Source organism: Camarhynchus parvulus, chromosome 3, assembly GCF_901933205.1.
Source record: "Camarhynchus parvulus chromosome 3, STF_HiC, whole genome shotgun sequence".
Classification (NCBI taxonomy): Eukaryota; Metazoa; Chordata; class Aves; order Passeriformes; family Thraupidae; genus Camarhynchus; species Camarhynchus parvulus.
Genome location: NC_044573.1, coordinates 17131873 through 17347804, shown reverse-complemented (window position 1 = coordinate 17347804; position 215932 = coordinate 17131873). Strand labels below are relative to the sequence as shown.

General features: G+C 41.6%; 4 protein-coding genes across 20 annotated transcripts in view; 3 read left to right on the top strand and 1 right to left on the bottom strand.

The window, feature by feature from the left end:
• EHBP1 (EH domain binding protein 1) overlaps positions 1 to 27759 on the top strand; it is a 206559-nt gene extending 178800 nt beyond the window's left edge. For 5 of the 8 annotated variants that reach the window (XM_030946204.1, XM_030946198.1, XM_030946201.1 and 2 more), the window contains 4 exons: positions 18599 to 18698; positions 19818 to 19891; positions 26493 to 26607; positions 26756 to 27759. In XM_030946204.1, coding sequence (XP_030802064.1) covers positions 18599 to 18698; positions 19818 to 19891; positions 26493 to 26607; positions 26756 to 26846 — 380 coding nt within the window. In that variant the 3' untranslated portion in view covers positions 26847 to 27759. The remainder of the gene's footprint in view (positions 1 to 18598; positions 18699 to 19817; positions 19892 to 26492; positions 26608 to 26755) is intronic. The other 3 variants (XM_030946203.1, XM_030946202.1, XM_030946197.1) reach the window with 1 other exon arrangement.
• Positions 27760 to 30305: 2546 nt separating this feature from the next.
• OTX1 (orthodenticle homeobox 1) lies at positions 30306 to 34307 on the top strand. 2 transcript variants are annotated; one of them, XM_030945310.1, is made up of 4 exons: positions 30306 to 30364; positions 31513 to 31982; positions 32477 to 32628; positions 33298 to 34307. In XM_030945310.1, exons 2-4 carry the CDS (start codon positions 31886 to 31888, stop codon positions 34054 to 34056), a joined length of 1008 nt encoding a protein of 335 aa, XP_030801170.1. In that variant the 5' UTR covers positions 30306 to 30364; positions 31513 to 31885; the 3' UTR covers positions 34057 to 34307. The 2 variants fall into 2 exon arrangements, with proteins under 2 accessions (XP_030801170.1, XP_030801171.1); XM_030945311.1 differs by lacking the exon at positions 30306 to 30364 and adding an exon at positions 30652 to 30693.
• Positions 34308 to 38844: 4537 nt separating this feature from the next.
• On the bottom strand, positions 38845 to 187358 carry WDPCP (WD repeat containing planar cell polarity effector). 9 transcript variants are annotated; one of them, XM_030946091.1, is made up of 21 exons: positions 187284 to 187358; positions 185150 to 185231; positions 177167 to 177305; positions 170350 to 170412; positions 142287 to 142371; positions 140566 to 140610; positions 139767 to 139817; positions 137268 to 137338; positions 136958 to 137017; positions 128394 to 128508; positions 124948 to 125081; positions 120480 to 120671; positions 111330 to 111939; positions 107031 to 107219; positions 104414 to 104537; positions 84704 to 84767; positions 78631 to 78733; positions 53870 to 54005; positions 47316 to 47410; positions 45813 to 45841; positions 38845 to 39968 (listed from the first exon to the last, which is right to left on the bottom strand). In XM_030946091.1, the coding sequence occupies exons 5-21, from the start codon at positions 142345 to 142347 to the stop codon at positions 39918 to 39920; spliced, it is 2130 nt and encodes a 709-aa protein (XP_030801951.1). In that variant the 5' UTR covers positions 142348 to 142371; positions 170350 to 170412; positions 177167 to 177305; positions 185150 to 185231; positions 187284 to 187358; the 3' UTR covers positions 38845 to 39917. The 9 variants fall into 9 exon arrangements, with proteins under 9 accessions (XP_030801951.1, XP_030801961.1, XP_030801955.1 ...); XM_030946101.1 differs by lacking the exon at positions 139767 to 139817; XM_030946095.1 differs by lacking the exon at positions 177167 to 177305 and having other exon boundaries at positions 170350 to 170415.
• A 357-nt stretch (positions 187359 to 187715) lies between these two features.
• On the top strand, positions 187716 to 199790 carry MDH1 (malate dehydrogenase 1). The gene is made up of 9 exons (XM_030945074.1): positions 187716 to 187819; positions 193178 to 193276; positions 194118 to 194214; positions 195125 to 195300; positions 196622 to 196744; positions 196858 to 197034; positions 198128 to 198241; positions 198452 to 198541; positions 198912 to 199790. The coding sequence occupies exons 1-9, from the start codon at positions 187817 to 187819 to the stop codon at positions 199035 to 199037; spliced, it is 1005 nt and encodes a 334-aa protein (XP_030800934.1). The 5' UTR covers positions 187716 to 187816; the 3' UTR covers positions 199038 to 199790.
• Positions 199791 to 215932: the final 16142 nt, after the last annotated feature.

The window sequence follows — 215932 nt, the reverse complement described above, 5'->3', positions numbered from 1 at the left end:
GCCTGTTGTGTGTACTGCAGTCATAATTCATTTGTTTCTCTCTGTTGTTTTGGTTTTGTTTTCTTAATTATTTAAGGAGAAAATCATACTCTCAATTTTTTTTTAACTAACTAATTTACATATTGGCTTCTAGCCCCAGCCGTTCTTTCTGATAGAATGCCAACTTTTTTATGTGGTCTGTTTTTTAAAATTTCTTGCCAGCAATATTTGTGAGAGCTCTGCTGTACGTCTAGTAAAGAAAAGCACGAGAAGTTGCAATTGCCAAGTTGCAGACCTTCCAAAATTAATGGGTTTCCTTCACTTCAATTGAATACATTGTCTGCAAAGTAGAAAGAGAAAGATGTACAGTATGAATGAGAGCTCATATCCCCCCCTCGCAGTTGTACTGCTTGGGAAACACTGGAGTCTGCCTCTGCTGAGGTCAGTTGTTTACCTTTCATAAATATGGAGTAAAAGTTAGAGTTTCACAAGGCATTCTTAATTAAAAATTAGGTTGATGCTGATGTGTGCTTTGTAGAATCCATAATGATCAACTCCCAAATAAAGAAACTGCAGCAGGATTTCAAGCACATCTCTATTTACATAGTTCAGCACATGAGATTGCTGGATTATGATTAATTTTAATAGTTACATTAAAAAATACATCTAACATCATTCTTAATTAGAATAATCTCTAAAGCCAGTTAAATGTTTCAGAAGACAAACAGTTTAATTAGCTAACCTACAGAGGCTCCCCTCCCCCAAATGTGCAGTAGTCTTAGACTTGGTGTTAGCCTTTCAAGCAGTCTTAAACAATCGGATGAAAAGGGATTTTAGGAAGATTAGAGGACGGGATGCTTTAGACGTTGTCCGTTAATCATGAGATATGCACCATCTACAAAGTTTCACAAAGAAATGAGTATTTAAATAAAATTTACTTTGGTTATCTAGTTAGCATGAATTACAAGTTATCCAGTGATAAGACTATTTAATAAATGTATTCTTTTAATTGTTGATATGAGCAAAAGTACATGCTGGGGTGTAGTAGCAAGTGATATACCAGATTAACATTCTGAAAGGGACAATGCTTTTTTTCCCAGAAACCAGGCCTTTGTTGAACTATCCCAGGGTGCCACTAGAATTTTTTTTAAGGGATTCAACTAAAACTTCAAATAGAATTGTTAGAGTTGGATCTTCAATTTCTCTCCTACCCATCTTCAAAGTGGTTTCTTTTTACTTTTTTTGTTTTGTTTTAATTTAAGAAAGATTACTTTTGGGGCTTAGTGTTTTGGTTTGGTTTTTTTTAATTTGCTCAGGTACAACTTTTTTTTCCCCAGACATAAGGAGCGCTAAACAATTTATACCTTTGTCCCCTCTGCTTCTGTGTTTTCTGCTTGATTTCTTCTTAGTTTAAAATTAGAGGATTTTTTTGTGATCTGAAGTCTACTGAGAGGCAATAGGTACTTGCAAACCTTTTTTCTGAACGTGCTACACAAATTCTCATTTCTTATTTTTCTGGAAGATCTGTCATTGTCCTTTTAATTTTTGAAGCCAAAAAAATTATGTTTCTCACCTAAAATTAGTTACAGCAGCACCAGCAGCATCAAAACACTTCTCTTCTAAACTGAGGTGGCTTTATTTTAAATAAATCCCCTGGCTTTCAGTCCCTATCTACCAACTGTGGGGGGAACTGTTTACCTGTGCAGAGAAGCAAAGGCCAGCTCTTAAACAGGAGACACTGACCTCCTTCTGATCAATTCCCCTGAATTTGTGACAAACAGATCCATAGTGTATGGAGCCCCTTGGGCAAATGCAAATGTCAGCAAATCACCTCTTTTAGCGTGGGGCTGCAGGCTCCAGTCCAGTGTCACCCCTCCCCTGGCATGCTGGAAAGGTGTGTGTGTGTGGGTGTGTGTGTGTGGGTGTGTGTGTGTGTGTGTGGGTGTGTGTGTGTTGGGCACCCCTCTCCACTGCACAGCGAGAGGTAAGAGCTCGAGACAAAAACAAAAAGAGGGGAAAAAACAGAGGAGAGGAGAAAAGAAACAATTCTGGATATCCACAAGTTGGCTGATGTGACCCTGTGGCACCTACCAGTGTGCTGGCTGTGACCCAGGACGTGATACTCCAACAAGCTGAAAGAGATGGCTGTCTCTGCTTTCTTTTGGCCTCCCAAGACAGCTGCCTGGTAGGGACCAAATGGCAGGGAAGAAGAATATCTGCCTCACACCTGCTTTCTCCAAACTACTGCCACAATGCCACCGTGCCCAGCAGGCTCCCCTGGGAGGCAGTCCCGTCCCTGGCCCCCTCTCCATGTCTCCATGGAATACCAGGACAGGATAGTTTAGATAGTTTTCTCTTCTTCAAAACATCATTAGGATTGAAAAAATGAATCTCTTGCTTGCACATTTTGCATAAATACATGGTAAGTTATCAATTGATGTTCAAATAGCTTAATTGAGTTTGAGGGGGGAAAGGTCATTTAATTGGTCTATTGAAATGTTAACAGAAACAGATATGGCAAGGGATAGACTTTAATGGCTGCAGTGTGGCACTGATGTCTGCATTCACTTGCAAAATTGTTAATTAGGGCACTTTGGTAGTTCATTTGCTTTTGTATTGATGTGCTTAGTCCAACGAGAGAAATTGGGTTTGTATATGGTATTTACATGGGGCAGCAGAGGTTCACCATGCATTCGGGAATGAGGAAAATACAGCGTAAATCAGAATTGGGTTATGATTTGTGACAGTGTCTTCATTGACATCCTGCTGGTTATGGCAGTCATTTTCTAGTAGCTAGTGTATTTTTGCATGTAATTAAGTTTGATATGTTTGCTTTCTTTTTTTTTAATCATTGTGGTTGTATACTTTAATGATGTTATAAAAATAATTTTTTAAAGTTAGATATACATAGCTTTTTAAGCTAGATAAGAACAAAATGCACAGCAAAACCAGGAATTACATAACTGTGTTTGGTAAGCCCTGGAAGGAGGTGTTATCTCCTTAAATGCATACCAAAAGGATATATTCAGTTGCAATTCCTGGCCCATAGTCATCAGAGCCAGTGAAATTACAAAACCACTCCTTAGTTGTGCATTAGGTCCATCGAGCCTCCCTTACAGAACCTAAACCTTTAAGGTACTGACATTTTGTCTGTGGGAATGGCGAAATTGCATGGAGTGTCCACTAGCATTTTTTGAGGGTGGTAATTGCAGGGATTAATCCGGGTGCTGTTTCCTAATAGACTTGCTGGATGCAAAGCTTTATATTTGCCTTGGCTGGAAGAAGGCTGTATTGAGTACAGTTTATAATAATACAATATACCCTAGGTACTCTGTATAAACAGAGGCTGCAAGAGAAAAAGGGGGAAAGCAAGTTGCTGTGAATCATCACTTTTACGCCAGAGATGCTGTTGTCCTACCAGAACAAGCTGGGAGAGAGGAGGACATTTTGCAGCAAGTAATGTGCTGATTTTAGCAGCTCCTAATTGAAAAGGGCTTTTTGTTCATTTTACATATATTGAACTTCCACATTCGGGAGTCGTTTCTGCCTCAGCCTTCAGGGCTTTGCTCTGTCGTTTTCGATGGGGCATTTATTTAAACTCCAGGCATTCCTGTAGCCAGAGTGGACATCGGCTTCATTCACTCATATGTATTTGGGAAAGTACTTACATGAAGATCACAAATATGCACAGGACAGCTATCTAGTTCTGCAAGTTTAATCCCAGCCCCAGAAAGTTTCATTGTGGCCCTATGCAAATGTATTTACATAGGAATGGGTCTTGGGTCCTTTAAAGAAGGCAACGAAGTTGGAAGACTGAGGCCAACAAATAAATGAAAGTTTCTCTAAATCCATTGGATAATAGAGGCAGTGTTAAGGCTAACCACAGTGTTGAACTAAACAGAGGGATTACTCCTGGGTTTTGCATCAGTTGTTTTCTGCCGGGTGGCCTCACTTGTCAAAAAAAAAAAAAAAAAAAGGAAAAAAAAAAGTTGAACAGGCAAACATTCACATGGCACATTGAGAAAAGAAGTATGCTTAATTCCATCAAAGCTCAGAAATCAGTCATTAATTTATTCTAACCTCCAATTGTTGGTCATTTGTGAAACATCTGGCCTTTAAGTCATAAGAACCTAAACATAAATACAATGTGGGTTCTCCTGAGGATGGAAGCTGGGTGCAGGGGGTGCCGTGTCAGTCTATGTGCATGAGCATGAGTGCACATATGTGTGTGTATTGCAGAGCCTGCAACTGACACTTCATTTTGGAGACTTGGAAACATATTAAAATGAATCCTTCAGTTAATTTACTCTAAAAATTAGATTATTGTTCATTTGCATCTTGGAAAAGTTCTGCCATTCAAAAGAGTCTCTTCATGGTGGGTTAACAGTTAGATATTTTGCAATCTTGCAGCTTGCTAGTCAGAAGTAGTTTCTAATGAAGTTGAAATTTGAGATAGAAAATATATAAAAGCTTTCAGGAAAGACATACCCTATTTTCCATATGGCTAAGTAATTGTTATGATATTTGTTTTAAAGCTGGACTTAGACACTCCTGACTGCCCTCTAATTTGATATGGCTGGTCCCAGCGATTCTTCTGCAGGAAACTTTCGTAGTAGAATGCAGTGAAGGAGATAAATAATTTTGCAGCTATAAGCACATGGCAAAGTATAGAAAATAATTCGGTCACCCTTACTGTTGTGCAGATAACAGTCTCCAGGTTATTTGCCTCTGCTGGGAGTTGGAACCCAAGTGAAAAGGTTTAAATATTTAAATGTTTAAATGGAGATTTGAAATAAAGGTAGCATCTTGGAGCTGACAAAATTCTGTCTTTTGTTAAGAATTAAACTGCTATTTAATTCTATGGGTTAGGTGTTGTTTTTATTTCGGGAGGGATTATAGTTCCTCACATAGCTCAAATGTAGCAACATCTCCTGTGATGAGATTTCTTGTGTTACGCAGAAGTGAAATAAGAGGCATAGAGTGAAATTAGATTAGAAATATGATAGAAAAATTTAGATCTGTCAATCCACATGGGAATCTCAAAGCTTTCTGTTTTCAGGCAGTTACCTTCTTGTACTTCTTTTTTGTTTGTTTTTTAAAGACCTCTTTGGCCTGACCATTTGCTTTTATTGCTCAGCAGAGGCTGCCTGCAGCTCTCAGGCTGTTTTGACAGTAGAGATAATGATGCTGTCCAAATGCATAACAAAAAGAAAGAATTTTGAAGGTTTTCTATAAAGCAGCTCTTTCCCTCAATATTTTTCCTTTCCTCCTTGCTAAGTAAAGATATCTTGAGTCTGCACTCTGTTGTGAAGTTTACTGTATTCCAAACCTAGATCCATTGTATCTCCTTCCAAACTGGGTTTTATTCTTTCCTACTAAAAGGATATCTGTGATTTGGCAGCGTGGCACACATTATATTAAAAGAAAAAACATCTGATGGGTAAATTAGGGGTGACTTGATGTATTTTTAGCCTTGTCCCTGCCACAGCATGGCTGGAATCTGGTGCTGTGGATGGGAAGCATGTGGGAACTCATGGGCACTCACATGTTGCACGGTGCGTGCACAAGCACGTGTGTATGCCCGACCCACCAACACAATACGTAAAAGTCACGTTTCAACTTTGTTAAAGCGCTCATTTCCAAGGCACTGATGTCCAAAGTATTGGTAGGAGAGTGAAGATGAGAGGGGGAAAAAAAATCTCTTTAAACAGCTTGTGAAATGTAATGTTTGAAACGGTTCTTTGAGAACGTGCAGATTATGGCTTGTGTAGTGACTCTTCCCAGCTCTCTGGGAAATGAGCTGTTGACATTCTTTTGGGTCATCATCCGAGATAGGAGGGCAACCACAAGGATTTAGCAGATAAATTCATCCAAAAAGACCTTTATCCATTTCATTGCAACTTGGAAACGTTCATGTCAAATAGCAGCATTAATGTAGCCCTTTTAGCCCTTCAAAGTGAGCCTTATGTTAAAAAAAAAAAATGACCAGAGTAATAACTTCTAAGAGGTAATTCATTATTTACATAATTCTGGAGCATAAACCCATCTTTCCTTCAAGAGGGTCTGAAATAGAATTGAGGCTGTTATACAGAGTCTCTTTTGAATTCTAATCAACTGGATCTGTCTCAAATTCATTTCTAGTTTATTGTAAACAGTGGAATTTAAATTAATTTCTTCTTATCCTGTCTTTTGAAGAAAACTAGGAGCATGTTTAAAAGGTTTTTATTTTTAAATACAGCTCAGACTTTATTTTATTTGGTAATTTTGGGGGGCTTTGGGGGATTTTTAACTTTATAAACCAGGTGTCGGGCAGGATGGGCTTTGACAGCCAGATGACAATTACACATTAGCATAGGTGATTATGAAATAAATAGGAGAAAAAAATTACTTTTTTTTTTTCTTGAACTCAAATGATACTATATAGGCTGAATGTGAGGCAAGGTTCCCACAATGCACTGTGAAAACCTAGGCTAACAACCACCCCGCTGCGCTGAAAACCCCAAAAAAAGACAAAAGCACAATGAAATAGAAAGCTTACCACCGGTAGCTTTCAAAACGACAAACTAGGCAAACTATACATCTCCACCACTCCAATTTTGTCAGAATGCTAATGAGCTTGCTCTGATCTTTACTCGGCTTCCCGTGTTTTCTACATCTTCAAGGACCACATGGCGCTAGCAAAATAAAGACAACTAAATGAGAATTTCGAATGCTTTTTGTGTTGGGACCTGGTGCCTTTCAGTTGACGCACTCGTTGAATATTCTCAACTTAAAAGCGTACAACAGGGGGCTGGGTATGAACTTTTTAGCAGGGGGAAATTTGTACAAAAGTAAATGAGTGTGATGAGGAAAATATGAGAAAAATTTCTGATTAATTTCCGCTCTATAATATCAATGACACCTTCAGCCCCTCTCATACTCCTTTAACAAGAGATGCTGATAAAAGATGAATGATTCTGTGTTGTTCACAGTGAATGTTTAGTGGTTTTTTAATAGCGGCATTCTACATAAAAGACACCAGGAAGTACTCCGCATTAGCAGTTGAGATCACTACTTAATAGGATGATGTCTTTTAGCTTTTGTCACAAGATTATTAGAAAGGATGGGTTTCTGTTCTCATCCCGACATACTTTAGAGTGCTTGTTGAGCACAAGTGCTAAAATACAGGTTTCTTGGTATTGTTTCACATGCAAAGTAAAAGCCCATTAAATGTACCACCTTTTACTTTTTTTTTACCAGGTGATTTTTGTCATTGATCTCTTATTTGCCCCCTTTAGCTGTATTAATCACTTGGAGTGGTCTGCTTCTCAATGGGTGCTTGATGATGTATATGTGTATAGATTCACTATCAAAAAATAAATCCCTTATATGCTCTGCCCTTCACAACCCTGATTATTGAGCTGTATTTACCAGCCTGTATTATACCATCTTGAATGCTCCTTACTGGGGTCGCCCAGTCTCCAAGAGAAATCTGCGCTAGAGTAGGGAGGGGTGAGCTAGGAGGAGGCATCCTATTCCCTAAGCCAAATTTCATCTTTCAGAAACAATTGAATTCACAATTCTCTTTGGTATTCCCAAAAGCAAATGCAGATTTGTATTCACCAGTGTCAGGGCTTGGGGAGGAAAATGATGAATGTTCAGTTTTGCCTGAGAGATGAATTTAAAAATTGGTTTTGTTACCTCTTCAAGCTTGCAAGCAGACAGTATGAAAAATATCTGTGCATGTACATAAGGAGAAAAAATAAAAATCATGGTCTTTTAATATATTTCATATCTTGCCTAAATGAGGAAGAAGGAATAAGTAACACTGTAAGTTTTATAGCAGTTTTTTGGCCTTGCTTTCCTGCACTACTGTTGTGCGTGGGTCAGCATGATTAATCTCAGGTGAGCCAAGAACTTGCCAAACCATGAGACAGTAATGAGTTGACCAACCATGTTGTGAAGGAGAAAGGTGCACATCCCAAAGCAGAGCAAGGATAGTATAAAAGCCTTCCTGGCAAGATAGAAAATGTAAAAGTATCACTGAAAGCAACATTTTTGATGCTTATCTTTTTACATTTAGCATAAGAAGTGAGTGAAAGCATTTCAAAGAAATTCTATATATGTGAATGCTACATATGTGGTACTGGTTTGGGTCCCTGCTAGTGGTGATACTGGTTTGGGTCCCTTCTCTATTGGAAATACCTAACAACTAGGAGGCTGGAAGGATATTACTGATAGCAGTTTTTGTCGGGTGGAAGGAAAGGTTTTTGACACGAGCAAAAGATTTTTACTCTAACATGATAACAGTTCACAAAATTATGCCTTGGTAGTTGCTTGTTTTGAAAGCAAAGGGATATTCTAAAGCATTTGTTGCAATGTGTCTCTCTCCATTGTGTAGAAACGTGAACTTGCTGCCAGGGTTCTGGTAATGGGAGCTTTGACAGCTACCAAAACCCCAAGTGAAAGAAGTACAATGACACCATGATCGAGGTCTCGTTCACAATATGGTAACTGTGCCTCTCTGTTACATCCAAGCGTGACTTGGGTGACCTGGGCCTGCAGAGCTCTGTGGAGATGCCTGCAAAGGCACACAGTGCAAGGTCATTCATGAGAGTTTGTTAATGCAAATAAACTGGCACAGCAGTGAGCTGATTTTCTGACAGGACTCTTCAGGGCCCATATCACAACATATACACAAATTTCTGCCCAAGTATGCAATTTATAGTTGCCAGAATCATGCATTTTATGAGCAATTGAGAACGTCTTGAGTTCTTGAGGTTTATCAGCCTCTCTCCAGTTTCCCTTCTGTCATGTTGCCTCCACAATCTCTTATTGGCAAACTCATTCCAAAATCCATCGGTCTCTTTCCATTAGCAGTTCCTGTAAAACAGACTTGCCTTTGGTGAAGGAAGACTGTCTGGCCATACTTTTCCAATTACCCACTGTTTCTACAGCTGAGAAGCTTCCACAAAACAAACCTCAGAGTTTGTCTCTAATTTGCCCCATCTCTTCAGTCTTAGGTCTGTGCATTGGTAGGCAAAAGTTCACAGGCCTTTCCAAGACCAAACGTGGGCAGTGTGCATGTTCAGCCTTCCCAGGCCAAATTCATCAAATCCTTAAAGCGGCTCAGCAGCAGCAGTGACCATATTTGTTTTTTCTCCAAGTAACACAGAATCCCATTGGCTGGAGGGACTGAGTGATAAGTCAACCTCCTCTCCATGCACTTCCCTGGCTTTTGTAGCCTCATCATTGCCTTCAAAGAACCTGTCAACAGGTTGAAGCCAGCTTGAAGAAGAGAGTCCAAGTAGAGCACTGCTCGCATAGCAGGAGACTACTCTGGGAGAGCCCTAGGCACTATGAATAGGCTTGCAAGCCTTCCAAAAGTCTTACAAGACCCAACAGACACTTGCTTCTTTTAACTGATTTCCATCTTTCTTTGTGGTGTTGCAGTATAAATGCTCTTTCATGTGGTAGGCATAGTGTTTGGCTTTGTGCCTGGAGTTAGCTTTCTCTACAATCAGTGTCTGCTGCAAAGCGAAGGCGAGGAGAAAGGCCCCTTGGTCACCCCGAGGCTCCTGGCCCACAGTGCCACTGCAGTCTGCAGAGAGCACTGTTGTTTTTTCTTGGGTTTCGCCCATTTACCACCAAAAACACCTTTTCTGTCAAAACTGGAAGCTGTGGGGCTTTGGGACACCTTAGCCTAGCTGAACTCACCCAGTTAGCCCTGGGGAAGGTTTGGATCCCAGAAGTGCAAACCTGCCAACTCCCAGTAAGAGTACACATTTTCATTAACACAGACACAAGGTCACATTCGTTGCCATCATGATCTCACTTCAGGCAGTTACTTGGGTTAAATTCAGCCCTGTCCATCCAAGTAACTTTATAATGTCCACTACCCTTTTCCAGCTCCAGGAGAATATGCTCTGAAGGAAGTAAGGCAACATTTAGTAAAAATGGAATAATATGCTACCTAGCAGAGCACACTCCAATGACCTCAGGTAAATGGCCTCTCGTTTCAGTATCTTACCCAGCTATCACTTGCCACATAAACTGGTAGTAAACTGTTCTAAGGAGTAGTTACGAGCTGTACAGAAATTACTATCTCTAATGACAAAACATCCAACTCTTCTTGTAAATCTGCATGTGAAATAATTCATCTGCCATACCATCATCCCTCTCTTGCTGGATTTCCAAGCATAATCTACCTTTTTTTTTATAGTTTAAAAAGTTTGAGTGTATCAGTTCATAGCGCATGTTTTCCTGTGCTGAAATTTCTTCTGAAATTGTGCTTTGTGAGAAAATTTGGGTGCATATAGTACCAGAGGATGATAAAACACAAGTGTTGGTTTTATTCAGTGCTAGGATTCCCTACAGGCACTTGTCCTTAAAGCATCACTTTCTTACAGGAATCTCCAGGTGTTTCAGTGCAATCTCACCTCTTGTTGCCTGAATTTTGGGGCACTAAGTTTCTTGGTCTGGATTGATGGTCCCATACTAAAAATATATTCATAATCTTTATCCAGTCCAGGAATTCTGTTCTGGTTGGTTTTCTCTATTTTCTACTGGCCTCTGTGTTGACTCGTCATGTAGAGAAAATCAGTGGTCTTGCAGGTTTTATCTTCCACAATTTGTCTTTTTGTGGAAGTTTCAGTCCTGTGATAATTTGAGGCCGCCCAGATTGTAGATCACAAATGTTTGTCTTCCTGTGAGTCAGTCCCACTGCAGGTAAATAAATCCCTGCATGTGCCGAGATGTGGTCAGAACCCCGACCTTCTGTTCACACAGCTCTCAAAATTGTAAATAGCCTCTCTGATTTTTTTATCTTTCAGAAACCAAAGAAATTATAAATCTTCTGCTTGATATTAAACTAATTTGATGTGTGCTTGTGATAAAGGCATTTCCTTGGTGGCAGCTCCATTTCTTTAGGGTTACAGTATTTTGGGGGCTGAAGTAGTCAGACACTGCACTGCAATGTAGCTCTGCCTGGCAGATTCTTGGCAGTTGATTCCTACTTTTATGAGACTCCATTGTGTGGACATCAATGTCTCCTTCTCAACTGCTCTCAGACAGCAAGTTATTGGCCATGAATTTGCCTTTCTAATGTTCCTAGGCATTTTCCCATCCAGCTCAGACTCAAAAACTTGTGCTAGGCTTTCTTCTGCTAGCTACCACTTCTGCAGTGTCATCTAAACAACAGTTCCACCTGTTTATCTGTTGCTGGCTCTTCTTGTTCATTTTCAGTGGTTTTTAATAACTGAGGAGGTCCTCCTGCTCTGAAAGGAGGAAATATTCTGGGAGAAAGCTGGGCATGGTAATCTTAAATGGGAGGCTTAAAGCTCAAGGTGGAGCAGCCCATACTCTCATTCTGTGGGGTGTCTGTTGCGGGTTCTGTTTTGACACCAATTACTTGGAAAAAATATTTTATCCAAAATTCTGTGGTTTTCCACCAAAGGTAGCCCTCTGAAACCAAAGGAGGGTGATTTTTCAAAAAAATGTGTCTCTTTTGGGATGCCAGAGTTTCACTCAGTGAAAAATTGTTGACCACTCATCATATAAAAATTTTCACTGTAGCTTTCAGTTGTGTCAGAGGCATTTTGCAGTAGCTCTCATGTAACTCTCCTTTACAAAAAATATCTGTTGTAAATACAGGCTTTTCTGCTTAACTGTTTGTTGAATTCAGTAACTCCCATTAAAAACAAGAGCTCGTCTGTGCATAAGCTGTTCACAGTGAGCAAGATGAGAAGACTATTAAAATCAGTGGGAAGTCTGCTGCTTGCTTGGAAGCATTTGAGACCTTCCACTAGCCTTTGTTAGCAATGTGAGGTTGGTCGGCTAAAACAGCCAGCGCTGTTTCTTGTCCCTTCCCCTGTACCCTTTCAGTAAAACTGTAATGGCCACAGCAGACCAGCCCCACAGTCCGGTCCAGAACACTCCACCGCAGAGGGACAGGTGAGGGTCAAACTCAGGCTGGGGCAAGAATCTTTACAGGGGCCTGTCACAGGCTAACCTGGCCCCAGGGAACATTTAATTTAACCTCTAAAAATTAAAGGTTAGCTTGTGTCCTAAAGCAGGAGGATCCAGTTCCTGCCTCCCATGGTTTTTTGTTTGTTTATTTGAATATTTATTGCTACAGCTTTGCCTTTCCATATTCAACATCCAGCCTGGTTTTAATTCTTGCTGAGCTCTTAGTTTCAACATTGCCTCGTGGCGACGAGTTCTCCCGGTAAATGATGAGGCTTTGAGGAAAGATCATTCTTTTTATCGGTTTTAAACACACCACCTTCAATTTCAGTGAATTTCCCCAGGTTCTTATGAGACAAGATGAGACACATCCTAGAACTATTCTTTATTTGCCATTCATGTTCTCCTTCAGGTAAACAAGCCAATCTGTCCACTTGCTCCTAATACAGAAACTTGTAAAAACTCGTCCCTATGATTGGGCGAATGCAACTTTTTTTTTTTTAAGCAGAAAAATAAAGACAGTGGGGTATATTTTCAAAAGACCTTCCTGTTAAATTTGTGGAATTCACTGGCATTTGAACAGCTCTCAGTAGTCACCAAGCTTCTGTCAACTACAAAATGGCCCAGAAAGAGGAGCAGAGCGAAGTCGGCCAGTTTTTGTTGTTATTTGCCCCGCTCCAGTTCCCATGCACTGGCATTCTCCTGCTGGCCTCTTCACCCAAGTGTGTTGAGTGAAGAAAGCTTCTTCTATTCTATTTTAAAACTGTGTGTAAACATCAGCAAATGGATGAAGAATGGGCTCTGTCTTAAGTAGGTTGTTTTTCATGTAGTTCTGTTGAGGTAAATGGGTAGACATGGGAAGGGTTCTGTGTTTAACCATGACACCATGGCACACACACTACACACAGTGCAAATAAAATTTAAAAACAATTACTGCTTAAGACAGCATACAGAGTGATTTCTGTAAACCTGTTATTTCTTGCCAGACTGAATGGGCTGGTTTGGGATGCTGATGTAAAACCCTTTATTATTTATCCTCTACAGGTTGTAATTCATTTTTGCACAACAGCTAAATACATTTACATTTAAGGATTTTTAAAAAAATATTAATCTATTGTCTTATCTTGACAGATTTGTGATGGTATAAACTGTAGAGGAGTTACTGTATTCATACATTTATACTGTAAACTAATCTTGTCCCTGCATGTTGTTGCTTTTTCTTCCTTTTAAGTGGTACTCTCAGTGTTTTGTAGCACTTTCTTCTCTGTTTTCTTAGCAATATACAGGTTTACTATGTTAATCCATATTGGGTTTATCTAATGCCTAGCTGCCCAAATGGCTTAAAAATAATGGGTCTAATGGTACCTAGATACACCAGTAGCTGGCTGAGTTTGAAAGTACTTTCAGCAGGAAAGGAAAAAAAATTGTTCTTTCAAATTGATTCAGAAAAGACATTTCTGAATGTCTTTTCTGAAGATCAAGATGCTTCTTATTTAAATAATTTAAGATATCATTAGCTTCCAGTGTAAACAAAAATCCATTTGTAAATCCAGAAGAATATAAAGGAGGATGTGTTTGTAAAAGACTGCCAGGAAGCTGTACAACATTAAAATAAGCTAGTTGCTTATATTGTTCTCAGAAAATGGTAATGTGTTTGTTACTGTGCTTCTTGAGTATTGTAGAAGAAAATTGACTCAAGTTTATTTCATATAACAATCAGAAATACGTGTGATGAGCCACAGGAGAAGGGAAAGGGATTTGGGGTTGTGGTTTGTTTGTTTGTTTTTTTCGTCTTGGCTATCATTAAAATTCTCACTATCAGTACTTTGGCTATCACTAAAATTTGTTCCAGTAAGGGACAAAATTACCAAACTTTATGCTGCAGCCTCTATGGCATCCTGAGCAGGAGCTATTACAGCTTGGAATCACAACTCAGAAGCCAGTAGGAGCTTCTCATATCTGAGGGCACAATTTAATGTCTTGTGCTATTTGAGGCTTGGTGTTGGGCTCATTCCTAATCACTGAGGAGGGTTCTGATAGATGTCAAGTGAAGAGAAGAATAGAGCACGCATCCTTCACCACTCAAGCCAGACAATGAAATTAGAAAATGGCACTGGGAGTTGATGTGAGAGAATTCCCTTGGATTCCTAGAGGAAGAATAAAACAAGAACGAATTAATTTAAAAAAAAAAAAAGAAAAGAAAAGTGGGGGGGAGGAGGAGGCAAAAAGGAAGAGGCGAAAAAGAAAATAAATGAAAGAAACCCTGCCAGAAGCCTCCTCAGGTTAAAGTCCAACATTAAAAACTGTATTGACTTTTCACATAAAGGCGTGTGTGCTCACTGTTTCATCTGAGTTTCTGGTGCTGCATTTTTCAAATCTCTTACCGAGCAGTTTGCATGCATATGATGTTTGCAGCACTACCCGCTCTTATTTGAAGACTGTTTTCAGAAGTCATTATTGAACTATAGGATAAAAAGGTATAAGCATAATTACGTGTTAAAGAGAATAAATATGTTCTGCTAGATAGTTAACCAGATGAGGTTAAACAAGATAAGATGAATTCTGGTCTTTTTAGAAAACTGGCAGTCTTCATTTTAAGCTACAATGTAAAGTGCTTTATCCTGAGATTAGGTATTGTGGCAGAAGCTAAAACTGCCTTTTTCCCCTAACCGTGCCAGAATACAACCTCCTTTTCTTTCTGCGCTAACAAGACTGCTTTACCACCACAGCCCACTCTAAGTAATTAAATCAATCCTTTGTACTTACCGTATTCTCCTCTAGTGACGGTACTAGATCTGATTATATGCTTCATGCATATTCAAAGTACAGCACTGACAGCTCTTTAATGAGCTCTTACTTAATCAGTACGAACAATGTTCATCTTGTTCTTTTTTTTCTCATACATTAGAGCTAGGAACAGTTGGGGAAAAAATGAAACATCCAGCATTCATTTGAAAAATATATTGTACTTTGAAAAGTGTCTAAGCTGGAGAAGTTGCATTCTGCCCTTTAAAAGTCTGATGGACAAATTGGATTACTAGTATTGGATTAAATAACAAATGGTTAGAGGAGAAATGAGAAAAGCTCGCTGTGATCACAGGCTTTAATATTTTTTGTTACTTATAAAGCTGAAGGGGTCTTTAACCAGTTATTAAAGTCAGGATTAATTTGTAATGGTCCAACTTACTAGCTTTAAAAGGGTTTTGTTGTTGTTGTTTATCAAAAACAATAGTGTAATGTATGTATTATGGAAAAAATTTAAGTTTTAAGATCTGTGGGCTATTTATAGATTTTCAGCATCTTGTACTGGCTTAGATAAGGGGTTTGCATGTGTGGGATCGATTTGTTCTCCAGCATGGGTTTTTTGCTTCATTTAAATAATCTGTACAGTTTGTTGGGGTTTTTTTCCCCATGAACAACACAGATACTTTCCCAATTTAAATTTTCAAGCATTTGTAGCAAGTCAATTAAATACTTGTTTTACACTTGGAAAGTGGAAACAACAACCACCCCAGCAGCAGCTTGAGTTTTACAGAGTGAAACCATGTTGAAGAAAGGCTTTTTCTAAATTTTTTATTTAGAAATTGTACATGTGAGTTTAGCTTGCAGTATTGCTGCAGTAAGAACACTCAGTTTTTCTTTGTTGAAAGTGTTTCATGTGCATCCTTTCACCAAGTAAAAAAAAATGAAGTAATGCTCTAATGCCAGTGTATTTGCCGAAGAGTTATTTAAATTTCTTATATATGGGAGTTCATCTTTATTTTGCTTGCCTGGGAAGAATTTGTTTCAGCTCTGTGCACAAAAATTTAAAAGCTGACAGTCAACAAATAAAATATCAGCATCGACTACTATTAATATTGCACACATGTGTCATTTCACTGATCAAAAAGGCCTTCGCCGGGGTAAAATTGGCCTTTTTCCAAATTGCAAGCTTTTTCTCAGCTTTTTCTTTTTTGCTCTTTCTTCTTTTGTTGCTGCCCGGGGATTTGTGCCTATCGCAGCCGATATCACATGACCGGTGTCAGGGCATCACATGGGTCCAAAGCGAATACAAAAACAGATTTAAAATTCTGTAAAGACAATCAAGACTTTGTTAATTCACTTCTAAACCAGCCCATTCGATGGATATTGCATGTGCTTTGGTGTCAGCACGGATATATTAAAATTGGCACCTGTGCAGATCTGGCACAACAGCTCCAAGCTTTACCCAGATCTTTTCTCATTATATGTTGCAACTAACTGTGTTTAGGAGGAATGCATTAATAGAAAGAAGATTATATCTGAAGTCTGTGTTCTTAACCTGAAAGTGCATGGTACGAAAGTCAGCAAAGTCAGATCCACCATTGAGCCAAACACTTTGGAGATATTTGTCTCTCCCATTTCTTTTTCAAGGTTTGCAAAATTAAATGCAGCAAGGGCTTGTATTTGTAATCATTGAGCCAGACATCCCTGTCCACCCCAAAACAAACAAATTCATTGAAATGTTACTGTAGCCACAGATGTCTGGTTGTGAGAACTTTGCCGCATTGCTAGTAAAAAATCTTATGCATTACAGAATAGACTGATCATTTTGCAAGGGAAAAAAAAGGCAAAAAAATCCCCTTCTTCTTGACCTCTCCCCTGAATAAGTTTCGACTACTTGGTGCATTTCAACAAAAGGTTGGTAATACTGATTATTATCTACTTCCAAAAGCAGATCCTGTTAGATGGAGCAGTACAGCAGCAAGGCCTTTGATCTGTAACTTACCAGCAAAGTGTACTGAACTGCTGAATATTGTTGTCAATGCCATGGTGTGATATTTTATGCACCAAAGTGGAGATGGGGGAGAGCGTTTCTACATGTCAGATTTCTTCTTTCGTTGCTCCATTGCCCCAGGAGCTGGGCCCTGCTGCTTTTGCTTGGAAAAGCACCATGGGTCCATCCATGCTTTAGGATGCTTCACCCTTCCTGTCTCACTGCTAGCAAATTGTGGCCCTAAAAGCACCATTCCAGGAAATTCATTGACCAGGCACTTCCCAGGCAGACAAGTGGATATGGGTGGATGTCTCCTATCAGAAAGGAGAGCCTGCCAAATGTAACCTTTTCTTACTGTGGGCATCAACCAGTTCCAGCCCAAGCTGACCCACTTCGCTGTTCATCCTCTTTTCCTGCCATTGTGTGGATGCCTCATGGCCATGGCAGAGGGAATCAAAGAGTTTGGAGAAGGCTGGAAAACTTCCCTTGCAGGCAGGAGGCTCACACCTGGTGAGGGTGAGATTCTCCTTGTAGGTCTGGGCTTGCACGCTGTTGTGGCACTGGGGTGTGAACATGCACATGGAGAGCATCTGAAACACTCCCATCCACAAACTGAATGCTTTGGTTTAGGGCAAAACAATGTTTTTTCTGGTGTCTTTCCAGGTCCAGGTGCTAGAAAAGGCTTCTCTGCCACTAGGGATCCTATGGTTTAAGTTAACAAGGTAGCGTCCCCAAGTGTGCAGCACTTTGCATGAGAGATTTCAAACCCTTTTACAAACACCAAAGAATTTGCTTTTAGCACCCTTGCAGGATCAGGACAGGTGGTTATTCACATATTACACACGAGGTGCTTAAACTCAGACATCTACCCACACTCTCCCAATGAAGCACTATCAAAGCTGGGAAACAAACTCACATGACCAAGCTCATGCTCCTTTGCCTTTATTCCAAGTTTATTCCTTGATTCATTTTAACCCTATGAAATGTGTGAGTTTCATAATTCAGTGAGGACCATGTAGCCTTTGCTCTTCACCTCAGCATGAGGTATGAGAATGGCAGGTTTTCACAGAAGCACAGCCTCCACAAAGGACTTCCTCAGAGTCCCTGAGCTCAGAGAGGGTGGAAGTTGGCTGAGCAGCCCTGCTACATGGAAAGCACAGTCAGGAGCCTTCTGGACACTCATCTGCCTTTTGCTCATGGTGCAGGGGTGGTGACACAGAGTCTTATAGAGTCTGGTAGAGCTTAGCACTGCCTGCAGGTGGGTTGTGAAGAGTCCTGATCCTGATCCTGCCTGGGATGGGTGGGGGCTAGGGAAAGGGGTGCTAGTCCATGCATACACACGTGGGACCCTTGGGTACCTGGATCCCAGGATTATTTGTATTTGTGCAGATGCTCTCTTTGGTTGCAGGTTGAGGAGAGGAGCAGCTCTTTCCAGCTCATCTGGAAGAGTGGCCATGAGCGCAGAAGCTGAGCAGGTGCCCACACCTTAGCCAAGAGTTCAGGATTAACATCTCCTCTGCAGCTACTTTGATCCCTGCCACATCATCCTGGCTGTGCTGGGTTTGCATGGGTGGAGTGGATCTTGCCTACAGGGATTGTATTTGTGTTTGGTGATGACCAGACATCTTTTAGCAGTAAGGGTTGTTCACTTGTAATTGTATCATTTATTTGGGAGAATTTAAAATACACAGTCCTTTTAAAAGGTATTTATTTAGGGTCAGCATGATAAAGAACACCACAATGCATCCTGGAGGATGGCTGCTTTCAAAGATTTATTTATAAACCAGGCAGGACTTTGCAGTCATATGATATTTTTACCATTTGAAAATATGCATTGTCATGCTCAGTGATACTGGCAACTGATACTCCAAAACCTGAAGTGAAAATATGTACCTCAATTTGTGAAATGCCACAGAAGTAATGAAGTTCTCTTGATTGCAGGAAGAAACACAGAAGAAGAAGAAGCTATGATGCAGGAGTGGTTCATGCTGGTTAATAAGAAGAATGCCTTAATAAGACGAATGAACCAGCTTTCTCTTCTGTAAGTACAGATGAACATATGTATTTACAAAAGGATTATTTACTCTTTAGATAAAAGCAAAACTTTTTTTACTCTGTTCCCATTAGGCTTCAAAAAAAAACTCCTCAAAAGTGAGTAGTGTGGATGTGTTACACATTGAGTAACTTGTTTTTCTCATATTTCAGACTTGAAAATGAGAAGCATGCAATGACACAAGATTAACCAGAGCTGTGAAAAAAGAAATTAAAGAAATATTAAGCAGTGTTACATTTTCAAAAGCCCAACAGCAGAATAAAACTGCATTTTAGAAATGCACAGATAGATTTGGATTGTGCCTCAGATGAGACAGGTGAAGTCTGTTCAGAGAGAAGAGCCAAATTTGAGTCATACCTGCTTTGTAGAAAACCCTCAGTCCCATCTCTGCTGAAGGGATGTCAGTAAGTCAGTCACAGTGCAGTGATACCGCTGATACTGCAAAGTAAGGACAAATGAACCTTTTCTCACTGGCAGTGTTGAGGAAGGGAGAAGGTGCTGCTCGTTTGTAGAGGCATTCTGCCCCGAGTGCTTCTCTTCCAGTTGTTTCACTTTGATATTTCTTTCCATAATGCCACCTAGTGTAGATGCCTGCATACTTCCCTGGGAAGAGCCTCTGCTCACCTATCTCCTGCTGGGTCTGAACTTGACAGAGGATTTTACTTGCAAAATATTAAGCTTTCTAATCCCTTGTCTAATTTTTATTGTTGGTTAGGGCAGAATATATACAGAATAATACTTCCAGTGTCACGTTACCTTGGTGAATAGGTTGATGCTGGAATTTGCTCATTAGATCTAGGGGAATATTTTATACTTTGGACATTCCACAACAGCTGTGCCAGAGATGAATATGAAATAATTGCATCATGTAGTGCAGTGGAGTTAAACTGACAGAATTAAAGCCAACCTTACATGAAATGAAAAGGCCCTGTTACTGAATAGGCCACCTGAGCCAGATTTTAAGTTTGTGTATCATTTGTTTGGAGTAGCTTAAAGTTAAAGAGAAAAGTCAGTTGCGAGTCCTGAAATCAATGTAAGTTAAAGGTGCTTTTAAGTGTTTAATGATTTAGTAATTAACATATTGATGAACATTTGCAACTTGCCTAGGGAAAAAGAACATGACCTAGAAAGGCGCTACGAGCTGCTGAACCGGGAGCTGAGAGCAATGCTGGCTATTGAAGGTAAGAGCAGTGCTGGGACAAGGGGGGAAGGCTCTCACTGCCAGACAGGTTTGGCACCTGGGAGTGCCAAACGTGGAGGCTTCTTTGAAGCCCATCAGTAGTGCTGATATTTGCATCACTTCAAGTGATAGCACACAGCAAGTGTGCTGAGGCTGCAATCCCAGTATTAAGTTTTCTTCAGGAATAAAAAATATAAATTAAAAAATAACCGAGATACGGACAAGGAAGTATGGTCTTGTTGCAAGAAACTTTGAAAACAAAGTGATGAGGAGGTAGAGCATGTGTCTGGGGTTTACAGGTTTTTGTTGCAGTAATGCTCTCTTGGTTTTCCTGCGGCATTGTGCTGCTTTTGGTGCCACAGAAAAAGGAAGGGGTGACCCACAGAAGAGGGCCTCTTCCTTTTAATGTTCCAGACCTGTTCTACAACAGTAACTCACTTGGAGGGAAAAGCCTCGTTGGTTTTGGTGGTAAAACACTAAGTTTGTCAAGTAAATATTTCCATCAGGAGCAGCAGCAGGACTAGTGCAATCCTTTGCATGGAGTTTCTCCCTCCCTGTGACTCTCCCCAGTTTAGTCACCTCACCTGAATGGAGGTAACACTCAGGGGAAGATTGACACGGGATAAATGAAACAATTGCACCCCTTCCATAGGGCTTTCCAGTGAATGGTACAATAATCCTTGGGATGATTCATAATAAAAAATAAACATCCAGATAGCTTAAACCATTGCTTGCATTATTTTCTTATTTAAATATCTTAAGTGTTTTCTAATGCCGCACCACTTATACCTCTCAGTCACAAATGCTGCCTTACAGTTCAAAGATGTTTGCTTTAAAGTTAATCCTTTGGGCTCTGTAAAATGGACCTTTTGTCTAATCAATGCAAATTGATTTTGCTATTCTGTATTGACCTCTCAACCCTTTGACTGTCCATGGTAATTTCTTTCTTCACCTGATAAGGTACCTGATCCATAATAAATCAATTCTAATTAGTTTGGAGACTTCACTGGGAGCATAAGTTTGTTGGAAAAAAGCAGCAGGTTTCAGGTAGCTTTTTCCTATCTCTCTATCTGTAGTTATATTTTTTGCATAAGTCTGTCTTCACTATATTCTTGGATAATCCTGGGTCATAAATATATACATTGCTTTCTGCAGAGACAGGCCAGATTAATTTGGAATTGTACTGATGAAATATTTAAAACATAAAATAATCTAAAACTAGAGAGGAGCTAAGAGATCCTGGATTTAAACCGAAACTTTCGATGTTTAATTGCCTCATCTATGTATACTGCCTTGGAATGTCCTAGCAGCAGGCTTTGAATGTCTGGCAGCTTCTGCCATTTACGCATTGTCTGGAACAAAAATGGGGTTTTAATTTCTTTTTGTAAATTCAGAGAGGTATGCCCAAACTCCAGAAGATATATTTTTTCCTCCCTCTCTCGTTTTTTTTTTTTTTTTTTTTTTTTTTTTTTTTTTTTTTTTTTTTTGTTAATTTGCTGCTGGTGGTATGGTAAACAGAGGTTTAGGAAGCAAACATAAGTGCTGGAGAATTTTGGTTATTTTGGGGGATTTTTTTATTTATGCAACAAAAAGTCCTCATTTAGCATTTTCGCTCGCAATAAGATTATTGGTCTTCTAGAACTTTTAACAGTTACCTGCTTTTACCCAAAAACCATATTAAAGGAGAAACTCTTCCAGGATTTAAACACCTGTGAAAACTCAAAATACGCATTTGTGACATCTCGCCTCTCAGTGGGTGCATCGGTGTTTTCTGTATTCAGAAGATGCAAAGATGCAGTTTTTGGGAAGCCCTGCTAAAAGCACACCATTTCCAGTGTAATTTCTCTGGAGAGGCAGGGGCTGCCCGGACAGCCCAGCACTGTCGGCTCCGAGGCCGTTTAGCCGATTGCTAATGAGTGCGTGGGCTCCCTGAAAGAGTTGCAAGGACAGATCTCAATTTTACCAGCACCACCTCCAAAACCGAAGTATATGGGCAGGAAAAAAAATACATATATGTATATACACACACATATGTGTATGTAACAGGATGGGAGCAGTTTGTTTCTCCAAAAGAAAGGCAGAACACACCAACCCAAACTGGAACTTAAAAAAGTCTTTGAAAGGTGGTAATTACTGTTTTGGTAAATTGCTCTAACTCTTCCACGCGTGACTATGCTGTTTAAAAATCTGTCAACCAATTTACTTAGCTGGTTGATGACAGGGAAAAAAGGAGAGAGAAGAGCTCTGCGGAAGGTGGGAGCCTGCTGATAGAGGCAGATAAAGGCGGCTCTGCCGTGCCCGTGGCTGGGGCAGCGCTGCGGCCGGAGGTGCTGCCCGGTGGGATGCTCAGTGATGTGGAGATGGCGGCTCCTTCCCGGCCGCTCATCTGCAGGCACCGGGAGCTGAATGGCCTCTTGGAGGGTTACGGCACTTCACGAGGAGCACATGAATGACCCAGGGTGGTAAAAAAAAAAGGCATACTGCCCCCCTCCCCCACGGAGCCGTAGAGATAAGGAAGGGAGAGTTAACGCGCTGCCTGCTTCCAGCTAGAAAGTGTTCCTCTTGGACTGTTCCGACCGAGAAAGGCCGGAACCCCTCACTAAGAGGCCAAAGCAAACGCAGGTAAACGGGGTCTGTTTGCACCTCTGCAGCTCCCCGCGCGTCCCGCCCGGCTTTTGGAGCCAGCTGCTCCTGTGCAGAGGTGCTGCGTTTCAGAGCCTGCTTTCACTGCAGCTGCAGCCGAGTGCCGGGATGCCTCGCTTCCAGCTACCTTGCCTCTCACTCCTTTCTTTTATTTTTTTTTCAGTCGAGTTTTAATGCCTCCTTAGAAAAGATAAGTTCATTTTTGCACACCTTGGGGTGGTGTGTTCATTTTCTGCCCAAGAAATGGATCTTCATTCGGATTTTGTACATCTTGATTTATTCTTGGCTTATAGTTTGAAGTGGGTGCTCTTCTAAAAGGATTTATGCATAGGTTCACTATTTTTGTAGTTATGGTTTATATGATAAGCTTTTTATATTTAAAATCAATATGTAATCCTGTGGAGGAGCTTATCCTCTAAAACCCCATTTGTAAATCTATTTTAGCTTTGTTACACCGCGCAGCCACAGTATTCCATAGATTGATTAGGTTCAGCAGCAGAATCCTATCAAATGGCCTGCTCTGATGATGATGCAAACTCTTTCAGGATTGCTAGTTGACTGGAACTAAAGATAAGACCTGACTGCAATCCCCCAATGTGCTCTTTACAAAACTAGTGTTAATTTTCATCAAAGTGCCAGGCTTATTTATTATAGTGGCAAGGTTGAAGGTTTTACTACGAGAACTTTCGACCATTTCCATTAAAGCATTTCTATGGGGACTGGACGTCTGTTTGCTCAAAGTAATTATCAGTTTAAGCAGTGGGGGGAAAAAAAAGACAATATGAAGTCAATGAAGATGAATAATTGAAAATATTTCTACTTCAATGTGAATTTAGCAAACTCTATCATTTTAAACTGCCCGTCGTGAGTGGTGGCACGGGGGTTTTAGCTTTCAACACTTTTAGCTCATATACAGCCTCAGAGCTTAATCCTATTTTTGTCCAGAGTGTAGCTTTTATAACAGTATTATTCTGAAATCTTCAAATTAATCACAGCCCATATTGTAGCTTCCCAGAGCTGCAGTCAGCCTGGGTAACTATATGTGACAGGTGTTATAGGTAATCCTGGCTTAAAAGGCACAACAGGTAGGAATCAAACTTGAACACATTTGCTTTTTTAAACATAGGGATGTTTCCCAAAACTGCTGCCCAGCAGTATTTTGTTGGATAAAACAAAATTGCAAGGTAGTCACCTATAAAATGTTATTTAAATACTTTGAGTCAGTTACCCTTTTAACCAGTTGGTGCTTGACTCTTTATTTATTTTGTGGGGAGGAAAGGCAGACTCTTTCCTAGAAATGGAAGTCAAATTGCAAGGGAATACTTCTTCCAGCAGGTTTTCCCAAGGCATATTTCAAACATTTGTAATAAGCAAATGCGTAAAAAACAACCAAAAAACCCCAAACAAATACACAGTTCTGTTCCATGAAATTCTAGTAGGACATTATTTACTTCACAGGGCTATAAGATGAAGCAACAAAACCTGTAGCACTTAGGAAGGGGCTTAACGGGGAAAAATAGTGAGGAACTGAGCGAAACATTTACTGAAATGTTCTGACTTGTTTGCTCTTTCAAAAACTAAAGTTGCTGCTGCAACTGGAGAACAAGGGATGAACGAACAAACAAACAAAAAGCTTTAAAAATAAGAAGTGAAAACCATCAAAATTGCGAAAAAAATATGTAAAGTCCAGGTAGAGACGATGGATTTCAAATCCCTTTTCATCCAGAGCTTTGTGTGCCCAGATGTGCTGGAGGAGCCCGAATCCCAGCACAATTCCCAGCTGAAGCCAGGGAAAAGTTAACCTGAAAGTTGGGAACCACGTCTGGGGGGAAGCAAACACCCCTGAAACCCTCTGCCACGTCTCTTTCTCTCCTTTTCTGTCTGGCTTGCTGCCGTGGCCCTTTTCAGGGCCTTTTCAGTGTTGTCATGCTGAGATCTCATTGCGTGTGAGGGGCTTTATTTGTGGGGCAAAACGCTGCGGTTTGGGGAAGCTCTGGCTCGCAGAGTGGCAGAGCAGCGTGTTTTACATGGGTTAAAGTGAAGGAGCTTTGCCCAAAAGGAGCAGAAGGGGAAGCGGCAGTGCAAATCTGGAGACTGCTCCATGAAGTAGCACCTAAAAGGCTGCTACCCGAATTAAAGCAGCTTTGTGGCAGGAAAAAATGGCTTGGATTACCAGCAATTTTAGCTGCTAACTCCACCTCTAATCTGTGTACACCTGAAAAAATTATTCCCTTAACAAGGGTGGAGGGGAAAGGACACATTAAAAAAAAAAAAAAAAGAAAATGAGAAAGGAAAAGAAGGAGAACCAGGAAAAGAAGGAGAAAAATGAGAAAAAAATGAGAAAAAACAAGAACTCGCGGGAAGTTTGGGCAGTGCCCTGGCAGGCCGGTGCTGCGGGAAGGGCTCCGGTGCCGGCGGGACGCGGCCGTGCGCGCTCGCTGCCCCAGTGCCTGCTGCACACGCGTGTGCCGTGGGTTCCCCCGCCTGCCGCTTTTCCCGGGGCTCCTCGTGGGCCCGGGCACACAGCGAGGAGGGCGCGATAAAAGCGGTTACACATTCCTGCCTTTCTGCCGCTCTTCCAACCTTCATTGCATGATGATGCATCTAATTTTTAATTTGTAAATACAAGGCTGAATTCCCTCTAGCACCACTTGCTTTCATAAAGCTTCTGAGCAGTTTGCTGTCTTGAATAAATTTGGCTTTGGAGGGGGGTCAGGGGGATTTGAACCACCGCATTCTTGCGGGGTTTGTGAAGATTCACATGGTAACCGGTGGGGAGCATTGTTCGGCTTATCTGAATAAGCACCAGCCATGTGAGTTTTAACATGATCGCCCAGGGCAATGGAGAGCACGGGTGGGTGGGGGAGAAAGCCAAAAGGACTGCACCCTCTCTCCCCTTCGCCTTCGGGAAGCGCGGCCGGGAGGAGGAGGACGCCGCCGGGCCGGTGGCGATGGCTTCTCCCCGTGCTTGGTTGTTGTTTTTTTTTTTTTTCGGAGCCGGTGTCCTCTTTCCCTCCCGCTCCTCAGTTGTCCTGCTATCTCCCTCATAATCTACTGCTCCTGCTTTTCATTGTTTACCTTCTTAATGAGGGAGGCGGGGAAGGCTGGCGCTTGACTGACAGCGACAAGCCCTCACGGTCTGGGTAGAGCCCGGGGCTGCGGGCGGCCCCGGGGGCTGCGCCGGGCCGGGCCGGGCCGGAGGAATCCCTTTGGGAATAGCGAGGCTGCCCACCCGCCGCTGGCTGCCAGCGCCGGGGCTGGAGGGGCCCCGCGATACTCTGTAGCAAGTGTATTTTTACTTCAAAGTGGGAAATGCTAATTAAGCGATACCTGCCTTTAAAGTTACTGCGGAGCATATGGTGCGCAGTGTGAGATTCCTGCAGCCGCTGAGAGCGGGCGAGGAGTGCGCAGAGAGGAGCCCGACTGCGGGAAGCGGGCATTCCTCCGGGAGGCAAACCCGGCGGTGGCCGTGCCCGCCAGCGGACACAGGCGTGGGGAAAAACAAAACAAATTGTACACTAAAAAGAAAGAAAGAAAATTAAAAAAAAAAAAAAAAAAGAAAAAGAAAGGGTATAAACCCCCACCCAAACGGCCCCAAAATCGCTGTTCAGCTCCCCCAAGCCAAGGAGGGCGAAACGCCGCCGGGCTGCGCTTGTCCCCGCGGTAGCCTCGCTGGGGAGAGGCCGGGGCCGGGCCGGGCTGTGCCAGGCTGCGCTGGGCTCTGCCGGACTGTGCCAGGCTGCATTGGACTGTACTGAGCCAGGCCGGGCCGGGCCGAGCTGTGCCAGGCTGCGTTGGGCCATACCGGGCCGGGCCGAGCTGTGCCAGGCTGCGTTGGGCCATACCGGGCCGGGCCGAGCTGTGCCAGGCTGCGTTGGGCTGTACTGGTTCAGGCCGGGCTGTGCCGGGCGCCGGCGGCCGCCTCTCTCACCGCTGCTCTTGTTGTGCTTCTCCCGCAGACTGGCAGAAGACCGAGGCACAGAAGAGGCGAGAGCAGCTCTTGCTGGACGAACTCGTCATTCTCGTTAACAAACGGGACGCGCTGGTCAGAGACCTGGACGCCCAGGAGAAGCAGTGAGTCGGGCAAGGGGGAAGGGGGTCCCCGCCGAGCCGCCGCGGTCCCCGCGGAAAGTTTGGTCCGAGTCCGCGGGCGCCGCGGCCGTGGGGGAACTCGCACGTCCCGCGCAGCCCCTCACCCGCCTCCCGCCGCCTCTTTCCGCAGGGCCGAGGAAGAGGACGAGCATTTGGAGAGGACTCTCGAGCAAAACAAAGGCAAGATGGCCAAGAAGGAAGAGAAATGCGTTCTCCAGTGAGCGGCCTTCCCGCGGCAGCAGTGAAATCGCAGCGCGGCTTTCTTACGTTCTTAAAATGCCGACATGAGACTGGGGAAAAAAAAAAAAGAAGAAGATGTTTTGAAAAAAAATTAAACTTTTTTCCATTTTCTTAGGCCAGATCTAGCCTGCGCCGGGCCCCACTCCGTTGTTTTTTTGTTTTCCATTCAAGCGAACTCGCGTTGTCCCATGATTTCCTTGTGGGCTCAGCTCTCCTTCCGAAAGCGTTGGAAATGGAATCTCCGAGACCCCTGGCGTGCGGGCGATGCCGGAGATGGGCGGAAGGAGGAGAAGAAATAGTCTGTCCTGGTTTCTGGAGCTGGAGGAGGGCTGAGTTTTGAAATAAAAATGTTTTTGTCGTAATAGGATTAGAGAGGGGGATATAGGAAAAAAAAAATCATTGGGAATGGTTTCATCTAGTCCTGCCATATGTAATACTTAATAAGCTACCTACATTTTATAGTTAGGTCAGATCCACCCCAGTTATTATTAAAAATGTGCTGTATTTACCAGTGGTTTGTTACATCAGTTTTACATTTCCCCGGGAATAGAGCCGAGCTGCTCTGGTTTACTCGGGGGGCTTCTCCCCCAGAGCTGGCACAAATCCCTGGGAGCGGCTGCGGGCGGAGTGGGGCAGCCCAGGGCAGAGACCGTCCCGGCCCAGGACAGCGCGACACTTCCCACCCGCGTCCTGCCGCGGACCGGACCGGACCGGACCTGCTCCGCGTTATTTATTGAGCCCGGCCGCGTTCCCCTCCGCACCCCGCCCCGTCCGTGTGCCCCCAAGCGTGTCCCGCGCTCGCATCGTCCCTTCGTGGAGCTCGTCTCGTTTATTTATTACAACACCGAGTCATATATAAAATTTTCAATAAAACCCGAATCTTTCTTACCGTAACAGCCGCTTTCCTCTTTACCTGGGAAACTCCCTTCACCCCTCCCGCCTTCGGTCGGCCGGGGAGGGGGCTCGGGGGGCGGGAAGGGCCCGATCCGGGCGGGAGGGGCAGCGGGCTCTGCGCCCCGGGCCGCCCCGGCCGCCGCCGCTTCGCCAACGCAACGAAACGCACCGGACGGAAAAGTTTTTCGTTTGATTTTAATAAAATGCAACTCGGGGAGGGGGAGGTAAAACTTCTCCCCGCGGGGCCGATGCCGCCCGCCAGCGGCGTGGGGGATGCGCGGCCAAAGCGCGGCCGCGGGCGCACAAGGAGCGCAGCCGCGGGGAGCGGAGCGGGCGGAGGGAGCCCGGACCCTGCGGGGCCGCAACAGCGCCGGCGGCTCCAGGCGCGACCGCGGCCCGCTCCGCGCTGCGCCCCGCCGCTCTCGCCAAAAGGAGTCCCCCGTGGAGGAGTGAAGCGCCCGGGTTTGTGCGAGCGGCCGCCGGTGCCGCGGGATTTACCGGCCTGGGAAACTGAGGGCTGCCCCGGGGCCCTCAGGTGGATTTGGCCCCATGCGAAGTTTGGGAAGATGCGCGGAACACCCCAGCGCCGAGGGGGCTGGGGCAGCGGGCTCCGCCGTGCTCTTCTGCCCTCCCGTAAAAATACAGGAGCTGGCGACGGCAGGAAACACACTCCGAGGGTTCCGCGGCTGCGGAGCGCAGCGGAGGCTCGGGAGGGGAGAGGGGCAAAGCCCGAGGCGCTGCCTGCCGGGCCGGGAGCTGCTGAGCCCCGGAGCGTGGGGCTGCCCCTGCGGCGAGGGGGGCCGCGGGCGGGCATCCTCTCCTCCAGGGGAGGCCGGTGTTTGCCCGGCTTTTAAAGAGGAAAAAATAACTCAGTCTCTGGGCTGAGGGCAAAATAAGCGTGTGCGTCCCGTGTGTTTCGCCCCCAGCCCGGCACACCGGCCGCAGGAGGCCCCCGGACCGAAGTGCCCCTGCCATTCGCCGGGGCCGGGGTCGCGCAGCCCAGCCCGGTCCCTGCCCGCCCGCGGCTCCCGCCCTGCCGCCGACCTTACCTGGGCACAGCGGGGAGGGCGCCGGCTCCGTCCGGCGGAGCGAACGGGGGATCGGAGTGGCCGGGACCGTCACCTCGGGGGGGTGGCGAGCCCCGCGCCCGCCCTGCCCGCAGCCCCCGGCCGAGCCTGCGGGGAGGCGCCCGCAATTGGGGATTGGGTAACGGCGGGAGCTGCGGGAGGCTCGGTGGGGCATGGATACCCCCTGGTGTTGGGGGGGAAGCCTCGGGGGGCGGCTGCTGCCCGCCAGGACCGGGGCTGCCCCGGCGGGGAGAAGTGGTGGGAAGGCGGCGGGGGCGGGGGGAGCGCAGCCCGAGCCAGGAACTGCCCCGTAGGACCGGGGCAAAACGGGGGAGAGGGGCTGGAAGGGGGGAGAACTGTCCCCGCAAACTCTTCCTCCTCCCTCCTCCTGCCTTTGCTTTTTTGTGAATGGGCCGCGGCGCCTTTGTTAGGGGGAAAAGTGCCCGTGTCGCTGACTTTAGCGGGAGAGCGGAGGAGCTTGCTAACCTCCTTCGCTCCACTCATCGGCTCCCTCCCGCCCGGCTTAGACGGTTCTCTCCTCGCACAGGAAAAAGATTTGAAAAGAAGGGGAAAAAACCTCCAACAACAACAAAATAAAATGGGGGGGAAAGTCTTCCCCCCGGGAGACCGCGCTCCGATCGGGGCCGGCAGGCAGCGCCTTTGAACATTAGCTCGCTTTCAGCTCCACTGCAATTAGAGGGAGTTGATTTGGGGAGACCAACAAAAGCCGCGCACCGGAGCCTCTTTAGAGGTCCGGGGCCGCTCCGCCGCCTGCGCGGCCGCCGCACCCCGACCCCGCCGCCCCGAGCCAAGAGCGGGGCCCCGCGGAGCGGCGCGGAGGGCCCGGTGTCACCTCGCCCCTGTCCCCGCCGCTCCCGGGCGGCCCCCGCCCGCTCGCCCCCGCGGCGCGTAGCAGCCCCTAAATTCGGGACACGCGAGGAAAGGTGCGGTCGCTGGAGTTTTATTGCGATTTTAAAGCACAAAGTTTGCGAGAGCCTGCGGGCACCGGGATGGGGGGGCCGCGACACCGCCTCCCCTCCCCAGGAGCGCCCTCCGTGCCGGCGAAGGCGGCGCCCGAAACTTTTCCTGCGGTCTCCCCGGGCGGCAGGGACGCGGAGGCCGGCGAGGAGCGGCGTGGGGGGCATCTCGAGGGAGGGGGCAGAGCTGCGCGGGCGCGGAGCGGCCCTCCCTCTTCCGCACTTCTCCAGCAATTCCCACCACCCGCCCTCTCTGCGGAGGTTGCGCGGGGCCCCGCGTGCCCGCCCCCTGCGCCCCTCGCTCCGCCGGCCGGCTCTCCGCGGCGCCGGGGTCGGTGCGCGGGGGAGCGCGGAGCGGCGCGGGGCGGTGCGGAGGAGCCGTCGCCCCGCGCTGCCATTGCCCGGGCGGCTGTCAGTCAGGCGGGGAGCGGCCGGGGATTGGCGCCGGGCTAGTTACGCAGTTGCTTTGCGCGCACATACAAGGGTAGGGCCGGGGGTAGGTGATCAATCCTCATCAGGGGCCGCGGCTCCATCGCCCCGACAGCGCGGGCCGCCGGCAAGGTAACGCGGGGTACCCCGACAAGTCGGGGGTGCGCGGCTCGGCTCCGGGCAGCGCCCCCCCGGCCCCCTCCCCAGCCCGCCTCTCACCTGCCTGCCCCCCTCGCTCCCTCCCTCCCTCCCCCCGCCGCGCCCCCTCCGCGCCCCCCGCCCGCTCCGCCCCGCGCTGCCCCGCGCAGCCCCCGCCGCCGCCGCCGGGCGGGCGCTCAGTCGCTCCGCAGGTGGCCGCGCAGGTGAGGCGGGCGGGGGCGGCGGGCACCGCGCTCACCGACGGGGCGGGCGGCGGCGCCGGGACGGAGCGTAGCGGGCCCGCGGCGCCGTGGGCAGGAGTGGTGAGCACGGCCGGGCCGGGGCTGCCTCGGGATTTTTTTGCTTCCCTCTCTTCTCTTTTTCACTTTTATTTCCCTCGTCTTCGCCGTTCTCGCCTCCCGGGACGGGCCCGCTCCGCTGCGTCCCCGACAAAGTTATGCAACGCCGGGTCCCGGCGCTGCCACCCGCCCTGCGCCCGGCCCCGGCCTAGGGGGGCACCGCGAACCCCGCCCGGCCCCCGCGGGTCCCCCCCATTGCCCCGGCCGGGGGAGCTGTGTCAGAGAGCGGGGGCTGCCCCCGGGGCTCGACGGCTCGACGGGGCCGCCCGGGGTCTCTCCGCTCCTTCCTCCCCTCCGCGTTTATCTGCGGCATTTTGCCCGGAGCCCGGGCGCTGCCGGGTCCCTCCTGTCGCGCCCCCCCCGCCGGAGCCCCCGGGCGGGCCCCGCCGCCGTCCCGTCCCGGCTGCCCGCGCTGTCGCCCGCTCGGCTGCCGGCGCGCTCTTTCTTTCCTTTTCCCCTTTTTAACTCTTATCCATTTCTAATTAAAACGTCCCCGTCTGCTCGCTTTTAAATTAATTATACTTCCCTCCTCTGATACCTCCTTTTGATTCCTAATCCAATTATCTTTTTAAATAATTGCTTTATCTCTCCCGATCGCCGGGCACTGTTGCCTCTCGGCACTTGCGCGCGACTCGCCTTCGTTTAAAATAAAATAATAATAAAATTAACAATCGGACGCCGCCCGCGTGGAGCCCCCGCGCCGGGTGGGCGCAGCCCCGCGGGACCCCCCGGCAGGACTCGGGCGGCCGAAGCCTCACCCGCTTCTCTCCGCTCTCTCCCCAGGCGCTCCGGCCTCGCCTCTGCGCGGGGAAGAAATCTGCCTGTGTCTCGATCCTCGTTGTCATTTTGATTTTTTTTTTCTCCTTCGTTTTTATTTTTCTCTCACTTCACCTGCTATCTCTCGAGGACCTCGTGGCGGTGACGGCAGGACTGAACGAAAAAAACTCCTTTCACGCCGACTTTGTGCTCCGTTTTTAAATTGTCGTTGGCTTTTTTTTTTTTTTCTTTTTGCCTCTTATTTGGGGATTTTTTCGGGGGCTCTTTTTGTCAGTTTTTTTTTTCCTTTCATTTCCCCCTTCCCCACCCCATACATTCGATTTGATTTTGATTTTTTTTTTCCTGCCGGACTTTGGAGGAAAACTGCCCGGCTTCTAGCATGATGTCTTACCTCAAACAGCCCCCTTACGGCATGAATGGGCTGGGGCTGACGGGCCCCGCCATGGACCTGCTGCATCCCTCCGTGGGGTATCCGGGTGAGTGCCGCGCACCGCGGCCCCCCCGTCAGCGGAGGGGGAAATTTCCTTCCATCCGCACGGGTTTGGAGGAGCTGGTGGGGCCGTACGGCTGAGGGTGGGTGGTGGGCTGGTTGTTTGCCTGCACCCCTGCCTGGGGACATTGGGGTCTAGCTGAATTTCCCCCCTTCTCCCGGGGTATCTTCGTTTTCCCAGGGATTTTTAAGGATAAAGAAGTTTCAAATTGATCAACAACCCAAAAAAGTAATTAATTTCGGCACAACGAAATCTCCCCGTAGCTCCCGCTGGAGCCAGGCCTGACCCTTCCCCAGCCCTGTGCCCCTGGCCCTGCCCGCAGCGGGACGGGCTCCGGCCGCCCTGGGTGTGCGGGGTCGCTGCCGCCCTTGGATGCGCCTCAGGCCCCTGTCCCGGGACACCGGGGCTCCCCCCGTGCCGGGGCGTGCGGGAGGTGCGGGGGGCCCAGCGTGACCGGCGCGGTGCTGCTCATCCCGCAGCCACCCCGCGGAAGCAGCGGCGGGAGCGCACCACCTTCACCCGCTCACAGCTGGACGTGCTGGAGGCGCTCTTCGCCAAGACCCGCTACCCGGACATCTTCATGCGGGAGGAGGTCGCCCTGAAGATCAACCTGCCCGAATCCCGAGTCCAGGTACCGGACCTGCGTGGGGGAATCCTGCACCACTGTGGGATGGGGCATGCAGGACCACCCCAGCTCAGCTGGTGCTGCTCAGATCGGCTGCTCCAGCCACTCTCATCCCTCTTTCCTTGAGATGGGGATGTGTGTGGGCTCCCATCTGCTTGTCTGTCCCACTGTGGGGACATTCAGCCGAAGAGGGAGCATTTATCTTTATTTTTTGTTGTCTTGTATTAATTTTATTTTTATTAATATTTTTCTGTCACCCTCCACCTGCTCCAGGGTACAGATAGCAGCCCTACCACCTGGGTGCTTCCCAGAGGGATTCCCTTTGGGCACTGGTCAGTGGATACCCAGGAGGACGGGATATGCAGGCAGCACCCAACACAGGATCTGTCCCCTAAATCCATATTTTGTTACTGTGCCAGGGATGTGCAGGAGCTGGGACACCACAGCCTTTGGCCCTGGCCATCCTTGCTTTTGGCAGGCCGTGGGGTGGCCGGGCTGCCGGGCAGGGGTGGGATTATATCTGGGGTGTGAGGAGTGTGCGGTATTCGTGGGTACCGGGAGAACGGGCGCCAGGGTGAGGGTGGCTGGGTGCTCGCAGCCCCTCCTGGGGCTGTCTGGGCCCCTGCTCAGCCCCCCGCGCTCCTTGCTCCCCTGCACCCCGTTTTCTCCCTGCAGGTCTGGTTCAAGAACCGCCGCGCCAAGTGCCGGCAGCAGCAGCAGAGCGGCGGCGGGGCCAAGAGCCGCCCGGCCAAGAAGAAATCCTCGCCCGCTCGGGAGAGCTCGGGCTCGGAGAGCAGCGGGCAGTTCACGCCGCCGGCAGCGGCCTCCAGCTCCGCTTCGTCTTCCTCCTCCAGCTCGGCCTCCTCAGCCCCGGTGGGCGCCCCGGCCTCCCTCAGCACCCCGGCGTCATCCATCTGGAGCCCGGCTTCCATCTCTCCCGGCGCGGCGCCCGCTGGGGTGACGGTGCCCGAGCCGCTGCCGCCGGCCGCCGCCTCCTGCATGCAGCGGGCCGGCCCCGCCGCCTCGGCCGCCTCCGCCTCCTACCCCGTGTCCTACAGCCAGGGCGGGGGCTACGGCCAGGGCTACCCCGCGCCGCCCTCCTCGTCCTACTTCGGGGGCGTGGATTGCAGCTCCTACCTGGCGCCCATGCACTCCCACCACCACCCGCACCAGCTCAGCCCCATGGGGCCCTCCTCGGTGCCGGGCCACCACCACCACCACCCGCTGAGCCAGAGCTCGGGCCACCACCACCATCACCACCACCACCACCACCACCAAGGCTACGGCGGCGCAGCGCTGCCTTTCAACTCCTCCGACTGCCTGGACTACAAGGAGCCCGCCGCTGCCGCCGCTGCCTCCTGGAAGCTCAACTTCAACTCCCCCGACTGCCTTGACTACAAGGACCAGGCGTCCTGGCGCTTCCAGGTCTTGTGAGGGACCGGTCACCATCCCCCCAAGCTGCCACTGACCCCCACCCGGGGGCTCCCCACCGCCTCCTGGGCAGGACTCTGGGCTCTTCCTCCTCCTCCTCCTCCCTCTTCGTTAGCAGTGGCGATGTCCTGGGGAGGTCCTGCCGCCCCCATCTCTACTGACTGATATTTATTTGCTTCCTGCACCACTCCACCAAGTTTATTATAATTATTATTTTTTTAAACGCAACAGAAGAGGAGTTAAAAAAAAAAAAATTAAAAAGCCAAGCGTGTCCCCTGCTGCCCCCTGGGCAGAGGCGCAGGCTGGCTCCTGCCCTGCCAGTGCCCCCCAGCTTTGTGCGGGCACCCTCAGCCCTGCGGGTGTGGAATTCCCGGCTCGCCAGTCCTGTACAGCCTCTTGCCGCGGGGAGCGGCGGGAATGATGTAAATACTCGGTCCGTTCCAGTGACCACGATTATTTTTAGTTGATGCTGTTGGGTTGGCATTTATCTAGAGTCTAACATGGAACAGAACGTAAAAAAAAATCTTTTTAAATTTCGATTTTCTTCCCTAAAAAAACGAATCTTTCTCGGTGTCATGTCCTCCGTCCATCCTCGAGGGCTCCGCACAAGCTTGGCTGTGGCGTCCTGGGGCTGAGGGTGAGGGGGGCACGGAAGCAGCCATGGGAGGTGTCCAGAAGGGAGGCAAAGGGGAGGGAGGAAAGGCTGCCCAGCTGATCCGCAACCTGCAGACCAAAAAAACCCAAAACTTTTGGACAAAAAAAAAAAAAAAAGGAAACAAAAAAAAAAAGCTGCAAAAAAAAGTTTTGGTTTATTTTTTGGGGGGAGGGTTGCAGGGATAAGCTGCTCTGGTTTGGGGCTGGGGAGGGGGGGCGCACGGCTTTTCGGAGTGTGTTTTTGGTTTGGTTTTCGTTTTGGTTGTTTCGAGCCCCTTGTGTCGGTCGGTGCGCTGTGGCGGGTCGGGGCTCCGCGTTCCTGCCTCCCCCGTCTGGGCTGGCGCTTCCCGCAGCTTTGCCCCGCAGCGGGGACAGGGACAGTGTACGTGTGACTTTTGATGCCGTAACCCCTTCGACTGTAAGGCAACCCCCCTCCTTTCTTCCCGCCCACCCCAATAAAATCTAAACTAATAAATGTAGTGGTGTCGTGTCCTCCTTCGTCCCTCCTGCCTCCTCTTCCTCATAAAACTTCCCTGGGGGGAGTGAGGAGCAGGGAAATATTTCCTGGGGGGTCCCAGCAGCTGGGGATGTGTGTGATGAGTTTGCGTGCTCTCTGAGGGGGGACCCACCGCCGCCTCTGCGGGTGCGGGCTGGGGACCCGCTCCCACGTTAATTGGCGCTTAATTGGTTACGGATTTATCGGTGCCCCGCGGTGCCGAAGGGACGCGCGGGACGGGCGAGCGCGGCCCGAAACTGCGATTTCCCCCCAGGGTCGGTGGCGCAGCCGCCAAACTCGGGACCCACGGGCGGGCCTGGGTGCCGGAGTGCGAGGGACATCCAGCCGGACCTCTGTCCCTCTGTCCCTCTGTCCCTCAGCGCGGGTTCAGCACCGGCGCCTCCAGCCCCTACTCCCGGCCGTGCCATCCCCCAGGCGCTGCCGGCCGCGGTCCAGCCAAGGAGGACAGGGGGATGAATTTTTTTCTCGTGACAATCTCTCCCTCTTTCCCCCCCCGCCCCAGACTTCGCTCCAGTTGTTGGAAGCTGCCTGTTGGTTCTGGGGCTGTTCCTGTTTGCACAGGACCGGGGATGCACGGACCCGCGGGGCCACTGCTCCCCTGCTTGGGGCATTGATGCGCTGCTCGGGGAGCAGCCCCAAATCCCCATCCTGCTCCCCGTGGTCCTGCAGTCGTGCCCACTGCACCTGGAAGCTCCGGGGCTGTGCCGTGTGTCCCCACCGCTGGTGTCCCCGGCGGCCCCGGGCAGCGGGACCGCAGCGGGGTGAGCGGGGCCGACGCTCCCCGCGGCTGCTTTGGGGAGAGTTTCACCGCCTGTCCCCGCCTTCCCGCTCCAGCATCCCGGTGGAGAGCGATCGGGGCTGGCACTGCGATGCTTCCCGCGGGAAAACAGCGGGATCAGCCCCAGGAGCCACCCGTGCCAGCCCCGTGCGACCTCCCGGGGCCGTGGCAGAGCCCCGAGGCGGGGGTGGCCGCCCGCACCCATCGGTGCAACAGGGAGCTGTGGCAGGGCTCGAGGGACTGAGTCAATGTCAGGGGAGTTTTCTTTAAGTGTATCTTTTCCTTGTTGTCTCCTTCTGCGCATGTATATGGATAAAAGATATCTAAGTATTTTTTAGAAAGATATCTATACTTCTACTATACAATAATTGTTCTCTTCTGCAATCACCAAGGTGTACAGGCAGTTTGAGTGAGGGCCACGTGTGCTGGTGCGTCGGTCCATGCATCCCCAAGCCCTTCCTTTTAAAGGGGAAAAAGTTGTCCCAGCCCTCCTGGGGCTGGGGAAAAAAAAAATAAATCTGTGCTGGGCACAAAATGAACCCGAGTTGCCCTCCCAGATTTAGTGAGCACTCGAGAGATAAGATCCAGCAGGTGTACAACACACAATCCCCCAGACACACACCTTCTGTCCTCTTCAAACAAAAATGATGCACACTTCATCATCCTTGTAAACTGTGTTCCAGTATAACTCAGTAAGTGATGCTGAGAGACACAGCCAAGAGGGGAGCCTGAATTTTGGTTTTGGTGACAAGGTCCTAAACCTCTTCATCCAGTGCCCTACAGTGGGGCTGGGCTGGGGCTCTGCTCTGGGGTGTTGGACTCCAAGGGATGCTCACGTGCTCCCACCTTCCCCATCGATTTAGGCACCAGGAATACCAGGTGCCACTGATCATTGGTTCATCCAGCAACTCCCACACTGCAGTTTGGGCTTTTTCCTGTCCCACTCACACAGACCTGGAGCATGGTGATGGAGCTGGCTGCTGAGCACAGGTGGTTTTGGAGCACAAGAGGAGACCTGGTCAGATGACACCAAATCATGGCTGTGCCCTTAATGCTCGGCTCCATTTGTTTCATTTTTTTCCAGTCAGCGCCAGCAGGGTGGGCAAGACTTGACTTCCCAAATGGGTGTCGGTGGGTGAGCACAGGCTGGGAAGGGTCATGCCTGGGTTTGGGGGGGCCCAGCACTCTCCCTATTTTGCAAACCTCTCCCACTGTGGGCTCCCTCCAGGCTGGCACAGGCACTGCCACCCCGAGCATGAGTCACGGCAGGTAAGGTGGCACGGCGCCTGGTGCCCGGCTCCAGGGGCAGGCACCAGCAGGATTGCCAAGCTTTTTAGGGCAACCTGGTTCTGAGAGAGCTGCCTACTTGGCTCGTGCCTCACCTCTCCAGCAAGAAGGCTGCTGGGTGCATGGCTACCATTATTATTTAATTTTTTTAAATTAAACTCACACTTGCTGCTGGAGCACAGAGCTGCCGGGGCCGGGGGCAGCAGAGCCAAGGGCTGGCTCAGCCCCGCAGCCCCTGCTCCTGCCCAAGCAGCTGCCTCTGCAGGAGTGCCTGCCCCAAAGACACCCACCTGGGGCTTTCCTGCAGCCACTGAAGGGCCAGGATTTGGGGTGAGCCGGAGGAGGGACAGAGGGGAGAACATTCCCAGCTTGGGCTCCCCTTAGCTTCTGCGCTGGTGCTTCACGGACCTGGAATAATCCATGACCTATTTGCTGTTAGCAGAGCATTTGCTAACAGCATTTGTGTCCCTGCTTTGCTGTAGAACCCCTGCATGTGGCAGGGAGCTGGGACAGGTGGTGATGGGAACACCCTTAGTGGGCCATGCAGAGGTAGGCAGAGGCTGGACAGGGTTGCTGCTGGCTGGGTAAGTAACTTCTCTTTTGGATACAGGAACTCAAGCCATTATGGCTGAGCATGACTTAAATTATTAAAGAATTATAACCAAAAATTCTGTTGTAAGTTTCAGAAGTTGTGCCCACTAACATGACTTATTACAGTTATTTTGTAGGCAGCCTTCCTGGCAGGGAGCAGAGAAAACAGGTGATTATAGCTGAATAAGGAACCACTGGTTTGTGGTTTTCCCTGCGCTGACCTCTGTGTTAGCCAGTCACTGCTAATTCTTACACTTTGAGCAGCAATTAATGCACATAAAATCCCGTGTTGGTTCCAAGCCTGTTTTGATTTTGTCAGTAAAAAGCCTGCAGGTGAACCTCCCAGAGGAGGAAGCTGCTGTACCAGAGAGCTCTCCTTTCATGTCGCACTGCCAAGCACAAAATGCTGTGGGGAAGGAGGAGGGGGAAAATGGTCACAGGGATGAAGCCTAAAGGGAAACATCAGCCTATTTCCAGTTAAACCCCTATTCAACACTTTTTTTTTCCTGGTCAGACAGGACTTTTCCAAGAAAACCATGCGAGGATATTTTTTTATGAAAAAAATGCAATTTTAGGAAACAGCATTCTGGACCTTATGTACATTTCTAGTATCACTTCCTGTATATTTTTAAGCTGAAATCCTCTTAGCATGCAAAGTAAATAGATTATGATATACTGAAGGATTAAGAATCACTGTCTGGTGTCAGATTAATCCCTCATATAGAGCATCACTTGTACTGACAGAAATATGGCTGCAATTCAGCAAAATAGCTGTATGGCAGGGCCATGTGCTGCAGCCTCTTAGGCAGAACGAGCCCCTGTCACCACAGTCCAGCGTCGTGCCGTGTGTTCTCCAGAAATTCCACTTCAATCCGTGGGACATTTAAGGCACACTCCTCTACAAGCTCAGCCGTCACCACCTCGGCTCTGCGTGGGGAAGCGAGGCAGCAGCTGCTCTGTTCCAAAGCTCTCTTTATTTGTCTTTCCCTGTTGAGTGTACAAAACCCTGCGGGCTGCAAGCCCTTGGCTCCCTTCAAACCTCCAACCAAAGTGTCTCTTTTGAATACACGCGTGCAAAGATGCAGATTGGGACGAAGTGCCAAAAGGGTGCAACCAAAATCACCCATCAGGCAGCAGAACTTTGACTCACAGGGGAAAGTGGACTATAAATATTTTATTTGGGCAAAAGCAGAATTTTTGTTAATGAAATAGTTCTAATGTCTTGTGGGTTTTGGTTTTTTATTTTTTTACATCTGTGTCCGTACACTCTGCGCTCCATCAGGTGGTGGGAGGAAGGACCCACGACGATGCTCGCCCCTCTTCACTGCCAGAAAAAGACAGAGAGGGCTGGCACAGGTCCTCTTCTCAGTGCATTTTCTCTTTGTGGTTAGAGGAGGGAGATTAAAATCTGGACTCCAATGGAATGATGCTTAAGAGGCTCCGCATCTTTTTTTCAAGGCAAAATAATGGTTATTCAACTAAGATGATATATCTAGATTTGAAAATTGAGAGCATTCTTTGAAAAATGCTGCTGACTGTGAAAGGCTGCTCTTTCATAGAGGTATCATGAGTGAAGATCTTATCTGCTGGTATCTCAATAGGACGGTTTTCAGAGCCTTAAGTGGAAATTCAAATCTGCTTCCAAGTGAAGATTGTAAAAACATATAATGCATAGAGAATTACAGACTTTCTCCTGAAAAGCTTATGCATGCATCCAAGAAACCCCACCAAATTTTTCAGCACTGAGTTTGTCCAGTAAATGGGGATCAGCAATTACTCACTTTTTTGACACCTTTGATGAAAATATCACCAAGTTGCCCTCCACAAGCAAACACAGGGCACTTTGTGCATGGACATACCAATATGAACTCAGAAATAATTTAGAGGTCTAAGAACGGGATATTTTCTAAGCCTGGTGTTTTGTCATCTGCCAGTGGTCAGACCCAGGGCTGGCTGGAAGTTTGCTGAAGGACTTCCCAGGGCAGGTGAACTTCACCACCTTGGTGAGGTTTCCTCTTCTCTGCTTTGGCAGCTCAGTCACACCAGCCCAAAGTGCACAATTTGGAGAGACCCACTGGCTCCAGTCTCCTGTGGGGGAAAGACAGGCAGGATCAAGCAGGCTGCAGGGAGAGGCACTGGGGGATGGAAACACAGGAATCAAAACACCACCCCAAACCCAGGGAGAAGAGACAATTGTAGACACTGTCCCACTTTGGCCTGGGGGACTAAGGACATAGCCCCAAAATGGTGCAGACTGGCTTATCATTCAAGGTAAGGCATTTCTCATCTGTTTTAAAGCCCCTTCACACCCCTCTGACCCTGCTGTTCCTGGGAGAACCAGGGGCTGCAGCTCCAGGGACTGTGCATGGTGTCCTCTGGGATGTGAGGGGCTGGCAGCCGAGGCTCCACCTGCCTTAGAGACCCCTCACCTGGTGCTTGGAAACCTATTGGCAAAAGTGAAACTTTAGGTTTTTCTTACCTTTTAATTAAGCCGGGTTAATGCCCATGTGTGGCCAGCCAGGTTTTAAAGTGGGGATGGCATTTGGCATTCCTCACACAATGCAAACGAGTGATTTAAGCACAAATCCCCATCCTGCACTCTGTGTCTGTGCAGGGTGGAAGCCTGAGCCCTCTGGGTTTTCAAAGGACATGGAGATGGGGAGAATGTGTGCCACCAGCAGAGGTTATTTCATAACCCGGGCCAGGGCTAGCGTGCCTGCGAAATGCATGAAATGCTTTGCCTTGGAAAGCGATGCAGTCTAGTGAGTCATTGCTTTCTTTTGAATTACAGATGAGTAGCCAGCCCTTCATGATGCAAAGAAAAAAACTAGGTGTGGAGCTGGAAACAAAGGGAAACATGTGTTTGTCCCGTCTCAGAGGGCAAAACACACTGGCTGGCGTGGGAAGAGGGGGTGGGCTTGGATCCAGGAGGTGGCTGTCAGGGCTGTGTCAGGCTGTGGGAGCACTGGTGAGGGTGCACAGGACTCATGTGAGTGACTCCCTGGCTCTCTGACTTCAGGGAAGATTAAAAAAAAAATCTCCTAACTCTTGAAGTTTCACAAGGAACCTTTACCAGAGCAGCAGCTCCATCTCATGGCATGTGCACTTCAGCACAGAGATAGAGATCTCCCTCCAAAACAGCATTCCCTCCATGACTTCCCTATCTCAGTATGGAGGGAGCATTAAAAGGGCAATGGCTCCAAACAAGCTCTGTATGGACATTGAGCTTCCAGCCCATGGCTTGGCTCTTCCCTTGCAGGGAGATGGTGAGAGGTGGCCCTGACAAAATACAAGCCCTTGAAAACCCTCAGAGGTATTTTGAAGATGATTTGAAAGTGTCCCTGATGTCCCAGCTGAACCAGTGCTTGCATCCCAGACCCCATCAGGTTATTCCAGAGCGGAAATGTGAAGCACAGCTTCACCACTGAGACTTGTGCTCAGTAAGGCACCTCTCACTTCAGGGAGGTTATGAGGTGCCTTCCTTGGCAGCAGCCCTCATGGTGGGGCTGTGTGTATGTGCCCTGGGTTTTGGGTGGCTTCAAGCTTTCTGTGGGGTCTCCTTGCTCTCTGAATGACACCTGCTGGAGGCTTCAAAAAACATGGGTTTTTTTTTCCAGTAAAGCTCTGAGGAGCATCAGTGGCTGAAGGTAAGGGAGGGGTGGCTCTTTTGTCCCCAGAACTGTCCCCCCTTATGCAGAGGGGTTTCTGTGTGTGGTTGCTCTGGGGATGAAGAGAGTCGGTGGGCAGGTGAATGCAGGCTGGAAAAAGCCCCCACAGCATGTTTGACCATGTAAGAGTCCAAGGCTGTTTGGGTAGGTCCCTGTTGCTTGAGGTGCAAGGTCCAGAGTGCATCAGGTGGGTATCTGACCTGGGTTTGTGATTTGTGCCTCTGTCTGGGGAGATGTGAACAAGAATCCAGCCCTGCAGATCTACCTACTTGCTTTTTAAAAAAATACTTTTTAAAAAATCCTATTTGCAAACCTCTCTGGTCACACTAACGCAGACCTGGCGGTGTCGCGTGGGAAGCCTGTGATGTGGCATGAAGTTTGCAGCTGTTTAATGTTAATCAAAGGCTGAAGAGTGGTAATGATTGGAATCCTCCTCTGATATCTGCATCTCTTCTGCTGGAGCACCCCAGCAATAAAAGGTGCCGTGATAATTTGATGAGAGCTAATTTTCACTGCGCAGGAAGAGGGCTGTGCAGGAACAGGGACAGCCAGCACTGCAGTGCTGCTCCCTATGGTAGGGAGCTGCTGGTGCTCCAGAGAAGGAAAACATGAATATCCTGACAGGAGAGCATCTCCTTGTGCCCTGGAGAGTTCAGATCATGGGGTTTTCATGGTAATGATGTGGTCCCGCTCCGGCAGGCGAAGGGAGGAGCGGTATGGGAAGGCACACCCTGTAATTGAAAAGCCACTAAGTCATCCCAGACCTGCAGGGATGGCAGGATGGAGGCAGTGGTTTGCTCTGTCTCCACAGGTCTGAGGCAGAACAGAGGATCCCTCTACTCTCCTGGAGTGGGAAATAGAGAGACACCTCTTCCCTGCGCTGCTGTACTGCTCCCAGGAGGCTACGCTTTTCCTCCTGGGATTATTCCCAAGGGCATGATGAAGATGGGAAAGGACAAGAGTGGGAGAGAGGAGAATAAATGAAGGAGCCCCGGGAAATTATTTTAAACACCTGCTTTATTCAGATGAAGACTGCCTGGTACCAGGCTGCAGGAATGACTAGGAGGAAGGACATGCCTGTTGCTAGGATCCATAGGTACCACTGCTTTTCACTGGGAATGCCTTGTTTCCCTTGAATAGCACAATATTAAACCATTCTGGGTGATAGATAATCCACTGAGTGATAACAGATTAAAATTATCACCTGGTTGCCATTAAGGAGCCATTGGTTTCAGCACCTTAAATTCCCTGGTAGAAGATCAGTCTCTGGTCCAGGATCAAGAGAGCAGTTGAGATTAACATTTTCCAAAGGGTCTTGTTTGTATCAAGGTAGGTGACCAAGGTGTTTGGAGCCTTGGTTTCACTAATCCAACTCTGGGTGCTCCTACATGGAAGCTCTGAACTAACCTACACAGTTGCTCAAGATTATCAAATCCCAGAATAACACAGAGCAGGAGGGACCTCTGGGACCACCCTGCTCAGAGCAGCAAGGCTGGGCTGGCTCTCAAGCAGCACGGTCCTCCAGGCCACCCCAATCTCACCTCCAGGATGGAACATGAACACCAAATCCTGGCCACCCCAAATATTGAGCATGGGATGCTCACTTCTCACCTGCTTCAGCCCTGTTGCCTGAGGAGCCATACCCACACAAGCCACGCACAGGGCAAGGAAAGCTGCAGGTTATCCTCATTCCTCCACCATCTATCTTCATCCCCACCTTTGTGCTCAGTGGTGGGATCCTCTGGCCAGCCCAAAACCAGTCTGGCAAAGCCACCTAAGACTGCGCTTGTCCTATTGCCAGCTGAGAAGACCTCAGCAGCCCTTGCCCACCATCACCCTGCCACCACTGGGCTGCAGGCAGGCCACAGGTGACCTGTGCTGGTGCTGGAAGGACACAGGTGACCCCCATGGTAGCAGAGTCTTGCCTCTGAGCCACTACTAACACTCTCCTCCAGAAAACAAATCTTGTTCAACAGCTTGAGCACTGCTTGGCTGTGTGACAGCCAGCTGCTCTGGCAGGTCACTGGGAACAGTTTGTTGCACGATCTCCACAGTTTCAGGGAGGAGAAGCTTCCTCATAGCTGAGAGCAGCAGCGAGTGAGGAGCTCATGTGCTGTGATGCACCCGCAGAAGGCAGGCCCGTGTCAGGTCCGTCCCTGCCGAGGCCTCAGTGGCCATTCGTGCTGGGAACAGGTCACCCCTGGCTCCAGCCTTTCCCCAGCAAACTGGCAAAGGAGGGCAAAGCAAATCCTCCAGCTCCCAGCTGCAGGGATCTTCCTGCAGAATTGCCTGTGCAAGAAGGGCCGGGTTTTGGGTGTGCTCCCCTGGGGTGGCACCAAGCCCAGTATTGTGCGAGCTCCGGCTGAAGCAATGCGGGAAGTGGAGTCAGGGGGACGCCAGCCCGGGAGGCAGCGGGGTGAAAGGGGCACCTCAGGAACGGGCTGTCCACCATGCAGCAGGCTGGTGGTGATGTCCAGGGGAAGAGCTGCTGATGGTGGGTTTGGGATGGATTTGGGATGTGTTGGACTAAAGCCACAGGTTGGTTCAGCAGCGAGAAGGGTCTGGTCTGATTTGCTGGGTGCTGGTTCCCCTGCTGGTACCCAGCTGCTGCAAGACTTCTGAATTTCCACATGCCCTTAAAAGTCAGAACAAAATGTTGATGGAAATGTTTTCTTCATGGAAATGTAACTTTATGGAAGCATAAAGTTAGTGTTACATGGATGGCTGCTCTTCTCCAGAAACACCTACTCCCAGGTCACAGAGGTCACACTTTGACCCACCAGCTTTTAGCAACAGTGACCACTCAGTTGCAGTGACTTTCTGGAACCAAAGAATGCTTTAACCACTCCCTTGGGTAGGTCCTTAATGATGTGATGGCAAAGCTTTCTTCTGTGCATCATTCTCCTTATATAGCCTGAATGTCTGGGCTTGTGGATTTCACTGTTATAGTCCAGAGATTTCAAATGAACTTCTCAGTTTATTAATTCAGCTGCTTATGTGAAGGCAAGAACATCTTCCACAGAGCTTGGGGAAGGAACAGGTAACTGCTGGCTAACCCAGCTGCAAAGCCAGGGATCCCCCAATGTCTCCAGACCATCACTGCTGCTGTGCTTTACTTCACTCTGTGTCCTGAGACCGCCAAGATCATCCAAAGGCAAACAGAGAGGTCCTGTGAGATGAGGATTTCCCTCTGGTGTGACCCTGACGTGGTGGACTCCGGCACCTGGTCCCCAGCCTGTGCCCATCCTCCACCCAGTGCAAAGGCACAGGGGCCTGCAGGAAGCTGCAGAGGTGGGGCTGCTGGGTGTTCTTCCTCAGTGCTTCAGGACTGGTAGAACAGCTCTTAGAGCACAATTTTACTTGGCACAGGCTGGTTTTGTAATGAAAGAAATAAATAAGTGCCATCCTGCTCTGCTGGAAGGTTGAAGTGTTTCTTTTAAATTTTTTTTTTATTAAATGATCTGTTTGCACTGAGGCCAAACACTGAATACTTTGGCCTCAAAAACAAAAGTTTAAACAGGAATTGTAATTGGGAGAAGGCTAAAACACAGGCACTCTTGTGCCCTCATTGGTGCTGCCATGAGTTATTTTATCATTTGTTTTATTTTATTTTAGTTTTTCCTGTAGTGTAGAACTGAGTCAGCATGCTTGTGCTGCGTGCTGCTGACTCAGCAGCTCTGGAGAGAGGCTCACCCTATATCTGTGTTCTCTGTGCACCCCCACTGACTCCCAACCACCTGGGATCCCAAACCAGGCCAGGAGGGAATGTCCCCGTGGCAGATGAAGGACATGGGGGGCAGGGCAGGTTTCCCTTCTCCTCCTCTCCCCCTACAGTGAGTTTCCTGCAGGCTGGAAGCCTGAGCTGGCACCGGGACAAGGCCTGGAGGCTGGCAGTGTGGGAAGGGATGGACCACCTCTACTGGCAGCACCTCACAGTTAAATCAGTTCAGAGTTATAATGAAACATAGGGAAGCACTTCACCCCTTTTCCCTGCAATCTTCCTCTTGGAAGTGCCAAGCCAGCGCTGGTTAGCTCGTGTAAGATAAACGTGGCTGGAGGATGAGAGCTTCACGTGCTGTGCTCAACACAAAGCAGCAGGTGAAGCCCTACTCTAGCAGAACCATACAGGAGCATTTCTACCAATTCCAGCAAGAGCCCTGCAGGCAGACAGCTTGCATGGACAGGCTTGGGGAGTTTCAGGAAGCTTCAAAATAGAGTAAATAATAATAAGCAGAAATAAAATAATAAATCAGAAATGCGTTACCTGCTCTGAAGGAACGGCTTTCATATTTCCTTCAAGAAAAAAAAAAAACCAAAAAAAACACCCACCATGTTATTTACATTCCATTTAACTCACTGAAAAACCCAAACAAACAGAGGTATTACTTTCACTTTTTTGATAAAAAAAGCTATTTTATATCATGTTATTCCATGGATGAATTAAAATACTTAATATATTGCATATACAAGTCTATACACGTAGGATATGTATATTCGCTCAAACACCACAACAAGTTAAAGCAACCATGATTTTTGTGGATGAGGCAGTGTGGAGATGCAAGGCCAGCAGCAGATCAGGGATCCCAGGTAGTCCTGAGCTGTTGCAGGACTGGGATGGGCAGGCTAGGACAGCCATGGCTGCAGCACGCTGCTCTCCCTGCAGTGGGGGAGCCCTGGGGTGGTGGGGCTGCCTGCCTGAGCGCTCACCTCCTGTCTTGGAGGGCTGTGTGCTGCCAGCTTGCTGCAGGAGCTGCTTCAGGATGAGGCTTCATGTTACAGCTTGAGCCGAATTAACAGCTGCCAACATCAAAAAGAAGTCCTGCTGCAGGCAGTGTCCTTCTGCCCCTTTCTTGGTGTTGTCTGTGGTGTCTTCTAATCCCCACACAGGGCAGGTTGGTTCATGGGATGCACAAAAGCCCACAGGAGAGAAAACTAACAGATTTGGGGTTGGATTAATGTGCTGTCAGCTCCCTGCATGGTCCCAAGAATGTGGGTAGAAGAAGGTGGTGAGGGGGCAGTAGGACTGACCCGTTGTGGCAGTGGCAAGTTCAGCTTCACTGCAAGCTGGAAGTGTATCTATAACTGGCTTGTTTGAAATAATCTCTTTCAGCTGTGGCTGTAGGAACCACCTGGCCTCCCTGTGCCTGGAGACTGGCTCTGTTCCTACCTACCTGTCTGTACAGCGACGGGACACCCGGACAGGGCAGGAGATAAAAACCCTCGTCTCACCCCTTGTGCAAACACTCTGACCTATCCCTGCCTGACTTTCTTCACGGGACAGCTCTTCAACCATGACCTTCTCATGCTGGCCTGCTCCTCTGCTGGCCTGCTGCACTCCCTGGGCTCTGCTGTGATGGGAATGCCAAGTGCTGCCAAAGCAAGGCAGCCGCCCTGGCTTCCTCCAGAGCGCCGCAGGAACCGCGTGTGCTGCTGCTGCCCCAGCCATGGAAGTGGGCAGGCTCTGCTGCTGCTGCTGGCTCCTGCACAGAGTAACAGAGCCACAACAGCTGGGACTAACAAAGCCTGCCTGTCTGTGTTAAATCAGGGATACTGCTGCAAGATAAGGAGATTCAGGTGATTGGTCGACTTATTCTACTTTCCATGAGCCAGTAGCTGAGTCCTCCCTGCTAGGAATACACAAACTGAGCTCATGCTGCAATGCCTTGTTTTTTCTCCTGGACCCAAATGAATGTTCAAGATATGAATTACTAATATTTCTAGCTTCATCATTCCCCTGTGCATATTTGAAAAAGACTTGTTCACTTACCTTCCTGGCTGCTGGAAAATGTTTTCTTGATCAGGGAGGTGGTGTGGCCATCCGCTCCAGGCTCAGTGTCCTCTGCTTGTCTGTGGCTGGTGGGTCTTGGAAAACAAAACAGAAGTGATAGAAGGGGAGTGAGCAATGCCCGCAGAGCTGGGGAGACACTGCAGAGCAGAATAAAGCTATTCTGTTTGTTTTCTATCTTTTCAAGTATACAGCAGCCTGTGTAATTTCCTGGCTACAAACTGCAGCTCTTTTCCATCAGATGCCAGTAGGTTTGTTGACTGAGCGTCACTAGGATCGCTCATTTGGCCATGCAGTCGCTCCAGCACTGTCCTGTCATTCAAAGATGAGGTATAAAGCTGGTGGTGTTTTGAGTAATTAGTTTTGTTAAGCAGGACAGGCTGGGGACATGTAACACACATAGCAGGCACCAGGCACTGCTGGCAGCCCTGCACAGAGGAAGTTGGGCAGATGCCAGGAGAGGAGGATATCAGACTCAAAATACAGCACTGATTTTCTGAAATTTTTGTCCCTACACCACTTTCATCACTGAAATCCAAGTTGTGAAGGAGGTGCAGGGAGGAAAGCATCAACTATGTGTTATGGAAGATGCAGATTAATTTGTTGGGGTTTTTTTGTTTTGTTTTGGTCTTTTTGGGTTTTTTTTGGTTTTGCTAGTCTTGGTTTCTTCAGCCATCATTAATGTCTGCTTACACAGCCATGTAGAAAGGCAATCCATTCCCAGGGCAGTGGAACTGGAAACCTGGAGGCCTCAATGTGCCATCTTGGCTTGCTGACTCGCTGCTCATCCTGCCATCCACAACCTGCCAGGCCCGGTGAAGTCCAAGGGAGCATTGCTTTCATCAAGAATGAGTCAAGTAGAGAAAATAAACTAAACATCCAATGCCAGGCCAACTGGGAACTCTTTTGGGAGGATTCTCATCATCTGGGCAGCTTTTCCTCCTCAGTGGATGTAGTCATGTTTGACTCAAGTAGTGTTTTACTCTAGGGTGGCTTTCAGCTACAACAGCAGTGTAGCTGTGAGAATAAAAATGTGAATGCTTTTGTGCAGCAACCAATTTCTTCACTGCCCCAGTGCAAAATCTCATTTAACTTTGATAATACAAATAATACATTCCAGACATAAAAAGCCCTTTATTACTGATGAGAACATAAATAATTAAAGAAAAAGCTGAGATTTTCCCCATGCTTTTGTCTTCCCACTACCAGCCAGAAGACAGCTATGCAAGCAGCTGGGGACATGTAAAGCAACTAAAAGCACCTCTCCTCATCAGCTTTCTAGAGACATTTTTAAGCTGCAGTAATGCAACTCTCCCATCACACTAAGCTTTATTGGTTCAGTGTAAGAAACTAAGAAACTTCACTGGAGACCAGATTATGCTGGTTGCAAAAGCAGGGGGATTCTTCTGCTCTTCGACCCCATTATCTCCTCTGTAGTGTCTTGATCAGCTTTCTTACACACAGCCTTGGATTCTGCCGAGACCTGCAAATTGCTTTTTTGGCTGCCAAATTGCCATAACCCTTCTATTTTTATATTTTAAAAGAGCTTAAAACCCTCCATCCTCTTTGGATGTGTCTTTAAAATTGACCAGTACCGGGAGGATTTCATGTATATCCAAAGGCTTAGAAGAAGATGTTACCTCTACTGAGCTTCTAGTTTTACAGTCAACAGAAATGAAAAGCCCAGCGGGGATAAAAGGAACTTAACCAGTTCGGTCTAATGCATATAAATCTACCTAAGAGCTCAAGGCACTGGAAGTACTCAATGCACTACATTTATCTGAGTCTAAGATACAGAAATGGGTCTTCAGCCCACATGCCACATGTCCCATTTTGATGCCAAGTTAATATGAATTAAGAGACTGAGATGAATAAACAAGGTCAGTCTGGGCTGGGCCAAGTTGAATCAATGTAAAATAATTGTCAGTATTTTCTGTCAGCAAGGCTGGTTTATCTTGGCTCAGGATTCTCAGTGCTATAGATTATAAAATGTTTTCAGTGGAACAGTTGGCAGACATTTTATTGATTTTTCTTTGTTTTGTGAATGCTGGAAAAATTTCCATTAAGTATACATGCCATTCATGTGATGAAGCCAAATTGCTTTTTCAAACTTTTCTTTCTTCAAGTGTGCTAATGCGTTAATACATTAGCAATCTAATTTAATCAAGAGGACCTTTGTCTGGAATCAAGGGGCCATGGAACACACCTTGATGCATCTTGAGCACTTACGGGCTAAGAAGAGTTAATTTTGTATTTTCAAGGTGCAGTGTGCACACTGACTGATTAATTTGCCCCTCTGAATTCGGTAATGTATTATCTCAGTTTTACAGATGTAGAAATTGAGAGAGCAACTTTGCACAAAGCCATCTCTATCTGCCTGCTGTTGCATTCTTGGGCTGAGCAGTGGCAAAGAATGAGAAGGAAGAGAAGAAAGAGAAGGAAAGAGAGGGAAGGCTGCAGCAGCCAGGCAGGAAGAGCACTGGAACCAGCTGAGCTGCTGGATCCCACTTCTGACATGAATTTCCTCCACCACATCACCACATGCCTGCATCACACCCATTAACAGAGTTGATTTGGAACTGAAAACTGCTCAGGCAGACACGGCAGCTGGTAGGATTACACCTGAACCTGGAAGACGTTATCCCTCAACCTGTATTCCTGCTATTTTATGATTGGATTTGCTTCCTGGTTAGAGAGGACTTTTGAAACAGGTGGAAGCCATAACAGTGATGAATGCTTGCTTTATTTGCACAGAACAGTCAGGTAGGAGTAAGAAATCCATTTAATGGTTTTTTTTATGTGACACACAAAAGGGGATGCTGTGGGATAACTCTAATTCCCTCCCTCTATGCTGATTTATTAACCAACATAAAGAACTGAAAGATGCTGTTAGAACTTCCTAAGGTTTGGTCAGTGATGCTACAGATTCAAAATATACAGACATGCTCATGAGATTAAATAAAAAATTTGAGGAGAAGTAGGAATGTGTGTATTCTTAAGGACATAATCAACAAGAAAGTTTTATGGTAAAAATCACTGTGATGATAAACAATTTTTCCTTTTATCCTAATCACTTGTATTAAAATAATAGCCTAATTAAAAATGGAGTAGTCTTGGTTTGGGGAATGGGGACTAGGTAGATGGATAATGAGCTAAAAACCCCTCCAACCCAGCTTCACACACTGCCAACAAATGGAAGACACTTAAGCCCACAACACATTATCGTAAGGAAAGAGAATTACACACTGATGGGGAGGAAACCCACACTGCAGCTACCAAGGCCAGTGGCAGAGGAGTGAGTGCAGTCACAGCTCTGTGTGACTCTGGTGCCAGACTCTGGCATGGTCCTAGGCACTCTCTGGCTGACCCATCACAAGTGAGCTGTCTCACAGGCAGCTGATCAGCTCCTTTGTGTGGCTGAGAAAATCAGCATGCTACCTCGGTCCTTGGAACAGCAGCATCCAGAATATCCTCCTCAAGTGCCAGCTTCTGCTGCAGGGTTATGCTGATCAAAACGTTTTCATAAACAGACAACAAAAGTAATGGGAGGACAGGAACTTCCAGGCTAAAACATAGCTGACACTTGGAAGGAGAGAAGACAATGGTCAATGCCAAATGTAAGCCAGAGGTGAGATCTTTATCTTATAAAATTATTCACTGGACTGTGCATTGTTGGTGGTGTTTAACTGTCCTTTTTATGTTAGAGTGAAAGAAATCAGGCAGAAAACAAATCGCTGCTTTCTGGAATGTTGTCCTGAAATCTTTACTGCCCTTAACTTTTTGTGTGTGTATGGCTCAGAAAGCTGACTACAGCTCTCCACTGGCAGCAACACCACTGCTGCTTCCATAAAACATCATGGAGTTAAATCAAGAATAAGTTCTTAAAGAAATAAACCCTTGAGATTGTTTTATGAATAATTATTTTGTTTCCAGCCTCTTCTGTCCATTTTCTGTCCCTGTCTTCATCCCAGATCATGGCTTTCCTGGTTAAGCAAAGAAGACGATGATGTTCGTTGAAGTGATTGTTTAAATCACACAGCCTGAAAACTGGGCTCCAGTTACACATATGCAGATGTCAAACTCCCTGAAGGGCATTAGAAACAAGGTTTATTAGGCAAGTGAAACATAAGTGCCTTCTGCTAGTCTTCACAGGGCCCTTGCTCATGATTTCTGCCTAGCTGTAATTCACGAGATATGCCTCAGCTGTCCCAAGAGCTGAAATACAAGGAAGAAAGAAATATGTGCTGGAGATGAGCTTCCAAAAATTGAGTGAACTGCAGATTTGGGACAGCATCTGGGACTAATAGGGGTAGTTGTGTTAGAAATGCAGTAATGTAGTAATTGGTGTGACTAGCTGGTACAAAGATGTAAAGCCAAGGCAGATAACAAGAGACTCTGAAAGAACTGCCATTGAATACTCTTGCTGAACAGCTGCAAAGTCCTGGTGTAGTCTCTTACAGGAACTTAAAGAACCACTGCTACCCAGAAGAAGCCAATTACAAACCCAGAAGTCTCTGGTAATGCTGGAGTATCTGGGACAGAGAGATGAAACACTGCAATAACTGCAGAACAGAGAACAGCCCTATTTATGTAGGGTCCCAACACTAAAACTTCCTTTCTTTACAGAGATTTCCTCCCATGAAGAAGTCTGATGCAGACTTGGCAGCAGATGCATTGTAGAAGAGCAACTCTGGGAAACTGGAGGCAAACCGAGCCACAGCTGGGTGCTTGTAGCCACCCGTGGCTTTCTTTAGGCACAGGGAAGAAGTTGTTGGAGTCACCTGTGCCTCAGCAGGTGACCTTCCCACCCGGCTGGTGTTGTCACAGGGAGTGCCTTTGAAACCTAAATTCTTGCTGGCAGGCTTCAAGCAGCTGTGGCCAGCCGGGAAAGCCATGAGAAGTTTTCTTCCATAGCTTTGTAACCGGCTACCAAAATCTCCGGCCTCTCCCGGCTGAGCTCAGCGGCATCTCCAGGTGTCTGCAGGTGGAGGAGCTGGTGCATGGGTGGGAGCTTGCTTTATGCTCTCCAACCAAAAGCCTTGGGAAATCCCAGCCATTTGTGCAGCTCTGGTGACTGCAAGGAGCCACTCCTGAGGCTCAGCAACTCATGGTGACCCACCTGGGTAGGTGCAGGCAAACATGGTCAGTGGGGGAGCCCAGGAGTTGGGGCAAAGCTGAGCTCTCAGCCTCTCCCCAGACACCTGACAAAGGCAGACGTGGGACTGCCAGAGCTGGGTGAGTCATAGCAACCTCCAGAAGGAAAAGGGTGAGTGAAAGGGAGGGAGGACAGCGTGTTTATACCTTGGGATCACAGGCGCGCTGGGAGTAGTCTCGGCTCTGGTGCGCTGCTAAAGGAGCTCCTTTTATTGGAGCACTTGGAGCCCTCTGGAGACAACACAGCCTCCAGCATGGAGACTGTCTCTATAATCTGCCCATATCAGTACAGTGGTATCTTCATCCCAAAAGTTAAGACGGAATAACTGTGCACTGTATTTTAAAAGCCAGGCCCACCTCCAAACCCATTAGATAGCTCTGAAAGCTTTAGAGTGTGTCCATATCCTAAAAGTTGTAGGCAATGTATAAAATAAACACTTCACTTGTGTGCAGCTGGTAAAATGAATATAGCACTGCAGGCTGAATAAACTCGATGCCTCCATGTGAGGGGAGACAGAAAACTAGTTAACATACAGATTTCCAGAAAGAGAAGGAAATAAGAAAATGAAGAAAGAAGAAAATGAACCATGGGTTCAGCACAGTTATATACAAATGGCTGGGATGAATGTAATGTGGAACTTCAATGTCATACACCAGATTTACTAAAAACATTCCTACAGACAGCAGGCATAGAAAATAAAAATAAGTATATATACTACACATTTATATACTCACTGGGAACAAATAACTGTTTTTTTTCCTTTTCTATCAAGAATGCACAAAGAAAAATAACAGAAACAAATGCTTTTTGAATCTTTGCAGAAGAGCTGTTTCTCTTAATTTCCTATCCCTTGCAAGATGGTGTGCAGATTCACCAGCAATGGAAGTGTTGGGAAAATATCCCAATTATCAGAACTGTTGTTTCTCTCATAGCTAAGTTCAAGATTTTAATCAGCTTCAGAGGAAGGGCATTCTCAAAAGATCTTCCCAGGGATTTTGATTACAGGCTAGTGATTTGCTTACAGAAATCTGTAAAGATCACGTCATGTTTTTAAAAGTTCTGTTCACCACCTGCAACTGTTAATTTGCTGTGTTTTCATTGCTGTATTTCTCTTTTCTACACATTCAACAAGCAAGGCTGCCTTTTCCCAGATGATTTAATTTGAAAATGGTTGTGCTAGTAGTGTGTGTTAAAAGCTTGCAAACTGTCTGTTTCTGGAGATTTCATTGTGTCTACGCCTGTCCTCTGGGCTTCCAGGTTTTTCTTAGTCTTTAGTGTGTTAATGTTTTGTTGTGTTTACAGTGATGATGCAGACAACAACTGCAGTTGTCAAGGAGGTTCAGAATATCAAACATACATTTTGAAACCATTCACAGCTCACCTGTGGGAGAAGCTCTGCGTTGGTGGTCTGTCAGCAGGGCCGAGGGCAGGCGGGTTGCACCCTCCTGCCTGCTCTGGAGATTGGTCAGGAAAAGCTTCACAAGATGGGTCTTCTTCATCTGACTGCCCCAGAAGTTCTGTTAAGATGGATCAAGATATGGTATCACACTTCATCTGAAAGTACCAACCAAGCTGCCAGCTCTTTGCCTTGGATGCCCATAAGGACAAGGGTGTCCTCTTTTGCAGGGGGTCAAAAAGAATGGAAACCCACGTGCTTCCACAGCTTTCACCCTTGGCTTTTCCCTTGAAAAGGAGGCCAAGTAGCCAATGACCAGCAGCAAGAAACAGATCCAAGAGTTTTTGAAAGACACAGACAGAGTGTGTATTGACTGTAGATAGCAAGGAGGAAATGCATTCTCTACATTGTCAACTACAGAAGGTCCAGCTGGCTGCCAAAGGATGCTGCATGAGCCATAGGGATCAAAGTCTTATCAACTGGACTAGTTCCTCAGGGGAGTATGTGTAGCTCCTTCCTTTAAAAATAAAGACTTCCCTTAGCTTTGTTTTAAAATATTTTGGTTCACAATTAAGGCCTGAAGTCTTCAGTAGGTGAAGCATGAGCATCCAATTCACAAGTTCCTGTCTGAGCCCTGTGGTAACAGAAATTCTTTAAAAATATCTGAACCACTTAAAAATATAGAGGAGGAATTGCATATTCTAGGTGTGAGACATAAAATAAATAAATAAAAAATTTAATCAAACTGCAGGCTAGCAGAGTTTGGATTAAGGAAAAAAATCCTGTTACAGATAAAGACTTTAAAAGATTTTTCTCAAAATCTTAAGACCCTTTTGCATTTTTTCCTCCTCTAATCCTGTTTTTCTCCCCTTGTTTTCTGCCTTCTTGGATCCTGTATAAGCTGATCTGCAGGATACCCATGGTGGCACCGTGGGCAGTGGGAGGATGTGACAGCCTGGCGAGGTTTGCCACGCTGTTGGTTTACATTTCGTCTGGAGACCCAGAACGCTTGCTGGCTTAGGAGGGCAAATCTCCTTGTAAGCCCTTCTGAACCTCTGAGTCTTAAAAATCCAATGCTGTGGGAGTGCTGTGGACTATTTCTACTCTTCATGCCACCTAAATACCACTGGCATCTGTGGCGTGAGGGAGGGTGAAGTGTGGCAAGGTTTGGCTTTCCCAGGCAGCTGATGTCTGTCTGTGCTGCTGGTTCCCACATTTTCAACCATTCCCCAATGTGGGGAATGGTTGAAAATGGCCTACTCGGTTGAAGACAGCACACCTCAAGCATGCACACCACGCTACAATAAATAAAGGTGCTAAACCAGCACTGGCGCAATTTCTCCTCCATCTTGAAAAAAAGAATCCAAAGAGAAATAAAAGCAGAGGAGAAAGTAAGTGTGTGGGCAATGCTTTAATCTCAGAAACTCAAATCCAGGGCAAATAAGGGAGGTTTCTCTGGAAGTGTCTTCTTGGAGCCTTGCAGAATGAGAAGCCAAAAGAATGAGAGGTACAGTATTGAGAACTTATAAATGTTTGTGAGAAGCTGCTTTTCATATACATGAAGAGCTCTGGGAAAAAGCTTAAACAGAATTCCTGTTGATGGGGGAAAAAATATAATTAGGCAAAATCCACTACAGGTCTTGTGGCACAAACTTTGACAGCCTCTGCTCTGGACCACAGGTCCCACTGCTGTGCTCCCACCTTGAATAGAGTCTTTGGTCCTGAAGAGCCTCCCTCTTTACTTGGCCAGAGTTGGTTAGGTAACAGAATGTTAAACCTTTGAATGTGCAAATTATCAAAGCTCCGATGTACAGTGTGAGTCAAGCATCTGTAATTAATTTTTCTTTTCTCTTTTTTTCTTTTTCCACTTACTCAGTAGCAACTAAGGCCTTCACAATTTACTCCCTTAAAGCCACAAACTTTCACCAATATATGATGCCCATCACTTCTCTTGAGCCACCACTCCTGGGGTGGGGACATTCCAGAACATAAAACCCTGAGAGATGCTGAAAGAGGAGTGTGTATTGAGAAAAGAAACATGCCAGAATTGGGTCAACTTCTTCTTGGTCGCTTTCCATCACACTACTGATCTGTGTTTTCTTGTCTCTGCTGAGAACCAGTGCTGAGTAAATCCCAGTCCTCACATCAAACACTTCAGTGTAACTCATGCATGTGCTCCAGGTGGTACCCAGCAGCTTTTTAATGTGGAGTGGGCTACAGTTTGGATGTATAGAGTCCTTGGGTGCCATATTTCTAATACATGAATGCTATGAGCAATTAATTACAGCATGGCCAGTGACTGATATTTTGTGCTGTGGGTGTAGCACAGCTACACCTTATTAAATAATGCTACTGGATCCATGGAAACCTCATGGAAAAGAGAGCAGTCTGTCACCTGCAAGCATAGAACCAGGGGAAGAGCAGGGTTCTTACCCACAGGAGTCCAAACAGATTTCGCTGCACTTTCATATCTAAAATAAATATCTGATATGTTAAAATAGTTATGAGCATTGAACCTATTGTGGTCTGGGGATACAGCTGCAGTGTGGATGCCAGGAGTGGTTCAAAGCCACAAAACCAGATATGAGCTATAGAGTAAAGAAATAAATATTTTTGTTGTGGGACATGGACTCTGCTCCCTGTGAGAAGTGCTAAAGCAGGAAAAATAAATGCACAAGGAACACTGTTTAAACAACACAGCCCATCCCAAACTGGAGGCAACATATCCCACTTTTAATTAGAAAGGGAAGGATTTGGCAACAATGCCACAGAGCTGGGAGAGGGCGGTGGTCCTCACATCTAGATGAGGGCTCTGGATAGGATTTGGTACTTGATAGAGACCTGACTTTGTGCTAGCACTGGAGAGATCATAAGTTTCACCAAGATTTTGTATTCAGGCAATCTGAGATATTCCTTTGCCTTCTTGCACAATAAACTCTTGCTGTTTAAATTTTAAACTACTATTTGCTTAACATGTTATGATCTGGGGATTTCAATCTGAATTTGAATTTCAAAAATTTTTGAGAGTTGGTATTGTGCTAATGTTGTGGCTTCATCATGAAAGTATTTTGCCAGATGCAAGAATATGAATCTTTTGTGCTAAAATCTTTTAAAAAAATCCCATTTGTCATGATCAATATTGGGATAGCATTGTGTACACCCAACCACAGAATGACTCAATGCATATTCTACATTTCCAAAATTAAATGGTAACTGCTATTGCTACATCTCACACTTGTCTGAAAGAGCCAAATATCTTTCTTTACAAGTCCACTGAAAGTTCTCCTATGCTTTAATGAGCAGGATGCTCTCTGGGTAATGCATGCAGGTGATGAGATATCACGCCTTGCCTGCCCACACATCTGTCATTTTTAAACATATCTATTCTCTTTTGAATCTGTGTCTGCAAATCGGAAGCTGTTTCCATTCTCCAGGATCCTGCACTGGACTTCCAGGGATAAAAATGCATTTCAAAACGTGCAAATCTGTGGTAAAACGAAAATCTCCTTTAATATTGTTTGCAAAATTGACAGCTCTACTTAACAGCAGCCATTAAATTATTTACAAAGTAGCATCTGCTCTTGTAGCAGCCTTTTTTGGGCGTGAAAAATAAACTAGTTGATAAGTGGGAGATAAGCCATTTGACTTCCTCTTTGTGTGCCTGGCATGGTGTGCAGAGCCAATTCTGTACAATCTGATGTTTACAGAGCAATCCTCGTGTACGACCTCCTTAGGCAACAGGGACACAAGAAGCCTTTAAAATGCTGAAGCAAGCGTTTAATCAGAACTCTTCATGCTGATCTCTGAAAAATTCAATAAGTTCAAAAAACTGTAACTCTTTCTAAAGATAAAATATCACTTTTTTGCTTCAGGAATTGCAAATATATCCCAATGAACTCCCAGTGAACCACACAGACTTCAGCCACATTGCTGTTTCACTAAAAAAAAAAGAGGTAAATAGCGTTTTTCTGAGAGAAACTAATCAAGGGTCTGGAGAAATACAAATAGTTAATTCAAGTGAGTGCTGTAAAACTGTAGACTTTTACTAACAATCACACTTTCTTTCTCTTAGGCATTTAAACAAAATTAATTTTTTTACTTGAACACCTAATTTTATGTAAATAAATTTGTATTTTCTCTTATTATGCAAAAAATTTTAATTAAGTATTTAGTTTTTACCTGTTGAAAGCAAGCTGTCATGATTTTATGATATTTTGGGGATTTTTTTAAAGGCAGATAACTGCCGCAGAAGGCATGAGATTGAACATAATTTCACACATTACCAAGTTATGATAACTTAATTCTATCCCAGGTTTTCTCAAACTACATAAAGCTATTTCTAAAACCACTGCATAAAATGCTTCTGGCATCAAAATCACTGGGAACTTCCATTGCTGATTTGAATGTGGCCAGTTCTTTTTTTTGGCTACAATTGTTCTCCCAGAAAACGTTTTTCTAAATAAACATATTCTAATAAAATTGTTTTGTTTCAACAAATTCCTGCAGGGAAACCACAGAGCTTTGTTTGTGAGTGTGGAAAAATGTAACTCTAAACTTCTTCGCTTTTTCTGGGCTAGTTTTCCATGCATTTTTATTTTCAGATTATTTTTGTGCTGTTTTGTTAAATCCCAAGGCTGACAAGTTTGCATTTGACAAATACAAATTGTCGAAATATTGGTTTTGTAGTACCTCTAAAATGCATTGAGAACAGCTGTTACTGTTTAGAGAGCTGGATAAGATTATTCCTGAAATTAAATCTGAATATCTCTCAGTTCTGTCAGTTCTGTTGTTTAACAATTTGATGCCTGAGAAGAAAAGGCACTTCAATCACTACCAGGAGAATCAATCCTTAATAGTAGCATAACATGTCATTATTTCACTAGTTGGGTAGTAGAGGTATTAGCAGCAGTAAAACTGTTTAGTGGATGTGCCAGGAAATTTAAGAATTAATATAAAAGTTATGTGATAAAACTAAAGAATAAGCTAACATTTATAAACAGCTGCTTTGTTTTCTTGCTTTTTTGGTAGTATAGACAGTTATACTTCACTTAGCAGTTTTCTGCAGCTTGTTGTGAAATCTGGTTTTAAAACTTTCTGGAAATGGAAATGCTGAGTCTTTACTAGCACTGGTTGAGATTTCCATCTCTACTACTCGTTTGCTGTGCTAGAATCATACACAAAATTAAGCTAACCGCTATACAGCCTGAATAGTTAATTTTATATCTCCCTGGAGCCTAGGTAATCAGTTCCTTAGGAACTACCCCAGCAGTGCCAATATTAATTAATTAAAAAAAAAAAAAAAAAAAAAAGGTGTGTCTCACAGGGTGATCCAGGAGTGGTAGTACCAAGCTGTGGTGAGTTTCTAGCTGGAAGGGACTGAACAACCAAGAATTTGCTTCAATTCCAGCCCGTCTCACTTCAAAGGCTTGACTGGTGTCTCAGCAATAGAGATGCTGCACCTCTAGATGTTATCGGGTTTCCCAGCCCGTGTGAAGTTTGCCGGGCAATCCTGGCAGTGGGTGAGCAGCTCTCCCCTCCCCGTGGATGCCTGTGAACCAGCTGGAGAGCCAGGATGAGCAACCTACAGCTGCTACTGCTCAGCAATTACAGGAGGGAAGACAGTCCTGGAGACTAGGCAATGTCTTTGTTTGGTAAGTGGTGCTTTAAACACGGTCTTTATTTTCCTTTTTTTTTCCTTTTCCTTTTTTCTTTTGTGTTTTAAATTTTAGGTGACTCTCTAGAAATAGCTGTTCTAAAACAAAGCTGTGGAAGAGCTGCTGGCGAGCAGAGACATTGCCACTGTTTGGGGTGAAGGCTGCAGCAGTGGAAATGTGGGCGCGTGCTCCCGAGCATCGCAGCGAAAGCATTCAAGGAAGATCTCATTATTCATAAGTGATGCTCCAGAGACTCCACATAGGCAGGAGTGCCTCTGGCATTGCAAGCCCCAACCCACAACGGGCAGAGCCGGCACTGCCGAACCTGCGTGTTCCTTCAGCTGCCCTCCGTGCGTGGGGCACGCCCTCTGCTTGGCACTGCCAGCTCAGGGACCCAGCTCCTCCACTCCCGGCTCCTGCCCTTCAGGCAGCCAGAGCAGGGAGAAGTGCCGGCCAGACCGGAGGCAGGTAGGCTCCGGGGAGAAGAAAACCATTTCAAGGGGTTAATTGAAAAAGACAAATCTGCAAACACGAGATGCAGAATGGGAGACTGCAAATGAATGCTGCCAGCTGGAAGCTGGCCAAACTGATAAAGCAGAAAAGAAATTGAGGGTTAAATGTTTTGGATGCTGAAGGCTTGGAGTTCAAAGAGGAGCTCAAGGAAACTCCCAGCCACTGAGTCCATACAAAGAGGCTCTAGGCAAACACAAGCCTTCTGCTGGACGGCTTTATCCTAAACAGTTTCCAAAAGGCAGTGGTTCAAATGAATGGTTAAGGGATATCTTTCAGCATCTGGGAGCTCTTTTACAAGGAAAGATGATGCCCACAGGTGAGCTATGGCTGAGGGGCAAAAGGAGTTGCTTTCCACAGGGAAGAGGATAAGAAGTGCATCTGCCCACATTGGGTTGGAAGAACAATGTGTAACTGTGGATCTATTTTCATTGCTTGGTAGAAAAGGCAGAAAGGAGCTCGTCCTGAAGGCCAGGAGTTGATGGCAAGGCTGGAGGTCACTCTGCCTTCCCAGGAGCACCAGCTCCTGTCCACATTAGGAGTGGAATGCTGATGGGCAACCTATTTTCCACCAGTTATATAAAGACTGAAGGACTGAAATAGAAATTTTTGCCTAAATCCCAGGAAGAAAACACCTTGGACTTATTTTTTTTTAAATCTGGTTTAGGTCTGAATGGGCTACTCTTTTCCAAGTGGTGGATTGGGAGCAGAACAGCCATCTTCTTCCACTCAGGATCAGGAAGCTGGACTCAAAACAGAGGATGGGACAACTGGTGATGCATTTCTCTGATAGAACACTCTCTGTGCCAGCCTCTCTTCTCGTGGTTTGGTGACAAGGACCCTGCATTTCCCATATTGTCCCTCCCCTGTGCAACCAGCTGCCTTGGCACCTCAGAAAGCCTTTTTTTTTTCTTTTTAAATCAGCTCCTAGTGCAAGAATTGTATTTATGGATGGGAAAGTAGTATCCACACTTTTTGAGCAGGTGCATAGCTATGCCACAGCATTGGAGCAAGGCTAGAGTTCAAGAGTTAGGTAATTGTATCTCTCTCAAAAAGGAATTGCCTCAGACCAGTTAATTTGTCAAGATAACGAATTGCAGCAATTCTCCTCATTTGGAGCTGGGCCACTAACACTGATCTGAACTGTATTTAAACTCTTGATGACAGAGACTGAAAAAGATATTGCAATACTGGAGGTACAGGTTCCTAAAGCAAAACTGCATGTACAGCTAGAGCTGAGAGGCAGCAAGGGCATGCGAGTACACATCCTGCACATCCCTTAGATATGAAGAAATTCCCTGGGGCACTGACTCTGGTGCCTGGGCAGGCAGAGTTCATCTTGAATCTTTAGGAGTGATTGAGGTCCAAAAAGGATAATGTAGTACCCATCAAGTCTCAGTTTCTGCAATATGAGATAACACAAGGAGAATTTTTACCTCCCCCACTTCCAAATAAAGAAACATACACCAAAAATACTAATTTGAAAACTTTCTGGTAGCAGCAATAAAAACTCCTCTGAGGGCCTGATGCTGGGATTCCGAAGGCATTGTGTTCTGTCATGCATGTCAAGTATGGTTGCTGCCATAATTTTCTGTGCCACAGCAGGCATGAACAAGTTTGGAGGAGTAAAAAAGCAGAAGAAAGCTTCAGTGAAAACACAGGCTTAGGCCAATGACTGTCCCATTTCTGATGAAAGTTAAGTAGACAGCACCAGGTAAAATGAAATTATGTATGTTCTTGTGCCAGACCTTTCCTCTGGCTGCCAGGCATTCCTTCCTCCACAAGAGAGACACGGACCAGAATAAATCCTGTACATTGACTCAGGGAAACTGAAAGGAATCTCTGACTCCTGCCTTGCACTGGCACACCCTCTCCATGAAAACAATGGATGGAAAACAAAACTGGTTGTTAATTCTGTGACTTTTTCTGTGCCTCAAAAAGCATCAACATGAGAAATTAGATTATTTCAGAATATTTCTGCTCAATAGACTACTTGGGAATAAAATTACTTTCTTTCTTATGTTATTCAGAATAATCATTCTCTACCTCTAAGTGCACTTAATTTAGAAAAGCAAAATGACTTTTATTTTGGAATAAGTGCATCCACAGGCAGAGTTCTTTCCAAATAGCTAATCTGGTCATTGCCACATGTAAACAATTTATGTAAACATAAATTGATGAGGATGGTAAAGAACTCATGAAGGTATGGCCTGGGACTCCTTACTCAATTTGCAAGCACTTACTTAGACATATCTTCCTCAGGGCTATTATGGTGATCAACCGACCTTACAGAGAGCTAGGTTCAATTTAAACAACATAGTCATATGTTTGAAAAAGAAATGAGCTTTTGAAAACTGCTGTCCCCCAAGTTCCAAGTCTATTTTACTTCGGTTGATCCTCACTTTTAAATATCTGTCAAGTGGTAATCTAGGATTTAGTAGACTTCAGAATTGCTGATGTCCCAAAGGGTTGGGTCTAAGGCTGGTAGGGGGTGGAGGTGAAGTGTGTGCAGCCTCTTCTAGAGCAGGTGAGTGGCTGCTGAAGGGTGACTCTACATTGCCTTCAGCTGCTTTCTTGGCTTTGGCTAAAGCAGACACGTCGTACTGTGTGTGCCCTGCAAAGAGAGGCTTAAATGCTAAGGTAGAAAGTTGTGGAAAGGACAGATCTTTGCAAGATGGGTTTTCATCTTGCGCATCCTGTTGGGTGCTTATCTCTTTTTCTTCCCAAGACTTTGCTCGAGTGCTCCTGGGAAGGAAAGGGCCACTTCAGACTGGAAATCATGTGTTTGCCATGACTTAGTGTTTGTGTCCACATGGTATAGCAGCAGCAAGAGCCATGTGGGAGATGCAAAGTGACCTAGATCAGCATTCCTAATTCCTGCAGCCATGCTACCGGTCCTGTGCAAGTGATGTGAACCAAATACCAGTCACATTAGAGACTGACCTTGTTTTCTTGGAGAAACCCGTGTAAAAATGGATATAACAACACTCTTGACACTTACCTCACAGGATGTTGTGAAGCTTAATTAAATGTGTGCAAAAGCATTTTGAGATCCTTAGATTAAAGAAGTTTTTATAAATGCAAATTATAATAATTACGGCCAGTAACCACCATCAACTACTGAAACAATTAATTCAGGTTGCCACAGGCCATCACAACAACGTGTGCAAAGAGGAATCAGCCATTTAATGACATATATGTTGCATGAGAACTCAAAGCCTTAAAAGTACTGTAAACAAAGAGGAAAAAACTAGACACTCAGGGCTTGCCTCTGAGGGTGCTGTTGGTGGAAGTTTCCTCGATTGTTTCCGTCACCTCCTTGTTTGCTTTGTGATTTGTCTCCAAAAAGAGCCCACTTTAAAGATTGCATTGCTGGAATCATTTTATGTCCCTGTGATTTTTAAATTTAATGTGGCAAGAAAACTGAAAATGACTGCAAATACCTCGGCTTACAAAAATTTGCAAATACCTGAATATAACTCTGGTTTTGGTTAATCTCCCTTTACCTGGACCCCCTCCCCCCAGCCCCAGCCCCAGCCCAGCCCACTTACAGCATGGCAGAATAGACTTTGGCTACAGGGCATTATCCAGCTGACTTTCCAAGGGGGAAAACAAAAGCCAAGCAATCAAGATGTGTCGGGCCAAATACTTAAAGGCCCAGTGCACACATTTAGTTGACAACTGACTGAAATCTGAACCATTTTGTTCAGCCTTTCTTGCCGCTTCAAAACTGATTTGGACTTAAATAGCTAAAACCTACAGGTGTTTAAATGCTCTTCCTTGTCAGCAGAGCAGCCTCATCAGATATGGTCTGAGGATGCAGTCAGACTGGAAGAGATATCCAAAGACCCCACAGGTGAATCCCAAAGAGCAGGCTAGCCCACCTGTGGCCCTCAGGCTTATTTTGCTTGCCTTTAAAGACGAAAATTCAGAGAAGTAGGAGTTACTAAGCACCCAACTTACCAAAGCAATTAGGCTAAATGCACTGCAGCTAGAAATTTAAGCAATGCACTGAATTTAATTTGACAATTCATGGATGTAAAATTGAAACCTTTAACAGCAGCAAATTAAATCAGCTTTCTGACCAAGTGAAAAATTCTGTGCTATTGAAGTTTGAAAATTGTGAAGCACACACCTATTAAAAGGAGGATTTTTTTCTTTTTCTTTTAATGAAGAAAAACTTGGGACCAGTTAGTTGCCTAATCCAAATAATGAAAAAATCGGAATACTACCTGTAAATTATAAAACAGCATTGCTTTCTAACCTCTGCCAGACTAATGTATTTGTAGTCAGTGGGTTCCACAGAAAAAAAAAGTTACTCGTGCTGGAAGGTTGTGTGGACTAAACTTATTCTGACATCAACAAGCCTAATGTGTACCAAACCTGAAAATTCTTACATGTTTTTTTTTTCAGTCTCTTTAAAAGTACTCACTTTAGGATACCAAGTTGGTAATGTCTCAGGTAAGTTTTCATAAAATGAGGGCCAAGTTTTTATGGGGTCTGAGTGTGTCTCTGCATAGAAAATTAGCAAGACTGATGCAATTCATAGAAAACATGCTACACAGCTGGTACCAACATGTTGTTTTAAACTGCAAACCCTCAAACTTTATGGTAATGTGTATATATGCAAACTCTGTGCTTGCACACACATATACACACACACACATACACACACACATGCACACACACACATATATATATATGCACACACACAGAGGATATGCATAAGGGTATCCTGGAATCTAGAATCACAAAATATCCTGTTGCTAAGCTTTCTTAATGACACATTATACAGTGCTCTGCTCAATGTCTCTTTGCTAAATCCTACAACATAAGACAAACCTTGGATGCATTTTCCAAATGCACCTCAAGGCACCAGGACATAAAAGGAGTTGGGGTATGTGCATGCCTCATTTTACCCATCTCCAGAGCGCCCTGACCGACATTTTCCAATTTCAGCCACACCAAAAAGGTGTGGCTGAAAAGGCACTGAAGCAGATACAGGGACGGGTCCTCCCTGATATTTGCATCCTGTCACTCACCTGCTGCAGTGCTTTGCTGCACAGACTTGCTGATAACCACCAGCACATTCTGTGGTTTGGGTGCCCAAAGGCTTTAAGAAGCTGATGTGACCCTGTTGGCACCAGAAACCCCGACTGATGGGTTGATACTTTCCTTCCACCCTTTCCCACTAGAAGAGACTAATTTAGAGGAAAACAGCTTTGGAAAGAGGACACACTACACTTGATGTGCCCTGTCAAAGGGGAAATGCAACAATGCAGGAACAGTGGGTTTTTCATTCCCAGGCTGTTCATTCCACTCCCTGGGAAGATCTTCTCCTGACTGATATCCCTCAATTACAGAGTGGCAGGAATACCAGAGCGTTTTTCTTTTTAAAACCTCACAGAGGTAGTTTACACTATACTCTGCCTCCTGCAACCACCAATACTTTCTTCCTGCCTATTTAAATAAACTGTGTCAGCAGGAGCAGTGACTGTGGACACCACTTGGGAAGCTCAAAGCCCTGGAGGGAGCTGTGGGCAGTTCCTGGCGTTGTCTGTGCTTCTGAAGGTAACCAAAGAGTAAAGTCCATGGGAAGCAATCCAAAAAACTGATGCCTGGATGCCAGGGAAGAAAAGTCACCATGGCTCCTGCTGGTGTTTCCTCACCACCCCTTTTCATTCCCTTTCTTGCTCCTCTTTTCATTGAAGTAGACAACAGGAGTTTGGAGATTAGCTTCTGTCTCAAACAGAGGCTCACCTCTTCAGGAAAAAAAAATAATTTTAAGGGAAGGTAATTAACCTACATTGCATTCTCTGTTATCTGTTAAATACAGCATTGCTTGTCAGCTACTCCTTTTATCACTTAAAGTGCATTTTGTATCCATGGAAAGCAATTAATGCTCAATGGGAAAAATTTGCCCTTCCAAAGGCATCTTTCCGCTTTCCTGCATTGCGGCAGTGATCTTTTTCCTTTCTTATGTGTCACCACCAGTCCTTCTCACACAGATGTGCAACACCCAGAGATGTTTATCTCTACCTGGCTATTCCTGTGCCCTTATAGTCCTTCCTTACAGCCTGACTGCTCCCTCTGTCTTTTCTCTGGCTTCAGGTGGAAACCCTTCCTCATGTTTTCTGGCACATTTTTCGACTGGTTTAGGCTGCAGTTGGGAACTCAGCCCATTGCAGAGAGGATCCTGGCACCAGGATACTTTCTGAACTGTAAAGACTTGCTTGAAGCAACACTCTCTATAAGAACAGTGCTCAGGGTAAAGCAGGCTTACACCTCTCTGCTGCTTTCAGGTCTATTTGACTGATGATTTTGCTTCGAAACCAGCAAAATTACCTTTGGGCTCACCTAAACCAGCTGAGGCAGAGTGCCATGTGAGCAGCTTGTGCCTGGCCCTTGAGGCTCCTCTTATGCCCCCCCGGGACCCCAATGGAGCAGGGGTACAAGCAGCCACAGTGGCCAGTGTGGGGTTTTAAAAACTGCTTGCCTAGCTGGCTTTTCACCTGTTCCCTTTGTACTACAAACAAGAAGAAGAAGAACCTGATCTGAAACCACATGTGAAAATAAGGATCTCTTCAATTTATATTTCTGAGGTCAAAATAGATGTGTTATACTTTCAAGCCCCCCCAACAGCACATATATAAAGGTTTAATCACTGCTATTTAAAATAATACAAAGCAAAAGTGAGTTAGGATGCCAGTAAGCCAGAGCAGAGGAGACAGCTTTCTAGGCAAGCGGAGTGGCATAAGCAGTGGGAGAACATCCTCGTGGCAGCTCTTAATATGAAAATGGTCAAGGATTACTTCACAGTCTTGCAATAGCAGATGGCTGGAGCCATTTAATCAGGCATCTTTTCTATTCCTAAAGCCTATAATTATCTGTTAGAAGGACAACATCAAATTGGCACGTGAGTTTTTCATTTCCCATCCCCAAACTGAAGGGGGCACGGCTACCAAGTTTTGGAAGGCTTTGCTCTCATGAAGAGACCTGCAACTGCCCAACTTGGGGAATTGTAGCAGAGATGGTACCTGAGTATTCTCATCCTGGCTAGGATTACCCTGGGCTGTGCAGTGCACGCTCAAGAATAACCACTCCTATGCCATGGAGTTACTAGAAATCTGGAAGCAGGCAAAAGAAAAGCCAGCTTACTCAGATGCTTATCACATCAGCATGGTGGTACTTGAGATTTTATTTATCAGGGTAAAGAAAACCACCACCAAATTTAAGGCATGCTCAGAACCTGTTCCCTTTCAAAGCAGAAAAGGTGAAGGCAAAGCTGAATCCCAATGATCCTCTGGTACAACAGATTCCCTGATCCTGGTGAAAGCCAAGCTGGTTTAACCATTATGTTGAGCTGATCAAATCTGATTAAAAGTGAAAACATTTGCATTTTCAAACATAAGGCAAAAAAAGAGGTTATCCTAAGAGTACTTAATGTATTCTGAATATTGTTACTGGAGAATATTTTATAGATCACTTTTCTTCTAAAAATACTTCCCCCCCACAACTCTGACTTTTATTTTAAAACTTTTAAAACTCCCATACAACCCAAAACTGTTTGCTACATTTTGGGAAGTGCCTGAAGCTTTGTTTAAAAATGATTTCAACTTCTTTATACACATTGTGTATTTTACTGTTTCTTCATCATGCACACTGCTGATAGACCAAAAAAAAGGTACTATCTCTGACAAAAACGTTCCTTTAAAACTAGTTTTAAAGTTTTTTATTCTTCTCTTTGAAATGAGTGGACTTCAAGTTGTAATTTCTAATACAGTATGTTAAACAACTTGTGAAGGACTCGTCTATAAGCACCAATATTGTCAGGCCTCAACTCACACAAGTAATTTAACATTTGCACTGGGCAAAGCAGTTTACCTCCTGCTGACTGCAAATTACTGATAATATTGACTGTTTCTTTTGCCCCAAAATAGGGTGAGATCAGTGTGTGCAGAAACTCTTCTCCTGGTTTTGTAAATATTACCCTTCTTTGACAACTGCGGCACTGGGAACCTGAGACACGCTGAATGAAATGCAAACAGACTTATCTGTTAGTAAATAATTTCAATTAGGTGATGGAAAAGCACCCGGAAATAAAATGTTTATTGCTTTCTTCCGCCTTTCCTTCCCCTCAGTTTCACACTGTGTTTGCCCTGACTGGACAATGAGAAGTTTAGGATGGGGGTGGTATCCCTGCACACCCCAGCGCAGCCTTTGTGTACCATGGTTGTTGTCACACTGACACCTAATGGCAAACACGAACGAGAGGATTACAGCTGATTCCCCAGGGGTGTGCTTTCACCCCATGTGGCAAAAATTACAGAAAACAAGCGAGCTTAGGAAATGGACTTCACCTGGCTGTGTGGTCAGCCAGAGGGAGGTGACAGCGAGGGGCCCTGGCATGGGATGGTGCTGAAAGGATGGGCAGCCTGTCACAGAGAGGTCACACAGTCCCCAAAGGAAAGCACAATCATCCAAGGTTAAAATGAGGAGGCCAGAGTAATCCAGAGGGTTTGTGATGGTTGTACAGGCCTAATTACATCCAGTTCTTTACCTGCTGTCTTGGTTCTATCCCAATGAGTGGACAGCAAAACTCCCAAACACACACGGGAATAGGTTGGGGCAGCACAGTTGACAATAATACACGAAAATAAGGCACTGACTAAAGCCTGTGCTTCCTTCACGACTGGTTGAGGAATGCTTCTGGAATGTTTTACTGTTAAAATTCTGTTTATTACAGTGATCAGTGTGGTGCTAACTCTTCCCTTATATATCTGAGGCAATGGCAGCACAGTGAGCAGGGTGATCTGGGCTCACACTGCTCACACCCTCACAGAAGGTGCCCACACAGGCTCCATATTTGCCTTCATGAACCAAACATTTTGCCCTTTGGTGGCTAAAAGCAAGGGCCAAAGTTAAGCACTTTGTAGCTCTTTTCTTTGGCCACAGTGCATCCTATGCAGTGAAATAAATAATTAATTGTAGCCATCATCTTGCATCTGTGTGACAAGAGTTTGTCTTATTTAAGCAGAGGTGTGGTGAAATTTAGTAGTGAATTTCAAACAAGGTTTAGGACTGGGTTCCAAATCCTTCAGTCAGAGGGTGAGCTCATGTAAGGCTCTTGATGGCTCACCAGCACCTACCAAATAATGTAAAAACATATCCTGGGAATATTCTTCAAGGTGTCTGGGATGGCCCCAGAATTTGCTCTTCATCTGGTGCACTTTAGATGTATTTGGAGGTTTCCAGGGGGGATTTTAGCAGCAAGAACATTATCAAGAGCAAGGACTAAATTCAGCAGAGGTAAATGAGTGACCATAGCAAGATGTAGCACAGGTTTCATTAAGCAAAAATATGATCTAGTTGTTGTGAAACAATGTTAAATTTTGGGGAAAAAATAGAGAAACCATGTTTAGGTTTTTAACACAAGACTACAGGAAAGAATACTGACTTCCACATTCCTTTGCAGGGAAATTTTTTAAACTATCAGTTAAGTGGTTAATCCATGGCATCTAATTTATGTGAGATCCCTACCCCAACTTTTTACTGATGTTGTGGTGTCCCTGGGCTGGGAGGGCAGGAGGCAGAAATCAAGTGGCTGTTGCAGCTTTGATTATCATAAAGATGATGGCAGTGTGACTGCAGTAAATGACTAATTAAAGTGAACACCATACATGCTTATAAGCTATCATTAATGATATCTTTCCATCGTATTAAAATATTTTGCCATTTCATAATATCAACATTGCAGAGATAACCAACTGCCTCACAATCTGTTTTTAAGACTGAATTTATAGTCTGAAATTTAGTATGATTCAGGACTTTTAGTGCCTTGAATGCTGTGAAAAATATTATTGAATGGCAGGTATTATTCATGCATGAGTTGGGGAGCTGCAGAAGTTTAATGGCACTGAGATTTAAAGTAAAAAGTGTCAGTGCAGACTAACTGACAGGAAGGATATCTAGGGAAAAAACACATCAAATAGCTGAAATTAAATACAGAATGTATGTTTAGGAAAGAAAAAAGTCACTAATTCTGCATGTACTTACTGCCTTGTGCTAGGCACTGCAGACCACTTTTTCACCAATGGTTTTTCTTAAACAACTTTCTTCATTTCATCTTCTGGCCAAGTGTGACACTCCAGAAAGTGCAGGACTGAGAAGAGCAGTAGATGCAAAACTCACCCCTGGGCCCCGCTGAACTCTTCCCTATGCCTCTCCCCAGCCGTGTCCTGATTAGACTGTCCCACTCCTGAGATGGGATTTTAACAGGGAACTTGGTTTTGTTAGGCTGGAAGCACTCAACAAGAACCACCATCAGGTTATCAAACACCCTAACACCTGTGGTGGGAATTTTTCAGGGGTGAAGTGTCAAGCAGTCTCTTGTGTAGGAGTCTTTGGAGGAAAACAGCCTCAACCTCTGTTTTTGCCGTTGGCAATTCCACAGTATTCCCACATAAGGACCTGTGGTGCGCCTGGGGAGTGCAGTGAAGGAGGAGGAAATAAATAAATTGTCCTTCAATGTTCTTGATCTAACACCACATGTGCAAGGGTTCTCATATTTACGGGAGTTTTTCCTTCTGAGCACAGGGACCTTCAGCTTCCTCCTGATGCTGACTGTGCTCTGCCTGATCACTACTTCTAAAACTTACCTGCACAAGGAATACTCAGACATAATTCTTTGGTGGGTGATTCTAAAAAACCTTAACACTGAGAGACTCCAACCCAACATTAAATTGCCACCTCGCATCAGCCCACCATCGCAGCTCTTTTCCAATCGCTCTGCTGTCACGCAGCTGATGTGATGAATTACAGCCTGTCACATCACGTTACATTACGCAGAGCAAACAGGACAAAACACATACCAACTGCCATGCAAATATGTGTTTGCCAACGCTCTGCAGTGTGCAGAAAGGAGCGCACCCGGCGAGTTCCCTGTTGGGGAGCGAGAGGCTGAGGGACGGCTCCAGGGTGTGTGAGACAAACATGCCCCTGACACACCGTGAGCACACACATCCACAGCTCCCAGCCAGCTGCAGCAGTTATGAAAGCACCTCCTGCTTGTGATTACTTTTTTGTTGTTTCAGGAAACAAAACAAAACAAAAAAGCAGCAGCGGCTTCTGTGATGTCACGGAGCAAAATACAAATACGTAATAATTCCTCTGGCTTGTGTTCAGATTCGGAGCTATTTTCATGACTGGCCAGATTTTGGCTGTGGATGTGTAAATATAACACCCACTTATGTACACACACACGTGCATACTATGAGATGTGTGAATATATATTACATATATATTATGTGGCTTTTAACTGCAGTCTTTTAGACCACATGTGGGCCTTTTGAAGCTAATGGGAGATTTACCAGGGGCTTTTTCACAGAGCTGTAGGCAAGAGTGGAATCCAGAACATATGAATATTATACTATAATGATACAGTGTAAATCATCTAGTTTGACCTACAGTGAATTAGAAGCTATTAAATTTCATCCAGCTATCCTACACCAAGCCAGAAAAACATGTGTTTGACTAAGCATAAATTGTATTTGGCTAAGACCTACTTCCCAGAAAGGTATTCATTCAGTCTTCATGCAAAGACACTTTCCATGCATCAATTTCTTTGATAGTTTGTTTCAACAGTTATTTTAACTATGTGTGCTTTCTATTTAAATTTACTACAGTCTATGGACTGAAGTCAGTGATGAGAAGCCAAATTCCTACTTAAATTCCTAGCTACAATGTCAACAGCTTGAGTACTGACTTGCTTCTCTTCACTTCAATGCCATGCCATGGGCATCCCTCTGAGATCTTTTATGCTAAACTACCCTTTATTGTGTTACATCCTCCCCCAAGGTGTAGCTCTGTGAATTCCTTTCACTTTTGAAACTTTCTTCTTGATCTGTTGCCACTGAAAATATGTTGTTTACTTGGTAATTAGTGTCATCCATTCATTGTTGTCTATGTGCATCAACTTGGCTGGGGGTTATAGGGATAAAATGGAATTATACTGAAGAGATCTGAGATGAGTGACCTCACATGCCTTGCAATATCCTACTTGTTAGTAAAATAAAACCATATCAGGTACAGACAACTCCTTTCAATTTTCAGAATTTGGAAATACTGGAATTTTTTTTCTTGTTTGTTTTTTTATAAACCAATCATAGTATGTGGCTTTTGGTACAAAAAATGGAAGTCCCTAAAACTGGCAAAAAATAGTTAATCTATGACTTCTGGTAAGAGTTTTTCATAATCAATAGGGCATAATTTTACTGCTGGCAGACATTACAAAATATGAGGATCATTAAAATATGAAGGAAAAGGTGTCTTCATTTTGGGCATATAGTTGTGCTTTTTAAATCAGTTCTGTAGCGGGCAAGAATATGTCACTATAAAGAAGGGGAAAAAATGGAAGACCATGATAATTCTAAAGCTTGACACAAAACTATAAATCTCTTTCAAGTGAAGATACACAGATCTTTGTGGAGACCTCTGCAGCTAAGCAAACCAACTAGCCTTTGATGTACTCATAATTATTAGGGGCTGAGGATTATGTCTTTAGGCAAAGCTGTCTAGTAGAGGGAAGGTATAGATCAAAACTGACATCATGACACAAGCAAGAGGGGAGGTGAGATGAGGTGGAGCCAAGAATAGTTTGGCATTACTGTAGACTTCAAGTAAAACAAATGACTCCACTTCTTGAAAAGACACGAGGAGGGGAGCAGTAAGTGCCTCTAACCCTCAAGAGAGTAAAATCCTCAGTACCAGCTGGAAATCTAAAAATAGGATGCAATGCCATGAGTGCTGGCTGCTGCTCCCTCCTCTTGAAGCCACTCTACACCTTGGTCCTTCCAAACCAGGTCTTTGCAGATGGCAGCAGTCCTGGTCATACCACACCCACCCATGAGATTGTTGCTTGCTAAAACCCCCTTCCAAAGCCCACTGAAGATGGCAGAAATCCTTTCACTGTGCTTAGTGGGCTCTGTGTCAAGCACTGTGTGTGGCTTGATATGTTCAAGAGAGTGTATATATGAGCACAATTAAATAATTTCAAATTACTATGGATCTTCAAAGACACTCATCTTGGGTGGCACAAAATTAAAAAGGTGCTTGTGGAAACTAATTTCTTGCCATAGGTGAGCTGCCAATCATACTTTGAAAGCATTTTTCATTAAAAATGGTTTTCTGGCTCTCTGGGGAGAAAGTTACATTATTAGAAAAATAAAAGCAAAGGGTTTGATTCCAGAGGTTTTGATTGACTTAAACTGAAAATAGAAATAAATAAATAGGAGATCTAACACTTACACTGAAGGGGGCAGGCTCCAAAAAACTGTAGTATGAATAGGTGTCCCCCAAGCCCTCCCAGATCACAGCTCACCTGTGTCTGGGACAATACCTTTGAAGCATGAAGTGAAATAAAAGTCATTAAATAAAGGCCAAGATTCTCAACTAACTTGAAACTTGATAGATGACAAGAGAAAGTTGCACGTGCCAAGGAAGAGCAGGAAATGAAGAAGGCTTTGCCATCAGTGTCAGAGAGGGTATGTGAGGGTGAGGAAGAATATTGCTTGAGAGATGAAAGGAATAATTGTGGATAAGAGGAGAAGGAAATGTTACCAACTAGGCAAATGCAAGGCCAGAGAAGGTTACAAACACAGGGGGACAATTCTAAACATGGTCTTGAAATGCAAGCAGGTTCCCCAGGACTGTCAGGAAGAGGGGAGGATCTAAGCAAACGATAAGTGATTTGGAGGTAGCAGACAGTAATGCAAGACCAGACTGGTACCTCAGACAAAACACCGTAGGATGTGTCATTATTAATTATCACAAAGAACATGTAAGCCATTCAATATAAAACACTACCACAGAACTAAGATAAAACTAATTAATTCTCCACTTAGGGTTCAAACTGGTGATATTCTTTGCCAGTAAGGTGAAACATTTAGGGTCCCTACACTTTAAATGTCATTTTACAAACACTGTGGGAAATTAGACTTCAGTCTCTGTGAGAACTGATAAGATTCCCTATCTTGCAAACAGTATGGAATACTTCCAGAAATATTTTAAAATTCTATTTTAAATGGAAAAACCTCAAGCACTTTCATGAGACATTAGTGAACCACCAAAATGTTAGTCAGTCCCATCTAGCATTTCAGAACAATGCAATTATCTGAACATCAGTGTTTTTGTTAAGATACCTCTGTTAGAAATGTTGCCTAAACATTAGTTACTAATATTCTGAAATTCTAAGTAGAAATACAAGGTTTTCCAATTTGCCTTTCAACTATGCAGCAGTTATCTGTCTTGTCACAACATGAATCCCTTTTGGGTGAAAGCTGTTGATTTGAAGGTTAAAATCACCTTGCTAGGCCCTAATGTAATTTGTTGGAAGTTGGCCTTGGGAAACTTTCTGACACTGCCTACATATGCTCTTCGTTAGATATTCATTGAGCAATGATGTCTGAAGGGCTGAGCTCCTCACCTCCATGATCATTATTAGCTATGGCATTTCTTAACAGGCTCTGCCATGTCAGTTCTTTGCAACTCAGGTTTTACATTAGCAACCCACACTTTACAGCACCAAACAGACTCATTCTCCCACCACAGAAAACACTGTTCCAGGAGAGTACATGCCAGGTTACGCTCATAAACAGAATTTATTAGTAACCTACATATATGCCAATATTGAATAAATTATTTATTCTCTCTTTTAATCAAGTGAAATGAGGTGCACAGCATACATTTTAGGCAAGGCTAAATGAGAACTCCCTGACCTCATTAAAGAACTTGTGGATCAACTACAGAAATAATTCAACAGAAAATCTTTGGAAGAAGAAACCACAGGATCCATGGCCAGTGGTCTGCTGATCAAATAAGCGTGGGGAAAGAGAAGATAGCTAATGCCATTTCTGAGATGTACAATGCCATTACTTCAATATTCTCATCCCTCAAGATGCATTTTCACAGGCTGTCAAACATAAAATCTTATGAGAAGACTGATCCTCAGAAGATTTTAATCAGATGAACAAAATATATGATTCTGCCAAAACCATAGTTCACCTGACACTTCATTTTGCTCAGCAATATTCTCACCAAGCTACTGTGCTCTGCAGGTCTACAGATGTTTTTACCAGATGCCCACAGACCTCCTTAGCTCCTCAGCTTTGAAGGTGGCCTCTTCAAAAGAGTGCCCAGCAAACTGCAATCACATGATGATGAACTGAGAAGAGCCAAAATTCAGAAAACCTTAAAATAATCGGCCTATTTTTAGTTTTATCTCAACACAAATATTGGTATAACATATGTGAGGTATCTACCCATATAGAACTCTGGATGACATCGACAAATTTTAATTATATTGTCATACTGCATTATTTGTAGGAGCTTGGAACTTTTCCTGGAAGTCTGAGTTTGAAATACATTATGCTTGAAGTGAGCCCTGTACACAGAAATATCTTGACAAATTAAATATATCTGGGGCAAGATGGAGCACTTTCAAAGGCTTGGGAATCAGCCAGAAACAATGACTCATTTTCAAGCAGTGCTGAGCTGAGGTTTGGGGATGGGCTAGCTCAGGAAATTCCATCAGATATTGACATATGACAATGGTTCACTTTACATATATATATATATATATATGTATATATAAAAATTTTTTTTTTTAAGAAATAAGCTGTAGATGTGTCCAGTATAAGCTCAAGAGCACTGGTTGCACCTTGCTGCTTAGGTTACTGTCTCTTTGTAAAAGCCTGAAGTGGGCGTTCAAGAAGTTTGGGGAGAAGTATGACCATTGGTGAACTGAGTGGCTGCCAGCTCCAGAGAACAGGGACCAGATGAAGAGGTCTGGGTTTGGGAAGAGGTCAGGGACACAGACTTGTTTGAAACTGCATTTTAAAACTTCTGGCTGTGGCATGGTTTTTTTCTCCCCCTCAAAGTATTAGAAAGTTACAGCAATTTATATATAAAGCACTAATAATTTGTTTTCATTGGGTCCACGAAGTTCATACTTCATGTCAACTTCTTTTGACAACAGCAGTTTATGAAATAAAAACATCATTAGAAGGGACATTGCAATAAAGTGTAACAAAACAAAACCTGTGACTGAGATTTCACATGTTTAAGGTGAGATTGAATCTGCAGCAAAACAAACTCATGGGAGATTCCTGTTTATTTTCATACAAAATGAATTGGATGCAAATTCATTACTGTTTAGAGAATGAATCTCAGTGACAGTTTGTCCCTGGGGGCATTGAAAAGTACTTTAAATCATCCTGATAGTTAATTATTCAGCAAAAGTCTCTATCATATAAAATAACTTTAATAATTTATGCTAATGGGGCATTGCAGACGTAACTGTAGGACTGGTCTGGAGGAGGGGAAGACTTTGTGCCTGCACATTTACTGCTGAATTGAGTTACATGTGTATGGCATTTGATATGCAAGGAAGGACTCTGATCACCTCTGTTCTCTTCCCTGCCCCTCTCCCTGCGTGTGCATCTACAATGCTACAAAAGGCTCTCACTAAATTTATAAATAGCCCAACTTCAGAAATCTACTAATCATGGTAGTTTGCAAGGAATTAAATGAGGATACAGACTAGAGTTTAAATTTTCTGGATTAAATGCCAAAGAATAGATAATGATCAGATGCAAGTCCTGGGTATCTCAGTTATACTTGGTGCAGCACGTAAGTACCTAAGAGAGAGGAGAGGAGAGGAGAGGAGAGGAGAGGAGAGGAGAGGAGAGGAGAGGAGAGGAGAGGAGAGGAGAGGAGAGGAGAGGAGAGGAGAGGAGAGGAGGAGGAGAGGAGAGGAGAGGAGAGGAGAGGAGAGGAGAGGAGAGAGGAGAGGAGAGGGAGAGGAGAGGAAGGGAAGGAAGGGAGGAGAGGAGAGGAGGGAAGGGAGAGGAAGGGAAGGAGAAGGAGAGGAGAGGAAGGGAAGGAGAGAGAAGAGAAGAGAAGAGAAGAGAAGAGAAGAGAAGAGAAGAGGAAGAGAAGAGAAGAGAAGAGAAGAGAAGAGAAGAGAAGAGAAGAGAAGAGAAGAGAAGAGAAGAGAAGAGAAGAGAAGAGAAGAGAAGAGAAGAGAAGAAAGAAAGAGAAGAGAAGAGAAGAGAAGAGAAGAGAAGAGAAGAGAAGAGAAGAGAAGAGAAGAGAAGAGAAGAGAAGAGAAGAGAAGAGAAGAGAAGAGAAGAGAAGAGAAGAGAAGAGAAGAGAAGAGAAGAGAAGAGAAGAGAAGAGAAGAGAAGAGAAGAGAAGAGAAGAGAAGAGGGAGATATAACTGTACACTTTAAAGTGTCCATTAAGGGATGACCTAAACAGGTCAGGTTTTTTTCAAACTCTAGTTTGAACTCTAGTGGTGAAAGGGCTTGCCCAAAAGCCCAGTTATGGTGGAAAAATAGCTTTAAGTGACTTCAGCATGAAAAAAGACTCTGAAGAGAAGAGCTCAGGAGAGGCACCACTTGATTCCTACCCTGCTGGAGAGGGAAGGAGGTGCTACTGTATTGCAATAGCCTTGAAAGTCATGGATTTATACAATCTACAGAAACAGGCACATAAATGCATATATGAACTCTCTGCCTTTCTAGGTATTGGAGTGGCATTCCCTTGTATGCTCTGGCTAAACAGGATGATGTACAGTTCTAAAAGAATCCCATGTTACTCAAGATCTCAAAGGTTTTGTGACTGACTCACAAAAAAACCTTCTGAGCTTTAATCCTATTCTACTTCTTGGCATGGGATAAGGACAAAAGCTCAGTGCTTTCTTCTAATGATGCAGTAGAATAAGCAAAAACAGTGCTGTGCAAATTTTATACAAACATTTTTAGGCTTTGTGGGTTTTCTTCCCTTTGTTTCCAGTGGAGGTCAGCTCCCTAGACAGACACCTTCTTCTTGGTTCATGCTATAAGGCATGAAATCAGAATGGTCTCATGTGCTTGCATACATCTCTTCATGTCAATTCAGAAGAAACACAAGGAGAAAGTGAACAACTTGTGAGCTCCCCTGCATGAAAAGTCATCTGTGTTTCAGCTGTTAATCTCACACTGCAACTTTAGCATTGCTATTCCTTATGGAATGGCAAGAATCCCACTGCATGCCAAGCTGCTGCTTTAAAGCCAGGATGTGAAGCTGTGCTCACATCAGTAAATGTTCCATTTGAGCGCTGCCAAAGTATCAATGCTGGATGTGGCTCCAGTGTGCACCAGCAAATATTTAGAGGTGAGTCAAATTGCCACAGCTGGCCTTAAATATTGATATGAGCAAAGATTTTCAGATTCAGTCCCTTACCTCTTGCACTCAGTTCAGTTTGTATAGCCTGAACTTTTCTATATAGCCACAGCATAAATCTTTTTGCTTCATAGCTATCCTCACACAGGTACTGAAAGGCAAAGCTGTGTGACTTTTATAAGCCTCCTTCTTTAGTTAGAAATAAAAATATTGTTCTTTAGTCACAAAAGAAAATCCGGTCTCACTTTCAAAGAAAACAATGCAATCAAAACAATAACCCCTCTACAAATATAACAACATGTTCTACAGGACAAGTATTGATTAAAACAAAAGGGCTTTTTAGACACCATTAATTCTTACCAATTCCAGTAGTTATTGATTCTGCATCAATGTCATTAGCCTTTCTCTTTGCCACTTCAGCTAGTGCCAATTCACCCTTATCTAGAGCAAGGTAATGGATGTCCTTTGGAAATAAAGAAGAAAAAAGATTAATCTAAAATGAATCTCAAAGGAGCAACAAAAGGGATTTTGAAAGAAAGAGGCTCTTTTATTATTTAGATCACAAACACAGATGGAACTGATGAACCTACCATTACATTTTAATTCCCTCCAATGCAAATATATTTCCTTACTTGTGCTGTTGAATACAACAATGAATAAAACACTGGCCAATCAGGGGCTGATAAAAGCAAAGCTATTCACTCAGTTCATGAAAGAAACCAATCTGTCAACTTTTAACATAACTTCTGTTGAATTAAAAGAATGTTGATAGGAGGTGGCTCTGTGTAAACCAGATCTGAAGTACTGGAACTCTCCTGGATGACAGCCTCTATTTGGAGCATGCTAAATGCAGATGTGGTGCTTAGAGGCATGGGTTAGTGGTGGGCCTGTTAGCAACGGGTTAACAGTTGGACTTAATGACCTTTGAGGCCTTTCCCAACCTTAACGATTTTATGATTTGAAAGTTTCCATCTTTTAAGGACTGATTTTTGTTTGAATGTTGTCATGCACTCACTGTTGAAGGTTGTTACCCTCACTGTTCTATGAGTAAGAGGGTGATGGTCCTCCCTGTGCTGATATTGGAGGTAATAAGAGCAACAGTTGCTGCTCAGTGGTTTTAACATGCACAGTGGTTGTCATGATTCCTGAGTCACTCCTGAACAACAAAGGGCTTTCCAAAAATGTTGTCTAGCATGAATATTTGCTAATGCTCTGGATCTACTCTTTTATCTAGAGTCAAAAAACAGAGGGCTGCAGCAGGGGTGTTATCATTATACAGAATTATAGGAAAGGCTTGGGTTGGAAGGGACCTTAGAGATCAACTCATTCCAGCTCCCTGCCCTGGGCAGGGACAACCTGCCCTTCCACTAGGCCAGGTTGCTCCCAGCCCCATTCAACCTGGCCTTAAGCACCTCCAGGGATAGGGCAGCCATAGCTTCTCTGGGTAACTTCTGTTCCAGAGCCTCACCACCCTCACAGGAAAGAATTTCTTCCAAATATCCAACCTAAACCTGCTCTCTGCCAGTTTAAAGCCATTCCCCCATGCCCCATCACTGCACGCCCTTATCAAAAGTCAAGGCTTTTCATTGCATATTACTATTTGAGGTGAAAACCACCTGTATTACATACAGAGCTCTTTGTTGGAGAATATATTCCTGCAGACAAACTACACTCTCACTGCCCTTGGTTTTGGTCCTCAAAAAGTAAAAGTTTATTCTTGACCATTAATCAAGAGACAATTAATCCCCTTCTCATCTGGCATCACAGACACATGCTGCTCTGTGCATGAACTGTGACACAGAAAGTGAGAAAAAATCCAAGAACAGTTGGCAAAATTTTTCCCCCCACTACTTTGCTGAAGATGCCATTTGACATCCAAAGATTTAAGTTATTCCTTTGCTCTGCAAGCCATCTGCTTGCCGGAATTAAAAGGGGAAAGGAGTGTTTGCTGGAAATATTGACCTCTGCATGCCGTAAAAGCAACTATGTTTTCCCTAATGTAGAAGATCTCAGGTGAAACCATCCTTCTTGATATGAGTTTACTGCCACCTGCATCAATATGACAGAAACTCTTACAGGAAAAGTGACTTTACTGTAGAAAGACACGTTTAGATGAAAAAAGTGAGAGTAATAGTGTTAGGAGAAGGACATGCTGCTTTCAGTAACCCCTCATTTAACAACAAGAACAAGAACTTTAAAACAAAACTGAAAATCTTAGAGAAACTGAGATGGTTATGCAGGAAAGCCTGGAACTGAGTTGCAGGATCTGCAGAGTCTGCAGGAGACAGCAGTGTCTTCTCATCACAAACGCAGGTGTGACTAAAAAATGTGCAAATCTCTTGGAGCAGAGTAATGGGTTATGAACTTGTGGTGAACTCTGTATTTCCTCTCTTTGTAGGTCTAACTTGGTTGTCAGGAGAAAAAGGCCTGAGCAGCAAGGTATGATTTCTATGAAGATTAAACAGCAGATACTGTCGCCTTATTTAGATAACAATAGAAGACCCAAGGGCTCTTGGACAAGTCTGAACTTACAGAGATTTGGAAGTACAGGCAGACTTATTTAAAATACATTCTGACAATGTTTAAGGATTGTCTTTTTGTAGCTGAAACTATGAGAAGTATTGTATACCTCAGTGCAATTTCAAATAGTAAGCTCAAGGATGGAGCGGAAACAACTGCAGAAAATGATGAAGTTTTGTCAGTGAAGAGCTTGTGCACTCCGTGTATCAAAGCAGTTGTTATTTCAGGTCTTGGTTTTGCCCATTTTCTGGTTTGAAAATCATCATTAACTAACAGGGACCTTGTAAGAAATAAAGGTTTGCAGTAGGTTGGTAAGTGGCTTGCTTTGTTGCTGGTATGAAGAACAATAAAAAAGTAGCCTTTGCCTCATCTCTAAACCAGCTTTAGAAAGAAAAGACTACAGATATGAAATCTCCTAATTAGACCATTTCAGATCGAATTTAGGTGTTTCTCATGCAAAAAAGCCAGCATAAGTAGATTTTTCTAAGAATTTATAACTCTGAGTAGATTAAACCAGAAAACTGAAAAACAACAACAACAAAAAAAAGAAGCACCAAATTACAGGCTGCTTTAAAGAATGACAGGAGAAAAAGGAATTAAATTATCTGAATATTCATGAAGGTTTTTTTTTTCACAAGATTACCTAAGAATTTATAAGTCCAAAGATCACATCTCTCTCAAACACAATGGTGACAATAAAAACAAATTCCAGCTGCTTATCAGGAGCTTGCTGAAAGGGCTCTATTTTATAATTTTACAGTTTCCTTACTTTTTGGACTACTTCCCTTTCCCCCTCACCTTTGTGACTCACAGAAGCGGCCATTGGTGAGCAGAAGTCATTTGAAACACGATGTGCATTGTCTATAGGATATTTCTGGGCAACACTCCAACATTTCTTCGAAGCATGCACTTTCCTCATCAGTGTATCACCCAAGATCTGACAGTTTTATTAAAGTGTCTTTTCCTTGCATTTTTTGCTACCTTTGGTACATGGGATGGCCTTTTGAATTTTCAGCAGCTGAGAGCTGGACTGCACTACAAAAGCATTTCAAGCTAACAACCTTTCCACTGCTTGATCTTTTCTGTCACAGATTGAATCAGTCACTGTCCAATACATGGAGCTGTTGTTCTTAATATTATGCCCTTTCCAGTTTTTTTTTTTTTTAACTTTGTAGGAGATTATATTAATTGATGGACTTGGATGTGACACAAGGGTAAAGCTCAGGGAGAGACACAGCAGTGTATGTGTCTTGCTATGGCCTCATTTAGTGACACTATAGCTATAGTTGTAAGCCTTTTTTGTTTTTTCTTTTTCACTTCTTTGAAAGAAATTAGCCCTCAGATAGCATTCTCTCAAACTTTGTAGTCTCAAAACAAATAATGGGAATGCTGTAGAGTCCTGTTTGGTGAAACTGATGCTCGGGGTAAATTCTCTAAGATACAGGACATTTTCTTAGGAGTCCCAGGTGATGGGTACTCAATGTTTGCATCCTCCTCAACCTCTGTTGTATCTATTCCTCTCTATCCTTTCCTTTTTGTTCCTTCTCTGCTCCCCTTTAATTAACAGATCTTTCTCTTTCTCATTTTGCTTATGTCATCAGGTAACTTTATTTAGACTACTATTTCTTCTTGAAATTCCATTAAATTAATTGGGAATAAGGCGATGTGACTCCAAGAGGTATCTGAGGTTTTAAAAATGGATAAAACTGCTTTAAATAGATGCAAAATCAAATTGTATACTAGTAATTGCATTTTGCCCTACATAAACAATACATAGGAATCATTCAGTATTAAGCAGAAGTGAGGGATGCCCAACCCTTACTTAGCAGTAGCATTGTTATACTAATACCTAGAAGGACTGTAAGGGAACAGGTTATCTAATTTTCACATGGTATTAAGCACAATGAAGCCAAATTCCCTAGAAATTACCATGCACAAATAAATACTCTTAATGACCTATGAATGTTTAAACTTCTTGAGTCCTGTACTTTGTGGACTTGCAGCAGCACCACTGTTAGCTTATTGTAAAGTTTGTTCATTAGTGACTGATTTAGACGATGAATTGCAAAAGGACATTTCCCCAGAGGAGGCAGGGATGTGTGCTGCTTGTAGCATAATATAGGCACAACTATGAGGAATTTCAAAGGTAATGCAAGCAGAACGAGGACATTAAAGAACTGGTTTTGATCTCACAATGACATAAGCCAGGAGGAACTTTTCAGAAATATACATTTATGTTTAAGGGCATTGGTAGGATGGGAACTGAAGAGTAGGTGTTGAGAGAGGAAAGGCAAAGCGTAGGAAAGGATGGAGTTAAAATGTGAACAGTGAAACTCCTCTTGAAGAAAGTTGGAGAGACTTTTTGATGACAGTAGAACATGTTATCTATCACCTGTGAAGCCAGGTACTGACAGTCCCTCCCTCTTGCTAGCAGCTGTGCACCCATCTCAACACCCAACACTGGTGTTTCCCACCCTGGCACAGAGGTGCTCCCTCAATCCTGCCATCAGCAGAGGGAAGGCAAGAGAAACAGATCACATAGAAAATGCTCTCTGTCGTATGAGAGAGGGCCTTTGATGCAAATGCTGGGACATTTATTCTGTAAGAATGGCTAAAATTAGGGAGTATTTATTATCTGTACACTGGGAGAGCCCTTGACAAAAAGCTTTAATCTGCTCCAGACATACTACAGTCTGAATCTTATATGTGGCTGCAGCACTGCTTAACATGATTAGGTATAAAATTTGTATTGAAGAGGTTACATTCAATAAAGAGAGAAAAGGAAAGAGATGATCTAAAAAGACAGAAAATCAAGAGGAGTAAACATAGAACATGTAATGAATTTCCTAAAAGTCTGACATTTCCATCACATTCTTTTGATGCATACTTAGGAAAGTTTATCGCAGTATTCACATCTTTCTAATTAGATGGAACAAGCCAGATGATTAGAGCCGTGAAAAAAACATCAAAAGGTTCACACAACTTTTTATATAATTAGAAGGGAATTTTCATAACCCCTAAAAGCAGGATTTAATTGTGTAATTTAACATACAATTTAAATATCAAGATCAAACTAGCAGGGCAAGTGACTTAATGGGATAAATGATATTAACATCTAGTGTCAAAGCTTAATTTAAACAACAGAATGTCTTCATTATGCAAAAGAGTCAAGCAAACGAATCGTTCAAAGGGCCTTTTTTTCAACAAGCCCTCTCCTATTGTTTCTTTGAAAACAATGAAATCAGCTGTGGAGAAGCAACATGCTGAGAGACTAGGAGAGCATGACTGGCTTTGTCCATCTGACCTCACTGTGACATTGTGGTGCAAGATCTTATAAAACAAGAACCTCCTGCAGTGCTCACACAGAGGACCTTTTAAGAGCTGGTTAATTTTACTTTTGTAGCTAATTAAATGGGAGGAGGCAGAGTGTGCATGAAATGTTAAAACCCTTGTGTTGATGCTGCTGAGCTTTGTTGTTCTAAAAGTACCAGCAGAAGCGTTCATAATTTGTCACTTTTCACAAAACCCCAAGAGACAAACTAAGAGCATTCAGGATCCCCAGGACATGGACAGCTCTTGTGTCCAGGACTCAGCAGTTGGACTTAAAGGAACAAATTAGAAATGTATAAGCTTATTAGAGTGAAAGATGACATTCACCCACATCAGGTCAGACGAAGAAAGGGAAAGTTTAAAAACGTGTACAATAATTCCTGGAAAATTAAGAATAGCCTGTAGGAAAATGTCAGTGACTGAAGAAACTCAACTCCTACTGATGAGTTTCAGGATGCCAAACATAGAACAGTTCAGTCTTCAGTATGTGTCCAAGGCTGCAAATGACCTGGAACTGTTTTAATGTGTGCAAAAGCTGACAAATAATATCCTCCAGCAGCCTCTGTCTCCAGAAACAACTCACCATGAACAGGTCCCGAGCGCCGATGTCAACAGCAAGCAGAAATGCTTTTTCAAACCTCTGATACCTGAAAGAAAAAGGAAACACGTCGCTTGCTGAGGTTAACTTAAGAGCTGCATCAAATTTTGCTCATGGACAAAGTTCTTCAATGCTCACCAAAAGTGATGCCAAAGTTTTGTTTTATTGGGGAAACCTGACAGGCTCATACTCAGATTGCAGAACTGTGAGGTAGGACAGTGACTACCCTTAAACTTCTTAATTGTTTAAAACCTTCACCAAGTGGTTCAGTGTTGAGCCCCATCAGATTGGTTGAATGAGAAGGGAGCTGAAGATCCTAACAAATCCATCATTTACAAAGATAGCAACCACAACACAGATAAACAGTATCCCCAGCAATGCCGGTAGGAACCTCAAAATCCTCTACAGAAAATACTACTCCCAGATTTCACATTACTTCAGAGGTCCCTGTAGAAGTTTACACTGAGTTTCGTCCTTGCTGACCCCTTGATACAGCTCTCTGAGTCATGAATCCTCAGAGACTAAAAGAGGTGATGCTGTTTTGTCTCGTAACCTTAGCCCAGCATTAGCACAGACTCCTGAGAGTTTTCTGAGATCCTAGAGTGAAAAAGATTGCATCAATGAAGCAAAACAAGGGGCAAAAGAGCAAAATTACCTCTAGATATGCTCTAGAAGGCACCACCTGAACATTACCCAGAGATGCAGTAGAGCAAAGGTGGAACTTCACCTTTGAAGACCATTCCTTTGGCAGGCTGAGACCTTGCTGAACAACAGCTCCTTCCATGTGGGGCGGCAGATCAAGCCCTTGGTCCTATCCAGACACCACACACCATCTCCTGGGAGTTACAGCAACTAAAAAATCCCATCCACAGGGATGGAGGGACTGGCAAGGGTGTGTATATCCTCCTGTGTGCAATCCTCAGGAATTCCACAGAAGCAGGAGGACATGAGCCATCCTTCAGAAGCTTTCTGAGGATGTTATTGGGGAAACTTGACAGGTTCATACTCAGATTGCAGAACTGTGAGGTAGGACAGTGGCTATCCTTAACCTTCTTCATTGTTTAAAACTTTCACCAAGTGGTTCAGTGTTGAGTCCCATCAGATCTGGTTGAATCAACATTGCACTGGCAAATGCTAATCCCACTGGAAAATTCTGCGTTGGGCTAATGTCTCTCTTGTAATACTAGGCATAGATAAACATTATGTGACATTGTATTATGAGAAAGTGATTCTATCTGTACACATTTTTCTTTATTGCACATTTTTAACTGTTTAAAATTAGCTATGAAAATAGGTTTGGTGATTAGTCTTAGAAATGCAAATACCCCAATTTTATTTCAGCTGGGACATAGAAGATTTATTCCACGTAGAACACTTTTGTATTTGTTCCATTACAAAGTAGGTAAATTTCCCTTTCCACCTGTTAACAATTTCAGCAATGGATCAGTTGTAGACACTTGAGGTTTGGAAGGAGATGACTTCTTTGCCCCAGTGGGGAAAAAAAAACATTGTGATTTCTCAGGGTTAGAAAGGTGTAGGCTGTGCTTGTCAAATGAATATTGTCAGACAGCATCACATGGATGTCAGAATTTGTACAGCTCTGTACCTTGGTGTCGTAGGAAACAGTGGGCAGTGCTGCAGCTCCTCCTCAGGCCGGTGTGAACAAGAGGAAAGATGGGAATCCTGCTTTCCCTGGCTGGGTAAAGTAATCCCAAGTGATTCACCACACCAGGATTCCTGTTCCTGGCCACGGCCTCAGCGGTTTCCTGGCTCCCTCCTGTTACAGCCTTATCGCTCTCCTCTCTTCTACCACACACTTGGAATGATTCATCAGATTGCAAGATAGAACCAGAGAGGACTTTTCCTCAAGGAATAACATTCGTGACAAGAAGGCATAATATGTTAGCTTAAGTAGAAAAGGAAATGCACTCTCCAGGTGAGGTTCCTAAGAGCAGGAGTGGGGAGCCCTTCCCTCCCTAAAGCTAATCTCCCTGCTGTGCCTTCCAAGTACTAATTTGCAGCCCTCCTCACAGAACCAGTTTAAGGGAGGGGAAGAGATAAATTAAAGTTAACCTCTTGATTGCCAGGGAACAGGCAGTGCACCCCCACTTTCTCATGCCTGTCTATCTGAAGTTTTTAGCATGATTTCTATGACAGATTTTTCATGAAAATACATGGTTTTGCAATGATGCTTTTGAAGCTATACTTTAATTAGGAAAAATAAGTAAATGTTAAAATATGTGTATCTTGAACAGCTATCATGTTTATATTTTTTCTGGCATATTTTTTTTCTATTATGAATTAAATATACATTCTTAGTACTTAGAGAGGAAATTGGAAACTGAACAGAAAACAGCAATGTGACTGGCTGAAAAGAATGTCTGTATCATTATTTTGTATTTCCAAAGTTATCACTACATAGACTATTTGAATGACATTTGCTTTAGCCAAGGAAAAAATGCCTGCAACCAAAAAAATATAAAATAACTTTCTCATTTGATTGACTTGCAGAACAGAATCATGGCCTCAAGCTGTAATTTCTTTGCAGTTTCACAAGGATTTCGATTATTTTTCCTTTAATCAACATATATACTTCAGTCTCATTATGGCCCTATTTATAAAAGTGTGACATTAACTCATTATTTTCAGATCGGTACGAAGGAAAAAAAAAGGGGAAAAAAGACTATCTAGGAAATGCTCTTCACAAACCAAGAGTGTTGCAAATAACAATCATGGTTATTTCATAAATTATTATAAAATGAATTTCTTTCAAAGAAGGCAGATGTTACAAAGAAGAGTGACGAGTTTTTTTGCTTTACTTAGGCCAACAGTATTAAATCAGTCAGGAATATCCAGCATTTTTTAACCTTACTTTACAAGAAGATAACTGTTATTCTGAAACCCTTTGTTATGAAAGTTTTGCTGGTTTTAATGTACTGAAACCATTAGAGAGAGGTCAATATTGAGACCAACCTCAAACTAATAACGTCTGTTTTATAAGCATGCTTCATCCTAGGAAGACCTCTTACTGCTGTTAGCACACTCAACAGTTTATCAGCTCCTCAAACAAACAAAATACCCCCAAGTAAAACCTTCTCCCTTTTGTTCTTGTGCTACAGTCATTAGGTACAATATTTGCTCTCTAAAATGGAATCTCCAGGGCCCTGGTGTTGAACAGTGTCTTCCCACCCCCTCCTCCTCCTTGCCCCTTATTGCTTGGTTCACAATAACTCCAGCAATCAAGACTTATATATCTCTTGGAAAAAAGAGATAAGGAAATCCACCTGCAAACCATGAAGTTCAGCCACTTGTTTGGTCAAAATGACAGGCAACAGAAATATGACCTTCAAGATCAGAACTCTGAAACTGCAATTAACTATGTAGGACACATAGGAAAACATTTCACTACAAGCCATTTAGTAGATACAACATTAACTTCAAATTCTCACATAACTAAAGAATACTGCTATTATATGCATTTCTGTATGTATTCTAAAAAGTATAAAAAATTTCTGTTAGTATGGACAAGGAAATCAAGGGGAAATGGGACTAATATAACAACAGGCATGTAGGTCAAAAATGGTCAAGGCAGAGAGGAATCCAGACTTGCCTTCCATGGTGAAGTGACAAACCTGCTGCCTGCCTGTATTTTGGGAATATGACTTAACTGAAAAAATGCCAGAAAATAATTTTATTTTAAAATAAAATAAAATATATAAGTAATAAAAAATATAATGTTGTCTGTAACTTCAGAAAGCCTATTCTGCTCACAGGCATAAATAATAAGAGAATCAAATGCCTGGGATTTCCTTCTGTTGGATGTTCAGAAATACAGTAATTTAAAACACTGTTGATAAAAAAATGTGTATGGATTGCAGCCTCCAGAGAAGGGACAAGAAATCTCTTTGGTTTTTAGAAAATGTTCTACAAATATGCAAAAAGCCAAAATTTTTTCATCTAAATTCCACAACTCCTAAATTGAATGTGGTCACTTAAAGATAGAGATACATTTTTCAGACTGAAAGTGGTCAACTTGAAAACACTTGTAATATTTAACCATAATATTCAAGTGTCTTGTAAGACCTCCAAGAACCAGGAAAATAAAATAAAAATCACATGGAGGGAGGAGGAAGGAAAGGGAAAGGGAGCTCATACAGGCAAGCAATATAGTGCAGGAAAGATGGAAACAGTTCTTTAGGGACTAGTTACAACCAACAAGCCTTCTTAGACATGCTCATCGACCATGTAAGCATATTCCTTGTGCTGGGCTGATAAAGGAGGGCTGCAGCAGCTTTTTCCTTGTCTTCAATAAGAGTACACAACATTTAGAAAATAATCTGCAGGGGAAGAGCTGTGGCACAAATAATATTTATAAGGCAATCCTTTTTAATGGAAGAAATTTCAGAGTCCTCCTCATCTCACAGTCCAATCAAGAGGTGATATGCATTCAAAAAGTGGATATTAAATATGCACTGAGCAAACAGAACAGGAAAAAATGAATATTGAAATAATTTACATGTAATCAAACTACACTGAAATTAAGTTTTAATTGTTCAGTATTCCATGATGCATATGCAGATTTTAAAGTATTCAGAATATCAATCAAGTGTTTACTTACATCAAGCAATTGTATTTAAGCATACAAAACAGATGATGAAAATATGTTCAATCAGCTACAGCTCCCAACATTTACTGCTCGGTTTACATGATCACTTTTAATTCAGTTATTTCATTTAATATTTCAATTTAATAGCTCATTCTTTCATTAAATTTCTAGGCATCTTGCCCATTTCTTAAACACAATAATAATAATTATTCATAAAAGGAGCTGTTTCCTCATAAATTCTCATATCAGCAATTTTTGGAACAGAAATGGTTTTCATGCTTTTTTCCCCCTCAAATATGTTGTTATTATCTGAAATATTTTCCTTTTAAATTAGACAATATTAAAAAAAGAATAAAATCTGCAAAATTACTCTGAACCCCGTTCTGTTGCAATTCCAATCCAGAAAAATTAGAGATTATCAGGTTAAAGAACCTAAAAATTGTGTGGCTGGGTTGCTAAGTGGTTGATTTAAATGGGACAGATCAGTTTTTCACCAACTGTTGATCACAACACCACTGATTTAGGCATGTAGCTGTATGTCAGCTTCAGAGCCTATTTACAAAACCAGGGCTAAAAGGACTTATATATTTCACAGGAAAAATTCTCATGTGCAATGATCCTTAAAATGACAACCCTGAAATTCTATTGAGCTCCAATGAGATACTTTGATGTAAATTTTCAGCAAATTCTGAAGACTTAGATTGCTGTGTAATCCATTGTGTATAAAGTATAGTATTAGTCTAAGGTTTATATCCTGCATTTTATATTGAATGCTGAAAAAATGGTACTTAAGAGTTCCTGGAGAGGAATAAATACATCAAGATCTCACATTTCTTTAAAAAAACACAGATAAACAACCAAAGAAACTCACTTTATGCAAAAGTCAACCAAAACCCAAAATGATTTTACCCTAATGAGTTCAGTAGGACGCCCTATTTTAAATAAGGTGATTGTAGAAAACTGAATGCAGCCTGAAGACCAGGAACTCTCCAAAGCACCTATTTTCTGTTCCCTCTTACACAGGCTCAGCACAGTAACTCTTCCCGTTCCCAAAAGTTCCCTGCCAGAACATCCTCCAGACAACACTGTCCTTCTCCCAGCAGGACATCCACGGCCCCCTCCTAACCAAGGTTTGAACAAGATGCCATGTGGACCATGCTTGGTGTTCCGCAGCACATGTCTTGATTGGCAGAACTTCTATCTGCTGAACTTTCACTGTAGCTTTTTGGGACACAGATAACCTCCTGCATTCTATTTAACCCCAGCTGGTTGCTGATTTTCACAAAACTTGCAAGCATTTGCTTATTTCTGAGACTTCTACCCTCTGTTAAATTGGCTGAGATTCCCCAATGATTCTGGAAGTTAGTAGGGAAGTGGCAGAAGGATCAATGGATGCATTGGAAAGCTCCACCCTCTGAGATGCCAGCAGTATTCTTTTGCCAACCTGCTGTTATTATGCCACAATGCTTTTAGGTTATGAGCTCCTTTGAACAGGACACAAACCTCTGAGGAAGGTTCACAGCCTCGTTACCTTCTAAGATACCGATGAAGAGAAAGTGCTGCAGAGCACACCAAAGGCTAATGGAGAAACAGCCACTGGGTCTATGTGTGTGGAGTTAAGGGGATAATCTCCTAAATTGTATCCTAAATTGTATTTTAGATGCAGGAGCTCTAAAAGTTGTCCAGGCATAATCTATACATTCCTTCAGGCTCAGATTTAGCAAAGCATTAATGCATGGGTTTATGACCTATAATTTTCCATGGGCCCTAAATATGGGCATGTTAAGTGAAGTGCTGCATTTGTGGCCTGAGTGACTTGTTTAAAAAGAAATCCCTTATGGAACCTTTCAAAGGTCATACACAAATAGGTCCCAGGTAAGTCAGTGAATAACCATGAAAAAATACAGTATACAAATACAAAAATACAAGTATGTCAAGGCACCCAAAATTTCAGTCACTTGAAAAATACTGTCAAGTTACATATCTCTGACCAAAAGGAAGTCCACCCATAAATTTATAGATTTTTGGGCGTAGAACTGAATGCCCTTCACATCAAAGGGTACCCTCTGGTTTGAAGCAAGAAAGCAAACAAGCAAACCAAATTAAAAAACAGGAAGAAAGAGAAAGCTAATAAGGGGAGCCAGACAGAATGACTCTCTGGCCAGAGAAAGCCCTTGAGGGCTTTAACTGGTTGTGAATCTTGAGGTCATTCCCAAACCAACCATAAAAAAAGTTAATAATCTTTGTATGTGATTTCTATCTTCTAGAATGATACTCTGCTCTAGGAAACCAATATGTATTTTTGAGTGAAATAGTTCAGCTGACTCTGCCTTACACACTTCTTCTCAGGACAAAATTTTGAGTCAGTTTTTCAAGTGAACCAAGTTAATTTTTGAATGAAGTAGTTTAATAATAAGGGATCATTTAAACCTTTAAAATACATACTTAGCAAGAAATAGTTTAGATGTATGAAATATTGTAGTAAAGCAGTGGGTCTAGGTATAAAGAAGGATATGTCATTTATTTGTTGAAATTTGCTCAAATTAATTATAAACCAGCACTACTGTAACACTCTCGAACTGCCTCATACCTACACTGAAGAAACATTTGTTTAAAGATCCCGATTCTATGAACATCTATGCCACTTCCCATGTGATGCTGGTCATTCACGCTGGCTCGGGTTCTTGTAGGATGGGCCACTGAAAAGGATAACTGCATCCCCTTCCTACTGTGAATGAGAATTCTTTCACATCTGACAAGTGCTCCAAAATTTTCCAGAGCAGGTGCCATAAAAGTCTGGATAACAGGAATTGATTACTATAATAAAATATTATTACATAAATTGAAACTATTACAATTTGTATATCTTAACACTAGATCCTGTCTTTTTATTGTAATCTGTACTTCCTTTCAATTTCCTACACTCCTTATTTCCTTTTTCATACTAATTTTCCTTCAAGAGAACATATATTTTGTTGCCATAGCAGTATTTCTCTACCTTGCAATTTTATCATCGTGGCTTTCCTTCAGGTTTCTCTAAGCTGCAACCAACACCCACCCAGCAAACAGAGGCTTCCCCCACCCCCAAACCTCTTCATTCCTCCAACCTCTCACTACTTAGGAACTTCTCAACAGTGTATCTTTATCTTTAAATACAGACACACTCCAACATACTCTTCCAAAGTACTCTGGGCTAAAAACAGGTGTTAATTAAAAATGCTGATAAGAGTCAGTGACACCTGTTGTTTCACATTTATTTTACTCAACCCTGTCTGTTAAATCCTAGCCTTTATTGCATTAATTCGCTTCTGCTTTTCTTCTTTTCCAGCTTTATCCCTCTCACTCTGGTGATCATGTAAACTTAACAGTATGTCTTGAAAGCTGGATTTTATTGAGCAAACATATCAGCATGTCTACACACTAAAGACAGCTATATAACAGAGGCCCAGTATCATTGCTGTGGTTAAGGATGAGTTGCTGCCTTTATAGTAAATCCCTATTGTGTACATGTGATATCTCTGCAATTTTGAGCTGCAGCAGATGGAAATTTGGTATTAAAGTTAAGATGAACAGGCCCTTTTTCTCCTTGGCTTTCTATGAGGTACAGGGCCAATTCTCCCTCATGCCTGACATTGGATAAGATGTGCTTTTTTAGTGCTAAGACTTCTCGGAGAAAACATATTAGCTCAATATTTTCTAAAGCTGGCTGCCTGAAGATAAATATCTACTTACAGAATCATGGTGCAGGGCCAAATTTTGAATAATTTGCTGAATTATGGGTCCATTAGAGTATATTCACCTTTTCCATCTATGTTTGTTAATAACCAAATTATTTCTTTATAATAAAATGGTGCAGCGGTAATGTTCATACAATTCCCACACATAACAGCTCCATTGCAGCAAGTACAGCCACGGAAGAGACAGACAAGATATTGTCTGGAACTTTGTATGAATTTTGGCACATTTTTAAGGGAGCAAATGCAAAACTATGGAGTCTGATGTGCTTTTTCTGCACAGCATCATGTCCAGAACATAAAACACAGAAACAGCCTTTTGCTGAGACTGAAGGCACTCCTGACCTAATCCCTTACCATCAGCTGGGAGAGAATATTAGAACAGGGCAAGCATATGGTGATACTTCCCTAAGTAGTCTCCCAGTCTCCAACAATTTGTGGTTCAGGGATTTGCTGAGCCAGAGGTGGTTTCCAGGCTGGTGTTCCTCAGTGAATTCCTCTTCTCTGAACCTTGCCTTTGAACTCACATACAATTTTAGCATCCACAACATCCTGTGGTAAGGAGGTTCATATTTTAATTATATGTTATGTGAAGAATCACTGTATTTTGAAATGGCCACGTGTTAGCTTTGCTTGATGACCTCTATTTTTTGTATTAGAAGAAGCAGTGAGCAGTCATTTACTGTGCTCTTTCTCCCTAACACTCACAATTTAACAGATCTCTATCTCTGCTGCTCCTCTTTAGGCTGAGGAGTTCCAGTCTATTTAGTCATTCCTTTCACTAAAGCTGTTTCATGCCTTTAATCATCCTGGCTGCCCTTCCTAAACCTTTTTGAGTTCTACTATATCCTTTTACAGATTGTAGGACTCCAAAACTACACACAAAATTCAGATGTACTGAAGTTCACTGTTTTCTTGTCTAGTTCTTTTCTAAGAATTCCCAGTTTGCAATGTGCTTTTTGTACTTCAGCTGAGCACTGAACTATTTTATAGCTGTAGAGTTACAGGACCAAATTCTTCTTCCAGAATAATGTTGAGCTCAGATTGCATCAGATTACACACGAAGTTTGGAGTCACACACCACTGTGTACTAAGCGCTTCACTTTGAATTTATTTACATTTAATTTTACCTTCAATTTTGACACTATGTCATTGCATCCTGTGAAGCCCTTTTGCTGCTCTTCACAGCAGGTCCTGTCTTTACTAGTGTTAATAATTTAGTGGTATTAGCAAAAGCTGGCAGCTCACGGTCTGCTCCTTTGCCAGGTTACTTACAAGAACAGATCTGCTATACTTATAATTTCCATTGGTGACCTCCATGACAACTGACCATTTACTCTTACTCTCTTTCTTACCTTTTAATTAATTACTTATCTACGAAAGGGAAGCTTTCCTCTAATCCTGTGGCAGCTTAGTTTCTTTAACATATATTGGTGAGAGACCTTCCAAAAAGGTCTTCAATGGTCAAACTCATCAGTAGCAGCTGGATAGCCATTACTCACATGGTTGCTGACATCAAAGATTTTGTTTTGAGATGTGACTTGCCTTTACAGAAATCCTGCTGACTCTCCCCCAATATGTCATTTGTCTGTATGTTCACATATTTTTAAAACATAGTTTCTACTAATTTCACTGGTACAGAGGCTGGACTTACAGGGCATAGTTCTCCAAGGTCTCTCCAGATCTTTTTGAAAACTAACTTAATATTTTTCCTGTTTTTGTCCTCAGGTGCTAAGGTCATTCTAAGTGTGAGGTTACACACCACAGTATTTCAGATGTTTTATCCTTTGCTAGCTCTAGAAATTCTGGATTAATTTTACCTATAGCTGGTCATATATTACTATTTATCTATCTCTAGTTCGTACTTCAACACTTACCAGTGTAAACCAAGAAACACCCCCATTCTCTCCTATCTTGGCCAACTGGGCAAAAGGAGATTTTTAGAGAGATCTACATGCCTGTCTGCTTTTTGTATCTTTTTGTAAAACTTTCTTGAAATATTTTTTTAGTCAGTGTGCCTCTCTCATTCTCATACAGAAACTATCTGAGCATCTAAGATCTTTCTGTTAACTGGCCAGTAATAATGTGATACAGGAGCTAGACATTTACAGTGCAAATCATTCCATTTATCTTCAAACAGCTTACCTTTACATGGCTAATTTAAGCTAATTAGGTAGGCTCCTTTTGTAGTTAATTGATAGGGATAGGCACTGATGTTTGACTCTTCATGCTTATCTGAGATATCTCCCTTCAATGGGATTACTCATCCTTTGGGTGCCCATGTCTTTATCCTAACTACAGAGGAAGCCCAGACGAGCATGTAGGACACATAAATTCTACATCATTAAGGCATGAGAGGTGCACCCCCAAGACACCACATCCATTTACTGGACAAATGACTTTTGATGACTTTTTTCCTAAATTTTCCTTTTGGTGTTCTTTCCTTCACAGGCTCTTGGGTTCTGAAGAACCATAAAAGACAGATCTGCATTTGAAGACAGGAAGCCTAGGGCTGCCTGATTATTCAGTTAGCTCTTCCTGCAGGGCACTGGATGGAAATGGGAGAAAAGTCAGAAAAACCTCTGAGGGAGTGGGAGAAAAATCTGATCTGATGAGCTGAGTTCACAACAGAATATTGCCAGATGGTCCACATACAGTAAAGGGAAGTGTAATGGTGGGGCTCAGGAGGTCTTTGAAGATGAATGGAGAAAAAGTGTCTTGGTAGAGAGATGAGACATGAATTGATCTGGAAAAAATTTCAAAGAAAAAAAATCTTAAATTCATTTCTTGATCAGGACCTCAAATGAGGGATTTTTGAGTGTCACTCTAAAAGAAGATGCTACTAGTGACTAGGTGGAGTTGATGGAGAGGGAGAAACTGATGACCTGGGAAGGCTTACAACAGCTGCTCAAGGATGGAGATATGTTGCTAAGAACTAATTTTTGAGAGGTTTGTCCGAAAATATGATATATTTGCATTGTTTCTGCAGTCAGTGTATGCCCAAAGCCCTCAAGATTTCAGGGAAATTGCACAGCTGGTACAGCAAGAAAAAGCCACCTTACGAGGGCAGATTATCAGTTACACAACACAACAGTGGTCTCAGTGTGGGCTCAGCTTCTGAAAGTAGCAATATCAAAGTCAGATTAACCAGCACGTGGGAATAAATTTGGCACAAGCAATATCAGTCCAGTGTAGCTATTTTGTGTTCCTTTTTTCTAGTGCAGTCCCATGGGTGGGGACATAGCAGAGAACTGGATGACTTCTGGCACTCTGGGCCACCAAACTGCATCTGCTGCTGGCTGTGCAAAGTGGGTCCTGATTACAGCAGCTCTGGGACTGCTCTGAGTGTGTCTAAGGGGCCACTCTTCCTATCCTCAAAGCAATGTCTCTCCCATTGGGTTGAGCAGCAAGTCTTGCCCAAATCTCTGACAGTGATTTGTCCTGGTTTAACTTCATGGCATTTTGTTCTCAAGCAATTATGTCATGTAATTCATTGTCCCCCCACCCCAATATTTTGCTCATTATTTCTTACATTGTAATCATTGCCAGAGAATTAAATCCTAGAGTCATTCCTGCAGCATCAAAGTATCTGACTGAAATTGAAAACTGTGTTGGGGCTGGTTTAAGAAAAGAAATCATTAACAACATAGGACTGAAGCAAAGACAGTCTAAACTTTTTATGAGATCTTTAACCTCTTTAACTGCAAAAATAACGTAGTTCCATTAAATAGGTAGAGTCTTGTTTCTAAAACAGGTCAAGAAGCATGACCAGGGGAATCTTTTCACGTGTAGTTCCATCACAGCAATATAAATTCTCATTTATCAGTGCTGTGGTAACATGAAAACCTTTGGTTTTGATCGTTTTTCAAAAGATGACAAAAATGACTCTTCAAAGTCCTCTCCAGAAGGTGCTACTTTAGTGAAAATGCTACTACTGAACTTTCTCCCATAGAGATGAATTCTGTCCATGTGGCCACCATAGAGAACCTGACTGCCATCAATGATCATTTTATCTGAAGGCATAATTTAATGCCTAATAGGTTACTTTATGAATATAAAAGACATTCTTAGTCCTCAACCATGTCATCATTAATGTTTATACATATTTTGTGACACACTATGTACCAATGTAATTATAATTCTACTTCTAGGGTGCTCTTAAAAAGGATCATAAAAGCTCTTTCCTCACTCAGTTCCATACAGTTGGCAGCAGATGGGATTGAGAACTATTCCTATGGAGCTGAGGCATTTTTTACACCTTTGATTTAGGGTCCTATTTAGGATGGAAATACTCACAGCGAATATCTACTTTGGAGATTGCAGTGTAGTGATATGGGAACCTGCTTACCAAGGGGTAGTTAGTACTGAATTAGTGATATACCTGCAGGGCAAAAGAGCTTTATTTTAGCTTTTCAAAGGCTGTCTTGGACTTAAGTGATAACTGTCTGTGTCCAGGCATCATGTCTTGTAGTATAGAAGTCCACTTCAGAATTCTTGAATAGTGAAGTGATCCATAAAGATCAGTGGTGGCTGGAAGCAGGTCTCCCCTGATGCTAATGACCACTTACCTTCTCATCTTCTTTAAGAATGTTTATTTACAAAGGAGCCTTATCAAGTCCTGTGTGCAAAGTCATAGACTTGATGAATGTTAGGCCCAATATGAAGATAATTTTTTGCATTTACCCAGTAGCATCTTACATGGAACACTGCGAAGAGTAAAACACTTCTGAGATTTGTGAAGGAGTGAAAACAGCAAAAGTAAAAACATGGTGGAGGTTCTCATTTTTTGATTCATACAAAGGAGAATCTTTCATGAATCCATCCAAAATTCTACCAGGGAATGTGATCAGAGTTGTACCTTTCTCTTGAAAGATGAAAAGCACTATATTGTTATTTACATCAAAGCTTTGCTTTGTAGTTAAACATATATGTACTATGGGGGGAAAAAAACCAAAGTACATTCTCTTAGTGAAATTATCAGATTGAAAGGTGCAAGTGGTTTTGAATCTTAGTATTTTTCCATGTAGGGAAAAAAAAAAAGAAAAACAATCCTTAAACTGGGTATTCACAAACACAAAACAAAATTACAAAGGAGGAAAGGGCACAGCAGAACCGCAGAACCGTGGCTGCATCTTAATTCTGCAACTCCTGCACTGCATTTCAGACTTTACTTTCTAGCCCTGCTTTCTCACTCAAAAAATGGAACACAACAGAGCAGGCATGTGCTTGTGCCAGTGTGTCCGTGTCAAACAAACAAGATAATTTCATGCATTAGAAAATATGACAAGTACAATTTACAAATGCTTGATCAGAGTGAAGCTAAGCCATGAGTCAGCGATGCCACAGTTAACGAGTGAAAAATGGTTCCGTCCCATTCCATGTTCCCTGCACGGCTGCACGAGGCTGTGAGACAGAGGCAGGAGGTGCTGCAGCCACTCCCCCAGCACACAAATACACCTAGCAAAAGGGTGGGGGCAAAAAGGGAGGTTACAGCTCCCCAAGGCTTCCCAATAAATCCACCTCTGCTCAACATTTTACATAATGATATAATGCGTTATATTATTATAAGCAGTGACATCATAATGAAATACCAGAGTGCTACTGAAGTGGCAAGGAACACCTAAGATACATTTCTGTACTTGTAATTCAGTTCCTGTATTTTTTAATTATAGATAAGGATTTAGAGGTAAAATAATTATTCATTCCATAAATACTGTTGTAATGGATCCCTGGCATATAATTAAGAGGTCTTTAATTTTAATTTTGTATACTGAATGCTTGTTTTTGGAGGTATTCCATATTCTACATTCAGGGCCTCCAGAGCTCTAAGCTTCTATTTTAGTGGAAGCTGAAGATGATGTGTGGTTTGCAAATTTAAGAACTTAGCTTTTATAACGATGGATACAAATAACATGGCTGAATCCAAAATATTGCAAAGAATTTTCCTTCCTTCTAATTGCAATTCGTTTCAATTGTGCTGTCAGTGTTCCTTTGCCCATATCAGCTTGGATGCAGCATCTTCTTTCTAAAGTGCCCTCATGCCTAAAAAGGGAATCTCCCATCACTGAATTCAGCATTTTCTAGAAACTGACCTCATTGAGGGTAGAAAAATAGATAAGACTACAATCTCCCTGAAAATGTGAAAATGGATGTCCCCACTTATTTTCAACTGAACATACAACCTTTTGGCCTACAGTAAAGAGTAAAATCACTGGCACATGGTTTTTACTAGGTGAGAATAGCCCTTCTGGAAAGGTAACTGTATTTCTCAGTTCTAGTAAACAGAGACACTCACATCTTTAAGAGTACAACAATAAATGGAACTTTTTTGGCAGACTCAGTAGGCAGGTCAAAGACTGTCTCAGCATGTAGAATGAATTAATATTTCTCTCCCATGAGCTGGTCCTTCTAAAAAGGCTTAAGGCAGATTGGTGGGGTATTCAAAGGAAAGCTAGAGAGTGGGGTGAAACCTTTTGTTTATATGAACATTTTTCAGATTTAGATCTTGAAATATTTAAGCATTTTAATGTTTTAATCTTGTATAAAAGACTCCGCCCTTCCCTGTCCATCCCTGCTGCGTCTGGTCTCCCCCACAGCCCACCACACACATCCTAAGCTGTCTTCTCCCATTTGGCTCTGTGCTGCCATTCTGCCCTTCTTGTAGGACACTGTACATTCCCACACCTGCCTTCAGACCTTTGTCCTCAACACTTTGTCTTTTACTCATGCTCCTAACCCCACTTCTCTGACTCTTCCTACCAGACCTCTGAGCTCTTCTCCTTAGTTCCTTGTCTTCTAGGTTTAACTTATGTGAATCTGCTGCTTGCTCTTTCTGAAGCCCAAATGAACTGCAAAAGGCCTACTCCATGCCAAGAAATACTTTTTGAATATCAGCCACAATTTTACTGCACATAGTTTAGAAAGCACTATGCTTCCTCCATTTGCTGCTCTAGAGTACAAAATGATCACTTTGCTTTAGTCTCCTCACACTCACAAGAGAGTAACAAATGTCCTCTAATGCTGCATCAAGTTTACAGTCTCAGTTTACAGGGTTTCTGCATCCAAGTCTTCAGGTTTGATCATACAGACACATCCGTTGTGATGAAAAAAATCACTCTGAAGAGATACATTAGCTATTTGTAATTAGCCTGCAAGTATTCAGTGCTAAATGAAAAAGGGTAAAAAAGTGAATAGATCAAATGATAGAATCATAGAAACATCTAATATCCTGAGTTATAAGGGACCCACAATGATCATGAAAGTCCAGCTTCTGGCCCTGCACAGGTCAGCTCCAAGAATCACACCCTGTGCCTGCAAGCACTGTCCAAACACTCAAGGGAGCTCTGTCAGGCTTGGTGCTGTGACCACTGCCTGGAGACCCCTGTTCCAGTGTAAAAGCACCCTCTGGGTGAAAAACCTCTTCCTAATATTGAACCTAACCCTCTCCCAGCACAGCTTCAGGCCTTTCCTACAGGTCTGGTCACCAGAGTGAAGAGATCAGTGCCTGCCTCTCCACTTCCCCTCATGAGAATGCTGATCACAATGAGGTCTTCCCTTGGTTTCCTCTTCTCCAGGCTGAATGAATAAAGTGACCTTCTGTCTGCCAAGGCACTGCTTTCCATCAACCAGGATCCCCATGTCCCTTTCCATGGCACTGTTCTCCACCCTCTCATTCCCCAGGCTGTACATCCAGCCCTGCACCATTCCAGGTGCAGAATCTGACATTTGCCCTTGTTAAACTTCACATGGTTGGTGATTGCCCAGCCCTCTCATTTGCTGAGGTCTCTCTGCAGCATCTCCCTGACTTGGAGGGAGCCAACAGCTCCTCTCCCTTGTGTATTGTCTGTGAACTGGCTCAGTGTTCCTCCAGTCCTGTGTCCAGGTCATTTATGGAGATGTTGAGGAGCACAGGGCCAAGGATGGAGCCCTGCAGAACCCCAGTAGGGACAGGTCCCCAGTCTGATGTCACCCCATTCACTGTAACCCTTTGTGCCCCAGCCGTGAGCTCACCCATCCCAGGATGTGTTTATCCAGCTGAGGGATGAACATTTTGTCCAGAAGGATCCCATGGGAGACAGTATCAAAAGCTTTACTGGAATCCAAAAGCATAACAACAACTGGCTTCTCTTGATCAGCTGGGTGGGTTACCCTGCCATAAAAGGATATCAGGTTTGAGCAGCACTCTCCTGTCATGAAGCTGTGCTGGCTGTGACTGAGGAGTGATTTGTCCTTCAGGTGCTTTTCAATACTTCCCAGAATAATCCTCCCCATAATTTACCAGTCACTGAAGTGAATGTGATAGGCCTGAAGTTTCTAGGGTCATCCCTCTTGTCCTTCTTGAAAACTGGGACAATGTTTGCCAGCTTCTGGTTAGCTGTGGCCTCTCCAGATTCCCAAGCCAATTAAAAAATCATGAAGACAGGCCTCACAATGACATCAGCCAGCTCCTGGAGTGCTCTCAGCTGAATCCCAGCAGGCCCCACAGCCTCATGGGGGTGCAGCTGGAGCACTGGAATGGTCCTCAGGGCTCAGTTCAGGGCACTGGGAGCCCCTTACCCCATCAGTGGTGTTGAAGACAGAAACAAAGAAAGCATTAAACATCTTTGCTTTATGGCCTTGTTTGTGAGGTGACCACCCTCATCCTGTAACAGGCTCATGCTATCACTGCACTGACTTTTGTCATTAATGCATTTTTCAAAAACCCTGTTTTTATGGTCTCCCACAGCTCTGGGCAGCTTCAGCTCCAGTTGAGCTTTGGCCACACAAATTTTTTCCCTGCAGCGGTGAACAGCACCTGTGTATTCCTTCACTGTCACCTGACCTTGCTTTCCCTGACAAACAGGTAGTGGGAGGAATTCCCCATTTTCAGTGTCCTCATGGGCATAACATGGTGATCTAAGAAGGCAGGAGCATAATTCCCTTCTCACTTTTCTCCTGTTCTGAGCCCACAGCTGTAAATCAGGCTGGCAGGAGTGCCTTGCCTTGCTAGTCTATCACAGACAGATGTAATAGCAGCAGCTGCAACTTTCCTGTGTCTGAATTAGTGGGCACTGTGCCTCCCTATGATCCTCCTAGACATTGCATCATGCCTGGTTGGCATTCACTCACCCAGAACCACGGTTTACCATTCTCCAACAAATCTGTAGTTCTCTCTGCTTAGCCTACATTTAAATCATTCCAGTCACTTAAGAAAACATCTAAAAGGAAATAAACACCAATTAAGGCACAGCCACTTTAATGCAATAATGATCAGCTCTGAACATCATTTCCTTGCTTTCTATCAGATAAATCTCTCATATTTGAACATTTAATTTTGTACTTAGATTATGTCTTCTGAGATAAGCTTTAAGCATCACCATCTGTTCTGCAGCAATCACATGATCCTATCACTTTGATTCGGTTGAATACAAATCCCTTTGAAAATAGGAAAACAGCAAAATAACACATTTGTTCCAAACACTGCCACAACTGTAGATTGTTCAAGGGTTGCTTTACAGTGGGAGGTAAAAGACATGAGGAGACTCTGGTGCACACCTCCTGCTGTGCCCCACGCTGTCCAGGCAGCATTCTGACACTGAAGGTTCTTGTTTTAGGAGGATTGAGTCAGTGTTTCAGCTGCAGCCTCAAGGGCTGGCAGCTCAGCCAGGGCCCCATGCCTCTGCATGCCTGCTAGCACTTGGAAGCAAAGCCTGAGTCAGAGGGAACACACCTTTCTCTTGCAGATGTAAGAGCACTAGAGTTACACCTCTCAGCAATCTCTGAGGCATTTTTCCTGCATCTGTCCTCTGCAGGCAACTGGCCCACAGCCACGACAAGTTGGCCACTGCCCCAACAGCATCTTCCCTGCTGGTTTCTAGGAGAAAGGCAATAGCAGAGTTTGTACCCACTGTTGTGGCCATGTGTGTTAAGAAAACTCCAGTGAAAGGCTGGCACACATTATGCAAATATTGGATCATTCTTCTACAAGGAATAATTCCCCCACGGGAATGGACCTGTTCATCGAGAAGATGATCCTCTTCAGACTCAAAATATAGAAGACAATATTGAATACTTGTCTTCTAGATTTGGAAAAAAGCACATTCTATGCTATCAAAGTAACTTGCTTTGCCCATGCAGACAATGTATATACAGTCTGGATGAACACTGCAAAAGGGTGCACTGTCAGTTTTGCACTATGTCCATCTACACTCCTTCTCCTTGTTTGTAACGAGATGTTACAAACATTGTATTATTCAGAAGGCAATTTCTCCTTATTTTATCCACTGGATAATTCCCAGAGGAAATATCACAGCTATATTTGTGAACAGGTTGAACTGCTGCATACCAGTATTTATAATGGGTTGAAAAAAATACAACAAAAAAACAATGTACTATAAATTCTTACTGAATTTGTTATTATTTCTCATCTAATATCAGAGCAGCTTCCTCGTGAAGACAAGGTGAGGAAGCTGGGGCTGCTCAGTCTGGAGAAGGGAAGGTTGTGTGAAGACCCCATAGCAACCTGCCAGTATCTGAAGGAGCCCACATGGAAGACAGAGAGGGACTCTGTCAGGAGCTGCAGTGGTCGGGCAAGGAGTAATGGCTACAAAATGAAAGAGGGGAAATTCAGCTTGGATATATGGAAGAAATTCTTTACTGTGAAGGTGATAAGGCATTGGCACAGGTTGCCCAGAGAAGCTGTGAATGCCTTGTCTCTGGAAATGTTCAAAGCCAGGTTGGATGGGGCTGGGAACAACCTGGTCTGGTGGAAGGTGTCCCTGCCCATGGTGGCTGGGCTGTAACAAGATGATCTTTGTGGTCCCTTCCAACCCAAACCATTCTATGATTCTACACAATTCACAGACAAATTCAACACTGCATTTTCTCCTCTTACTTTAATGGCATTGAAAATTACTGGAATCTGAATTTACATATGAGAATTTTAGATGTGAAACTAACAAAATGTTCATAGTTCAGTCGTGCAAAGACAAAAATGTCCTGGACCGTGCAGCATGCATTTGTGTTCTAGCATCTTTCTAAACTCAGTGTTTTCTCCAAGTTTCTAAGTTCTTTCTATAACTAATCTGCAAGCAGTTGGTGAATATTAATCTGTCAGAAGCAGGGTATCTTTTTTTCTATCAAGCTAAATGGGAAAGGGTGATTAATTTTAAGTGTATTGATGACAGAAGAGCTCTGAATAGCACTTTATCCGCATTACTCTATTTGAAAGGAACAAAGTGCAAGTTAAACAAACATTAACAACTAATGCATTTTTTCAGGGGTGGTCCTCTTAGAAAATGTTAACCACATTAAAGTAGGTAGTTATTGAAATATGCAATTAATTTTAAGTTGATAGAAGCTGAAACTGTCACTCACCTGAGCAGGTGGTGGAAGAACCTTCTTGCATATCTGCTGATGGGGTCCCTGTACTCCAGCACAGTTCTATCCAAGAGAGGTTTTGTTGGAGCATAAAAGGTTCCAAGGCTTGCCTCAAGCTGTGCTGTGGAATTCAAACACAGCAGCAATGAAACAAGTAAATTAGTTTCAATTACAACAGGTTGCTCATGTTTGCAGTCAGTCAAATTCATCAAACAGTGATGAAATGTGATGTTGTTGAAGGACAGATGAAATTAAAATATGACAGATTGTACAAACAGAAATGTGCATATAAACTTTGGCTTGCAGGCACAGCCGACAATGACTTTGAGCAACAAAAGCCATCAAAAGGATAAAGAAGTCTATAACACATCAAGTTCTCACCAGCAGCCTACAACTAAAAGTGACTCATGAGACTAATACAGTGTGAACAAGATTGTCCAGTAGAGATCAACTCTCAATTAGCTCAAATAGTCTTTGTCCTCTTAGGCAAACAACAAGGGAGTTCAGTTTTTCAGGGATTATTGTGTTAGGTCAGCGGGTAACAGAACCCTCTTTGTGATGGCCTTGAGGTCTAAGGAACCTCCTTCGGCCCACAGTTCTTTAAAAATTTTAAATAAAAGGGTCTAGAAACCCTAAGGGTTTGACAGCATGTAATGGTGGGAAACAGGATAACCTCCCTTGTAATCAATAAAATAAAGCCCTTTTGTTACACAAGTTCTCTCTTCTTTAAATACTTTCTGACTGCTGTACTCCACAGCTCAAGTTCTTAGGCATTTTTCTACACATTTTTAATATAAAATTATAAACAATAAAAATACAGTATATTTATGTGTTCCACACGCTTAGCTGAAAGGAAATTAAATGATCAATAATATTTATGCTCTTTGACTTTTGCTGCAGAGTCAACAATGTAATACAAGGCCTTATCGGCAGAAAAAGGAGGATTTGCTATATAAGTATTTGCTGTATATTTATGTTGCTCTACAAGCAAAATATAACCCATTGTCTCATTAGGCAGACAGAATCTCATTGATTTGCCATTATTAATGTTTGTTTGAACTAGGCATTTCTGTATTTAGTGACAATTACTCTGTACTTCCAAGCATAGTTACATTTGATTTTATTAGGCTTGATAGCACTAAATGTGCTAATAGTACTGTGTTAGTTACACAGGCAAACTGTTAGTGAATTAGTTTTGTGTTATCTCCAATCTAGATTGTAAGATAAGTCGAACTTTAAAGGTATTTTCTTTCAAAGCAGCAGTCAATTTAGATTAAAATAGAAAAACAAGCCATACTCCCTTGCCATTGCTGTTTTCTTGACAGCATGTTCTGAAGTTCTGAAATATTTCAACTGACATGGAATATGAGTGACTACTGGCACAGTTATACATTCATTAAATAGCCCAGCTTGATGTTGAAGGCAGGATAAAGATCTCAAGGATAACTGCCCCATCACTATAAATAAAAGGTCCCACTGGGTTTTGTTAATAAAAAAGAAAACAAATTACCATGCCAAATTTGTTAGATTTAGATAGAATAACTCCTGGATGGAATAAAATTCCTTCCTCTGTAAACAGTGTTAGGGAGCTGCATGGGGGAAACACACAGACATCTGTTTATAATGTACATATGTTTATAATGTACATATTTTTAGAAGAGTATCATAGCCAGCCCTTTTCACAGGTCCTTTTCAAAGCATGTTTTATTTAGAGTTTATATGTTTGCAACACAGAGATTTTTTTAAATCAGATCCCACAAAAGCTGATGGTTTGGCAGCAATGTAGGACACCTTGGAGTTTTTCTATCATCAAACACACCAGCATCCTGAGTATTCTCTCTTCCCACAAAAGATGCCTGGTCTCCAGCTGTCTGCCTGCTAGACTGGAGGATAACACCTTCTCTAAATCAAGGCACTTCAAATCTTGAAGTCTATTGAGTTTCAAGATAGCAAATCAAGAGGAAGGCACCATACCAGGCTTTAGCAGAGACAGGGCTAAACTTAAAATTCATAATTTCTTCTGAGGGACCCCAGCTACTGCTGCAGGGGGCTAGATTACAGTGAGGACAAATGCTTTAATCCTAAAGGAGGCAGCAGAGGATAGTGTATTCAAGGCCTTTGCATCTTGTAATGAAAGAATGACCCTTTGAAAGCACCTTAAAAAACATACTAAAATTTCTTGTCCCCATTTCAGGAAAACATCTCTCCTTAAGTTGGTGCTGTCTCAGCATGAATATAACACAAATATTCCAATGCTGTATTAACTAACCTTTGTCTGTAGCATAAGCTAAATTTATAGAATGTAATGAAGTTACAGAATATAATGCTAGTGCTATATATATTAAGTAATGCCTATAGCATATATATATTATAATGTGCATTATTTTAGTGTCACTATTGATACAAACTAAAATGTAGTCAATGCACATTGGTCCACATTTTATTGAAATTACTTGTCTACAATGACATGTGATTATGAGGCACCATAATCTGGTTGACTGTCTGGAGTCTCACTACTGTCTTCTTTATACAGTCAATAAATACATAGTCATAATCCACACATGAATTACCAAGACACCACAGAAATCCATTAGAAATATAAACAGTCTCTTACCTTCTCTGGCTGGTGTAAGCTTTTGTTTAAGGAGATGGTTGCAAATGGCACTCAGGCAGATAAAGCACCGCTGACCCATCATGTTCCAGTTCATGGTGCTCAGGACATTAATTGCCTCCTGTATCTCATCATAACGAATGTACTGGTGGATGATTTCCTCAAGGCCCAGTTGTCCTCTTGTGAGCACACCTTTGACAAGAAATATTACAACCAGAGATAATGGGTTCATACTTTTATACAGAGTATGCAAACCAGCAGCTGATTCCTTTTCAGCACAGTTAAAAATAATTGCCATCATTTAAAATTAAGTTGATAGGTTTCAGTATTAAATTTTTTATAAGGGATAGCACCTTACTATCTTGGTATACTTATACTGAGGGTGCTGGACAGCAGACAAAAATAATCAATGAACACATGTATATTGAATGAATGTAGCCAAAAGTCACTGGTGACAACATTATGTAATGAAATTTAGTTTGGACAAGGTGGAATAACTTTATTTGGAGTTCATCGTTATTGCAAGGTAGGTAATAAATTAACACAGCATCTCCTCCCTGTAGGGAAATAGTGCTGGACAACACTAAACCCCAGCATTTGTCTCACACAGATGTATCTTTGCATACAAGTGTAGAGCATCTCCAACCTCAAAGCAACTGTTAATTACTCTCCATATTGCAACTGCTCTGGAATGTCCTTCTAGCTTGGCAATATTCTCTAAGTGGAGCTTTTTATCTGAAGGGATACTATGGAAGTTATCATCATCTTGATACTACAGACCTTTGAATTACAGTTGCACATGAAACCAAGAACAGGCTTGCCACACAGATGTTTCTTGACTTGTAGATCTCAGCTTCCAAAGAGAAAAGGTGACTAAAAAGCTGCAGGAAGTAATGTTATTTGTTGTCTCTGACTAACCAAATGATCATGTGACATTGGCCACACATAGCATTTTAGCAACTCTTGCTCACTTTGGATTGTTCTGATAGAGTACTCTTTATCAGTATTCCTCCAAATATTAGAAAGACCAGAATAAATTTACTGTTTCTCTATCTTTAAATAAAAACATTGGTTGTAAGGTTTTTTTTTAATTTTTAAAAAATATTCTCTATTTATAGTCTGATGTTGTTTGTTGAAACTAAACAGATGGAAAAAATTTTGATGAGAAAGGAAACAAGCTGAATTTCAATACTGGTATTAAAACCATAGGACTGGCTGAGGTAAACAAGGCCTGGTAACAGAGAAGAGCAGACCTGTTATACATACTTCAGAAAACTTTCATAACTGTTTGTGAATATGTGAAATAAGAAGCAAGGTGAAAAAAAGGGGAGAAAAACATCTGAATACAGCTTGAGGAGAATTAAACTGCAGAGAACTTGCATACACAGAAGTGATGTTTTTGGGGAAAAACCTTACATACTCACATTTCGCAACAGAGAAGTACTTAATTTTTTAAGCATCATTAAAGAAAGGTTTTCTATTGTAGTTCACTTTATATTTGCAAATATTAAAGCCTATGGACATTATGCTGGGCAACAGCCATGTTTAAGTTGTTAATATCTAATAGTTATGGCAGACCTTATTCTTCCTAAATGTTTAGTGTTTTTAAAGTATTACAGCAGCTGGGCAATCTCCACATGAACCTCTCAGTGAAGATGAAAATACTTATTTTCATGTTAATTAAATACAATACTATATTTAAAATGCCTTTAGAGGCCAGCAATGCTGAACCACTGGCACCAGCACCACATTTGGCATTATCCAAGATCTGGGTTGACATCAATGACAAGAAGCCGCTTTTGGAAATGAGTTTGGCATTAGACATCAAAAATATTTGCCATTAGTGTTTGAGGGCATGTTTAATATGACTTTTTCCTGAAATAAATCTGGATAGACAGCATAATGGAGATTCACAACTTGTCCAAAACCATAATGTAGCTGGAAGTTAAAAACATATTTGCCTATTCTCCCTGACATAGTTTCTTAACAGACTTCTGTGGGAAAAAATTCCAAGCCATGTGTTACTCATGGATTTTATTTCAGTCCTAAATGCCTGTCTGGATCTTGCTGTTATGAGCCCCTATTTTTTTTGCTATAATTTATTAATGCATTTAATTAATTTATTTATTTGTTCTACATTATTTCTTAAATAGCAGAAACCTAAAAACTGCTGAGACTGTGAAGAGGGACTTACTAATCAACACAGTGTTCCCTTGGCAGTGTGGCAAACTGAGGAGAGGAGGTGTAAAGCTGAACACCAGGATGAAATAGAGAGCAGCATATTTTTGCACAGTGGACTACAAAGAGGGAGGGAGGGAAGAAGGGACACAGCTTTGCCTTTTTCCTAGAAGAGATTTTACAGTAATTATACAGAATGAATTTTAAAATGTGATAACTTTCAGCTGTAGAGGTCAACATCTTCCCATTTGGATGCTTGACTTCTCCTGGGTGGTGCGCTTCCAGGCAACCTGCTTGGGAAAAAGAGGTGACAGCCAACTCACTGCCTAATTGATTTAGGAACAGTACCCAGGGAGACAGTCCAATTAAGTTTACAAGCTGGCAATTAGCAGGAAAGGCCTCTAAATCCCTGTACTGAGAGCCTGCTTGCCTTGGTAAGAACATAAATGTGCTAAAGATAGCAAGGGGAAAGCTGTGCATTCTGGAAAGCTGTTGTGAGAAAACCTCACCAGGGAGGACTGAAGAAAAGCAAGGTAGAGGTGGGTAGAGTGCCTCCTGCTCAACTCCATCCCACCAAATCAGGACAGAGATAATTTAGAGGGTTTTTCTTTTAAATGGCCAACATGCACGAAATCATCAAATAGCTGCTATAATTAGTGTTCTGGGGTACACTGTAACTATTAAACCTGTCATTGAACTTAATGCAGCTAATTACCTCAAAATGAATGATAACCTGTAAACAGGTTTTTAAATAGTTTTTAAACAGTTGTCATTTTTTAAATAGGTTTTTTTTTGATAACAGCAATAATCTGGATCAGCTCCTTTAAAACTATACAATTATAAGTCAATCCAACACCTTTTTGTTACTAACATCCTCTTACATTAATTTAGCTTTTTGCAGTGGAAAACTTGGTTAAAATTTTTTAATTCAGTCTTCCAAATTTTTAGGTCACTGATAATTTTAGACAGTTTTTTCCTCACAAAAGTACATGTGTGTCTCATTAAGGAAAGAAATTAAGTAGATTTTCAAATCTTACTATCACCTAGGTTGTTATTTTGAGTCTTTTGGCAATTTGTTTGGTTTTGGTTTTTTTATAAAAAGGGCTTCTTCCTAATCTCAATAGCTTTATACAAAAGAATAATTAAAAACTCTCATAAAGATCTACAGAAATAATCCTGTTTTCTTGGACAGACAATGGGCAAAATGCTGAAATTTTCCAGGATGGCTGTCTGCCCTGTTGAAACACTGGCTTGGGAGTCAGAGGGTTTAAGCATGATTGTTTTTTTAGCTCTCACAATGGGCTTGCACCACTGTAACTTGCCTGTCTTGAATGAAATGAATACAGTTCTCACTGATGAGCCACTGCAGGGGTTTTATTCTTAATTCAGCCACTGTGTAACTCTTGGAAAGCCCTTTAGCTTTTCTTTGCTGCTTCTTGTTTTTCTGCTTGTAAAAGGAAGTTAGTTGTGGTTTCACTCTTATAAACTCTCTTCACACCTAAAAAGAGAAGTGCTATACAAATTCTAAAATTAGCATTATTGCTTCTTTTATGCACAACTCCTTGCAAATAAATTGAGAGACTAAACTTCTCTGAAGGTTATGAAAATCATTCTTCTTCTGTGGAAAGTCTTCAAAGGAAAAAAAGGTGCAACTTCCTGTACCAAAGCCAGGAAGAACAGAATACTGGACAATATACATCCCACATGCAGAAAAAAATTTGGTAAAGAAAATAGCATTACTCTTCATTACTGTTCATCATTACAGTTAAATATAGCTTATATTAACTTGTTAGTGTTATTACTACAAAATGAATACAATTCTTAAGATTATATACTACAGATTAAATGAATTTTCTGGAGGAAAATTTGTAATGCCTTCTTAGAGTAGTGAGGAACATTATGGGATGCTGATCAGACAGAAGTCAGGGTCCTATTCTATGAATAGGAAATGGTGTAAAGTTATTGTGAAACATAAAGAACTCCTTGGTATCTTCAGATATCTTTGGAGCAACTTGCTTTAAAGGCTATGGTCTCATATACCTAAAATTAGGGTGTTCCCAACCTTGTGGGATACAGATGTTTCTTTGACAGCTCAAGGTTCAACAGATGTGCCCAGTAACTTACCAAGTTTAAAGTGAAGCACTCCCAAGGGTCCTTTATCAAATCTAACCAACAAAAGATCATGAATATCCACGCTGTCAGGACTGGGAAATGCACCTGGAGGAGCAGCCCACTGGATCTGGATGAGGCTGGTGGGCACATCACAGTGTTTACTGAATTGCAGAGTTGCCTCAGGTGAATAGTCCTGTGCCAAGAGCTGAATTTTAATTGGGGACAGCGCCGTGTCAAAAAGCTGCAGCTCCCCTTGAGAGCTGCCAACCACCAGCACGGCTCCGGAAGGGTGGTAGGTTATTACAGCAGGGAGCAGCTTGGCTTGGGCCAACAGAGTCACTTGGCTGTAGGCTTCGAACAGAACTACTGAGGAGTCTTCACAGCCCAGCACCAGTTTGTCTTCTGTCACATCCCTGCAGCAGCTGATGGCCCTGGCAGGCAGGGGGACCCTGGTGACGGCGGCGCACTGCATTCGGTTCCTGAGGCACTTGTAGACGCAGCTGTCGGCCATGGGCTCCTTGGCTGCCGACACCGAGTGCTCCACAGTCAGCACCTGCTGGGGCTGCACAGAGCTGAACCTGGCATCCAGGGGCTCCCACTCCGTGCGCACGTAACTCAGCACCTGGCAAAAATCCAAAGCCTTTTGGTACTCATTTGTGACCATTTACTCTTAAAAATAGACTGCAGCGAATGAGCTTTCCTGTGTCTCACTCATAAGTAGGCATTCTTGAAATGGAGCTCTGAAATCTAGTCTTTTAATATTTAAAAGATTAATTAATTTGATTTTAAAAAACTCTGCAATAGAGTTTGAGCCATATTTGTTTGTCTGGACCTATTAACAGGTTAGCAGAACTGAAGAAAGAGGGGATTGTCAGTGATGGTACGAGGAGAAAGGACTGATGTAAAAGAATAATTATTCACAAGTGGTCTGGGGTAAAAATCCTAAAATTCTGGGGAAAATCTATAGTATGTTACTTTTAGCATCAAGCATAGAGGATTTTTGATCATTTGCTTTGGGCCATGGTAACAGAAAGTATTACTCTGAAGTGGTAGAAACAATGGCATGTTAAAACAGCACCTACTATACAATGCCAGATGAGTGGGTGGTAGATGTTCTTGGGTGCCATACAGTTTTAGATGCAGAAATAATGAATTTGTGATAGCAGAAAAGTGGGGACCATTACAGAGTACTTGTAAGTTAAATGAATGGGAGGAAGAAGACAAAGGCAGAACATGATAAAAAGCAGCTGGCAAAGAGCAAGAATCTGGAGTGTGGAAACATGGGAAGTACCCTCAAAAGGTGGAAGCAGCAGTGGAGACCAGTGAAGGTTCATGTACTATGATAAACAGGTTTGAACGAGAGGTGTTGTACAGGATTTGAGCAGGGAAACTGTGAGAGACACAACAGCTGTAAATAAGTTACAGACGAGCTTATGAAAAGCTATTTCATAAAAAATAGAGAGAAAACCTGTGGCTCTAGAAGAATGAGAGTAGTGGAAGCCAGTCAGAAACTTGCTGGTGTTTGTTCATGCAGAAATAAAGAGTGAAAGCCTGAGCCAAACCCTGCTCTCATGTACACCCACAGCAATCTCCACATTGTAAATTGAAGTTGTTGACCTGCCACAACTTTTGGAAGCCCCTTGAGTCCATGTGGTATGAAAGCATAGAAAGGAGTAAAAAATGTGATTAAAAGGTAGAAAGAGGATGAGGAAGGAAATCTAGACATTTCAGGGTGAAAATAGAAAGGCCCACATAATGTTAGAGCAATTTAAATTTGATTTCCACAGATCACAAGACCAACTGAATATGCAATTTAGTCTTTCATCCTGTAAAGGAGAATAAGAAATTCAGATTTTTTTTGGCATACTATCCATTACTTCTAAAGTAACTGATAAATTTATAAACAAGCTTTTTGGGACTTTGATCAGACTGATTAAGATCTTTTGTTCTGACAGTTTACTTATTTTGTCTGCAAAAGGGTTTCTCATTCAAAAGAGAGAAAAAAAGGACTATTGCCATGCTCTGGCTGGAAACCAGATGACAGTTAATACAAAAATCTTTGCTACTTTTAGATGAGTAGTTAGGGACATGCAAAGAACCACTTAATGCAAAAGCACCTGATGCAGAAGCCAATGCATTTAACCTGTGAAACCCACACCAACCAATCTCAACAGAGATCCATGAGAATGTGTCAGAGAGGAAATAAAAGATTACATTATTTTTCTAGTCTGAAAAACACTTTCTCACCTCAACCATTCCCTCACCAATGGCTTAGCCTCTGCAACAAGTCATTTTATGCCCACAAAACCTTGCAGCGGCGACTGTGCAGACGTTAGAACTGCTGAAGTGTGTTTATTCGGGTGTTAAATTGCAGGACAAGGAAACTCCTAAAAGAGGTTATTTGTGGGCAAAGGATTACTGTGACCATAGACTTCTCTAACTCCAAAGAAAGACAAAGTGAAGTGTTACTGTTTGTTCTGCAGTTTTCCCTAGGAGTATGTATAGAGACTCAGGTAGCTCCTTTCAAATGTGCGAAACAGAAATCTTGCCCAAGCAAGTCTTCAAAGCTTCCATAACTTCAGTGAAAAGAGCCTTGAGGCTTTCTTGGACTAATTTTTCTGTCTTCCTGTGGGAAGTTTCAATGCACTGCCTTATTCTGCTACATATTTTGACCCCAAACCAGTATTTTCCTCTGGACAACCCTTCAAAAGCTCCAAGAAAGTCATGAAGATCCACAAAATAACCAGGCCTATGAGAGATAAGAGCCTGAAAGCTCTCATCAAATTAAATTAAATTTGGAAGAGAGACTGGCCTTGAAGGTTAAGGCAATAAAGAAGAAAATATGTGAAACATGGATTTTACAATTCCATAGGAGTGACTGGAGGAAACCAGCAATGGAAACAGTCACAGAAAAAGAAATGTTGCCAAATGATTGTTTGAGAGTCAGCAAGTAAACTGCAACCAATTCATCATTTTGTCCTGCCTTCTTAGAGCAAAAGTAGGACAAAATTATGATCACCACCTAAAATTTCAAAGGAAGTAGAATCTTCCATTTTGGAAGATTAATCCAATGAGTCTTGAGATGAGAAGCTTCCTAGCTTCACATAGTTTTAAAAGCAAATCCTTAAAATGAAGTCTAGGGTAGGTCTGGTTGCTGTATATAATTCTAAACTAGGAAAAAATTCCTGCAAGGAGAGAAACTCTCTGTTGCCTTTCAGGACATAACGTTTGGCATAATGTTTAAACACATAAGGTTTAAACAAAACCTTTCTAGGCACTGCTGCTCAAATTGTGATGGAAAACAAGAGAAACATTTCTCCCCAAATTGGAACAGATAAGCTGCTTCTCATGCATCAGTGGCCTCATGTGCCTCTTGCAGGAAGAGAACCAAGTCAAGAGACCTCTTTGTTCTGCCTTCCAGTTCTGCTGAATTTATCTGGTATTCAGCATTCTGAAGGGCAAAAATGAATATTCTCTTCCATCTGAGAGGGAAGATTTGGGTTTCTCTGTCAGAAATTAGTTTTATTATTCAATCTTCATGCCACTAACTGGAAAACTAAAGCAGAGAGACACAACTACAGAAACGTTAATAAGGCTTTTGAAAGATAAGTCTAATAATCAAAATTTCTTTTTTCTTTTCCCCCAAGAAGATGATATTCTGTCAATTGTTTTCCCATCTGGTAAGTAGACACATGGTAGTAAATGAAGTGCATATAGTGCTTCAGCTTTCCATTTAAAGGAATCCACTGAGATTCCTTTCTGATGGGAAGCAGTTCTCTGGAACCCTAAAAGGTGACATTAAATCATTTAACCAAACACTTGCTTATGGAATGGGAAAGCAAAAGCTGGAGGAGTTTCCTCAGAAATGGGTAGAACAAGTGTCAGATTTGTGGAGGAGAGGACAGGGCAATGGGTCTGAAAAGACAGAGCTGTAATATCACCAGGTAGGACGTACAGTCCATTCAATATTCAACACTTCCTATAAACCTTGGACTAAGCACTTAGCCTTGGATTTCAAGAAAAGGTTTCTGGAGATATTTTGCATGAAGTAAAACCAATTACTTTCTTTAAATACATTAATTAAAAAATGTAAAAGTTTTATGACATGAATGCTACAAAAATACAGTACATGCATTTAAATACTGTCCATGTAATCTATACATATTTCCTTTATTAATGTAGCAGTCATGCATCACGACTGCACATTTATATTGTTTTCCCCTTGCAGTACTGCCTTGGACTCCAGCTCATCAGCAGGATGAGGGATGCTATCCATGCCAGGTTCCCAAATCCTGGAGCCAGGAATCATAACAATCCAAGTAAAGGAATCTGTTAGTCTTTGTAAATAAGAGGCCTGCTATGCTATTTAAAACACTCTCTTTCATTTTATTGTTGAGAGAAATAATAGTGCTAGCTTATGTGGGCAGTATCACTCAGTGAACTTTTTTGAACACTTAAAATTGAAGTATTTTGCATAGAGTGCTAGGAAAGGATAAAGCTCACATAGCAAAACAAGTAAGAGTTTTAACCAGTAGTTCTTAAGCAGAAAATTGGCTTACCAGGCAGATGAAAAAAAGAAAACAAAAGAAACAGAGAAATAAGCTTGCTGTGACTGAACTGTGTGTCTTTCAGATGAGAAAAGAATGTTTGATTTATTTTATGGATGTTAGAAAAGTGCTTATTTAATTTCACACAGTGAGGTTCCAAATAGCAACAAACATTTTAATTAGAAATGTAAAGTGGGAAGTGTGGTGCACATCAGAGTAAAATGGTTTTAAATATGGCCCAGTGAAGTTGAAAGGGAAAAAACCACCCTATTTTAAAACATTTCTAAATAAAAATGAAAAGCTCCTACTCCAGGTTACTTATTTAGCTTCATTGTATCTACAGACCTATATGCAATCTTATTATTTAGATCTTCAGTCAACACTTATTCTTATATTCTTTCAAAATTTATCATCATCATCATATTTATCCTGTATTATTCATTGATCTTCTAACCCAATGTGACACTGAGGATTTCACATTCTTTGCTGTATATATGTGAGAGGTATTTCAGCCATTCAGACACACAGGGTAGATATTTTTCTGAGCACTCCAGTAACTGTAGGACAGCTCACACAGAAAAGATCTGCTGTGCTTATTTCACAAATCCGAGGCACAATATGAAAGCAATAACTATTAACTATTATCTCTTGGGAGAAAGAAAAATAATATTCTCTCTCAGAGAAATTATTTTTTCCACAAGATTGAAGTATAATTTCAGTCATTCCCACTAGCACTAAATGGAGTGAAAATAAGAATGGTGAAGACAAATGCAAAGTGCTACAGTAACTGTGCCCTGGCGTCAGCACCTCCTGTTAATTTGTGTTTGCAGAATAAAGTTCATGTTGATTTTAACACAACTTTCTCCTAAAGCATTTATTCCAAAGATGATTTCACATCAGATCCTATTCATTCATAGCAAATTGTCTGAAATAATTTCTGGAAGATTCCTCTTCTAGTTCTGAAATCAAAATGCCAGCATTATCTCCACAGGGATACAATTTAGATAACATTCTTTGATTGTTGGTACTTTAAGGTTAAAAAAGCCAACAAACCCCAACCAAAATAAACCAAACAAACCTCCAATAATTAAATAAAGAAATTAGAGAATGTGTGAGTTTACTGGAGGAAGCCCATGCACAAAGGAAAGCAGACAAAGGTCCAACAGACAACCCTCCTGCAGCAACATGCATTGTGCACCGAAGCAAGGTCACATGCTACAGAGAAAAGCACCTTTATTTCTTCAAGGGACAATTCTTCACCAAATCTTACAGCATTCAACACAGTAAACACTGATCTCAGAAAAAAAAAAAACAGTAAAATAAGTCAAGATTTGTGAGGAAAAAGTTATTTCTGTTTGTAGAGGAATAGTGGTTACCTGTAGCCTTAATAGTAGTAAATGCTAAAAATAAAAAAGCCCCGTGGCAAAATGCAAATCAAATTTCTAGTATGTTTAAAAATTAAAATGTATTTCCTTCCCTGATCTGAGAAGCTGCTGAAGTACACAATGCCCCAAACACTCCTCATGCAGTGTGAATCATCGCAACACAGAACATGTAGTTACAGGTGATGATCATGGCGAGGGCTTGAGCTGTCTCATCCCAAAGCTATTCCTGTCCTCATCCTAATAAGCAGTCTCCTGGTGGGCAGCCAGGATCGCTCAGAAAATTCTTCCAGGCAGGAAGCAGTACCATATAAGTGCCCATTTGCCTTTGCTCTGCCCCAGCAGCAGGAGTGGCAGCAGCTGGCAGGTTGTTTTGTGGTTTCTGAAAGTCAGCACTGAGGTGATGGCTGTGGTGAGCACCCATTCATTTCCTTGGGCTTGGTTTCATAAACCCAACATGCCAAACAGCTCTTTATGGTCTTGTTGTTCAGCAATTTCTGTTTTTCTCCTAATTCTACATAATAATGTTATTTTATCTAGCTGATGCTACTATTTTCAAGTAAAATGTTGGTGGTATTACTTTACTACACTTCATTTTGATCAATGCTCTAAACTGAGTATGTTCACACTTTTAATTCTTCTTGTATTGACAGTAATCTTTCACTGGGAGTAAATTAATACTACTGGTCAAATATGATAAATATGGACTTATTTTCATGAATAACAATGGCATGTCCAGTTTTTATTTCAAATCTATACCTGAGGAATACTAGAAATTGCAAGGAACTAGAGGCAATGAGAGGCAAATAAGCCCGATTACAGAACTACTGTCTTTTTGTGGTATCTGACCTAATGAGTAACTGTTTACAAGCTGTCTGGAAGTGGTAACTATGCTTTTTTTCACCTATAAGCTACAAAATGTCCTTCACAAGTTAAAGGTGTTAAGTTAAAGTTTCCCTTCAAGACTGTAGGGGAAAAATGCACCTCAGTTAAATGTAGACTGGAGGTTGATACTAATTCTAGAACTTCTGGGTTATGATATCCTCCCATCCATACACAGGAATTTAATCCCTGCCCATAAGGAACTGTATAGAAATCAAACAAAGGACCTCCATCAAACAGCACCATGGGTGACTCATCATGGACATATAGGCTGAGTGTAAAAGCAGAGTGACCTGAGCCTTCCTGAGCATCCAAGAGCTGAATACATGGAACAGACTAACTGAAAAATAGCAAGACAGTTTGTCACCACTCATATTTGACTTCGCTATCCATTGCCCTGGCATTGTGCTTGGTATTTTATTGATAAATACAGGAAAATCAATTTCATCTGAAGATCTAAGAATTAAAACAGAAAAGTACAGGCAAAGAATCAGAAAAGGGAAAGCAACTGAACAGTCAAGTATTGCAGTGCTGCTTTTAAAAAGAAGTTTCTTATATTTCTGTTACAATATGGGCCAAAATAAAATTATTATGACTTTAAGCCTAAAGCCTCAGAAAATGTTTATTATCACTATTCTGCAAAGCACCCAGTGATGTGCTTGAGACTTTACCAGAGTTTAAACCAGAAAAGGATAAAACAAGGTGTATTGAAAGATGCTGAGGAATGCTGTGATTTGGAAATCTCTCTAAAATATAACACAGAGAGCTTTAAACTGATAGGGTGGTTTCTGTTAATTTCTTAATAGAAAAGAGTCTCTAAAAACCATCTCAGGAAAGAGAGACAGCAAACTTCTATGGTGGCAATAGGGAGATTTCTGGAAGACATGGGAAGGAATAAAATAGGCACGGGAATGTTGTTCTCTGGACCTGGACATACAGAAGTCATGGTAAAAAATAAGGTCTGAAATGTTAGTATGATGAAGTTTCATAATAAATGGCATAGGGCTGGAAAAGCTTACAAAGAACAGCCTTACATTTTAGCTCCCAGAGTAATTTTTTCTATGTGATTTGGCATAGCTGCAGGGGGAATGGAGAACTGCAGGTGTAGATCAAGCAGAGGAGAGAGATGAGTCAAAGATGACCGCAAGTGGAGAGAGGTCAATTGAAAAGAAGTAAAGAAGGCAGAGCTGGAGGTAATTTAAACTTCAATTCTACAGTGACTAATGACAGAAATAAGAAAAGAAAAGCTGTCTCAGCTACCTTTTCACTTTCAATAGGTAGAAAATCCCAAGGGAAAAGAATCTCACTTAAATTAATATTAGCTATCAAAGTAATAGTTTCAAGACATTAAAACATTTACATTTTCCCTAATTAAAGAGAGGAGGATGCTGTTTGTAAAAGTAGCTTATTCTTAAGTGTTACTTAGGGGTTTTCCCTACAGGGAAATAGTCTGCAATAGCTAATCCAGAACAACTATTCCACAGCTGATCCTCAAGTTTGTGCTCTTCTCCCACACTCAGTGCCTTTTTAGTCCATATTAGAAGTGAGTAAAGAAAAACTGAAAATAAAATTCCAAACACAGAAGCATCTATACAAGACGTTTGTTCAGAAAAGCTTTTATATTTTAAATTCAGGCTCCGGATCTTTCACAGTATGCTCAGATAGGTAGAAATATTAAAATGAAGCTAACAAAACAAATTGGATTCAAATATTCTTAAACAGATGAAACAAAAATTAAATACATCTGCCTATAAATGTAAGCTAAGCAGGTGTCAGGAGGGGGTCAACTTGTAGCTTTGTCCTAACTCATAGCTTACATTCTCACCTGTAGATGATGTGTTTTAACCTTTCCTTTGAGAAAAATATTAGTCCCTGATTTGACCAATACTCATAACAAAAATTTAACCACCATCTGGGCATAGTTAATATTTTATGAAAACCATTTGAAAGAGATGCAAATTGTCTATCAGTTAACATTGCAGACAATGTAAAAGAATTGCAACAGACATACATGCAACCCTAATTCATATTAGAGTTTGCCAGTGGAATTGTGACACTTCTATTTTCAGTTTCAGCAGCACCAAAGCTATCTAATGATAAAGACCTAATTTCCTGGCAACATTTCTCAGGTTGACAGTTTTGATGTGAAAATAATAAACAAAGTAAATAAGGTGCTTTTCTGTTAAGTAACAAACCTTTGTTTTGTTTTTACTATTAGAATGGCTGATCTTCCTGTCTTATGTTTTAATCATATCTGTTCTTTATATCTACTCGAATAAGCATTTAAGTTGAATAGCTCTTTCTTTAGCAAATTCAAAAAAATCATGTAACAAGACAGTTCATCACTTCACCTCCAATTTGCCATGTGCACAGCCTAATAGCAATAGGTTGGCTCTGTCCCTCTGACAGGAAATAGGAGACCAAGGCCATGCTCCATCACTGGTTGCTGACCACCAGCAAATCACCAGATCTTGCATACAGTTTATTGCCAGGTGACGTTTCATCCTTCTACCTTCTGGTCCAAGTATATCAACATAAGAGATCTGAGGGAAGAAAAAAATGCAGGAAATATTGGAGGTGATAAAATAGCATGGTAGGAGCAAATGGGAGCATTTACTTTGGATGTGTGAGAAAGAATGTATATATACACAGAGCTCTGCGTACATATATCTTCATAGAGGCTGTCTGTAAATGTGAAAAATATCTCCTCAGACAGAAAGACATGCTCACTCTTTTATCTGTGGGGAGGGGATTGGGATGGAAAGGAATATGAGTTAAGAAGGAATTTACTGCAATGACTCCAATCAATACCAAAATGTACAGTCATGGTTGCTTGACAGCATCGACCTCCACACAGGATTTAAGCTTAGCCATATTAAATGACAAGTTCTGCAAAGCTGACCACGGAGCTAAGGCTAGTGTTTAAGACATAATCAAATATTAAATATATTCTACAGTATTTGAGCAAACATATCTCTTTCTTCTTCCTTCCCAAATTAAGGAATGGAAACACAAACATCCGCTTTGCAAAAGAACATATACTTTTCTGCATAATGTGGATGAGCTACAGCATCATGCGTAAAGTTTATGCAGCTCTTGAGAATTGTGCCTCTTTCTCAGGAAGGATTTGTGGAATTTATTATTCAAACTCTGTTATTTGGAGCATGGTTATTTGAAAACATGAGCAGTGCACCATCTGGGTGACATATGCCAAGGAAATATAGATTGCACCGCATTTCTGCTTAAGGAATTAATGGAAGGTTGATAGCTAGGGGAAAAAAAAACTATCTTGCCATTGCTGGTCAGCAATAATCGAACCACTTTCTGGGGATTAAGCGCATGGCTAAGCCTACTGGACCAGACACTAGCAAAGGGCAGGGGGTCTTCTTATCAGAGAAATGCTTCTGGAGCCAGTCTCACTACATGACAGATTGCTTTCATATTCCTGTCTGCAAGGCAACAAAGGCTGGCAGTAATGCGATAATGCCAGAGTGCAATGGGTGTTAAGAACCCGTTGCATTTATGTATTGTATTTAGTAAATAATCAGGCTCATCCAAATTGTGATCTCAGCTCTCAACCAAGGCCATTAAAATCAAGGTTAATGCTTTAATAATCCTTTGCTGTTTTTTATATGGTCAAAAAGAATCCTTTTCTATTTGCATGGTCATAATATTATTGACCTCTTCATCCCATGAATACACATAAAAAGGAACTGAAATCAAAGTAATTACCAATGTTGTTCTCTCATGGTAAACATTTAACTCCTTGTTCTGTCCCCTTCACTAAATTGAAATGGATTAAAAAAAACAGATAGGAAAAACTTGAAAAAGGTCAATATTTTTAGAATACCCTGTGTTTTACTGGTCAAAATATTTTCACAGGTAATGATAAAATATACACAATAGTTAGGAGGTAGCTGCTACTTGAATTAGAATAGCTAATTTGGTGACAACACAATTAGGCTGGAAAAGCACAAATACTTCCACAAGTATCAATCAGTCCTGTATTGTAGTGTTAACTGTTCATAACAATCACACATGTCATAACAGCCACAAATCTTTGTTGACCTTTATGTCTTGCATTAGACATGTCACTCTCAAACATGAACTCATGTCACTGTGAAAAGGTAAATAATAATAGTTGGTTTTCTATTTTGCTGGTCTTCAAGACTGTAGTGATTCATATAATGTCTTCCTTTATTGTTTCAAAGTGCAAATAAAATTCAAGGTGGAATCAATTAGAAAGGAAGAGCATATGGAGTATAATTCATTCATTTAGGTATGCATTGCATAAAAAACTCGACTTTTGGATAAATATCAAGCTTTGAGGAGGAAAGCATGGTTGACTTGTTCTTATTATTCACAGAACTATGGCAGTCCAGCACTGCTGCCAATTTTGCCCACCATGAGCCTGGACACTGAACAATGTGAGGCTGCTTATCATTACATGATAATATGACAGAAATTTAATTATATCATTACAAACACTTTCCTCATTGTAGAAATGGGTGTGTAAACCCAAATGCTACATTTCTCAAGACCATGCCAAAAGTCAGAGGCAGAAATGAAGGTTACAATCAAATTTCCTGAATCTTGGCTCCAGATTTTAATCCTGTGTTAGTTCTATAACAGTGAACGCTACCTCTTTCATTCAATTTCTCTCCAACAAAACCCCTACTCTAAACAACCTTTTTTCCCCTAAACCCACAACATTTGTAATTGTTACATATTGTTACATATGATTACAAGTTTGCACAGTTGCAATTCAGGACAGCCTCATTTTTCTACTGCGAGTGACACTACTCTATGTCTGTGATCTTCCAGCGTTTGAAATTTGACCAAAATCAACCATGAAGAACAGTAAATCAATGCAGAGAGCTGACACAATATTATTGCAGAAGTGAATAATATTTTCTGCAGTCTCACACTGGTGCAATTCTGAAGATAATAAAAATTATATTTAGCTGCCTAACTAGCAAGCCTCACACAAAAGAACATTCAATTAAAAAATGCAAATGCCTTTTTTTTTTGGCTGTTGTAGAAATGTTCCATAGTGATTCCCACTGATTTCAAGAGAAAGCAAAGTTAATGTTGAGCATGGAGGTGTTTTGAGAAGCTCAGCTGTGTCAGCAAAGAACTGAACTCAACAACCCTATTAAGGAGCACAGCAGATACTTCTGGTTTTTCTAAGCATTAAATCAGGAGCTGTGGCCCTCACACTTCAATGACAAAGGCAGTTCACCACAGCTTCTTCGTTAAACTTTAGTGCTATTAAGAAAAAAGCCCCACCACAGACCAGGCTCGCTCCCAAAGCACAGCCTCAATGAACATCCACAGGCCAGGCACAAGGCACAGCATTTTAAAGTAAAGTATGTATCAGCTCAGTTCCCAGTGAACAGTGAACTGTCTCAAATCCACGTTATAGAGGTTGGATCAATCTTGCAAACACAAGCCATTGCTGAAAAGAGGCCCTGAACTGAAACAGCCTGGAAAATGTATTAGATATTAATCCTAGCAGAAAGTATTTCTACCAAGCAAGTTAAAACACATTATGGCAAAACTTAAACATAACCTTAAAGAGCTTGCCTTGCAGATGCAAGCTCCCTTATGTGAGGAAGTAAATTACTGAGGAGTTGTCAAGGGGAAAATATTTGCTAGCACAGGATTGTTTTCTTTAATGTTTATCCAGTCTGAAATAAATACAATCTCTCTTTTGCTCACAACATCTTTCTGTGTTTCTTGGGAAAAGGCTTGACCCTTCTTCATTCTTGCAGTGAATTGGATGCAGCCCCTTCCCTATTTCAACTGTTCAAAGTTAATTGCCTTGGCTGATTATTTTGTCATATTGCTGTAGCACCAAGCACTTCCACCTAAGGAAGTGGTGTCCTGATGCCAAAGTGCTTATGGTTGAAATAAATTATGTCTACCCAGCCCAATCTATCCACAACACAGTGTAATTCATCTTGAGATGAACTGGTTTCCACTGACCTCCAGACTGGGTAGTTTAAAGCTCAACTCAGTTCCCTCTAGGCTACATTTCCACTGTTGCTGTCACTGTAGTGAAGACACACCCCCACAAAAAGGGCTGCAAAAAAAGGAGTATTTCAATCTTCACTGTATAACTAGTAAATTGAGACACTGAGGCACCAAGTCACTTGCATAAGGTCACACACATAGCTGGCCAGTGGTGAGAAACTCAGCTTCCATATCTTGATTCCTTACTCAGTGGCTTAATTCTAAAAGCAACTCTCCCAACAACACCATTATTGTAACTAGTGGGGACATAAGGATTTCTGCAAAGAATTTAAAAAGTCATATGGACCTCAGACAGATGACTGAATTTTCAGAGCTTCATGCGTTTGTGTCTATCAGCTGAGACACAGTAAGTGACCATGTGTGTTGTCAGCCCACAACACACAAGAGGTAAAACACATTAACTTAAATCTTTTACACTGAGGTTTACCATTACAGACTTTGCTTCATGCTTGTTAGATGCCAAGAATGTGGCAAGGGTCACTTACTGCTGCTCAATGGACACAAGGTAATCTGTCAAGCAGGGGTAACTCAAATGTATGTCTGAGCCTGAAAATAAACACAGTAGAAATCTGGATCCCTTGGCACAGTATTTTAACTCTTTAACTCAGAACGCCATTCTAATTTTTTTTTTTACTTTTCAGTAACCGCCATTTTTAGAGTTTGAGCTGCTCTGGTCAATTATATTAAGGTTTGCAATTTATGTGGCTATACAATATCAGTGAATACCAGAGATACATGATGTATAGTTCCTGCAATATTTGCAGTCACCATTGGCAGCTGTACCTTAGAGTCCAAACAAGAGAGTTTTTCCAGTCTTTTGTTTACATCGGGACAATCCATCGTCTTTGTAAACTGAATAAAGCAGAGTTGGTTATGGTCCTCAAATGACAAGATGATGAAATTGTCTGTAAGAACAGCTGAAAAAAAAAACCAAATAAAAATTGTCAACACTGTAATACCTGCCTATAGGAACAAAACAAAGTAGTGGACATTCCACTGAGATGCTGCAAAAAGCAATTTTTTTCAAGACAGTGCCTTAAATATTACACTGAAAGCCCTGTAACATCCTAAAACATATCAATGTATCATCCTGTCAGGACCTTCTTGGAAATGAGAAATAAAGCCTAAGGAATACTCTGATTATATACACCTGAATAAATTATCTCATACCAAAATGGCACTACATTCAAATATACATTTTATCCCCTTCCACATTAATTTTCATTTCAGTATTCAGCCTTCAGTTTATTTTTTTTCTTATAGTTGCATCCACCAGTATTTTGCAAATGGACCTCATATCGTTTAGCTTGTGTTAAGGATGATAAATGCAAATGAGTACTCGAGGTGTATCTGGTATTTTGACATTGCAAGGTTCCTGGTGCTGCTGCAGACACCAAGGAGGCTGTTACATGCAGGACAAGGCTTCAGAGGGGTCATGAATTCACTGAAAGCTTCACTTGGGGGTACCCAAACAATACAAGTAATCAAAATGGAAGAGACTCCCTTGCACTTGGAGTCTGGAAAAGCTCCATGGAATCCTCACTGTTACCATAAGGGGGTGCTAGACCAAATTAGTTCAATATAAAAGTGATCACCTAATCTGTCAATGAAAATTACTTAGAAAATTGTATTGAGGATTTTTCCCAAGAGTTACCCAGTTATTCAAGCAGCACTCACAGCTGAAGAGATGTGTGAGTGTGAAATGAGTCACTGGGGTAAGTAGCACCAGATCACTCATGGTTTAAAATGAAGCTGTGCTCAGACTGTAAACTCAGAAACCTCTCCTAAAAGGAAAATGCCAATTAAAGTGGAACCAGATTTAGAAACAAACAAACAACACTCTGTGGAACAACCTCTGAAAAAGAAACTAAAAAAAATAAATTTATTACTTATATCCCAGATTCTTAAATCTAAATTTTACATATCCTTAAGTAGATTGACAGTTTAGTCTTACATATAGGCATGGAAAACTAGCTAGTCAGCTTTGCTTTTCTTTAGTCCGATTTATAACAACTTGCATTTTCCAACAGTCATGTCCTGGCACAACTCTGAAGTATCTGGTATGCAAATACTAAAGGGTAGAGTTTAGAGCCAAATAATTGCCTTTGAAATGTAACATTAACACTATTTTTTTTGGAAAAAAAAGGTGATAAAGCATCTGATAAGGTGATTCAGAAGCTATAACTGAGATCCTGCAAACACATGAAAATTGAAAACCACTGACTATGGTATCCTCAATATGCATGCATACAGTTAAAATATTTTGAAGTCCTCACAGACACAGTTTGCATTAAAGATGAGCTGCAGCACACCTCAGATGCTGATGAAATTTTGCCTATAAATAATAAGAATCAGGAGCACTTTCTTAGATGCAGGATGATTATAAAAACAGTAGTAATTCTGTATTTTGTGCACACAATCTGACCTTTATTCCACATGTTAAGAGGACATGCTACTCCAAATGAGAATTACAAAAGTTCATAAGTAATTCTGGCAGATTATACCCCTTATCCATTTCTACATATACACAATTGCTGAAGTAAGAACTATTATTTTTATACAGGCTTCTTGTGCTAAATGCAGAATTTCTCTTGGCCAGTTTTATAATCACAATCATAATGTGGAGCCAGATTTGGAAAGATGTGCTGTTTCTTTGAATTAAAATTAATTTCCTCTAGGACAACATTATCTCATGTTTCTCATGCAAGGATGGTTCAGCATAAAAATTTGTATTTTGAGCACTATTTGTGGGTAACAAAAGCATCTTCTTTTATTGTTCACAAAAATAAAAAACTGCATTGCAATTAAAGTTATTGAGTAGTTTGCTTTTACTGAACAGAGGCAGTTTTATTTCACCTACAGACTTGTCTGTCAGCAAACATGGAGGTTTAAGAAAATCCTGAATATATGAAAACAAGGACAAAACATTATATAATGTTATTTATATAATAAATACAGTTGTCCAAATGTAGAAAACCATATTTCTTGCTTTATTGTTGTTTTAGTTGTAAGCTCATTTAGTTAGCAGTATTTTCTGAACAAATTTCTATCACATATTAAGCCAAAGTAAGGCATGACCAACATACTTTATTTTTTATTGTTTTTTTAAAGACAAAGTATTCCAAATAATTTCCACAAACTACTTCAGTTTAGGAATAACCTTAGATTCTATGCTTTCCTACTTTTTGTCACCTGAAAGTAGGAAATCCTCCCCTCAGAAGCAGAGTGCAAAAAATCACAGATGGAATTAGCAGTCCAGTAATTAAGGTGGAGAGTGAAAAAAAAAAACCAACAAGATAGTAAATGTGTTCTATTCCCTCTGTGTAATTAGTTCATAAAAATGAGATCCGGGTTAAATTTTTTTAATAAATAAAGATTCTACAGACAGAGTTAAATGTCTGTAGAAAATTAATATTAATTTACAAGACTAAAATACCATATATTGATAAGAAAAGATCAGTGAGACACAGTATTGGAATTTCTTAAAACCTAGGCCAATATTCAAAAGATGCCTGGGTAGAGAGAAAATTAAATCATTAAAGATCAAACCTGAACTAAATGCATATTCTTACTAGAAGGATGTAATGTGGGCTTACTCTTAAAATTTGGAAGGTAGTGCACATGTAATATGGCTGACACCAAAATTTCATACTCCTGCTTCTGCAGAAGTCAAGATACCAGTTGATTTCTCAATGCTATGAATCATATAATAAAGCTGTGGAAAACAGAGATATTTTTGTAAGTTTTCTTCTGCATTAAATGAAAACTTAATTTTTAGCAGTCACTAGTTAATAACAATAGGAAGATTCTGGGTATCAAGAAACTAAATCAGAACACCTCCACATAACTAATGTTATCCAGCCTTTTTTAATAACAACTTTAATAATAACTATCCCATGCAATTATTCAATTGGCTAATGTTTGGTTCTGTCCCATTTTCCCACTTACGAAATAAACATGACAAGTTCAAATGGCATGCTCACAGTGATTACAGTGTGTAAGAAACGGGATTTTAGAAACCCATGCAGCATTTGACAAGCCTGAAAACTTTGATGTTAAATATTATTCTTAAAGTGCTCATAGTCCTGAGGGTTGTAACTATAGCATTACATGCAATTACTTGTTGTGTTTGCAAGTCCCCAGTGGCAATAATTAGTCTACCTGTTGACATACTGTTTCTCTACTCTATTGTTAATGCAGGCAATTGATTTGCACATGGGTGTAATTACCATCACTGATGATGTCGGAGATGAGCTTCCCCACCAGGGTCCTGTCAATCACCACTTTCTCCAGCTGTGGCCCAGAAAGGCTTAGGGACACCAAAATACCTGAGTGAAAGAGGAGCTGAATCCAGGGAGTGAGAAAACAAGACATCAAAAATCATGAATAAAGCGAAATGTTCCAAGGTACATATTAGCAGCCCTCCATTACTTAGTAATCTAATTTTCTAAATTACAAAAATGAATTATCATTGACGTGAAGATGTCTTATAATGGCTTTGAAAGCTTTTTCAATAAGAGAGAGATGTAACACAACGCTGAATTATAAGGGTACAAGAACTACAATTGCAGAACACTTGAAGAAGTAGCTAAGTCCCCAAATGTTACATAAAATATACTGAATTTTTCGGTTAAAAACAGAGATGAAAAATCTATTTTGAAAGAGGGAAGGAATTACACTGATCACTCTATCATCCATAGACCTGATATTTTCAGTATAAAGTAAATGCATAGCCTGCATGTAAAAAATATAAAGTAGGGTTTAATATCATTCTATGTTATTATCACAAATTAAAACCAGCACCTTTTTGCTGTTCTTGTTATTTCTGATCATTCATATATTCTTTAAATAAATAATTGCGCCCCACCACAGAGATAGCTGTGAGGTCCCAATAAATCCATTCACTCAGTGACATAATGTTTTAAATGTCTCTTAGAAAGAAAGAATTTAAGCTATTGGACAGGGTTATTTCAGAGTTAATTGAATATTCATGCCTAATTAATTTAAATTAAATGATACATATAATCTCAAAGACTAAGTCACAGTATTTATCAGCTCCTTCTTATGCAATATCTTCTATGAGAGAGAGAATGCTCAGTGGGAGGAGTTATGAAAAACATTTATTTTTGCATAATTAAACCATTAGTCATTTTCTGAATGTAACTACTACAGCACGGGAATTCAGAAAACAGAGCCCATAAAAAGAATTCTCTGTGGAAAGACCCCTGCAGACAAGTCCAGAGGGTCCACCAAAGGCCAGGAATCTGCGACTCCAGCTCTTACTTCTACCTAACAGTAGATTTTTAAAGAAAACCCTGTGCTTTTAGAAAATTTAACTACTAAAGAAACACTTGTTCTTGTAGGAGAATTTGGCAGAAAAAAATATCCTGTTTGTTCTGTGCTGGAGCTGTGAGACAAACATGATATATTGTGACGGTGGTCACAAGGGTGTTTGGGTGAAGGAAGAGATGAGATCTTTGAATCCATTACAGAAGGCTTGATTTATTATTTTATGATATATACATATACTATACTATACTAAAAAGAAAAAGAAAGGAGACTTTCTGGAAGCTGCTAAGCTACCTAAGAATAGAAAAGAATGATAATAAACCAGCTCTCTCGGACTGTGTCTGAGAGATCTCAGTTCTGGATTGGCCATTAAATATAAACATGCAAGCTGCGCCAATCCAGACAGACCTGTTGCATTCCACAGCAGAAGATAACCTATTGTTTACATCTTGTTGCTGAACTTCTCAGCTCTAGCAGGAAAATCCTAAGAGAGGATTTTTCATAAAAGAAATGTCTGTGACAATATAATCTTTAGAATTTTCATGCAGCGAAATCCACTGGATTGTATAATAAATAAAAAGTATGGGGGACAGCAATTGGGCATGTCCCTTATGCAGTGCTCTGTTCCCAATAATTTAGTTATGGAAATTCTCATTTATACATATTTTGCTATATTACTATACCTCTGTGGTCTCCAAAGAACAGAACAAGTGTATTTAAACAAATTATTTTCCTGACTTTGCACCTTTAACCAACATGTTTAAAAAATAAATTCTAGTGATGTGTGAAGTAGAAACACATAAAACCCTGTGATGTGAAATGAATTCTAAGAACAAATGATCAATTCCCATCCTGCCAAAGTCTAATCATACATTCATTTGATAGATATATATAGTCGATGTTTCAATATTCCCTGTCACGACAGATGTCCTTTAAGGTTTTGTCCTAGTAAAAATGTTAGACACGCTTACACTCATGCAGCTTTTATTACAATCTTTCAAAACTTCAATTTGTTCTTACGTTGAAGTTAGATTAGATAAAATCACAATTTATTTCCAACTTGGTAACATGAAGTCCAGCAAGGTTTGACTACAGTTGGCTATAACTGTCCAAAAAACCTGCTGGAAAAAGTGAGGGTTGAAACCCAGGAGCTACCAAACTGTGATATAAGCAGCCTTATAGAGGAGAGTAAAACACCCCCAGTCTTTCAGTGTTATGTGCCAACAAGAGGGACGATGCAGTCAGGGTGCAAATTCACTTTATGCCTATGTATTAATTTTCTGGTAATGGCATAAATCACACCTGTCACAGAGCTAGAATAGAAATCAATGAAAACCTCTCCAGTTTCATGACAAGACATTTATATAAATATAAAATGTTGTGCTAATGGGTATGCTTTGCTTTACATCTATAAACTATTTAAAAACCAATGTTAAACCAATGTTATGGATTTTCAGTACTGTACAGATCTCTGTGCTATCACCATGGCATGACAGAATCATAGATAGTAGATAAATGTAATATAATTTCCATTAGTTCTATTGTTTCTCCTATTGTGCTCCCTCCTTCTTTCATTTTACAGCAAAACATTCTTTCTCGTTACTTTCCTCAGAACTCTGAGATATTTGGGAAATCTTAAACTGTATTTTAACAACTTTTTGTTACAATAACTTAATGTAGTTGGTCCATAGGTTTAAGTTCATTCTCTAGGAATTTTAGAGTCTAAACTGAAAAGGTTAATCAAAGACTTTACACACTATATTGCCATGCAAGGTTAGTATTTCATCCATCTACCTTTAAAAATGCTTTGGACTAGAACTGAGGTTTTTTAAAAATTAGTTCTTAGAGTTTGCCACAAAGTACAAGCAGGCACTTAAAGAAAACTGGGCAGTGGTGGAGTCACAACCCCTGGAGGTATTAAAGATGTGTAGATGTAGAACTTAATGGCAAGTTTTAGTGATGAACTTTGGAGCATTAGGTTAACAGCTGGACTCATTCTTAAGGGTCTTCTCAACCCTAAATGATTCTATGATTCTGTGCTATCTTTCATCAAAAATATTCCATAAAAGACAGAATATTTATGTGCTCAAATTGAAACCACTATTTCAATTTGCTACATTCTGTGTAGTCTGTGCAAAGACTGTTCCATGATAATAAGATTTAGGTGGTGTTACACCTAAGCTTGCCTAGTTAAGCTCATATTTTGGGGGATGGGAGCAGTCCAGTCAGAAGCATGAATGAATATAAAGCAAATAGGGAAGATTGCAGACTTGGCTTGAACAGGGATACACAGTGATCCAACTCCAAACAGAAGAGCCCATAAATGCTAAGGAATCAAAACCAATGTAAGAGGCATTATTTACACAAGGCACTACATCATTCCATCTAACAGATATTAAATTAGGGAAAGAAATTCACAATGATGAAACACATCATAAATTTTTCAGATTGAAGTACAGTGATGGGAAAAATAAAATCAGAAGAGCTATCTTCAGAGCTTAAACAGTCACAAGGTATTCCTAAATAAAATATGAAAGCATGACTTCATACTTATTGGAAGAATAAGACAGAAACTTTGTACTTGAATGTAGTCTGAGTAAAAAGTTTTGGCACCTGGTTATTCTCCATACTGGGAAGGAAGGGCCGCTTAATTTCTCTGTTACGGTGGAATTGAATGTGGAGACTTTGACAGAAAGGATTATGTATTTTATATGCCAAAAATTGCTCTCCACTGAGCAAGAAAGGTATAAGCAGCAGAGCATACTCAAGGGAAGACTTAGCCCTTCCCTTCTCCAATAGCAAAGTGCTGTTATATGTATTTGAGATAGTTTTTATTAAGCAAAGGACTTAAGTGCAGGTTCATGACTTACAGACTTTAGTACAACTTAAGCATCTACTTAAGTAGATCCCTTTATGCTCAGAAGCCTGTACTCTTGACTCCTCATTCATGCAGCTCAGCTGCTTATCAGCTCTTCTACCTAAAAAGATACCTGTGGAGCAAAGCCAGGATTTGCTTCTATCTGATTAAAATTGGAAGAGAAGGAAAATATGCCTGTAAAAAATATTGCTGCAAACTGTTTTCCCTTAGAGAGCCCAACTGACAAAGGAATATGCAAAAGGAGAAGAGAATTGCAAAGCACTTCTTGTTCAAGCAGGTTCCCAGGGTTTTTCCCCACCTCTTCATTCCAGATTGCTTTCTTAGCCACCCCACCATAATTACTGTATTGCATGCCTTATTACAGATGAAGTTATTGTTGTTACATGTTACTGTTTCACAATAATCAATGCATTTGTACTTCTAGCTCCAAATATCTAAAACCACACAACACATTAATGGCTGTGATCAAAAGCAACCAAAAGAATTTAATATGAGGGCAGTGTTCCCCTTAGTAATTGGGGATGGGTGCTGGCTTCTCATGTATTCTAGACAGAATGTCTTGGTTCTGATATCAAATGTGCTATGTCACCATGTGCCTTGCTAAATCAGTTTGCTAATGGGCATTGTAGCTGACAGAACAAGCAAGAAAATATTGCTGTGGAGCTCAATTCAGAATCCAGTTCTAAGTATGTTGACCATGGCAACAGAAAAACTATTTATACACATATGTAAATTGCAACAAAAATACAACTAAATAAAATCAAAACAATTTAGCAAAGTATACATAAATCTTTTTCATTAGCAGGTAACAGATATGATTCATAGCTAGTGCTTGGCTTTTATACAATAAACTGTATAACAATGTTGGCATGTGCTTAATTCAACATCATAATGCAAATGTAAAACTAAAAAAAATTTGGAAATCAAATGTTTCAGCTAGATCTCATTTATTTTTATTGCTTTATATTGTAAAACCAAACCTTAAGCAATGGCATCGTTTCATAGGAAGATTTCATGACTTTGTGGCAAAACTTAAAAGCATTCCAAAGAATTAGAGAAGGAGACAAAGACAAGAAGCAGCCAGATCTGAGCTGAGTAAACTCAACAATACTGATAAAATTAATTCCTTAGGTTATTACTCCTTGGCAGGGAAAGCTGAAGAGCACAGTGGCATCTTATTGTAAAGACTTCTTGTCTTTTTCCTGTCATCCTTCTTTTATGGTTTATTTATTTCCCTTTGACATCAGCTAACTGAAGATTGCAGGATTATTTCAGCAACTCAACACAGGTCATCAAAGCTGGGGATCAGAAGTACCATACAGAAATGGTGTGGGTTCAGACCCTATTGGAATAGAGCTAAAGACAAGACCTCAATCCTTTAGGACTCAACTAAGCTCTTTTAAATATGACAGCAACCTCCTCGACAAAAATCCCTGTACTATCTAGGTTATGTTTACATGAACTGTCACACCATCTATTTCAGATGCTCTAAGTAGTGGTGGAATGTATACTTAGGACTGCAAAAATAAAGGTCATTGGGGTTTTTTTGGCAATGGACAAGAAAGTAAATACGAAACTTCCCTTGCACTGATTGCACAAAAAAAAAAAAAAAAGTAATAGGATAAATTTTGATGCATAAAAAGAAATACTAACAAAAGTAGCAAACCAGGCCAGCATTATGGTCATTCTAGGCAAACTCACATAGAAAAGCCAACTTTGAAAAACACACTCATGCAATGGACAAGATAATCTGCAGGCAAAACAACTGGATTTCTCATTGGGTCATTTGCATGAAGTCTAATTGGCCATTTGCACATGAACAGTTAACATGACTGCACGCTCAATTTTGGCAGATGCACATTTAAAATTACAGCCCCAAATTTTTGTCTGTGGGCCACTTCTAAGATGGAAGTGCTGGAGGAAGAGTGAGGGATTAGGAATAGTGGTATATTGTATATTTAGGCTACAGAAGGCACACTGGCAACAGCCTTGTGCTTGTTTTGCACAAAATCTGAGAGAAATCACACTATTCTTTTAAAGCATAGTCTTGTTTTCATTGCATCACCTTTCAGTTTTCATTCCATTTTTCTTGCTGAAGATACAGCAGCCATTGAGTTTCTGGATGGCACATTGTTATTACAATACAAAGAGAACTGCTTCTGGTTCAGCTACAGGTATGGCAGATTCAAATATAAATAACATTTAATCAAAAATGGGAAAATATGGTTGTTGAATTAAATATTTTAATTTCTATAAGGTTTGTTTGACCTTGTATTGCTACTAAAAAAAAAGGAAAAACAGATACTATAATTAAAACCATATGATCAAATTTAGGCCCAAACAGTGAAATTATGAAAATCAGGGTAATTTCCTACATGTTCTGCATGCTGTTTGTCTGACACACTGCTTTAACTCTCCAAAGTTAATGCAAATACGGACTCTTCCCACTAGCTCTGGTATTCATCCAAAAAAGGCTGTGAATACAGCAGTGTTATGCCACGGATGACACCATTGCGTGGTAAGCACTCTCTGCTGAAACAGTTAATTAGTATTCTACTTAGAATTAAAAATAAATATACAACATCTTCTCCAGAAGCTTCAGAACATTTGCATCAAAGAGGGAGAGTTCAATTATTGCTGCCAAATGCTTAAAGACAGATGAGCAGCAGAAAAACAAACCATCTGACATCAAAATTTATAGAAGACAGCTTTTCTGTTCTAGACTCTTCCAAATGATTAATTTTTCTCTATTTATTTTCATTTGTTGGAGGTCTTTTATTTTCAGGAAGACAGAAAGTGGAATAACACAATTGTTTTGGCAAAACACTCTAACCCTTGTTGGAGATTTCAATAATCAGTCACTATTAAACAAAAACATTTTGTTTTGTGATTGAGAAACCAAAAGCAGAATTTAAGGACAGAGAAATTACTATGATTTTTATCTATAACTTTCACTCTGGTTATGTTATAACCTGTACCATCACTTATACTCTGGCCTTAGAAGCCCTCTGAAAAAACACCCCAAATACTCAATTTATTAAACACCTTTACATGGTTCAATACCTAATACACTAAGATGAAAACACCCATCTCTTTTATTTCCCATCTTGTAGAAGAAATAAGTTGTTGCATTTGTCTCATTCATGTTGATGTAAGCCTGAAATAACTTAGAAGATGTGAAGTCAAAAAATAAAGAAGAATTTTATACAGAACTGATAGCCAAAGGTGTTATATTATGTAGGCAGGACAACACATCTGGCAAGAAGTTTACTTTTCCAAAGTATGTACTGTACACAGTGCAGGTGGATGCTGACGAATGGGAGGAGAAAGAAAATGGTAAAGGGAGAATGGACAAGGAAAGCAAATGAAGAGACAGCAAACTGGGATGCAAATGACTGCACTCACAGCTAATTGACTTCGTGTTTCTTAACCAAATTCCTTTCCTAATCAGAACAATAATAACAGGAAAAAATGATTCCCCCAAATTAGCAATTAATATTTAAATCAGCTCTAGAAGATTAATATTCACAGATGTATACTATGTAATTTGTATGTGAATGATATACATTTACTAGCAGTAAGATCTGATAGGCAAATGTAGCTTAGACAATAATATTTTTATTATTGATATGAAAAGATTACATACCATTTGGCATGTCAAGCATTTAAAAATTTTGCTATTCTCAAAGGCATTTCTAGAATTTTAGCTGTACAGTGTTTGGATATTTAGCAATCATTCTGCTGACACACATTTGGAACTACTTGAATAAGAAGAAAAAATTATGAGTCTGAAAAAGCAGAAAAGTTAGAAAGTTAGAAGATAAAGTTCCTTTTTTGAAACAGTAATATTGACAAATATTCCCCATGCCAAAGTAGTTTCAAATATGATGCATTTCCTCATGAAGGTTGTATAAACATTCAAAATTCACTACATATGTTTTTCAGAAGAAGCACATGATTACGGAGCACTTCATGTTCAGCTCTCCTCCCTGCCCTGCTGTTCTGTCTTAGTGAGGATGTGAAAAAGGGTTTCTTGTACACAAAATGTGGAACTCATATAGCCAGAGACATAACTATTTATGTGCCACAAGTCACAATCTCTTTTATTCCATAACTTGATTAATGATCTTGTTGGTTTAGAGTTATAACTTCCCTTCCATATTACACAAGCATAAAGTAAAAAAGATTTGTGACAGGTAAATAGATAATTAAGACATAAAAATAATATAACACAGATTCCAGACCTGTCTATATATTTTAATACATGACTGCTCCCTCAGCCTGCTATTTTGAGGTAAAGGATGTTTTCAGTTTCCCCAAACAGTAATAGTAATAAAAACAATAACAATAATTAACAATAATAATAGTAATCATCACCATCATCCTCTCACAGAATCAGGGCCTTTTAATGTAATTTCTTTGTGTTGATAAACCCCAGGCTTTTTATTTGAAGGACTTTTTTCAGGGTAGAAATTTAAATAAACCAAATTTACTTAACAAGGGTCCACATATTAAAAAAACTCCAGTGATTTTCTGTGTTAACATTTTAACACTACTGCTCCCATCACTGAATGGCTGTTCAGCACCACCAACTGAACACTGCAAGACCTTTTGATGACACTGTACCTGACAGGTATGTTTGTTCTTCCACTTGCTCAGCACACATGGACTGTTCTGCATTAAGTCCTAAAGGACAACAGAAAACAGAGAATGAAGTTGGCAGCACACATTGTCACTATCAGTTAACAGACTTCTGATTTTCCAGTTAACAGATGAAAAATGCCACACAAAGTTGCAGCTGTTTTAGAAGAGCCCACCAGACAAAAGCACATTTATCATCACTGGGAGAGTTGGATCTTTATGAAAATTAAAGCTGTTGAAAGAGGTTTGAAAACCAGATTAGATGTTGCTGTGCTTGAAACTTTCTGAACCATACCTCCACCTCCTTGAGTGCATCTCGCAGTTTGTCTGCTCGCTTGGTTTTCAGGATCCAAGGATAATCTCGAGCTGTCAAATAAAAGTGAGGGAAAAAAAAAGGTGGTAGAAAAATGTGTATATGTGACTGTATACATATTAAGTGTGTGTGTGCAAACACACATTTATATATGTCATTTAAAAAAAGTTCTATGAGTTGAACTTCCTTCCACAAATCCAAGATTTCTAGGAGTTGCCTTACATGTAAAACTTACCTACAGCTGGAAGGAAATGGCCATGGTTTCTATTGTCAGAGGATCTGTTTTTGGAAGGCTCAATCATAGGAACAGTTGGCATGCTCTATCCACAATGACCATGATTTCCCCATGGCAATTGTGCGCAAAGCTTACCCAGCTGCTAGGCACTTGCAGAGAAAAAGTATCTGCTGTTCACTATATTAACTCAGTTTCAAGTTTCAAGCATCCTAAATAGATTCTATTCTTCTGAACTAACATTTCATTGCCCAATTTCAAAAAGCAGGCACTAACACGTCTGCCAAATATATATGCATGAATATATGCATATATAGAAATATTAACTACAGGCAAATGTGAATGCCATAACTTATGGAGTCTAGTTATTTATAGGATTTTCTTGCAAATTTAGTCGGAAGAATCTGCCAAGTCAAGCAAAGAAAAAGCTGCATGACTGCTGAAGTCCTTTAACAAATTTATTAGTGTTCAGCACACTATTGTGAAAATCTTGGACTAATACATTAATTTGAGCAACCAGGAGGCAAAACTTCCTCTGGAGTTGCCAACAACTGGCTTGTTTCATGGCTGAGAATCAGGCTCTAATAACTTGTCAAATTTCTTCATTTAAAAGTGAGCAGTTTTCTGCTCATAAGTGTACAATAAAACCATGAGAAACTAGAACACATTGTTTATAATCTATTCCTATTTACAGGAAACCTGATGAAAAGTTTTGAGCTCCAAGCTGTCAGTTTGTATGCCAACTTCCAGACTGAATGACTTAGCAGTTGTGCTTAAACCTCCCTGCAAAAAGCAGCTTACAATAGAAGTGCTATACAGTGAAAAAATGAAGGATTTCATACATCAACAAAAGAGGACACCAGCATACAACTTCTCTTTGTGTTTCATTGGACTGAAGCCAGTGTTGGTGGAACTGTTATGATAATATTAATTAGGCATGTAAGATCACATTTTCAATGGGTGCTTTCATAAATACTGGAATATTTATCCACATATGCAAAATGGGAAATTGCCTGTACAGATACCAAACTATCTGTACAAATCAACAGCTGTGAATAAAGTTTCCCAGTGCTCCTCTCTGCAAAATGTGCTGTGCAGGCTCTGTGCAAGGGGCACCCCTGCATTCCCAGGGACAAGGGGCAGCAGCTTGAGGTCCTGTTGCCCATCACACGTGTAAAAGGCACCACTGGGGCTGCTGGTGACAAGGGTTATCTGGGCCTGCTCCTCCTTTCACACATGCAGCCCTGTGGGATACCACTACACTGAGCACAGTGATGCAAACCTGTGAGGCTCCTCCCTGCCTAGAGCCCTCCCTCACCTGCCCACCTTCCCAGAGCTGCACTGACCCTGCCTGACACAGCATCCTCTGCAGCAGGTGTGGATTTGCCACATGGCTGCGCCATCACACCCATCCCCAGCGGGGCTTCAGCCTGCTGCAAACACACCCTGCAGTGATGGGAAGAACTAATCCTTCCAGAACACATTTTGCCTTCATATGTATGCACAATTCCATGGGAATTTTCATTTGGATAAGCTAACAGCACAGACATAGCTTTGTGAAGTGATCTAAAAAATCAGTAAGATTTTTCAGAGTTGTCATGTCATAATGTTTGAACATTAATGTACTCTCTGAGCAATGCAGGAGTTGTAAAACTTGAGCTAAAGAAAAGTTGTACTAATATAAACATCATTAACAGTAACAGTACTGCTGTGTGATAGCATGAACTGAAATTGCTTTTAACCAGGTAATGCAGAGACAGTGTAAATGTTTCAAAGCTAAAACCATTCTATGAAGGCAGCTGATTATTAGTCTGGAATTATTATTAGTTATTATTATTAGTCTATTTGGCTGAAAGTATTTTAGTTACAATTTCCAGTTTTAAGCCAGTTGGTGCTGCAAGGCCAGAGATGATTGGGAAAATGCTTATTACTCATCTGCTAAGTAAATTTCATAAGGAAAATTTGGGATTATTTTTGTGATTCCTTTTGACAATGGACTGGAAAGCAATACATGCTGCCATGCTTAGTGACAGGGAAAAAAATCAGATTGCAAATACACCAGGAAGGAAAAATTACAAATTTTCAATTGTTTTGTGCTGTGTAGTTCTGTGATCATCAGTCTTAGATGACATGTGCAGAAAGTTATATTGGAACAGTCTGAGGTCATTTTAATGCTCTTCCAGGGGCATAACCAATCCGAATTTGCCATTTGATCTTACTGTAAGAAGAAACTCAGAAAATATCCTCACATTCTGCTAGCTTTTGCTTCTCTTCTAAGTAACTGTACTTCGTCTGTGATGCTAAAGGAAAGAGGATGAAAAGATGAATTAATCCTTACAACTGCTGTCAGCAAATATTAATATTAGCGAGAAGACCAGCACAGTTGGATAAAACACAGAAATTTCCAAACCAATCCAGGCAGCCCCGGTGCTTTCAGCCTGTGAGGCAGATATGTTAAACTGGCAGCGAAAGCAAGGCTGACACCGGTGGGCTGGCACGGCAGGCAGGAGCTCCGTCGGACCGTCAGCCCCAGTGGAACAGCGCTGGGACGGGCGGCAAGGGGGGAACCCCAGCCCCAGAGCCCCTTCGGCCCGTGGGGAAACTCGTAGGATCAGCAGGATTAATGAGATCAAGGCAATGGATCGCTCGCCCCGGAATGGCCACTCCGGAGGGCAGGCAGAGATGCCCTCTGCTGGGATCCCAGCGATCACCTGGTCGAGCCCTGGGCTCCACACAACACAAAATATCTTAAACCCCGTAAGAATTCAGAATGTAAAATCCCACTGGGGTTTTTAGTTACATAACGGTTGGGTTTATGTGATTTTGTTTTCCTTTTTTTCCCCCCCTTCTGTGGTTTAAAAAGTTTTTAAATATTCCTACATAGGTTTGGAGAGAGAAACTCTTTCTGTGTTTCCTTATTCCATAGAAATACAGAGGTATATATTAACAAGAAATTTGAAGCTGCATTTTTAAGAGCAAGCAGTTGGTGTCAAACACTGCACATCCTGAAGTTTTGCTCAGTTACAGTTATAGGTATTTATATTTTACCTGATTGTTTCTTGTCACAGTACTGGTGGATCCCAATGTCTTCATCTGTACAATTAAATGTAAATACATTAAATTATTACTAGAAACAGAACACAACTTAGAAAGCAAGGTTCAGCACCTGAATTTTTGCCTGCTAAAGCAATGTTTGGTGTTAAAATACAAGCACAGTATATAACCTGAATACCATCGGGATTTTCAAGAACCAGCAGAGAAGGCATGAAGAAGGATGACAAGCCCTTCCATTTATTTGGAGCTGCCATTTCCCTTACATACACTTTGATTCTCTTCCAGCTGCACACACGCAAAAGTATTTTTATCACCTTCCTAATTAGCATATTTTGTGTTCTTTCACAAGGAAAAGTAAGGATCATGGTGAAAAATGTATCTTGGAATAACTTAAAAATGTTTTCTAATGATTGACACAGCTGAGCTAAAGACAACAGGTTGGAGTTTTCTCTAAGATTCATGAACTCATAAAGCTGCTCTTTCAAAGGATCCAATATTCTTAATCTACAGGTATTACCATCTAGTTGGTTCCTGTGGCAAAGAAATCTGGATATTTCAGCTGCATAGGGACTGCAACCCCAGCAGTCAGTTCCTGATGAGGCTGACAGGTGAACACTTAGGGGTGCCATGGCAAGCTCCACTGGGCATGTCTAAGTACAGCATTATGTGGCATTGTTCTAAAATAATTATTTTTTCACTGCATCTGTGTCCTCCTAAAGCCAGACAGGCATATTCCATGGGGAGAAATTCATTACATGGAAAAAAAAAGTAGGAAGGCACTGAAAAGGCAGGCAGGTTTTAAACCAGGACATCATCCTCCCTTCTGCCTCAGAATTTTTGAATGAGGCACCTAGGCAATGAACAAATGGAAGCAAAAAGGTCAAAAGTGAAAAATAAGCATGGTACTCCACAGTAGAGCTTTAATTACAATAAATCACAACTGTGTTTTCACTTAAACCATTGGATTTTTCTATGAAATACAGCTTTTGAGTTTTAGATGTTATTGTTGTCATAGAACAGTTCTCACACAAAGATGGGATGTCAAGGCACACTGAATCAATATTTGAGTAATAACATGCAGCTGAATATCAACTGATTATTCAAAATAATATTTTAATAAAATCATTGTACAGTACAATTGACATGAAGTGTCATAAATAATCTTTTGATATTGTCCACTTTGAAACCAGTTGGTTTTTTTAGAATTATATTTTCGGAATAGCAAGGCAAGATGAATTAAAGTAATGTACACATGGCTAGGATTTAGTCATATGGCTTTTGGAACAATCAATTAATAAGAAAAATGTATCCTTATAAGTATGACATTTCAAGGAATCATGCAAAATACCCAGAACATGCAGTAATCTTCTATTTTCACATTGAGTACAAATCACAATGCCTCTGCAGTGCACTTGACTGTGGATCATTCACCCAAACTAGTCATTAAATTGAAGCTCACAGTCAAGTAGGCCACAGCTTCCCAAGAAGGGAAATATATCCAGTCAGGTATAATCTTAATATTTTTTACTTGAAACGATGTTCCAGTTCCATGACAAGAAAAGCAAAGAAGCTGACCAAATCAAACTCTGTATTGCTGCTAATTTCCTTTCTCCTAAGTATAAAAAAAACTTCATTTGGGTATCCAGAATTTTGTATTAGTTTAATACCCATCAACAAGCTTTGATGATTTGTTTTGGTAACAGATAACAGCTTACCTCTAATATGTAAGTTGGTCTTCAAAGACCACAGAAACATCTCAGTCAGGCAGAAGGACATCTGGTGAAATATGGAGCCTTAGCACTAGCAAAAGAAGAAAAGGAATTGCATGAGCCAATTTTTTACCCTACATCACCACTGAAATGGCAATTATTTTGGAACCTAAGTGCTGGAAGAACCTAGCACTGATGATATTTTGTTACACGTAAGCTGTAGATTTAAATTGCAATTAAAATGAACAATGCTTGGGAAAGAATCGGATAAGTAACATAATATACACATACACATCAAACACAGAGAGAAAGCAACAATTCTTTAAATGTACAGCTGCTCTCACTAAAGCAAATAACTTTGTGTTTGTTGCTTCTAATATACACATTATCATCTACTCTTCCTGTATGGTTATTACCTTGACATATGCAAAATGGAATCCACTACCTAAATATGTGGTTTAGATATGAGAATTTGACTTTCAGGACAAATTTTTAAAATTCTGTATATTGGGAAGTGCCAATATATTAAAGAAACAGTTTTGAACACAGTATTTGCAGGCATTAGTTATAGTGTAAAAACAAATGATGTCTTTTTAAATGAAGACACCCCAAATCACTTAGAATATATCAATTAGAACTGACAAGACAACAGATGTGAAGCATATAGAATATGTGTTGAAGTATTATGTACGTTGTTATTAAATGCTTGCAAAGTTATTTTTGAACAATCCCTCTGAAGGGTCCCAGTGGAGGACATGTTGTGTTCCAAAGGAGCATTGGGAATTTTCCTAGACACAGTAACCAGCAGACTCCCCTGAGTGATTTCCTGCAGTGCTGTAGTTATAAATGGGCCACCAGACCAACTACTTTCACTTCTGCTAAACCTGGGCACCCACTGAAAGCTGGACTGAGCAGAGGTGTTCACACAATGCAGCAACCTCTAGAACCACTGCTAGCGTGGTACTACATATTTTTTTAAACAGCATCTTTATTTGGTTCCCATGAGTGCCTTTTACATAACAAATAAATTTAGATAATAATTGCAAAATTTTTATCAGATAGAGTATCAGACCTTTATGTCAAGAGTGCTATGATGAAAAATATGTGCAAGGATCTCAGGTAGCATCAAGGAAGCTGGGAGACCATGAGGTATTTTCATTCAAGCTAATATTTATGTTTGAAGAACTGCCTAATCCACTGAAATAGCACCAAGTGGAAATAGCATTTTCTTTCCACTGATCCCCAAATGTACAAAAACTCTTGCTGACTTAGTAAATCCCACAGTTCTGTCAAAAAAACCCACAAAAACAAACCAGTAAAAACAAACAAAAAAAAGCTCACAACACACACCACACACCTAGTGAAAGAATATACTTTCATCTTAGGTGAGAATGAGGTTTGGAAAAAAATAGAGGATTAGGAGCATGGTGGTCTGCTGAACATGAGAACCATTTTTGGTATAAATATAGATGAGGGCAGCCCCTCCTTTACCATGTGGACTAAAGTAAAAGGAGATTGTACAATATAATTTTATCTGTTTTCTTGTTTTTTACTTACTTACATTAGCAAGTGAAACAAAACTTGCATTCCACAGGGCCCATAGATCCTAGATTAGAATCTCTCACTAAGAGGAAGTCATAATTTGGAGTGAGCTTCTGAAAATCCTGTCATGGCTTGACTAAAACAAAACCCACACACCTTCAAGTGGTAGATGATCTGTTCAGCAGGAGAGAAGGTACATCTGTCCCAAAGCAATGTGTGCTGGGGTGACCCCGGCTGGACACCAGGTGCCCACCAAAGCTGCTCTCTCTGCTCTGCTCAGCAGGACAGGAGAGAGAAAATAGAATTAAAGGTAGGTGAGATAAGGGCAGGGAGAGATCACTGACTGTCTGCCATCATGGACAAAACAGACTTGACTTGGGGAAATCAGTTTAATTTAATATCAAACAAGACAATGAGAAATAAAATAAAATCTTCCCCTACTACCAAAATCTTGCTGCACAAACCCAAAATAACAAGGTAAGACTAGAAGATTTTGGCATGACAATTTAACATAAACAGCTCAAATTATTCCAAAGCTCTTTCATGTAGGCTCCATAGACGCTTCAAGTTGTGTCCTCCTATTGAATACAAAGCCATCCCATAATGCTTTAATGCTGCTGAGTGCTTTCCCACCTGATAGGTCAGAAAAGAATTTCAAGTCCTTTTTTTTTGTTGTTGTTGTTGTTGTCAGACACATAGAGGGAACTTGCAAAAAAGCAGAAGCAAGTTTTCAAATGGGCACTAAATACTCAGTGCCCAAGAGGCATACTTTTAAGAAATTTGTCCTCAAAAATGTGAAAAAATTTTGTAAGAAAATGTTAAAAACCCAGACTTCTAAAGAACACCCTTTCACACTGAATAATGAAAAGGAAGCAAAATTCTCCTTGTACCTAAAAAGGGAGAAGAGATTTGTCAATTACCAGAATTTTGAGAGTTTAGATTTTTTCTTCTCCCTTTCCTTGGACTCTGAACACTCACTAACCAGCTAATTATTGGAATGCTTGTTACTGTTGTGCCAGTGCAAATGGACAACTGCCCAAAAATACTGTTCCAATGTAACAAACTCTAATCTGAAATACCTTCTGATTAGTTACATTCTACAGTAAAAATAAAAAAGGGAGAAAATTTGCTTCTGTAACAAAATCAGGCATTTTCAAGCCTGAGTACTTTTTTCAGAGGAAATATTCTTTCTTGTTCCCTTTGAAGGAATACATGCCAGCTTTCAGAGTTATGCAACTATATCTCACTATTTCCCACATCATTAAACTCCAGCACAATGGGGATGAGGATGATGACGACAAAGTGATCTTTTTGTATTTGAAAAATGCCTCTCAGAATGTACAATATTCCTTTTGCTCCATGAGTTGGGCACTGCTATTGCAAAGAAGGTAGGTGTGAAAGCATAGAAAAATTCCTCCAACTGAGCTTTAAGTACTCTATCCCTCCCCCTTTAAAATTGATTAGAATTTAGAAAAAAAGGGTTGAAATAACTCTCCTGTTAGGGTAAAACTGGAAGTCAGCTTAACAGCTGGTTTTTTTCTGGCTCACACAACATTTACTGTCTGCTTTCACAATGCCACCACAAAAAACAGGGATATTTTAGTGGTTGCAAAAGCTTACTGACAAATGGAGACGTTTTGCAATGGTCAGTCTGTGCCAGTATCTGCATGAGGATTGTTCTGTTAAAAAAAAATCTTCAGTTTGGTAACTATTCATACAGAAAATTGCCCTGCCACTTTATAACATCAACAAATGCTGAAATTGATATCAAGAGTCCTCTCTGACACCTCCAATATTGGTTCTGTCATGACAAATAATTAGAAACTATGCACTGCATGAATGATCCGGGGCACCGGTGCTGCATTTACTCTTTCCATAGTCACCTGGGAGAGTGGGGTACTTGTGAAAGGCAGTGCTCAGGTCCCAAGGTGAGTGCATCCCAAAAACACCTCTGAAAATATACTAGGAGCAGCCTAGTGATGCCTCAGGTTTTAGCTTTTCTATTTTTCAGATTCTGTGCTGCTTTACTGTGTGGGTCTGGGCTTCATATTAAGGGACAGTAAGCTCTCTTCACAGAGTAGGTAGAAAAAACCATTCCTTCTCTAGCTGGGATCAGGACAACAGATCCAGATCTCAGGCCCAAGAGCAGAAACAATGGTGGAATGAAGAGAGAAAACAAGAAGGATGGGACTTCATGGGCTAAAGCTGTAATTGGACAATTAACTCCAATATGCTAATGGACCAAAACTTAAAAATATGACACCCCATGACCAGTCGGGCATTTTGTGACCATTTTGAGTTCATCTTGGGTGTAGCCCTGGATGGGCTCTTGTGCTGCCCAAGGTGTATCCACTGAGGCCTTCTAATAAATACCTACTTTATTCTTTAGCTCCATCTAGTCTCTGTTCTAGGTTAGCCTCCACAAGGCATCACTAGAGAACAGGAGATGGTGACTACAACAGACCATCTGAAGTTGGCAGTTCATGTGCCAGAAGCATGGCTCAGTGTGACAACACTACCCAAAGTGTCCCTAGAAGAGTAAACCCTGTAATTGCCACGATACAGGGCAACCTGTGATGACCATGTGCCTATTCCATTGAAGGTGGGCCCAGGAATGTGCTCCCAGAAAGCCAGCATTCCTAGTGAAAGAGCAGTAAACAAGGGGCATCCCCCACAAAATATTGACATTGTTTGGGGCACACTCCTTGGAGTGGAAGCAAGACAAAATACAAAGTCAGTCAGAAGCAGGTCCCTCAAAGCCATGGCAAAGTCACAAAACTGCTGCAATGGCATCTGTACATGTACTAGATGAGGTGTGCCCAAATAAAAGAAAACACTGCAGAATCCATTTTCACTACTTACATGTCATCAGATTTTCTTTGGCAAATAATACAATACCAGGAATTATTTTATAAAAATTGTCACAAGCTACCCTTTTGTGTTCTCCTACTCCATGGACAAACAATCATAGAATATACTGAGTTGGAGGGACCCACAAGTATCATTGAAACCCAGTTCCTGGCCCTGTATGATTCTTGAGCTCTGGCTGCCTGGTGAGCCTGTTCCAGTGACCAATCACCCTCTGCGTGAAAAACCTTGTCCTGATATCCATCAAAAACCTCGCCTGACACAGCTTCACACCATTCCCTTGGGTCCTGTCACCACAGAGAAAAGTGCCTGCCCCTCTTCCTCCCCTCATGAGGATGTTGAAGACCCCACTGAGGTTTCCCCTCAGTCTCCTCCAGGCTGGACAGATCAAGTGACCTCAGCCACTCCTCATATGGCTTCCCCTCCAGACCCTTCACCATCTTTGTGGCCTCCTTTGGACTCTCTCTAATGGCTTCATGTCTTTTTTATATCATGGCACCCAAAGCTGCCCCCAGCACTCGAGGTGAGGCTGCCCCAGTGCAGAGCAGAGTGGGACAATCCCCTCCCTTGCCCGGCTGGGGATGCTGTCCCTGATGTCCCCAGGACACGGGTGGCCCTCCTGGCTGCCAGGGCACTGCTGGCTCATGTTCAACTTGCCATGGACAGGATCCCCAGGTCCCTTTCCATGGCACTGCTCTCCAGCCTCTCATTCCCCAGGCGGTACATCCAGATCTGCACCATTCCAGATGTAGAATCCAGACTGCTTTCATCTCCCATGGGTCTAATTTTTTTCAGAGAAATGGAAAATGTAATAGGTGCAATGAACTTTAATTCACAAAAATACATATTTTTTCATTTGATTTTGGATTGATTACACAATAGCTCTACCAGCTATAGATGCCAGAGCAGATTACCCTCAGTTTCTTCTGTCTCCCTTCCTCCACCTTGCAAAGGTTAACATCCAATCTCTGGCACTGCTACAGCTCACTCACAATGGCTAATTTTTAACTTGGACACCTAATGTTCAACAAACAAGGTAAGTTATCAAGTCATCCTACATAATTCTATTTCTGTGAAATAATATTTGGAGTAGAAATCACTGCCAGTTTTTTCTTCCTCTTTGTGACCAATTTGTCCTTCACCAAGGAGAGAAACTCCCTGCAGCACAAATATGATTCAAAAATGTACTATTTGACTCTGGAAGTTAAAGTTCAGACTGAACTACCTGCATTAGATCAGTAGCTACTTGATGTATGCTTTATGTTGATACAACAATTTCTTTGTGTAAAAAAGATAAAATAAAATTTCAGACATACTATCTTTTGCATTTTTAGCTACATCAACTTAAAATTTAGTGTAATTATTCATTTAAAAATAGACCAGCTAAATTTTTTCTCTATCATGATCTCACAGATAAAAAATGCAAAATATTCTCCCAATCTTACAAGACAGGCTTCATCCTTTTATAGCTGTATGAAGCCACAGCCTGTTTGATATATAATAAAACACATACTGAAATGAAGCTAGTAAAATCATGAGAATTTGTAAAACTTCATTTTGTAGTCTGGCATTAAATAGAAACAATCCAGATTCTTCCTTCACAGCGACAAGCTTTTACTTTACTTTTTGACTAAGTGTCAGCAGCACAGCAATTACAAGAAAATGCTTAATTTATACACATATACTCATAGTTTTAATTTGGTTTCTTAAGAAAGATGCTTAGGAAGGATGCTTATGTCAGTGTGTCTGTCTAACCTTTTCAAGTTTTTAATCAATTGATCTCAATTGGCTAGAAGTAACCTGTTTTCTCACAAAGAAATTGTCAAAAATATGTAATTTCTGAAACTGCTGACCCAATCTGCATGTGGGCACAAGGAAAGACTCTGTGCACCAGAACTGAGGAACACACAGGGATAGCTCAGGCTGTGATTGCTTTTCTGTAGAAAGAATCTATCCCAGCTGGGGAATGGAGCTGTGTGCCCAGCTGGATGATCTAGCAAAGTTCTCATCTCTGACACTGGCCCACGTGCTTAGAGCAGAGCATGAGATGGGCACATGTGAACAGTCCCTTGCCCCTGTGTGGAAATTTACTAACTACAGGAGTCCAATCAGGTTGTAAGGCTCCACGGGCCCATTGGTAAGATCAGATTGGAATTTTTAGTCACCCCACTTTTAAATTTCACAAACGTTTGGATGTAAGGCATTGTAGAAATAGCACAGAGTGACCCAATTTTAGTTAGGTTAGAAGTTAAACTTGTGCAAAGTTGGCATTCTGATCTACCCTCCCTTCTTTGGATTTCAGGGACAGTAATTCTGTCACCCATGCAGGAAATAAGCTATTGGGACTGCATTCTTAAATGCTTCATTCATTTAATTGCAGAAGCTTGGGTTTATTTTCTGGTAAGTAGAGGTTCCAGTCTCCATCTTTCACATTGCAGTGACAAAGCCTGAGATGTGTGTATCATCACTGCAACTCTGCAGTGCCTTGCAAACTGCACCTGGGTTGGATTTTCATTTCCAGTGAGACTGTGGTTAAGCACAACAGTGAATGCTGGTCTGTCACTCCTGATCCGATCAAAACCACCATAGCTACACAAAGCAAAAGCCTGACCTGATCAGCAAACACAAATTTGAATCAAATGGGCTATTAATGCATTCTGTAATGGCAAGCTGGCTTTGGTAGTCCCCATTCTTATATTATGTTGGCTCCCTGATACCTCTGCTCCCACTGCACCTTCCCCTGCAAAAGCAGGCTTGGGCTCCCCTTCCTCTTCCTCCCTTTCTCTTAGATGCTTCTTGAGGCCCAACCCCTCACCTGCAGTTATTTCTTTCTGAGCCTAGGCCAGTCCCTTCTCACAATTACTGCTCCTGGCACTGAAACTCCCTGTTCAAGATGCTGGCTGTTTTCAGCGGCACAGTGGGCTTCATTCTCATAATCATTTACTTCTCCTTTAAATCCCTTTTCCACTGAGGAAACAACTGCAGATTTTGTAGTACAAATGAAAGTCGGATCCCTGTCACTATGACCAACCTCTGATCTCAAGAAGTAGAACAACAAGCATGCTTCTGTAAATCTATTCAGTGCATAATAATTCATATTAAGAATATTTTCAACAAACACAAATAGAAAGCTGATCAATTATCATACATCTGAATCTCGAGGCAAATATTTACTGGTGCTACTTTTTTTCTCTTCAGACTCTAATGATTAAGAGTATTTTTGCCCATGAATGAAGCAAATTCTTTTGATTATTCTAACTTCCTCAATCTAAATAAGAAAAGTATTTTGCAGATGGGTGAACAACACACAGGAGCACTCTGTATCAAAATACACACTGAAACTTCTATTGCAAGAAAGGCCTAAATATGACTTGCTGAATAATCATGGAAAGGAAATACATTATCTGATAACTCAAGAATTCTGGCATGAAAATTATACATTGCAAATTTATTCCCATATGCTGTAAAGTTGTATCAAGTTCCATTCAGTTATTTTTTGTGGAGTCTGTTTTATTGTTTTGGGAATCTGAAAATAATCCTCTTTTTTGCAATATCAGTTCTATTTACTGAATTTTCATACTTTAATATTTTTGCATATTTAACTATAAAATATACATATAGCTCCTTAAGAACATTATTTGACACAAAGTAAGAACACTGAAAATCTGTCAATGCTCTAAAAACTGTTCTGTAAAACAGAACAAACATTTCCTCTCCAGTTGATATCAATTATTTCTTGCACAATTAATTGGGCAAAAAGGCACACGGGCCATTATTCAGAATGGGAATTGTTGGCTTAGACAGCTGCCCAGTCTGTCCTCTGAGCTCTGAACCAAAAACTCTGTCTACTAGATAGAGGGTGCTGAAGTTCAAGGACAGGTGCAAAAATACTACAGAAAATCTATATGGGGTAACTTGTTGCCACCAAATTGATTGTTCATGTGTCAAAACCGAGGCCTGGTTTTTGCTGAGTTATCACTCAAGTAGAAGATGACAGGATCAGAAACTGAATTCTGCCACACTGCCGTGGCTCCTGCTTTCAGAAACACACTTCCAATCCACATTATTGGTCCTCTCTTTCGAAAGACAGCTATTGATTAACTGAACAGATAATAAGATTAAGAACGGTGAAGCAGAATTAATTTGAGGGAGGTAATGCCATTTGTCAAGAAGACACTTAAGTTTATGTATCAGCCACACCTCTGACAACCTTAATGAAGCTAAGAACCATTCTCCAATTGATACTGCAGGCAAGTATTACAATCTGTAACAACTCTCAGACAGAGTGGGTGTGAAAAGTTAAGAAGGTCACAGAAAATAGATATAATTGACCTGGGTTTTTACTTCACAGAGTGAAAAGTTCATATACACATTTTGATAAAGACCCTGAAGGCCTTTATATAAACCAGATAGTTGATAAGTGATCCAAACTACAGATATCCAGTGCTGACACAACATAAGGCAATTACAGAAGTACTAAATGTCAAGCTGCTTTACGACATTCTTTTAGATAGTGATTGCTGTTGTAAATAACCCAATTTTTCAATACTAAAGGTCAGTAGGTCATAAAATTTTGTAGCAGTGTTTTCTTATCACCAGCCAAAGGAGAAGAAAACAAAATCTCTCTTTTTTTAAGCTAAGCAAAAAGAAAGTGGAAGGGCCTACAAATAATCCAAGCACAGGAAAAGTCCTTGCTCCACTGCCCTACCATTATTGCAATTCCTGTTTGCAAGGAAGTTTATATTGGCAGGTCTTTAAACTTAGAACACTAGTTCTCATTGAAAATTAATGATGTAAATGTGTGGGTCTACAGCAGTGCTGCAGACAGCAGATGTAAATTGTTTCCTTCCATTTGTGCCCCTATGCATTGGCATCCTAGTTCATCAGCTGCCTTGCAGCATGAGCTGCTATGAAATAAACAGTGATCAGAACAACTAAGTCCAAAGCAATGGGTTAAACCACAGTTCAGTCTGAATTTTAAATATATTTGCACATAAGCAAATAAGAGTCTTCTATATTTTTATGCAGTATTTCAGATTTAGCTATTGCACAACTAACTAGATCTGTACAGATGTCAGGTGAAAACCAGCACTCAAAAATACAGCACAAACAACTATTTTGTTTTCCATTTATGAGCTGTACCAAATAATTTCTTGCTGAACTGTACAGCTCTGGCCTTTAACATTTTATAGTTGCATGTTCACTGAGTATGTGCTTCGAGAATTTTCTAAAGAATATTGGTAAACACATTGATTTAATTTATAAATCTTGCAAATTTTCAAGCTGCCTTTAAAAAATAGAAATGTATTTCTGAGTATATTGTATGAGTTGAATAAATTTCCTAGAACAAACAGATTATTTTTAGATCTACAACACCTTTAGATGTTGTTTATTGCATTCCTTTTTAGAATGTTTTTACATTTAAATAATTTCCAGTAGCTATTTTATGTTGACCTATTTTGTTTAGATGCATGCAATAAATTGGGCAAGCAATAAATTAAGCTTTACTAATATTTGAAAATCACCTTTGAATAGCCTTTTGCAAGGCTCATTGAGATTCTTGTTTGTGAGCATTTATTTCTAAATGTTTTTTTTTTCTGCTATACTTGAATTCTAGTTAATCCAGTGAGACTTGTATCTTAGTTTCTTCAATGTAATGTTTAAAAAAACTACAATGCCTATGTGTCAGACTTCCTTTTAAGGAAGATTTGATTGCAAACACAAACAAAAAGCTTTTCTTCTTTTGTACTCCTTTATGATCTTCAAAGAAGTTTCTATGAAAAGGACTGTATTTTTTCAATTTTAAGCCATACTCACCTTTGCAGTTAGGAAAAAAAAATGAAAATTTCATGTTTCAATAATTAATTCCTGATTGTAATGTTACAGTATAGTTTATGTTGTGTTCTAATTACGCAGATATGCAAAAGGGAAAATAACTTTGAAGAAAAAATGCATTTGTTAAACATTTTCATTATTACAATGAAACTGTTGAGCAGTGGGTTGTATATAAACTAAAATATACACAGATTTTAATACTGAGCTATAAACTCTTCTACCACTCTTGAGAAAACCACGGCAGTAAAATAATCAGTCTGCAAGTACAGCTAGTTTCAGAAAACTACCTCATTAAAAATGCAAACAAGATAGGCCCAAATTGGTCAAAAACCTCAGATCAGCTTCATTCTACCTCTTATGGGAGCCGAGTAAGACCAGCTGTCAGTCAGATCCCTGCAGTTGCCTTTGCCCGCTATTTAAAACAGTTTTGGTCTCAAAGCTGTCCTACAACATGATAGCTATAGATTTATTAACTTCCAGCACCATTCCTATACACTGACTGAATGTAAAGTAAAGAGAAATCGAGTTTTAGGTTCTGCAAAGATATCACACAGATAATGGATAGCATCCAACACTTTCAAGGAAAACTTTCCTCTTCCTAATAATACTATCACCATGGGATAAATACTGTTAGGCATCACTTTATGATTAACTTCATCTGCTTGAAATAGCAGAACATTACGGTAGCTTTATTTGATATACTAGATATTGATACTGTTGGAGAGGCAATTTCAACCACCAGCCCCAGTTTCATGTATGCAAGAGCTCTAAATTCTGGCTGGTATGAACCAGTAGTTCATCTTAGCTTCTGTGAAATTATGAAGTAGTGGAAGTCATAGGTATTATGTATTAAATGAAAATTAAAATGTAAAATGGATTTTTAGGCAGCTCTTAATACTTCAGAAACAACCAGCTAGAGTGCAGCATCTTCCCAACACACAGTCAAATTATGGAGAGAAATGTGAATTGGTTCCCCCTGTATTTTCAGGTAATACTGGTGATATGTTCTCTGGCTTCAGACTTATTGTCTTACTAATTCAGCTGTATATTGAGGGGATTTTTTAGTGGACAGACTTGAAGGAGACGAGATACACAGAAATAAAAAACGCGCCTCCTAACTATCTTTAGTCACGAGTTAGAGTATCCGGTATATTTGTTCATCTGTCCTTTCTTTTCATTACAATGTTTATCTGCTCTACTCCTATCATCAGCTAATGGATTTATGGTACTTATTGGAAAAAACATATGAAGCAGCTCTTGTTAATTCAAGAAATATTTACTGAAGGAATCAATCCTGTTAAAATTATAAAGCATAATACCAGAAGGTATAATTAGCTTACAAAAGTGTAAGATTATGTAAACTCCATTTTCAATTAATCACTCATTGTTACCTGGTTGTAATTTTAAAATACCAGTTGTGAACTCAACCAGTGATTTACAACTGCTACTCAAATATGCTACCAGCAGAAAAATCCACGCAGCTTATTTTCAAAGAGTTTCTAATTTAAAATTGCATCCTGTTATCATTCAACTCTGAAGAAAAACTACTACTGTGTCAACTGGTCCAAGCTCCTCGTGAGAGGAGTGTGCACACCAATATTTAAAATGACACAATATAACCTTCAATGCCCAATACCTTCAAAGCACTCACATGCTTCCATTTACCTATGTGCTTATTCAGAAGGTCCAAATTTTGTATAGAAAGAACAGGATATCCAATATCCAGTAATTCACAGTATCCAATAATTCAGTCCATGCTAAAGAAAGATGTTTTACTTTTGCCTAGGTTTCACTCTCAAGTTGAAAAAAAATGTATGTGAGTCAGAATTAGACAATACAGGCACTAAAGCAAAAATATACACCTTTTAACAGATAAAAGGAACATTATGAGTATCACATAATCTCTTGGAAGAATTAGAATTAAATTAGTTATACAACAACGTATGTCAGCTTCACAATGCACACCCACTGATGCTGAAATTCACATTACTTAAATATATATGCAAATACTAAATTCCCAAGTTGTTAGTGAATGTGACGTCAGGAAGATTCACCCATTTTAATTCCACGTGTTCTTGCGATGTAAACATTGCCTTTTGAGAAGAAAGGTCCTCACAATCTCAGAAAAGATATTGTGCTGTACATGTAAAACTGGAGACAGCAGTACCAGCAGCCTTTTGTGTAAATATACTACTATGAGCATACCAGCATATACTGGTGCAATAAAGATGTGGACACTCATGACTGAAGGGACATTTGGCTACCCTTTTTAAGGCTTAGGAGGCTATATGGCTCCTAAAGAAACTCCTGAAGAAGGCTTTGATCCCTTTTCTTTCCAAGCTCTGTGCCAGTTCCTCCAGCTGTGTGCCAACATTTTAGTCGAGATGGTCTTTGGAAGTTTGGGCAGCTTTCAAAAGCTGTTGGATACCAGAAATCCTTACCTTGAATCAGAAAATTAGTGCAAAGATGTATCAACTTCTCCAGGAGGAGTATTTTCAGAATCCCCATCTCCACAGGCTGGCTTTAACAAAGACTTGCAGGTGGCAGATTTCTTTGCTGAGTGCTCGTGACCATTCCTGGGTATAGAACTGAGACGTAATGCTTTGTGCTATGTTCCACTTTTGAATTTTAATGGCTTTTATTCAATCAGTCTTAGGAACTGATTCCATAACAGCAGAATTTTCTTTTAGAAATCTTTTTATTTCCATTCTCCTTCACTAACCTTGCACCAATGTCCTGGGTCAGAAGTTCAGGTTTTAAATTTGTATTCCTAGGACAAACAGCTATAAATCCTATTCCCTACTCTGCTGCCTGTACATTCTTACAGCAGAGACACAGCATTTTTAAGTTTGCTACTGAATGAGGAATCATGATGATTCTAGAGAGAAAAAAAAACCCCAGCTGTATTGCACTGAGAGTTTTATTTTTAAATCTTTACTAGCAATGGCAGAAATTTGCAAGCTGCTTCTATTTTACTATTCTTGCTGCAAATATATGCAGTGGAGTTATAATGAACCAATGTATTTCTAAACAAGGCAGTAATAATTTGGCAAGTGCTATAATGTACAGATGCTCATCTCTGTCATTAATTAGGTAATAGACCAGCCCATTTTTCACTTGCATGGGGTCCATGTATATTTTCTTTCATTTTTACAGTAACAACTATGAAATGTAATAATTTTGCTGTTTTGAATCATTCCACCTTCTGTCAATCACCTTTAGTTATCAGCATCTTAATCCTCTGAATTCCAAAAATAGTAGTCCAAGAAGGAATGCAAATTAAAGAAGAAAATGGATAATTCTAGGAAACATAAAATGATTCCTTGTTAATCTACAAATACTTAAAGTTAAGTAAATTTGGTTTCAAGGAAAGAGAGCTCCTTGGTGCAGAAGCACCCTCTAATGGCTGGCTCCTGACTGCTCTGAATCACAACTGGAAGAGCAATTTAATAGCTCCCCTAAAAAGCAAGGGAAACTGCTAAGACACCAAAAAAAAAAAAAAGGGAAATGTGAAAATATGTATGCACATGCACTTGTTCACACTTCACCTACAGTCCCTTTTGCATATCCTTAACACAGAAAAGGAGCATCATGAATCTGACAAACTTTTTTTCATTGGAGCCTGTATTTCCTTTTAAAACAATATTCTCCATTTATAGAATAGCTTTTTATGTTCTCCCAGGTTCCAATCATTCTTCAAAATTTAAAGACAGACAGAAACTGAACTTCTCCTCTTATCCCAATTAACTTTTACAAAAGAAAAAAATTAACTGGCTTTAAGAAAAATTCTATACTAAGTCTAAATCTTAAAATAATTTATGCTAGAAGGAATGTGGAAGTCAATGGATCCAATTCCCTGCACAAGCTGGCTAGCTCTAAAGTTGCATCCCAATAGTAAAACACTATGTAAGAAAATAAAAAATCCTTTTGAGTGTTAAAGCTGTACTAGAAATGTAAACAACTTCTGCTGTCTAAAAATATGCCTTAATAGGCATTTTCCCCTTCTAGTCTATGGTTTTGCAGGGTTTTGTTCAATGAAAATATCCAAAATTTGCTCATATAACTGCATTATTTTACCTCTACACAAGAATATATAATTAGCATACAGCCCTTTATTATTAACTGTTAAGTATAATATTCAGTGCTCATACAAAGCCAGTGGCAGATAGAGCAGTTAATAACATGAGAATAATGAGACTAACCGACCAACTTGCTTCTCAACATCACTTTTCAAATCTCTTTGGGCTAAATTTTCAGTGTGGGGAATTAGCCATAGAAATCCCATTAACATTAATGAATGTTCCATGGTTAACTCCCCATGCTCTGTGCTGAAGATTTACCCCTATATCTCTAAAATAAATATGTACAGATGCCAAAATTCTTTTTATAGAGCCTGAAGAAATTAAGGACTCTATTCTCAAATAATTGACTTATGCACATGTATCTTTTTCCCCCCATGGATCATCTTCTACATATCAGGATGGGTGTAATGTCTGCATTATTCTCATTGAACAGATTATCCAAAGTGCATGTTTACTGCATAAAGGCTGAGTTTAGTTAATTGCATATTATACAGAAATAATATATAGATTGAGTTGGATTTTTCTCATCATTAAACAAACAGTGATTGAATAGTATTTACTGTCATTGAGAACAGCATGTATTTATACTTATATTTCTGAAGATATAAGAATTAAGGAAAGTCAATAGTCTGAAAGAATTGAAAATTACCCTATACACCTACCAAAAAGCCAAAATACAACTGGGTCAACAGAAGTCTCTGCAAGCAGTGACTGAGGCACTGTGTAAAGATGGGGAACAATGCTTGTTACCTTGACTATGAAAATGTGAAGGTGGGAAGGGCTTCTAGGACCAAAATCAGCAGGGGTGGGGGACATATTGCCATCATTTTTTCTATTCCCATTTGCAAAAATATGCTCTTACTATTTTTAAAATATTAATTTAGAAGCTTACCTTCCCAGTTAAGCTCATCATTTCAAGTTCCACTACAGCTTTAAAAAAAGTGCCAAAACAACTGCTTCAAATCATATTCACCTGCTAAAATTTGGAATAAATCTTCAGTAACACTCTTTATATACTTTTTTTTTACTTTGCCTTCCTTTGAATACTCTTCTTGGAGATCAGACTGGAATACATCAGGTATAATTCCCAATTTTATGCATCTAAACTGAAAACAGTGACAGTGTGTTGATGTTACCACTATAATCTCAAAGAGGAGAATCTACTTCCTCCCTAAACACAGTATCAAAAAATCATTTACATGAAATCTGTACAAATTGTTTTGTCTGAAAATAATATACCAGCTAAATGAAGAAAGAGGAAACCCACTGAAATTATCCAGTGAAACCATGTTTGAGAAAACTCACTCAAAAAAAGGTATAATTCTTCTGGTTATACCTGGAGCTGGAGATGGAACATTTAGATAGAAATTCTTTTAGCTTATGAGCAGACTCTTGAAATCATTTCTGGATCAAAGATTAAATGCATCGTCCTCCTAAGAATATCAAACTATGAGACCATAAACCAATCCTCTTTCAATAGTAACACATTTAGACAGATTCTCCCTTTCCATTGAAAGGTCTTTCATACAAGTCTTTCATAGCCAAGATAAAAAAGGGAATTTTCCTGGTAGCATTCTTCACAAAAATGCTTTCAGCTAGAACTGGGAAATCTGGAATGAGGTAAGGTCAGACTGTTGGGGGTGGGGAGGAGAATCAGTCATGTAAACAGGTTTTATATTGCATTTATTACAAACTCCCCTTATTTTCAGTTGCTTCTTTGGAAATTAGCACAACCATGACTGGATTAATTCTCTGTGGGTTTCTTTCTGTACTGTTATTGAGCAGTCATGGGAAAACTCAGCTAAATGAGTATGGCTCTAGTGAAGCCATACATCTATGAGGAAGGGCAATCACCAGAACACAGGGTTTGTCTAAAAAAAGACATTCAAACAGATAGGGCACTTAAGCTGACCTCCCTGAAGTGATGTCCTCATACTTTAATTGAGCTAAATTTTTGATGCTTTATGTCACTGAAAATGAAAAGGAATAATTTTATAGAGCATGTTTGTTGGTTTTCTGGTTTTACAGACATGTTCCTACCCACCCTTCAGGCAGCCTATCACTGCACTGCTTCACATCTGACGAGGTCTTGCATCCATACCTGTGCACGCTACAAGACTACATAGACCTGCTGAAACCTCTCTTTGAAGACAACCAGGAATGCATCCTTCCAGAACTATGAGAAACACAGAAAATACAGGAGCCACATCTTTTTCATACCCTCAGCTCATGAGAAAACAAAAGGCACAGACTTTGGCATGCCTACTGCTATGTCCAGTGTTTCCTTCCCGGTGGTGCACAGCTGGTGCTCCCTTTCCATCGCTGCATCCCCACAGAGGGGTCCTGGTAAAGAGCAGCAGTGTTATCTCAGTTTTTTTGTTCAGTGGTTTTTGGAACACAAGTCTTTACCATCTCCTGGAAGCTGCCTCAAGATACACTGCAGTGTCAAGACACCTTGCACAGATTTATCCATAGTGATTAAATTGCTGACATCTCTTCTCCTGTGACCTACTCCCATGGGCAGTATCAGCTGGAGGCCTTAAGTGTATTTATCCATACCTGATGCTGTCTGCTTGTGGCATCCTATAAAATACTTCTTCCCATCAAGATTTTTCGCACAGTGTAGTGGGAGAAGGGGAGAGAGGATAGGCATTTTTGCTTACCCAACATCATTTAAATGTGTTGAGCACTCTATCTATAAAACATCCCCACTGCTGTTGCATTTTACAGCAGCCTCCTCCGTAAAAGCATCAGAAATTTCCACAACAGTCCCAAGAGCTGTTTCCCAATATTCAACTAGTTTGCAACTAAGGGAGCCTTCAGATGGAAATGGCAAAACGCCTGTTGGCACTGCCAGGAACTCCCCTGTCTACCCAACTCACTGGAGTGAGTTCAGAGATGGCCAGGGGCCTATGTTACAATGAATTTTTGCTTTAACCACTGGTCATCCCAGTTGTGCATCATTACACTGCTTCTTCATGTACATCAGAAACCAGCTGATCTATCCCTAAAGCAGCGCTCCACCAAAGCAGCTTCTGATAAATATCCCGGGGAAGGAGCTATTCTCTTCATCTACTTGCTCCCACTTCTTCAGTAGCTGTATGGCCATAACTTCAAAAGTTTTATGAAATCACAGACCCAAAAACATCTCTCTACAAGACTAAACATGTGCAATCTAATTTCCATTAATGATTATCATGATCTATGACATATGCTCTGTGCTGCCTTACAGCAGTTCAAAATGGAATGGCAAAATTAATGGACGGGGGAGATGAACCATAAATTTTCTAGCTTCATTCCCAATATCAAAATTTCTGCAAGTATTACAGGCATTGACATATGAAGACAGGCATTGACATATGAAGAATTGCACAAACACATTAAAAAAAGCAACTAATCCACAGCATGGAACTGAGTAACACAACATTGCATGACAGGCCCTACCCCCAGGATACCCCGTGGTTAAATTACAAAAGCAGGGAACACAAAATACACCACTCCAGCATGGTGAAGTTACAGAGAGGCATTTCACTTTGACAGAGTCAAGTTGCTCCACATGAAGCAAACAAACTATTCCAGTTCCCCCAAGTACTCTTCATATCTGACAACACCTTTCTCTATAGATCCTTCAGGATCAGGAAGAGCCTGGATACTGCAATTCCTACATCAATATATATCTGAGGACTTTTAAAGGTAGTTCATTACTGTGAAGCCTCACAGCTGTCCTGGCCTTTGTCCTTTCCAAGGATTTCTTCATGAGATGTGTGATATTGAGAACTACTTTCCTCATCTGTTAGCCTTCATTCAGGATTGCAAAACACACACCTAAAAAATATTCCATTGCTCGATCACGCTAACACAAGTCATATTAATTAAGAATATGTCTGTGTAATTACATGGGAGAGGTGCTTTGCACAGCAGTTAAAGTGCATGCAACATCTATAATAAGCAACCCTGTGTGTAAGACATTATTACAGTACAGGATTCTTGGTCTGAAAGAAAGAAGTAATTTGAAAATTGATGCCAAGTCTTTGGTGTTTTCTAGGTCACATAAATTGTTATTAGGACCTGATATATTTAAGAAACAAAGCACATTAAATAATATTTTATCTGACTCAATAGGAACAATCATTCTATAGCATTTGGTGAATAAAGTAAAAAACATTTCCTCCAACAAGTTAATTTAAAATGTATCATTTACATATAGCAGTCAGATCTGAATGGCTATTGCAAAACTTTGATTTTCTTTAGACCACTTTACCTAAAAGAATAAACATTGATGCAATCAAATTTTCACACCTTAAAGTTATAATGATTACTTTGGTTAGACCTAACTCTTCTCACAGATGCAATAAGCAGAGTTGCACACATTTTGTGATAAAGATTTGCAGGCTAAAAAAACTGTTAGCAGGACAGCCCAAATGTCCTTAGGGAAGCCAGCTCCCCAGTTACTGCCCAAACCAGGGAGCAATACATAGGAATAATGTGCACATGCTCAGCAAATCCATTTTTATGTTTTCTTTTTAATTTTAATATCAAAGTATTCCAAAGCTCAATTATGCTTCATTAGTGAAACTGTGACTATCCCACTTAATTATTTTAATATCTCAGGATTAGACGAGGAATGCAGAATTTTAGTAAAGCAGACAATGAAGGAAGCATACTGACTGTTCCAAGAAAAAAAAGCTGTATTTCATGTTTTGAGCCAATCAACGATGAGCCACAGATATTGTATTACAGATGATTGCTTTAATCCTAAGGCATTTTAGGGTGCATTTGAAGTAACAGAAGGGAAGCTTGTTTTGATATATTCACAATATAAAGCTGCTAGGAGATGGTTCCTAGATTCACACTGTGAGTTAAGTTCTCTCTCCCCCTTTGAAACCAAAAAAGGAAAATACTTGCAAGCAGACTTAAAGTCAAAATAAAACATCAATTTATCACACAGCTCTTTCCTGTGAGATCCCTTTTCCTTCTGCGTATCACAAAACCAGAACTGCAGGTACACTCGCCTTCATCCTGTGCTACAAATCTTTCATTTAAAACTGCTAACTTCTGCACACATTTCTCTCTCAAGTTTTTAAACACCATTTTCACCTTCACTGCCTTCAGAAACTCCACAGAAGCACAACTTTACACAATGGCACCACCTTGTGTTTCAAACATCAATTTCCAATGCTTATGCTGACCTCAACTTCATGCCTTTCCCTTACAGTGGATGAAAAATAAACTTATTTCAATACAATAATATCAAATATGGTAATTAAAAATTTAGTTTATTATTTTTTCATATAGAAATATATTATACAATATAACTATTTCTTTCAAATGAGACTTATCCCATTTTCTGCCAGTTTAAATTTGTGTCATTCATACCCAAAATTACCTACAATAAAACCTCTGTGAGCACATTTTTAATTTAGTCCCTGGTTGTTTTTCATATAAAAGAAATGCTTAGATCCTGATGGATGAGCTATTTTGGGGTCAATTAAATTGTCTCTAAGCAGGATTTACCTGCTTGGTTAAATGGAAATCACATATATGTATCTTAAACCATTACCTGAGAAATGGATAATTCAAAAATGTGAGTCTGAAAAAAAATGTTTACTTAAAAGATTAAAGGCAGACATTATAGTATTAGTAAAACGTGTCATCCAGCGCCCAACCTTTTATTGTTATGGGCAGGGTGGCAGCCTTGCCATTCAGAAGTTGCAAACCACCTTACTAATCTTACAACTCTACTTAAAGTTGTGAATAACTTTGCAAATCTTCATCTGTGTGAGCTGAAACACAAGTAAGTCCTCACCAAGCTGACTTTTCTTTTTGGAAGTGGAAAGTGAGGAAATTTTGTACCAAAAAATGGTTCGGTTGCTTACATCTTACAGCGTCAATCTTTATCTTTGAAACTCACTCACTACTACACTTAGGCTGGATCTTAAAAAAAAAAATCTGTGACCTTTTCTTGGGGAAAACAACCATGTTCTTCACAATTTCTCAGTAAAAGAAATCAATTTTAATAAATACCATTCAAAAAAGTTCCATTTCTACTTAAGGTGCTCCAGTGTCCCTCCTCTCAGTGCTGATTTGGCAGTACCTAATTCTTTGAGCCCTGCTTAAAGGCATTGTGAACCATGCTCTTCAGGCTCCTCATTTCCAATAAAAGCATTCTATTATTCCAAGGCCTAGTCCAATGTACACTGGATTCTGGGATTCAGAATAATCAACTTTTCATAATCTAAACTGGTAATGGTTCTCCTCTATCTCATATGCTCCTCCTTACAAACCTAACCCTTGCTTCAGGTGCAGCCCTTCTCCTTATTCTACTCTTCCACCTGCTATTTTCTTCATCATCTTAATGCAATTCATGTAAAAAAACCAACCAACCAACAACAACAATTATGAAAAACCTCAGCTGTATCTTTATATTACTGGCTATACTAAAGTCACATTTGCTCAATATAAGTAAAGGCAGAATTTATACAGGTAAATGTTGTCAAAAAATACCTACATATTTCCTCAGATATTTACAAGGGATTCCACTGCACAGTATTTAGGGCTGCTGATATAATGGTCACACATCTCCCTTGAGTCACCAATATCATGGAAACACCAGTTTTCTAAAACCTTCTTGTGCAGGCTTCTGCACACCTTTTGCCAAAATTTTTTAGCATTACATCTTTTAAGGAGCTCCATGACTGCTTTTTTTAAAGAGGTCCTGACAACAGACCTCTTTAAAAAAAGCCAAAGCTGCTGATTTTCCTTCAGCTATGCTGGTACAACTGCTTATAAGGCATGCAAAGGAAAATGTTCAATTTAAAACCAGTTCAATTCCATGAACCAGCGCACCAAGCAACCCTACAACAGTTTGCCAGTGCAATTATGCTAGTGATGCACGGACAGAACGAGAGCTGTGTCAGATGGCAGGGCTGCCAAAAAGATGACTCTTAAAACTGCATTCTCAGGAGAGATATAATGAGAACCTCTGATATGGGCAAGGCTTTTTCAGCTGGAGTCAGCGGGGCACAACAGCTCCACAAGGAGAGGATATCTCAGAACGTGCCCGGAATAGTCCTGTTTCTCCTCAGCACAACAGTAGAAGCTGAATGGACAGTATGACCTAGCAAGTCTATCTTCTACCAATTATCTACCCTGAAACACCTGTACTCATTCCCTTTCCCCACTCTTCAGCCCCCTGCACTCTAATACCACAGATGGTGTAAGAGTTGCTGAACAAACACAAGCCTGGCATATTAAAATTACCCCAACCAATCAGAGTTTACATTAATATGCCAGACTATAATCTGGGATGATTCAATTTGTTTTTTTAAGCAGCAGAGGCTGGAACAATGAGAGGCATCTCCCAGTGACATGTTCCTCACAGACCAAGCCATGCTTGCAGGCTTTGCTCTTCTGTTCTCTATACGCTCAGGAGGGGAAACAACCTTCCCTCTGCCAGCTCCTCTGGGAGGCCAAATCAGCAGCAGCACCTCAGCATGCCCCAGATATCTTGCACTAAGTTATAGGCAGGTAAACAGCATCTTTTTCTAGTCTTTTTTTCTCTCTGAAGAAAAGGCTGGGGACAGAGCAATGGTTATCAGTGGTCATGATTACCAATGGTTGTAGATATCTGTTCAGCCGCTGGAGACAAAGGAGTGAACAAGCTGAAGACTCTGACAAACATCTTTGTTCTTCCTGAATAAAATGGGATTGTAGGGAATCTGAAAATTTAAATTCACTGCATTGCTTGGTCACGGCCTTGAAAAATGAGGCATACTGTGTCAGATAAAAATCAAAAGGCAAATTTAGGCCCAACCAACACAAGGCTACACAATAACTCCACCTCTGTGGACTGAAAGGCCATAAAGGTGACAAATTCAAAACCAAGTTGATGATGATGACAAAGCCAATGATGAAAACCAAGTTGATGATGACAAAGACAATGATGAAGAAAAAGAAGAATGGTATTTTGACAAGCAGATATACTAAAAACTGTTAAAGACTGGGTTTCTACAATGAAACCCAGAGTCATTGCAGTCACTACACATCCCCATCCCTGCCAGGAAGAAGGCCTTTCACATTAGACTACCACTATTCAATTCCTAAAGTAAATATGGAATAAGAGAAAAATGAATCCATACCACTCTTGATCAAATTCTCATAATCAGAGAGAATTGCCATTAACTTTATACAAAATACAATTGCATTTGCATGCATGTCAGAGCCATGGCTCCTGTTCAACATAAACAAACTTATTAGATCTGAAGAAGTTTAAAATTTTTGAGAATTCTTTGTTTGGGTCCTTTATAAGCAGAAAAATGCCAATTACAAAAACCCTGATTTCCATGCAGGTAGAGAAATCCTGTACAAAAATTCCTTTAAAAATACCTTTGTTTCTGGAGAGGGTATCTAGAACATGAACCAGACTTCTCTATAGAGCCAAGCATTGCAGTACTTAAGGCCTTAAATAGTTTATTTCTTGTCTACACTGCTTTTGAGTGTGAATGCTGAAAGACTGAGGGAAAGGTGAAAGGATACAATTACTCTAGTTCAGTGTGCCAGTTCCTGAGCAGGGCAGATTATCACCAAACAAATGCAATAGCTCAATATCATTTATACCCCTAATTCTCTTTTCCTTGGCAACAAAGGGGTTCTCACCCTGTTGCAGAATGGCTAAGCAGCTTGTGAAATTGGGATTTCACAGTCCTGCACTGATGCAAGGTGCAACCCAGTGCCCATGGTGCACTTGCACCAATTTCAGTTTTCCTCCATTTGTCAGCTGTACCCTGTGGACCTTCTACGTAAGCAAATGAATTGTTCCCAAAGCAGAAGCAGCATAAGAACCACAACAATCATCCTAAAGTAAATTGTCCCAGGTTGTGCATCAGATCCCTGAGGCACTTTATGCCCCTGTAAGGCCAGTTTAAAAGTAGCAGCATTTGGCACCCACTGACTGATTAACACATACAATCCACCTTAAGGGGAGCCTGATGATATTGCTGAGAGTTTGATGAATCCATCACGCTGATTGCCTAATGCAGGTGGTCACACATGATCCTTCCTTTCCATGTAGATTTACATAGCAAACATGAAAAATTAGTAAAAATTCCTCTGGATTCAGAAAGGGGATTTAAGAAAATGAGTTCCTTCTTGAAAAACAAAAAAGCCTGTTAAGCTGTTGTGTTGCCTTGCAGTAGCAATTTGTAGCCGTGCCACTTGCTATTCTATAGAAGGCAAACACTATTGCTGTGTTCCAACAGCCACTTTCACTCAGGGTGAACTGAGATTTCTCTTTGCCAAGATATGACACAGATGGGAGTCCCAAAATCATAAGGTCCTGTCTAGTTCAAAGGATCCAAAATAATAAAAACTTTAAGACAGGAGAAACAAATAGCAGCGCTGAAGCATATTATGTGCAAAAATCTTCCAGGGACTCATGAAAGGAAAGAATGATTGACTTTGTTTTCAGGCTTTATATGATGATCAATCAATGCTGTATGACTCAATATAAGAGTTAGGCAGAAACAGAGCAAAAACTAAGGTAAAGGGAACAGTTTTCTGTATAAGCTGTGGCACAAAACCTCTTCTTTCATGCTGGGAAGAAGTCCAGAATCAGAGAGGCTCTTGCTCTGCACTTGTACAGGCCATCAAGTTTTACTCAAGACATTTTTCTTTTCTTCATTTTCAGACTTCACTTTCTTCTCTTTGTAGCTCTCATCCCACCTGACAGAACAAGGCAGACCTCTTGCTCTGCCTTACAGAGTCCTGCCATTTCAGTGCAGCTATTGATAGGATCAGTCAGGATCAGTCTTCCTGAAGAAAGTCCAGCTATGTCTGCTCTGCCAGGAGTCAATTTCTGCTCATTCACGTGCAGGTGGGCCAGTAGCCCAAAAGTGAGACAAGTGCTTTCTCTGAAGATGCAAGCTTTGGACAGCTAAATGGTGAAGGTCTCACAAGCCACAGACAAAGTCCAATTTTTCAAAACCTATTTAAAATGTCTGCTCCAAGACACAGAGATATCATTGTCTTCAGGAAGGGGGAAAACCTTTAAAAATGCTAAGAGAGAGAAAGTGCTCAGCAATTTTTCCTAGCTTCATCCTTAAACAGACTGGCATAGTCTTTTTACTTCCAAAGATCAAGAGCTGTAGACATAACATACTTCAGTTATAGCAATTAAGGTCAGAAGCAACTGAAAATAAGTTCCTACAAAATGAATCAGGCAACCTTTCCGATCTCACCTACAGCAAGTAATTCAGCCTACTGAACAATTTCATTGTCAGTTACATATTGGAAATGTCATTTGTTCTTTTTATGTCACTAAATGACTCTCAAATTTATGTGGGCTTGGATATAGATGTTATGCTGTACACAATGAATAAGTGAAGTATACAATTGGTAGCAGGTAAAATCCTTCCTAGAACAATATTTATATTGTAGGGACTACATCAGTCTTTATCAAAAGTGGAATTTTTGTACTCCATAAAATTGTGGTTAGTCTCTGTCTTTAAAAACTTTAAGTTTTGATATCTTCTCATAAACAGAATGCTAATGAAAATGTGAAATTTTATGTTTGGGTTACCTCTCTAGAACCAAACCAGCAATTACTATTCCTTATTCAAGCTTATTTCTTATATTTAACATTACTGATATTAATATATAAATAGTAGTTAAATGAGTTACCTGAGCTAGAAGAGGATCTGAATTCTGATTTGACTTGGGATGAAGTTATTCTTTCTTCCACAGAGAGAAAATGCTCACATAATAAAATTATTGCTTCAAATCTTCCTTCCCTCCCTTCCAAAACCAAACCTGATATTTACATTTCCTTCTTCTTCTGCAATTTGAGGAATGTTAACCATGCTTGTGTTCACAGGGACAAATAAAGATGACAACCAAGGAAGCAATTACAATAAAGGTGTGATCTGCTTCCACTAAAACATATACTTCAGCTTCGAAACAATATGCCACTCAAATGGAATAAATCCTACCTGACACTAAAATTACCAATGTTTGTCATGTCTGAGCACATTTTTGGACTAAATTAAACGAGCAAGTATTGCCTTTATCAAGTCTCCTAAAAGAAAAAGAACATCTAGTGGCTTAAAAAAGCAAGTCCATGTAGTGTGTTTCTGCCACTTCCTCTTAAAGAGAGAGTTCTGAGCACTTGTAAACTGTGAATTCTTAATTTTTTTTTTTTAATGGCATCTTGATTCTTGGTGGATTTCACTGGCAGTTGTGTTTGCAGCTTTGAAGTCGCCTCCAGGTCTGTCATTTGGTAAGGCTGTTGATGGGTGCCTGGGGTGCTTTGTCCTCCGGGAGGCTATTTTCCTTTAATTCATCTCTGATTAGACGCAATTTATGCATTTTCATCTGTTTTATGTAAAGATCAAAGGGATCATGGTTCCCAATGTCGACCCTATTATAGACAAAAGGGGAAGGCTGCACATTTTTGCTTGGTTGCAGTTTAAGCCTCAAAGCGCCCGTTCATACTACGCAGTTCTTATATCTCTCATAAAACCATGTTTTATATGGACACCCATTTGCTTGCCTGTAAACACCTGCATGCTTTTATATTTCTAGAAAACAAAATCGTGGGGTGAAATTCCCATTCTCAAATCTACTACAATAATTTTTGCCCAATGAGAACGAAGACATAAAAGTTTAAATTCAATATTGTCATAACAATACTCCTCTTACCAGTCCCATTAATAAATATATGGCACTTAATCTAATAACAAACTGACATAGCTGGCCCTGCATGAGAAAGTCTGTTCAAAGCTTTCTTAATATATTTTTTCTGTCTCCAAGTTACAACAAAGACTGACTTTTATGCCATTTAAATAGAAATTATTCCCAACACAAAGATAACTTTAAAATTTATTCCAATAGAATCAATATCCAGTAAGTCTCAACATTAATGACATCGATATTAACACTGTTGTCAACAAAACAAGAGAAACAATATAGATGTCACTAAAACTTACCTGAAGTGAAAAGACTTCTAAAATTAAGGAAGATTTATTTTATTACCATTTTTAAAAGCAAATTCAGTACATATGCCAGCAAACATGCAAAGATGGGAAACTTCCAGGATGTCATCCCAAGCCACTAAATACACACTGTAAATGCAAATGTCACTTCTCACTTCCAGTCAAACTGACTACCTCTGCATAAGAGTTCAATCTTCCTTTGTCTCACTAATCATGCATAGCAAGAGGGAGAAAATATTGTGAAGGCAGACAGAAAGTGGGGAAAGCCCTCCAAAATTGCACTTTTTTGGAAGAGGCATAGCACTATGTTTGGGAAGGCTTCACACGCGGCGACACTGGGAGTACAAAGACTGCCTTGGTGGCTCATGATATTAAAGAATTAGGATTGTACTTCATCAGCAATGTCCAGAAGAGGATGTTCCAAATGAGGGACTCATAATAAATGGTGGCTCTTACCTTGAGCATAGAGAAGTCTACTCTTAACAAGTTTAGAAACTTTGTTAAAATAATTATGGTCATTCTCTCACTGGAGTGACAGAGGTCACCTATATCAAGTGAGGTACAAGAAAAGAGCATTGAAAAAAAAGATGTCCAAGAACTGTACAGCTTATTTGTTATCAAGATAATCCTAAGCAGACAAGATCATTTAGAATTTATACTTTAAAAAATAGAAAGAAAAAAACCTATCATATTATAAAGGACTTTGCAATTTGCTGCTCCAGGCCAAGGTTTTTGCTCAACCTGAGTTACCACATGGCACTTGAAAAAAGAAAAAAAACTAACCCACCATCATTTCAAGGAAATGATGAAACTTATGAAACTTGTGACATTTGCTATGGATTAAAAGGAAGTAATTCTTAAATGTGTTACAATGTTCCCACGTACTTGTGTTCTTCCACAGCAGCCATCGCTGGGATTTTGCTGGTAATTCCCAATCTCCCAGAGCCATGCATGCGGTAACTCATGGTCAGTGAAAACAGAGAGGAGAGATCCCAGTGTTCACTACAAGGTAATTACTATTAATTCTTCTTTGCAACAGAGAATTGCCCTTAAAAACACTTAAAAGCCTTGAAAGCCACAGTCACAAACCAAGACAGGCTGATTTCTCATCTTGCATCAGTAACACCACCACAATAAACTCTGGTCTTTGATAGTTTCTAATACATCAAACCCAAAGAACAGGCAGAAGAGGTACTAACACACATCCCTGCCCCGCCAAAACACAGAAAACTACAACTTACAGGACAATTCAAGCAATAACTATGATAAAGAACCTCAGGTTGTCAATCTTATCCATAGCAAAAAAACAATAACTAAGCTCTTGGAAAACATGTCTGAAATCAAGACAAAATCTAAGCAAAAATCGCTATAGGGAAGAGACACCACTGACAAAGAACACAGTTAGCAGAGTTCTTGAAATTTCAACAGGCAAGGAAACTTATGAGGTATTTAGGAATGAACATTCCAAAAGAAATGGAAAGACTACAAAAAGAAAAAGTTAGGTGCTGTTTTTAAAAGACAAATATTACCTTGAGTAAATAAGTAAACATTCAAATTCATTTCTAGGGAGCAAAAACGCTTTTCCTGTTTCAGGTCTGACATGCCCCTTGCCCAGGGATCCCTTAAACTGCATTCAGAGACATGTAATCAAGTTTATATGGTAAGGGAATGGGAAAAAACTGCCCAAGGGCTAAAGGAAGGTCCTATTTGGGGGAAGGCAGTGGGGCAGGGGGAGACCAGGTGAAAAACCCTTACCTTTCCTCTCAGAAAGTTGATAAAAAGCCTTGCTTGATTTTTCGTAGAATTCAGGGTCTTTTACTGCTTAACAGAAATCAAGAAGAAAAATTACTTTAGGATCTTCTCAAATCTGAAAGGATAAAACTGAAATTCTACATGTAACAAACTGACACAGAAAAAAAAGGAACCAGGAATTAAATGGTTTTGCTTGTTGCTTGTTTTTCTTTTTTTTAAATCACTTTATGATCCTCTGAAACCATGAAAGAAATTTCCATGGATTTTCCTCTGAGACCTCAGACCAAGACATTTGAAAAAAAAAAAAAAAGGAAATGGGTGGCTAGACTGGAAATGGTTTATTCTTTATGAAAAACAAAAATTTGTCCGCTAAAAGTAGTTAGCCTAGTTCTCTTCTTGTGCAATTCAAGAATTCACTCCAATTTGTGGGAAAAAAGGCTCAGTTTGAATAATATTTCCAGCTCAAAACACTGATACGTTCAAAGTGTTAGCTCTGATTAGAAGGCCAAAATGGAATAGAGAGGCAAGAACTAAACTGTTTGTATATATTGCAACTGGAAAACAAAATATGTTGCCCACAAGTGAATAAGCCATTCATCAGATTACTGCAAAATAAAATTTACAAATTTCTCCCACCTACGCAGTAATTTCAGATAAAAAAATAACAAAGAATTACATTGTGACTACAGTGAAGTTTTTCAAGCCTATTTTAAAATACAGTAAGAAAACAAATTCCTTTACAAGCAAACTGAAGAACAAAATATGATAAAAAACCCTGTATCTTTTACTCTAATGAACATTGTATTTTCAAATTCCCTGTTTTTCTGGTTTAGGCAAATAAAGACAACAATAGGATTACAACAATATACTTTTAGTTTTGCAGTCAGGTGTCTAATAAATCACTCTAAAACCCCTTTAGCAACTAAAATTAAAAAGCTTGTTCTAGATAGAGATATGCAATTTTATGCAGCAGTCTTTTAGAAATAAAATCCAGTTAAAAAAAAAACCCTTTTGTTCTCAAGCGTTTATATCTCAGATTAATTTTTAAAGTTTTCTATAAATCTTCAACATTGTTCAGATATATAACCTAAACATGAAATGTGGCAAAAGTTGACAAGTTAATTTATTGCACCCTGTAATCAACAATCTATGCTGATCTTCAGAAAAGATAAACCAGAAAATAGTTGCTCGTTCTGTAAAGGAGATAAAAGCAAATGAGGAACTCTGAAAGTGTTCCAGAAATGCAAATGCATACATCATTTGTGCTAAAGGCAACACCAACAATCTCCCTCAAACGAAGCCATATATCAACATGTAAGAACAAGGAGGCATTCTTCTGTCAGGAGAAAACAAAGGAAACATCGCCCATGATGAATAAGTGAGTTTCGAAAACAAAATGGCAACAAGAATTACACACTACTTAAAAATTTATTTTCAGTGTTCTTGTATGCCATAACACACACAGGTTGTAAACCAAAGGACAGAGAAAACAGTGAAGGATACTGCAATTTGTCTGATTTTCTATGCATTGGTGACGTACAAGCCCAACTTCATATTCCCAAACCTCCATGTTAGGCTCCTCACTTTTCCCTCAAGTTTCCCAAATTCCTTCTACACTACATTTAGCTTGTTCACTTGTTTGTTGCCATGCCCTTCATTTCCCTTCTCCTTCCTCTCCTCTGCCTCTCTGCCTCTGCAGTGGAGAGAAAGGAGAAGGGAAATGAAGGGCATGGTGCAACTCTGGTGCCAGCCAAGCACAAAGCAGCCCACCATGGCTACTGGAGCCTTCTCAGCCATCAGGACCTCCACAGTTAATCACTGATATCAAAGGCCAAATAGAAAAAAAACCTTGAGCTCAGGTCACAATCTTTTCTTGAGCAGTCTGGGGAAGGGAACACCAATTTGCATTTCGTTGAATTTTAAAAAAACACATTCACATTTGAAGTTTTAAGATCTCTACCTTATCCACCAAAAGCATTAAGTCAGCCAACATGTCCCAAAAATGAATGTGGAATGGAAGGTAGTGAATGTGTGAACTGGAAGGTAGACTGTGTGAACTTGTCCCTTCAGGGGACAATAAAAAAAAAAACTGTGTCCTTACTCAGCAGATTTTACTTATATAATTCAGGTGATGATAAAAAATCAAGAAGGGAAATAACAGTGTTCTGGATATAGATGCATCTGTTGTCTATCTGCAAATCAGGGCTGCTACTTTGAGCTAAGTCATTAGTTCATCATTGGAAGAAAGGAAAACTCTCAGGTACATTTCTTGTTAAATACCTAAGGTTGCAAAGCCAAATTTTAGTATATATATGTATATAATATTTTAGTGCTTCATATTTACTGATTTAAACCATAATCTTAATAGAGTAGATTTTTACAAACCCCAGCTTGAAATCTATTTTTGGCACATTCCAGATCTGTTTAGCTTTAAGACTGACTTGCAAAAGTGTGTAACTTGTAAGAATTATCCATTAAACGATACAACATAGTCATTAAAAACACCCACTCTTCAAAGCTCTGAAAGATTATAGAGTAGTCATGTAGGGTGAGCAACATTCTGCTTGCTCCCTGCTCCTCCCAAAGTATGTTATCCCATTTCAGCTGCCACTACTGAAATACGTACGTAAATCCATAGTCACATTTCACTTTTGAAAACTAGAGCACTTAAAAATTGGCAGTAGAACTCTGAATTTAGACACTGAGATTATGACAAAACTCCACTGTTCATAAGGCATGCTACTGGGCAATAAATGCCATTCCCTGATTCATTTTCGAACAATGCAACATCTTAATATGCAATCTTAATAAAAAAGGAATGTTATCCAGGCTTTGAGGAAAGATGCACGGATGAGTGATAAGATAAAGTATCTTCAGATAAAAAGAATGAAGGGTAACTCATTGTCCCCAGAAAGAAAAGGTGAAAATAGCAATGCATCTCTACCTGGTGAAAGCCATATGTATTTCAGGATTTTTTTCTGCACCTTTTCTAAAACATAGGCAAAAATTAGAACAAAATTTGATTATTAATACAAAGCAGCGGTAATAAATGTCAAAAAACCTACTTTTTGGTGTGCACGGATATGCCTTTCCCCAGAAGGATAAAGCTCCTTATACCCTATTTCTGCCATATCCAACCACAAACCTGGGCAGATCCACTTTTTCATCACTTATACTTTACAGCAAAAGTGTGCCCTGGAGCAACAATCCTAAAAGGCAAACAATACCTCATTTCATAGCTCTTGGTTAAGCACAGAAAGTGCATTTTTTCTGTGTGTTTTCCAGAATCAGAAAGAAGTGGCACACATGAAAATATTTGTCAAGTAAAACCTGGGTGAGGTCCAAGACCACTTGAAGGTGTCAACAGGACTTGAAGGGGCAAAAGTCACTCAATTTTTCCTGCACAGAGAACAGGACAATAGTTGTCATGCTGAGAAAGCTGCCTCAGTTCTTGCTGAGCTCATTCCTGCTCTCACATTTCCAGGCACCAACTGCAGTTAAAGAAAAAAAAAACCCCACAGCTTTTTATTTTTTTCACACTGATTCATCAAGATAGTTGTATCTTTTTGCAGCATGATGAGTGCCTAATTACAATGATTCAAATCTCTTGTCACCTTCAGGCTAGACTACAGATAGCAATGGGTTTTAGCCAGAGCAGATAGAGAAAATGAACTTGACACAGCACGCAATGGCTTGTTAAGCACAATATAATATTAAAAACATCACTCCCCTTTTTAATCTAGCCAGGAGGAGGGAGAAAAATCACATGATTTTGAGTTCAAAGTTGCTAAATCCCTTCTTCAGCAGGGGAACATGCTTGTCTGATTACATTTTCAGGTTGAATGCATTTGTCACTCTATCACCTTTCTCCACACTCAGTCCTGTTTTGAGCCCTGTTGGCTTCAGACAGCTCTTTCTCCTCCTAATATCACTGAAATTTCTCAGAAGTTCCTTCAGTCTACTCCCATTTTCCTTCTTGGGAAATGGTTATATGCAGGCTGGGCCCTCTAGTGCGTGGTGATGTTAATGCACCACATTCCCAGTGCTCTGGGCTTTGTTTTCCTCTATCAAGTAATTTCTGTCAGGGCACCTACTCTGTTCAGGTGCCTTTTTCAAAGGGACCCTATTTCTGCTTTCATAACTTCAAAAGAAGGAGGAGTTGTCTGAGTGACACTGCTCTGGCTGTCCTGGGGCTTATTGCCAAGACTCAAACTCAAGCACTCGGCCCCATGAATGGCAACTTCTGCTAAACCCCTGCAAAAAGAGCACCAAAAGCCCAGCAAGAAACCTGGGAGCTGAGGACAGAGAAGCAGCTTCCTCAGCAGGGACAGAAGTTCAGAACTTGAATCTACTCAATACTTCCAACACAGGTCCTTTCTGAGGCCAATGACCTGCACTACCTTTGTGATCAGAGGGCTGCACACAATGGGCACGGTGGAGGCTCTCCTTGCTGTTCTTTCAGCTTTCGCTTAAGACAGAGAGTGAACCCCTGAGGCTGTGATTCCCTCAGTCACTCTGCTGCATGTCCTATCCAAACCCTTCAGCATTTAGAAAACCATCTTGATGCTCCTCTACCACATTTTTGATTCTTCAGGTTCTGTTTCAGGACCATTAACGTAATTATCCATATAATCTCAAACCATTTGCTTGTCTTTCACTTTTTGCTTCTTCGGATAAAAAGGACCTTGCTAACAGGCAAAACTGGAGATGATTAAAATGCTTTAAATAAAACCCCTGCAATTATACTTAGAAAACCCAGGTATTTTACATACCTTAAAACGTTTAGGTTTTTAAAGTAATGAGTGAAATGTCTTTAAAATAGGCAGAATTGTGTACATAACCAAAATTTACACTGACAAAGCCTGCAATAGTCCAGGGAGAAAACATAACAAAATATAATATAATAAAAAAACTGGCAATGGTACAATTAGTGTGAATGGCATCAGAATAATCTGCATTAATTCTCAACACAGCATATAAGTTCACTATGTCTGTACAACCTCTAAACTGATAAACCCCATTTAAAAAAAAAAAATTTAAGCACATCATCAAAGATCAACAAACATAGATATGAATGTCCTCCGTATGAATGACTGCTCTTTACACCCTGATGAAGCTTTTCAGCCACAATCATTAACAAAGAAAAAGGAAGTCCAATTGAATAGAAACTCTCAGTATAGCCCAAGCTGCACATTTTGTTACAACTTCCCAGGTTACTGACAATTAAATTAAATGCACCTCTTGACTGCATCACATGCAGGCTATGTTGTTGAAAGCAAGATGTATTTTGTTTTGATTTTAAAATAGCTTTTAAAACAGCTCCTGCCAGCAAAGACCTTAGTTTTGGAGGAGAAAAAGTCATTATAAGAATCTTGTTAATGTCACAGAACATGAGGGAATAGCATACAAGTGACCAAATCTGCTAATGGGCTTGGAGTTACCTGAGAAAATAATTGCAAAGTGGCAGCATCTTGAAACTTGCTTTTCTTTCACCTCAACATTAATTTAAAGTCTTATTTTAAAAACTTTAAAAAAAGTGTTCATGCCCTTTCAAGCTGTGTACTTGATTTGTGTCCAACAGGTGCAAAAAAAGATGAAGTTGTTTATGAAAACCAATAATGGGCTTAGGTTTAACTGCTGCAGATCCATTTAACATAAGGATTGTAACCTGTCCTCATGGATTTTTAAATAAAACAGACTTAAATTTATACCCCTGACATTTAGCATAATGGAATAACAACTATTTACGGTCTCCCTGTCAATTCTGGTAGTAAAACCCTGGATGTGGTCACAGAAATTATAAATCTGCATTGTTATCTGGAAAACAAAATGATTATAATAATTTTCTGCTATTACAAGCAATTGTCTTTAATTACCTCAATATATATTACTTAATTGCCTGAAAAGACAATGTCAGCATGAATAGCATTGGTTTGGCAGCCCCAAATTATGAACAGCCATTGAAATGGTACACGTTCTCTATTCCTTTCCTCAAAAATATGAGATCTCACAGAACCTTGCCTACCTTGATATGTAATAAAATTTAAAAACTGAAATAATAAGGAATCAGACAATGACAAAAATTTCAAGTGGTGTGTTCAGATCTTTTAATTATTAATCAGTTCACAGTTTGACCCCATCTTTCTACCAACCCATTTCTCATGTGGTTCCAATTTACACCACGGGTAAATGGCAATCTAATGGAAACAGTGGTACTGAGCACACAGCCTAGAATGTTTAGGATAAGATAATTATTCTGTAGACAGACATGCGAGGATGACTTCACAGCATCAGTCAATCACTGGCAAATAACCTGCTTTCATGAGGTTTCAAAAAAAAAGAAATTAGTAGAATGAGAAAAATTTTTAAAATATCATAGTAGTTGCCCATTACTATGATTTCTGTGATTTTATTATAGATCAGCTTTTGCAATCCTATAATCCCGTGTATTCCAAATAAACTTTCATAATTAACAAATTTTGGGCTACAATTTCCAGCACAAAGATCATCTTTCTCCCTTTTTTTAAAATTTTGAACACTTCTGTTCTGTGTTTGCATGGAAGGTTTTGGCAGCAGGAGCTTTCAGGGAAGGAAGCTGCTGGAAGCTTTCCCTATTTCCAGCATAGCCAATGCCAGATGGGTCTAGGACTGACACCCTGCTGGACAAGGCTGAGCCCATCAGCAATGGCCTCCATTGCCTCAGGAATAACACAGTTATTTCCTCATTATCCTACTCTGAGTTGACTGATAATAAATTAACTGATTTCCCTGAGTCGAGTCTGTTTTGGCCATGACAGTGATTGGCTCTCCCTGTCCTTACCTTGACCTTTTTGTTGTATTTTCTCTCCCTCCTCTGTTCCACTGAGCAGGCGAATGAGATAGGCTTTGGTGAGCACCTGATGTCCAGCCAGGGTCACCCCACCACAGCTTCATCCATGATCTCTCACCTATAATAAACACTGTTTAAAAATGCATTAATCTGGGCAGTGTGGAGGTATCTTCTCTCCAAAGAGAGCTGTGACTGACCATTCTAGCTAGCTGCAACATTTGGCTTCTTCCATTTTCACAGATGTAGAAGATACATTTTAATTAACTCATCCACACAAGTGCAGAGCAAAACAAACCACTAAATGGCCGTGGCAGTGGGAAGTAATTTCCCCAGTTAAGTAGTTTCAAGCCTTTATTTTACATAAGTCTTTTTAGGACTGATATAATTTTAGGGTCTGTCTCACTTCTATCTGTGGATTTCTTTTTCCAGAATCTTTGTCTGAGTTGGGTTTGCTCAAATCAATGTCACAGCTGCTGCTACAATTCTGTGTGAGGTTTCCTTCTCGTCCACATTCACGTTAAGGGAAGCAGCAATATTTTCACCATTTTCATTATTCCTCTACTTTTAAACAGAAGGCCAACAGCATAATCTTCACACTAATCCATGAAACAGATTACAATTATATATATGTTAGAAAATATGCAAAATTTTCATTCTTCAGTTTTCTTGCCCTATTCAGCAAAAACTGCAGTATTTCCTTTCATGATGATAACATTTCTTTAATCTCAGCAAAGAGATTTTTTAAACTTAATTGTTAGAAATACAAGTAGAATAACTAACTTACATGGCCTCAATTAGAAAATGGCATTTGCTGTAGTTCATTCATGATGAGGGAGTTTTAAAATTCACAGCATGCCATCTTCTGAAAATCAAGCAGCAGCACTTCACAGGTAGGCCACGCCTGGAGCTTTATGCAAAGTCTGCACTCACATGTCCTTGAATTCAGAGTGACTAATAACCTCAGCAAGGCGCATATTTTAAAAGAACACCCATGCTGAATTTGGCATTTGTTCACTGGCATTACGGGTGGCATATTTTACAGCTGCTTCTTAAGGAATATTCAACCACCTGCACATTGTGTGTCATTGCACTGGAGCTCAGCCACATGCTGAAGCTGTAAGTGTTGCAGTTTTGGTAATCGGATTCAAAAAACAAGCATGACAGAGTGAAATTTATTTATTAAGTCATTTACTAAATAGGGATACTACTTGATATATTACAAAAGAGACAGACAGAAAAAGACACTTAAGGGGTTTCCCAATACCACATACAAAAAAATTCTACCCAGAAAACAAATCAAAAAATCTCCAAGGGGGAAAAGTTGATAGAGTTAAATATCATCACTGATAGATGCCAAAGAAGCTACTCCAGTAAGATCTCTATAGAATACAAATATTTAATTTACTCTGTGATGAAAAGTCAATTAATCAAGTTATTCTGCAACAGTCTCAAGGAGTAAGGTCTGCTTACTATCTGAGTATTTATTCAAATGAAACTCCCACCAACATCACTGTTTCATAGCTGTCCTGATTTTGTATTTTAACACAAGAATGGCACTATGTTACAAGTTTTCTAGTACAAGTTTTCTTAGACTGAATTCCACAGGAAGAGACCTCTGCCACAAGTTGAAGAGTAACAAAGTTAACAGCACTCCTAAGAGGTAGGGGACTTTGCCAGCAGTGTTCCAGGAACATTCTGGGCTTTCATATAACTTGTGTCACAAGCTGCACCTCATTCACTGACATTACATCACTATGACTTTTGTCTTAATTTCAACTTATTAATTACATTTACAAAGGAAATTTTCTGATATCTAAAAAAAAAAAAAAGCCAACTGCATCCTGGGCTGTGGTGACACTCCACCTGCAGTTCTGCATCCAGCTCTGAAGCCCCCAGCAAAGAAAAGTATGGACCTCTTATGGATGGGTCTAGAAAAAGAGCCACAAAAAAGGACTGGAGGAAAGGAATAGTTCCCCTTTTTAAAAAGGTTGGGAGACTTGGGGGTTTTTAGCCTGGAGAAGAGAAGGCTCTAGGGAGACCTTATGATAGCCTATTAATACTTAAAGGGTGGCTTATCAGAAAGGGGGAGAGGGACTTTCTACATGAGGTCTGGAGGGACAAGACCAAGGAAAACAGTTCTTATCCAAAAGAGAGTAGATTTGGATTAGATATGAGGAAGAAATTCCTTACTCTGAGGGGTTGAGATACTGGAACAGGTTGCCCACAAAAGCTGTGGATGCCCCAAGCCTGGCAGGATTCAAGGCCAGGTTAGATGGGGCTTTGAGCAACCAGATCTAGTGGAAGGTGTCCACAGTGCATTGGACTTCAAAGGTCCCTTCCAGCCCAAACTACTTTGTGATTCTGTGACAAAAGCAGCAGACAACTCATTGCAATTCACTGCATCTGGTCAAGTTATTGGAACAAAAACTGGCAAAGCAGTGGATTGGGAAGCATCTACTTAAATACACACATCAGGTACAAAAGAGCAGGAACATCTTTGTACATGAAGCTTCATATTTGTGCTTGCTTTTCTTTATACTTCTATTTAAGGAACAGTCAATATAACCATTAAGAAAGAAATTTTTTTAAATTGAAGATAAAATTGGAAATAATGCCACAATTTTGAAGTCCATACACACCTATTCTTCCAATGCATATTTCTAATGCATTTTACAAGCCTTCCATTTCTCAAGCAAGACAAGCTCAACATTTACCAAACCACCTAAGTGTCTTCCAAAAATGCAGAGTGTCCTTTATACGTGCAGTTTTTAAAAGTTTAGTCATTTCTGTCTAAAAATTATGCTACCAGACGGTGTTATTACACTGCAGTGGATACTCCTGTCTTCTCAGAGGCACATTCAAATAGAAAATCATCTCTCAGATTTTATTCAATACAAGATAATGGATCACACTACTCACTCAAGTTTGGGTACAACTGCCTGGGACCAACTACAATGGAAGATACCTTATCAATGTTCAGCAGCTCTCAGTTCCCATGAAAAGGGATGTGGCAACTCAGAGCCCACCAGTGGTCCTCAGGAGGCAAGCTGATGTCCACCACACTGCAGAGGATTCCCAGCTTTCATTATAGGAATCAGTGGCATTCATTTAGCAAGGACAGGGCCTAGCATTGCAGTTAAACTAATGGTTCTATTAATGACACTTCACTAATTTATGTCCAACACAGCTACATTGAACAAATAAACCATCTGCAGTATGCTGCTGTTCTGAATTCTCTCTGCAGGTTTCAAGTCCTTGAATCACATTCCCCTCCAATCTAGTTTGTCAGAGAGTCACAAGTGGTCCAATTACACAGGCAACTGACCCACTACTGCTAAAAAACTGCCTCTTGTGAAACTCCATGAAGGTAAGAAACATCACAGTATTGGCATTCTCCTGGACACAACTCTGTGACAGTCAAGTGCAAACAGAAAAAAAGTGAGCAGCAGGTGGAGAAAAGCCCTATGCTATTTCTCTAAAGACCACAGATCTTATTTTTCCAACAGAAACATGGCACTTGTCCTTGTTCTGGCAACACTGAAACACTGAAATAATTAGATGGTAAGAAATTCAAGCTAGTCATTTTATAAACCTTTTACATACACTTTTATTCTTTCCCCCAAACCTTGTAAGCTGTGGATTCACTTCCAAAATAGCTTTCCTATCAAATACAGCATACATAGGTTATAAAACCCCAAAGGTTTAATCAGCACTTTTTTTTACAGAAGTTCATTAACAGGTTTGCCAAATTATCCAGCCCAGAATTGTGTGTATATGTTATTAAACCATATTTTAAGCTTGTATATTACTTTCCTTAAGAGTGTATTAGTTCCTCTGTTTGGTGTTTTTTATATTTACAAAGATACTCAAAAGTTTTGTCTTATTAAGAGAAAAATTGCATAGAATGAGAAAAACTTCTTAGGTAACTTTGGAATCTTTTAACTTGTAAATTAGCAAGGAAAGCACTGAGATAAGTCTTTGCGAATATATTTGAAGTCTTAATGAAAGGGTCAGATTACAAAAAGCCATAGTGGGAGTATTATATGAGGAAGCTTTAAAGTTAGTTGCAGTGTGTTAAAAAAACAACATTCAAATAAATTATTTTTCACTGCAGTATGCCAAGTTTTTGGAGATAGAATTAAAATTGGGCTTTCATTTGAGACCAAGTAAAGCATAATACTAGACTATAATAGTGCACATACTAGTGAGATCCAAATGCCCACAGTGTTGCAAGAGAACATTTTCCCTCAGGCATTTGAAATGTAATGCTTCTTTAATATTCTCTGTTGGATATTGTTAGAATGGAATTTCAAATATTTCCTGCAATTTGAGTTAAAGATTACTGAATAATGCTGAGCAGCAGAAAATTTTTGAAGCATACATCTAAAGCTGGCATAGTAGCTTAATGCCCTGTTGTTTCTTGCTTTAGCAAAATTAATTTCTTCAGTCTTCAACCATGAATTCATGCACCACCTGGAGATACAAACCCATAATTTAACTGTGGTGTATTTCTAGTTCCCTTGCCTAATACACACTGAGGCCAGACCCTGTATGTCAGGCAACTATAACAGGAAAAGGCCAGTTCAGAGCAATACTTTATATTCTCCCATATCAGACAGTAAACAACCTCAAAAACAGTATCTGGCCCATTATTGTAAATAAATGGGATTACAGGGCATGAAACAAAAGCACATTTTATTATATAGACAAGAGTAACATATATCCAATAGGACTCAAAACATTCAAAAGGCTTTTATCCAATTAAGGTCCAATTTTTTCACCATATCTGTGTTAGTGCTTTACCATGGCTACTCTTTACAGGCAAGAGTAGATGGCAAGTTGAGCAAAAAGGCGTAGCTGTATCATTCTAAAAGGAAACCAGAAAAACACAAACTGCAACCATGATTCCTGTTGCTTGATTACTTCATGGAGAAGCCTCCTTCATCCAAAGATGCAGCACCTTTCCACCATTTGTGCCATGATATAAGTGGTCCATTACTCAATTTTTTTCTGTGGCCATTGCTCCCTTCTCATTCATACTTACGCACATGACTACCCTGAGTTCAAATTAACCAATTCCTCAACACCATCCCAGCCTGACAAGACAACTCCAAATGACTTCAAGACAGGTCTAAAAGTTTCTAACATTTTCTTCAAGCATGAGCCTGAGGACCATTCTCATGGGTTCCAACATAACCCTCCCCAACACTGAACTAAGAAACAACAACAAAAAATATATGTATGCCTGTTTTTGAGCAACAGGAAACTCCAAGTTATGCAGCACTGGTATGGACAATAGAGTCCACACAGCTGAGATCAGCTGGAATTTTATTTCGAGATGGGGTCATTTAGCCCTACAGTGTGCAACTGAATGAGTAGAGACATGTGCAGAGAGTACTTGTGTTTATGTGAGCAGAATGAATAAAGGCAATTTCTTCCTTCTTTACTCAAGTATCAGTAGACACTGAATATGGCCAGTATTATAAGCATGTATGCTACTAAAGCCACCCATAGACTCTGCTGCTGCCTAAAAATTGGTTTGGATAAGGTTTCCAAAAGCAGGTCAGATACCAAAATGAATCTGTTAAACAGCAGAAAAATCTCCATGCAGGAAACAAAGTGCTTAGTTGCCTCTTACACTTATTACTGATAAATTCATGTTTGAAAGTTATGTTTCACTTATGAATAATGCCATTAAGATAAAAAATTATCAGTCTTTTCAATCCATAAAGAATTATATTTTATACAATTAACAAAAAAACTCAAAAAATCAACACCATAAGACATCATTCTCCTTGCACCAGTATTTCTAGGGATATTTTCTTTGAAACACCATTTAAATCTTGGGGGAGAAAAAGGAGAAAAATTCAGTTTGTATAGTAGCAGCTATTAAGAATTTGGTCCTGCAAAAATACAGAAATAAAGTCACATGGATGTTGTAAAACAAGCTGAAATATTTTAAGCAAACTATGTGACCATAATTCATAGAAATAAGCCTAATGAGAAAAACTCTTGTAACTGCACAAGAGATTTGGCATGGAAGAGCATTCATCAGCCTTTCTGACATGGAAAGAATGGATAAAGGAAGCAGATGGATTCACCCATCTGCACTGCACCTAAAAAAGGGAAAGTCATCATTATGGTTGTTAGTTTCTTGTTCAAAATGTATAACTTGATTATCAGGTTATAATGAACATATGCAAAAGAAAGTCTTACGAGAGAAAAAGCAAACATTTATTTTCAGTAGGATCTGTTTCCCTTAACTAAAATTATTCACTTGACTAAATGCTTACCTAATTAAAAAACCTCTCAAGGACATCAGCTTAATCTTTCATCAGTTTACATCTAGTGGGGGGAATGGGTGCTGGTGCTCATGTTGGGTTTTTAATGTTGCAATGAATTAACTTTAAGAGTACAAGGTTTGCTTTGGTAAGACATGAATTGTTACACAGGTCATCTCCTCTCCAGAATACCAACCTGCCTCTTCTCCTCCAGACAGTGACATTAGTGAATAAAAACCCACAAAGTGCTGTCACAAAGTCTCTGTTCAACCAAGAGAAAGACAGATTTGTGTTAAGGTAAAAGAATCCAGTAACACTACTTCTCATGCACCAGGAACACAACCCTTCTGTTCACTTTGCAGTAATTCAGAGATCAGCTTTGCTGAATTTACAGCCAATATGCCAAAGTCTCTGCGCCGTGTCCAATGTGGTTGTTTGGTTTGTGGGTTGGTTTTGTTTGGCTTTGGTTTTAAGCAGGGATTCTCTGTAACCCGGACCTTGTAACAACTGTGAGGAGAAAACCCTCCAGAAGTGGCGCTTGGGTGGTGGATGAGGACGGATCTTCCAGGGTCCCTCAGCTCTCGGGGTGCCATTATGAAGCCACTGCGCCACCACCCCCTCTGGTCAGTGATGGAGCCCTGAATCCTTTGGGCACCAGAGCACCCACCTCAGATCTGACGTGCACCCACATCAGAGGAGGCCTGAGCTCTCAGTGTCCCCCACCAAACCTGCAATACCTGCTCGTACTATCGACCTACTTAGGGAAAACAAATAAAAAATAACTTTCTGTTCACAATTTTTATTAATATTTGACTCATGAATAGTTCATAAATATTACTAATACATACTACATGCAAGCTACAGATCATTTGTGTCTCTTTATAGGCAGCAGGCACATGAGTAGCGGATGTGTTATTGCATCCTAGCTACCTGTTAAAAACATGCTGAAGGCTGTAGAAATCAATTAATGATAATTACCCAACTTTAATTAAAAAACCAACTAAGCTGTTAAGAAATTAAAAATAAGCAATAAAAAATTAAACCACTTCCATAGAAGAGAAAATTTCTCTTTTAGAAAAAAAGTTTTCACCACAGCAAAACCAAAATCTGGATTATAAATGGAATTTATAGATTAGCTTCTTCATGACATTCAATGTCCATGCAGTACTACATGACTGAAGTTCAGAAATGAACGGTGAAAAATTATGTTTGGGACATTAGCACTAGGAATTAAAAAAACCCCAACCCTGTATTAATTTTCTAAACTACAATTTTAATAGCTCTTGTTCATATCGATATCTTTTAAAAAATCTATTATAGATTTCTCATACACTTCACAAAATAACTTTTGATCCTCTTAATTTTATTTCATTATTTTTTTGTAGTGCCTTACCTTAGTTCTGAAAAAAACTCTTACTATTATTTCCTTGGACCAGAACACAGAAGAGATTTACAAAACTATTTCAATTCTAGCATTTCTAGGTTTCAACCTGGCCACTATATAGTTACTTCTTCTTACACAGTCTTCTGCATTTTAAATGTTAATTATATCACACAGACTTAGCTGCAAGAGGCATGACTTGGTAACAACAATTGTAAGCAAATGCATAAGATAAAAAACCTGTACTAGACATAGAGAGGATGATAAAAAGAGAACTTTATGAATTATTGAAAATTAAGTGTAAAAACTTACCTAAAAATATTCATCCGTTTCTATAGATGGCAGTGAAGTAAAAGAAAATCCCATCCAAAATACAGTTAAAGAAGACAGCCAGCTGTTAACAGAGAATAATTAATTTTAAAATATTTTTTTAAAAATTAAGAGATTATTCTAGCAGACTACCCTTCAAAACTACTAGTTGCCTTGAAAAATAATACTTAATCCCCTGAAAATGGAGATTAAAACATCTTAGTACTTCAGTGTGTTGTTTAACTACTGATTTCCACGTAATTCAGTACCTTTTGAGAGCAAAAATTGCAAAGTGTATTTGAGAGCTAGCCAAGAGCCCAATTCACATGCACACTAAATTTCCATTACTTCATTTGCACGTAATTTTTCTATTTATGCAGCTTTTTTGCTTACAGTGCTACACAAAAGACTCATACCAATGAAACATTGGGGAGTATTAAAGAATATTTTTTAAAAATACATTTAAATTTTGCTTGGGGAAACATCAAAGCTTGACAAGTAGAAACAAAATTTAAGAAGGAAATACTAGAACTCTTAAGTTTTGCTGACTTTATTAATTACACCACATTCATAAAAGGCAACATTTTACAGTATCTTTAGTTAAATCTTTAGCACAGACAACAACTGAGTCCAACTTGGCCTAATCATACTGGGATTGAAGATAAACTGATAAACGTGCTTCTGACAAAAGCATATACACGTGGCTTTGCATCAAAACAAATAGTTTTCAACACAAAGTAACGATTTGTTGCTATCTCTAAAAGCAAATAATTCCAGGAGCACAAGCTTGGGTAAAAAACGAACAAGAATAAGAAGAGTTACCTACAGAAGAAAGTTTGAAAGTTTCAAGTTAAGCTCTTAACTGAAATCCATTAAATCAATACAATCTGCCATGCTGACACAGACAAATCAGTTTACAGCCTGCTAACATTGATTTAGCTGAAAATTGATAAAAAATCAATTAAACTGAACCAATTATGGTCAGTGGAAATTACCTTATGTGGGTCCACATCAGGTTTTGTGTATATTTAAATCTTAAGCAATCTTAAATAGTGTTAATTAAGTCTGTACAACGTCTGGGTGCAGAAAAGGTTAAGAGTCACCAGGGTAAAGCATCTTAGGACACTGTGGGAAACTCTGACTGTTAAACAAGCTCCCTCCTCCTGACCAAGCTTCCCTACGCTTCCCAACAAGCCAGCCCTCAGCTCTGCTTGCAGCTATTCGGCTTTCAAACTGATCCACAGAATGGAGCTTGGCTACACGCTTCATTCATATTAAAAACGGGCTGTCATTAACCGATATAAATCAGTGCAGCTGGAGAACCTCAACAGAGCCGGCGGGACCGCACCTCCGGCACCCGGGCACTGCCGCTGGCCCCGCCGCAGGAGCTGCCCGGGCCCCACGGCTCCTTCCGAGCTGCGACACGAGCACGACTGGCAGCGAGACCCGCTGGAACGGGAGCACTTTGCATCACAACTTGCATTTTACACCCCCTGCCCCAAAGGAGCAGATTCCCTTTTGTCGCGGGACGGAAGAAATTGCGTCAGCATACATGCTTACTATAAAGACTACAATAAGACTTCAAACTAATGTTGCAGAAACGCACCGGGACAAGTGAGATCTTCACAAAACAACTAACAGGGAATCCAATCAGGATCTGAGGGAAAAGAAAAATCAGCTGTGCTATCCAAGACCTTCTTTTACACTCCAACAACAGTTTACAAGCTCTGTTCTGCTGATGTATTTCTGCCGCTACCAACCTCCCTTACAGCCAGACCAAAGGAATTTACTTCACTCAACAATTCGAAACCCAAGTAAACGAGCAGTTTTATTTTTGTACAAGTGATCGCTAGTTTAGCCACGTATTTCTACCAGCGGAATAGCACAGAGCACAGATAAGCTCTCAGCTTTCCCTGAAAATAAAAAGGAAAGGACCAAGCAACAGGATGACAGAATTTCATGAAGCGTGGAGCGCCGGGAACGCGCCGGCAGCTCCCCAGAGGAGAACGGGCGGGAAACGCGAGGGGAACGCTCTGCCCGTCCCGGGCTCACGGCTCCGGGATGCCCCGGGGGATGTCCCGGGGGGATGCCCCGCCGGGCAGGGCAGGGCCGGGCCGGGCCGCGCACTCGCACCCACCGAGCGCTCCGAGGTCGCGGGGCGGGCGCGGGAGCGGCGCCGCCGGCACCGGGGCCTGTCCCGCGCGTCACCGCAGCAACCGCGCGCGCCGCCCCCCGCGCATGCGCCACCCCAGCCGCCTCCGCATCCTCACCGCTGAGCGCGCATGCGCGGCCTGAGAAGCCCGCGCTTGCCGCAGCCCCCACCCCTCCCAACCGCCCGCACGCGCCGCGGGGGCAGCCACGCGTCGCCCCCTAACGGCCCTAGCCCTGCGGCGCCGCGCGGCGCTTCAATGAATGGGGCGAGGTGGGGAGAGGCAACCGCCAATGGCGTGCGGGGGCGCGGCGCGCCACCCCCGAGGTACGATGGGAGTTGTAGTTCTCCACGGCAGCCGAGCGGCGCTGGCTGGCGGCGACCACGACTACAGCCCCCAGGCGGCTGCGCGCGCCCGCACGCCCCGCCCCACCACGGCACCTCGGCGCAGCGCTGCCACGGCCGCAGTCGCGCCGCAGAGGTGACCTCGAGCAGCCAGCGTATCCGCCGCTCCCGCAGACATGGTCGGTACCGGGCCCGCGGCGGTACCGCGCCCCTCGGGTTCCTTCGCCCCGGGGCGGGGAATTCTGGCAGGCGGAGGTGACCCCGAAATGGCGTCGCCCTCCCCGCCCGGCCGCGCTGCTCCCAGGAGGGCCCGGGGATGAGGGGCAGGGGTGACCTGGAGGTGGTCGCGGCACCCAGAGAGGCCGGGCATGGTGGCGCCCCAGCCCCCGCCGAGCCGCGCCGGGGTGACCTTCCAGGCGGGGACGTGGGGTCGGTGCCGGCCTGGCGGCGATTCTGCCTCTGCCTGTCCCCAGGGCCCTGCGGGGAGGGCGGGATGTGCCCCCGGCGGAACGCAGCGAACCCCCCTGGCCCGGGCTGGCACTCCAGAGCTGATCGCGCCTTGTCCCGGCGCCGCGGCTGCCGGCGTTGCCTGCGGGAGATGGGGGCTGTCAGCGCCTTGCTCGTGAGGCGCGGAAGGTTTTGGTGCAGTTCTGTGTTAGCTCAAGGGAAAGTGCTTGTGAAATGTCTTTAATGGTTCATCCCTGCTTGCTGTCGGAAATCCAGCTGTTTGTTCAGACTCGCTAGATTGTCAAGGAGTCCTTCTAGTCCTGCTCTGAGGTTACAGAGGTGAACTGCAGTGCTTTGCTTTTCTGCAGCATGTGTACATAGATATATAAACCTGCACAGAGACCTTGCTTTCCTTTCTAGGCATGAAAACATCTCTTTGTTTTTCTAGACTCAATACCCTGTTACTCAAACCTTCACTTCCAGTATTTTGCTATAGAAAGGATGCTTGCATGCTCTGAAATGTGGCTTATTTGAGCTGTACCCTAAAAAATACCAAAATCTGTAAACTTTTCCACTCCTTCTATTTAAAATGGGGATTTGCAGGAGTGACAACATGACAGCAAGTTCTAGTTTGTATTTGAACTCTCAAAGCATTGAGACACGGATGAGCTGACATGGATGGTCTGGTCTCACAAAGAACTTTGATGTCCAGACTTTTCAGAATGTCACTGTTTTTAGCTTGCCTTTGCTGTTCAGATTATGCATGTGGTGTTGGGCAGAGGCTTTAAATTTCTTGAAATAAAATCATCTATCAGTGCAGCCACCATTAGCTCAATGAAATGGAAAAAGTTTTACAGGGCACCTGTGTCAAGGTCGTTCCTTAAGGGAGGAATGCCTTTGGAATTGCTTAGGTCTCTGAACCGCAGCGCTGGTGGTGTTCTTCGAGTGCATGGCTGCTTTGCTGAGGCTCTGCTACATTTCCAAACATGTTTATTGTCCCCACATCTCTGCTTTATAGAAGGGAGAGCAAAGGGAAAGTTCCTTAGGCAGAATCTAGACCTTGGAAGAGATAAAAAATTATTTTAATGATTGAGTAATTGTTGTAAAGCAAGGTGGAATAGCTTCGTTGGCTGGAATAATGTTCAATATTCAGGAATAATGTTAAGCTGATGGTATTTTATAGATGAGCTTATCAGCAATAATCTGTATGGAGATCTCGCATAGCTGCAATTAGCAATGCAAAGTCTATCACTTGTGTAGCCAGAATATTCCTGTCGCAACATTTGATAGGTTGTGAGTTGTCTTTTACTTACCTTGTAACTTCCTGAATCAGTTTTGCAGTGCAGTGCTGTTTGCAGATAAAGCACTAATGTTTTAGTTCTGCTGATATCAGCTGTAATCACAGAAATAACTGAAGCACTGAGTTCTTAAACCAAAGTGCATGGGGTGGGTGTAAGACCACAACTTCCTTACTTGATATTGGAGGCTTTGCTTTTATCTGTGATAGTTTAGGAGGGGAGAGATCCTACAATTCCTGGATTAGATGAAGAAGGGTACCTGGAGATGCAATGGTCAGTTGCTGGGGCCTTTTTTCTCATCCTTTTTATCATTACTTTTGCTACTCTTTTATTTTCCTAAAGCTTTTTAACTATACATCGGTTGAATGTGGAGTGGGAAAGGCTTTGGAGCAAAATAGTTCAGCTAGTTGTTGTTTAATTTGTCCTCTAGTTCCTTTATACCTGACAGTGAGTAAAGGTCACCCCTGCAGTTACCACAGCATGAAAGCCCTGCAGGAGCCAAGTCATGGGTTAAAGCGTCTGGACATGAATGTCTGGAACCTACAACTTCTGTTGAGGAGCTTCTCATTTCTCTAAAAGTAGCCTCAGACACTCAGTGGGACCAATTTTAATACGAGATGTAAGGTTTTTTAGGTGAGCGTTATCCACATTTTGTAAGCAGCGCAACAGAAGCCAAAGTTTTTGGTTTGTTAATCCAGCTTCTGGATTTAAGAGAGACATGGAAGTTTCTTTGATGCTAAATTCTCACAATTGGTGCAGGGGTAAAAGGGTCTGGGGAATGCACTTAATAATGTACTGGAGGTTTGGAAAGTAAAACCAAGTAGGAAGCACTCCTCACCTTATTTTAGCTTGTGTGTTTTCCTCCTCCAGCCCCAAATGGGGGACAACAGGAAGGATGGTAGTAAGCAAACATAATTATTTTGAGAAGGTGGAGCTGAGTCATGACTGTAGGTTTGGGTTTTTTTTTAGAGGCTAAATGCTAAGTTTGTCTCAGTAAAAAAATAATAAATAGTCCTGTTCTTACCTTTTGTCTTCTTCTCCTTCCCTCTCCTGTTGTTAGGCTGAATACTCACCATAACGCTAGTGGATAGGTTGGCATTTTTTGTTTCAATCAGGCTGGCTTATAAAGTTAATAGAATGGAAAAAAAATCAATTCACAATTTATTTCAGATACCCTATAAATATAAAGAAAACATGTTTTGCTGTTACCTGTGTGAGTTCTGGAATAGCTTAGCACAGGATCGCTTTTTATATGATGGGGATTTTGCCAGGCCAAGGTTTTGCAGCACTGTAACTTTTCAGTACTTATTTTTTTAACTAGTGTGGTTAGTTGCCTTAAAAGAGTGTTCACTGTTCCATTTATATAAATAAAATGTAGATTCTTCTTAGAAACATGCTGAAAATTTTGCTTTAAAATTTGATACACATTTTAATCCATGTTGCTCATCATCATTCAGATGTTATGCTCAAGAATAGAGTACCAGAAATAGATTTGAACCACCAAGAATTGATTGTCTGCTCTCCTTCCCCTTGTAGTGGCGTTTCAATGAAGTTAGAGGGGTGTGACTTGTAGTAGGATGAGTTCAAAAGAGAAAAATGCACTTCAACACCGTGTAACGGGCAATTGGGTAATGAGATAATTAAAGAATCATTCCCATAATGAAGGCCAGGTCTAAATCTGCAAGTCAGTAGTTTACCTTTATAATTTATGCCCTGATTTTTTCTAGTATGTGATAAAATGGGATAGGTAGCCTAATTTTTTAAATTATCTAACACTAGTGTGATGCAGCTGTGCTTGGCCGGTCAATTCTGCAGAGAGAATACACTGGAAGCCCCACATGGTTTTCCTATAAATATCAGTGACAGGAATACTGGTTGGAAAGGATCTGTAGAGGTCATATCTGCCCTCCTTCTTGCTCCATGTCTGGAAGTTGTCCAGTCCAGCCTGACGGCAAGACTTTTGCCACTGATAGATCATGTCATAGGTGTTGTAGTCTGGGCCTTGAAAACCGCTGGGGGTGAAGGTTATACAGACCCTCTGGGTATCCTGTTCTGCTGCAACAGTACCACATAATCAAGAGTTTTTCTCTTAATTTGTAGCTGTTGCACCCTGTTCTGCCACTACTGAGAGGTGTTGGGGGCAGTGCTATTTTTCTAACATCCTGTGAAGGTGTGGTGGTGTGCTGTTAGATATCCCTTATCCTCTACCTTTCCAGACTCTGTCCTGACTGACTTTCCCTCAGCCTCATCTTACAGACCGCAGAACCATACAGAACTCAGGTTTCCAGAACTGCACTCAGTATTCCATCTGCAGTATCACGAGCACTGACTGCAAGGCGTGTCTTTGCTCTGCAGCTTACACTTTTTGTAATGTAGCCCAGAATGCAATTAAATCACTTCTTTCACATTCAGTTATGCCTGGTCTGTATCTCAAATGATCATCTTTTAAATTTTCTGAAAAAGTAGGCTTGGCATTCCAGCAGGCTGGTCAGTCTGCTTGTTCCTATCCTAGCACAATCTGTCCCAGCCCTATTGCATCTAGATAAAAAGGGAAATACAAATAACAGGTTTATGAAATACTGGGTTATTAATGTCCTTTGCCACGTGGCCCTTTTTGATAGAATCATAGAATGCTTTGGGGTTGAACAAACTTTTAAAGGTCATTGATCCACCTCCCTGCGTTTGGCAGGGACATCTTCGACAAGACCAGGTTTTTCAGAGACCTGTCCAATTTGACCTTGAATGTTTCCAGGGGTGGGGCAACCACCACTTATCTGGACTATCTGTGCCAGTGTTTCACCACCTTTATTGTAAAGTATTTATTTCTTATCTTGGTCTGCCCTCTTTTAGTTTAAAACTATTGCCCCTTGTAATTTCATAACAGGCCCTACTAAAAGGTTTGTCCTAATCTTTTTTGTAAGTCCCCTTAAGTATTGAAAAGCCACCCTGGTACCTTCTCTTCTCCAGGCTGAAGAAGCTCTCCAGGTTCTTCTCCAACCCAGACTCTCACAGCCTTTAATTTTCAATATTAAATAATTTCTGGATTTCTCCCAGTCCTGGTTCTGCTTAACAAAGTGTCATTTTGCTACAGGGCAAACCCTTATTCCCCTCTTATTTGCAATATAGTAACATTTTGGCAGTCTTCTCCCAGTCTTTTGGAGTTTTGGGTCAGTTTGACAAAAGACAGTTGTATTATGGATAATGTCTGTATGTGTTCATAATGTAGCTTTTGTCTGTGGATTAGTTAAATTTGCTGCCTAACAGTTTAGTGAGGCAGTAATTTTAAGTCCCCTAGATTCTTTGGTTTCTGGCATTCAATAAGTCTTTGGTTGCAAATAAGCATTCAAAATGCTTAGTGGGAACAGCCCTTGAAACAGAAAGAATCTGAAAACCAGTCAAGTGTTACAGCTTGTGAAACTTCTGTAGTAAATTTCAAGTATGAATGGTTGGGGTGTGTGTTGTATTGTCTTATGTTAACAAGGCAATGTTGTTAAAGGGAATGCAAAATTTTTCAAATATATCGCTATTCCTGGCATTTTGCAAGTTTTCCAGGAGCAATTCTTAAGGATCTTTTTGCAAGTGTGGTCTATTTCTGTAAAACCAAGCAGAGAAATTGCTGGTGGTTCTAGCAGAACCAGAAGTGTGATCCCAGGAGCTGGGGCTGATCCACCTTTAGGCTCGGGCTTTCATCCAGGTTAAATAATCATAATGCTATGGCTGCAGTAACTTAATTTTAACTGGTGTGAGGCTGAGGTGTGGAGCTGTGGGTAAGGCTCTGTCATTTCCTTGCAGGCTGAACCTGTCAGAGTCCTGGTGACTGGAGCAGCTGGGCAGATTGCTTACTCCCTCCTCTACAGCATTGCCAAGGGTGATGTCTTCGGCAAAGACCAGGTAACTCTCACTCTGAATTCACAGAATGACCAGGTTGGAAGAAACCTTCAAGATCATCAAGTCCAACCCATGCCTGACACCTCAACTAAACCATGGCACACAGTGCCACATCCAGTCTTTTTTTAAACACATCCAGGGATGGTGACTCCACCACCTCCCTGGGCAGCCACTTCAGAACTTTATCAGCCTTTGTATGAAAAACTTTTTTCTAATATCCAACCTATATTTCCCTTGCTGCAGCTTGAGACGTTGTCCTCTGGTTCTGTCAGTTGCTGCCTGAGAAAGAGACCAACCCCACCTGACTACAACCACATTTCAGGGAGCTGTAGAGAGTGATAAGGTCACCCCTGAGTCTCCTTTTCTCCAAGCTAAACACCCCCAGCTCCCTCAGTCATTCCTCACAGAGCTTGTGTTCCAAGTCCCTCACCAGCCTCGTTGCTTCCTCTGGATGTGTTCAAGTGTCTCAATGTCCTTCCCAAACTGAGGGGCCAGAGCTGGACACAGCACTCAAGGTGTGGGCTCACCAGTGCTGAGTACAGGGGAAGGATGACCTCCCTGCTCCTGCTGGCACAGGAATGAATGAATGTCAGAACTGCAGTGCCTGAGACTGGTTTCCTCGTAGACACTCAGAATGGTTTACCAATATGCAAGTAATTTCTTCTTTAAGTGGGGAAAATGGGTGTTCTGCTCTGTTATGCAAGCTATCAGTTGTTTTTTGTGCTGAAGTTGTTTTCTGCAAATGGGTTTTAAATCTTGCATAAGGTAACAGCTGAGTACAAGACAAATTCATTTTCAAGACACATTGTGCCCAGCTTGCACTAAACCTTTTCTTTCTTTCCAGCCTCTTATTCTTGTGCTGCTGGACATCACTCCTATGATGACGGTACTGGAAGGTGTGGTGATGGAGCTGCAGGACTGTGCTCTGCCGCTGCTCAGAGGTGGCCAAAACATTTTTTTCTTATACCTACAAGATGCTGCAGTACAATTATTGCATTTCTGAGTCCCTGTAGCTGGCAGGAAGTTAGGCAGAAGAAATGATCCTTCCTTGGTTTTGTGTTTTGTGGAATATAATCAATTTAACTTAGCCTGTAAGCTAGGAAGAATGACATCAAATAGGTTTTGTGGACAGAATTGGCAATGGAGATACCTGGTTTATATCATCTAATCCTGGGCTTTCAGCCTGTACAAGAAATTGTCAGATACTTGTTCATATGTGCACTGGCCCAGCCATGAAATATATATAATATATCATTGCTATATTATGTATATAATATTAATTGCTAAATAAAAAAAATTAGTCTTAAAAATATCTTCTGTATAAAGACACAAAATGAAAAAGCACTCCTCAAGCCATTTAAACAAGCTGAGTTCTCGTAGTTTAAACAAGCAGAAGAAAGGGAGCAAGTAGGAGTTTATAACACATGCCAAAAGAAGCATGTAGGTACCAGCTCTTGTACAAATCAAACCTTCTCTGCTTCGAATTTGAAAGAGGCAGCGAAACTTCACTTGTGTTGGTCTTTGCCACTGAAATTTTATTGTAAAAGTAAAGAAAAGCGCATGTACTTATATACACATTTTTAGAGGCAGATGAAATGTATCTTTTTACATAGATTTCTCCTGTGTTTTCCACTTTAGATAAATATTTGTATGTAAAACCTGTTGACTGGGATGTATTTAAATCTGTGGAGGTAGGGCCAAATGATTGTTACTTGTATTTTTGGAAGGGGAAGGTGGTGGTATTATCAGATTAGATTGTATACTATTTATGCACAAAAGAATATTCCTGTTAGCACTATGCCATGAGTATTTGTCTTGCTGAATTCTTTTGCCCATTTCCTTTTTTTATAGAGGTCATTCCAACAGACAAGGAGGAAGTTGCATTCAAAGACCTTGACGTAGCAATTCTGGTTGGCTCCATGCCAAGGAGAGAGGGCATGGAGAGGAAGGATCTACTCAAAGCAAATGTAAAAATTTTCAAGTCTCAGGGTGCAGCCTTGGACAAGTATGCCAAAAAGACTGTCAAGGTGAATACAGGAACTGAATTTAAAACATTAATTCTCGGCTATGTAGAGACCTGGATACGTTGTAGAAGAATATTGTACAAGCAGGAGCCCGTTCAGTGTGGGCATTCCTTTCCTTATGCCCTGGAAAATAGCCCACAGTCAAGGGTAGATAAGAAACAGAATGTTAAATAGGTGGATGATTTAGTCGTTAATTTGTTTGGTGAAAAACGTGAGTCCTACATTGTATTGCTGTATTCCACACATACTCTGAGCTGGTTACCACCAATCTGAAAAGCAACCCCATAAAACCATGTTTAAAAAAAAAATAAGCAGTCTTTTGCTTGTTACCACTCTTCTCTAGGAGAACTGAATTAACTAAATGCAGCTGCCTACTTCATATCCATCTGTGTCCTTTAACATAATGACCCTTAACTTCAATATCAATATGGAATTACAGTTGCACAAAAATCGGCTTTATTTAGGTTGTTTGCATCTTACTTGGAACATTAGAAGATTTTAATTGTTCTCTCTCAGATTCCTTCAGCACAGTTAATGGGATCATGTGGCTGCTCTCCCACTGCTCTTAATCTCAGACCCAGACTCTGGCTGTGCTTTGTAACTGACTTTTTAATGTCTGCTGATGAACTTCCCACAGCTTCTAAAGACATGTTTGCTTCTTTATCCAGCTGGAATAAAAACTATCAATATAACTATTGGAGAGTAATGGAAAATTTACTGAACTCACTTTCAAAAGGGGAAATACAAAGGGAGGTTTGCAGATCAGCTTGTGTGATTTAGAGTATATGGAGTCTGACATAAGTCATTCGAGGCACAAACGAAGGATGAATTAAAAATCAGTTTTGCATAGTAATAAATTGATTTGAGGCAGTGTTTTACTTCTAACTGCCTATGAACATTGAGATAAGTAACTGTTCTGGCTTTCTTAATTATAAAGCAATTATATAAAGCAGTGGCGGCCAGTCTAGAAAACGTTTAAAGGTGGTTGGTTAAAAGTGTGCTTGTGTCTGTCTCCCTATATGTAGTAGCATGAAGTTTGAAGCCAGGCTGTAGGTCAGTGTACAGATCTCCCTAGAAGTCTTGTTCCCTTTCACATTGGATGTCAAGTTAAAGAGAATACCTACCTGGAAAATATTTTTATGTGCAGTTATAGAAGATTGGGTGACTAGAAATGACACACTTAAAAGACAATCTTGTTGAAGACAACCAAGAGATTAGAAAACTTAACTTTTAGATAGCTTCTTTGAAGGCCAAGCAGTATATTTCACTGAAGGGAGGTGTTTTGCAGAAATACCTCCTTCATCTTTCCTTTTTTCATTTTTAGGTTGTGGTTGTTGGGAATCCAGCAAATACCAACTGCCTGATTGCATCAAAGTCAGCCCCATCCATACCAAAGGAAAACTTCAGCTGCTTAACTCGTTTGGATCACAACAGAGCCAAATCTCAGGTAAAAAATGGCTTATTGTGTTATCTATGCTAAATACAGGGCAATGCTTTCAAAGAAGCCTGTGAGTTGAGAAGCTGAAGTCAATGCAATGGACATATTTAATTTCCATGTAGATTGCTCTGAAACTTGGTGTGGCTGCTAATGATGTGAAGAATGTCATCATCTGGGGCAACCACTCCTCCACTCAATATCCTGATGTTAACCATGCGAAGGTAAATGTGAAAGGAAAGGAAGTTGGAGTCTATGAAGCTATAAAAGATGACAGCTGGCTGAAGGGAGACTTTATTGTGGTAAGATACCATTTTTTATTTTTTTAATAGTCATTCTGTGCTTTCTCCTTACCTCTTCTGAAATTGTAAACAATGTAACTGATGTAGTGAAGCAGCTCTTTTCTCTCACTAGAGCAAGCCATCTTGAGATATCTTGTTGCTATCAGTTATTTGCCCTTGGAAAATTCAAGGCAGGAAAGTCTACCTAACTTCTGTTAGAAAAATCCAACTGAAACGCTAAAATGATTCAGCAAAGAGTTTTGATCACAACTCATGTGAAACTTGCATGACACAGGAGCACCATTGTCATTTCACTACGGTGACTTTTTGGGGCAGTTTTGTAGATGAAGTGGGATGATCCATTTGCTGCTCCACACCCAGCAGAAAAGGCCAGCAAATCTTTCCCTGCTCATGAATGTGCGCACACATACACACACACAAAGTGTGTGGCATCATCAGAACCATTTCTGAAAAGGAATCTGAAAAATCTAGGAAATGCCTGCAAAGTAGAGTAGTAATAAATAATAATCTAAGTTAGTAAAACAAAATACTGGTATTAATTGATCAAGAGCACAGGCTACCTAAGTGGAATATGAGGGGAAATGGGTTACTAAAGCCCTAGATGATTAAAGCTTTAGCAAAACTATTAAATTTAAAACTATTAACTTGAGTGTTGTGAGGTAGGTTCAGCTATCTTCAGGAATTAAATTAATTGTATGCAGTAAGTGTTGTAGGATTCAGACCAGCAAGTGTTTCACATTGGTATTCAGCAGAAGACCTCAATTGGCAGTGTGTCGCTTGAGACATCTGCTACTGCTGACATGCACAAAGTCTCCTGGTGGGAAAAGCTTGAGGCATCTGGTTGGTATGAGAGTAGTCAGCTAGCTGTAAAGTTAAGGAATGAGCCTCTGAAACATTGTTACATTTGTGTTGGCACAACTCTTCTAGATTGTATGCCATGTTTGTTTAGTGAAAGAACTGTATCTTCACTGATAAAATTAAATAATTACATACAACAGTCTTTCTTGATGGCATTTACTAACAGCATGTAGAGCAAGCCATGGTTTTTATGCTTTACAATTTAGTTATGGTTGGGTTTTTTTCTTAATTGCAGACTGTTCAGCAACGTGGAGCAGCTGTTATTAAGGCCAGGAAGCTGTCCAGTGCCATGTCAGCTGCCAAAGCTATCTGTGATCATGTGAGGGACATCTGGTTTGGCACTCCAGCGGTAAGATGTGGCTATTAAAGTGCTTGTTTGCCTCATGCTTTCATTCTGTGCCCACCTCACTGACCTCGAGTGTATGTGTGTTCAGAGGAAAGAATCTGTCTTTTTCTGGAGTAAATTGTGTCATAGGAGATAAAGGATATCATAAGTCATGGAAATTTTGCCTGCTTCTAGCGGTGAAAAATGTATTTATCTCTGCCTTTCTGATTTCAGGGGGAGTTTATTTCGATGGGAGTAATTTCTGATGGCAATTCTTATGGTGTTCCTGAAGACCTGCTGTATTCATTCCCTGTTGTGATCAAGGTAACTAGGCTGTATTTAAATCCATATATCTTCTGCAAGACCTATTAAACTGTCATGTGAGCCTGTTAACAGCCTTGTGGGACTGCAGTTGCTGATGTGGGAGTTTAGCAGTCTCCCTTTCACAGAGAGGACTCTTATTAACCAAGTTAAATTAACGTGATTGTCAGTTAAGTGCTGGTGGTTAGACAAGTACAATCTGACATGACTAGCTGGGGCTGGTTGCATTCTTTATCTGAAATAAAATTAACTTCTACCTGATGTGGTTCTTAGAGCCATAAGCTGTGTTTTTATGCCATAAAGTTTCTTTCATGCAGACTGAATGAAGCCTGTTCTTACATAGAGGGCTTTTTATTTGTTTGTTTTCAATCAGGACAAGACCTGGAAGTTTGTTGAGGGTCTTCCTATTAATGATTTTTCTCGTGAGAAGATGGAACTTACTGCTAAGGAGTTAACTGAAGAGAAGGAGACTGCTGTGGAATTCCTCTCCAGTGCATGACTAGGTCAGGAGGAAATACAAAATCATTTAAGAGTGGAAGAATCGAAAAGCCGTCTGTAGGTCTGCTACCAAACACCAATACTGTATCCAAGTCAACTGTCTGTGGCCATTGTGCATTTTAAAGTTCATATGCTTACTGGTACTGTCGTGCCTCTTGAGTTATTAGCAAAATATTATTAAAGAAGTAAAACTAGTTTGTTGACCAAAGTTTTTGTCCATTCAATACTAGTTGCTTTCTGTGTATGGTACAGGATAATTGTTTGCCTCGGCCTTGGCTACTAACACACAATCTGAGTTTTGATTAGACTTTGGCACTACTGGAACACGTCTGTGATCACTTCAGCAGCCTCTGTCTCAACTGAAAATGAAATTGGAATGCCAGTAGTTCTCTTTACACTGATAGTTCAGTGACCCAAGTCTGTCACTGCACAGACTTCAAGTAAATACATTTCACTCTGGTTATGCTTACAATATTTGTCAGTAGAAATATTAAAAGTTGTTCAATCAGATACTGGCTAAGAGTAGTCTGTTGCACTTTTATTTGCATGTTTTAGTTATGTAACTAACACAATTTGATAGTACAAGATAAAAAAAACCTTAAAAGCCTATTTTAGGAAACTGAGGGAAAGTAGTTTAAGCTTTAAGCATTACTACCTTTTGCAATGACTAACATTTCCCTTTGCCTGAGTTGGTGTCTCTCCTGTTCTAATAGAAGTTTCTGCCTTGTACTAAAGTAAATCTTGGTCTGTCATATCTGGAGTCATCTCATTTTTCTTTTTTGGTCTGTTTTCATTTAATGAGGATTTGAAAAACAGAACTTCTTTGACAAGAAAAGGAAAGGTTAAACTGAATTATAAGCAAATTGAATGGTTTTCTTTGAGGATTTACCAGCCAGAATATAAAATAAATCAGCAAACATCCGTGAGCTTATCCAGAAAAATAAGTCTGCTCTCAGAATACTGCTGTACCTATTAAGTACAGTGACAATGATGCATCAGAGACTTATTATATGTAGAGGTAAAAGGGAAGAGAAGTGTTTCAGAAGACAGGAATGTGCTGCAGCACAGGGCACAGTGAGTGAACCCCATGAATGCTTATGAAGCAGCTGTTGCAAGCATTTTTGCATTTCTGCCGTCTTAAAATAGACAGGAAGTGTACACAGTTGTATTTTTTTCACTGTTTTTCTCATTCCTCTGAGCCCCTCAGAGTTTAGTTTTCAGGGGAAAATTTCATACACCTGTCTTGTCATGACAGTTTGGGCACTTCTGCAGAAATTAGGGAGGGAAGAAAAGCTGCCAGTGTGTTGACTGCCTTCTGGCAGTTCCATGCAAAGTCAGTAAAATCTCATTTCAACATGAACTCGGGGATCAAAGGAATTCATTGCAATAATTGCTATGCAATTATTACAGTTCGTTTTAAATAAGGTGTTTTTGCAGTGAGTGCTGCAGGAGATGGCTCCAGTGCACAAAGTTACTTGGTTTAAAAAGGCTAAGTGAAGGAAAAAGTGCACATCTATGCCTGATAAATATAAATAAGGATGATAAATGCTGCTAGTGTGCTTTGTGCCATACCTACTGTAGCATCACTACATAGGGAATTAGCTTTAGGAAAGAAAATCTGGAAGATTTGTCTCTTCAGGGTTTTTGATGTCTGTTTTAAAGCAGCCTTCTGCAAGAGAAAACTAATTTCTTGTAAAGTAATCCTTCTAACAATGTATCAGAGCACTTCCACAGAAGCTCTGCCTTTGATAGAGTATCTCTCTCCCCTGATACACTAAACTTAACAGTTGCGCTGACATTTACCTCCTCATGCTGAGTTTTAAGCAGTGTTTGTGTTCTCTCCATACTTCCATGAACCTGTTGAACTGGAAATCTCTCATTGTCCAGATGCTTTTCCATCCTGCTACTTACAAACTACTACATGGTGGATGTTCTTTCTGTTGGAAGTTACTCCCCAGTTACTGGTGAGGTATTTCCAGGATATAAAGACTTTTCTGTGCAGGAAAGGATTTCACATCCATTCATTACTTGCTGATTACTTTTCCAAGAGAACAAAAGCCAGGACTTCAAGCAGCAATTCCTGAGTGAGTACATACAAGCATTCTTTGAGAAACAAATCCTAAGGGAAATTAGGGCTAGAATTGTCAGATCCACTTCTTGAAGGTTTCTAGATGGAGCAGCTGAGAACATTAGAGCTCCTGACTGAGTCTGTGTGTCAGCAGAAGGGCTCCCAGGGAAGGCTGGAAAGTGTTCAGCCTGGCTGGCATGCCTTGTCGTGGAACACCAAATCCCTGCATCCCAAATCCTGCCTTCCTGCTCCTGAAACTGCACAAGGCAGGCTGCTAATCTGATCTCTTTGAGCTTTCTTCACAGCCTTCCATTCCCAGCAAGAATTCTTTTGAGAGGGAGAAGAAATAAAGCTTTTCCCCAAATGAACAAAAAACTGATTCCAAGTTTGTCTTGCATCATCCTTCTTCTCCCAGTACAGCTGTTCCTGCTATTTCTTACAGTAACTCAGGTGAAGTTGGAAACCCAGATCCAACAAATGAACCTAAATCAAAGTTATACTGGTGGTACCACAGAGCTTCACCCCTGGGTGGAATTATAAGGCATCACATCATCTCCAATCAATAGGTTTGAATCTCACTTTCCCCAAAGGAAGGCAGGAGAACTTCTCTGGCAAGTGCTTTCAGAGCGCTGGATTTACAAACCAGAGGAAAGATGTCTTGAATGAGCTTATTAGAATTATTTCCTTTTTTTTATTCCTCCCCCCCAACCTCCCAACCCCCATTTCCTGTAGTTTAAGGTCTTTTTTACGTCTATAGACACCTTTTGAACTCCAAGGAGCAAATCCTAGAGGATAGCTATACCTCAGTAGTAATAAAAGAGGAAGTTACATAAATGTAACTATTTGCAGGTAAAACAGCAGATATTTTAAGTACCACATTTTATTTAAAAATAAAAACGCAACATTCCAGCAGCTCTTTAAGTGGCAGCTTTGCATAGCAGCATAAAAATGCTGCTGAATTAGAACAGAGGCTGAGCAGTCAGCTGCTTAAAATAAAAGTCTGTAACTGCAGGTAAATAGAGGAGTGAACAGATAGAGATGCAGTCTTCAGCTTAGCCAGAAATAAGCCCATTGTTTTGATTTTACAGAATCTTTAATTAATTTATAACTAAAAACTTAATTGCACAGATGCTTTCTTTTTTCAAGTCTGCTAACCGTAATCATAAATGCCAAGACCACCTTAAATCCTAAATAAATTATAAAATTAATAAATACAAATAAATGTAGTTTTACAGTGCAAGTTTTCTTGGAGCCTCCAGATGGAGCTAGTAGAGAGGGAGTCAGACTGGGAAATCTTCTTACTCCTCAACCTGTAAGCCTGGAGAATAAAAAGCTGTCCAAGAGAAAGCAAACAAATCCCATTCTGCAAGGCGCTGGGGCCCAGGAAACTCTTGCACAGGAGAGGGAAGGTTTTGACAAAATACCCACATTCTCACCAGTGTGGACACCTGTCTCCATACCATTGAGATGGCTACATCAAAGGTGGCTTCTCTAGGACAAGGAAAATAACCTTTGGATGCACTTGGCACTACCATTGCTTGACAGATGCCCCTCTCTTCCGTTCCCCAGTAAAAACAGCACTTGAGATCAAGTTATAAACTCAGGAAACAAGTTCTGCTGTTGGCTCTGCAGGAGCCCACAGCAGCCAGATGACCTGTCTTTGCCCCTCAGCTTCTCGTAGCAGGTATTTGCAAAAGAAGTTGAAAGCCCTGGCTGGAGGATGCTGTTTGGGGCATGGTCAGTTTCCTTTGTAAGTGCTTTGGAAAAGGTGGGATGGCCAGGTGGGATGGCCGTGCACCAGGTGACACTGGCCTGAGAGGCAAGTGGAGCAGGAAACACAGGCATCTCTTCATCAGCAAACAGACCACAAGACAAGTAATCCTGACCCATTAACTTCTCCTAACTGGAGAAGCTAAATCCAGGTGAAGGTGGCTGTGCTGCTTTTGTGGGCTTTCAAGAGAAAAGCACAAATCTTCCTCATTATGAAATACCATCATGAGAAAACTAAACAGTGTTTGGTAACTTCTCTTTGGTGTGGTCTGGTGCTGGTGCAGAGCAGAGCACGATAAACATCTGCCTTTTCTGAGAAGCAGGAGCTCTGCCTTCCTGAGGAGAGGTGAAGGAGATGAGCCAGAGGCCACCTCTGTGTGTTTAGGGCTTGTTGATACCACTGAATGGAAATACCTGGAGGAGGGAGGAGTCAGACATGGTTAGCAGGCATTCCCATTTCTCTCTGCAAAGCCACAGGAGATGAGGTTGGCTTTTCTTGGCAGGTGCCAGGCATTTCTCTGCATGTTGCACAAACAGAGAAACAATTAACACAAAGTCCTTGTATGCTATACTCCTGTCTGGCTGCATCACTGTGAAACTAGACATGGGGTAAATTAAGTTTCTTGTTAGTGTCCAGGCTGGTAACAGTGAAATTTGGTGAAATATTTGATCTCAGCCATCCCAAACCACATCCCCATGAGAGAACTCCTGGAAGCACCTCTCCTGTGCCTCCATTCCCTGCCCTCTGTGGGACTGGGTTGCTGTTCATGGACTCACCTGCACTGGCCAGCAGGAGAAGGCAGCAGCCAAGCACTGCTGGTCAAGGGCATCTCAAAGGGTGGAGGGGTTTCAAACTCAGCCACTTACAATTTCGCTAGGTACTAAAGAAATCGTCAGAAGAGTTGGTCTACACTTGTCCCCTGTACTTCCTTCCTCCAAATTTGACTTCATATCTCTCCTCCCGGCTGTCACACTGACAACTAAAATACTTTGCACGGGTCGTGGTGCTATGAAGAGGTGATCCCTTAAGGCAAACCAAAGGTGCCACTTGAGCCACGAGGTGTCCCCACAGGGCAGCTGCATGGCCTTGGGAGGACTTAGAGGGAAGCCACAGGAGAAGACACAACTCTGCACTTCTGGGTATGGAGTTCTGACTCTTTATTTTTCCTTTTTTATTTTTTTTAATTTTTTGTTTAGAGGTGAATGTCTATTTTTGGCTTTTGCTAGAAACTGTCCTCTCCTTCCATTTAGGGAGAAAAAGACCCAATCTTTCCCAGTCTCTCCAGGACCACTAGCTGCAGTAGGTGCAATACAGGAAAGCAGATGTTCCATTTTCCTTGTCCTTCTCCAGTCCCACTGCTCTGCTGTTCTCAGTGTGCCTGCCAGACAGAGGTACAGAAGTGACCTAGAGAAATGATGCCTCTTGGCCAAACAGTAACTTCCCCAAAAGTGACCATTTTTGGCACAGAAAGTGTCCATCCTAGTTCCTGGTCTTTTCATCCAGAGAACAAAAGGGCTAATTACAGCAATTAAGGCTGACCAACTCCTTATGGAGATGACAGCAAATGGGACTTGATACCAGTTCTTGCTGCTGTATGGTTATTTCTACAAGGTGACATTAGGAAGAGTTCCTTTTGTGTCCCAAAATATGCAGAATTTGTGCCTTTTTCTGAACAGCTCAAATCCCCTCAGGCAGAGAGGACAGGAGAAGCAAGAGCCCTTTGTGAAGTTCTGTGCTATTTGGTAGACAATACCAAAAGCACCACCTTGATGTGAAACCAGCTTTTCCTTCTTTTTTGCTTTTCACCCAAGCACAGAAATAACATGCTTCATTTTGGTGCACAGAGAAACCTTTGATGATGGAATAAAACCCCAGAGATTTCATTCTTTTTGGTGAGTGGTGCGGAAAAGAAGGTGTCTCACAAGGTGTCAATTTTGCACTTGACTATTGGGCCTCCCACCCTTCCTGCTATTAATTTAATGAGGCATTTATGCTAAAATGTAACACAGGGTTTGGCTGATGATGGGGCTCTTCAGCACTGGTTGTTATCCCTTCCAGACTAGAGAAGTCAACAGAAGAAATGTCTATCAAACAGACAAAAAGTACCAGTTGGAGGGTCTCTCCAAACCTACAAGCTGCCTGCATTGAGAGAGGACTCAGAGTAACCTCTGCTCAAAGTCCCTGGTCCTTCAACCTGGTCCTGTAACCTGGGTGATGACCTTGGCCACAGGATAAGTGGGCTTATCTTGGCTCCTGGCATGGAAATTGCTGACAGGGAATACAGGGAGCTGAAGGGGGCAAGCATGTTTACTGCTGTCCCATATAAGCAGTGGGGAGGTATCCCACAGCCAAGGGGTAACTGCAGCTCCTCTTCCAAATCCCAGGCTACAAGTGACACTGCAAAACCTCTGGGGGTGGACACTTGTCCCTCTTGAAGCACCCCAGTGATGTGCTTCGTTGACACATTCATCAACATAGATAATCATATTTGAATTCTACAGGGGAAAAGTCTTGTGGGAAATATGCCTGCAAAGGTTTCCTTACTATGAAAAGTACCAGTCATGAAATCCCCAAACTCTTTATCCATGAGAGAAGGGCTGCCACGTTCCCGACCCCTACTGCAAACACTTCCTTCATGTCATGAGTCACCTGGTTCCTGGTGTGCTCACAGAGCAGGTGATGAAGCCCACACCTACCTGGGTGTAAAACGTCTCTCGTCAAAGGGAGTGATACCTGAGCAAATAATCTGTCACGTAGCTCCTACGTGGTGCTCCTCTGCCTGGGATTCTGGCAGCACTGCTCGGAAGCAGGAGGGAAAGGTCACGGAAGTGAGTACAAAAAACACAAACCACGTATATCCTCAGGCAAACAACAGAACAAAAGAGAGTAGAAGAGTAGTAAAAAAGTAGTAAAAGACTCAGTGTTTATCTTGGCTTTTTTTTTTCCCTGACAAGGCAAACATTGGGGTGTCATGGCACAAAGGGACTCCTCAATATATTTTTTTTAAGAATGTCAGATTGAAAGAGGTCAAGAAATGCAGTTTCTTGAGTGACTTCAACCTAAAAATCAAAGACACAGAGATGTAACCTGATCAAAGCTGCCCTGTAGTTTCCCAACCACTTTTGCTATTGATTTTTACTGGGTTTGGTTATGGACCTTGATAAAAGCAGGGCCAGACACAAAATCAATGCTGCTTTTCACATGTATTTTTCAGTCCATTATATGCTATTGGTAGCACCTGGTATTTTTCATCATGACAAGTTTTTATCTTCCCCTGGTTAGTTAATGTGCTTTGTCTTAATACGCTTTTTGCCTTTCCAGTAGGTAACACTGTACTCTCCAAACAACTTATCTGTAATGACATCCCTCATTTTCGGTTGTAGTACCATTCCCTTTCTTTTTGCATGGTGTCTTTTTGCATCCATCATCTTCCATTTACTCCAGATAAAAGGTCTGTTCTTTTGTTCCCCATTTTAGAATGTGTTGAGAATGGTCTTGTGTGTGAGAGCTTATGAATTCCCTTGTTTTTGCCTCTACAGAAGGCTCTAGCACAAGTTAACAAACCTTTTGAATGCAAAGTGAAGGAAGTTAATCAGAAACAGCAATTTACAGCGTGGATTTCAAGAGATGGGAGAAAACAAATAGACATATTCAAAGATACTGGTGACTGAAGTGCACAAAAACACTGGCAGAACCCCAAAGAGAGGTGACAGAAAAAAGAAATGTGTGACACTGTTAGAAAGACAGCCTGGTCAGGAGGATGAGGACATCACTTCAACTTAGGAGGAGCTGACTAAGTGGAAATGAGAGGAGCCAGGCTGGAAAGAGAGCCAGGCTGGTCTGAGGGATAATCCCAAAAGCTACTGAATCTGGAAGAAGGGGAATTTGGGCAGAAATAGAGAGAATTTAGGAGAATGGAGGAGGAGGATGAATTAGCCCTGTGATGAGGAGAAAGCAGATGATGAGACAGGACAGAAGGTGCTGGTGTGAGGTGGAAGTGGGACAGACAAGGGGTCAGGGTGTGGAGATGTCAGCTGGATGATGTCCCTCTCAGGAGCCAGCCTGCTGCTCAGGCAGGTGTGAGACGAGCGGCAGCAGTGTCACACCCAGCAGGTCTCTGAGGGAGGCTGGCAGTCACCAAGCCCCAGCAAAGGCCACAAGGGCACAGCTGTGGAGCACGTGGCGGGGGAAGTGTCCGTGTCCGTGTCCGTGTCGCACGGTGCCTCCGCTGTGTTTGCTTTGGTGTCGGCAAGGCAAACGGGATCAAGCAGGAGAGAAGCAGAGTGCAGATGGCAGCCAGCATGGCTGGGGGTGGGCTGGGGTGTCCTGCCTCACTGGAGTCACAGCATGAGAGCAGAGACAGAGGGAAAAGTGTTGGCTCGGAGTACTCCAATCAACACCCCCAGGGAGAAGTCTGGGCAAAAGCCAACAACGGAAGTTGCCAGGAAGGCTGAGGACGAAATTCAGAAATTGTGCAGGTTAAAAAGCAAGATTGAGACACTGATAGCAGGAGAGCCCGCAGTTGGAAATGTCCCTGAGTACAGAGCTGGGCAGGGCTTATGAAATTTCCCCAAAATTCCATGAAAGATGTTGTTCCTCTCATCCCCACTAAGCCAGCTATTTCACAACGCTATGTGCTTTGTAAGGAGCACATGGGATCTGTAAGGCTCTTGTCCTTATTCCCACCCAGCCCTTTCTGCAGCAGGATCTGGACCTAACAGGAGTCCAGCACAGCTCAAGGTGAGAGTCTGGAGGGCAGAGGACAGGAATTTCTTCCCTTTTTGGGCACAGTTTCAGCAGCCAGCCAGTCGTACCTCATGCCTGGTCCCACCCAGGTGTGCAGGCGCTGGAGGCAAGCAGGTGCCAGCTGGCTCCTTCTCCGAGATGTGAATGCCTGGCATGTCCTGCAGCAACCCTGGGGCTGTGGCTTGCTTGGAAATGCAGCCAAACCCCCCAGCAAATCTGCAGCAAAAAGGCAACACAAGAAGAGGCAAGAGTCCAAGCTGGAGAAATTAGCATCAAGCCATCTATGCTGTTCCCATGTGATATTCTACCCTTGCTTTTCTAAGGCAGACCATGAGCACTTAAGTGAGGTTCTCTTGAGCACCTAACTAACATGGAGCAATCAGGAAGTGCTTCACCTTTTCTCCTGACTCATATCCTGCTGTGGTACACTGGGTACACAGAAGCAAAAGGTTGAGATATCTTTCAGGCCACCATCCTTTAGTCAGATTCATCCGAGCCCATGAGTTGAGCTGCCAGAAGACTGGGAAGGAGGCGGCTCCCAGGGTACCACAATTCCAGAAAACATGTGGTCATTACATCAAATGGAGGCTGCACTTTGGTACTCAGACTTAAAGGCTTCTCTTCCATTTATGCCACTCTGACAGAATCAATATTATAAAAAGACAAATTGCTTGGCCAAACCACTGTTTCCCTTCCAGACTCCCTGGGGTGAACACATTTGTGTTAGATTTTATACACAGGAACAAGTTTTTCAGAGATTTATCACATTTACATGAGGGGGAGAATGAAAAAGCAAATTATTAATCCACACCATTCCCATCTCTCTCTTGTCATATCATGGAAGATATGATGGGGTTGTGAGAAGAATTTCCACAATCCCGGTCTGTTTGTTCTCCCTCAATAACTATTTTAACATCCTCTCTCTTTATAGCTGTATAATTGCTACTACATTGGAGCACTTGAAGTGGTCTTCAATTTTCATCCAAGCTGAGAAATGGGAAGAAGATCATAAGATAGAAAGGCCTTAACTATGTTTGCATCCAGTATCTACCAGCCCTTCTTTTTGTCTGGTTTCCTCCTGTTTTTTATTGTTTTGTTCCAAATTAGTATCATTTAAGAAGTGGCCATTTCAGAGGTGAATCCGGATTTTATTTGCTACATATAAAACTGGAAGTGATACTCCACTGAAGCACTTTGTAAGAGTTTTAAGAGAAATCATGTCAGCTTGGAAGAAAAGGATGGTTTGGGTCTCTTTCCCTGGAGACTCTTATTCAAACAACTTTTCCCAAGCAGTCGTAGAGCAGACAGAAAAGAACTGTAATAAAAAGAGCTTACAAATCAATCTCAAGGTTGAATCAGAGCTGGAAGGATAGATTAGATGTTGTTATGTTATTTATGTAGCTATTCACCCTTCCCAAAATGGCAGGATGGATTCAGCTCTGCTGAAGTCTTTATTCATGGTCAGTTCTGTGCATAAAAACTGAGCTCCCACATTGCTCAGCTCACCATAACCGCTACATTCCTGGGAGAAAGGGCATGTGTTAGATCCAGAACAAAGTGGAAGCACTGCAATAACTGTTAATATTTAATCACCAGGAGTTTTCCAGCCCTCTGGCAGAAGCTGGAACTGGGGAGCACATCCTCTGTTCACAGTGAACTCACACTGCCCCGGTGACACAGAGGATGAAACCTTAAACTTCTCAAAGTCCCTTTGATAAGAGAAACTCAGTTGACCTGGGAGCTGCTGTTCCTAGAAAAAACACTAATAAAAGTGAGTTCTGCTTTCTCTGCAGTTGTCCCTCTTGATAATGAGCTGGATTTGAAGGAAAACCAGGGATTTCCCTGGTTACAAAGAGAAAAAAACCCCACTCTTTCTAACCACCTAATGAATTTCTAAAGCAATATTTAAGCTGTGTTGTGTTTATTTAACCTGGTCTCCCACTCTGCAGGGCTGCCAGGTGATGGGCAGACGTGGTCATCCATGGCCATCTGGGAGAGGCGGATCAGCTGGAGCCAAGCCAGCCTTGGTTTCCAGCACTGGCATTTTCCCAGCCCTCGTCAGCTCTCACCTTCAGGAGAGACGTGCGATGGTGTCACGGGTCTTGTCTGCTGCCACGACAGCCAAAAATACAGGTCCTGACTTCCAAGGATTTAGAGAAGGAGTGGATGACAGGTGGAAGACATAACGTTAGAAAGGAGAGGGTATTTTTATAGCTTCTTCTCCAAGGAAGCTGTTGGCCCAGGGATACGGCACAGGGATACATGATGAGGTAAAAAAAGAGGAGTTTGGAGACGCTTGGACAACTTCAGGCACTGAGGTCTGGACAATGGTAAATGTCACATCCCTGTCAGGAGCCTACCCAAATCAGAGTGAGATTTGGTAAAAAAGCATCTATGGAGAAGAGTGGCAATGCAATCTGTCTTAAATTTACAGCCCAGGAACAACCCACTCTACAGTGTGGGACACATCCTGGATTGTTGCTTTTAGGGAATCTATGTTGTTTTTCCATCTCTAATTCAGCAAATGGCTGAAGTTTCTTACAGAGCTTTTTCAAGAAGATGGCAAGTCACTAAATCATTTTCTCTCATTTTCCCCTGCAAAATTCCTGTCCTCTCTGCCTTGCCTCTGCCAGCATGTGAGCATCTTCAAGGTCCCAATGTCCCACACGACAAATGCCACAGCTGCTCCGCCTCATTCCGTTTGTTCCGTTTGAAAAAGTGACGCTGGAAAATGGTTCATCTTCCAGCATTACCTCTGAGAACCCACTCTGGCAGAGCAGCTCCACATGCCTGTCTCACCCCGGGGCCAGTGATTAGCAGGTGTTGCATTAGAGCTGCTTAAGTGGGCTCAGCCTCAGAGGCTCAGCTCTATTTATAGCTGAGTTCACCACCAGGGCTGTGCCAAGTAATGGACACGCTGTGGATGTCATCCTCTGAGGTTCCTCACAAATCCTTGCAGTCCCACAAAAGACGTTGAAGTGCGTAAGCACAAAAAAATGCACCCTTAGGATCCCGAACTATTGCTCTTGGTGCTCCCACAAAACCACTGCACTTGGCCTTGGGTGGTACCAGCTCTTTAGGTTTGCCCCCAGAGGGTGGAAGGGCCGTGCCAACCCATGGGAGACTCCTGCCTGCAGCCTGTGGAATGAAAAGGTGGAAAGATGGTTGCAGGGGATTGCCATCCCAAACCGTGAGTGCAAACAAGGGCACGCTGGAAGAGAGCCTCCAGCAGGGTGTTATACGTGCCTCCATCTGGGTCATCTCTCATTTTGGGAGAGGTGACAGGGCTCACTGCCACATCTCCCGGGAGCTGAGGAAAAGTCACGCCAACAAACAAGGATCTATTTTAATCACAGCCCTGACAACTGTCCCTCCTCCACAGGGGTTTGAAATGTCACCTTAAAGACAAGGGGCTTGGTACATGCTGTACAGCTTAATGAAAAAAGTCATGTGGAGCCTCGTGGATAGAAGTTTGCTGAGTTATACTGGCAAAATTAAGCACAAGTCACCCTCTGTCTGGTTTGGCAACAACACATTTATCATACTGAAGTCGTTTTCCATGTGGTGGTAGGGAAAGGCCAAATTCTGTCTCTGCATAGTCAAACCCATGTGCTGTCATTGAACTGGGACTCAGGACACTACAGATGGATCTATTTACTTTGACAGGAATTGCTGCCCCTTGGTAGCAGCACACAGTTCTTTAATACCAGCTGGATGTGAGCCCCTGTGGAGCAGATTTTGGTTAGTGTCCCTTGCAGTTTTCTGTGGGTACTTTAAAATCGAGACATGCTTAGCCCCATTTTTTCCCATGAAAATGGTGAATCTCTTAGTGGCTCTTATTAAAGTCTGAATTTACAGCTCAGTTTTGGAAAAAAATTATTTAACAGGAAAAATTCCTGTTAGAATTATTGGAAGGAAGCATTGGACTCTATGATCCTTGTGGGTTCCTTCCAGCACAGGATATTCTATGACTGTACAATTCAGAGAGGCAATGTAGAGTTTTAATAATCACAGCATTTTAAAACTTAAATTCCTCCTGGTGTTCAATTTTTTCCTTGCATTTTGCCAGTTAACACTTAGGAGCAGAATTAATTACAAAGGATCAACTTTTACAGGTTCAGTCCAAGTGTACTCATATGAGTACAATTGCCTGCTTATAACCTTCTTCAGAGGATTAGGAAATTAAATCTCTTTAACTGAATAGCACTGGTTATCTAATTTCCACTTCTCATTTCATTGACAGCAACTGCAGAATATCAAAAGGGAAATATATGGTAAGAATTCATGGTACATATTTGGCATCTGCTCCCAATAAAATATCTGGGGACAATTGGATAAAGAAGGAGGTCAGGGACCACAAATAAGAATAGCATTTCTTAAGGACTGATGACAATAGATGCTCTGTCTCCTGCACTAGGAAAATGTACTGGTGTTTTACTGCTGTGTTTGTTATTTAACCACAGGACAACTCACAGCCACTGAAAATATTCCACTGAAGCCCTAGCATGCCGCTGAGTCCAACAAGTGTGTATTTCTAAGGGGGAAAAAAAGGAGAATTGTCTTCTCCTCCCCACCTGACAGGGGTACAAGAAGACCAGCGCCGCAGGAGCCGGTGGGACTGGGACGAGGAATGGCTCAGTAACCCTTCCCTGTCTGCCCTCGCTGCAGCCAGCGGTGAAAGGCGCACTCAGCAGGAGGGGCCATCAGTGCCAGGATTGTAATGCAGCTTTCCCTCCCTCCCCGAGGTCCGTCCGCAGCCTTCCCGGCACAGAGCTGCCTTTTCAGCAGCCCCCGCTATTTCTGGTGCTTTTTAACCATCTCCTCACGGGACCAGCCTGGCTTCAAAACCCCGCAGGGGACACAGCCAGAGCCTGCTCCAGGAGAGCAAAATGGGAGCGCCGGATTGACCTGGAAGATATGGAAAGCTGTGCATGAGGAATTACAAGCCATTACCTCATTACATGCTTGAAAAAAGGTACAGAGAAGCCCAGCTAGCTGCAGCTCCACCCAAAACACTGGGAAAGGTGTGGGAAAGGTTTAATGGGAGCCATGGACTGCCAAACTCCTCCCATGCCAGCACCCCTCCTTCCCAGCCCCGTTTTTCTAGCAACAAGCATTGCTGCCTTGCCTAGTGTTTAGCTCTGAAGCATCCAGTGCCCCCACAAAGGCTGTTATGAGCCTAATTTATATTTGCTGTTTATGCTGGAACATTAATTTGCCTGGCAACCATGGATATTTTTCCCATGCTGGTTTACTATTATTTATGTGCATTCGCAGTGGCAAATCTGCTTTGTACAGGTTTCTTGGGGAAGAGATTGGCTTGGTTTTCCTCCATGCTGGCTCCTCCATGGCAGCTCAGCTGGGTGCTGGTGCACTTGTGGGACCAAATGCAGAGGTTCCCTCGAGCCAGGGAGAAAAATGCCTCTATTCCCACTTTGCTTCTGCTCCACCTTGGCACTTGCAGATGGCTGTTTCCAAAGCACATTGAAAGAACCCTGTGGCAGTTCCAGTCTGCCTTTCTCTCTAGGTGCCTGCCCAAAAGCACCAGGGATCTCTTCTCTATGCAAATCACCCTCTCTACTCAGACACCCCTTTTGCCATCACAGAGCTAGAAGAGGTGCTGGGAATGGTTTGGGATTGGGGGGTGGCTTGGCCAAAACTCTTATGGCTATGGTGCAATATGACTAGAGAGGTGATAATTTGGGAATATCCCTGGCCACCTCTGTAGTGTGAGTTAGTATATGCTGCTGTGAAAACAGCCTGTGGGTCCAGGGTAGAGGCTTTGGACTTATCCTCTTGGGATTTTGGGTCCAGACTGGATTGATGGAGTGGTTCTTCCTGCAAAGACATTTTCTTTTCAAGGGGAGCTGACAGCTTGCATCTCCTTGCCTTGGGAAACATGAAGCTGCAGAATATTTCTGCAGCTCCTTTTCTTCATGCTTTTGTTAGACACAGCTTCACAATCATCCTGTCCAAGTTGGGACTGTACATTTGAGATGGTTTTTTTGGTACTGGGGGCCGAGTGGCAAAGAGCAAGTTGTAAACACATCCATTCCTTAGCCCCCAGGCACATCCCAGCTGCCTTGGAGGAAGGTCACCAGGCAGGCTGTGGGCTGGGATGCTTTGAAGGGCTGTGCTGAAGTCATGAGTGATCCACACCCCGTGCTGCTGACGTGATCACAGCAGAACTGCAGGATTCACAACAGCAGGAGATACAGCCGATAATTTAAATTCTGTTCTCGTGTTCTCTGCTTGCTAACTCACACATTGCTGGATGTCTCTGGGTTTGGTTTGGTTAGAGTCTCCACCTGAGGCCTCCTAAGCTTCAGAGGAGCTGGATCAGAAAGAAGCAGCTGGATCCTTATTTTAGAAGAAACCCTGGATCAGGCTCTAAGCACTTAATATATGAGAGAATTTAGACACACTGCTCATCATAAAGCAGAGAGGCAGAGAGCTGAGCTGAGGTCCAGCTTGCTAGGAACAGCCCTCCTGCAAAGGTACCGCTCACCTGGAAGTGCTCCCTGAGCTGCTCATGGTCCAGAATTATCCTCTTGCATCTGGGACAAGGAGGGGATTCAGGACTCTTGTCCTCCTAGCTGGTCCAGAGGAAATAGAGAGAGAAGAGACAGTGCAGCTGAAAAAAATGAAGTTACCTGGGGGAAACAGAAGGAAAGCGAGGGAAAAGCATCATGGCAGAAGACATTGGCTAGGGAAAAATTGGTTTAGAGTGGGAAATACCTGCAGATAGAAGTTGTAGGTAGAAAAGTGAGGGATGAATGTGAGAAAATAAGAAACCACAGGTCACCAAAGTTATTGCAGGAAGGTCTGTAAATGTACTTCTTTTGTGTTGGCTTTTGTGTTGGAAGAGTATCCAAAAATGCTCCAAGTTCCAACTGTGCTTATCCTTTGGTCTACTCTGACTCTCTCTCCCAGAACAGCATTTCTTCTGGACCAAATATTTGGGCAGGTGAGGGTGACAGGAAGGCTTCAGGACATGAAGAAATCTTTGCATCTTTTTATTCATTTAAATTTGAGATTGTTAAGCCATGTAAACATGTATTTTTATTTAAATTGAAAAATGCTCATACACATACCTAATTGTGTTTATTTATATACAAGCATCTCTTCCCCCCATGCAGAAGCAGGTTGCTTCTCGGCTCCTCATCCCACTTAACCATAATTTTTCCTTTGAGTGCCCTGGCAGCAATAAAGCTCTATGGAGCTCTCCCTCTGTTTATGGAGGGAATGAGGCTGATCCCATCCCTCCACCAACCCGCTGGGTGTGGGGCTGGCACTGTGTTTTCCCACAGCTCACACCTGCTCCCCAGCAAAACCTCCCACTGCAGGAGAAAAGTCCTTCCTGAGATCTCTAATCTGCCGTCGAGCAAAGGTGGCCACAGAGTTTCCCTTTGCCCGAAGCACTGGTGCTGGAAAGGGCAGGACACCTGAAGGAATTGGAGCCCCAGTTTCCCCAGCCGTTCCACAGGGTCCAGGTCCCCGATACTGCCAGCTGGGCATACTGGTTTGGCTGGATTTTCACGTTCCTTTACCCATCACAGGTTACTTCTGAGCAGCACAGGCCAGGGTTGATCTGCCCTGGGAAGTGAGTGGGAGGGAATGCGGTGTTTGGGCTCCTCTGTCTAAGCTCCTGTGCCACCCCAGTGCTGTTACCCAGGACCTGGAGGTGCCTGGGGTGAGCAGAGGTGTCATTCCCACGTGTTCAGAGACCCCAGCTCCCTCCTTCCCTCCCTCCCTCGCTGCCCCACAGGCTCAGGGAGGCTGGGATGGGATGGCGCACACTTGCCAGTAAAACACTTTTCCTGCATTATTTTACTGGCAGGGAAATGTGAACCTTTGGCTGCACTTCTTTGCTGACTCAAAGCTGTGATAGATGATGCTGTAATCCAAACGTCACCAAAGCTGTGATAAATGATGCTGTAATCCAAATGTCACCAGAGCTGTGACCTTACATCAGGTGACTGGGGTCGTGGGTCTCATGACTGCTGTCATATTTTTGGAGCTGTGCTTAGCCCAGGGATAAGGCTTCCCTTGCAGCTTGCTTTCCCTGCAAAGATCATGGTGTGTGCAGTCCTCTGCCCTGGGACACACCACTGGCAGCTTCTGGGAGATCCTGAGGTGTGAGGAAGGGGCAGCCCTTGGGCTGCTGGGGCTGGTGGGATCCTCTCTGTTTTAAGAGGGCTCTTCCCTCTTAAAAGGCCAAGAACAAGCACTGGCACCTTGTGTCCAAATGGTCACTTCCAGGCCACAAGTGCATGCCTGGCACTTTGGCTTCAAATGTTCAATCTATTGC

Excerpts from the sequence above, each read along its gene's own strand:
- OTX1 (XM_030945310.1), top strand. The coding sequence starts at position 31,886 with ATGATGTCTTACCTCAAACAGCCCCCTTACGGCATGAATGGGCTGGGG. Across the intron at positions 31,983-32,476 it reads TCCCTCCGTGGGGTATCCGG|CCACCCCGCGGAAGCAGCGG; the intron begins GTGAGTGCCGCG and ends CTCATCCCGCAG. Across the intron at positions 32,629-33,297 it reads TGCCCGAATCCCGAGTCCAG|GTCTGGTTCAAGAACCGCCG; the intron begins GTACCGGACCTG and ends TTCTCCCTGCAG.
- WDPCP (XM_030946091.1), bottom strand. The coding sequence starts at position 142,347 with ATGTCCTTCTGCCTGACTGAGATGTTTCTGTGGTCTTTGAAGACCAAC. Across the intron at positions 137,339-139,766 it reads GAAGCAAAAGCTAGCAGAAT|CTCGAGATTATCCTTGGATC; the intron begins GTGAGGATATTT and ends TTTATTTGACAG. Across the intron at positions 45,842-47,315 it reads ATTTTCCAGCAGCCAGGAAG|GAAATATGAAAGCCGTTCCT; the intron begins GTAAGTGAACAA and ends TTTTTCTTGAAG.
- MDH1 (XM_030945074.1), top strand. Across the intron at positions 193,277-194,117 it reads ATGTCTTCGGCAAAGACCAG|CCTCTTATTCTTGTGCTGCT; the intron begins GTAACTCTCACT and ends CTTTCTTTCCAG. Across the intron at positions 198,242-198,451 it reads TCTGGTTTGGCACTCCAGCG|GGGGAGTTTATTTCGATGGG; the intron begins GTAAGATGTGGC and ends TTCTGATTTCAG.